Source organism: Mustela lutreola, chromosome 1 (genome assembly GCF_030435805.1).
Source record: "Mustela lutreola isolate mMusLut2 chromosome 1, mMusLut2.pri, whole genome shotgun sequence".
Taxonomy (NCBI): domain Eukaryota; kingdom Metazoa; phylum Chordata; class Mammalia; order Carnivora; family Mustelidae; genus Mustela; species Mustela lutreola.
Window position 1 is genome coordinate 279655221 of NC_081290.1, and position 279832 is coordinate 279935052.

Here is a 279832-nt window from a genome sequence, read left to right on the forward strand (position 1 = left end):
GCATTCTAGCTACTCTTGGATTCCTCACCCCTAGCTTTCCATCCTTAAGGGCTTTCACTAAAGGGAAAAAATTTGCTCAGACAGTGAAAAAACAATTTTTGATTTTTAGCCAAAGAAAAAATTGAAAAAATATATCCATTACATTTTGTAAAAAATCATATTCATGTAGTTGCTCTCTTTCCATAAGCCAGGCCTTCTCCAAGAGAGGACTGGGAACGTTGTGTTAATTGGCATGAGGAGAACTCCAAATTCAAAAGTAGAGTCATAGGTATCATGCCTGCCTCCCTTTGGGGGTATACAGGAGACCAAAGACGGAGACAGTCTCCACTTGCCCAATCACATCCATTTTCTGCCCTTAGAGCAGTTAGGTAAATGGTAAGATGAGCTAGAACATTCCAGTGGGATAATTTGAAGACATTTAATACAGGGGATTTCTACAAAATGTGGGTAGGGTATAAAAAGACCACAAGTGATAGGATAATCTCCCAAAGTTGTTAATATCAAGAGTAGTTCCTAATTCTGGAAGCCTGAATAGGCAAGTGAGACGAGTGGTTCTCCAGACCCAAGAGAAGAGTCACATGGAGAGGGCTATTGGGACAGTTGTGACCCATGGTCAAGGGACCCACCAGGCTTTGGCAAAGCACAGAGAGGAAACTAAGACAATAAATCACTTGCCTTTTCTCCCCTCCGATTTCCTAACAGAACAGCCTGTGGTTTGAGATCAGTCAGAAGCCGGAGAGCAAGGGTGCCTGTTCATGAAATCCGTATAAAGATTAGTCTCCAGGGACACAACAGAATAGAGAGGGATGGAAAGGAGATCTGGAGAAGCAGGTGAAAGATAGCCAGCAGAGCCCTCTGCCCAGCTCTGTACCCTGGGAGGCTGACCTATGTGGACTGCATGGTCTATATTCACTTGTTCTTGTCCTTCTGATGGTGTTTAGCCAAGGAAATTGCAAGTGCAAAGGAAGGGGAAATCAGAGTTCACCCTCCCCTTTTCTGCTCAGTTTTGGCAGTCGCTGTGACAAATTAGGCAGCTCACATCCTTGGCTATAGCTCTTGCTTCCACAGTTACACAGTCCCTGCCTCTTGCCTCTTAAGGCTTTAGAGGAAGTAACAGCTTCCCAAGTGTGTCAACATCCCCTTTCGCTCCCCATAACTCGGCCCACATTTCTGTAAATATTCTCTTCATTAATATACAACTGAACTCTTTAAGACTGCTGTTTGTTTTCTTTTGGGACCCCATATGGTACAACAATGCACAAAAGTATGCACAACGATACACAAAAGATATCAGCATACCCAGAATGGGTAGGATCAGTGTAAGGAGACTGAATCTTTTTTTTTAAATTTATTTATTTTCAGCATAACAGTATCATTATTTTTTCACCACACCCAGTGCTCCATGCAATCCGTGCCCTCTATAACACCCACCACCTGGTACCCCGACCTCCCACCCCCCCCCCCGCCACTTCAAACCCCTCAGATTGTTTTTCAGAGTCCATAGTCTCTCATGATTCACCTCCCCTTCCAATTTCCCCCGACTCCCTTCTCCTCTCTAACTCCCCATGTCCTCCATGCTATTTGTTATGCTCCACAAATAAGTGAAACCATATGATAATTGACTCTCTCTGCTTGACTTATTTCACTCAGCATAATCTCTTCCAGTCCCGTCCATCTTGCTACAAAAGTTGGGTATTCGTCCTTTCTGATGGAGGCATAATACTCCTGGGAATGCAAGTTGGTGCAGCCTCTTTGGAGAACAGTGTGGAGATTCCTCAAGAAATTAAAAATAGAACTTCCCTATGACCCTGCCATTCGCTTCTAGGTATTTACCCCAAAGATACAGATGTAGTGAAAAGAAGGGCTATCTGTACCCCAATGTTTATAGCAGCAATGGCCACGGTCGCCAAACTGTGGAAAGAACCAAGATGCCCTTCAATGGATGAATGGATAAGGAAGATGTGGTCCATACACTATGGAGTATTATGTCTCCATCAGAAAGGAGACTGAATCTTTTTTTTAAATTTTTTTAATTCCAGTATACATAATATAGATATATTTAGTGTAATTCTATATTAGTTTCAGAAATACAATATAGTAATTCAAAAATTCTATACATTACTTGGTGCTCATTATGATGAGTATACTCTTAATCCCCTTCACCTGTTTCAACCATCTCCCTCTCTCCCTGGAGCCACCTCCCTTCTGGCAAACACCATTATATTTGTTCCTTTGTTCTGTGTCTTAAATTCCACATATGAGTGAAATCATATGGGATTTGTCTTTCTCTGACTGACTTATTTCACTTAGTATTATACCCTTCAGATCCTATCCATGTTGTTGCAAATGACAAGATCTCATTCTTTTTTATGGCTGAGTAATATTCCATTGCATATGTGTATACCACATCTTTATCCATTCATCTATGGATGGACAACTGGGTTGCTTCTATAGTTTGGCTATTGTAAAATAATGCAGCATTAAACATAGAGGTGCATGTATCTTTTCAAATTAGTGTTTTCATATTCTTTTTTCCTTAAGTTTATTTTTTTAAGTAATCTCTATACCCCACATGGGGTTGAACTTACGACCCTGAGATCAAAAGTCACACACTCTTCTGACTTATCCAGCCATGTGCCCCATTGTTCTCATATTCTTTGGGTAAATACCCAGTACTGGAATTATAGGATCACATGCTAATTCTATTTTTAGTTTTTTGGGGAATCTATGTACTGTCTTCCACAGTAGCTGCACCAGCTTACATTCCCACCAACAGTGCACAAGAGTTCCTTTTTTCTCCACATCTTCACCAATATTTACTGTTTCTTGTGTTTTTTTATTTTAGTCATTCTGACAGGTGTGAGACAGTATCTCATTGTGATTTTGATTTCCATTTCCTTAATGCAGCCATTGAAATGAGCATATGGTCCTTATTCTTTCTCTTCTTGATGCGATGTATCACACTGATTCATTTGCAAATATTCAGCCACACTTGCACCCAGAATAAATCCCACTTGAATATGTGAATGACTTTTTAAATTACTGTTGGATTCAGTTTGCTAATGTTTTGTTGAGGATTTTTGGATCTATGCTTATCATAGATATTGGCCTATAGTTCCCTTTTATTGTAGTATCTTTATCTGGTTTTGTGTCAGGGTAAATGCTAGCCTAAAGTGACAATCTTTTAAGGATACTCAGTTCTCTCTAGGTAGATAGGGGAAGGTAATTCATTCACTATCTTTTCCTACCGGGTGATGGATATTAAGGAGGGCACATGAGGTGATGAGCACTGGGTGTTATATGCAACTAATGTATCATTGAACACTACATCAAAAACTAACGATGTACTATATATTGGCTAATTGAACATAATAAAAATTAATTAATTAATTAATTAATTAAAAAATAGAGCTACCCTATGACCCAGTAATAGTCCTACTAGATATTTACCCCAACGATACAGATGTAGAGGTCTTAAGGGGTACCTGCACCCCAATGTTTAAAGAAGCATTGTCCACAATGGCTAAACTATGGAAAGAGCCCGGATGTCCTTCAACATATGGATAAAGAAGATGTGGTGTATACATTTACAGTGGGATATTACTCAGCCATCAGAAAGGACGAAACCTTACCATTTGCACTGAAGTAGATGAACTGGAGGGTATTATGTTGAGTGAAATAAGTCAATCAGAGAAAGACAATTACCGTATGGTTTCAATCATATGAAGAATATAAGAAAGAGTGCAGAGGATTATAGGGGAAGGGAGGGAAAAACCGAATGGAAAGAAATCAGAGAAGAAGAAAACCACTAGAGACTCTTAACTATATGAAAGAAACGGGGTTGCTGGAGGAGAGGTGGGTGGGGGATGGGGTAACTGGGTGTCATATGTAACTGATGAATTACTGAACTCTATATCTGAAACTAATGTTCTCTATGTTAAAAATTTAATTGAAATTAAAAAAGAAAATGTAAAAAGCTGAATCACATACTGCACTATTCATAAAAACAAAATTGATAGTTTGGGGGAAAGAAGCAATTTGGTAGGAAAAATGTACTTTAACACCAAACACTTAACTGTCAGAGGGTAAAATGAGGCCTATTTGGATTATCCAATGAGTGGTCTTTGTTTTTTAATTAAACCATTCAAGTGCTAGAAGAAAACACAGGTGAATTCCTATTTAATCCTAATGTTGGGAAGGCTTTCTAATAAAAAACTCAATTCCATAGGTCATTTTCTTCCCTTGTTTTGGCTGCTATAACAAAAATACTATAGACTGGGTGACTTGAACTAACATGTATTTATTTCTCATGATCTGGAGACTAGAAAGTCCTACATAAGTCACCTGGAGATTTAGTGTTTGGGAAAACCCGCTCTCTGGTTCATAGATGGCCCATCTCACTGTGTGTTCACATGGCAGAGGAGCTAGAGCGCTCTCTAAGGTTATAAGGTACTAATCCCCTACAGGACAGGAACAGGAAGTACGAATCCCATTCACCAGGGCTCCACCCTAATCAGTTCCCAAAGACCCCGGTCTCCAAATATCATCACTTAGGGAGTTATATTTCAATATATGAATTGGAGGACAGGAGAGGGAAACAAACATTCAATCTGCAGCGGTAAAAAAAAAAAAAGTTGATAAATTTTACTACATACATTTTTTAATTTATGTAATTAAAAATCACCATAAACGAAGTCAAAATACAGTTGTATTTTGACTTGAGAAAAGATATTTCCAGATGAAGAGTAATAGCCCGATACATAAAGGACTCTTGAAAATTAAAAGACAAGGTTCCAGAAATCTGATAGAAAAATGGGTAAAGACATGTAGTTCAGCTCCATCTACTCTCTCATCCTTATGACTTTCAATGTCCTTCTCCCACAAAATGCTCAAAGCCACTCTCAGCCATACCCAAAATATGTCCTCTATCTCTCTCCTCCATCCTTTGCCCTCCATACCCTCTGCCTGCAATAGTGTCCTTTCTGTTGACCATTTTACAAAGTTCTAGCCATCCCACCAACTTCATTTGTTTATTCGATAAGCATCTTGGGGGGGGGGGGTTGTTGTTGTTGTTGTTTAAGGTTTTATTTATTTATTTGACAGAGAGAGATCACAAGTAGGCAGAAAAGCAGGCAGAGAGAGAGAAAGGAGGAAGCAGGCTCCATGCTGAGCAGAGAGCCCGACACGGGGCTGGATCCCAAGACCCTGAGATCATGACCTGAGCTGAAGGCAGAGGCTTAACCTACTGAGCCACCCAGACACCCCTCGATAAACATGCATTAATGCCTATTATATGCCAGTAGGAATACAAAGGTGAATGCGCTGAGCTATTCCATCAAGATACTCATTGCCAAGCCTGGCAGTTCTTGTTCATTTTGCCTGTGTAATCCACATGATATACACCATGGATACATCACAGGTTTTTCCGATTTCCTACAGGCTCTGGCGTAGATAAAAGTAGACAAGTTAATTGTAAACCTCATTTCACATGCTCTGACTCCCTTTTCCCCTGCAGCTTATTGATTTCAAAATTCCACCTTCTGTTCAAAGTCTTCCCTGTTTTCTTCAAATCCAGCAAATCAGTTTCTCCTCTTCTTTGGGGACCCTTGTTTCTCTAACTGTAGCATTTATGTCATTCTGTCTTGTGCTATAACCATGTCCATTACCCCTGAGTGCCCAGTTCTTTCCTTGTCTCCCAGATCATGAGACACAACCCTTTCTTCTCCACACAGATAGCATTAAACATTTGCCCAATTGAATTGCATTCAGTTAGTTCCTTGGCCAAAACAGAAAGCAAATATAGACCGGGAAGCTGAGCTCTAAACAGCTGGTGACCTGGCCTCACCTAGAAGAAAGTGAAAAGGACTTTGGCTCTTTCTGAACATATAACCTAACTCAGCCGCGTTTGCTCACTCTTTCAGGAAATCAGGTTGCCTACAGCAAAGAATTGGGAACAAGAACAAGAGAGCCTTAGCGGCTGGCAGAACAAAGTGAGTATATACACTCTAATGGTTTTTATGAAGATTTTTCAGCCAAATGAGACATGATGAATCTGGGTGTGGGGTGCAGGATGTGGTAGGGTTTATTGCACAAACTTTTGTAGGGTCTGCTCCAAAAAAATAGAAGAAATTTTAAAAACCAGACCAGAATTTGTAAGTAGCTTAGAAAATTGGCCACCCAGTAAATAAACATGCACTAGCAACAGGACTTCTCCTGAGGAGGAGGATTTCCACTTAACTAATTTATGTGACTGAGACTTTAAGGAATTCATGTCCACTCTCCCAGCCTCAGCTTCTTTTTCTAGAAATTGAGAGAATTGGACTCAGTGTGCTCCAAGAGCCTCTCCACCTCCGAGGTTTTATAATCAGATGGTATTACTATTTGCACAATACCATGCTAGGTACTATGAGAGATTCAAAAATGGGAAAGACACAGCCCTTGCCTTCTGGCAGAGTTTGGCTTCTTTGAGCTTTCATTTTCTCGCCTGTAAAGCCGGTCCGGTGTGAGGATGAAAAGATGTGTTTGTAAAGCCCTGACTGCCTGGCACTTCATAAGTGTCCCATAACTGGCACATCATAGTATCTCTAAAATGAGATTAGCAAATGGCATTAATAAGTGGGTTAAGATGCTCAAGTGAGCTACTGGAAGCAAAAGGCCTTTTTTGGTGTAAACATCAGTGCCTGTGTGAGAGACAAGTCCGTCACATTTGTGTTTCAGCAGCATGAATCCGATGGCTTCAGCAGGACCCATGGACAATTCCAGATTAGCACCCCACAACGGCTATCCTGTGAACCAACAAGGCATGTGTCAGGTGGCCCTGTCTCCAAGCAACCAGCCCCAAGTACATCTACTTCCTGTGAACCCACCGGGTTTGAAGCTACCTGGGAGTGAGCAGCCTGTCCAGAGAGCCTTCATGGAGGCCAAAACCTTAGGAGTAAGTGAAATTTTGCTCTGCAAGGACAGGTCACTGGCTGGCAACAGATGGGGGCTGGGGGTGGGGGGTGCTTGGAAATACAGAAACTCCAAATCCAGCAAGCAGGGTTGGAGCTGACCCAGGCTTGCTAAACTCGGGTCCACCAGAAATCTCAGCTGGGCAACATTACCAGAGCCTCAGTATGGGGCCTTGGATTCTGTGCCTTAGGCATTTTAAGAAAGAGGAAGAAAGGTAACAACAACCAAAAAAAGCAGTAAACTTGAATGTTGGTCCTTTTTAAAATTCCATTTATATTAAATAATCAGAATAGCCAAATCCATATAAAGAGAAAGTAGATTAACAGTTGGGGATGGCCATGCCAAGGGGAGACTGAATGGGGGAAGGATGAGAGGTAAAAGGCATAGGGTTACCTTTCTTTATTCTTTATTTATATTCAATTTAGTTAACATACACTGTATTATTGGTTTCAGGGGTAGAGTTAGACATTCATCTGTTGCATATAACACCCAGTGCTCATTGCATCACCTGCCTCCTTTATGCCTATCACTCAACTATCCCTTCCCCCCACCCATTCCCCCTCCAGCAACCCTCAGTTTGTTCCCTAGAATTAAGCATCTCTAATGGTTTGCCCCCCTCTCTATTTTCATCTTATTTTATTCTTTTCCTTCCCTTCCCCTGTAGTCATCTGTTTTGAATGTTGGTCCTTTTGCCAGTGTCCATGTTGATTCATGTGGCCTCTGGAAAAAAGTGGGCATACCAAACTTTAAGGTAGAGTCTAAACCCAGCATGTGGGGAAAAAAGCATCTTAGACAACCAGCAAAATAACAATTCACGGTGATTTTCCCCTAAAAGGCTGTCTTGGACAGGACCAAGAGAGGCCCACTTCATTGCATAGCTGAATGCTGACAATCACAGATTCTGACCCAGACCGCCTAAGCTCATGTCCTAGCTCCACCCCCACTTACTACTCATGGGAGTGTCATTTCATACAGACTGTATGGAGGGCACTTTGTGTCTTTCAAATTTACAAAAGACCCAATAATTCCATTTCTGAGCCTCTGTCCTACAGATGCTGCCTGGGCACACAAGAAATGTGATATGTAGGAGCCTAATTACTGCAGCATGCTTTGTGATGACAACAGAATGGAAACAATAAAAATATCTATAAATATAATAGTGGTTAAATAAATGTATCATTTTAAAGATAGAATGTAGTATAGCTCCAAAGAGAACAAAGAATTTCTTTGTGTAATGATATGGACATACCCCAAGACATATCTTTGATGGTGGGTATTAAGGAGGGTACGTATTGCATGGAGCACTGGGTGTGGTGCAAAAACAATGAATACTGTTATGCAGAAAAGTAAATTTAAAAAAAAGTAAGGGGCAGACATTGTGTACAGTCTATTACCATTTGTACAAATTTAAGAAAATAATATATTTGAATTTGCTGCCATATTTGTAGTATACACACACCACACACACACATATATATATATATACATATATACATACATACATAATATATCTGTGTATATGAATATATGCCATTTGTGCAAGAGTATATCTATGTTACTTTCCTAGGACTGTCATAACAAAGTTCCACAAACTGGGTGGATTATAACAACAGCAATGATCTCACAGTTCTGGAGGCCAAAATTTCACAATGAAGTAGTCCACAGGCCCATGCTCCCTATGAAGGCATTAAGGGAAGGTCTGTTCCAGGCCTTTCTCCCAACTTCTGGTATTTCCTTGGCTGGTGGCAGGACAACCCCAATCTTGGTACACAAGGAATTCCCCTGTGTGCTTGTGTGTCTCTTCATGTCATTCTTTCAAAGAACCAGCTTCTAGTTTTATTGATCTGTTCCACTGTTCTTTTGGTTCCTATTTTGTTGATTTCTGCTCTAATCTTTATTACTTCTCTTATCCTGCTTAGTTTAGGCTTTATTTGCTGTTCTTTCTCCAACTCCTTTAGGTATAAGATTAGCTTGTATATTTGAGACTTTTCTAATTCCTTAAGAAAGACTTCTATTACTGTATACTTCTTCTTAGGACCACCTTTGCCACATCCCAAAGGTTTTGAACAGTTGTGTTTTCATTTTAATTTGTTTCCATGAATTTTTTAAATTCTTCTTGAATTTCCTGGTTGATCCATTCATTTTTTAGTAGGGTGCTCTTTAACCTCCAAACATTCCAAATTTCCTCTTGTGATTGAGTTCAAATTTCAAAGTGTTGTGGTCTGAAAATATGCAGGGAATAATCCCAGTCTTTTGGTAACAATTGAGACCTGATTTGTGACCCAGTATATGATCTATTCTGGAGAATGTTCCATGTGCACTGGAGAAGAATGTGTATTCTCTTGCTTTAGGATGGAATGCTCTGTATTTATCTGTGAAGTCCACCTGGTCCAACGTGACATTCAAAGCCCTTGTTTCCTTGTTGATCTTCTGTCCATTACTGTGAGTGGGGTGTAGAAGTCCCCTACTATCATTATATTATTATCAGTGGGTTTCTTTAAGTTTGTTATTAATTGGTAGATACAATCAGCTGCTCCCAAGTTAGAAGTATAAATATTTATAATTGTTAGATCTTCTTGTTGGATAGACCTTTAAGTATGATATAGTATCCCTCTTCATCTCTTACTACATCCTTGGTGTAAAATCTAATTTGTCGGATATAAGGATTGCTGCCCCAGTTTTCTTTTGATGTCCATTAGCATGATAAATCCAGCCCTGGAGCTGAATGATCTCTGTCCCCACTCTCCAGGGCATCCTTAGGGGAAAGCAGTCAGTCCCTTTTGTGTGTGCCAAACTCCATAGACTCCTGAAGGGCACACCTACACCAATCCTCCAAGGGGAGGAAGGGGGCCTCACTAAGGCCCTGCTACCTTCTGGGCCCCTGCTCCAGGAGCAGTTGTCTGGTCATGGCAGGGTCTCCCAGAAGTTGTTGCTTACTGGGCCCTGGCTTGGAGAGCAGTCACCCAATCATGTCGTGGCTCAAGATCTATGGCAACACTGAGTTCAGAGACCACTCATGGGCTCACTGATTGTAGCCAGGCTTCCACTCCAGTGCTTGGGAACTCTGCTGCTCTTGGGTATACCCAGTCTTTCTGTAACCCTGGAGATCCTGAGACCACATGGTCTCACCTAGGATTCTGCCCCACTTCACCCCCTGAGCACCTTTCAGGTAGTGATGTCCCTTATAAGAGCAGACTTCTGGAAGTTCTGATCTAGTGCTCCACTGCGATATCACTTTCCCATAGCTGACTTACACAGGCTCTCTCCTCCTGTCATTTATCTTCCAATATATCCCCTCAGATTCACTTCTCCACACCTCCCACCTTGCAAAAAGTGGTTGCTTTTCTATTTGTAGAATTGAACCAATTCTTTTCTTAGATCTCAGGTTGAATTCACAGGTGTTCAGAATGATTTGATAGATATCAGCTGAATTCAAGGTAGATGAAATGCAAGTCTCCCACTCTTCTGCCATCTTCCCTCTCCCTCCCAGGACCATCTTGTGGTATTGGTATATACACCTGTAAAGAACAAAGGAAAGTTATACACCAAAATGTAAGGGGGATGTTTTCTCTGAATATAAGGTAATTATGGATTTTTTATTTCATTTTTATATCTTTCATATGACTTTGTAGACTAGGAAAATGTAAGATTTATTAAAATAAAAAGGAGGTACAAAGGGGATATGGGAACCCATCCCAGAAACAAAGGCTTTGGATTTTGGCTCTCCCGACAGGCTGCCCAGATCCTTATTGGCCTGATACACATCGGCCTCGGCTCGGTCATGGCCACCGTCGTCTCTGGGGGCTACACAGCTGTCTCACTCTTTGGAGGCTTTCCCTTCTGGGGAGGCATCTGGGTAAGTAATGAGTCACCCCACCAGGCGAGTGAATTCCCAGAAATTACCAACACACTCAGGGCCATCTTGCCAATTTGTGTGGCTTGTACTCCACAGCAGGTTCCCAGTCAAGAGAACAAGCAAGGTGTAAAGCTGGCCCACGCCTTGCTTACCAGGCATGTTGGTTTGCTAGAGCTGCTGTGACCAACAGCACAGATTAGGTGGCCTACCCAACAGAAATGCATTCCTCACAGTTTGGAGGCTGAAAGTCTAAGATCAAGGTGTCATCAGGGTTGTTTCTTCTGAGGCCTCTCTCCTTGGCTTGCAGACAACCGCCTTCTCCCTCTGTCTTCATGTGCTTTCAGTGTATCTGTGCCCTAATCCCCTCTTCACATGAAAACACCACTCATATTGAATTAGGGCCACCCTAATGATCTCACAGAGAATTAGTCACACCTTTAAAGGCCCCAACATCAAACATAGTCGCATTCTGAAATACTGGCGGGTTAGGACTTCACCAGATTAATTTTGAGAGGACACAATTCAGCCATAACACCAAGTGACAGCCCAACAAGGTGCCATTCACCCAGAGGGGGCTCATTTTCTATTTGATTCACCCCAGGGGTCAGGGAACTTTCTTCTCATTCATCAGCCCAGGGGTGGCACCTTTTTTCAATTCATACAACAGTGCCAATGTATAAAAGGATGTATTGGTAATAGCCTTCAAGTGTTGTTCAACACAGGCCCACAGCCTGAGATCCAGGAGAAGAACATCTCCACCAATGGCTGAGAGTGACTACTGAGACACAGAACAGTCATTAAACAATGGGGACCCAACCTGGAGTCCACAGATGGGCTTCAGAGTCTCCATTCTGGCAAAATATTTGGTGTGCTAGATGTGTATTTTTTTTCCTGGAAAAGTCCATAGCTTTCATCAGATTCTCAGGGTGACCTATGACTCCATAAAATGTTAAAAACCACAGATCCTTTCTCTTCTCCAATTTACTGTCTGTTTGATTCCTTTGCATTCTCCCTTAGTGTCCTCTAAGCTACTCACGCGCAAACACACTCTCTCTCTCTCTCTCTCTCTCTCTCTCTCTCTCCTTCCTCCCCTCCCTGCCCCACGTCCTTCTTCTCTCTGTTGTTACATAGTCTTTGTCTCTGGACTCACACACCTATCTATGATTCAAATACAACTTTTCTCATAAATAGCAAAACTCCAGAGTACCCTAGATAAGGAAAGTCCCCCCTTATCCTATGACATTTAAATCATTTAAATAAAATAGCCTAATGTTATCCCCACCCTTGTGCCAACAAAACACCTGCAAAATGGCAAGGCTCATGTTCTTGGGAGGATCTTTCTCTGAGTACCTGCTCTTTCTTGTTTCCATCTGGGTCTCATTTACTGAGGCTGTGATCCTCTTCTGCTGTGCATGGACCCAGAGTTGGAACTCAGCCTCTATTCCTCTCCCCCAGTGCTGCATCTGTATAACCCATTTTCATGGAGTTTGGGTCAATGGAGAGGCTAACACCATGGCCACAGAATGGCTTGCTATTGGGCATTAGATGCAACTGAGTACTGTTGCCTGGACATCTTCCTTTCTGCCAGGTTGACCAGCTCTCATGACCATCCCCCCTCCTTATATCTGCAGGCAGTTTTGATCCCGGTTGCTGTTTTGACTCCAGGACTACGTATTCCCTAAAGATCATTAATGTCCTCTTCCAAAACAAAGACCCATCTCCTCTGGCATCTTAAAAGGACCCGAAGCGACCTCAGAAGGCCAGCCCCTAGTTCCCTTCCCTCCTTATCAAGTCTCTATATACTGAGGGGTTTAAGAATGAGATTTATTTTCCCACATACAGGAAAAAATACCATTCCCTTTAAAAGTCATAAGAAGCTAGAGTAACTTTTCATTGTAAAACTGTTTCCACCCCATGACACATGCATCTACCTTGAGAGGGAGGGTATGTAGGGTAAGGGTTAAGAACATAGGGTCTGGGGATGCCTGGGTGGGTCAGTTGTTTAGGTGTCTGCCTTCAACTCTAGTCATGAGCTCAGCGTCCTGGGATCCAGCCCTGAGGTGGGCTCTCTGCTCAGCGGGGAGTCTGCCTCTCCTTCCCCTTCCTGTCCTTCCTCCCTCCATGTTGACTTGAAGGCACCAGCACAGGAACCTAGTATGTATGAGAGAATGTGTGTGACCAGTATCCTGGGAGCTGGAAGATGGGATGTAATCTGGGGCATCTTTCTAAATCCCCCTCTTCTGTACCAGTTTATTGTTTCAGGATCCCTCTCGGTGTCAGCAGAAAATCTGCCACAATCTTCTTGCCTGGTAAGTCACCTCCTGACACAGGCTCTGCCAGCAGAGGCCTATAGGAGACACCCTCTGGGGAAAGGAAGGTTAACGCACAATCCCTCCCTCATCCCTACATCTCACCAGACTCAGGGCACTGATACATGTGCTCACTCATACTCACAGGCAGGACTACAAAAACCTGGCCAGAGTCATGATAGGAAGGAGCCCAGAGGATTCTGGGGAGGGAAGGGCAACACAGCCACCTGCATTAAGGAAGAGACAGAGCAGTGTCCCTAAGAGGTGCCTACTGGAGGAGACACACAGCTCCTAGGGGTCCCGGCTCCACTCCAGCAGAGCAGGCACTGATAGGGCCTGTGGCACAGGGATTCCAGCCATTCCTGCGGGAAGCCAGGGGAAGCTCAACTACCTGCTTCCCGAAGAAATCCAGCCAAGTGAGCTCTGCTAATCACAGAAACAAGGTCCCCTATAGGCACAGACCAAGAAAGTACCTTCGTTTCTCTCACAAGCAGGTTGTCTAGGGTGAACGGCCTCAGGATGGCCAGGTCCTTCTACCGCATGAGATCTATTTGAAAATCTCCAAAGGGAAGCTCTAAATTCTGGGCAGGTCCTTCTGCACCTGGCCCAGAATCATAGAGGACCAGAGCCTGTCATATCCCAAGACACAGGGGCTGAGCATCCTATCTGTCTCATATGGGATAAGCAGGTTGAGTGTTTCCCAAAGATATGTCCTAGGGACACTTGTCCTATGCGACACTTGTCCCATGCAACACTCTGGGAAAATGAGTAGATAAATTGGGGAAAGCTCTATTTAGTAGTCCCCTTTCTGGAAGATCCATGATCCTGGGGTATCTGGGTGGCTCAGTTGGATAAGTGACTGCCTTCAGCTCGGGTCATGATCCCAGAGTCCCAGGATCAAGTCCCACATTAGGCTCCCTGCTCAGCAGGGAGTATGCTTCTCCCTCTGACCCACCCCCATGCTTGTGTTCTCTCTCTCTCTCTCTCTCAAATAATGAATTAAATAAATAAATAAATAATAAACAAAATATAAATAAATAAATAAAAATGACATTTTTAAAAAAGATCCATAATCCTTGTTAAAGGCTCTGACAAGTCCTGCAGCAAAGACCTATTTAACTTAGTTCAGCCCAGCTTTTTTCCAACGTTAATTTGCCTGCACACTTTTTTGTACAGAACAACTCTTTCCTTGCTACAGAACTAAAGCTCTAGGGATTCCCATTAAGAAGCACTTGTTGAGTCTCTATTCATCTCAACTACAATAATTTTCTTCTTTTACCCTGACCCTCTGTGTCTTCTTCAGCTGAAAGGCAGCTTGGGCTTGAACATCATCAGTGCAATCTGTTCTGTGGTTGGAATCATACTCTGCATCACGGATCTGGGTCTCATCCCATCTTACTCTGTCTCCTAGCCCCACAGTTATAACTGGGGTGTGGTGAGTACCCATCTGAACCAATGTTCCTCTAAGTTCAGAGTTAGCTAGGCTTACCAAATCATTAGAAAGCCCAAAATCAAACTTCTTCACCTAGCACTGTAGAAAAAAAATCAGAACAGAATGTAAAGTCCCTGACCTATGGCTTTATTGCTGTGTTACTTGAAGCATGTGACTTTTCTTAGTCTTCGTTTCTACCTTTATAAAACAGTACCTACCTATGACATTATTGGCAAAATTAAATGCAATTATAACACGCAGATGCCTCCCACTGCACCCCTGCTTGTGACTGTGGACAAGGGGTCAGCAAAGGTTTTTTGTAAATGTTCAGAGAATAAATATTTAAGGCTTTGCAGGCCCTCTGGTTTCTGTTACAACTACTCATCCCTATCCTGTAGTGGGAGAGCAGCCATCGGAAATAGGTATCTGCCTTCAACTCCAGCCCTGAGTTGGATCCCAGTGAGAATATGCAGTGAGCATGGCAGTTTTCTGATAAATCTTTATTTATGAAAATAGACGACAGCCAGGATTTGGCCCATGAACAATAATGTACCAACCTATGCTGACCCGCAGAAATATAATGTGAGCTGCATGTCTGATTTTAAATATTCTAGTCGCCACCTTAAAAAAAAAGAAGAAGCAAGTGAAATTAACTTTAATAATATATCTTATTTAACCCAATATATCCAAAATGTCATTTCAACACACAATCCGTGTTAAAAATTAAAAAATGATCAGTTTGATATTTTGCATTTTGGGTACTCGATCTTTGAAATCCTGTGTGTCACGCACATCTCACTTTGGGACTAACCACCTCCCAAATGCACAACAGCCACACGAGACTCATGACCCTGGGACTGACAAGAGGGCACAGCACAGACAAGTCCTTGTCCACTCGGTCCCTCCATCTGTCCGGCAACCCATCTTCTCCTTCCCAGTCATGTGACAGAGATGTTTTCCTAAAGGATGACTACCCTTCCCCTTAGAGAAGTACCAGTAGTCTTAAAATAACAATTCTTTTATCAACACACTTGACCCTCACAAAAACTTGGTGAGACAAGATTAGAGGACTTCCTCAAAGCCATAGAGACAGCCCACCACAGAGCCACACTTGAAGCCAGACCTTGGACGCCTAAACTAGCCCTCCTAACAACCCATTCCCTGTGGTTCCAGAGCCCTGGTGTGGCTATTTCCAGTGTGATGCTCATCTTCTGCCTCCTGGAGTTCTGCATAACCTGTGTTTCTTCCCACTTTGGCTGCCAACTGGTCTGCTCTCAACAAAACTACGTGAGTCCAAAGGCTCCTCAGTGGGCTGGAAGGTGCCCCAAAGAGGGTGGAGTCTAGAGGGATGGCCATGCTTCCCCTTCCTGCTCAGGAGCAGAAGTCTCGCAGGGTGTAAAGGCCTCCGTGCCTGCCTGGTCCTTCTTGCACCCTTACTAGGGCACCTCCTGTGCACCTGTGTTTTCCAGGTGGGCGTGGTCCTCCCGAATGTCTGTGTGGCAAACCCAGGGGTCGTCCCAGAACCAGTGAACTTGCCACCGACTTCTTCCAACCAGTTCCAGGGCTCCAGATAAGCAAAGCCAAAGCTTCTAGAAGCATCTTTCGAAGAGACAGAAAGAAGACCTCCCCTTTCTGGGCTTCTGAAACCCAGGATCCTCTTTCCTTGACAATCTAAAGAAAATGTTTCTCTACCTTCATGCATCTTGACTTCATTCAATTTGGCATGGAAAACCTTGCATTTCCTCTATTTAAAAGGAGACAGAAATTTAAAGTGGCTTTTAACAAAGAGATCCTCCCTAGGGCATTTGCACCTGGGGCTTTGTGTGCTTACCTGTGTGAGCTCATGGGTTGGAAGACTCAATGTCTAGACAACCCAACCTTCCTTCTCTCAATCATTCGTTCATTGATTAAATATGTACTGAGCCATGAGCGCCTATGGACTCTGAAAAACAATCTGAGGGTTTTGAAGGGGCAGGGGGTGGGAGGTTGGGGGATCCAGGTGGTGGGTATTATGGAGGGCACGGATTGCATGGAGCACTGGGTGTGGTGCATAAACAATGAATTCTGTTACACTGAAAAGAAATATAAAAAAATGTACTGAGCATTTGATATGTTCTAGGAAGGTTAACAGTGGAGAACACATCCCCTGACTTCTAGGAACTTTTGGCCTCATAGGACAATTAGGCAAGCAATTTTCTCTAACACGGGGCAGAATATGAGGACTCACAGAGAGAGAACAGAAAAGGATATGATTTATTCTAATGGTGATGGGGAAAGTAGAGAGAACAACCCTGGTTAAAGAAGCAACATCTGAGTGGGGCATTAAAGGAGGCTTTTCTGTGCAATAAAGAACCACCCTGTTGGGGCGTTCTTGGGAGAGAGGGAGTCATCCACTAACAGGATTAATCATATATGCTGTTACCCATGATGTAGCAGTATTTGTGAATACACATTGTCTTAAGAGAAGGTATCTCCCCAAGTTATGAAGCTAATATATCTTTATTTATAAAAGGATAGAGACTTATTCAAAGAGAAATGGCTATGTCTATAACTTCTAGATCTACCCATTAATCTAAATATTGTTATACATGATAGCAACTGGCTTCAAGAAGGTTATATGCTGGCAACAATCTCTGACATCCAGGTGCCATCTAATTTCCCTTCACTACAAAAGCCCTGCAAGGATTCCTTGTTGTTGTTATCACTAAATACAGAACATGATTTTACTCTTGTAAATATGTTTAGCCGCTGACTTGATCCAAGATGTTTCTTCTAAATGGCTTGCTGTTTAGAGTCCCATCTCCTGCATCTGCACGGTCTCTGACCAGCAATCCTCCGCATGCCTATCAGCTGGTCGGGTATGGCTGAGGTTCCAAGACCACAGGTGGGTTTTCATTTGCTAGAACTGAATCGGTCTTGGGAAATCATGGACAATAAAAATGTAATGTGGGATATGTAGTACCCTGGTTTTAGACCAGCCCTTCAGTCATCTGTTCTGTAAGCTGAGATATTCATATGTTGGGCTCCCCCAAAATGGACAGGCCTAGTGGGACCACTCTTGGAAGTTAGAGGGACAGAGCAAGTCTTGCTCCCACCCTCTTCCTTAGTCCTTCCTCTCACTGCCCCATCTGATTCCATACCTTCTCCCTTCACAGAACTCAAACCCTCAACTACAATGTCCCACTTGGTGTTCAGAGTCTCCTTCCAGACTAGTCCAACCTGTGAGTTAGCTCAGACCCTCCTGATGAGTCCCATGTCCTACCATATGGGTCATCATGGAGACTGTATCTGCTCACACACCTGGTGTTTCTCTGGATAGATGACATCTGCCACCTGCCACCTGAAATCACTCTGGGGCTTGTTGCAATGGAGTACCTTTCCTATCCTACCACCTGCCCTGTTTGTCCTGGGTGCTAGACCCATCATTCCAGATGGCCCCTTCACCAGCCTGAAGAACAGCTCACTGCCTCCTGTGGGCAGCAAAGGTTGCCTTTGCTCTGTGCCATTCCATAAACTATTCATCCGCACAACTCCACTCACTCCCAGCCTCCCCAGAACAGTGGAGCATAGACACCGGAAGAGACCTTGGAGAGTTAGCACCATCAGCCCAGCCAGGAGCACAAACAGGACTAGAACCAATACTCCAGATGGTCCATCCAAGGCTCCTTGCAGAAGCAGGGATGCATCATTGGACAAAAGGATGAATTACAGTCACCTGTAATCTGACCCCTGAGCTGCCACCACACTCCTGGCTTTCTCTCCCAACTCCCCAACCAGTGACAATTTTGCTGTCACCAGATTCACCAGTACCCTCCAGTAGCTCTGTTTCCATGCTCATCCTACTTGCTTCTCTGTAGGAATTAACCCAACAAACCCCTCTCTCCTTAAAACACTAGGCTAGTTCTGCACTGGCTTCTCCAGATGCTCTCCTTGTTCTCCCATGTGAGCTCCTCTCTCTCCCCGTGCGCCTTGAGCACTGCTCGCTAATAAGGCACTACCCTTGGCCCTTTTTCTCAGCTCAGGTACTCAAGCTTATCTCCTGGGAGCTTGAGATTCTAATCTTGAGGGAGATGGAGCGTCAAATGTGCTAATCCATGCAGAAAGGGCTATACAGTGTTTATACTGCTTTCCGGTCAGGCCTTGAGTCCCAGGGCTTGTCATTCCCCGATTGGGGAATTCTTATGAAAAAGGTCATTCAATGTCCTAGTTGATATGCCTGCCCCCATCTCCTCCTTCAGCAAGTTCAATGGCCACTTTCACAGGGAAGCTGTCTTGGGTTTCCATGGCCACGAACATCCAAGGAAAGGCAGGCCTGTGGTAGGAGCAGGAGAGATGTGTACAATGTGACCTGGCAGTGGTGATGCTCAGGGTTTAACCTTGAGAACTTTTTTTTTTTTTTTGACTGAAAAAAAAAAATCTGATTTTTGTGTTACAGTTGGAAAAAAAAAAAAATAGAAGTGTGGCTATGTGTCCCAGTAGCAACTTCTCACTTGCAACATTTACAGCTCCCCTCAACAACCTAAATAATTTTAGTACATTCCACTGGGGAGGGATGCTCAGTCTTTGGAAGGTACATTACAATGTCAGTAGGTGTGTCATGACAAGGAAAGACCCACTCCTCCAGGAACCAGCCCCAGTGTCAGGCTAAAGCCCATACTTTCCTGACTTTTCCTTCCCAGGACTCTTGCTACCCACAGTTTACACCATTCATATGGGTTCTGTCTTCCTGGGTACAGACTGAATATCTTCAGCAGCTCCTAGCTTTCTGGCCAGGCTCATGGTAAGACTTAGCACTGAGCAGCTGTCACCGAACACTTCCTAGAATGAAAAGTATCCTCTTGCTTCTGGGAATGAATCCCTTACATACCCACTCACTCAATCATCCTGTGATAGGAAGTACCTGCTTTATGCCAGGGGCTGTCCCATTCTGCACAGTGATGAATGGAGCAGATGTAGTTCCTGCCCCTCTGGAGAGCACATGCCTGAGTGTGTGACAGGCAAGTCACACGGTCAGTTAAGTGATCGGGGTGCAAACATGGTGTTCATCTAGACATTCCCGGGAAAGGGGAAGAGAGCAGGTCCTGAATAGAAGTCCCCTCTAAAGAGGAGATGTGAAGAGTAAGAATAACGAGCCACACAGAAAGCGAAGTCAAAACCAATCCAGGACTGAGAGAAGAAGCCATGCAAAGCCCGTGCGGGAAGGAGCCTGGAGTGTCCGGGAAACTGGAAAGAAAGCCAGGGCAGCTGGATTCTAGTGAAGGAGATGGGGAGTATCTCAAGAAGGAGCTGGAAAAGCAGGCAGGGGCCATAGAGGCCGCTGGATTTCATTCTAGGGCTAAAAGTCATTGGGTGGCTTTATGCAGGAGAGTGATGTGATCCAACTTAGAGCGTGAAAGCTCATTCTGCCTGCTTTGTAGGGAAGGGATAGGAGAAGGGTGAAGGCAGGAAGCAGGGGGTCCTGGAGGAGATTTAGTCATAGTAGGACAGGGGTCGGCCAACTTACGCCTAGGGGTGGACCATTTTTGGCCCACCACTTGTTTTTGTAAATGAAGTTTTACTGGAATACAGCCAGGCCCATTTGTTCACTGGTTGTTTCTGTGCTACAACTGCAAGTTTCGGTAGCTTGACAGAGACCATACAGCCTGCAAAGCCTAAAATATTTACTATCTGGTCCTTTGCATAAAAGTGTGCTGACCCTAGAGATAGAAAAGAAAGGAGGAGGGAGAGAAACAGTTATTGTCCTTCGTGGGCCAGAATCATGATGTTCCGAGCTATTCGCTCATCGTGGGAAAGAACTGGCTATGACCCATTACCTTCTCTTGCCCTTGGTAATCAGACTCTCCCAGTGAAATCAATTAAGGTGGGAGCCGTAAGGGAATGACCACAATTAGGGGAATGTCCCCATTAACAATTCATTGAATGCCTGGACGAGGTAGTGGCAGTGGAGACAAAAAAGCGGGCCTGGGACACGGCCTGGTGGGGAGATCTCTAGGGTTCATGGACTGTGTGGGGTGAGTGAAAGAAGAAGGGTAAACTGAGGGCAATGCCAAGGTTTCTTCCTTATGTAACTGGGCGAACAGCCGTTTACTGCAATGGGGAACGCTGGCATCAGAAAAAGTTTCAGGAGGAAACCCCAATTTCAGTAATACTGTCCTCAGCACTTATGGGAGCATACCATTCGAGAGGTGGCCAAGAACTTAAAGGTAACCTCTCTTTGACACTGGACTATCCTCTATCAGTGCCCCCAATGTATAATATCAGCATCACCAGCCTCACCGGGGAGCCCGCCGGCCCTTCCCCAGATCTGCTTACTGAGGAGTGCTGAGGGCAGGGTCAAGAAGTCGGTGTTGAAGTAAGCCTGCCAGGTGATTCTAATGCTCGGTCCAGTTTGCGAATTCTCCACAGATGCTTCGTAAGTGATTTTTCCTTCTCCTCTTATATGGTGCGGCACGTTACCCTGCTGTCTCCAAAGACAGCCCGCAGCCCACACCACCCTTAGACGACTTCATTGAGAAGCCCTGCCAAAGAATGAACATGTGTAAGTCAGATAAGGCACTCCTCAAGTTATCACCTAGAAGATAAAAGGGTGACCCTCCCCTTTGGAGCTGAGTACAGAGTGCTGGATAAGATTCGGTCCCTGCCCATCCGTTTCTTCCCAAAGCCTCCCACAGGCTCAGGTCCCTCACACTCACTTGGCTTCCCCTACTTCCCACGCAGGTCAGGTTACTGTCAACTACACTTTTTTTTTTTTTGAAGATTTATTACAATTATTTTTTTAAATTTATTTTTTATTTATTTTCAGCATACCAGTACTACACTTTTTTAAATTATTATGTGATCTTAGTCACCATACAGTACATCATTAGTTTTTGATGTAATGTTCCGTGATTCATTATTTGCGTATAACACCCAGAGTTCATGACAACACGTGCCGTCCTTGAGACCCGTCACCAGGCTAACCCATCCCCTCTGAAACCTTCAGATTTTTCCTGGAGTTCATAGTCTCGCATGGTTCGTCTCCCCCTCTGATTTCGACCCCCTTCAGTTTTCCCTTTTTTCCCCTAATGTCCTCTAGGCAATTCCTTATGTGTCATACATAAGTGACACCATATGATAATTGTCTTTCTCAGCGTGACTTACTTCACTCAGCTTAATCCCCTCCAGTTCCATCCATGTTGATGCAAATGGTCGGTATTCAACCTTTCTGGGGGCTGAGTCATATTCCGTTGTGTACATGGACCACATCTTCCTTATCCATTCGTCTGTTGAAGGGCATCTCGGCTCCTTCCACAGTCTGGCTACTGTGGGCGTGGCTGCTATGAACGTCGGAGTGCAGGTGCCCTTTTTTTTTTTTCACTACATCTGTATCTTTATATCTGTAAATACCCAGTAGTGCAATTGCTGGGTCATAGGGTAGCTCTATTTTAAACTTTTTGAGAAATTCCCATACTATTTTCCAAAGTGGCTGCACCAACTTGCATTCCCACCAACAGTGTAAGAGGGTTCCCCTTTCTCCACATCCTCTCCAACATTTGTTGTTTCCTGCCTTGTTAATGACACTTTTTTAAAAGATTTTATTTATTTATTTATTTATTTATTTGTCAGAGAGAGAGAGAACAAGCAGAGGGACTGGCAGGGGGAGAGGAAGAACAATGCAGGGCTCCATCCCAGGACTCTGGGATTATGACCTGAGCCGAAGGCAGGTGTTTAACCGACTGGGCCACCCAGACACCCTCTAATATATTTATTAAACTTAGATCAGGAACCAGGAGTCATTAGAAAGAGACTGGACAAATGCCAGGGAAAGAAGGCAGGAGCAACAAGATTAGACTTTGTCTAGGTAAGAGGCCAATAAAACTCCATAAACACTCCCCCCAAGGTCAGTCTGAAGGAGCAGGAGGCTGGCTGAGGACAAAGCAAAAGCTGGCGCCTTGCACCCCCCCCCCCTTAGCCCGCTCCCCTCCATATGTGTAGCATTCCTCAGGCACCCCTGACTGCCATAAAATGATAAATAGTTAACTTGCAGAAATCACAGTCCTGCAGGGTAGGAGTCTCCCTTGGTTTGCAAATGTCCTTGAGATTTGCAACAAGGAAGTTACCTTATCAATAGCCCTAATGTCACCCTCCCCTCCATGAAAAACCGAAGGAGGCGGAGGCAGAAGGAAAAGTGAATAAAGTTACATTTCTTCTAAACCTAAATCTCACTAACAGGGACATTTGATAGCAGGAATGTAACATTCCACCAGGAGACTCCCAATTGTCTTTATGTTAGTGCCTCATTAGAGGGAAAGTGGCCTTGGCTTGATAGTGACCAGGCCTTCAATATCCTGATAGTGCTTTTTTTCGCATGCGTGGGCTAACAGGCCAGTTCTGCTTCTGTAAGATTGCTTTGTCTGCTTTCGTGCAAGGGTCCCCTGATCCACTCCACTGACGCCAAGTATGCCTGTTCAAACTGTCAATCAATCAGCTCAGCCCCACCCGAAACTTGTTTGTATCTGTCTATAAAAACCCTGCACCAACCCAGCTCTGGACCTCTCGGCATTATCTGCAACGAGCGGCGCAGAGGTCCAGGTTCGAACCTGCAATAAACGACCCTTGCTGCTTGGCTTTGACTCACGTCTCTGGTGGTCTTTTAAGGTGGGGGTAATATTCAGTTGGCATTTCAAGTCCAAAGGCTGTCAGAAGTCATTTACCATCACAGACTACCCCTCCCTCCACCACTGAACACAGCACAGGGACGTAGGTGCTCAGCAACTGGAAATGCCACGCCGTGCTGGGGGGAATGTAAATAAATGCCAGAGCCGCTCTGGAAAACCGCCTCTTCAATCGTTACAAAGTTACACGGATGCTTACTCTCTCTCCTGGGTGTTTATCCTGGAGAAAGTGAGATTTGTTTTCCCGCCAAAACCTGTACACACATGCTCAGAGCGGCTCTATTTGGAAGACCCCAAAACTAGAAATGAGGCAAATGGGCTTCCTTGGGGGGAACGCTGGAGGTGCTGGGCCACGTCCATTCAGTGGAACACCTCTCAGCAAGGAAAAGGAGCAAGCTACAGACACGCACACCTTGGGTCTCAAAAGCATATCATGGAGTGGAAACCGCCTGTCCGAAGGGGTGCATCCTGTAGGAGTCCATTTATACGATGTTCTGGAAGTGACGAGATTACAGATGGAGAACAGATGGGTGGCTGTCGGGCGTTATGGTGGGAAAGAGGCTGTGAGGGGTAAGGGCGACATGCGGCAGCTTCTTCATGGCAATGGGACAGCTCTGTGTCCTGATCGTGGTGACGGGGACAGGAATCCTCACATGGGATCCAATTACATGCAACAATACACCCCCCCAAAACGGGGCTAAACACTGGGAAAGCAGAAATAGTCAAAAAGAGCCCGTCTTCTGATATGAAACCAATTTTGAGTTAGAAACACAAAAGCATATTGTATTTTTCTCCTTCTAACAAGAACAAACAGTTTTTTCCACTGAAAACACACTCGAAACAATAACGACTCAACTTGATAAATACCCGTCAGGCCCAGACTTTAGTCTCTAAACATTTCCTGCTAAAAAGAGGGAGGGCTCCTTGGAGAACAGACTAAGTGTAGAAACACATTGTGCCAATAAGAGGAAACCCCCAGCGGCCGCAGGGCTCCGCTCAGAAGGATGCTGGAGCTGGTTTAAAGGCGCTTCCACTGGCCAAAAAAGCTCATCAAGAATAAGGACAAAGCCATCAGAATCACAAAACAATGCCCAAGCTAAGCTGAAACTCGTGGCCTCATCATGGTACTTTTTTAAACACTAGTCACCTTTAGAAGTTGCCAAAAGCCACACCCGATATTCTAAAAACTGGCAACTAACAGAGAATAGAGCATTCGAGAAAGGAAAAGCAAGGACAGGAATCGCTCTGCTCTGTCCACAGCAGCCCAGGCAACAGGTAAACAGGACAGCCGCGGGGGTGACAGCAGGGAGCCGTGGGAAGGAACAAGCTGGGGCTTCGTGCTGGCTCAGTCTGGACTCTCCATTTTCCCTGCAGTTTCTAGTTCTCAGAAGGTCTGGGTGTCTGGTCCCTGGCCTCTGGTTGCTGATGTGAGTCGGGAAAAGGCCACTGTAAAGCCACGGTGGCTTCAGTCTGCTGTCCCCATGACAGGACTGCATGGACAGACAGCACTGAAACCTCAGGGCAGACCACAAGACACATGTGCCTTTGCTCACAGGTCTACGGGTCGGCTGGGCAGGTCCCCCAACCAGATCTGAGCTTGGCCGGACTCTCGCGTGCATTTGTGTCCAGCTGAGGGTCAGCAAGATGGCCATGCCCGCCTCGGCAACACCATGTCCCATGAGACTGGGCCCTCAGTGGGGCCCATAAGACTGACTGGGCTCTGCTCCATCTAGTCTCCGACAGGCTAGTCTGGACATGTCCTGTGGCCACTGCAGATTTCCAGGACAGAAGGGAGGCCATCAAGCCTCCTGAGGCCTCCGGTCAGACCGGACACAAGGCTGCTTCCGCCTCAGTCTGCTGCCAAAGGATGTCCCCAGGCAGCCCAGACTCAAGAACCTGGGGACACAGACTCCAGGTCTGGAAAAGCTACGGGTCCATGAAGAGGTAGAGAATGGGGGCAGTTTTTCAGTGAACCTGCCACCCGGTTCTGTCCCTGGTTTCTGTGAGGGCCAACGCTGGCCAGGCCCCTGCGACCCCTTCCCGCGCCAGCCTGGGCCCACAAGTCCTGAGTCACCTTCCTGACTTTGCGGAGGCCGCTGGGGCAACAGTGGGGCGAACCTGAATCCAGAGACTGAGGCACAAATTCTCTGTGCGTGTGCCACCTGAGTATCACTCTTTGTGCACACACACACACACACACACTCGTGCTCACACACATCCAGGGACTCACACGCGTCACAAACTCACACCCACATTCAGATGCAGTACCTTCTGCCATCCACTTGCACACATCACGTGCGCTCACACTTACACATGTACACTCACGTGCCACACCTGCTCCTGCTCACACATTCATACACATTCACACACATGCTTCTGACACACTCACACATACGTACCTCACACATACCCACTGTGCTCTCACTGACACGCCGTCATGCACCTGGCTTCACACTCACACTTGCATGCCTACCCCTGCACACATTCATGCCCACATTCACACACTGCCCCCTGCCGTTGCAACGCTGTGCAGCGGGCCCCTCTTCTCCAATGTCAGACCAGTTCAGTGGGAAGTCATCCAGCCTCCTGGCTACTATCGGAGGGTCCCTCCTTGGCCGCAGGAAGGTGAAGGCCAGTGTGGATCCCACTCACAGCTCTGGTGCTAACTCTGGGACACTAACAGCCCGCTTGCTTCTCTGGGCCTTGGTTTCCCCTTCTGCACGCTGAAGGAAGGAGCTCAACCCCCCCTCCCCCACGCCTGGGCAATCCACCAGCAGCCATCTCAGCCCCATCAGAGGGCTGGTGGGTGGAGGCCTGAGAGCCAGGAGGGGCTTGCGAACTTCCCAGAGGCGGCAGCTCCCCGCAGAGCGGATTTCCAAGCCCCACGCGAGTAGGAAGGCTTTCACATTAATATGTGTGAACTCAGGAGAGGCGGCTGCGGGCGAGCAGAGGCAGCGGGGAGCAAGCGGCGCGGGCACGGCGGCCGAGGCAGCCCGGTGAGTACCCACTGCCCTTCTAGTCCCTGGGGCGCACTGGGAAAGGGGGCAAGGGCATCAGATCTGGCAGGGATGGAGAGCCTGGACCAAGAATGCTGTGACCTGGGGGTCTTGCCCCACCTGGCCCTGAGAGCAGGGAGGACAGCTCCCAGGACCTCCCACTGAGACGCACCTGCTGCTCAGGACCCACCAGTGGTAGGGAAAGAAGAGGCATCTGTCTTCATTCCTCAAAGCATGTCTGCGATGACTCGGGTATCCCCTAGAGGCCCTAGGACCCTAATCATCCTCCCAGGGGAATAGAGTCCTCCTTTCCACCTGGACCCCGACCCCAAGTAGGGCAGAAAGGTGATTCCAACCCAGGCATAGTCACCCTGCCCTCCTGCTTCTCCCAGGGAAAGAGACAGACGTGCAGGGATACTGAGCTAGAAAGGGGCTGCGGGGCAAATATTGTCTGGACCCTTGTTCATAGACGGGGAAGGGGAGGTCCAGCAAGGGGAAGGGGCAGCCCTGGCCCGCAGGCCCTCAGTGAGGTGTGGGCAGCAGAGTGGGCCCCTGCTGAGGGCGTGGGCCAGTCGGGAGGGTGTGGGAATCAGGGAAGGGGGCCTGCCTTACTCCATCCTGTGTTGTGCATCTGTTGGCATCCTTTGCAGGCCAGTGGGGCAGGTCTGAGTCGCCCTGGAGGGCTGGGATTGGAGAAGCCTGGATGGCTTCCTGGCAGCCCAGTGTCCCAGGGTGAGACTTAGAAGGAGCACATTCCTGCCTAGTGAACAATGGCAGGGTCAGGAAGACAGGGGAAGTGGACGGAGCATCCCTGAAAGGCTACAGCACCTCACTCGCCACCAACATCACAGTCATCCACTCAACAGATGGGGAAATAGATCGTGCAGCTGATTAAGCTTGTAGGTGCTCAGATGGATTCTTCCCAGGCTAACCCTGGGACCTATGATCTTAACCCCTAAGCAAAGCTCCCTCCTCCCAGTTACGTTTCATCCAAGATAGCCTCCTTAAATCCTCTCTCCTCCAGCAGGTAACTCCTCCCCATGCTGTTCCAACTGTGAAGGAGCAAAACTGCTTCTGGCTCCTCGTAAATAAAGATGATGCCCCAAGATGCTCACAAGACAAGTCCTGGCTGCCTGGTGGGCTCAGCCCAGCATAAGGTCCATAAGTTAGTGCAGTCAAAGACCAGGGGTCCTCGGGTCAGCTCCGGGAAGCTGGTGCAATCAGTGCCCTGGGGATCACTGAGGCCACCTGGGAATCGGGGCAGTCCCGTGGCTTTCCTGGCTGCTCTCAGGTGAGACAAGCAGCCCCAATTTACTCACCCGAGTGGTCCATCCTGTGTCATGTCACAACTAGATTTAGGGGGCCCTGACCCTCAAACCAGCATGAGGCAGGGAATAAGAGGACTTGGTGGGCCTCCTCTGCTGGTTGCACCAGATTCCCCTCCTCGAGCCTCCCCCCAGCTGGGCAACTGTGGTTTCTGGTTAATGGGAAGGAGACGAGAGGACCAGGAGACAGATACCTGACTGCCATTCCAGTGAGCTGGCTTCACCCGCCTTGAGGCCGCCAGTGTTCAGACCCACTTTCTGCAGGGGGGTTTTTATGATATCTATGGAGATACCCCCATCTTCTGGGAGGCCCCCACAGCTTCATCCTCAGGTCCCGAATGCAGGGGATGCCTATCAGCCTCCCCAAGCCTCCCTAAAGCCAGCTCCCCGTCTTGTTTCGCAAATAGCGATGTGTCCCCTCCTTTACACACACAGTGCCCAGATCATTCTCAATGTTCTCTCCCAAACTCTCTCTCAATCTCCACTCCCAACCCTGCAGAGGAGGGTGTCAAGTCACGTAATAGGTCCTCAGTCCCCTGCTTTGCAACCCCCCCCCCCACCAGGGCCATCTGTGGCACAGCTCACCCTAGCATCATCTCAGGTTTTGTTGTTGTTGTTGTTGTTGTTGTTGTTGTTGTTGTTGTTGTTTAAGATTTATTTATTGGAGCACCTGGGTGGCTCAGTGGGTTAAAGCCTCTGCCTTCTGCTCAGGTCATGATCCCAGGATCCTGGGATCAAGCCCTGCATCGGGCTCTCTGCTCAGTGGGAAGACTGCTTCCCCATCTCTCTCTGCCTGCCTCTCTGCGTACTTGTGATCTCTATCTGTCAAATAAATAAACAAAATCTTAAAAAAAAAAAAAAAAAAGATTTATTTATTTTAGAGAGGGGGAAGGGCAGGGGGAGAGAATCTTCAAGCAGACACCCTGCTGAGCACATCTGACACAGGGCTAAATCCCACAACCCATGAGTTCATAACCTGAGCCAAAACCAAGAGTCTGACGTTCAACTGACTGCAATGACCAGGCGCCCCCCAGCTGAGACCCTGGTTTTAACATTTTTGACAAGCATGCTCAAGGGCAAGATCCACAGCCTGTCCTACTCTATCACACTGCTGTTTCTTTCTTTTTTTCCCTTAATTTTACTTAGTTAAGATACAGTGCAGTATTGGTTTCTGGAGCGGAAGTCAGAGATTCATCACTTACACACAACACCCGCTGCCCGTCCCAACAAGTGCCCTCCTTAATCCCCACCCCCATCTGGCCCATCCCCCACCATCTCCCTCCATGAACCCTCAGTTTCTCCTCCTTCTTGAGCCTCTTACAGCTTGTTTCCGTCTCTCCTTTCTTTCTGTTCTTCCCTCCCATATGTTCATCTGTTTTCTTTCTTAAATTCCACATATGCATGAGATCATATGCTATTTGCCTTTCTCTGACTGAATTATTTCACTTAGCGTAATACACTCCGGCTCTATCCATGTCATTGCAAATGGCAAGATTTACTTTTTGATGGCTGAGTAATATTCCATATTGTGTGTGTGTGTGTGTGTGTGTGTGTGTGTACACACCACATCTCCTTTATCCATTCATCAGTCTCAATGGACATTTGGGCTCTCTCCATGGTTTGGCTATTGTTGATAATGTTGCTATAAACATCAGGGTGCCTGTACCCCTTTGGATATGTATTTTTTGTATCCTTTGGGTAAATACCTAGTAGAGCAATTGCTGGATCGTAGGGTAGCTCTATTTTTAACTTTCTGAGGAAGTTCCAAACTGTTCTCCAGAGTGGTTTCTTCAGTTTGCATTCCCACCAACAGCAAGAGGGTTCCCTTTTCCTCCGCATCCTCACCTACACCTATTGTTTCTTGTGTTGTTAATTTTAGCCATTCTGACAGGTGTGAGGTGGCATCTCATTATGGTTTTGGTTTGTATCTCCCTGACAATCAATGGTATTGAGCATCTTTTCATGTGTCTGTTGGCGATCTAGATGTCTTCTTTGGAGAAGTGTCTGTTCATGTCTTCTACCCATTTCTTAAACTGGATTATTTCTTTTTTAGGTGTTGAGTTGGTAAGTTCTTGTAGATTTTGGACACTAACTCTTTATCATATATGTTGTTTGCAAATATCTTCTTTTAGTTTTGTTAATTCCATAGGCTTTTAGTTTTGCTAATTGTTTCCTTTGCTCTGCAGAAGACTTCTATCTTGATGAAGTCCCTATAGTTCTTTTAATGGTTTCCTGTCTCACATTTAGGTAGTTCATTCATTTTGGATTTCTTTTTGTGTGTGGTGTAAGAAAGTGGCCCAGTTTCATTCTTCTGCATGTCGCTGTCCAGTTGTCCCAACACCATTTGTCGAAGAAACTGTCTTTCTTCCACTGGATATTTTTTCCTGCTTTGTCAAAGATTAGTTGACCACAGGGTTGAGGGTCCATGTCTGGGCTCTCTCTTCTGTTCCACTGATCTATGTGTCTGTTTTTGTGCCAGTACCATACTGTCTTGATGATGACAGCTTCGTAATAGAGCTTGAAATCCAGAATTGTGATGCCTCCAGCTTTTGTTTTCCCTTGTAGCTTTGGCTACTGAGGCTCTTTTGTGGTTCCATACGAATTAAGGATTTCACACTGCTACTTCTGACCCTCACTTTATGATCTGCAAAAAGGACTGAATAACACCTACCTCACAGGGCTGTTGTAAGGGTCCATAGTCCTCATAGAGATGACAGTTCTTTACAAACTGTAAAGTGTGGTACATAAGAGAGGAGCCAGGACTACCCCCACTCATTTAGCCATTCATAACATGCCTATTGCTGGTGTCTGGAGCCTTCTGCATCTGTCCCAGGCAGCCATTCCACTGGTGGGTGCCCTGTAAACTCCTGGAGGCAGGGGACCATGACTTTTCTTTTCCACCTGCCTGACGCTGGTTCACATGCATTAGTGTTTAGGTCAAACTGGCTGATTGGTTGGTAAGGGAGAAAAAAAGAGAGTTCTCCTTCTGAGCATCACAGAGCCAAGCGGCAAGGGCCAGATGGTCCTCAGAATGTGACAGAGGGGTGGTCCCAGTCCTAGGGTGCCAAGGGGCTGTCTCATCTGCAGGGGCGAGTCGAGAAGGGAGATTGTGACCCTTGGGAATTATGTCACTTTCATGCTCGGGGCTGCCACCCAGACAGCCTCAGCAGCAGAGAGCCTATTTTTGTAGGTGTTTTCTCTTCTCGGGAGGAGGGCGAGGTCTCGGTTTCAGCACGTTCTCACCTCCTGCCTGAGAGAGATGTTGCTAATTCCAGCTGCTTCCTTCTGGGGCTGCTCGGTGCCCAGGACGGACCCCAGGGAAGGCTCAGCAACTCGCCCAACCCGCCCTGGGTGTCGGCAGTTTTCGGCCGTCCCCTGAGACATGACAATGCTATAGGCAAAGCAGCGAGGTTTTCACCAAGTTGCACTTGTTCTACTGAAATCCTTTCTCCTTTTACTCTAAAACTTCATCCCTCTTTCCCCTCGGGTGTTACATGTCCTTTCTGGTCGCCGGTGAGAACACGGGTGATGGCTTTAAATGAACTGCCTCGAGGAGGCAGAAAGTCAGCAGGCTCGTTCAGTTGTTTGTTCCTAAGATGCTGTTCTGGGGACTCGGGACGTTTTAGCATCCTTAGTCCCAGGAGTGGGGCACAAGTGTCAGCCCCCTCCCCAAAGGCAGGGTTCAAACTTAGGAGTGAGTGAGGTCCTTAAAGTCAGCAGGAATCCAGGACCTAACCAGTTCTTCCACTGAGATGCTGTGTGACTGTGGGAGACAACCTCACCCTCTCTGAAGCCTCATTTCCTCATCTGTAAGTACAGCTAATAGCCCAGGCCTATCTCTCCCTATGAGTGAGAAGAGGGCTTCAGCGTCCAGGGTTTGCACCCCACTCAGCAAGGACCTGTGGGACAGGGGGTCCTCCTCCACTCAGACTCCCAGTCTTCCTGCTGTCTCACTCTCTCTTCCATTTCCTTAGACTTCCAGGCCACGACATCATTGCTAGTGTCCTCAGCAACTGGGTCTGCTTCCCAGATATGTCTGGCCGGGGGGGGGGGGGGGGGGGAGGCCAGTGCGTGGGGAAGAGAAGGAGACTGATGCAGAGAAAGAGAACAACGACTGTCCTGGGGTGAGGGAGGAGACCATAGGAAAGCAGCACCTCTAAGGACTGTCTAAGGTCTGTAACCTCCTTGGGGACATCCCTGAGTTCCTCAGTCAGGTCAGATCCGTGCCCCCTCGCTCCGTGGACCTCTCCCTTGAGAGATGCAGGAAGGTCTTAATTCACCTCCGTATTCTCAGCCCCTACACTTGGTGCTCATCATGGTGGCTCAGTAATTGTCTTTTGGCCTGACTGGCAAACTTCCCTTACTTCTCTTATTCGCCTCTAGGCTCCTGGAGGACATGGACTCTGTGTCCGACCCCTATTTATGTTCATCTGGGGAAAGGGTCACGGTCAGGAGCAGCTCCATATTGCTGCTGTCACAAATAGCTCCGTGACCTCACCTGGGGAGGGTTTATCTCCTCCTCGGGTTCCTGTGCCCTGGGAGCTCTTCTCCCCGCATGGTCCTCACTCAGGAAGCAGGGAGGGTGGAGCAGCCCCTGCCCGGGACATTGTGAGTCACTGTGACAAAGAGAAAAAGAGCCCTGCGGGGTCCGGGTTCTCTGATAGCTCAATGCGTGTTTCCTTCCAACCACATTTATTCTGCAAAACCAAGTCACGTGGCCAACACAAACATGAAGGCACCCAGGGTGGAAGAGCTGGGACCCCTGGGGTGGCAACAGGGACAGGGGCAGGCTTTGGAGACAGGCTAACTTGGACGTGAACCCTGACTCCATCAACCAGCAGCTGGGTCACCCCCAGCAATCCCTCCAGTGCTCAGAGTCTCCCTTGTCTCACCCATAAAATGAACCTTCAGGAATTACCCTTGTGAGGATAAGAAAAAACACATTTGAAGTACCTGGAAAAGAGTAAGTACTCAAAAAAAAAAAAAAAAAAAAAAAGCAAGTCTGTTACAGGTTCTTGTTAACCTGGTGCCTGGCAGCGTGAAGCAGAGTGGGGCTCAGTGACTGCAATTTGGTTTAGAAAGTTCCAGAAAAGTTCATGTTGAGATAGGATCATGGCAACATTGCTTTGAAACTGGAACCCTAAAAGGACCCCCCCCCCCCCACACACACACACCCAGCACTTGGGGAGCTTTCGAGACTTTCTCACCCATGTTTGTGTTTCAACCTCGCCCTACAACTGAGGCAGGTGCTCAGCCATGACCATCCTCTTTTTCTAGGAACATAGCCTGGCTCAGTGCAGTTTCGCATCCTGCCTGAAACCACGGCAAATAATCCATAGAAGCAATATTTGAGGCTGTAGCCAAAATTTACCGAGCGTTTCCTATGCCGAGCACCCTGCCTGGCAGTGTTCCAAGAACAGGGTCGGCGAACGGCAGCCCACGGATCCGAGGCAGCCCACCTGTTGTCCCTGTAACCGCAGCCGGACAGGCATGGCTGTACCACCGGGGGTGTTACCTGTGTCTGCTTCTAACTACTGTCGAAGGCTCAGGGTCGCAACAGAAGAGCGCGGTATCTACCCCCCGACTCTTCACAGAGGCAGTTTGCCAGCCCTGTTCCAAGCAGTATGCATGTCTAGGAATAATCATTTCGGTGTGAGTCCCTAGAAATGAGAGTTCCAACAGAGTAGGCGTTTTATGGGGAAGTCCCAGCATAACCCGTGGGCAGATCTGTCCGCCACACGGCACGCCGTCACTCCTCCCAGGCTGCAGGGGGACAGGGAGGAACCCCTTCAAAATGACAGCTGCCTTCTGTCACTCCCTAAATGCCAGCCAATTTTTACCCCATGTTCCTGCAGCTGAGTCCTAGGCGATGCCTCCAGTTGTGGAAAACCTGTGGAACAGCCTGTGGGTGGCCTTGGCTCTGTTTCTTTGCAGCAAGTCAACACTCTGTCCACAAATGTAGGTCAGACACAGTACAAATAAATGGCTCAGGGGCTCCCCAGAAGACATACATGTTGCGAGCTTCATCCCCCCAGAACAGGCGGGCTTGAGCCCTCGTCAGCTGAGAGCCTTTGCAGAGCCACAGAGGATTTGCTGTGCAGTCTGCGAGCTGACTCTCCCTGGAGAAGAGGGTGTGACAGCTGTCAGAGCACAGGGGACATGCACTGTAAAACAGTTAAAAATTGAACCACTCCTCGTGACTGTTCTATACACATTACTTTCAAGAAAACATTTTAGGCAAGTAGCATTACAACAAATCGCACTCAAAGGCTGGCTTTTATCAAGTGTGAATGCATTATTTCGATTTAATTCACGCCAAGCCCTATGAGACTGGTAGCAGTGTCCTTATCCCCACGTCATAAGTAAGGAAACTGAGGCAAGGAGAGAGGTGGCCATCATGTCCCATCTCACAGTAGCAAGAGGGGCCAGGATTCAAATCCTGACGTCCGTCTCCACAGATGGCACTGAACCCATTAATGCCAATGGGAGCACTGACTTTTTCAAGTTCACTGTCTGATCTGGCAAGTTCATTTATCCTTCTTTGGTGTCCTAGTAAGCTCATCTTCTGATAGCTGGGTGCTTTTGCCCAAAGTGTTTGCTGGGGCCAGCCACACACAGTGCTCCCATAATCCATGCATCATGCATTTCCCAGATATGTTAATAGCAACTGTTTGGGTGGCCAAAGAGAAAGCCTCCAGAGCCGGAAATGACCCAGGGGCATTATGGACACAAGCTCCTCAGCCTGGGCTGAGGGACAGGAAACGTCAGGTGAGTTCCAACCTGTGGGTGAAGAGGGCTGTGCTGCCTCAGCTCTGCCTCACACTGGCTGTGTGTTCTTGGGCAAGTCACTTGCCCTCTCTGGAGAAAGGAGGTAGTTTAAGTATGTGCTCCCCCTGAAGGTCCTTGCCACGTAATAAAGCCCAGAGATTAAGATCGGGGCTTCTGGGGCCTTGGACTTGCCTCACCTAGAGGCCCATGATCGAGGACGTCCTGCACTTCTCGGAGTGAAGCTCCGTGAACGACGGTCAGAGATGTGGGTGCCGTCCTCAGGGGCGGCCGTGAGGGGGGCTACGCAGGCAGGCATGCTCTTTATAAACTAAAAGGCCCCACGTGAGTGTGCGAGCAGCAGCAGCATCGTCTGACCTTTGTCTCCCAGGCCCTCCGAGCACCATGTCCGCCCCTCAGGCCAGCAACGGCGTGTTTGTCGTCATCCCGCCCGGCAACGCCAGCGGCCTCCGCCAGCCCCCAGCCATCCTGCCCACCTCCCTGTGCCAGCCCCCCGGGGCCCTGCAGTTCGAGGAGCCGCCGCTGGGGGCGCAGACGCCAAGGGCCGCGCAGCCGCCCGACCTGCGGCCCATGGAGACGTTCCTGACCGGAGAGCCCAAAGCATTAGGGGTGAGAAGAGCCTCCCCAGACCACCTGAGGCATGAGTGTGTGCAGGGGTGCTGGGCGGGGAGGGAGAGCTCCAGCACGGGAACATTCACGTGCACCTTGGAGAGGGGCAGGCGGTCCCTAAATGCTTAGTGAGGGCTTGAGCATTCAGCGGCCTACCAGACCTACAGACCCATTCCCCGTGGGGCTCGCAGAGGGCACTCCAGCAGACAAAGCACTAAGATGACCCCAAAGAGGGTAATGAGGTTGAACATGATGGATGTGGGAAGAGCAACACTAGCAAGGAAGGACTGACAGGTCTCCGTGGGGAGGTGACATTTAGGTTAAAACCTGGATGCTGAAAGCCAAGGGTAGATGGGGGTGGGGAGGCTCAGCAGGTGGAGGAACACCTAGTGCAAAGGCCCTGAGGTGGGAATGCGTGTGGCTTGTTCAAGGACAAAATGGAAGGTTAACACAGCTGGAATGTAATAAGCAAAGGAAGGAGGGAGGTGAGATGAAGCTGGAGTGGTGGGCAGAGGCCAGCTCCTGCAGGTCCGTGAAAGAGGTCCCAGGAGGTCTTTGCCAACCGCAGATGGCTGTGATATTGGTTTCTGGGTGGGAAGAAAATATCAAATAGACAGGTAGACAGATAGACATATTCATCCTCATACATACATATATAGTGTCTTCTATTTGTTCCTTGGCCTCAGTTTCTCCAAACGGAAGATGGTGATGATGGTGATGATGGTGTGATGATGATAGTGGTGATGATGGTGATGATGGTGTGATGATGGTGGTGGTGATGATGATGGTGGTAATGATGGTGGTGGTGATGGTGATGATGGTGGTGATGATGATAGTGGTGATGATGGTGGTGATGATGGTGATGACAGTGGTGATGATGATAGTGGTGATGGTGGTGATGATGATAGTGGTGATGATGGTGATGATGGTGGTGATGATGGTGATGACGGTGGTGACGGTGGTGATGATGATGATGGTGATGATGGTGGTGATGATGGTGATGATGGTGGTGATGATGATGGTGGTGATGATGATGATGGTGGTGATGATGGTAGTGATGATGGTGATGATGATAGTGGTGATGATGGTGATGATGGTGATGATGATGATGATGGTGGTGGTGATGATAATGGTGGTGATGATGATGATAGTGGTGGTGATGATGGTGATGATGATGGTGATGATAATGATGGTGATGATGGTGGTAATGATGACGGTGGTGAGCTATCGTCTCTTGGGCACCCCCAAGAAGGGCACCCACAGCACCATGGAATGTGCACACACTGGCTGCTTACATCTCATCACCATCTTGTGAGACAGGGACCACCATTCCCACTGGACAGATTAGGAAACAGAGGCTGGTCAAGGCCCAAGGCCACACAGCTGCTAAGCGGCATCCTGTACCTCAGGCTGGCCTGACTGTACAGTTCCACTTTCAGTCCCCTGCTCTGCAGCACTCAGGAGCTCTGGCTTGAACACACTGGAATTCCAGATTCCACACTAAAGGCTACACTGTGTCCACTGGTGCGTGAAGGGACTGGAGACAGTGAACAGAGATGGGGTCATCAGTCACTAGAGTCCTGAGCCTCAGACTCGGTCCAGGGAAGCCATGATCGCCAATGGGATTTGACAAGACACATAGAAACTGCTGGAAAACACAGAAAGAGAAACTATAAACAGGTGCTTAGGGGAGACACCCAGTAGAGGAACAGCATCTCAAAGTTTGGCTGGCCTGCCACTCCCATCACTGGGACACCACGGGCAAGTTACTGAACATCTCGGGTTCCGTCTTGGTGTCCTCACCTCCAAGTCAGAATAATAATACCTACTTCATCACGTTAGGATTAAAGGAGATTCACATTGCTCAGTGTAGACAGGCATAAGGGCGGAGGCAACCGGTGTTCCGTGAGCAGGGCTCGCAGTGGTGGGGGTGTCCAGAAGCAGGAGGGGAGTGGAGCTGGCCACATAAGGAAGCTGGAAAGAAGGGGGACATGCAGCTTGAAAGAGAATGGGAGAGAAGATGCAAGGTGGCCATGCCCATAAATATCCAATTTGGGGAGCACTCTTGTTAGAAAGACATGGCTCTTTCCCCATGACCCCAAGAAAATGATTCCAGCCGTTTACAGTCACAACTGCCTGGACAGGGACCACCATGGCTTGAGTGGTGGTAAGCAACCCCACTGAGGGGGTTCTGTTAAGAAGTTAGGTGCTGGAAAGGGCTTCTGGGTTAAGCGGAGACTGAATATGGGGGCCTCTGATGTGCCCACTCAGTTCTAGAATTCATTCCTTACCAAAAACACAAGAAAAAACATAGGGCAGAGCTTATCAGAAGCACACATGCCCCCTTCCTTGGGAAAACCGTTCTACCTATGGGAGTGGATCTGTGGGGTGCTGGCAAACCACCTGGAGAAGAAAATCCCGCCCCGATGTCAGCTCTGGTCCGAGGCAGCTCGGCACACAGCTGGCTGGAGTGGATCGGGGATGATGCCCAACTAAGAGAGCCGCTCAAGGGCAGGTTCGCTGCAGGCCGCGGGGGAGGGGGGTGGTTAGGTGGGGGATGGTGAGGCCCTCGGCGCAGGGACTGCTGTGCCATTGAAATGAGAGCTGAGAAAACTCTGTAGCAATACAGAGCGTCTCTGGAATCCACGGTCAGAGCACAAAGCAGGGGCCGACTCAGAGAAACATGGAAATGGGCGGGGGGAGCCGGGAGTGGTCTCGCGGATGTACGAGCTGACTTTCCCTCTTAAAAAAGCCTTTTCAGGGTTGGTCTGGGGATGTCTCCTCAAAAGAGCAGAATCGGGGTTTTATTTCCCCGGGGCTGGGAGATCGCGGGGGCGCGCAGGGCTCCGCACGCTCTCCCCGCGGCCGGCAGAGGGCGGTGTGGAGCCGGCCCGCCAGCCCGGCTGAGCCGCGTCCGGCTCCCGCAGACGGTCCAGATCCTCATCGGCCTCATCCACCTGGGCTTCGGCAGCGTGCTGCTCATGGTCCGCCGCGGCCACGCGGGGATGCTCTTCATCGAAGGAGGCGTCCCCTTCTGGGGAGGAGCCTGCGTGAGTGCCGGGGCCACCTAGGGCCCACCTCTCCCCTCTGCGCCCGCCCGCTTCCATTCTTTGGGGCACAGGCCACACCCCTGGCACAGAGAAGGATCCCAAAAAGGGTAGGATGCAGGGGATGAGGGCAGGGATCAAGGATCCTAACCGGCTGTATTATCTGGATACTAAACTCACCGCACATCCAAACCTCAGCCTGCAGAAATCTTCAACTTCCCTCGTGGGCCCCAGCCCTCCAAGAGCTCTGTCCACTGGGATGTGACCAGCTGTGGAGCCCCCCCGCCCCAGTCCATTCATCTGCCCGTTCCACCGGCCAGTCTGGCCAGCAACCCCCCCGCCCCGGGCCCCCACCGCGTCCCCTGCAGCAGAATCCAGAAGCACATGGTTCTTGGTAAATCTCCAACATCAAGAGAGCACTTCAGTGTTCACACAGCCCCGTCTGCACCTGCATCACCCACCTGTGTCTCCAGCTGCCCCGGGAGACCACAGGCTTGGGCGTGAGGCCAGTGGGGTCCAAATCCCAGCTCCACGGCCACTGCATGTCACTATGGAGTCCCTCAGGCAAGTTAGGTAGTCTCCAGCCTCAGTTTCCTCATCTAAAAGGCAAAGTCCTGGCCCCGCCTACCCCAGAGTTTGAGGAAATCAAAGCTAATGCATGTGGGAACTAGTTCCCAAGCCTTGATTCTGCCGCAAACGGGGACTCTCATTTTGTAAGAGTTTTGCCTTCAGAGAGAGCCAGATTTGTGTGACCTATGAGGGATGTCACTGAAAACATGCACCTTGCTGGCTATGGCCCCAGTTCCGTGGACGGGTCCCCAGCAACCAGGGGACACCCTTACAGAGAGATCCCAGGAGGCAGGGCAGGTGACAGCCCACAGGCTGCTGCCATCTCCCTGGTCTCAACCGAGCCTAGGCATGATGTGGCCTGCCCAGTGTCCTGGCCCCAGCCTCACCAGGATCCCCTCTTCCCCACACAGTTTGTCATCTCTGGGTCGCTCTCAGTGGCAGCCGAGAAGAGCCACACCAGCTGCCTGGTAAGTCTGAATGGGGGCCCCGGGGCCACCACTGATTCCCCTCTATTCTGCCCCTCCTGGCCATTCACTGATCCAACAAACGTTTCCTGGGGGCCTGCTAAGTGACAGGCGCAGGAGGACACCCAACACAGGACAGGAGGAACCGAGACACACTTTGCAATACAGGGCAGAAAGTAAGGGTCCGCAGACGGAGCACTCGTGGTCATTTAGAGAAAGATCCAAAATGTCTCTTGGAAGAGGAGAGGGCTAATCTGGGCCTTGGTGTGCGGGGAGGACTTAGAAATAGTGAAGGACCAGCACAAGAAGGCAAGGAGGAGTCATGGGCAGGCTTGCTGAGGAAACCACGTGGGGCTCCGTGTGAGCAGGGCAGACGTCTGGAAAGCGAGAGGAGAGATGCACTGGGTCCACATGGTGGAGGCTCGGACCCCTCTGTGGGCAGTGGGAGGCGATGCGGGCTTTGAAGGGGAGCACATCCGGCATGCTCCAGGCTCAGAGAACACAGCAGTGAAAGTCAAGTCCTGCCCTCCTGGACCTTACACTCCAGGGTCTTGTAAGACACCCAAAGCCAAGCAACAACGTAGTTAGGGAGTGTGCAAAGTGCCACAAGGAAAACACGGGGTAACGTGACAGTCATTCCACTCCTCAAGGACAGTTTGGGTTCCCAGGACAGGTGCCACCAAGCTCGCTATTCAGAGCAGGACAGTCACAGAAGAGCCTGGGAACCAGCATCGCAGGCAAGAAGACAGCATGGGGAGGAGCCTGGGCATGGGGACAAAAGGAGCCAGAGCAGATTATAGGGGGTGAAGGCAGCAGAAAGCAAGGACACAGTCAAAAGAGGGAAAGGGAGGGAGAGGAGTCTGGACTTAGAGGATTTGGAATTTTTTAAGGGACACTGTTTAAGGGAGTCCACTGAGAAGGGAAGTGGAGATTCCTTGTCCTACTTGCATTCTTGGGAGTTGTCCAGTGCTGGGCACTGAGTGGAGGACAGATCAGACCCGGCAGGACTGGAACTCGGGGACCCCCCCCCCGCAACTGGCTGTGAAGTACAGGAGTGCAGGGACCTGACTTGTCCTCACGCTCACAGCTCCTGGGACAATGCCTGGCTCCTGCAGGTGCTTCATAGTGCTTTGTGGGCTCTGGTCTCCATGACCTCCTTGATGTCACTTAAAAAAAAAAAAAAAAAAAGAAAAGAAAAGAAAAAGAGAAGAAAGGAGAGAAGAGAGAAGAAAAGAGAAGAGAAAAAAGGAAAGAGAAGGAAAAAAAGAAAAAGAAAAAGGGGAGTCAGAGGTCTTAGAACCTGAGTGGGTCCCAGAGTCCCAGCACCCCACCCACCCACAAGTGGTCCCCAAATTAAGGCCAGGGTTGTTTAGCCACAGGTTCCCACTATTGGGTCAAAAGAGCATTGGGTTCTGGCTGCGAAGAGAGGGTGAGCCCTGAGTGGTCGCTCAGACCACCCAGGGGAGCCACTTGCCCTGAAGCCCTGTGCCTCCACGGGAGGGTCTGTCCTGCCTTCACTTTAGGGCCCTCCGCACCTACCCTTTGTCTGTCCCCTGCCCCGTTCCCCCCAGGGCCTGCAGCACCTTGCTCTGCCCATCCCCACCCGGCACGTCATGGAAATGACCCCATCACCTCTCCCAACTGGCCCTCAGTGTCCATAGCAGAGAGCCTCCATGACTCCAGCCCCCGGGGGCAGTTGCTCCTGCAGGGTGCTGGGCCCCGGGGGGTAGGCACAGTGACGATGGGCCCGGAGCCTGCAGCAGACCACACCCAGAGAGGCCACGGAGGGAATCTGCCCTCTCTGGCAGCTTCCAAGATGACAGAGGTAAGGGAGGCTGCAGGGCTGCCCCCAGAGGCCCCCAGGGAGAAGGGAGCAGGGACAGGGGTCAGGAAGCACACCTCGAACATGGCTGGGGAGCCCCCGAGCCCTGGCGCGGGAGGGAGGGCAGCTGGCCGCCTCCTTCCTTTCTCCGTTCTCCTCCTGTCTCCCTCCCGCAGGTGAGGAGCAGCCTGGGGACCAACATTCTCAGTGCCATGGCGGCCTTTGCAGGGACGGCCATCCTGCTCATGGACTTTGGCGTCACTAACTGGGTGTGTTGTCAGACGCCCCCAGAAGTGGGAACACTCAGAGCCTGTTAGAGACACATCCAGGAGGTGGGGAAGGCGGAGTGTGCAGCGCGGAGAGCCCCGGGGTCCTAGGTGTGGGCAGGGCTTGTCAGTCCTGATAGATCCCATGTGGAAATTGACCCCCTGACCTACCCCAGGAATGGGCCCCGCGGGCACGGAAGGGCAGCCCAGTAGAGGGAAGGGGAGGGCACGGGGCAGGCAGCAGGTGTCCTGGCTCCAGCTCTGCCAGGCCTGGCTGTGTGACCTCGAGCAAGTTACTATCCCTCTGGGGCTCTTTCCTCCTGTGCTCTAGAGCACTGGGCTTGCCTTGACTGTGAGTGTGTCCCCAGGATGTGGGCAGGGGCTATCTGGCCGTGCTTACCATCTTCACCATCCTCGAGTTCTTCATCGCGGTCATTGCCACCCACTTTGGGTGCCAAGCCACCCGCGCTCAGGCCAACACGGTGAGTACATCCCACCGCCTTCCTCCCCCACCCACCCAGCGTCCACCCCTACAGGGACCTCTGAGGAAGGCTGCTGGCTGGGAAGCCTCCTCTTCCAGCCTCTTGCTTCTTCCCTCGGTCTAGCAATTAGGAGGGACTGCGCTGCGACCCGCTCCCCATCCTCTTACGTCAGAGACCCCCCCTCCCCGTGAAGTCTTTGAGGAAGCTATTCTCCTCGTGGCCACAGGGGGGCGCCGGCACCAAGAAGCCGGAGGCTCTGCGAGGCTGGGGCGCAGGGGACCGCGGCAGTGCTGCACACGGAGGGGCGGGACCTTCCAGGAGTTCACAGGCCTTGAGGCCAACTCCGGGGGAAATTAGCTTAGTTTCCCCAAATCTGGAGGACAGTGAGGACAGAAAGGAGGCGGAGGAGGACATTGAGGAGTAAAGGCGGCCTCAGGCGGGAAATGAGGGCCATAGGGCGTGGGTGCTGCTCGGGAGGTGGCTTTTTGCAAACTGGAGGTGAGGCCACCGCAAGACTTTGTGCGGAGGAGTGCGTGTGCACAGGGAGCGAAACCAGTCCCGCGGGATCGCCTTGAACCTTGAACCCCCAAGACGAAGCCAGGACAGGGGAAGCTCAGGGAGAAAGAACGCCAGACCTTTAGGTCCTAGAGAAGTGAGACTTGTATCTGTTTTGTTCACTGCTGTACTTGCAACGCCTGGGCCGTAATTGGCCCCCGTAAATATTTTTGAAATATTAGTCGAACCGGCCAAGTCGCTTACGGAATTCACGACGAGGGCGCTGTTCTCAGCATTCCCACAGGGGGGCACTGTTGTAACACCGCCCGGAGGCGCCGGCGCCCTCCACGACTGTCGGGGTTCTCTTTTCTTTGCAGCCTGTGATTTTCCTGCCCAGCGCCTTCAGCACTGACTTCAACATCCCCAGCCCCGCAGCCTCTCCGCCCCCCGCCTATGACAATGTGGCCTATATGCCCAAGGAGTCATCCGAGTAGAGGTCCCTCCGCGGGTTGGAAGCCAGCCATTCCCCTGTGGGCCCAGCCTCCCCAGCCCCCATCGCGTTAATCTGGGGGCACCCCAACCCCCCACCCCATTCCTCACATTGTGGCACCCAAGTGAAACATTCCCCGGGGACGTCTGTCCCAGACATCTCCCTCAGTGGCTTCTTTCCTAAAAGAACTAGTTGATGTCAAGGGTGTGTGTCCCTCAGCTCCCTGGGTCCTGCCGCCCTTCTGGAAATGTCCCCCACCTGCCGCTCTGTTTTCCTCTCTGCTCATTGGGAGGCAGCTCTGGCCCCATTGGCAGACAGGTTCAATGGCTGCCTCAGGCTTTGGGAAGATCATTAAGCTCAGGAGCTCAGAATCCTCCAGGAAAGAGGACTGAGTCCAGGTGCTGAGGCCACACAGCTGGCCGTCGCCTGACCTCTGGTGTCCAGGCCCCAAGACCAGCTCTGTGCTTTGTCATCTGTCACTGTGCCATGGGCCTCAGTTTTCCTGAGAACTCAAGCATTAACTAGATGGCATTTAAGGCCCTTCCAGCTCCCCAGGGCTCCCCAAAGTCCTGTTCTAAGTCAGGCAGTATCTCTCCCCCCACCACGCCCCCGCCCTGTGCCCCTGGACAAGCTCGTTTTCCATATCTATAAAATGCAGTTGGTATTGTCTTCAGCCCTGCCCACCTCCCAAGGTTGGGGAGGTTTGGGGGGACAGCTGAAGCCAGCCCTGGAGCACCCCAGTCAGCATCTGCAGGTGCACAGCCACAGCAACCCCCCTCCCCCTGGCCTGGGGGGCAGAGCTGCCCCTGCACGTCACCATCAGCTGGGCTGGGTCTGAGGCAAAGGAGCCCCCTCTGCCCCTCTACCGGATGTCAGAGGTGCTGGTGGACGGTCGTCTCCTCCGCACCACAGAGGGAAATAAACATTGTGGCCTACAGTTCGAGCTGGTCTCATGGCGATGACTGTCCTTTTCATCTCAGGGGTTTTGAAGGCTTGTCCCATATTTATCAGAAGACCTGGGTCCCATTGTCACAGAATGGAGGCATCCCTGGGAGCAGGGGTCTGTTCCACCTCGAGCCCAAACAAGCAGACATCCATAACCCCATTTTATAGCCAAGGACACGGGAGCTTGAGGAGATCAAATCAGGTGCCCAAAGCCGCTGAGTTCATAAGAGGCAATGCTGGGATTTGAACTCAGTTCCAGCCAACATCAGAGTCCATGTCTCACCACATGGCTCCCCAGGTCCAAACCGAAGTGCTTTCCACCAACCCCTTCTCCTCCTTCCTCCTGATTCCTCATCTCAAAGACTGAGATGGGGCTGCGTTTCTCAACAGCCCACGTCTTCATCTAACAAACTCCTTCTCCTCCTTCAAAACCCTATTTTAATGTTGCCCCTTGTGTGAGGTCTTCCCAAAGGCAGGTGGTAGGCTAGTGCCATTCAGCCATCTGCCCACTTGAAGGAAGCTCTGGTGCCCAGGTCGTGTGGGTACAGAGTGACAGTGGGATTCCATACAGCTCCGGCTCTCAGAAGCAGTAGACGAGATTGAAGGACTTGGATCCAAGAGTTTTGCCCAATTAAACTTTGTGAGTGTGAAAATGGAGCATGTTCCACTCCCTCCCAGCTTCAAAGGTCTGTTTTGACCCTGGCAAGCCCTTCCACGAGGGCTTCTTTTTCTCCTGTTGATGGAGTCTGTTTCCTCGCCTCCTGCTCACTCTGCCAAAACCTCTCTCTCCAGAGCTGCTGTCATTGACCTCAATGTCACCAAGATCAATGGGCTTTTAAAAAGCCTTGTATGAACACTAACAGCTCCATCTACCCTCAAGTTCACCAGCCCTGGACTCCTCGGTGCCCTCCACACTCTTCAGCAGGTCCTTATGGAGCGTCCGCTGGGTGTCCGTGCTGTGGGGACGCTGGGCATGAGCCAAAGTCCTTGCTCTCATGGAGCTTCTGTTGGCCATCTGTCACCACTCCAGCAGCTCCCAAATCTGCCTCCCACCCGAACTTCTGTGAGCCAGCTTCAGCGCCTGCTCTCATGTCCCACTGAAAAGGAGCTTTCAGTCTCTGTTCCAACTCAAACCACTCTCCCTCCTATGTTCCCTGTGTCCGTCGGTGCCCAAGGAGAATCCGAGGGCCGTTCTAGGTCCTCCCAGCACCTTTGGACCACTGTCACTTAGCACCTGTGTTGTGACCTCAGCCTGCTGACCTAGCCTATGTCCCCAGCTGTTAGCTGGACCAGGCCATCTCAAGGCTAGGTAACAGCCAGGGGGGATTATCTCAGGACCAGAAGCCATAGTTTTACTGCTCTGCCACTTGGGGCTTTCCTTTGCCCCAAGGCTAAAGTCCAGATGTGCCGCAGTGTTTACAAAGCCATGTATTTGTAACAGAGACAGAGACAGAGCCCGCATACCTCTCTTCTCTCGCCTTCCCATCCTCCTGTACTTGACCCTGAGCCACGCTGAGCCTGGGGAATCCTTCTCCCTGGAGTGCAGTGCCCTGCCTGCCCTCCCTTCTCCAGCCTGTCCCACTGAACTCCCAGCTGCCTTCAGATCTCAGCGTAGATGCCACTTCCTCCAGGAAGCCCTCCCTATCCTCACCCTTCCCCTGTCTAGTGAGGTGACCTCTGCTGGGCTCTTCCCATACCCCCAGTCCAGGGTCCTGCCCCCTCTCCACCGCAGTTGCCTGACTCCCTGACATCTTTCCCGCTGGACTCTCTCAGTCTCCTGTTGCTGAGGTAACAAAGGACTACAGACTTAGTGTTTTCAACAACACGTTTATCACCTTGCCGTGCTGGGGGTCGGAAGTCTTAAAATCAGGGTATTGACAGGACCGCATTCCTGGGGGTAGCTGTTTCCTTGCTTTTCCAGCCTAAGGGACAGCGACATCCATTGGCTTGTGACCCTGTCCTCCTTCCTCCAAGCCAGCAACCCCGCCCCTTCCGGTCACTGTCACTGACTCGGCTCCCTCTGCCTCCCTCAAGGGAGGGACCCTGTGATCACACGGGGGCCACCGGGTAGGCCAGGATAATCTCACCCTTCCCAGGATGCTTCACTGAATTGCATCTGCCCAGTCTTTCGACTGTGGAAGGCGACAAGACCCAGGTTCCAGGGCTAAGACCGTGCACGTCGCTGGGGACCATTATTCCTCCTGTCAGCATCTGAGCTTCTCAGCACCACGCCAGTGTCTCCTCCACTCCCAGACCTCCACACAGTCCTGTGCTTGGCCCATCCTAAGTGCTCAGGAAAGCGTCTGTGAATGAGGGAGTCCGTTCATGAACAAGGGTGCAGGGTCCATGTGTGCGTGTGCGTGTGCGTGTTAGATGCTGTGCGGGACTGAGTGGCAGGCAAAGCAGAAGCTTCTAACCCAGTGAAAAGCCACGACTTTTAGAAAAATGTTTATCCCACGATTCAGGAACTGAAGGTGTGTGTGTGGGGGGGGGGGTGAGTAGGGCAGAGCACCTGCTGACAGGTGCGCACACCGCGGGAGGTCACCGGGCACGGGCCCGCCTGGAGACCGCGGTGGGCGGGGGTGCTGCCCGGACCAGCGGGCCTTCCAGAACTGCCGATGGCCCGGCCCCACCACCCTCAGAAAGGCTGCCCAGCCCGGCAGGCCCGAGAGAAGGTGAGTGACCTTGCAGTGGGCGTGACAACGAGGTGAACGGAGGGCAGGCTGCGCTCCACACGGCTGTGTGTGCGACCCCGGGCAGGGATGACGACGGGGCGCGAGGGACCCCTCGTGAGGGCGCCGTGACGAGCACACTTACACACGGCACCAGACGTAGGCCAGGCACCGCTGTAAGCAATTTAATATTCTAACTCATGGAACCCTCTGGCAACTCCCCCCAAGAGGTAAAGTTACCCCCACTTTGTGGAAGGGAAAACTGAGGCCGAGAGGTCAAATAATGCACCGTAGGTCTCACAGCTACAAAGTGGTGATATCAAGGTTGGAACTCGGGCCCCCTGGGCCCGCTGTCGGCCCCGAAGCGCTCGGCTCTGCTCACCAAGGGGATGTTGGCAGGCGGCCATCGGGAGGGGCCGCTGGACTCTGCCTCCCAGCCCTGCCCCGGCATGGCGCCATTGGAAGGAGAAGCCAGATGGGATAGGACCCTGGGCGGGAGACCCCAGAGCTGCGTCCTCGGAGTCTGTGCGCCCTGAGAGTGCGGTGGCATACTCGGGGGCAGAGCGGGGACGGGTGTCCGGGCCCCACCCAATTGGCTGATAGAGTTGGTGGGCCTGGATCCCGAGTCACACAGAACAGCCGTAACCAGAGGCTCCTGAGATCATCAGAGACGCTTGGACACTGACCCGATATTTGAAGCCTGGGAGGTAGCAGAAGCTGGGCGGAAGTTTCTGGGCCACACAGGGGTAGTTATGCAGAAATACAGTGCACCCTCCCGAGCATCAGGGCACCTCCGGGCGGGGGGGGGGGGGCACCAAAACTCCTTGTGCTTTGTTTAGTTGTGACAGATGATCATAGTCTTTTTTTTTTTTTTTTTAAGATTTTATTTATTTGACAGAAAGAGAAAGCACAAGCAGAGGGAGAGGGAGAAGCAGGCCCCCTGCTGAGCAGGGAGCCCAACTCCAGGCTCCAGCCCAGGACCTTGGAAGCCGACGGCAGCAACTTAACTGACTGAGCCACCCAGGCATACCTGATCATAGTCTTTTTTTAAAGGGTCCTTATCTTTTAAAAATAAATACGAGGATGTTTACAAACCGTGGGATGCTGGGGTATGGCTCCCCGCTATGGGGGGGGTGGGAGCTGACCCGCAGGTCCCCTGCACGCCCTTGACCCCTGCAGCCGGGGATGTACGTGGCTGTTCACTGGGCCATTCTACTTTTGGAAATGTCTGAAAGGATCCAAAGTTAGAAAGATATTTTAAAAGGCGCAACCCAGGACTCTGTGAAGGATTTGCCGTCATCTTCACGCTCTCCGTCCCGCACTGGAAACAGACGCAGTTGTCAACAGATACAGTTTGTGGAAGGAAATTTCTAGCTGTAAAGAGAGTGCAGAGTTCCACCTGCCTGGGCTTGGAGGGTGGGGAAGATGCCGGCTGCTGGGTGGGGCCAGGAGGTAAAAGATCCAAAGTCTAACGTTAAAGGATGTTCTGATCTCCTGGTGCCCTGTCCGTGGGTTGAGGTCGATCGGGGGAGCAGAGCATGGCCGGAAGCCCCGAGGGGAAGTCCCAGGGCCAGGTGAGTGGTTCCCCCACACCAGGAACAAGGAGGGGAATGTCTTTGGTCAGATTCGGTCATAGCAGAGCCCGAGATGAGGATCTTGGGCAGCTGGTTTATGAGGGGGTGCTCCGGAAAGAAGAGTGAAAAGCAGGACAAGGCAGGTGAAGCAAGCCGAGGACGGAGGTGGTTTCCGTCAACTGCTAGCTTCAGCCTGATCCCACTGTCCATCGGTGCTCAGGAGCACATGCTTGGTCCCTCTTGAAGCCAGGGGGCTGTCCTTTCAGGCCCCATGCCAGTCAGTCAGTGACAGCAGGCTGGAGGGGAGGGGCTGTAACTAAGCGCCGCCCCCCCCCCCCCCCGGGAGGGAGCAATTACAGCCCTTAGCACCAAGGATTGCAGTGGCCGGCAACGGGCGCCCCCCAGCCCCAGGGAATGGGAAGTGGGGGCACCAAGAGCATCTACCCCAGCGAGGAACTCCCCACTTAGAGGCCTCCTGCTGCCAGCTGGGAGGGGTCACAGCGATGTCCGTCCCAATCCCAGAATCTCACATGCGCACGCTTAGGAGGAAGCAGAGTCCCAAAGAGGGGAAAGGAATTGCCCAGGACCACTCGGGGCCAGTACTAGGGTCCAACCCTCCTGACTCCACCCTAGAGCAAGGCCTCTGTTTCCTGCTGGCCCCGGGGGGTGGAGGGAGGACCTTCCCCTGTTTTCTAACTGGCAGCCACTAAAACCCACTCCTCTAGGGATGGCCCCCAGCCTCCCACTGGCCCCTTGTCACATGGTGTGACTCAGTAGCTCTCAATTCTGGCCTGTCTCTGCTTGATACACATGCACACACACACAGGCATGCACACCCATATACACATGTATACACACATGCACACTGGTGTGTGCACAAATACATGCATACACACAGACATGCATGCATATACACACAGGTACACACATACACATACTCACACACACACCCTGAGAAGCTGCCCTGTCCTCTAGGCCTCTCCAGCACAGACTGATCAGGGCCTCAGGTTTTCCGTCTGCTCGACACAACCTCCCATTGCCAGATCTCACTCACTGCTGCTTGGGTCCCTGGAGTGTTCAGCTCAGACTCCAGGGATGAATCTCAGACCACCCAGTGCACTTGGTACACTCAGTCCTCTCCCGCCATTGCTACACCTTTCCCCCTTCCCCAGGAGCCCTCAGCTGTCGAACCCCTTCCCCCATGACCACACTTGAGGGCGATGAGGACAGGATGGGTCAGGTCTTTTTTTTTTTTTTTTTTTTTTTAATTGATTAGATAGAGAGTGGGAGAGAGAGAGAGAGCATGAGCCAGGGGAGGGACAGAGAAGCAGACTCCCCACTGAGCAGGGAGGGACCCCAATGTGGGGCTTGATCCCAAGACTCCAGGATCATGACCTGAGCTGAAGGCAGGTGCTTAACCAACTGAGCCACCCAGGTGCCCAGGACGGGTCAAGTCTTAAAAGAGAAATGGATGAGGACCAAAGGGAGCCTGGGTGGCGGGATCCCAGGCATGGGGCTCACTGATGTTCGCTGAGCATTTGCTGCCCGCCAGGCCCTGCACTCTGCGGACATTATTCCATTTGATCCTTGTAACACTCACCCTCTCGCCTGCGCCCAGAAGAGGCACAGGCTCCCCACCCCCCAGGGGACAAGGAGAGAATGAGATATCGTTAACCTGCCCAAGGTCCAGGCTCCCGGGAACACAGCCAGAATCTGAGCCAGCCTTGCCCATAGCCCGAGCTCACAATGTGATCCCCTCTGCCGGGAGCGAGAGGGGGCTCCCCAGCTCTGTCCCTGCTGGCCCTGCCTTCCGGGAGCTGAAGGACCAAAGGGAAGCTGAGCCCTGGCTGTGTCCCCTGGGGATGTCAGGGCGGCTAGGCCTGTGGGTCCTGAGCTGGCTGAGGGGCGGGGGGAGAGGCCAAGGCTAAGACTGGAGGGTCCGCTGACCTCCGCCCCACACAGCCCTGCACGGGGATTGGGGAGGAACGGAGGGCGGTCGGGGGCAACAGGGCATAAGTCTTCCAAGGCCTTGGAGTTCATGCCTCCCTCCGGAGGTGGGAAGCTCAGGGCAGACCGACCGCCCCTCTGGTTCTCTGAGTCTCTCCCTTCACACCCCTCCTTTCTGGTGGCCTGCCCAGGACACAGTTGCTGAACGTTGGACATGGCCCCTGAGACCATAGTCTAATCCTTACCCCCACTGCGATCTGCACAGGAGAAAACCAGTGCGAGGTCAAAACACCCCCAGAACCAGAAGTTTGTTAGTTGAAGGCCACTTTGCCCCAAAGTGTTCCCCACAGAACAACTGTAGAATCAACGGCCTTTGAGAAAAAAGCTTCCACGGCCAGTTAAGTTTGGGAGATGCCCTTAAGATTAAAATAAAGTACTCCAGGGGCGCCTGGGTGGCTCAGTGGGTTAAGCCTCTGTCTTCGGCTCAAGTCATGATCTCAGGGTCCTGGGATCGAGCCCTGCATCCGGCTCTCTGCTCAGCAGGGAACCTGCTTCCCCCCTCTCTTTCTGCCTGCCTCTCTGCCTACTTGTGATCTCTCTCTCTCTCTCTCTCTGTCAAATAAATAAATAAAATCTTTAAAAATAAAATAAAATAGAGTACCCTCTGTAGGAATTCTCAGGAACCTGACCATGCTAAAGAAGGGGGAAGCCAGAATGCAGGGTTTCCCAAACTTGCTTGACCAAAGAACCCTTTTGCTGCAGATCTGCTGGGGCCAGTGTTCCATGGAACACACTTTGAGAAAGCTTACTCCGCATTCTTGAATATGGCTCTCGAGCAGATATTTGAACCCTTCCCCTGTCCCATTCTGGAAAGTGAAATCCCCAGTGCGAGGCACACCTCCCATGGCCGAGTGCTCACTACCTCCCTGGACAACTTATTCCATCCAAGACCCCTCTGCTAACAAGTCTTTCTTCTTTTGTGCTTCCCGGGGGCCAGGGGGTGGGGGGGGGGGGTACGTGGTCCAGGCTCAGGTCCATGCTCTGTCTTCCCAGGGGCACCAGAGAAGTCTATTTGTGGCCGGTGACTACTTGGCCAGGCTCTGCCTCCAACTGCATCCGTCAGTCCAGCCGGCTATGTCAGAGGGGCCCTGAAGTGTTGGGAATTAAGAGGACAGACTTCCAAGCACAGCCGAGTCAGGTCACAGAAGAGAGAGTCATGCATCCATATGCATCTGCGCTCAGCTGCTGGAGTCCCCCTGGTCTGTCACTACAGACCAGTGGAGACGCTTATCAGAGGGCCCAGCAGCCTGGCTGACCACACACAGTCCCAAATCCCAGCCCCTTTCTGGCTGTGTGACTTCGGTCAAGGCCCTGGACCTCCCTGAGCCTCTACTTCCTCTTCCATAGAATGGAGCCAATTCCCAGGGACTGAGGGAGGCCAGCCTAGCACAGAGCCAGTGCTCTCCAGCCATGAGGCCCCATCGGGCCCTTTGGCCCTTGAACTCTGCCCCTTCCTTTCCTCCGTGTCTGGGATTTAACTGTCCAGGCTGCCTGTCCCTCCCAAGCTTTCCCACACTACTGTCCCCACCTCCATGCAGAAAAACTGCAAAATGGGGGTATTCAAATGGGACCCCCTGAATTCATACAGTTGGAATTAGAAGTGAGGGGAATGTACCCCCTTTTTTACCAGAAAGAATAAGAACGGCCACTCCCTTTGCTCATGAACCCCATCTCCCTGGAGAATTGTCTCCTACCTCGATTTGCATGAACCGGCTCCTCCCAAGCCCATCCCACCTTGGTTCTCCTAGGAAAAGTCCACTTTTCTCGCTAGGTCACGGGGCAGTCCCCAGGCCCTCTGTGCCTCAGCTCACTATTTCTTACACTTACACTCAGCTCAGTGGAGCTGAGGGCCAGGCCCCTCAGCAAGTGGGACTTTCAGTCCCCAGCGAAGTTTTCCCGCAAGCTCTTTCTCACGCCTGTTAAAACTCCCAGAACATTTCCTTTCACTCACGGAGGCAGCCGTGCCTGGAGGGCGGAAGCCCACACTCTGAAGCAGGTCTGCCAGGTTTGAGTCCCAGCCCAGACATTTCCTGGCTGGGTGACCTTGGGCAAGTAGCTTAACCTCTCTGGGCCTCATTTTTGCAAAATGGAAGCAAGCACAGTATTTACCTCAGACGTTCGGGAGGAGGATGACATGAGATAATGCAAGAAAAATGCTGGTCCCACTGCCAAGAACAGAGAGAGAATGTGTATGAACGTTGACTCATTGGTAAATATGGACTTCCTGAATCAATGCCGGCTCGTAGTAGGTCCTCCACAGAAGTTGCCCAAACCTGGGAGGCACCATCATCGCCAGTTTAGGAGGTGTCCTGTCTTGCAATGGCTGGGAAGTTTGACCCTTTTTTCTATGCCAGATGGGACAATGTCCCCCCAGTACCACAGAGGCCTCGAGGGGCCCAGAAGCCAGGTTGTTTTAGGTCAAATCCAGTTCAGGGGTTACTGGACAAGGCAGCCTGTTCTGGGAGGCCCTGGCTCAGAGAGCAGAGGTGACGGTCACTGAGTCTCACCCAGGCTTGAGCTCCGGGAACGGGATGGGTTCTGACCCAGCCTCTCTCCTTCGCCTGCAGCCAATGTCCTCGGTCCCCGCCCTGACAGCAGAAGAAGCCTCTGGAGCCCCTGAAGTAATTCCCAGGCCGGAAGTAGGGGAGCTCCCGCCATGGCAGGCCCAGGGTCTCACCCAGCCTGGCCAGATGAGCCCGCCCGGCTTCCCGCTGCCCGCCTGGTACCAGCAGCAGACCAGGAAGAGAAACAGCCTTCTCAAGCTGCTGGGCGTGAGTGCCCACTTCCTGGGACCCCCGTGGGGGTCGTGAGTGCCCATTTCCTGGCACCCTGGTGAGGGTAGGCAGGGAGAGAGGGATGGGGAGCCCTGAGGGGAGAGAGAAGCCTCCAGGTGCCCTACTTAATACTCCAGCTAGAACTGAAAAAGCCCTGAGGGCTGGCAGGGGCTGTCTGCACCCGCACCAGCACTGGCACGGTGTGGCTCAGAGGAAGGCCTCAACAGAAGCCCCTCCCCTTCTCACCTCTTCCCTCCCCCACACTGTCCCCACCTGCCCGAGGGCCCCCCTCCCCTGCGGACCACGGGGTGGGGGGACAATCACTCCATTCCCATGATTCCTATCGCCTTTCCAAGGAGTCAGCCCTTCCCTGCAGACCCACCAGGGTCCCTCGGAAGGGGCGAAACGGCTGGCGTCGGGCACTGGGGCCCAGTCCCCCGACAGTGGCGTCCGGGCCCCTTCTCGCCCCCAGGCCTTCCACATTGTCCTTGCTCTGCTGCACTTGCTCTTCGGGAGCTGCCTGGTCTCCACGGTCAAGGGTCTTCACCTGGTGGTGCTGAAGTCGTGGTATCCATTCTGGGGGGCTGCCTCTGTGAGTCGGTGCCCAAACGTGGGCAGGATGTGGGGGTCAGCAGGCAGGCCCAGGGGACCCTGGCTTTTGCGGCCAGCTGCTGGTGGGTCAGAAGGAGCGACTAGGAGGGAAGCCCCTTTCTCCAGTCCCCTGCCTCTGCTTCTGTGTCCTCAGTGCTGCCCAGGAGACCCCTTCAGATTTGCATCCCAGGGGAGCATTCCTGGGCTCTCTGCCCAGCCCCCAATCCAGCAGGTGCCTCCAGCAGATGGAGGGCGAGCATGGGGGTAGAGGGGGGCAGCCAGGCTGCCTGCAGCTCCAGCAACCTGTCCCTGGTGCCTGAGGCTCTGTCAGGCTGAGTCTGTGGGAACATAAGCCTGTGACAGGTGCCTCCTGTCCTCCCAAAGCCATCGTCCAGGAGGGGAGATGAGGGGAGACCAGAGCACACACTGTTTCCCAAGGGCACCCAAGGCATCCTCCCCAACCCTGGGTCCCCCCTGGAATCCTGCATACACACGGAGTCCCAGCTCCCACGCAGACTTCTTGGGCAGGTGTCCTGACTCCCCCCCACCTCCCCCAAATGGCCCCAGCTCCGGTTTTTCAGTGCTCAGTCATAGGACTGTCCCCACGTGCAGCATCTGTTCATCCTGTGGTCCCCAGGACTGGCACACAGCAGCCACTCAGCTGATGGTTGAAGGATCATTGCAGAAATACACCAGGGACCTCAGAATGAAGAGATGATACGCTCCAGACTGCAAGAATCGGGGAATGAACAAAGGGTCAGAGTGGAGGAGACAGTTGGCTGATCCAGAGGGATCAGGGGGACAATGGGGGGTGAGGGCGGGGCCAGGAGGGCCAGCATGGGGTTTTGTGCACCCAGGGAAGACCAGAGTAGCCAGAGCAGGCCTAGGAGGGGCCATGTGCTGGGCAGGGGATCTCCCTCGTCAGAGAAGTGGTTCTCCACTACCGGCCAACCACTGAGCATCTGGTCTTCTTGGAGAGTAGCCAGAAGAAAGCAAATGTGTGGGTTTCAAGGAACCCCGACCTCTCTTATGACTGTTGCAAATCTGGCCGGCAGTTCCTCATTTCGGGGATCTTGGTGATCATGGCGGAGCTGTTTCGGAAGACTTACCTGGTAAGCTGGAACAGTCCCTCCTGTCCCAAGGCGTGGTCAGGTTTGGAAAATTCCTCTGTGTGTGCGTGCTGGAGATTTGGCCTGTGATCTCCAGCGGCTGCTAAGCCGTGTGGGCAGCAGGTGTCCGAGCGTCTCTCTAGCTCAGGTGGGCTGGAGTGGCCCGGAGTAGACAACACCACCAGACTGGCCAGACAGACGTTGGCAATGGAAGGACCATCCCTACTTCATGGTCTCGGACCACCCTCTGCCCCAGAAGGCCTGGTCTGGTCCAGGTTTGGGCCCCTCAGACTGGGCTGGGCTGTGGCTGTCCCTGGCCTTCTCAGGAGGCCTGGACCACAGGCTGGCATTGTGCCATCCACCCAGCGGAGGCAGGAGACACATGGGAAAGATCTGCCCGTCTCTCCCCGGCTAAGCCCCTTTCTGAACCAGAAGCTCCCCCTTCCTCTGCCTGATTGTAGGGAGACCCTACTGCAGAGAGGTCCGCTCTGCTAAAATAAGCTGGAGGTGCCACGTGTTCTCTCTCCCCAATTCAGGGGTTCCCTCTTGGTAACAGGCTCTTGCAATAATGCTTAACCCAAGATGGTGATGAATGGAGGCGTTTCAGGGAGGGCGTGGCGGGTGGGGGAGGAGGCAGAGTGTGCGAGGCCAGCGCCCCTTCGGCGCTCCTCCTGCTCTTTCCTGTCGGGAAGGGGATGGCTGAGGGGCCATTTGGGGGGGTCTGGTCCCTGAGCAGGCGACATATTTGATGCCAGGATGATTAAGACTGGCTCTGAGAAGGAGACGGTGGCGGGAACATCCTTCTTTAGTACCAAGTCTGTGGGTTGGGAGGCAGCCCTTGGGTTCCCCCAGTCCTGTCCCAGAGAAGGTGGAAGCCGCTTGGGCCCCCACAGCCCGGGTGGTCAGCTAGCTCAGAAAGTCATGTTCGCATGACGACCCTCAGGCCCAGGGACAGGCGGAGTCTTTCTGCGATCACAGAGCAAGCACCTGGCAGGCCTAGACACAGGACCCAGGTCTGGGTCCCTAACTTTTGGACAACGGTCGTGACTGTTACTTTTGCCTGTAGAGGAGGCTTTGCCTGATAGCACATGCCGTCAGCTGCTTCTGCGTGCTAGCTGGCCTCTTTGTCATCGCCAAAGATCTCTTCCTGGAGGGTCCCTTTGACTTCCCGATCTGGACACCGTACCCCAGCAGCACAGTGAGTATCCGGCCCCAAGGGTCCTCTCCTTCCTGGGAAGGCGCTGCCTTGACTTGGCCTAGCAGAGATTTCTGGCTCTCGGGAAACCTCCCAGAGCCCAGGCACAGGTGCTGGGGCCCGCAGGCAATCTGTTCCCAACCCCTCCCTCCCTCCTGAGGCACAGGACAAAAAAGGATGCTGTCTTCTCCTGGTCAGTGTTAGGGAGCTGGGGTGGGGGGGGGGCCGTGAGTCACTGAGTCCAGTCCCACTTTGATGGGTAGGGAAACTGAGGACCAGAGAGGAAGAAGGGCCTGCTTGAGGTTGAGTCATAGCAGCCTTGCAGACCGGGCCAAGTCTATTTTGTTACCCCCATTTTAGGAGAGTGAACACTGACGTACAGAGTCTGCATTAGCAGACCAGGACCACACAGCAAGGGTGCAGGGAAGACTCAAAGCCGGGCCTATGACTCCGAGCCCGGGGCCTTCTCAGCACACCCCGGCACCCGTAAAGCAGAAGGCGGGATGGACACCCTGCATGGCGGCTGCGGGTCAGGTTTCTGACCGTGGTGCTGGGCTTCTCCTTACAGCCTCCATCATGCACACACAGGTGTGGGCACACAGGCAGGCCTACACAGACACACACACACACACACACACACTCACACACACATGCACACACTCCCCCACAAACGCTCATGCCGTGTGAGATGTGCCCACCACATGGTCCCTAAGCCCAGCTCCTCCCCAGCTATAAACAATGCCCCTTCTCTCTGACCCTCAGTGTCCCCATCTAAGTGGGGCTGACTGAGACGCCCCCTAAGGCCACCTGCAGTTCCACCAGAGCTGCTTGGAGATCCTCCAGCCCTCCAACGGTAGGCCAATAGTCACTGTGGAACCAGGGGTGCCAAACAGTGTGGTATAGGGCAGCTGCCCCCCCCCACCATGGGCACACCTGCAGCTGAGACCCCCACTGCCCCCTGCTGGCTGGGTCTGACCCCTGCTGAGCCCACCTAAGGGGTACAGATACCCAGCAAGGCCTTGCCCTGACTCCCTCTCCCCCTCCCCCTCCAGCTCCACATCCAGAGGCTGGCGCTGGCCCTGCTCTGCTTCACGGTCCTGGAGTTCTTCCTGCTGGGCTCCACGGCTGTCTTCGTGTGCCGCCTTAACTGCCGGCCCGCAGAGGTGAGGCCTTCCTGGGGCCACCAGCCGCAGAGAGACGGGTGGGGTACGGGGGAAGGGGAGGCGGCAGGCAGGGGCACAGGAGGAGCGAGTTTGAGTCCCTCCTCCTTTGTCGGGTGGGTGAGCATTTACTCAGTGGGGCCCGGACAGAGGCGGTTCTGCAGGGGAGACAAGGCCCAAGGGCAGGAAGGGCGATTCAAGGTGGTAACTGCAGGCTACCCAGGAGAGAAGGCCCCAGGCGCTCAGAACAGCAGCCCCTGCTCTCCAGCCAGAGGCCCCGGGAGCTCTCTCAGGAGCCCGGGAAGGATGCCCGCCTCAGTCAGGATGGAAAAAGGGATTCCAGCAGAGGCAAGGTCATGGGCAATGGCTCGGGGACCAGACAGGGAAAGTCAAGAGAGCTGTGGCGGGTTGCGGGGGGGGGGGGGGGGGGGGTGTTGGCTGTGGAGGGAGCAAGCGAGGTGTGTCATAAGGGACCTCGTATTCCAGGGTTACGGGGCACACCTGCTACTGAGCACTTCAGAAAAATAGAACTTAAAACAACCACCGCCACCTCCCCCACCCCATAACTTGATTTAGCTTCATTTTCTCAACAGCCTTTCTACATGGGTACTTACTTCCCCATCCTACAGATAAGTAAAATGAGGCGTAGACATGTCTCAGCCATTCCCAAGGCTAGTCAGCCCACAAGGAAATCCAGGACTCAGTCCGAGGTGTGCCTAACCCATGGCTAGGCCTGACCGCCCGTGGGGCGGGCAGAATGCCAGGCTGGAGTCCGGTGCGTTTTGGAGCAGACTGGCCTCTCCCCACGCCGGTGACCCTGACCAGACGTGATTTTCTAGGCTCACTTCTATAAATGAGGAAAGTTCCTATTAGAACCTGAACTTGAGAGCACTGTGAAAACACAGGCTCCAAATGCCCCGTGATCCTGTGAGCTTGAATCTCCTATTGGTGTCCATGGGTGCCGTCCGTCCACGGAGATTCCACGCCCCCTGTGGGAGCTGTGGGCCTGAGCTGGTTGTCCCAGTCAGGGCCCTGCTGTCTGGTAGGAAATCTCGTTAAGAGGTCGGAGAGCTGGGAGAGGCCTTGAGTCCCCGAGGCCAAGCCCTCAGGCTGGCTCGGGATGGGGAGACCGAGGTCCCCTCTCTGTTGCAGGAATTAACAAAGACCGTCCCCACTGACTGGCATCTGCCGTGGGCCGGGCACCCCTGGGGGCGGCTGTCGTGGCTTCCCATTGCCGTGGCAACAAATCATCACCAATTTGGCAGCTTAAAAAGACACAGCTGTGAGGTCTTATGGTTCTGGACGTCAGCAGTTTGAATGGGTCTTGCTGGACCCTGGCCAAGGCCCCGGCCCAGCCCCACTGGGAAGCCGATGGGGGACTTGGGGGTGGGGGGCAGTGCGCCCAAGGTCTTCCGTACACTGGTAGCCGGCCCGGAACAAGGGTCGGTCCACTGGCTCCCAGTGGGGCTCTCCCTGCTCCCTCCTCAGGGACAGGCAGATGGAGAGAGGCCCACAGGGTCCTTCTGAGAGCCCCTCCCTGAGCTCCCGGCTCCCCATCTCCATGGGAACCTTGAGACGGCAAGGGAGCCGGTGGGTCAGTGCTTTGTAAATGGCCACTCACTGTGCGAATGTGAGCAGCTGGGACGGTGGCTCCTTTTTTGCAGGAAGACGACTTGATCCTTGTTCAGGACACACCAGTGAGAATCAGGAAGTATTCCATGGGTCCTCCGCCATCCTATGAGGATGCGACTCGAGGTGGCATGTAAGATGGGCAAATGCAGAGGGATGGACGCCCGGGGGTCCCCCCAACTCTCAGAGTTCACCCCCTGGCCCCTTCTTCCTCATCAGACATGGACCATTCCTAGGGGGCAGTTGCCCAAAAGGGGCAAATGGTGCCATTGCTAGAATGGTCTGCCCTGTGCTGGTGGCCGAGGTGAGGACAGTCCCCATCCACTCAGGCACAGGAGGGACCCTCCACCCCAGGCCCCGAGACCCCCGTAACACTTCAGCACCTGACTGACTGGCCCAGAGCACAACAAGGTCCTGCCCACCCAGGAACAGACCCCGGGCACCTGTCCACACCCTCTCCCCTCTCGGTCTGCTTTCTCCAGTCACTGGCAGGACACACACAGGAAGCATGTCCCTGTGGGACTGTGGGGCAAGTCTGGGGGGCATCTGTGTCCGAATCCCTGGATTCTGGATTGAGTCAAAGGGAAACTGGGACCAGTTCTTCCAGCAAACTCTAAATGCATCTCCCTGCCTCCCTGGGCCTCAGTATCTCCATCTCTACCACGAAGAGGGTGGGTGGCTAAAGCCATCAGGCTCCATCCCCCGCTGGAAAGCTCTGAGATAGAAGTCAAGTTCAGGATTCCCATTGTGAACCTGCAGGATCGGTGTCCAAACCAGTGTCCACACCAGCTCCCTCGAGGAAGTCAAGTGATGGAGAGCCGCCTTTCCCTCTTCCAGAATGTAGTGGTCCCAGGACAGTCTGCGGTTTCTGTTATTTGTGGACTGTGCTCCATTCCTCTTGTGTTTCCATAAATGGATTCTTTTTCACAATGTATCATTTTGGAGGGGCACGTTGTATCTGCAATAAACAGGAAGCCAGTAAGTTTCCATAAAAAGAAGCTAAGCACAAAAAAATACTGTAAACACAGTAGAAACAAGACTAACTTGCCACCTGCTCCTGTGATGTCAGCTGCTGGCTCTCCACCTCTCGCTCAGCCGCTGCAGACACGCTGGCACCCTTGAGGTTCCACTGATGCAGCAAGCACACCCCTGCTGCTGAGCCACCCCGTGCCCTTCTACTGCCTGGACTCTCTTCCCCGGGGCTATGGCAGCGCTCGCTCTGTGACTCTTTGTTGGGCTACTGACTCTGGGCTGAGGCTGGTCCCACCCATCTGTGATGTAGTTCTGCTACTATCTCCATTTCACACAGTCTCAGAGAAGTCAAGCAACCTGCCCCAAGGCACCCAGCTGGTGAGTGGCAGAGCCAGGATTTGGACCTGAGCACTCTGGCTCCAAATGGAAGTGCTGGCCTCCCGACAGCACTGATATGTTTATAGGAGGGGCCCTGCTCTGTGCTGTCCCGGGTCAGATGAGACTTGCCCATCTGAGAGCTAGCACACGGTGTACATGGCAGAGTCAGCCCTCAAAGCTCATGGGCTCTCCATCCTCCCAGACAGACTGTTTACTGTGTGGTAGCCCAGGTTCAAGGCTGTATAGGCTAGCCATCCTCAACAACCCTATGTGTAGAGATCCCTCCCGATCAAGGGCACTCTGGGTTCATTCCAGGGCTCATTCCCAGGGTTCAACATTATCTGAATTCTATTGTTACCTCCCTTGTTGTATTTCTGGCTGTCACCTCTGGTTTCGGTCACTGGCTTGTCCATCTCTTTTCTCCGTATTCTGGTTGGCCGGTTTTGCAGGCTGTGGCCAGCTGGCTTTGGAGAAGAATGCAAGGTAGAAGCCGCTGGGCTCAGAGGGAGCCTCAGAGAACTGAGAGCCATGCACATGTTTAAGACAAGGGACATGAAGGAAAGAACTTCAGCTTGGCTGTCAGGAGACCCAGATGCAAATTCCAGCTTGGTTGTCACTTACTCGGTGACCTTGACTCAGCCCCATGCCTCACAGGGTCTCAGCTTTCTCATTTGTAACATAGGACGTTATACTAGAATGGTGGTCTGCTTGAATAATCAACCAATGAAAGGGATAGAACAGTGATTAAACAAGCATCAAGTTTGCACACTTGTTCCCTCTTTCTCCATCCAAACCCCTCATGTGCACACCCATACGTACATGTACATCCGTATAGACGCTTTTTTGTTGAACCATCTGAAAGGAAGTTGCAGGTGGCTGGGGGCTGGACATCGGGGATCGGGGAGGGTATGTGCTATGGTGAGTGCTGTGAATTGTGTAACCCTTATGATTCACAGACCGTACCTCTGGGGCAAATAATACATTATATGTTAATAATAATAACAACAAGAAGGAGAAGAAAGTACGTTGCAGATACCATGACCCTTATCCTCATATTCTTCCACCTGCATTTTTTCCCCCAAGAGTATTGGGCATTCTACATACGCACAAAGGTATTATTGCATGAAGAAAATTTAAAAATAATTCCATAATACTAATAGCTGTCCATGTTCAGATTCCCACCATGGGACCAAAAATGCCCTTTACTGTGCTTTAGGTTTAACCTGGATCCAATCAAGTTTCATGCATTATATCTGATGTCGCGTCACTTCATTTTCTTTTCATCTAGAACAGTCCTCCCAACTTTCTCTCATGAAAAGAACAGTTGTCTGGGAATGTCTGCTTGTTTCGGTGCCCTTCACTCGTCCCCCGTCTTCCTCTTGCTTGTCACCTGGCTGTGACCCTGAGGCTTGGTTTGATGCAGGGTGAATGCTGGGGAGAACTTCTCAGTGGTGGTGCTGGGACCTTCTCACTGTGTCCCATCTCGGATTCTGGGGCCCACCTGTCCCTCGGGTAGTGATCCCAGGCATGGTGGTCACTGTCACAGACTGCCACTGCTTCATCAGTCTTTATACCTGCCTTTTCCTACAGTTGGTTTGTTTTTTGTTGTTGTTTTTTTTTTTTTTTAAGGAGACAAAACAGGGGTGCTTGGGTGGCTCAGTCAAGTGTCCAACTCCTGATTTGGGGTCAGTTCATGATCTCAGGGTTGTGGGATCGAGCCCTGCATCGGGCCCCACGCTCAACACGGGGTCCACTTGTCCCTCTGCTCACTCTATCGTTCTCTCTGTCAAATAAATAAATAAAATCTTTTTTAAAAAGAAAAGAAAACAGTTCACATTACTTATTAAACAGGGAAATGTCAAAATGTTTCTGTAACAGAAAACAGGTGTAACAGCTGAATTTATAGTGTATAAATCTTCAATATAGTAAACACGAACTTGATACACTATATACTGAAGACAATGATGTAAGCTCAATTTTTTTTTTTTTTAAACTTAATGTTTCTTCGTTGTGGTACGCCATGCACAAATGAAGAGTAACAGGAATCATTGCCCGGGTTCATGCAGTTACCAAGCCTGTAAAGGGACTTAGGAGCTTAGGGGCTGGGGGTTGCTGCCTCGATGCCCCTTGGGTTCCCGGTGAGCTCCAGCATGCATGGCTTCTGCGACCATGAGCCGGCAGGAGGTAGGGGTCAGTGCCTTTCCGTCCCCAGTGAGGACACCACCGACGACCCCAAGCCCAGGGAGGGACCAGTTTTGTGAGTGGTGGGCTCCCGAGAAATGAGCACACCTGGAGGGTCCTGGTCAGGGTTGTGTGGGGAGGGCAATGCTTGGGGGATGGGAAGGTCTCTGGACTAAGACTATCCTGCACCTCTGACTCATTGTGGAAACGAGCCTCCATTTCCCATCTGCAGAATGGGAATGGTTGTTCCTCCCTCACAGAGTGGTCCTGAGAGTCAGAGAAGACCTCGGGTGTGAAAGTACAGACACTATGTTCCCCTGCAGTATAGACACGGGGAGGGGAGCGGTGTAGGGTTCGAGAACGTGGTGACACGTGATATCAGCTTGCATGTGGAGGGAGGTAATTCCTCCTCAAGCTCCGTGGATCTCTTGGATTTCTTTAAGGAGAAAGTCTCCATTGGGGACTGTCCTGTCTTGAACACCTCTCTGATGCAAGATGATGTCTCTCCCCGAGAGACAGCTGCCTCTGCAGCAGGCACGACATCAAGCAGAACTTCCCCAGGCCATTCCTTGTCCTGGGTCTGCTGTCTTTTCCTTACAGCAAGTGACACTGGCTTCCCAATTACAGCAAGTGACACAGTGCGCTCTTAGAAGACATGTGCGTGAGTTAAAAACAAAGGAATGACGGGCCCAGGTTTTTTGCAAGTGGAGAGGGCTCCTCACTGGCCAGCAAAGCCGGGGCCAGCCCCCCTGGACAGGTGGGAACGGGGAAGGTGACAGGGTGGTGCAGAGCTGAGAGAAGAGCATCGCAGGGGCCACTGGGGGCGCAGAGGAGGAGGGACCACTGCAGGGAGCAGGAGGGGCTGTGGTCTGAAGCCTGCAACAGCAGGAAGGCAAAAAAGCCCAAGAAGAGTGTGTCTGAGCCTCTTGGGCGCCCCACCCCTGCCCCGGCCATGGGCGCCTGTGGGCATGTCTTGCCCAGTCCCCACCCCTCTCCCCCCAAAGCCCGGTTAGCAGCTCCTACTCACGTACAGTAACTTCCTCTGAATGACTCAGGGAGAGCACAGGGAAAGGGCATCGTGGGGAGCATTAGGGAACGTGATCAAAGCAGACGTGACCGACAATGACCCAGAGCTGGACCCTGACCATGAGGAGGCTCCTCACCCCGCTCCCCCATACTCCCCCAACTCTGTCCTTGGAATATGGGTTCCGTGTGAGCTTCCTGCCCCCAGAGGCTGCCCCAAGGCCACAGCCTTGAGCTGCAATATGCTGTTGAGAAGCCCCTGCAAGGTGTCTGTGACCGAGCCCAGTTAAGGCCTCCTGATAAACTTTTAGGTTTGGAAGATGGGTGTGCCGCCCAAGGCAAGGCTCCTCTGTTAAGTTCCATTTGCTGGTGTTGAAACTACCCCCCGCCAACCTGGAGGGGTCTGCCTCTTTCTTGGGTCTCCCCTGCCCTTTGCACGTGGGAAAGCTCCCCAGAGGACGGTAAACCTGCAGCTAGTAAAGCATTCTGGGTTTTTTTCACTTGTTTCGAATTCAGTCTGATGATAGTGAAAGCCGGGATATCGTTTATCAGTCAGGACCGGGTTCTGCTCAGCTTCACTGGGTCACGTAGAAAGTCCAGGGGTTCATCCTGGGAATAGTTGGCAGCTGCCCACGTGTCCAAGGCTGCTGCCCACCCCGGAGATGCCCCTCACACCCTGGGTGTGGGGTGGGCTAACCCCACAAGCCTCCCCCCACCCACTGCCCTGCAGGCTGGGGTGCTGGGGACCTGTCCCTGGGTGACCACCGTCTCTGAACCCTCGCACCATCTCCTTTGTCCCCAGACCTACCACCTCCCCCAGGAAGGGCCACTGGAATTTTCTAGCCAGGCGCCCTCATCTCTGTCCCTGTCTGGAGGATAGAGACAGCCCGTCTCTCCCGCAGGTTGTCCTGCCCCGTCCCCCTGGCATGAGAAACAGTCCCGTCTGCCTCTCCCGCTCCGTGCTGACCGTGGGGAAGCACCGGCCCCTGCCTGTGGCCTTCAGACAGCCGGGTGCAGGGTCAGGGCGGCGAGGCCTGCGAAGCCTGCATTCAGCATGCCCTTTGTTCCAGTGCCACAGAGGAGAAACTGAGGCCGGGCGAGGCTGAGGGGACTGTGTCAGGATCCGGGGGGTGTGGGGCAGAGCGACACCATCTAGCCCCAACCCCGCCTCGTCCTCCCCCTGCCTGCTGCCCTCCCTGCGGTCAGGCCTGTCCCCTCTCGGGATCCTGTGGCCACTGCTGCTTGCCTGCCACCTGTCCTTCCAAATCCTGGAAGGACTCCTTGGGAGGAGTTCCCAGGGCCAGACGCTCGGGCTCATCTGGGGGAAGGTGGCTGAGAGGTGCTCGGAGGAGAGGGAAGGGAGGAGGAAGGGAGCAGAGCGCCCCCCAGCGGCCACATTGATCTGGGCCCCTCTCACCGGTGATCCTGGGGGACAGCTGACCAGCCTGAGGAGTGGCTGCTTTCTGGAGGAGAGGGGGAAAGCCAGGGGGAGGTCTTTGCAGCCCTGGCTGTCGCAGAATCCCACCAGCCTCCTCTCCTTTCCAGAACTGTCTCCCTCCAGCCACATCTGGCATCGGTCCGGAATGTCCTGTGTCCTGTGTCTCCACTGCCCTGTCTGGTTCTCTCGCCTGTAAAGTTCCCCGGGCCCATGTGCGCCTCCACAGAGCCTACCCCCCACCCAGCCTGCACACACTCCACCGTCCCCCACCGCTCACTGGCTCTCATGGTGGCCCTTTATTTTTAAGGGTCTCAAACTCACAGCCCTTTGGGAGCCAAGTAAGTGGCATAAATGGAGAAAGAAGGTATCAGTCGAGAGGAAATGAGAAAGCTTCCTTCCTAAAGTCACTTACTTTGCAAACGATTAGGTTAAGACCTAGTCAGACAAGGCCCATGAATCAGGGAGTTAGGTCCAGCCCCACAGACGCTCACCCCTTGGTCTGTGGACGTCTTGCCCGCTGGGCCCCAAGCTCCAGTGGGGTATCCTTCATTGCCTGATAACACAGACAGTTAAGAGCAACAGCGTTCGACCCACAGTGGGACTCCGTGCTCATCAAATCTCAGCTGTGGAGCCCCAGAGGGTGACGCAGCCTTGTTGTCAGAGTTCCTGAATTTCCAAACTGGTGTCTTGGCTCTCATGGGAACGCTCTGCTCCCCTTCCTCGACACCCGTCCCCTGGGAGCTCTGCAGCGACCAGGCCAGCCTCCCCGCTCCCTGGGCATCTCCAGTTGCATGTGCGGTAAAATCTTTATTCTTCTCCGTCCCTGAGTTAGCATGAGCCAGGGACATGCTTGGCGCCCCAGAAATGTGCACGGGGCTGACAGCCCACACAGAACTCTGATGATACTAACCATTCCAGCCCATCCCTGTTATTTTACAAATGGGGAAACTGAGGCCCAGGGAAGGGATTAACCCACAGTATGTTAGCAGCAGAGCTGAGTCGAACTTCACTATTGGACTTGAACTTGTTATTTTTTTTTTTTTTTTTTTTTTTTTTTTATAATTTTTTATTTTTTATAAACATATATTTTTTATATACATATATTTTTATCCCCAGGTCTGTGAATCACCAGGTTTACACACTTCACAGCACTCACCAAATCACATACCCTCCCCAATGTCCATAATCCCACCCCCTTCTCCCCAACCCCCTCCCCCCGGCAACCCTCAGTTTGTTTTGTGAGATTAAGAGTCACTTATGGTTTGTCTCCCTCCCAATCCCATCTTGTTTCATTTATTCTTCTACCCACTTAAGCCGGACTTGAACTTGTTATTGATCCTCCAACAAGCTCCTGGGGAGCAGACACTGGGGTTTATCTCTCCGTGTGTCTTCCAGAGATGGCACAGGAACGAAATCCTAGCAAACGCCTGTTCTCTGTGAACCTTTGTCAGTGTCCCTCGGGTTCCCAAAACACTCCATCTTTGTCCCTTTCCTCACGATGGACACATGGCATTTACATGGTGCCTTCTCCTGCCCTGAGATCCTCCTGGATCCTCTACCCCGTTTATTAATCACCTTTGGGGGCCAATCCACTCCTAAGAAGATTGGCCAATCTCTTCTTTTTTAAGCTAAATCTGGGTAGTTGCTATTCCATAGGCGTTAACTGTGCTGCACTTGGACCAGTTGGGATTTTCCAATAAGTGACATCTGCTGACTTTGTCCTCCTCTCTCTCAGCCAGTGTCTGCGGAAGCCTGAAGGAGGAAACAGCCATGTGGCCAGGGTTTGGCTCCGACCCCCTCCCCAATGTGGATGGGCAGAGGGGAGCCAGCGGGATCTGATGCAGCACCCACCTTCCACAGATGAGGAAGCTGAGCATCCGAGTGGTGACATTCCTGGTCACGAGGGAGCATATTTATTGGAATCCCAGTGCGGTTCTGAGAACGATCACTGGCTAACTCAGGTGAGCCCTAGGCCTGCTGAAAGTTGATGTCTTTGCTGCAACAGAAATGCCAGAGATTGAGTGGCTCAACTTACAAACGTTTATTTCCTCCAGTTCTGGGGCTGGAAGTCCAAGATCAAGGGGCTGGCCAGTTCGATGCCTGGTGAGATCCCTCTTCCTGGTTCATAGACCGTCTTCTCGCTATGCTCTCACATGACAGGAGTGAAGGCACTTGCTGGGACCTCTCTCAAAGGTGCTAATCCCATTCATGAGGGCATAGCACCTCTCAAAGGCCCCACTTCCAATTACCATCACATTGGGGGTCTGGTTTCAACACGTGAATTTTGAGGAGACACAAACATTCGGCTTATGGCACTTAAATTCTGTGGAAATATTGGCAGAGTCCAGGCAGGGATTCAGATAGGGGTGGTGCACTTGGTTGAGCAGCTGACCCTTGATTTCAGCTCAGGTCGTGATACTGGAGTCATGAGATCGAGCCCTATGTGGACTCCGCCCTCAGCGGGAGTCTGCTTCTCTCTCCCTCTCCCTCCACGCTTCCCCTTGCTCGCACACTCTCTCTAAAATAAATAAATCAATAAATAAAACTTAAAATCAACAACAACAAAAAGGAAACCTTCAACATGGAAATCACACACACTCAGACAATGGACATTTTTCCCCTGTCAGTAACAATTACATTGTAATTACAATTACATTTCCTGGGTCAATAACAATTACAATTAAACAATGTATACTTAAGACTGAGAATGTCAGTTAGAATTGGAAGTGGCCTTGGGCCTCATTATCTGGTCCAACATCTCCCTTTTCCAGATGAGGAAACTGAGGCCCACAAGAGGAAGAGTTTTGCCAAAGGCACACAGGAAGCCAGTACCTTTAGTCGAAGAAGAAACCAGGTCCTCCCCCTTCTCCCAACAGTGCTCCTTCTACTGTCACCCACCTACTCCCACTGAACTCGTGGTATGTCCCCTTCTGCCAGCTCCGACACCGGCCCTCTGCCCCACACAGGCGCTGCCTACAGCTTCTCCATTGTCATGGACTGCAGAGGTGATGAAGAAAGTCTAGGAAAATAATCTCTCTCTCCGCCCCAAAAAAAGACCCAAAAAGTGTGAATGTGGCAGCAAGTGAAGGAAATGGAACCGGGGTTGACCTTTGAGGGGAAGCGGTGGTGTCTGCAATGCACTTGGTGAGGCCATGAACTTGGAGCTCTGGATGCCTCCAGCAGGCAGAGGGGTGGGGATCCCGGCCTAATCATCACCTGCCAAGGTCCAGACATGGCCTTGAGAAGACACGAGTCTGGCAGGTGATCGGCAAACATCTGTTTATAAAAGGAAACTCCCAGCCTTTTCCAGGGAAGGCAGGTGAGCATCTGGGAGGCCATCTGGGGCGAATCTACAGGACCCAAGGGCTGACTACACTTTCAAGCCTCAGGAAGGCTTAAAAGTTTGCACCTGGCGGGAAGGAGAAGGTAACACACATGCAGCCAGAAACCGCTGGGCGCTTTGAATTTAGCATCTTACATCCCATGGGATCCTCTGGGACAGATATTTCCCTCCATTTTTGAGGAGGAAGCAGAGGCTCAGAGGGGCCAAATGACTCGCTCAGGTATGGGAGCTGAGACATCCACGCGGAGGCTCACAGACGGGAGACCTCATGAGTCCCCAGCAATGCAGCAGGGGCTAGAGGACTGGAGGGGTGGAGGCCTGAGTGCAGGGTTGGGGTTTACTCAAGGCTGGGACTCCCAGGCTCCCTCCACCCTCCACAGGAGAGGCTGATCTGGAAGGCCAGGCCTGCAGTGAGGAGCAGGTGACATTTAGTGACATTTAGTAAGCACCCAGCTGATGGTTGGGATCCAATAAGGCTGGGCAGAAGCACCTGGGAGCAGGAAGGAGGTAACAGGTTGCCAGCAAGGCTTGAGGCACAGCTAGGCACAGGGAGGCTGCAGGTTGGGGCAGAGAAGGGGCCATCTTGGGGTGCTCAGTGAGGAGCCACCTCGGCTACGGATGGAGGGCCCCACGGTCAGGTAAAGGCTTAGGGCTGCAGGCCTCAGACTCCAGGGACTTCCCAGATCTCTGCTCCTGAACTCACTCATAATTTGAGTTGTTCTGGGTTTCTGTTGTTTTTTTTATAACGTCCCCCATTTTTGCTGAGGGAGGCAGCATGGGCAGTGGACTGAACAGAGGACATGGGGGCTCAGAAGACGTGGGTGCAAGTGTAGACCCCCCCCCCCATTTACATTCGTCTGACCCGAGCAAAGTGGATGTGGTCCTCCTGGCCCTACACAACTCAAGGGATGCTTAGTAATGAAGCCAGGGGACCTACCCGAAGGCACCGGTGAGTGGTTGATGAGCTGTAGACACAGGTGCGAGCGGTGGAGCTGGTGGAGTTACTAACTCGCCTGGCAGAGCAGGAAGGTCAGGGCTGGGGGTGGAGGGGGATGGAAGGAGTGCCCGAAATAGGAAAAGCTCAGGGTCTGCAGCCACCTGTCCTGATGTGGAGGCCGGCTCTGGTCTTTATTAACCGTGGGATCCGGGCAAGCTAGTTCTAGCTGCCAAAAGCGAAATGGAGATTAGGTTTATCAAACTTTAAATGCTTGCAGGTAAGTGGGAGCCCAGGGCAGGTGGTCACCCGGGCCGCACCTGCCCCCACCTGTACCTGCAGCCCGGCCCTCGTCCCCCAGCCCCGGGCACCGACTTCAGTGTATTACAGTGAGTGTGTGAGCTGTTGGGATGCACTATTTCACTTATACAGATGGCATTCTGACATCTCGTTCTGTTTCTGACTTTTATTTCCTACCCAGCCCTGCTTCAGATACATACCCATCGCTCTCTACAGATATGTAGCTTTCTGCCTTTATCTGCTGCAATGACACATTCACCCACGTGTTACTAATGACCTCTCCTGGTCATGCCGCTTTACTTTTCAGCTGGAGGAACTGGAACCCAGGAATGGGGATCTGCTCGGGAATGTTTTTTGCCTCCTCCTCGGATGACCTGTGTGTGTGCCCAGGTGCTCCATGGAGAGGATGTCTGAGATGGCAGGCTCCAGGACCCCAGCTCCAACTCCCTCCGGCAAGCGGGAGGCAGCCCAGCCCGGAGCCCAGCTGCCCTCAGAAGCCTGCTCATCGGTGGTGACAAGCCAGGAGCAGCAGGCAGGCATATTCCCCTGTCTCCAGGACCCCAAGGGTACCGTGGTGGAGGCCAGAGGAGCCCTCCCTGCCACCCCAGGCCCTGGAGACTGTGCATCCAAATAGGGAGGACCTCTTCTTCCAGGGACAGCCAACCACCTGGGCAGTAAGTGGACCACTTCATCCCCACAGACCCTCTTCCCTCCAAGGTAGACCTGAAACAGCCACCACCAATCCCAGCAGCTACAGAGTGGGCAGGATTTATAGGGCCAAAGGCATATCCCCGTAGGAAAGTTAAAACAGTGGGAAAACAAGACAGATCTGCAGAGCTGTCCCTGCATAACCTCCAGCTCAGGAAAAAAAAGGAAAGGCTGGAGCAGCTACCATATCCTGGAGGGCGGCTGCTGAACCCAGAGTGAGCAGGGTGACCTCCTCCTCTGGCCACTCTGGGGTAAGAAGTCAGCTTCCAGGGCACCTGGGTGGCTCAGTGGGTTAAGCCTCTGCCTTGGGCTCAGGCCATGATCTCAGGGTCCTGGGATCAAGCCCCACATCAGGATCTCTGCTCAGCAAGGAGCCTGCTTCCCCCTCTCTCTCTCTGTCAGCCTCTCTGCCTATTTGTGATCTCAGTCAAATAAATAAATAAAATCCTTTTAAAAAAAAAAGAAGAAGAAGAAGAAGTCAGCTTCCCTCTGGTTCCCCTTGACTCTCCTCTTCTGATGTCCCACACCTGCCTGTGGCTCTCGCTACCACACCCAAGGGGGTCTTGGTCCGCAGCGGGCAAGCGTGAGCCACGGCCGACTGTTGAGCTTGGATGTCAGAGTAGCAGCTGAGCCAGACGTTTGAATCCCAAATCATGTGGTCACCAGTGGGAGCTCACTTACCTTGCTGGCAATGGGCAGCGAAGGACAGAGAAAGCAGAGGGAGCCTGGGAGAAGCTACTCCTCTTGGGTGATACTCAGAGATGCAGCATGTCAGAAGGCAAGGTCACAGTGCTACTCTCAGGGTCAAGGAAGCCTAAGGAGGGGGCCGGTGACAGCTTGGAACAAAGGACCACAAATGTGGGGCTGAGTCAACCCAGCATTCTGGAAGGCGAGGCTGAAACCAGCAGCATGCTCGCACAGATGCCGTACAGAGCAAGCAAGGAACAGACTTTCCGCTTGGGCTCACACGAGCTTGGAGACCAGCTCAGAGACCTCAGGCAAGGAACTAGCACTGCTGAGCCTCGCTTCCCGTCTGCATCACAGTGACAAGGGTGCCCGCCTCCTGGGCTTCTGATAGCTTCACGATTAGATACATAGAGTGCTTAGGACACTCGGAGCCTGGCACATGGGAGGTGACCAGCATGCTAACTGATGATATCTCACGAAGGAGGACCCAGCTGGTTGCCCAAGATGGTCCTAACCCAAGGCTTCAAGAGTTCTGCAAAGCAGTGGTGGCCCAGTTGGGGGCGGTGGGCCCTGGGTCTTGCCTCTCACTGCCTTGGGCGATCTTGGCAAGGCACTCCCTCTCTCCAGGGCCACGTCAGCAGGTGGAGGAGGTTTGTCTGAGATCCCTTTGGGCAGTGACACGTGGACAAGGATTTGCTCAGCTCCACCGTTTGAGTCGCTCAGAGAGTCCTTGCTGGGACCCCCAGGGCTTCAGCTCATCCCCACCCATGCCCCACAGGCCGCACAGATCCTTACTGGTTTGCTGCATATCAGCGGTGGTGGTATCCTGGCTGCTGCCCCTAATTTTGTGGAGTTTCCCACTGGTACCTGCTGATACCTGCTGGCCAGCGGAGTGCTGGTGAGTACCCCAGAGACCCTGCCTGGTGGTGGCCAGAGGCAGGCTTTCTGTGGAACCAGGTGAGGGGCAATGGGGGGACTTGGGAACTCTACATCCTCCCTGAGCCCTTAGGGAAGAGTTTGAGCCTGAAATGGGGGTGTAGATACAGGATGTGGATGGTCCTGAGCTCCAGGGGATGCTCTCATTCCCCCCTTCACACACCTGTGCAGGGTGCCCCAAGGCTGGGAGCTGGGCTGCAGGCTGGTCAGCCGGAGGCTGCAGCTGTTTCCCTGCATATGGGGCGGGGGAGGATGGGAGCCATGGAGAAGGGCCCCTACCCCAGTAGGTTTAGCCCAAGGAAGAAGAAAGACAAGGTTCCTAGGGTGGGGGGACGGGGGTCCCACATTTGGTATATAAAGAGAAAGAGAGCTCCTGCTATGGAAACCACCCCCCAAGTCAGACATCTGCTTTCTAGACCCAGATCTACCACTTCCCAGCCCCATGACTTAGGCAGAGACAAGGGAAGAAGCTACCCAAGTCTCCTCATCTTCGTATTAGGAGGCTGGTCCTTCCTGAAAGTGTGGTTTCTGGACGGGGGCGTTGCAGCCCCAGGGAACCTGTTAGAAATGCAGAGTCTCAGCTGCACCCCAGATGGACCAAATCAGTCTGCCTTTTAACAAGCGCCTAAGCTACTTGTGTGCTCCGATCACTTAAGAAGTAGTGGACAAGTTACCTAGGAGTTGTTAGTGGTCACCTTCTAGAAATCTGTCCTATAAGCTCTGCAGAGCCCAGCGGGAGACCGCGTGCCCTTCTCTGTTCGCGTAACCCTGTCCCTCCCTGTTCATTGGCCACCTTGTGATGAGCCATAGCTGTCCACTCTCAGGCTAAGTCCTTCGAGGATGGCAAACCCCCCAGGGAACCTGCCAGCACAAGGGTTTTACAAAGAGACGGAGCCGCCCCAGGTTCTTGGGGGCCATGAGTCCTCCTGCCCTCTCTCTAGTTCTTCATTACAGGACTGGCCACCCTGATGGCCACGGCCACCTGCACGATTCCCTGGGTGAGTTTCTCAGCCCCTGCCTCTACCCCCAGGCACAACTCATCCTGGGAAACATAGAAAGCAGGCGGATGCTCATGGGAGCTCATGGGTGGTGGGGAGGGCAGCTCTCAAAAAACTGCCTGTCTTCTGTGAACACCTGATTACCCACCGGTGCCTGTCGGGGAAACGTACCAGTCCCCCACACCAGCCACCACGTTGCCCCTGCCGGGACAGGGGGAACACAGACCCATCTGGCCAGGGCTTTGCAGGAGATCTTTTCCCTGAGTAGCCCCAGAGCCGTGATTTTTGAATCTAGGGCAGTGGGATGGGGCGCTCATTCCCTAGGGCTGCTGGAATGGAATAGCACAGGCTGGGGGCTTAAAACACAACAGAAATTCATAACCTGCCAAATCCAGTGATCAGACACCCCAAATCTAGGTGGTGGCAGGCTCATATTCTCTCTGAGGCTCTGGGGGAGATTCCTTCCTTGCATCTCCCGAGTTCTTGGGGTGCCTGGCACTCCCAGACCTTCCTTGGCTTGTGACAGCTGTACTTTCCCTCTGCCTCCTTCATTAGGGGTGGGAGACCAGACACCAGACCCGGGGTCTCCTCCTTGCCCATGAAGACACTCGTTGTATTGGACTAAGGGCTCACCTTCAATGCATATGACCTCATTTTAACCTAATTACATCCACAAAGACCCTATTTCCAAATAGGTCCCCATCACATTCATAGGAATTTGACCTGTCTTTTTGGAGGGCACAAACCCACAACAGATGGCAGGTGGCTTTTAGAGTGATGCCAACTGTGGTGGATTACAAGGATGAATTAGTGTCGTCTGCCATGGCACAGGACAGAGGGGCCATATGTGGGCCACAGGCACTGAGGGGTCCTCTGGCTGCTAAGGCTGGCTTAGCCTCTAGGGCCACCAATAGCTCCTGGTATCCATGCCCCATGGGGTTCCATAGACATCTTTCTTACCTCTAGTGATCCATCCTAGTCCCCCCAGGGAAGGTCAACAGTTCTCCCCAGATCAAAAGCCCATGAAGGAAGCCTGTGATGTATGGCACTTGAGGCTGGCCCCCTCCTCTGCGGACTGGATGGTGACCGCTGCTCTGATCTCCCTGGCAGGTGAAGGTCAGCACAAGGATGAACCTGGTCAGCTTGCTGGCTGCCAGCCTTGGGATATGTGCCTTCGTGGTGGAGCTGACGACCGGCAGCACGTACACCCAGGTGAGAGCCCCCGCCCCAAAAGGTAGAGGCAGAGAACAGGCACCGGCCCTTTTGTGCCCCCGTGCATCCCGGAAACCACTCCCCAGAGATGTCTTACCACTTCCCACTTACCGAAGCCAAAACCGGGGAATGGCTTTATCCTGTCCCATACCTGCAGAGCCTGTGAGGCAGAACTGCACCCAGATCGGTCCACTCTGGGCTTTACCCAGGTAACCGGGCTTCACCAGTGAGTGTCACCTTCTCCTGATTGGGGTCCAGGACTAATCTGCAGGACGACCCACAAATGCATTGTGCAGTCACCCCCATGAACCCCCATGTGGCAAGCATAGAGGGTGGGAACACTAGTTGGAGTCCCGTCTGTTTATGTCCTAGGAAAGGACCAGGACGGACCAGGCCACTCTTCACAATGGGGTCCAACATACAACCTGGGCACAGGAGGACAGAAACACACAGTCCGCTGCTGCCCTACCCTGACCTTACCCCCAGCCGTAAGACTCCTCCCTTCCTGCCGCCAAATGTACCTGAATCTTCACATGGCCCCATCCTGGCCTTCCTTGCCAGGAGAGTACAAGTTGCTCCTCCTACCCCCCGCCCCCCCGCCCTTGTGCCTTGCTTCTACCTTCCCTCTCTCCTCCATCCTTCCCATCTTCCTAAATTCCGAGACCCCGCAGCTCTGTCTGACTGGCTCCTCCCTCTCTCCCCTTCACAGCCAAGATTCTCCCACTGTCTACACCTCCTCACACCCGTCGTCTCCCCAGCTCTGGTGTGGAGGTCATCAGCGACCTAATGCCAGACACACTAGGACACTCTTCTCTGTATTTGCTTCCTTGACCTCGCTGTACGTTTTGCTGGGGGAAGCCTGTGTGGCTGAGCACGTGGGGTCTGGAAACAGACAGCTTTAATTTACCAGCTGTGTGGCTTCGGTTTTCTTTCTTTCTCTTTCTTTTTCTCTTTCTTTCTCTTTCTCTCCTTCTTTCTTTTTCTCTTTCTCTTTCTTTCTTTCTCTTTCCTTCTTTCCTTCCTTTTTTTTTTTTGACTTTTTGATCACTTAACTTTTTTTCTTTCAAATTTGTATTTAAATTCTACTTAGTTAACGTATAGTGTCATCTCAATTTCTGGAGTAGAATTTAATGATTCGTCACTCACATACAATACCTGATGCTCTGTGTGGCTCTGTTTTTCTGAACCTCTCTTTCATCCTAAGATGAAAGTAGCGGCTAATAATGGCACCTACCCAAGAAAGTGATTGGGATTTAAATGAGCACATAGCAGGTGCTCAGTGGATGGCTGACGACTGGCCCTTCCTCGGAAGCTTCTCTTCCTGTACCCATCCCCATAACAATCTTCAGCCCAGTACCTAGAGTGTTTTCCTGGTCAGATCTGCTGCCTGACTCCCAGAGGTACAGACGGAGGGTCTTCCTGCTACTGGTTTCCCAGGTGCCCCAGAAGAGTCTCTTGGTGCTGCTGCTGCTGCTTTCCTCTGTCCTGGAGCTGGACATCACTTCCTTGACCACCTTCCTGGGCTTCCGAGCCACCTTCAGCTATACGTGACCAGAGAGATCTCCACAAGACAGGACCAGAGCACCTTCACCTTGTCCCCAGAGCCTGGATGGGGTAAGCAAAGGGAGAAGGGACAGCACAAGCATTGGGGTTGAGGGGAGGGGACAGAATCCTCTCTCAGTGTGCAGTGGTCAGATGAGCCCCACTGACTCTGTATGGGGTTGGGGAGGCTCCTGTGCAGTGGCCAGAGTGAGCACCTTGGGATCTACACTGGGGGTCTCTGTACAAGGCCAGGTGGGCCCCTCTGGTCTACACTGGGGGGCAGGGTTCCATGTGAGGCCAGGGTGAGCCTCACTGGTCTACACTGGGGGGCTCCGTGCAAGGCCAGGGTGAGCCCCTCTGGTTGGCACTGGTGGGGGGTGGGGGGGTTACTCTGTGCAGTGGCCAGGGCGAGCCCCTCTGGATATACACGGGGAGGCTCTGCACAAGGCCAAGGTGAGCCTCACTTGTCTTCACTGGGGGTTGCTCCTGTGCAGTGGCTGCCAGGAACCCCACTGGTCTATACTAGGGGGCTCTGGGCAATGGCCAGGATGAACCCCTCTGGATCTATGCTGGGAGGGATGCTCTGGGGATTCCCCCAGGGTGATAGCTTCGGATCCTAGATGCCTTCTGAAAAGGAGTCTGTGCCATAGAGGACAGTTCCAACAGCTCAGCACCCCAGCCCTCATGACCAGCCTCCAGTGGCAGGAAAGGGATTGTGATGCCTCTGCCACAGAGGAGTGGGAGATTCAGAGAGTCTGAGGTCCCAGCCAGCTCTAGAATCCAGATATGACTGCTGGGCAACCTTCTTTCCAGGGGCTGCCATGGCTAGGAGCAGAACTCTGCCCAAGCCCATGGCTAGGGCCCAGCAACTGTGGCCTGGCCTGCAGCAGGAGAGGCCTGGGTCAAAGAGGAGTGTGTTTGGAAGGATCTGAAAGGATCATGGGATCGCAGGGGCATCTGGGAAAACTGGAGGTGATTAGCTTAGCTCTTCCTTCCTCTCCCGACTCTAGTACCTGGACTCAGCCGAGGATGTGCCCGTGGCTTTAGCAGCCCCTCCTGAAAGCCCAGGCCAGCAGGTGCAGCAGCCCCCAGGCATTGCCTGAGCCCAGAGCCCCTGCTGTTTCTGGGAGCTGAGCTCAGCATGGCCCACAAGGACTCTTCGCCGGCACAGGCCTCTCCGAGGCTCCGCTGTCTCTCCATTCCTGTCTCTGTGGGGTTGGGCTTCCCAGATCCACAAATCACTCCCCCAGTTACACATGCGCACGCACACACACACACACTGGCATGGAGACAGGCCTGTCCTTGGTATCTTGGAAACATTACCCAACCTTGCTGCTTTGTTACCAATATAAGGTTGACATTCAGCTGGAGTCACATCTGTCTGGATGTAGTGACTGAAGTTTCATCTCTTGTCCATGTGTGGGTGTCTGGGGACCCTGGGCATCATGTCCACAGGCACAGATACAAGCAGGCACGATTATCTGCCCCTTCCTCACTTAACCCGATTTTGTTTCTCTGGCCCCTGATGTTAAATGAAAAGCCATTAAATAAAAATATTTTTGTGAACATGCGTGGGAAATGTAGGATACATTCCATCCGTCCCCACCCAAGGACACCAGGCAAGTTTTGGAAAAACGCCCCGTTAAGACAATCTATAGGTAGCAAGTCCTGAATGTAAATACACTTGTTTAAAAAAAAAAAAAAAAAGTGTAATTGTTTCATAATACCTCCCAAGGAAGAAAAGAGTTTCAGATGGATGGCGAGTGGAGAAGGAGAGAAGTCCCTCCTGAGATTTCTTCTTCAACATCTTTACTGATTTCATGTGATTAGGGAAGCTTGGTGAGTCTAAAATCTGACAGGGTAGGGCCAGTGGCTGGAGACTTAGGAGGAGTTGCGGTTCTGGTCCAATCTGCTAGCAGATTGCCTCTCGCTGGGGGAAAGTCAGTCTTTGTTCTGTTCAGGCCTTCAACTGACTGGATGAGGCACATCCACATTACAGAGGGCAATCTATTGAGTGTCAACCTCTTCCCCAAAAACCCCTCCAAAGAAACATCCAGAAAAATGTTTGACCAACTCTCTGGGCACTGCGGCTCAGCCAAGTTGACACATTAAATTAATCATCACAATACCCACTTATCCCAGGCAAGGCATCCTACGACCTATGGTGCCATATCCCACTCTCCACAGAAGAAGCCAGTAGAAGTCTCGGGAGGGATAATCTGTGTTCTCTGATCGATTGCTTGAGAAGAATCCTTGTGGAGCAAATCCTCATGGACAAAACGTATGAGCCCCCACTCTGTGCCAGACCCCCATGCAGGTGCTCCGGAGACAGGGAGGGCCAGGCAGGGTAGTCTCCCCCAGCGGAGCCTGGCATCTAGCTGAGACCACCAGGAACTCAGCCACTCCCAGCACTTGGGGGATTCCAGTGTGGAACAGGAGCACAGACGAAGGGACACTGAAGCTGGCTTCTAGGAAAGGACTAGAAGCCCCCTAGGCAAAGGGAAATGGGGGGAGGTCCTTCAGAAGGAGAGAAACACATGCTGAGGGCTTGCTGGAGATCATATAGTCAAAGCAATGACAACATGGGAGAGATTTTGCCCTAAATACTCCCACCCCAAATCCTTCCATACAACAGAGCCTAAGTTTGTTCAGCTCACCTGGTTTGCATCTGAAAACAGTGTGAGGAAAAGAGCCTAAGTCTGATGTCAGGGATTCTGACGGACCCAGTGATGTCATCCATAAGGTTCACAGCATCCTGCCCCAGCAGGGATGGGGTGCCGGTCTCCATCCCCGGTCCCCACCCACGCAGCTCAGTCCTTCCTCCCAACTCACGGTGACACAGGAGCCAATCTGGACCCCATTTCACACTAGAGGAAACCAGGTCTTGAAGAGTCACACAGCCTGGGAGCACAGAGCTGAAACCGTTGGACCCCACGGCCAGCTACATTAATGTTCAGTATCTCTGATCCCAAATGATCCAAACCTGGTGATGAATAGGCGTGAACCAGGTGCCTCCCCCTGGCAGAGAAAGTACCGTTGGTCTGTTGATAGGCACTCAGAAGAGCATCGCTTCCTGGTTCCCACCTCTGTCATGTGACAGCAGGTCACACAATGCACACCCCAGTACCTGGGAGTTGACAAGGTAGAGGGACCGCGTGTCCTTGGGACATGTCTAGCTTACACCTGTCTTCCAGGTGTCCTACTGAGACAAAGGCTCTCATCTGGATGATAAGTTATCAGCTCACAGTAGCTCATGGGGAACTTGCTCTTGATGTTCAGAAAGCCCCAAGGACATAGGACAAGAGGCCACCAGGAGGTGGTGTGCCTCAAGCACTGAGCTTGGACGGCCATGGAGGTTGTTGGTCCTAGTGGATCAGCACTGCTCAAGGCTGCACTCCAATTATTTGCAGAAAGGAACAGAATTGGTCAAAGAAGGAACAGCCAGCCAAAGAAGGAACAAACCACAGGACAGAGACACCTGGTGCCTTCCTGGACTCTCCCAGGACACACCCTGGGACCCACTTCTCCAGGTGTGCTCACCTTGACCACAGCACTGATCATGGCCTCTGGGAGGTTCTAAAATTATCCCCCATGTTTTATTAGGCTTACCAATAGGACAACGTGACCTGGCAGAGACTGCCCTTTCTGCGGTGTGGACCAGAAATCCTTGGCATGCTTCAAATTAATAATCTTCCAGTATTTGTTTAATGTTAACCTAGAATGGGAAGAAATAGTTTTCCCATAAATAAAAACGGAGTCGTATTTCATGCCACAAACAGAAATCTAGTTTCTTCGGAATGGTCTTTCCCCTACCCATTCTCCTCTCGGGCATGTAATACAGAACCAGCGAGCCTCACTCAGTCGCCAACAGCAGAGTGACTTGGTGGGGGAGCAAACAGAGCTATCGAAAGAGAGCTATCCCCTGTGTTCAGGTGGTCATGGTTTACTCTCATATTTTCTTCTCTCTCTAGGTTCTTTTGCAACCAAACGACTGTGTAGGAAACATTTAGAGGCTTGCAGCTATGATCTTGGTACACAGCCCTTTGCTTTACGTTAGTTGGTTTCGGAACTTTGGCTGACCAGCAATGCCCACCCCAGGGACGGCCAGTCGGCTAGTCACACGGCCAGACGGGCCAGAAGACACAGCAACTTGCAATGCACATCACAAAATTACCCGCCAGCACCTCCCCCAGGACATGTGCCGGTGCTAGGGAGGAGAAGGTTTTCTTTCTATTTAAGGATATTACCTACGTAAGTACGTACTCAACTGTTTAAGAGCATTTTAACAAAAGAGACATTAATTTCCTTTCCACCAGCTCTGTGAGAATCTGCAGGTGGAAACCCGAGTTAACAGGCAGATTTCTGATAAATCCCTATGGGGTTTTAGCGTTCCTCTGAGCGCCTGGGAAAGCTGCCCGCCTGGACCTGCTTCCTCCGAGAAGTCTTCCTTGATATTCCCTCATCCTCAGGAAACTCAGCTGCTGAAACCCAATCGGTTTTATGCCGGAACCTCACTTACCTCCCTGAGTTGGCTACCTCAGACGCTTCAGCTGGACTCAGCATGGCACTCAATGCTGTCTAGAGGACAGTGTCCCCACCTTACACTTTTTTGTGGACCCATGACACCCAGAACATGCCAAGCAACAAAGTTTGCTTGAATCAACTGTTATTTGCTGACCAAATCGATATCCCCTTAGAGAATGTCTAGAAACATCTTGAATGAACTCCTTAGTATACACCAAGGCCCCCTACCACTCATATACGTTTAACAATTTTTTTTAATTTTGAGAAAATGTTGGGACTCTTACCTATTCTTAACTATTAAATTCTTGACGCTGTTATCCATTCTCTATTCTCTCTTCTCTATCCTAGTCTCTACTATGATCCTCAAGAAATTCCTGTCGCAGTGTGAGCTAGACATTGTCCAGAAAATAATGTTACATTATCATAACAACTAGCCTGTGGAAAGTTAACAAAATTCTCCTGAGGAATCGTTATCAAAAACTGTGCCCACTTGATGTTTATTTTCATTAATTCATTCATTCAATAATTATTTATTGGGCAGCTACAAAATACCCCCTATTAGTCTGAACTCTGGGGATGCAGTAACGAACACAACAGATCCCCTCCGGAGGGCATGAACATTCTAGCCAATGGGAAATCATAAACAAGGAAGCAAGTAAAATATATTAATTTATTGTAACTAAAGAACAAGGAAGGGCTTGTCCATCCAATCTTTCTCCAGTGAAGTCATGGGGCTAACGGGCTGCCATCCCTGCCAATCACTTCTGCTCCAAGAGAAGATGCACGAGACTTTCCCCCTTGAGACAGACACCTGAATGTAAGCCAACACCTTCCGTTCCAGTTATCACTGCTGTGTAACACACAACCCCAACCCCAGTGATGCAAAACATCTACCTTATGATGTTCACAGGTCCTGCGGTGCAGAACTTGGGCAGAGCAAAGCAGGCAGAGTTGTCTCTGCTCCATGGTTTTGGGGACCCCTGCTGGGAAGATGCAAAGTTGAGAGTGACCTGACAGGTGGGGGCTAGAAGCATCTGGAGGCATCTCGGAATGCCTGGAGGCATCTTGGAAGATGATGTGGTTGTCCAATGGGACCTGAACTGCGCTGTCAGCTGGAACACCTTCCCTGGGCTCTTCATGTGGTTTCTGCACATGGCCACGTAGGCTTCCTCACAAGACGGCAGTTGAGGTCCAAGAGGGAGTATGCCATGAAAGCCAAGAGGAAGCGCATGACCGTCTTATCATCTGGTCTCAAGTCCCACAGCAACAGTTCTGCCGCTCTCTTTTGGCCAAGGCAATCACAGAGGTCTTTCCAGGTTTGGATGCAGAAGAGATGTAGACCCGCCTCCTCAAGGGAAGGAGTGTTTGGAAGAAAGGTCGCATTGGAAGAAAACTACGTGGATAGCAGACCCTGTTGCAGGCAACTTTAGAAAATGTAACCTTCTGGGAGCCTGGGTGGCTCAGTGGTTAAGCCTCTGTCTTTAGCTCAGGTCATGATCACAGGGTCCTGGGATCGAGCCCCAGATCGGGCTCTCTGCTCAGTAGGGAGCCTGCTTCCCCCTTCTCCTCTGCCTGCCTCTCTGCCTACTTGTGATCTCTCTCTCTCTTTCTCTCTGTCAAATAAGTAAATAAATAAATCTTAAAAAAAGAAAAAAAGAAAAGAAAATGTAACTTTCTACCCCTTTCTGTGTCTAATCTCAAAACAACAACAACAACAACAAAAAGCCAGGTATCTAGATCTGCCTGGAGTCATCTTGCAGGTAGAGGGCTGAAACCACTTGGGCACAGAATGATACTATCTGAGTGTTGTGTAAGGTTTTATTCTGAACGGAAAGTAAAAGAGCAGCAGAGTAACTATGGATCAGCTTCTGCTCTGTCTGGAAGGCACATGCTTCCTTAATGACCTGAAATTTCTGTCTTGGGGCTTATTCTTGATGTAAGTCAAGTGGCAAAAACAGAGGCAGGGAGGTGTGGGGGCAGAGTCCTGCCTTCAAATCCTCTCTCTGCCTTTTGCCAACAGATTCCTTCTCTGAAAACCAGGGAGGGAGGAGCAACTTCTGCAGGGAGTTGCCATGAGGATTAAATGAGATAATCCCAGCACACGCTTGTCCCTGGTGCTTGGTAGCCACTTAGGACAGAAGCACTACCATCTCTCTGAACTTCCGGGGAAATTGCTATGGTTTTGTGTATCCACTGCAATAAGATATCTTCTGATCACCAATGTCGCCACAATTTTTATGTCCTTAAAATTGACCATAAATGCTATGCTTTTAAGATCTGTAAACAGATGAAGGGTCTTTTGGGGGGAACAGTTCTGTTTGTTGCCACAGTGGTCCTTGTGTAGAGCAAGCCTTGGAATGTGAGACCCAGAAAAATCAGCCTGGCTGATCCGGGGGAGTGGGGACCAGCTGCCCCATCTTGCCCATGGAGAGCTTGAGGTTCTTCTGGAAGGTGCGTGAGAAGAACAGAGAAGCAAGACTATTGACTCAGAGGAAACCTCCTCTCACCAAGCTGGCATTCATCAAGCCAGCTCAGTCCCTGTGGTGCCTGGCTAGAGTCTGCAGAGGTAGGACGAGCCAAGAGTTCCCATCCATGGGGTCTGCAGAGCCCGTTCTCAAGCAGGGACCTTGCTGGTCCATGCTTCAGGAAAGCGGTCTCATAATTTGCCACTTGGTCACCAAGGCAAAGTCTTGGGGGGTTGCCTTGGAGATGAGGCCACCATCTTGGTTGGGAGAGGCATCCTTCACTGGAGCAGATATCGCACTGAGGAAGGACCAGAGCCTAGGAAAAACAAACTTTAGGGGAAATGAGAGGAGAGGAATAAGCAAACAGAGAGGCAGGGAGGGGAAGTGACTCACTGTGAAACTCGGCAGCTAGGCAGGTCTTGGGAACTGAGAGTCGCGGGTGTGGGCATGGGAGTGTATAAATATCTATCAAGCTCTCCTTCCATACATAAGGATGAAGCCTCCCGCTGTCACCTACTGACACCAGGGCCTGTAGCTTGGCCCCCTAAGCCCAGCCCCATAAGGTAGAGATGGCTCCCAGCCAGGGGACAGCAGCCCCCTTTTGAGTAATGTCCTGAGTTCAGGTTCTGCCACTGCCATTCTGCAAGTCATGTGACCTCTCTCCAGTGCTATTTCCTCACCTGGGAAACAGGGAAAATGATTTCTGCTCAGCCTTCCCTGAAGGAAAGTTTTGAGATTTAAGTGTTTAATATCCATGCCCAAGACGACGTACATATGCACCCTCTGACAGGGACCACAACTGCCCCATTCCCTGCTGTACTCTGAGCTCCAGCCACAGAGTAAACATTCCATAAATATGTGGTGGGTAAATAAATTGTCGGGTGATGGTGAGCTTGGCCCTGCCCTTTCTGGGAAAATGAAGCAGGAAAGCTCTTCCTGAACCACTGATTTCCCCCTGCACATCGCTGCTCTCAAAACGTGGCCCAAGAACTAGCAGCAGCCCCTGGGAACTTAGGGAAACGCAGACTCTCAGGCCGACCCCAGACATACCAAGTCATAATGTCTGTGGTCAGGGCCCACGACTGTCTTGCAACGTGCCCTCCATAGGATTGAGATGCCCCCCAAAGTTTGAGAAGCATGGCCGTTGGACACCGTGGGGTATGACCTGCTACCCCTTCCGCGGGGACGCTCCCACCTGCCACAGGGGTACATTGCCCAACCACCCCCACAGCCCTTCCTTGACCTGCCTTGGGCAGGAGAACATGCTTCTGGGGCTGGCAGAGGGAGGCCTCACACCAAAGGCCCCAGGGGCCACTCCGTCCTCACCGCTACAGCCCTCTGCTAGGGTCTCTCCCCCTCCTCCTGAGGACCTGAAAGTCAGTGCGAGCTACGGAACCCACAGAAGAGATGAAGCTCTGAGATAAGCACTCATGATAAGAACGGACGCGATAACACTGGTCCTCTCGCACGTTCTGGGCAGGATCTGAGCACAGGTTCCTAGAAGCAGTGGTTCACACATGCACAGAGGGAGGGGGAGCAGGTACTGAAGAAGGACAGCTGGCTCTCCAGCAGGTCAAAGTCAAATGCAACCAGGCCAAGTGACAAAGCCTGCACCAGTCCAGGAAAAACCAACAGCCCGTGTCCAGGATCTAGGGGATGGCAGCTGGATCCGGACTGAGGGTCTCAACGGATTGGCCACGCTGATAGGAATCGTGGAGTAGGCAGGGGACAAAGGTCCTCAGCTCTCTGTGGGGTAGTCAGCCCTGGGTGCCTGAGGGAGTGCTGGACAGCACGTTCTGGAAGGATTTTAGAGAACCGCTGCTGTCTCTCCCGAAGGCTTACTGTGTTGTCATGAGAAGGACAAGGGGAAGAGCAGAAGGTGTTCCACTTGGATAAAACACAATTCTGGGGAAGCTACAGGAAAATGGTCTTCAAACACATAAGAGATCTCTGAGAGGAAGAGAGGGCCGCCTGGGCGCGTGGGGCCCAGTGAAGGGCAGCCCAGCCAGAGGACATCTCTACTTCATCAGGACCCTGTCCTCACTCCAGCACACCCTCCAACGCCCGTTGCCAGCTACCCCCCCCACCACCACCACCGCCGCCCTGTCGTTCCACAGCCTCAGCTCCCCCTGCTTCCAATCCCGGCTCGGTGACTGGAGAGCAAGAGTGTGGGTGTGACGGCAGGAAGCCCCAAATCCCAGTCCTGGCCGCGCACCCTGAGTCACCCTGCGCCAGATCACAACCTCTCCCAGCCTCGGATTCCCCGGTCAGGAAAATGGGGCTGCTCGCCTCTCACGCGGCACAGGCGATCATTCTCTAGCCCACACCCTGTGAGGTGGCATCCCTTCCCCTGCTCCCTCGTTCAGCAAGCAGCGACAAGGCAGGAGCAGCTGCCCGTGATAGCCCTCTGCCCCCCCGAAACCCCAGGAGAGGGCCTGGCACTTAGCGACTGCCGGTTAGTGCCACCAACGACCCCAGGACCCAGTCTCCACGCCGAGCAGAAGACCGTACAGATACAGGCCCCCAACATCCGGAGACTGTCACCCCCCTCACTGCAGCACCCTTGGCAGGATGGAGGGCCAATGCCTGGAGAAGAACACCTGATGCCTATCTTCACGGGTGCGTGGTTTTCCTCAGTCAGCAGATCTCACATAAGCCGTGTGGTGCTGATTCAGCAGGCTCTGCCCGCTGTATGTGGTACGCCAAACCCTACGTGGCCTGTGGGGCAACGTGGCACCCAGTTCCTCCCAGGGAGTGCACAGACCAGGATCAGTGTGAGGAACAGGGGAGCAAGGTGGCTAAGCATCCCAGTTTAGTAATCCTGGCACCTCAATGTGTAGCTGTGTAACTTTAGGTGAGCTCCTTAGCTTTTCTGTGCCTCGATTTCCTCAGCCAGATAAGAGGGAGACTTCCTCTTAAGAGTTGTGGCTCTGAGGTCAGACAGCTGGTGTGGACCGCACCTCCCCCATTTATTTGCTGTGCAACCTTTGCAAGCATCCCAGCCTCTCTGTGTCTCAGTATCTTTATCTGTGAAATGGGAGTAATATCAACAGCACCTACCTCACAGGGTTTTTATGAGGATTGAATGGGTTTGGAGAGAGAGAGACCTTGAAAGAATGCCTGGCCCAATATTGCTTACCCCAGGGCTTTAGGCTGGGTTCCTCCACAGCCAACTGAGAGACAGGACTTACACGCAAATAGTCTGTTCGGAAAATGACCCCAGCACATACCTGTAAGGAAGTGGGAAAGTGAGGCAGGGACCGGGAAGAAGCCAAAAAAAGGTGCATGAACAACCAGGTTGCCTTTGCTTGGTCCTGCTGGGGGGCTCTGTGGAGGGTAGAGAACCCTTCAGCAGCCCTTCCCCATGCCCAAAGGCAAGGAAGCTGGGACCGTTGCAGTAGAAAGCAAAGGAGTCCCAGCAGTGACTGTCACATTGGGCTTTTCTGAAAAATGCAGGCGTCTCCCCTGGGTCCCTGAACACCACTGATTATGATACTGACATACCAAGCTCAGGAGGGAGTGGAGGGTTCGGGGTTACAATTTGCTCGATGTCTCCACCCTGATTCAAAAAATGTCTATAAAACACCTCCCTTCCTCGGGGCACCTGGGTGGCTCAGTGGGTTAAGCCTCTGCCTTCAGCTCAGGTCATGGTCTCAGGGTCCTGGGATCGAGCCCCGCATCAGGCTCTTTGCTCAGCAGGGAGCCTGCTTCCCCCTTTCTCTCTGCCTGCCTCTCTATTTGTGATTTCTCTGTCAAATAAATAAAATCTTTAAAAAAAAAAAAAAACCCACCTCCCTTCCTCACACCACCCTGGCAGGGATCTGAGACCCCCTTCTGAAGTATTTTAAGCTGGTATACAATCCACCTGGCCTTTGTGAGCAACCCCTCCAGCGGGGGACAGGAGCTCAGGAAGCAGGGAGCCAAGAGTGGCCTGGAGCAGAGCAGCCGCCCAGCAGTGGTATAGAGTCTCTTCCAGCCCTCCTGGTAATGCACACTGGGCTTGGTTTGGAGTGGAGGCCGTTCCGGCCTCCAGGCTGCTGCAGAGAATTCAAGCAGCCAAGAGCTGGGGGCTAGGAGTGCTGAGCAAGGAGAGGTCCTAGCTGCTTCTGCAGTGGGAAGCTGAGCTGCCAGGCTCTCCATAGCCCAGGAACAGGAGGAGGGCACTGAGGCTACAGACGAAGCTTCAGAGAACGGCCAGAAAGGTGGAGGCTGACCCGAGATTACTACACAGGGGTGCAACTATTTCCGACGACATGAAGGGACAGTGGAGAAGAGGTGCCATCGCCTTACCCTTAGGCAGGAGATTTCAACAGGCTGAACTCATCAGGGTGCCCTTTCTGTGCTGTGGCACCAGCCCAGGGGCGAGAGGTATTAAGGGATTCTCAGCCCACTTTTCCGTTCTCCGGGAACCTTTGCCTGGGTTTTCCTCCTCCTCACCTCCTCCTTGATCAGCACTCCAGACATGGGGGTCGGGGGGCAATCTGACCTCACTCCTGCTCAGTGTCAGTAGTGGAGTGACTCAGCAGGTAGAAGCAGGCGTCCCCCCTCCCCTGAAGACAGACTAAGGGCCTGGTTGTCTGGGCCGCCTTCTTTCTCTGTCCCCTGAACACCCTTGGACAGCTTCCCAGGCCCTCTCATAACCCCTCAGTTGGGAGAAACAGCGGTTTGTAAAAGAAGTCCCTGGGACAGCTGGACAGGGGTCCTGGGATCCCTGAAGGCCATCCCCCTGCAGTTCTAAGGAATCACTGAAAAGCACTGGGATACGGTTGGGCAGCTTCCAAGACGTTCTTTCCTTCCTCAGATACATGCTGTGAGTGAATCAAAAGTTCCTCCTGGGTCTCACGCAGAGGGGAAAAGGCTGGCTGGCTCACACGCTGGGGCAGGGAGCTCTGTCTTGGTTGAAAAGAAGGTCAGTGGTGATTTGATCGCTCTTTCCAGAACTGGGGCTGAATGGTCCCGGACACAAATTTTTAGTGCATCTTACCAAAGGGTAAGCACTTCAGCTTCAGGCATGAATGGTGTAAATGTTGAAAAGAGAGAGCTGTAGATTTGATATTTAAGCGCAGGAGGGGAGAAGGGAAGGAAGGGGTTACATTTATCATATAACTCAAGCCTTAAGAGATTTCCCGCTTCCAGGATCCGCCAGGTAGCATGAACTCTGGCAGTTAAGAGGACTCAGAGAATCACGTTGGACACACTAAGCTTGTGCAGAATTACCCGGATCACCAATGAGAAAACCGAGGCCCAAAGAAAGTTTCCATGGACCTTTTTCCAATCTTCTTCTCTCCCTGAAGTGGGTCCTCCACCCCCTTCCTTTCTCTATTTGCGCACTCTTTTCACCACGGACAATGAGTTTGCACGAAAGAAAAACGCAGACCTCAAGCTAGATCTCCCCTGCGAGTAAATGCGCCGCAGCGCTTTGCGCACGCGCTTTGTAAGCCCAGCCGACTCGGGCCCCGCCTCTCTGCCCATCACCAACGTGGTCTCCCCGGCAACGGCCCCTCCTCCCTCACGCAGGGCGGCTCCTGACGTCATAGGATCGCGCCGGTCGTCCCCGACAAGGTGGAGGCTGCACGTGGGCTGAGATTGGAAACTTTCAGGACCCGCCATGGATACGCCGCTCAGGCGCAGCCGGAGGCTGGAAGGCCTAAACCCTGAATCCCCCGAGACCCCCAGCTCAGTTTTGCGGGCGAGACGGGCCCTTGTGGAGTTCAAGTTGGACCCGAAAGAGACGGGGGAGCCCGAGTCTCCGTGTGCTCAGCAACCCGCCCTGGAGTCCCCCCGACGTCAGCCGGAGACAAGCCCGGGGTCACCTATTCTACCGAAGGGTGCAGGTTTGGGGACCCCCGGAAGGGAGCCGGAGCCGGGCCCACCGTCCCTCCAGCGCCAGCAGAACCCAGGCCTGGAGTCGCTCCAAACACTTCCGGAGTCGGGTCCAGAACCCCCCGGATTTCAGCCAAAGCCAAGTGGGGAGTCCACAGAGTTCTCCCAGATCCAGGAAAAACCGGACTCGGAGTTGTCACTGAGTAAGAAGGAGCTGGCCCCGGGGTCTCCCCGACATCATCTGCACCCAGGATCCCCTGAGCCTTACTTGGCTGAGCAAGCGCCGGGTCCGGAGCCCTCGCGGCCACTCCAGGAGCCGACAGCCCAGTCACCTGCCTCCCCCCGGGGTCAGCGCGAGCCGAGCAAGCCACCTCCGGCCGCGAAGACGGTGCGAAGCAGCCTCGGGGCGCAGAAGCGGACAAGTTCGTCAGCCCAGACCCCAGCGTCCAAGAAGTTGAAGGCGGGGGAGGAGGTTCCTGTAATCCCTATGGGAAAGCCCAAATCGGGGCGGGTGTGGAAGGACCGCTCCAAGAAAAGGTGAAGCTGGGGACAGTTGGGCAGGAGTGTGGTTCTCTGTGGTGTTGGGGCACCAGTGCAACCTGGTGATGGGACCAGGGATGGAGAGAGCTCACATTTGGGGGTGGGAGGGTCTCACACAAACAGGTCATTATAATCAGGTTGTGGTAAAATGTTCTGGGATCCCAGGGTGGGTGAGACCAGCCCTCAGAGGTTATTTCTGTGATGCTTTCCTCCTCAGAGTACCTGTGTACCTCTCCTAGAGCACCTCAGTTACGTATTCATTCTACAAGCATTCCCTCTGCCTGCCTGCTTTCCAGTGAGGGAAGCAGAAGCAGATAAACCAGCCGTAACTTGATAAAAAGCTATGAGGTCTTCACCAGCTGGTATCCATCACAGTTATTTGCCCTTGTGTTAGAAAGTATTATGGAGCACTGAGCGTGTAGAACGCTGCTGAGCATCTTGGTAAGGATGGGACAGGGAACGGGACAAAGGGACAGACAGAGGGACCAGCATGCCTCATGGCCTTGAATCTGCACGCATCTCTATGAAGCAGCTGATGCTAGGATTATCCTCATTTTATATAAGGGGAACTCAAGGCTAAGCAGAGAAATCGGGGTTATTAGACAGTAGGACGTCAGGGGTGAAAGCAGAGAGACCAGTAAAGTTGCAGCTGTGGTAGAACTAAAACACATGTGGAAGCCTCAGGTGGTCTTGTGGATAAGGGCCAAAGGGCCATTGAATTGATGTTCGGGGCCTTCGAGGAAGCAGCTTCGGCAGATGGTGAGCAGAGCCCAGAGATAGTGGACACAGCACCTGCAGTGGGCTGGGAAAGCCCGGCTGCGGCCCTCTCTTCGGAGCTCAGGCCAGATGCCCCCTGCACAGTGCTCCTCGGGTGTGCCGTCTCTCTCCCCTGCGCAGAGCCGTGTGCTAAATGCTTGTCCAGCCTTGTCTCATCCTCCCACCACCCTTTGGAACAGGAGCCATTCTCATTTCTGTTCAACGTGGGAAGTCACTGAAACTCCGGCTCCTTGCCCAAGGTACCCAAGTAGTAGGAGGCAGACCCCGGCCTTGAAAGCCAGGCCTCTCTGCCCTCAACCTCCCGGTAAAACTGATGCTCTGGCGCTGTGTTGTCCCAATCGCGTAGTCGCCAGCCACAGGTGGCAACTTCAGTGTAAGTTGATTAAAATTTAAAAACCTAAAATTCAATTCCTCCCGTCACACCAAACACATCTCAAGTTGCTCAGCTGCCGGTGTGACTAGGGGCTGCCTTACCGGCCAGTGAATAGTGAGCTTTTCCACCATCACAGGAAGTTCTGCTTGGCAGCGCTGCTCTTACAAAAATTAGGATGTCCCCCAATATCCTCTAATCCCACACTGTTCTGGAATGGAACGGGCCACCCCCAGAGAGAACCCTAACATTAGCGCCCAAGCTGAGCTTGCTGGGCAGAAGCAGCAGAACCTTACGGAAAGGCTCCGTGGTCAGGACTCTGGTGACAGACAGGGATTTCAGTTTTGATGGCTGTTCAGGTGGAAGGTGACCTGGGCAGTTAACCTCTTTGAGCCTTGATTTGCTCCTCTTTAAAATGGGAGGAACAAGAGCACCCATCGTAGGGACACGTAACTAGGGCTTTAGAAATGGCAGCATGATTAGGGCCCGTCCCTGCAGACCCAGAGGGGTGACTGCCTGGCAAACGGGCAGGGGAGGATGCAATTCTGCCTGGGTTCTGGGGAGGAAGGCCCAGAGCTGAGAGGGAAGTGGGCACGGGCCCCTCCCGCGGACGACGCGAGCACCCGTTGGCTCCCATCCAGGTTCTCCCAAATGGTGCAGGACAAGCCCCTGCGCACATCCTGGCAGCGGAAGATGAAGGAACGACAGGAGAGGAAGCTGGCCAAGGACTTCGCCCGGCACCTAGAGGAGGAGAAGGAGAAGCGACGGCAGGTGAGGAACCAGCCATCCCGGCTGAGGCTGGAGCTCAGGGGGCTGAGCCGGTGACTGCTGGAATGGACCTGGGGCAGCGGGGAGCCTGGCCAGAAGCAGTAGTGCCATGTAGGACCACGAGGTGGGGAAGCCCAGTGCGGCGCCCAGTTTAGCCCAGGGCTCCATAAGAGACTCAAGGGTGGGAAGGAACCCCGTACCACGTTCCCCGCAGTGGCCCTCACTGCTGATGGAAGCATCTGGCAAGACGGGCTTCAGGGTCGTCAGTGGGGTAGGAGAGCCTTTTCCCTGGTACTGGTGCCGTCATTCCTCAAGAGACAGCCACCACACATCAGCAAAGTGGATACCCCACACCTTCCTCCAGCTGCCTCCCTGCTGCTGATCCGCAGGCCGGAAATGCCCCATTAGAGGTATCCTCCCCTAACCCCCCTTCAGTCTCCAGGAAGCCCCAGTAGGCAGCACCCAGAGAACATGGGGTCCTCCACAACACCCCTTCAGGACGGTGGTCATCAGAGGGATGTCACTTGTCTACTGATCCGAAGGGCACAGGAGGAGTCAGACCTCTCACCCTGAGCCTGGCCAGCAAGGGAAGGGGCAGGGCCAGTCAATTCAGTCATCTGTCCTCTGCTTTGAGTCACCCTGTGCAGCTGTGGCCAAGGCCCTGCTGCCTGTGTGGCTGCTGCTGTGTGCCGGGTCCTTATCTTACTTCCTGTGCGGCCCTGACTACCTCTTGGGCAAGACAGACTTCTTGTCACCGCCCCCCGGCAGTACCCCCAGACCGGCCCTTCCCCGGACAGGAGCCCAAATCTCACTTCTCCTTTCTCCTCCCCAGGGGCCACGGCCACCCCTTATCCCCTGAGTCGTCAAAACCTGGAGAGGCCCCTGACCATGCAGGGACCTCGGAGCCGACACCCACTTGCCCCCCCAACCTGGCCGCCCCGGGACAGCAGTCGGCATAGCCGGAGCCACTGGACTCCCCACGCCTAAGACAGACCCCAGTGAATCCATGTTTGAAGTGTGCCCGCCAGGCCAGGTTATCCCCCGAGGCCGGTGTAGGCGTGTGTTTACTTATTCCTCAGGACAGCTCTGTGGAAGCCTCTTCACATTCAAGATGGGGCTTGAGGCCCAGAGAGCTTGTCAGCTTGGCCAAGGTCACTCATTTGGAAGCAGCAGAGTTGGGATTTGAACCAGGGCCAGATAGCCCAGGAGCCTCTTCCCTGTAGCCTCCACTCCCCACCTGCATGAACCTTAGAGACCCTGAGAGGGTGGGACTGAGGGAAAGCGCCAGCCCACCCCCCCCCCCCGAAGTTGATGGCAGGGTGGGGGATGGTGTAGGGGCCTTCGTGCCTGTGCCTGAGTTTCCAGGTGGGGAGACACCTGCGTCTTCCCTCCTCCCACCCACCATCCTCCTGTCTCGGTCGCAGTCCAGGCCAAGGGCGTATCGCCTCACTGGCCCACACCGCCAGCAACAGTCGCACGGGGACGAGAGGGTCTTTGCTGTCCTTGGGAACTCAGCCAGCTCTCACTCCTCTGAGGCCTAAGAGACCAGGGCTGCCCCAATTCCCAGCCTCAGATCCCCATCGCCTCTGTTCCAGGAGAAGAAACAGCGCCGGGCCGAGAACCTGAAACGCCGCCTGGAGAATGAGCGGAGGGCAGAGGTTGTCCAAGTGGTGAGTGTTGTCTTGCTGGGGGGATCTGAACCGTGGCTGGGCTAGGCGCTGTGCTCAAGATGCCTTCCCCCCCCCCACCCCCACGAAGTGGCCTCCCTGTCCCCAGGGCACAGGGCAAAGATGTCAGCCACACTAATGCCCTCTCCTTACACCACCCCCAGATCCGAAACCCTGCTAAGCTCAAGCGGGCAAAGAAGAAGCAGCTTCGCTCCATTCAGAAGCGGGACACGCTGGCACTGCTGCAGAAGCAGCCACCCCAGGGGCCAGCGGCCAAGATCTGACTGCGCTGCGGCCAGCTGCTGTGTCGGACTCACATTTGTCAGGCCATGGCCCTCCAGTGCTAGCGCCATGCCACTCTGCCCCAGGGGATTTCTGAGTCTTCAAGGGCACACAAGCCCGGAGGAACCTGGGGCCTGGCAGAGACTGGAGGAGGAAAGAGGTTCAGCCCCACCCCCACCTCCTTCCTCCCCTCTCCTCCTTCCTCAAGTGCCTTGCAGCCAAGAAGGGTAAATTCTCTGGTTCCTTGGGAGCTGACAACTGGAGGGGGACTCCCTAAAATGTGTATTTCTGTCTCAAAGTCATGGGTCCAACCCAGGCCAGGAGACTGCAGTCAGGAACCAGGTTCCCTCACACCATCCCAAAGGCTCCTTGGGGTGTCTCTGCAGCCCACTGGCCCAGTCGCCCGGCCAGCTGAACCCGGCTTCCCCGACTTTTCAACACTGAAAGGTTAAGGAGGTTTCAGGAAGTGAGGTCTGCACCTCCCGCCCCTACCCCCACCCCCCAGCTCCCTCTACCTGCGCCGGACTCTGCAGGAGACCCACAGATCTGATTCACTCACGCCATCCTGTCTGTAACAAACATTTATTGGACGCCCGCTTTATACAGGCACAAATGTACGTACCGGGGAATACAGACAGAGGCCCCAGCCCCCAAGGAGCTTTCATTCTGATGGAAAAAACATAATAAACAGGGAAACCGTATTGAGTTAAACAGTGGGAAGTGCCAAGAGTGAAGCAAGGGGAAGGTAGCAGGGAACGTGGGGAGGTGTGAGGATGGACATTGGTTCGGCCAGCGGTGGATCCAGCCGACCGCTGAGCACCTGCTGTGAGCAAGGCCCGGTGCGGTGATGAACAGTGAGCCAGCCAGCCCAGCCTTCAGGACCCCAGCCACGCGCTTCCGAGCTGGACCGACATTCCACTAACCAAACAGTTATCAGCTACAGTTCTGCCTGTGGGCCCAGGGACAGACCCAAGTGCAGTGGTCTTCGTCCTCTAATGTGTGGTGGGCAGAGGAGAGTTGGATGTGCTGTATGGAGGTCCGACTGAGCCCTCGCTGCTACAGATTGGGACAGTCGCCCAGCTTCTGTGTGGTTGGGAGGTGAGCTTTGGAAAGATTTGAGGATTACCAGCATTGCCCAGAGGGCACCCCGGTGAAGTACCAGGGCTGTACAGATGTCAGATTCTTGAGGAAATGTCATACGCTGTGGTCTCAGAGGCTGCTGTGCACAGATAAGACCTTCAGCAGAGATGCCCACTGCACTTGGATTAGCCCAGACCAACGGCTATAGCCCTTGCTCTTTCTACCTTAGAAACCCCTCAGCTGGTGCTGGATAGAGACCAGGCCTCTCACAGCCAAGACCTTTAGTACCTCGGGTATGTTGGGGGTGGAGGGAGTGTTGTTTCACTTACTGGACAGTAATCGAACCGCATGATGGTTACTGGTGAGTATGCAGACGCTATACTTGGGTCAAGTGGATTAAGCCCATGTATCGCAGCTGTATCGTGGGTAGACTGCAGGATCAGGCATCCAGCTCAGTGAGCGCTGGCTGGGGACTACATGGAGAGTTAGACCGGACCGGTGCTTCCCAAACTTTTGTTCTCCATTTTCTACTCCAAAACGCATCCCTGGCTTCATGGAAAAATACTTCCCTCCCTTTCCCCTCCCGCCAGCTGGTAAAGTTGCACTCCTGGAAGGGGCATCCCCTGCACCCTAGTTTGAGAAATCTTGTGCATTTAACCCCTCCTTGGTCCGCATCGGGTCCGCTGACCAGCAGCCCTGCCCTGCTTCCTGGGAGTTCGGCGGAAATGAGGGATCTCGGCCGGCGTCCCTCCCGCTGATGGTCGTGAGGGGAACCGAGTCATGGGAGGTGTTGTACAGGCAGCTCCCTGTCCGGCCTGCCCCCGCCTGCGGGACGCGCTCACGCTGGATCGCCGACCCCCACCCCCGCGCCAGCCTCTACCCAGATGTGGTGCTCAGCACCCTGTTCAGGGGGCCCCTCTCGTCCTGGGAGCGAGAGCTGGCCCTCCGCGTGGACTCTGCGCCGCCGCCCCGCACCCAGGCGAGCAGACGCGCGGGCCAGGACACGTGGGGCGCGCGGGGGGCGCGGGAGCTGGAGGCGCGGCGGCGGCGGCTGCTGCCCGGGCCGCCCAGCTCGCTGTCGTCCAGCAGCACGCTCTCCAGCACGCTCCGCAGCGAGCGCCGCAGCTTGTGCAGCACGTCGGGGCAGGTGAGCACGTAGAGTAGCGGGTTGACCACGCTGTTTACGAAGGCCAGGCTGGTGACGAAGGGCAGGCCACGCCACACGAGCGGCCGCAGCGCGGGGTCGCCGTGCGCGCGCGCCTCCAGGAGGCTGAACACGTGGTAGGGACCCCAGCAGAGCGCGAAGGCCGCCACCACCGCCGCCACCAGGCGCACGAAGCGGCTGGGCCGCCGGCGGCCGCGGTGGCGCAGCTGCACGCTCACGACCGCGTGGCTCGAGGCGATGATGGCCAGCGGCACAACGAAGGCCAGCAGGAACTTGCTGACGGCCAGGGCCGCCTGGCGCGAGTTGCACGTGGCGTCGCGGTCGGGCCCGGGGTTCAGGAGCAGCACGTTGTAGTAGCACATGATGCGGCCGTCCAGCCGCCGGATGGTGTCCCGGAACACGAAGTAGGGCACCGTGTTGAGCACCGCCAGGGCCCAGAGCACCAGGCAAACTCGGTGGGCGGCGGCCACCGTGCGGTGGTTCTGAGCCCACACCGGCCGCACCACCTGCAGACAGCGGTCCAGGCTGATGGCGCTGAGCAGGAAGCCACTGGCGAACATGTTGAGGAAGAAGATGGAGGAGTGCAGCTTGCAAAAGGTGGTGCCCAGCTCCCATGAGTGGCCCACGGCCAGGAAGTAAGTGAAGAAGGGCAGGGTGGCGGTGGCCAGCAGGTCCGACAGCGCCAGGTGCAGCACCCAGGTGGTGACGACAGTCTGGCGCATGCGGCAGCCCACCACAAAGAGGATAAGTCCGTTCTCAACCAGGCCGAGCAGCGAGGCCAGCCCGTGCAGCAGCACGGACGCGTGGTCCATGTAGCGGATGCTCGAGTTGCTGTGGCTTTGAATGCGGCTCATCTGCTCCAGGAGCGGGCAGAGCGGCTTCAGGGTGACGTTGGCGGACATGGTGAACTCTGCCGTGGAGAGAAGAAGGTGCTGAGGTCGGCTGGGCAGGGACAGCAGGGGACCCTCCGCAGGAGATCTGAACCCTACCCGTGAGTGGGATAGAGGAGCGCCTCCACCCCCTGGCCCAGGGATCAGTGAACTTGAGCAGAGACAGTAAGGTGGAGGAATAGCATCCCAGCTGCACGCCCGCTCACTGCAAACTTGCTCGAGCCATTGAACCTTCCTGAGCCTGTTTTCTCCTCTGTGATGCGGATGTCTGCCCTAACAGGACTCCTAGGGCTGTTGGGAGTGTTCAGTGAGTTTACATACATAAGCATTTAGAGCAGAGTCCTGGGGTGTGCAGGAAACACTACATACGTCTTGTTTATAATAATCAGGTGTCCCCTGGGGTCACATGGAGAAACAGAAAGGAGGCCAGGCCCAGCAGGACTCCTTTTCCCCATCCCCGGAGCACTAGGGCACTAACGAGGTCCCACCTAAAGGGCACCAGGGGTCAGCCGGTCTGGGGAATGGGAGTGGGAGAAGTCTCTGCCTTTAAGGGATGCACCCTCCGCACCCACGGGTGCACCCTCCCATCTAGCCTCCGCAGCCTGTCTGGGTGGCCCTCTGCTCCCACAGCAGTGGCAGGTTGGGTGTGTTGACCTTCAACCATGAAGCCGGCCCCTCCTCTGGTAGTTGGAGAGGAAATAAGATAAGAGCAAGGAGAGAGCTGGGCATGAGGAACTATCAGACTGGGGCCCTGGAGGCCCAGTGTGGCTGGAGGACTGTTCCCCTGCCTGGGGGGCAGCCGAGCCCATCTCCCCGCCCCAGGGGAAATCCTGCCGGCTTGTTTGTTTGCTCAGTGACGCACTCATTGGGCAAATAGTTACTCAGGAACTTCTCAGGTAAGGGCTGGGGAAACCAGCCTCTGGCAGATGTGCAGGAACCCTAGATGTGCACACCCCAGCCTCATAAAAAACCCGAGCCCACCTGATATGAAGCTGGTTGAGATGGGTGAGGGCTGAGGGGGAGGGGTGGGAGGCTACAGGCAGGAGGCAGGGGATGGGGAGCAGGAGTTAGAGACTCAGATTGTCCTGGGGCCCCACAATGTGCCCGAGACCACGATAGGCCCTTTGCATAGGTGCTCTCTTGCTCAGGACTCGAGAAGAAAGGTGCTGGAACTTCACTTCATCCCATTTTTACGAGGGAGGAGACTGAGGCCCGGGCCACCCACGCAACATGGACGAATGGAGTGGCAGCAGTGCGGTGGTCAGCCTGTTCCCTTTCCCACACCAGGCGGCTATAAGCAAGCGCAGGTGGAGGTGGGGGGGCGGGTGGAGAGGTGGTCTTCAGCGCTCACATTTCCAGGGGAAACACTGTTGACTAGAACGAGAAAACCCAGACTCTTCTCCGGGTACCACGGTTCTTTGTGAGGTGAGGCTCCAGGACCTCAAACTAGACTTTTCCACGCAGCCCAGCCCTTGGAGCTGGGGATCGCAGTTAGGGGAGTGGGGAGCAGTTGGACCTGTGTTCCCTGAGCAGGCTCATGCTTCCTAAGCTTTAGATCTTGCTGAGCAGTTGCACCCACAGTGACCCAGTGAGACCCCATTTTTCAAGAAGAGGATACCGAGGCTCAGAGCAACGTCTGAGACTCTACCCAACAGATGAGTGCCATCCCCTCTCTGCAGGGACATTCCCTTCAGTCCAGCAGCCTCTTAGCCAGGTCCCTTGGGGTTGCTTGCAGAGCACAGTCCTGCTACACCCCAATTTGGGCTTTCTGGCTGCACGGAGCCAGCGCCCAGCCTCCTGGGATTCTCTGGGAGCCCAGCAGCTAGGGTCCTACTCTAGTGGGGGTCAGGGGCAGAGAATGCAAGCTTTTGGGGTCAGTTGTCCTAAGACACCCCACCCCAGACTGCCTGTGGGTATGGAGAGAAGCTTCTGTGGTTTACCACCGCGCCTGACTTCTAGCGCCTTCCCTTCTGCGAGCAGCTCTTCCCCTCCAGTCTTTGGGAAGCCCATCCCTCTGCCTAGTTGTTAGGGGCATCTCCCCTGGCAAATCTGCGCCTTCCTTTGTGGGTGCAGAGAGGGCACTGATGCTGCCCAGCCCCTGGGCTACTTCTCCCTTACCTGGGCACAGGAGGAGCACAGGATTCCGGCCCTGGAGACAGTCAGCTCCCGGTGGCAGCCTGCCCAGGAGGCAATGAAGCACCGCACAGGGCAGGCAGAGGAAGGGGAGTGAGGTTGAGGGAGGAAATGGCTATCCTCCACCCCAGTGTGTGTGTGTGTGTGTGTGTGTGTGTGTGTGTGTGTGTGTGAGAGAGAGCGCGCGCGCGTGCATGCTTAGGGGTGGGGTTGGGGAAGGCGGGGACAGCGGAGGGTGAGTTGTCCCACCAGGATTCCAGTAACATTGGTCTCCATGGATGAGAAAGGGACAAAACTGCTGGCAGCCCCTACCCGCCCCCTTCCTGTAAGCCCCAGAGATTTTGCAAGAGCCATGGGTCCCTGCAAGGGCGTGGGGGAGTGGGAGCATGCCTCCGGGGCTGTGTTGATGGCGACTGCTGTGTAGGAGAAGTCCATGAAAGGGAGGACATCTCGTGCATGGGTCCACAGCCCTGAGCTGCCCTCTCCTGACCCCATAATCCTGAGGCAGGCAGGGCGCCGCAGCGGGAAGAGCAGAGCCCCAGCTGCCCGCGCAGCCCCTCCCCTGGGGTTTGACCATCTGCTAACGCAGCCACTGTGTCTGTCCCAAAGACTTGGCAGCACGGTGCCTTCAATTACAGAGTGCCAGGTGCACAGTAGGTGCTCACAGAAATTAGTCCTTTTCTCCTCCAGGGCAGGGGCCAAGGGGGAGAGACCACAGGGCAAGGGCAATACAGCTTTTATTTAAAATAGGTGCAGAGGGGCGCCTGGCTGACTCAGTGGGTTAAGCCTCTGTCTTCAGCTCAGGTCGTGATCCCAGGGTGCTGGGATCGAGCCCCCGCATCCCGGGCTCTCTGCTCAGCAGGGAGCCTGCTTTCCCCTCTTTCGCTCTGCCTGCCTCTCTGCCTACTTGTGATCTGTGTCTGTCAAATAAATAAATAAAATCTTTGAAAAAATAAAATGAAATGGACGCAGAGCCTTATGGTGAGTGGATGAAACTGAATTTGCATTTAATGGCTCCCCAAGTCTTTGCTGATCAAGCCTCCCGGGGTCAGGAAGCATTCCTCCAAACTCAGCGTCACAGCACCTAGGAAGGGCTCAGTAGAACATGTTAACAAACTCCCATATCGAGGCAAGTCCTCCCGCTCCCATGGGATTGACTCTACCAGAATCTTCTGTTTGGACACAGGCTCCATCACAGGGCCTGGCATGGCACATTAATAAACTTGCAAGAAGCCTGCAATCCCAAGTGAAGAATGCCTAAAATACTGCGACCTTGGGATGGAGATGATATTTTTCACTGCAGCCCAAGATGGCAGATCAGTAAGCAGCTTGATTAGCCAAAATGTTAGTGCTGGGAAGTCTTCTTTCCTGGCGGTCACGGAGCGCCTGGTCTTGCAAAGGCAAGTGCCTGCAGCCCTCCCTAGAAAACAGGCAGGTGTTGCCATTCTGCTTTGGGGGAAGTCCTCCCATCCCTACCCACCCCCAGCCCCAACCTGATGGCCCATGGACATCCTCCAAGGACATGCAGGCTCGGTTGTGGGAGGGGTGAGCTCAGGGACTCTGCAGCTGGACTGCATTTTGATCAGGCACTGCCGTTCCCAAGCTTTGTGACCTTGGGCAAATAATTTCACAGCAGGAAAGGAGGGTTTTTTAATAAGGACTCCTTCTGCACAAACCCCTGCCTCAAAGTGCAAGGTTTGGTGCATAGACTGCTCTTTGGGCGAAGAAGGAATCCCCCCTTCCCTCCTGTAGACACATCTTGGCAGGGGAGTATCGGGCTTCAGCCCTCCAGCCCTCAGGACCTCAGCCCTCCCTTGCCTCCTCCAGCAGGTACCCTTGTGCAGTGAACATCCTGCACAACCTCTCATGGTGGCCCTGCTAAGGGGCTTCTTCCCTGAAACCCTCATTCTTCAGACCTTTCCCCCAACCCCTGTTTCCCATCCTGTAATCACTGTAGATGCCCCCCCCCAACCCTTCCTGAGGATAATTTATGAAATTTGCTAAAACAAAAATGTAGTCCCAATGGGCAGGGCCCTGAGACATTTTCTAAAGAAGGCAGTGATGTCTATTCTTGAGGGGGCCCCCCAACTGTACTCTCACAGTGGAGGCGAACCTCTCTGCACATATTCCCCAGTGCCACAGTCCCTAGGCCCTCAAGCATAGGATGCTGGGACAGAGAGACAAGAGTGTCAGGAAACAGGAGCCCGCGTCGCCCATCAGAGAGAGCCTTGGGGGTACACGGGAGCAGAAGGAGCCTTGGGTGGGGGCTCGCTGGCTGGAAACAGAGGACAGGAGTTTCCAGTGGCCAGGGGTCAATAGCTCAGGCCAAGTTTAGAAATCAGAGAACCCTTAGGGGAGCCCTCCATGGTGTCAGGCTGGTGTCGCCAGGAGGACACCAAGACTGCCGATGGGCCTTCACAGAGGGGAAAGTCGGGGGGAGGGTGACCGGGGCCTTTGGGAAGGGCCTAAATGCATACAGACCAGTGACTCTCCACCAAGTGCACATCGGGACCTCGCAGGGGGGCTGGCCGAACCCAGGCTGCTGGGTCTCTTTCCCAGCCGGCCAAGGGTGCAGCCTGGGCATCTGCATTTCCATCAGGTTCCCCCGCAGATCCCCCTGCTGCTGGTTCTGGGGTACACAGAGAACGCTGACCTGCTGGAAAGGAGAGTTGGGATGCTTGGGCCTGGGGTGCTCGGAGCAGGGAGAAGCAGCTCTCCCTGGGAGAGCGCACTTAGCTGCGGGGCTTCCCCGAATGCCTCCCCTCCCCGCTGTGGAAGTCCAAGGAGATGGTAAGCCCAGCCCTCTGCTTAGAGTCGGCCACAGGCCACCGAGTGACAAGGCAAAAACCAGCTGCATCTTATTTAGTTATTTTTAGTGTGCTGCATTTCCATGTCAACCTCTTCCTGACTCCAGACCCTACATTTGCCTTTGCCACGCGCGTATCTGCCAAAATCCGTATTCTGGAAGCAAGTGAGGACCCTCCTGAGAGAGGTGAAGCCCAGAATCCCCAGGAAAGAAGTCTACCCCCAGCTCCAGAGTCTAAGTAGGCTTATCCCTTGTGACTGTCTGCAGTGATGCTGATGTGGACCTCCGTGGGGCAATGCCTTGCCAGTCAGAACGGGAGCCAAGGGAAGAGCGAGGCTTCATCACAGGGTGGTACTCGGTGTCAACCTCAGCTACCCCAGGCAGGAGACAAATTGGAGCCTAACAGACCGCCGCTGGGTCTCCATGGGCCTTGGGTGCTGTACTCGGATCCAACACATGGCCCACAAGCCTGCACCTTGCCCCTCATCCCCAGCTTCCCCATCCTCTCCACCTACCCCAGTGCCTTTGCATGGCTGCTGGCTGGAAGGCCCTTTTCCCATCACCTGCCTATTCTGCAGGTCCTCTTTCCCAGACCGGAGTGTCTCGGGCTCCCAAGAGGATGCCTAGGACATCAGCTGTGTTTAACCAACGGTCCAGGGAATGGGCCCCAAGGGAATGTGTCCCCCAGTTCTCCCCAGTTTTCTCCCTCTGCTCTTGCCTTAGGAAGTAGGTTTCCATTTTCCTTTCTGACATTTTTACAGAAGTTAATCAAAGAGGAAGTGAGACGCACGGCAGGAAACAGGGCGGACCTGCCCTACAGTCCTCAAACTCCCCGACTCGCGAGGCCCTGGCAAAGCCCCCAAGCAGCAGAGAGGCAATGGGACAGAACCTGGTCTTTCCAGCCCGGAGAGGCCCCGTGCTGCTGTGGCACCCTCCTTCTGTCCCTGGCTCTCCAGAGCAGGCAAGACAGGGCGGAAAGCTCACGTAGTGAGCCCCTCAGGCTCACGCCACCCCAACGAGGTTGCTCTTGCTCTTAATCCCATTCTATAGATTACGGAATTGAAGCCCCCATTTTAATAAGATAAAAATGAAATAGAAAAGGTAAGAGACAGACCAAACCTGTTTAGAAAGAGACCACGTGGGAAGCCAAGACCTGCAAGTCAGTTTGCTCTGATCTGATCCTCTTTCCTCAGCCGTGGAAACAACCGTGGATTCTTTTGCTCTTGTGTCCACGCCAGGCAGGCTCTGCCCTCCCTACTGTCCGTGGGTCCTCGCATTTCCTCTTTGCAGCAAGCCTGCAGGTTAGGTGCTGTTACTGGCCCCATTACACAGATGAGAAAATGGAGTCGGTGAGCAGGTAAGTGATTTTTCTAAGGTCTCTGGTGGTGGAGCGGAGGGAGCTGGCACCCTTTCCAGGCTGGTGAGCTCTGGCACCTGTGGGCTTTTGCAAGAATTGGACTCATAACCCAGGGTTCAGGGCTCCCCCTCCCCAGGACAGTATAGCACAACTTGTCTCGAAGGCATCCTTCTGCCCTTAACCAGAAGGAGGTTCCCTTGCTCTTTTCATCTTTCTAGGGCCTTGGGAGACACCCTGCCCTCTATCTAATCCCCACCACACCATCTCCAGTCCCCACCTGCTTTACAGAGCGGGGGCGGGGGTGGGGGGTCCCTGGGCTCTCGAGCAAGAAGGGAGAATAGAACCCAGGCTCTCGGCTCCTCTGGCTGGGGCTCTCTCCGCCACCTGAGCCATCCCCCCCCTTCCCCTTAGGACGAGCGCTCTGCTATAGCAGGAAGCAAGCAGTGTGGAGGGAATGACAGGGGAAGGGAATGGCCACCTCCAGGGTGAGGACCAGGATGGTCCCCTACAGGAGTCTCCAAGGGTCTTCCCATCAAGGACTTCCTGTGTCGAAAGACAGACAGCAGAGCACACCTCACCCAGGTTTTCAAATTTATATCCACAGTCATGGGACCCACCAGCGAGAGGAGCCTCCGGCTAGAATGCCCTGAGAAGGTTAAGGCGTCACTTCTGGGCTCTTCGGGCCTGGGATGGGCTGAATTGTGCCCTCTGCTCGTATGTGGAAGCCTGATCCCCCAGAGCCTCAGAATGTGGTCATATCTGGAGGTGGGGCTTTCAGGGGTGATAAGGTTACATGGGCATGTGAGGACGGGCTCTAATCCAAGCTGATAGGTGTCCTTACGAGGAGAGAAAACGTGGACCCACAGAGCCATGAGGAATGTGTGCGCACAGAGGAGAGACCGCGTGAGGACACAAGGAGAAGGTGGCCATCTCAAGCCAAGGAGAGTGGCGGCAGAAGAGACAAGGCCTGCTGACACCTTGACCTTGGACTTCCAGCCTCCAGAGCTGTGTGAGAATGTCTGTTGGCAAAGGCACCTGTGCAGCTCTGCTATTTAGTCCTTGAAAATTAATACACCTGCCCCTAGGGCATCACCTGAATCAAATCGGGAAGAAGCGCCAGATGAACCCGCATGAGGGCCATTCTGTCAAGTAACCGACCCCTACTCCTCCAGACATCAAGGGTATGAGGGACAAAGCTGGACAGACGGTCCCAGGCTGGAGGAGCTTAAGAAGCCTGATCCTGGTCTCACGCTAGATCCTGGTCTAGGGAAAAAACACTTTCCTCCTTTGCTCTAAAAGTCTTGATTAGGACCATTGGTAAATTGGATAAGGTTTGTAAATTGGGCATTTGTGTGACACCAGTGTTGACTTCCTGGTTTTGAGCATCTTACTCGTATTTCAGAAAGAACACACTGCAGTATTCAGCCGTAAAAGGAGAACCATCTGCAAACAGCTCTCAAATGTTACAGAAGAAAGTGTGGAGGTGGGCGTCTGTGTACAGACCAGGAGTGAAAAAGAGAAAATATGTGTAAAAAGACACTGTCAAGAAACAAAATTCAACTGAGTGAATTTTATTCAGTCTCCTGGCTTTGTGCAACCGTCCATCAGGCAGCCTGTGGTCTAGCAGATATCGGAACTCTCCAGAATGACCTTTCTAGGCAGTCTAGCAGATAGGAACTCTATCTAGCCTCCAGTTTAGCAGATAGGAACTCTCCAGAAAGACCTTTATAGGCAGAAGGGAGCGGGAACAAGGAACTTACACTGGCAAAAATGGGGGTTGGTTCGTTGCAGGGGTATGTGGGCCAGAGTACCAGCTAGGGCTCATCAGGCCATTCCTTTTTTTGGCTGGTTTGAGATTCCGTTTCTGGGAGAGCCAAAACTGTAATTAAGTCTTAGTTTGTTGATGTGAGGCTTAGCCTAAGTGACTCTAGCTGGGAGTCTGCTGTCTTGTTTTAACAGCCGTGAGTATCTGAGGGATCTGGCTGAAGGGTATACGGGAATATTTTCAGTAAGTCTGAAACTATGTCAAAAGAAAAAGTTTAAAGGCTTTTCCATTGTCCTTTAGGAAAGACCCACCTCACCAGCCCTTCCCCCTCCAGGGACCCCAGTCAGCCTGAAAGCCACTGTTTGCCACCCTACGCCCTTACTGAGGCGGCCTCAAGCCCCAGCTGTAAGGCAGGACGTGGGGGCAAGTGGCAGCTCCCTGACTGAGAGGTGCCTTCCCTGGCCTTCAGGGTGGGAATTTCACCAGAGCCCCTGGGAGCAAGCCTGGCAGAGCTGCTCCAGGTGGGCGCCCTTTGCCCCTGGAAGTTCCCACTTGCCTTCCTCCGCCATATAGTCCTGGGCCTCACCTGGGGCTGAGGGTCGGGTGGGCCGTTGCCCTGGTGTGTCCGATGGCAGGGATCTCGGCCAGGCTCCGGGACGGTTGCGTGGCGCTGCTGCTGGTGGCTGCTCTGGGGCTGACGCAGCGGCCACACCCCAAACCTGGTCCCTCAGGCCTGTGGCACGGCTATGACTGTGGGGTCAAGGGCATGCAGCTATGGGCCTTCCCGGGGCCAGGCCAGACAATCCGCTTCAAGGTGGTAGGTGAGTGTGGCTAAGCCGGGGTCCGCACTTTCCACGGAATGCATGACCGGGGGAGGGTTGGTGGTGGCTAGGGCCTTTCCCCTGCACCAGGAACAGGACAAGGAGAGGCCTCTGGGCCCCCACTCCCTCACCATGAAGGGGAGCTGTCAGCCTCAGTTTCCCTGCTCCCAGGTACGTGTGCGCCGGCTTTCTTGCTGAGATGCGGGTTTTGCTTCAGCCCAGGCTCTGCATCTGGGACCCCAGCCGACACCCAGGCTGCTGGCCCCCAGGCTGTTCTGAGGGGCAGGGCCCTCGGGAGCCTGACCTGGTGTGGAGAAAAGGGAGTTTCAAAGGACCTGAATCTGCATCTTCTAAGCTCTGTGTTCTTCAGCAACTCCCCTGACCTCTCTTAACCCCTGTTTCCTTAACCGTAAGATGGGGAAGGTGACCCCAACCTTGCCCTGGGCAAGGTATGAACTAAACAGGAGTTCAGGAGCCTGCTGGCACCCAGAGAGCGCCCTGGTGCTCTGGGCTGACATGGGGGGCTGCGTACCTAGCAGGTGTTCCCCGATGCCTGCCCCAGCCCGGCTACAACAGCCCAAGTTCCCGTCATTCGGACCTTCCTCGTGCGCACCTGGGAAAGCTCCGCTCGGCGTCTGAGCAACCTCTTGCACTGAATGTGGAGAGCCGAGTTTACAAGAAACCTTGGGGCCTGAGACCCGGCTAACCTGTCCTCACCAGTGTCTTCCTTCCTGCTTGCTGTTGTGTGCTGTCAGGCGGGAAGCGTGGCTGGAAAGATCGGACCTGTTAAAGCTATTCCTTTACAGTCAGTCCGCCGGTAGCAAAGCTTAGCCTGAAGCCGGGGTCTCCTGCGCCCAAGTGTGATTTTTCTCAGCAGATGCTAACAGCCTCTGGCTTCACCCTTAAACACGTTAAGATTTTATTTATCTGACCTAGAGAGAGTATGTACAAGCAGGGGGAGTGCCAGAGGGAGAGGGAGATGCTGGCTCCCAGCTGGGAGCCCGATGCGGGGCTCCATCGCAGGACCCTGGGATCAGGACCTGAGCCGAAGGCAGCCGCTGAACCGACTGAGCCACCAGGCGCCCCTGCACCCTTAAACATTTCCGATGCTTCCTTCTGTCTTTCTCCCCTTTGCCCCAGATGAATTTGGGAACCAATTTGAGGTAAACAACTGCTCTGCCTGCTACCACTGGGTCACCACCAAGCCCCCGGGACACGCGGTCTTCTCTGCTGGTTACAAAGGCTGCCACGTGCTGGAGAAGGTAGGGACTGCCCAGGGGAGCCTCGCACAGCCTCAGGCTGGAGAGGGAGCTCAGGATCCGTCCTGCCTTTGGGTAGGTGGTGGGTAGGGAGGGACACTGAGTCCCGGGACCAGCTCGAAAATCTCCTCCCTGCCTGACCACCCCCTCCCCTGCCCCTGCCTGGGATGCTGGGAGGCCTCCCCTCGCCGCTCCCCTATCTCCTCACCTGCAGGACGGGCGCTCCCACCTGAAGGTGATCATCGAAGCCGTGCTGCCCAATGGTCAAGTTGAGGCAACAGGAGATGTCACTCTGATTTGTCCTAAACCTGCCCACACCTGGACTCCGGACCCACACCTGGCACCACACACAGGCTTCTCCCGCCCCATCCCCCAGGCCTGGTCCCTCCGCCCCAACCCAGAGCACAGCTTCGTCCATGTGACCCCTGCCTTGCCGTCCCTCGGACCTGGACCCACCTCCCATGCCACCCAGGCCCCACCCCAGGGGGGCACCCTGAGACCCTGGGGGGTTGACGAGCCACCATACTCAGGTATGTAGGACTTCTGTATCTGGGCAGCCTAATCACCCTTGACTGGGCACAGGAAGCCAAGTCCCTCCGTTGCCCTGGAAGTCAGCTGCCCGGTGCGGCCTTTTCTCCTGTCCTCACGGCTCTGTCACACCCCCAGGTGCACCTCTGACTCCAGAGCTGTGCCAGGTGCCCTCAAGGGCCATCTCCTGTGGAGTGGGAAGAAGCTCGAAGGAAGCCTGCCAGCAGGCTGGCTGCTGCTATGACAACAGCAGAGCGATTCCCTGTTACTATGGCAACACAGGTATAGCTCTCCCACCTGAACCCTGAAGCCTCAGAGGGCTTCCTCTTCCCCCTCCTTCTCCAGCACTGCAGCCTTGCCTACCCTGTTCCTGGGACAGCCTGAGCCCCAGAGTGGCTGCAGAAGGGACCTTTTAGGTGGGGTGCCCATACACCCCAGCTTGCTGATAACCATTATCCCAGGGAACTAGCAATAGTTTGGGTTTTCATGTTTTTGTTAAGATTTTTATTTGAAAGAGAGTATGGGGAGGGGGAGGGGGAGGGAAAAGTAGACTCCCCGCTGAGCAGGGAGCCTGACTCCAGGCTGGGTCCTAGGTCCCGGAGATCATGACCTGAGTCGAAGGTGTTTAAGTGACTGAGCCCCCAGGCATCCTGTCGTAGCTCTCTTTACGTGCACCCCTACCTTTCTATCTAGAGCATCCCAGTTTATTTTCTGAAGTTTTTTTTTTTTTTTTGTCATCTCTACACCCACTGTGGGATTCGAACTCACAACCCCAAGAACAAGAGTCCCATGTTCTTCCGACTGAGCCAGCCCAGTGTCCCTGGAACAGCCCAATTTAGAGAGAAATTCAGTGGCGCTCATACTTCTGTAGTTTCTTTTGTTGTCATGTGGGAGAAGGCCTGGGTCTGTCCGGGGGTTCCTTGAGCCAACACTGGCACAGAGTATGAGCACCCAGGTCTCCCGAGTCCCAGGGCAACACTTAAATACTGTCCCCCAGCCCATTCCCCATGTCCACGCTGCACGGGCACTAACCTGTGGGACCTGACTGGCCTCTCTGACCCACCTTTGTCCCAGCAACTGTCCAGTGCTTCAGAAATGGCCACTTTGTCCTGGTGGTGTCCCAAGAAACTGCCTTGGCGCACGGGATCACGCTGGCCAACCTCCACATGGCCTATGCCCCCACCGGCTGCTCCCCCACCCAGGAGACCGGGTCCTTCGTGGTCTTCCGCTTCCCCCTCTCCCGCTGTGGGACCACAGCCCAGGTAGGAGCGGGGTCAGGGTGGGCGCCCAGGACCGCCCCTTCGAGGGCTCACCCAGTTGTCGCCCCCACAGGTGGCTGGGAACCAGCTCATCTATGAGAATCAGCTGGTGTCTGACATCGAGGCTCGGACGGGGCCACAGGGCTCCATCACAAGGGACGGCACCTTCCGGTGAGAGGGAGCCTTTCGGGAACAGGCTGGGCTGTGGGCTTGGGTGTGAAGGGAGCACAAGGGAGCTTCGAACAGGCTTTGGAGCCATCTGGGTTCACGCCCCAGCTGTTCCCTGCTGTGTGATGTCAGGAGAGCCTCTGGGCTCTTCTAGGCCTCCCCTACCAGGCTGGGGGTGGGGGGATGGCCCTCTGATAGGAGCACAAAGTGGGGTCTGCCTACACTGGACAGTGCATGAGCAGGCAGGGGTCCCCAGGAGCACTGGCCTTTATCCTACCAAGAGCTGAACTCAGAAACTAAGCAGCAAGCACCCCCATCGAGGTTCCTAGAAACAGTGGGGTCCATGTGTGTGGGTGTGGCAACCCCTTTCTCTCAGGTCACGGAGCCACTAATGGGGCAGAAGATCCCTGGGGGCAGAAGCTGTCTGAGGGTATGATGGGGCAGGAGCCGAGGGAGGACCTCCGGCTGAAAGGGACCACTAGGACCCATGGACTCCGGTGGCAGAACCACCCTCGGTGCCCAGGATGCCAGTGGGGGTGCCCCAAGGGCACCTGTGCTTGTCGCACCCATTTTGGAAGTCTAGGGGCCCCAGCCAGGACTCCGCCTGGTCACCCTGTCAGACAGAGCTAATGCATCCGTAAACAAAACAAAACAAATGCTTGGCCCCGCGTGGCTGCCCAGAGTCTTTCTCCCCAGCTGCCCTGCCAGGAGGGCTGGGGTGGGCTGCTCGTGTGCGGGTCCCAATGTCTTTGGCTTTAAAATTCTAAGAACCTACAGGCCCGGTTTTGGAGGGATAGGTCCACTGTGCTTTCGACCCTGGGATTTAGGAGCTGGGGGCGCTAGCCAGAATTCAGCAGGGCGCCAGGGATTCTCAGAGAGAGGGAGCCGAGAGGGAAACAACTCGAGCCCGCAGAAGTCGGCGGGTGGCTCCTCAGACAAGGTCTCCAGCTCCGGCCAGGATCCCGATGCCGGTCAGCACCTGGTTTGTGCCAGGCCCCGTCTCCAGCTGCAGCGTGTTTTCCCGGGGAGCACCCCACCCAGGCTGGAATGCTCCTCTCCCAGGTCAAAGGAGAGCCCTTAGGAGCTGGAGGTGAAGATGGCTGGGGTAGGATGGGGTCAGCTTCCCTTGCAGAACACGGGGCGCCAGGCGTGGGCCCCCACTAAGAGTGTGTGCTCTTAGGCTAGACCCCAGTCCCAGTGGACCATGACAACCCTGGGGGGCTGTCTGGGACCAGCCTGAGTGGTCCTGGCCAGATGAGGCCGGCAGGGCTCGGGTCCCCCTAGCACGTGCTCAGTGGCGTCCAGCTGCGTTGCTGGACTGCGCCCCGTTGCATCCTCGGAGCTGACGTCTGGTTTGCCCAGCGAGCCGGCCTCCACAACACTGGGTTCTCTCCCCCACGTGCTCTCTTGCACCTGACCTCAGGCTCCACATGCGCTGCATCTTCAACGCCAGTGACTTCCTGCCGCTCCAGGCATCCATCTTCCCGCCACCCTCTCCAGCCCCTGTGACCCAGTCCGGGCCCCTGCATCTCCAGCTTCGGATCGCCAAAGGTACGTGGTCCCTGGGTCTTCTCTCGCTGCCCCGCTTCCTCCCACCCCCAACCAGCCCACTGAGGCTCATGAGCCCCTCACCCCACAGATGAGACTTTCCGCTCCTTCTACGAGGAAGGGGACTACCCCCTCGTGAGGCTGCTGCGTGAGCCTGTCCCAGTGGAGGTCCGGCTCCTGCACAGGACAGACCCCGGTCTGGTCCTGCTGCTGCACCAGTGCTGGGCCACTCCCGGGGCCAGCCCCTTCCAGCAGCCTCAGTGGCCCATTCTGTCCGAAGGGTGAGTAGCAGTAGGGCTCCCAGGGGCGCCCTGCACCTGCCGCCCCATCCCTCTGCAGCCTCCTCAACTTTCCTTCCCAGGTGTCCTTTTGATGGTGACAGCTACAGGACCCAACTGGTAGCCTTGGACGGGGCAGAGCTTTCCTTCCCATCCCACTACCGGCGCTTCACCGTGGCCACCTTCGCCCTCCTGCACCCTGGCTCCCAGAGGGCCCTCAGGGGATGGGTAAGAAGCACCACATGCCCCTTCATGCCTGCTCCCCATCGGTTCAGAAGCTGGTCCCCCCTGCCCTCCAGCGCCCTGCGAGCTAGAGCAGACCGAGGTCCCAGACGGGGCTTCCTGGAGGGTAGTCAGCCCAGAGGCAACCCGCAAAGTGTTCAAGAGGAAGAAGGAAAGTAGATGCGACCACCCCTACATCTGAACCCGGTCACCATGTTCTAGAGGGGCTTTGCTTCTGACTCCAGAAACTGTGTTCAACATAGATCTGCTTTAAATGTTTAGAACCAACCAGCTTCTCTGGTAGGTAAATGGATAAACTATGGGTACACACTTAAGTTTTTTTTTTAAGATTTTATTTGTGAGAGAGCATGAGAGGGGAGAGGGTCAGCAGGAGAAGCAGACTCCCCGCTGAGCAGGGAGCCGGATGCGGGCTCGATCCTGGGACTCCGGGATCATGACCTGAGCCGAAGGCAGCAGCTTAACTGACTGAGTCCACGCTAGCACTCCTATATTTAGGTTTTCCTCAGAATACACAAACGGTCCCTCCAGGCCATGGGCGACCCTATAACTTGTTCTGTGGAACAATACTTGTTTCTCACGTTGCTGCACACAAACCTCCGTGTAATAGCTGCTTGTTAGTACACGGATGTGGGCAGACTTCACTGGGGAGCCCTGTTCATTGTGGCTTAATTCTGCTCCTCCACGCACCTCTCCAGGAGCCAAGACCCTCCCCTACTGGAAGAAGGCACCTCAGTTGGTTGGTTCAACTGGTTCAGCTCCTCCCACTCCTCCTGCTTCTACTCCTTCTTGTTTCCAGAATCGGGGGTACCCTGTCTCCTGCTTTGCGCCCAGTCACTGGGACCTCTGCCCCTGTTGCCTTGTGAAGGGCCCCTTTCTTGGAGGCCAGCACGCCCAGGGGTCCCTGCAGTCAGGCGAGCATTGGCGGAGCAGGCAAAGGCAGGGGTTCGGTCATGGGCAGGGTTGCCTGCTGGCAAGGAACTCCCCTACAGACGTGGGTCCTGGGGATGGAGGAAGGCACACCTGTGGCTCTGAGTCTCCACAGGAGGGGCTGCAGTCTTGGTCTTGGTCCACGTGGCCAGACCTCCCTCTGGCTGGCCGGCTGGCAGCAGTGTGGACTTGGCCTGGGTCCTGGACCCTGGGTGCCTGGCCTGGTGCTTCCCACTGTAGGTCCGAGCCGGCCCCGTGCCCTGACCTTCTGTCTTCCCCCACAGGTTTACTTCTTCTGCAGTGCCTCTGCCTGTTCCCCTTCGGGGCTGGAGACCTGCCCCACTATGTGCAGCTCTGGGCCCTCGAGTGAGTCTGGGCTAGGACACCTGGAGGGGGCCGTGGCGGGGGCCGGCCTTTATTCTTCTGTCTGCAGGCCTGTTCCCGCCTTCTGGGCAACCAGGGGCTGGAGAGGAGGCTAGGTGCTGTCACTCCCCCCTCACAGGACAGCGACGATCCTCTGCTGCCCGCAGCACTGCTGCTGGGCCCCAGAACCTTGTGAGCTCTCCAGGGCCCGTGGGCTTTGAGGATTCTTACAGGCAGGAGCCTGCGCTGGGGCCCACAGGTACCAGCACTGCGGACGGGCCCTCAGGCCCTGGGCCCGTGTATTGCCAGGGGGCGCTCGGCCATTGTGCGGGCAGGAGAGGGTGGAACAGCTTTCAGTGGGGAACCAGGCAAAGAGATGCAGTCCACCTTCTCTGTGGATGGGCAGCTTTGGCTCTGCCAGGCGTGGTCACAAAGGTCCAGGGGGATGGAGACCATTTGGGGGGCCTCGTTCAGCCCCGCAAGCCTTCAAACCCCTTTTCTCTGGCAGGCTCCCCCAGGAACGTCAACCAGAGGCCTCTCCTCTGGGTGGTCCTTCTGCTGGCGGCTGTTGCCCTGGTCCTAGGGGTCGGTGTTTTCGTGGGCCTGCACCAAGCCAAGCACGGAAGCTCCAGGAAGGCCACAGAGGGCGAAGGGGCTCAATAAACCATTGTGTCAAGCACATGAGCACGTGTGAGAGCGGTCTGTGGCAACTGGAAGGATTTCTTTCTAAAGCGTGTTCCTTAGCACCAGTTCTGTCTTTTCAGAAGTGTGGCCTCTTCTGTGGGTAATATGTGCCGCAAGTGGGGTAGGGTCTGGGGTCTCCCAAGGCTGAATTTGGGAGACTTCGTCTCTCAGCAAGGAGAACTGGCATTCCAGACAGAAAACTGGACAAGTGAAGGTAGAGCGCGGTAAAACGCTGGCTGAGTCAGAGCACCAATGAAGAAAAGGAACCCGGAGGATGGGGCCCTGGTCCTGGGCATCCTCCAGTCACGATGCTCAGCTCCCCTGTGACTAGGGGAAGCCCAGATCTCCTGGGACCAAAAGGGCTGAGCCCAACTTAAAAGAGCTCTTCATTCTTGCTCTGAGCTCCCAGTGTCCCACTAAAGGATACGGGCTACTGCTCTCAGTCCCAGACCCCCTCAGCCTCCCAGGACTAGGTCCTGCCCCCTGTTGGCACAGCAGCCGGTGGGGACCTGACGCTGGCACAGCGGGCACGCTCACCAGACAGGTCGGTGCTGCTGACCTTCGTTTGCCCGTGTGGGACTTGGGCCTTCACCTTGGACTTGGCAGCAAAGACCTTTCCAGACAGATGTGTAGGTCTAGGATAGGAAGGGGTAGCAAGTTGGAAAGGGTGAAGGGTAGGAGTGGGGTTCAGCCTCTGAAGAGAGAATAATCTGGTAAGGGGTCAAAACCTGGCCTTTGACTTTTTCCTGAAGGTCTGTCTTTGGTGGGCTGAGCTGCGAGAGGAAGTGGAGGAGCCCAGGTCAGGCCGGTGGCCTTGACATTGGGTAGGGGCTCCTCAGCTAGGGCCTGCTCCAGCTTTTCCGTCTCTAGGATACTGGTCCTCTCCAGCCACTCCCAAGCCAGGCTTCATTACAACCCTGGTTCTGGCTCTTATTAGCAGTGCAATGTTGAATTACTGAACTTGTCTAGGCCTGTTTCCTCCTCCATAAAATGTGGAGAATACCCATCTGCACAGGGATGCTAGATAAACTAACAGGTAAGAGTCCTTAGAATGGTCCCTAGCATTCAGTAAATGTTGACTGTTTCTTAGAATTTTTTTCCCCTATGCCAAACTTCATGCTTCCCTAAATTCTTAATTATTTATTTTTAATATGAAGACCAGTTTATAGCCCAGATGAGGGGCTGGGGAAATGCTGTGCTTTAGGCTTTTCTAGCCGGAGGTGGCAGAACACTGGGGCTGGAAGCCTCAGACGCCTGCTCTGGCATGGAACTGCATCGCTTCCTTTATCTGGGCCCGTCCTGCCATCTGTGAGTGGGGCGGGCCGGGTCAGTCCACCTTCCTCCTGGCCTGTGCCCCAGGCGGTACTCTCGGGGCTGGTGTGAAAGCGCAAGGATTCGGAGCTTGGTGATGGGAGGAGCCGGCTGACTGGCTCTTAAGAGGTCAGGGAGCCGGTTCTTCTACCCCCAACTCTGCCTCTTCTCACCATTGCCTCTAGCATCCCAGCTCGTGCAAGCATTTCAGACTGCACGGAAGGCTGGTTCTGTGAATTGCACCGATGCTGTGTTTAAACGAAGCCTGATTGTGTAGATACCAGATGGAATCCCATCATGTAACTGACTCATCTCCCCCGGGTGTGTTTTACCACAAAGGTAGACGATCTTGTGGTGTTAACTATCACTTTTAATAGACGCCTTATCTTCCATGTTGCAGTTAAACTGTGATATATTTTATCTCCTTTTGATGGAAACCAAATCTATTACTGGTGCTGAACGCTGGTTCTCCTCACTGAAGCCTGTAATTCTTTGTAGATTATTTTCTCAGAAGTTCTTAAAAGGGGCACGGCTTTTGATGGGGCAGTCAGTCCTGTGTCAGTCTCTGTGGGAACACCGGGATGCCGGCCCCCCACAGCCTGGCCGCCCATAGATCAGTGTCCTGTAAAGCTTTGCCTCCCGAGCCTCGTCAAACAGCACTGCTGGTCTGAACTATACCTCTGTGGGGGCACACTCCACCAGGGACCCTGTGACTCGACCTCACGATTGAGTGTGAGCCCCACTTTGGATGTAGAGATTACTTAGTATCTTTAAAAATAAATAAATAAAAATCTTTATTTTTTATTTTTATTTATTCAACAGATATCACAAGGAGGCTGGGGGCGGGGAAGCAGGCTCCCTGCTGAGCAGAGAGCCCGATATTGGGCTTGATCCCAGGACCCTGAGATCATGACCTGAGCCGAAGGCAGAGGCTTAACCCAGGCGTCCTTCTTTATTTTTAAGATTTTTTTCTCAAAATGTTTTTAGATATGCCTCTTTGATTAGAAGACAGGCGTGGTTCGAGCCACTTGCGTCTTCCAAACTGCACTCTGCGTCTGCTCTCCTGAACTTCTCTGCCTGCCTGCGGAGAGCTCTCCTAAGTCCGGGGGCATCTTCGTCTCCCAGACTTCCCGCCAAGTTGGCCTCTGCCCTTCCCCGTGGGGGAGCTCTTCCATCTTGTTCCAGAGGATTAGGTCTCTGTAATTTTCCCCTGGGATTTTGATCCGTGGATATGGCAAACGCGGCACTGCCCTATGTAACCCTAAAGTCGCCATAGCTTTCAGGGAGACTGGTGTTGCGGCAGTTTCTCTCCTGGCCGGGGTACACGGGCATGAGAACTTCGATACCTCTGGCAGTCAGGCCTTGTACACAGATTTTGTCCCTCCTTGTCTGAGGGTTCTCTTGGCAGAAACAAATGCCCAAAGTGTATGATCAGGGAGGGTCCCTGCCACACTAGGTTCCATTGCTTTGCCTAGAGAGGGGGGCAGTCTCCGCTTTGGACTTTCCTAGCCTCAAAATCTAGTGCAAATCTTGCCCAGTGTAACGTTTCTTCCCTCCCCTACGCCACCCAGTGTGTGCAGGAACCTGAGCCCTGAGAACAGTTGGGTCAGGCCCGATGGGGATGATAACAAGCCACTTGTGCTGACCTGTAGCAGGAAGCAGAGCTGCTCGGGGGCCTCTCAGGTTCGCTCTCTTCCTGCCCTTCTGGAGGGTGTGGGGGGCGGGGGCAAGGGCTATGGCTGCGGCAAGGTGAGGCCCCAGGGTCTCGCCTACCTCTTCGCCTACCTTTCCACCTACCCTCAGCCTCCACCACACTTGATGGAGATGAAGTCCATGTGCTTTGCCTGCAAGGAAGGGGGAGAATACTTCAGTCTTAGTTCAGCTCCAGTAAAACATGACTCTCTGAAGTGTGGCCACATGCCTGGGTCTCTCTGTAAGGGCATTTCCTATAAAAGTGCCACTTCTGTCCCAGCAGCAGAAAGCCTATGTGCCCGGATTAACCTTCGGAAGTAAATAACTAAAATGCTAGATTATATACACACTTTAAAAACATGTTTAAATTGTTGCTGAGCAACACAAAAGGGGTTTTAAAAAAAAAAAAAAGTCATGCACATAAGCCAAAAATAAAAGCAAAAGATCTGAGAAGTAAAACCAGATTCTATTCTGGGGCTTCTGTGGAACCCTGGTGGCCTTGACATTCTGCTTTAATGAGGGTATGGGACTACAGACTGCCGAAGGTGGGGAGTCCAGCTCTAGGTCTCTGGAAACTGGGGCTTCAGAGGGCTTTTTCCTTGGAGAGGGAAGGAGAAACAAGGCCACTGCACAGAGAGGGACAGCAAGGGTCTTGCCGATCATGATATCCATGCTGGATCGTTTGAAAACAAAAAACAAAAAACAAAAGTACTCCCCTGGGGATTAGAATTCCCTCTTCTCTGGTGTGTGTCGTCCAAATTCCTAGACTGCAGCAGGAGTGGGAATACTTAAATTTCAATTGGAAAAAGCTCCACCACTGAATTTAAAGTGATCCCTGGATTTTGGACAAAAGCAAATGCAAATCCTGTCTGGAAAAAAAAAATGTGATTTCAGCCAGTCTCAAAGAATTCTCATGGTCACAATACAATGAGCACTTTGCAAACCAAAATCACAAGACACTAGAGAGTGAAAAACGGCACACACTGGGAAGACAGTTCCAACACCCAGAGAGAGGATTAGTATAGAAAAATATGTGTCTGTATATATCTGTATGTATAAAACTACACATCAGTGAGACAAGCCAAAGAGCAAGACAGGCGATTGGTAAAAGATAAATGGCCTAGATCTGAAGATATTCAACCTCATTAGTAATCCTGGATGTGAAAACTGAACTTCGAGGTAACATTATATACCCACCAGACCAGCAAAAATTTTAAAACTGAGCAAATACTAAGGGTTGGTGAAGGGTATGAAGCCAGGAGTGCTCAACCGCATGGGACTCACAGTCCAAACTGACAGAACCGTGTCGACAAAGAGCTCATCATTGTCGACGGGATTATCCATATAACAAATCCCCTCCTAAGTTAGCATCCTAGGAAAAACCTTTGCTCTAGAACATTCACAGAAACATTGTTTATAGCAGAAAAATTAGAAACAATCGATGTGTCTGTTATCAACGGATACATCAGTGCACTGTGGTGTAGTCCGATGATGGACTCCCCCGATGAACGAGAAGAAGGGTCAACCTGTGTGGGTGTAACAGTTGCAGTGTTAAACTCCCCAAACACGGAGCTGGCCTCTTACAAGGCTCCATGGAGTCCAGTCATTGCCAAGTGCCCAAGGCACCGACCAATTACAAAGCTTGGACCCCAGCCCCCTAATTAGTTCAGAAGGGGGTGCTTCTCCAGGCCAGCAGGCAATGCAGTAAATCCTGCCACTGGCTAGCTATGTCAGACAGCTGCGGGAGCACGATCTGGACTGTAGATCTAGGACTATATCAAGGGGCAGAGTTGGTGCAGCCTCCCCCAAGCGAACGATCTGGCAGATTAGGGTGGAACCAAGGTTCGGCCACATCATACTTACTGTATGCCTTCCCCTGGCGACAATGGTGGAGCTGTGCCTCACGATCACGCACCTCAATGCACCACCGCGCCACGACAGGCACTCCCCGCCCAGAGCGCACTGCCCTGCGATGAAGGGGCCACACGATGCACGGGTGGGATGCACGCATCTCCAAGGAGCGCTGTTCCAGCAGCCTGGTAGGAGTTCTGTGTGCCCACGCGCACAACCGTGAGTGAACCATAACCGCGTGGGTTAACACACGCACATCTCAAGAACAATACTGAGCAAATGAAGTCAAAGCAAGCAAGCTGACGATTTCATGCTATAAAGTTAAAAAATAAGCAACCCCCCCCCCACACACACACAATACAGAGGTAAAATTCAAAGGAAAAGTGAAGAAATGATCACCCCAATCTCAGGTAGTGGCTTCCTCTGCATTCATGGACAAACACAGAGGGCCCCCCCAAGACTGTCCTTCTTAAGCTCAGTGCTGGATATAAGGGTGCTTATTATTTTTTGAACTGCAAAGGTATTTTTGAGACACTTGTCTAATGTTTCACAAGAAGAAATTTAAAAAATATTAAAGACCTGTTTCCGCTGTTGAAAAGCATCAGGGGAGATCTTCGACTTCACGCTGCTGGTTGAGACCGGCAACTTCGTCCCCTAAATACAATTTGCTGGGCAGTTCTCCAATCTTCTGTCCCCCACCGTGCACACAGTTCGTTCTCCCTTCCCAGCCCTCCCCCTGTAGCCAGGCAGGGGGCCTGCAGTGTCCCCTCCTTCACCAGCCACTCCCACTCTGCTCCTCTGCCCACGGTCCACCGAATGAACTGTCACCTCTCCCCAGACCGACCTGACGTGCAGAACAGCGGCACACCCCCTCCTGCAGATCGGCACCTCTCTCAGAACTCCTCCCGTAGGCCTAGCCACCTGTGCGCTGCCACCTCCCTCACTGGCCCAGGTTCCAGGGCCTTCATCTTTGTAACACAGGCAGGTGTCAAGCACCACAGCCCACCGTGACCCGTAGAGTGTCACTGGATGCCAGTGCCAAGAGAAGCAGGGAAAACCACAGCCAACACTGTGTGCTCTCCGCATGTGTTCACTCACTTAACCCCTGCGAAGCCTATGAAACAGGCACCTGCTGGTCAGGGTTTCAGATGCAGAAACTGAGACACTGACGCTGTCATAGAGAGCTATTGAGCTGGGATCCAAACTCAGCTTCTGACTCCAGAGCCCGCACTTGGCCACAACTCTATATACTCCCAGAAAAGTTTACAGCCAGTTGTCAGCTGCCCATTGTCTTCATAGAGGACGGGTGGTCAGCTTGGTCTCTGAAGCCGAATGGTTTAAAGTCCCAGCTCATTACTTACTGGGTGGCTGGGAGCTAAGGCTCTCTGAGCTTGCTTCCTGTCTGTAGAATGGGGATAACAGCACCCACTGGTGGTCGGCCTGTACCCAGATGTCCTGCACCAGTGTTCCTGGAGAGACTAATATAGCCACAGTGCCCCCAGGTGGCCGCCCTGGTCGGGGCTCCAAGGCCAAGCAACCTTCTACAGTGGAAAGGAAAAGGAATTTGGACCCTTGGCCCCAGACACAAGCCCATGTGTAGACTATCAAAGAGCTCAAGTTCATGCAGGCTTCTTGCAAGAAGCCCAGGTGACACCGCTGAACGATCTCCCTTCAGATACCTAGAACTATCTGCTTCTGGACCCTAACTACGAGCTCACGAGCCTGATAACACGGGTCCAGAAAAGGTGAGACCCCGGAGAATCCACCAGCCGAGACCGACCGCCCAGAGGTTCGCCTGCAGGGCAGCTGAGCCCGGTCTGAGAGATGTGGCAGGGGTGGCGGCTCTCCATTCCATTTTGGCCAAAACAACCAGGTCTGTCATCCCCTGGCTTTTGTGTTTGGAAGAGAGTCAGAGACCAGGCTCCGTTCTGAGGCCCAGGGTTGACTCTCTTGGTCTGCCACTTAGCAGCCACGTGACATAAGGTAAAAGGAGGAGCGACAGCACTGCGTACAGGGCCCGCCCCTCGAAATGAAAATCTAGCTGAGACACGAATGCCTAAACCCCTCCAAGATCACAGAGCTGTGCCAGAGCCGGGAAGTAGCTCCCCTGCAGGGCCCAGGGTGGGCAGCAGAGACTTCCTGGAGGGAGCCTGACCATGGGGAGGAGGACTGTGGGGGACAGCAGATGGTGGAGGACAGAAGTAGTCGTCAGGGAAAGGCAACAGCAGAGCAGAAGCAGACATGCTAGTAGACACAGTCACAGTGCTGACGGCGGTGCTGGCAGGAGGCGTGGACGCTAGCCTCAGACAACGCAGAGGAGAGGGTACCAACCCTCAGTGCTTGCAAATCTGTGCTTCTGACATCCCCCCAATTTAACGACTACTAGCCCAGAAGTGTGCTGAGCAGAAGCCTCACCGATAACATCAACAGGTGCCTGAGATCTACAAGCAGACATCCTGTCTACTATACTCTTGACAACCAAGTCAGCTCCGGAAAAGAAAGCGTTGTTCGGAAAATCAGAGCAGAAAATACATTCCCAGTACGTACCATGTTTAATGAAAAAAGCCTGTGTAAGTGGATGTGCACAATTCCCACTTGAGTTGTTCAAGGGTGAGTGGCAGTGGTTATAAAAGTCACAGTAGCAGCCGTGGGAGGAGGAGGAGTAGCAGGAGAGAGGAGTGCTAGTAGCAGGAGGCGGTCAGAGTGAGTGCTGGCCCTAGTAAAAGTGGTAGCGATAGGGGCAAGGGTGGCGGTAGGGGGAAGGAGGCTGTAGGGGGAGAGGCAGCGGTAGGGAGGGCAGCAGTAGGAGGAGTAGCGGTAGGAGCAGCAGCAGTAGGAGGAGTAGCAGTAGTAGGAGCGGCAGTAGGCGGGGGCGGCAGTAGGCAGGGGCGGCAGCAGGAGGAGCAGCGGTAGCGTAGCAGGGGTGGCAGATGGAGCAGCAGCAGCAGGCACAATGCATACAGCCTGTACCACGTGCACCCACCATTCTACAAACTCCTCTACGCTCTAATTCAGTTTTTACAATATCCCCAACTTCCGAAGAAACTGGAACAGAAAGAGGTCAACACAGACCTGTACCCCTGAAGCAAATAATACATTATATGTTAATAACAGAAAGAAAGAGAAGAGAAGGAAGGAAGGAAAGAAAGAAAAAGGAAGGAAGGAAGGAGGAAAGAAAGAGAGAGAGAAAGGAGAAAGAAAGACAGTCAGTCAAATAATCTGGCCGAGGGCCCCAGCCTCCTAAGTGCCACAGCTGGGATTCTGCGCTCCTCTCTCTATCCTGGACTGCAAAGGAGCAGCCTGAGGTTCCTGGGGGGTGCAGGTAAGCTGCTTGGCTGCACAGCCAGAAGCCAGGCGGTTTCGAGAATAAAATGAGAGAACGGACGTAACGTGTCCAGCACACAGCTGATGTGAAGGCACAGATGGCAGGACGGCGTGGAAAGCGTTTCAGGGTTTCTAACCAAACAAGCGGCTCCCAAGGCCAGAAGAGCAGGGCCAGGCTCCAGGTCCAGGACGGGGGTTTGAAGCAGGGTGAGGGTGGGACTATAGTCCCTTTGAGATCCTCTGAGATGTATTCCAAGCCCCTTCGCCACCAAAAAATGCACATACGCGAGGACACGACATAGGCTCCACAACATAGCGCCCCCCCCAACCCCGCACTCCCCAAGAACCTCCCTTTATCTCTTCAGTGGTTTTCCAGGCAACAAAGCCGACCTAACAGCGCCCATTCAAGTCTAGCCAGGAACCAACCAAGGGCTCAGGGCCGGGCTAGGGGAGGCCCGGCTCTGCCCTTCCCCACCTTGCCCACGAGGCCCCGAGGCCCCACCACCTGCAAACCGCAGCTCCAACCCGTCCTCCTTTTGTAGGGTGTACAGCCTCAGGAGAACTGCATGAACGCTCTTTTCTTTAAAAGGGACAATCCCACATTTTTCAAACCAGAATATCCAAAATTGACCTTTGATTGGCAAATACTGGAAAAGCTCTAGGTGTTCAAATGCCGCCTCGTCACTGACTGTTGGGCATCTCCTGTGAAAACTGACCCGAACTACCAGGAGGCCAGCGCTCAGAGCCGCCCTCAGCAGCACCGTCTGCCAACAGCTACAACTCTGCCATGGGTCCCAAAGGCGAGTTCCAGGGACAATCACAGATACACACACACAAAGGCTGTGCTAGTCAAATACCTGTGAAAACTGGGGCAATAAGTTAAAAGGTTTCTTTCTCGCAGTTTTCAAAGGCTTTACTAGCCTAGCAAGCATTGTGGGCCTCCAAGGCAGAGAACAGCATGCCTGAACTTTCTGGACCACGGAACGCTGACCCAGCAGAACACACGCGGAGCCTTCTGTGGCTCTAACAGGATCCCCTGTGCTTTGCGCCACTGCCCCCGGCCCCAGCGCAGTACCTCACCAAATCATGCCCCCTCCCCACTCCCACACAAGCCCCCATCAAGCTTCCAGTTCAAGAGGCTCCTGGACTGTCGTTGTCCAGGGTCCTGAAGACGTCCCTAGCCCACCACCCTGCCCCTCCACGAACACCGGGGCTCTCTTTCCTTCCCCTCCGCACACCTCCATCACTCCCCCTTAGACACCTCCCCTGCCAACACCCCTCCTCCCTTTTGGCAAATAAGCATTAAGGTTTTAGCTTCGTCATCGCGTGAAAGAGGCCACCCCGCCTTCAGCAGCCAAGGAGCTCTGCTTCCTCTCCCAGGAGAGGCATCAGCGACCTGATCTGTGTTTATTTACTGTACTGGCCGTCTTCCCTGGAACCGGCTCTACTCCCAATGTTCAAAAGCCAGAGTTTGGAAAATCCTTCAGATTTAAGCCGGCCTGGGGCAGGTTTTGCAGCACCCACAGTAATGATGCCTTCATGATTTGCTCACACTTCCTCACCAGTTAAAAAAAGGCTGTTTTGCCCTCACGTCCCCTTCCCCTCTTGGCTGCTGTGAAAGGAAACCCCACAGGAAGTGGCTGCATAAGAGTGACAGGAGACCCTCTGAAACACAAGGTCAAGGCCTGCAGGGCCGTGAAAGTGTCCTTCTGGCAAATGTGCTCCCTCCCCGCCCTTCCCAGCGTGGTTTTCCTCTTACAGACACACACAGGGGGGTGCTGTTTATTGTTTTCTTTTTTTAATGAAACTAAATCACTGCTTACAAAAACCTGCAAGAGCCCTCACGCCCATCCCCGTCACACTTCCCTTGGCTCAGCCTCTCCCCATCTCCCAGGGACTGAAGCTCATGAACGCCATGAGGGGAGAGGCCCTGGGCTCCGACCCGAGCCTTCCCAGGGTGACAGTTCTACTGCCCATGATCCTTCCTGTCAGGCTGAAGGTGGCATGGATGAGGGTGGTCCCCGCCGCTGTGGCTCTCAGGCCACCACCCGGACCAGAGTGAAATGATGTGAATGCCCCGCCCCCGAGACCCCCCTCCCTCAGTAGTCTCTCCCCTTCCTCCCCCCACCCCCCCACCCTAATTCTACCCCTCTACTGAGATGAGGCCCGGCTCCCAGATGCGAAGGGCCAGGGCCTACAGACTGTAGAACTTGAGGCTCCTGTCCATGCCCGTTGAAGCGATGAACTTGGCGTGGTGCCCAAACGCCACGCCTGTGGTCAGGCCGCTATGCTCTGAGGAGAGAAACAAGAGGCAGTAGTGAGGCTTCTCCCGCTCGCTCGGGGTCGAGCACTGACCCTGAGGACACGCTCCCAAACCCATCCAGCGCTCCGGGGTCAGTGCTCGCGTACTCTTTCCCCAGTCACCTCTACGCCCCTGAGGGCAGGGTGCTAGTCCGACCTGCACATCACAGGTCCTACTCCACGTCTGGCACACAGCAGGCACCTGTGCGCTGAATGCAGAGAGGAACGTCAGCACCCCCACCTGAGCTCTCGGGGCAACTGCAATTCTGCTCCGTTCAAGGGCTAGAAGCCACTGAGAGCTGGCAGAGGGCGCAGTCTGGTTCTCTGCCTTCTCACCACCTCAGTTTTACAGATTTAGCTAAGTTTTCACTTCGGTTTAAAACCTCACTGCTCAGCCAGCTGGTGTACATTTATACTTTGTAGTTAGTTCTAACTCCTTGCTTATCACTGGGACAGTCCGTTAGCCTGTTCTAGCTCGGGGTTCCCACTTAGGGAACCTGGGCCCCCAACACAGAGCAGCACTGGGCCGAGGGCAGAAGAGGCTGGTGACACACAGCCCTGGATTCAGGTAGTTCGTGAGCAACAAAGCAAATTCCTTCTAAATTTAGGGATAACACCTGGAGCCCCGACTACAGAGCCCAGGCTGTGCTTCCGGCCTCCATCCCACCTCCCTCCCAAGGCAGGTGCAGTGCTGAGCAACGGCAAATCCTTACTCCAAGCCACTGTTCTACGTTCTACAACCATACATGTGTATACACATGGATGCATGTCATATACATAGCTACTTCCTGTTATATATGGATGTGTGCACGCCTAAACAGATAACTCCGTAGGTGTACGAACTCACCTAAACCTCATGGCCACCCAGTGGAGTACACACTGTCAGCATTCCCCAGAGAGGCTAGGCAACTTGTCCAATGTCACACAGCCTGAAGTGCACTTGAAGTGGTATAGCTGGCATTCAAGGCCTAGCAGTCTGACACTTGAGTTCACTTTTTTAGCCACTCAACTCTGCTGTCTCAGGTGGTGATGGAAAGCTGCCCAGGCCACGTCATGCCCCCTAGAAATTCCTAGCCCAGTGGAATTTGCCCTCTTTGTCCTGGGCCAGGGCACCCAGGGGCCTTGGGGGCCCAGAGGTCAGACCCTACCTGTGAAATGAAGAATCTCTGTCCACTGTTTGCAGATGTAGATCTGGACATCCGTGCCCCCGAGCGCCAAGTAGGTGCCGCTCTGGTCAAAGATCAACGACTTCACCTGCCAGAAGACAGGACAGAGGTCACACGAGAACAGTCAGGGATACACAGAAGTTGGATCACTTCGGTGAATAAGCAACAACCGAGTAGCCGCAGCGACAGAGCAGGGGCGGGAGGGGCCCACCTCGAAGTTGTTATCCAGCTGCAGCGTCTTGAAGTTTTTAAGCTTGCGCAGATCCCAGAGCTTGACAGAGGAATCATCGGCCGCTGTGGCGAGGTAGTAGCCATTCTCCGAGAAGGCAATGCTGGTGATGGGGCCCGAGTGGCCGGGGAAGTTGGCCACGTTAGTGCGCTCCTATGGTTGGAGGATGGGTAGCACAACATCACCCACTGGTCACGAGAGGGAGAAGATGGAGTTCGCCAAATGCCCACCTCTGAGCCATCCTTCTCCACGCTTCAGGGAAGGACCACGAGCAGGAATGGCGGAAGCAGACGGCCCAGCCCAGGAACCCCAGACCACACCTATCACATCACATCACATCACATCACATCACATCACATCACCTCTCTCTCTCTCTCTCACACACACACACACACACAACACACACACTCCAGGGCCAGGTGCCATCAGCACTTAATCACACTGCGTAGTCAAAGGCTCAGAACCTGGGCCTTAGATGGAGGCTGCCATGTCCTACCTTCAAATCCCAGATCTTGATCTGCGAGTCCATGGTGCCTGTCCCAAAAATGAGTCCATCGGGGTGGAACTGCGCACAGGTGAGAGCTGTGGGAGAGGGAGACGGAGCTGCGGTCAGAGCCCACAGGACAGACAAGCACAGAGAAAAGTCCCTCACTCTTCACGCTGCACACTGTGCCCAGCACAATGCCTGGCACCTGGCAGGTGCTGGCGGTTAATGTATTTTAAGAAAAAATGAACAAATGACAAAATAAAACATAAAACTAAATGAGAAGCAGCAAAAGACAGAGGCCAGCGCCTCTGAAGCAACTTACAGCAGCCAGAGGTCTCATCTGTCACCTTGGTGAGCACACGCCCTGTCTGGATGTCAGAGAAAGCCCAGTACTGAAAAAACAGAGACAATGGAGCCAGTAAGAAAGCGGGTGCCCTTCAGGAAGGCAGGGACCCTTGTTCGGCAAACCCTGGCCAAGGTAGGCCCTCCGAGCAGAGGAACGTCCTCCTCTGGGGTTCTGGGGAACCAGCTGGTGTTGGCAAGATGCTCCCTCCTCCCAGGATGTTCAAGCTCGGAGACCAGCAGGCCTCTGCAGTGTCCAGGCTGGCACCACACCTGGTCATCAGAGGAGCTCAGGAGATAGTCCCCAGTGGCATGAAGGCTGAGGCCTGTCACAGCGCTCTCGTGCGCCCGAACAACCTGCACACAAGAGGCATTCGGGACCGACCAAATCCTGATAGTAGCATCTGGAGAGGCAGAAAAGACCAGCTCCTGAAAGGAAAACAGAAGAGATGGACCGTACAATTTTACAAAACCGGGGACAGCCACAACCCCAACAACTGCTACTCTTTCAGTCCTGTCCTGCCTAGCACCATCCATCCACCCAGTGATGCCTAACGGAGCTGACAGTAAATGCTATTTAAAATGGTAACTCAAACAGCAGCGGCCTAGATGAGGAAGCCTATCTAGTGCTAAGAAGGACAGTTGCACCAGAGAGCAGTTTCCCACGCCCTGTTTCTAAGACCAGAGCGGGCAATGTGTCTAATAAATTGAGGAACTAAGTTTTTAAATTTTAGTTTACTTGGGGCGCCTGGGCGGCTCGGTGAGTTGAGCCTCTGCCTTCGGCACAGGTCATGATTCCCAGGGTCCTGGGATCGAGCCCCGTGTCGGGCTCTCTGTTCAGCAGGGAGCCTGCTTCCCTCTCACTCTCTGCCTGCCTCTCTGCCTACATGTGATCTGTCAAATAAATAGTTTTAAAAATCTTTAATTTTTAGTTTATTTTACTTTGCTTAAATAGACACATTAGCTAATGGCTACTGGCACGGGTGGCATGGGTCTGAGCACTGGGTCTGGGAGGGGCCACAGGACCAGGACACCGCCCCCCCCCACTTCAGCTCTGCAGGGGCAAGTTAATCCTCAGAAAAATATGGGGCAGAGAGAACCTCCATAGTGTCAGCCACCAATTATTTGGGTTAGGACATTAAAAACTGTAAGGTACGACCAACTACCCTATTTCGTCAGTATGATCTCATTAAGAGAAATAACAGCACCCAGTCAGCAAAGAAGGAATGCTTTCCACCTGAAACACATTTAGTTTTGGGGTGCCCGGCTGACTCAGGGGAGCATGTGACCCTTGATCTCAGGGTCAGGAGCTTGAGCCCCACGTTGAGATTAGATTTAAAAAACCTGAAGAGAATAAATGAAAAACAAATAAATACATTTAATTTCACAAAAAATTCATGTTCATCATCTATTTCTAATTTCCTTAAGGAATAGGGAAAAGGCTAATTGGGAAGCACAGACTCAGCCGCTCTCCTACAGTCTCAGACCCAAACTGTCCCAGACCTCAAGACTCAAATCCTCTAAGGTCAGTAATCTGGTCTACTCAGCGGTCTTTGCCCTCTATGCCAGCACCTCTTCATCTACTTTAGCCCACGCCACTTTCAACAGTCAATATCAAGCCCCCCAACCCCACAGGACCGTGGGAATGTGGACACACCTGTCCTTCCCACATATGCTAAGACAAGACTTCACTGAGTTTTGTTTTCCAGTTCGTACTACAAACAGCGTAGGGTTTTTCCTTTCCCTAACATAATGTAGGTTATGAATAAGCTTATTCAAGCTCTCCGTTTCCTCTCTTCCCCCTGGTCTGAAGGCCACTGCTCTAGGAGGTTCTACAGAGTACAGGCCAACCCCATGACTGCAAACAAAGGCCCAGTGCCCACTCTAAAGGCTCAGCATTCTTCCTCGGTCCTGATTCACTTCCAGGAGCACACAGCAGGGCACTGGATAACTGGGCCACGACCCAGACCACTGCAACAGCAACCACTGCTCAGGAAGGAGGAGCCCAGGTGACTGGCAGAACCCTTTACCTGGGAAGGATGAAACACCACACTGGTGACTTTCTTGGTATGGCCTTTGAGGGTGGCCAAGATTTGCTCAGAACTCTTGTCGAAGACGACAACATTTTTATCCGCCCCACCTAAAAAGGACCCAGATGAGATCCAAAAATGAGTCACGCCCACCTGGGTCCTCTGCTGAAGAAGGTACTTTTGTCCCCAGGCCATGCAGAGAACAGGAGCATGCACCTTCCCCACCACCCTCCCCGCCTTGGCCTGCTGGGCCCAGCCGGCTCTCACCAGTAAGGATCTTGTTTGTGTCGGCAGGGCAGAGGTCCAGGGCCAGGATCCCAGGAATGCTGGCACTGTGCAAGCCCTGAGCAGAGAGTACGACATCAAACCCAGCTGTGGCCGAACCCAAACCTGCCAGAGAGCCACACAACTCCCCCACTCCATCCCCAGCCCTGGGGAACAAGAGTGACTTCTGTCCCTCATCCACTGCACTTGGCCTTCTGCTTGGACACAGCGCCGCCCTTGCGGCATTACTGTGAAGGACAGCACTGGGGCAAGAAGCTGGGGCCCTTGTGCAGTTCTATGGCCACCGCCCTCCACGCTGGCTGCCCACCCGATACCACAGGGGCACCCTGCCCCACAGCTAGCAGGAACCCGGCGACTCACCACGTGCGAGGCCACCTGCCGGTATTTGCTCAGCTCCTCCGGCTTCACCAGCTCCTCTGGCACCGTCTTCCCTCTCTGAGCAAAAGCGAAAGGCCCCCAACAAGAGGACCAGTGAGAGCAGGATGCAGCGACGCCCCCCTTCCCTGAAGGCGGCCGCCGCCTCCACTGACCAGCTCTTCCCTGGCTCTGGGAAGACTCACCTTCTTACGCTCCGTGGTGAGCACAGTGGCCTTGTCTTGAAGCTGGGCGAGAGAGAGAACAGCAACGCTGAGACAAGTGATTTGGCCAGCTGGATGTCGGTCCCATCTCCAAGAGCCACCTGCACTCACGATCTGCCAGTTCTGAGCTAAGGGCTTACGTGCATTCCCTCTTCTTACTCTCACCCCAATTTGATGAGGGGGGGCGCTGCTGACCTTACTTCGTAGAGGGGACACTGAGCCTCCGAGGAGTGAGGGCACTTCCCCAAGGCCTCAGCAGTGACAAATGGCAGAGCGAGCACCTGAACCAGCTCTGCTGAGCCCCCAGACCAGGTCGACACCATCGAGAGAGGGGAGATGCAAGGTGAGCACAGACAAGACACAAACCACCAACTCCTACAAAAGGCGAGTTCTGTGAGTACAGCAGGGCACTGGCCCTGGAATCCCGCCCGCTCTGCCTCTTGTGAGCTCTGCCTTTCAATCTTTTCTCCTTTTTGAGGATTTTATTTATTTGACAGAGAGAGACACAGTGAGAGAGGGAACACAAACAGGATGAGTGAGAGAGGGAGAGGCAGGCTTCCCACAGATCCAGGGCTCGATCCCAGGACCCTGGGATCTTGACCTGAGCCAAAGACAGACACTTAACAACGGAGCCACCCACGCGTCCCTCTGCCCTTGAATCTTAGTCTCCAGTTCTTTATTTGTAAACCTAAAAATGGTAATTCCCATTCTGTCTCCCTCAGAGAAAACACATGAGAATGTGTAACAAAGTGTTTCACAATCTGCAAAGAACCCCCATAACAGTAAAAGCTACAAGCTGCACTTACCAGGAATTACAATCTTTTAAATTCTCCCAAGTCTATAAAGTAGACACTGTTACTCTCAGTTTAGAAACAAGGAAAATGAAATAAAGAGTTGGTTAAGTCAACCCAAGGTCAGCCAGCTCCTAAGAGGTGACAACACAGCATGAACACAGGCGGTGCAGCCTGAGTCTGTGCTCTGCTCCCCTCTGCCTGAGTCCCACATGGCTGGGATTTCTAGTCAGACAGGACTCAAGGCAGAGGGTGAGAAGTGAGGGCCCACAAACATTCCAACCAAGTGACTTCCCACAACTTACCTTCTGGATAATCTCGGGGGTCATTCCCACCAACTCGCCCAAATCCATCGGCTCGCCTGCACCCTGAAGACAAGAAAGTTAAAGATGAAGGAGGCGCAGAAAGCCAAAGACCCTTGCAAGAGAGCCACATGTGACACTGCACACGGGGGCTGCTCATGGTGGGGGGCGGGGGTCCACTCACCGCGACACTCGGCTGTGAGCTTGGCACAGCCTGAGGCACGATGAGACCGGCCTGAGGCTTCAGGGTGGCCAGAGCTGAGAGAGAAGAATACATTAGAAATGGGGTGTCACAGAGCAGGACTGGCCAAGAGAGGGGGATGGCAGGGCAGGGGCAGCACCTTCTCGGGCAGCTGTAACTTCCTTGGTGAGACGGGCTATGACACGGCAGGCAGCATCGTGCTGGTACAGAGCGTGGGACAGCTCCTGGCGGGTTGTCTGCAGCTGCTGGCGCAGAGTGAAGCTGTGCAGCATGACTGCGTCCTGGGGAAGGGAAACGCCACCGTGAGTGGGTGGGGAGGAGCAGGGAGCACCCGGTGGAAGAGTCAGCCCTTGACCAAGAGCATACTGCCCCGTATTCCCCCAGCCTGGACCAGTATCAGTAACCCAAGAGGTCCGGGAGGGGCCGGGAGCATGCTAGCAGCCGCTCAGGAGCTGCCACCGCACACCAAACACTGGGCACAGGGAGCACTGGGAGCCCACTCTTTCCCACCCCATCTTCTCCAATTCCCTGGCCAATCTCAACATCATGCCGTCTCCTCCCCAACAGGGGAAGAGTAAGGCCGCTGTTGCCTTTTACCGACTGCCCTCGTTGTGTCGGGTGCCGTACATGACAGTCGCTCAAGATGTGTTCACTCATTCGTCTTTCAGAGAGCCTTCTACATACAGTGCGGCTCTCGGTGCTGGGGATACACTGATGAACAAAACAAATCCCTAGGGCGCCTGAGTGGCTCAGTCAGTTAAACGTCTGCCTTTGGCTCCAGTCATGATCCCAGAGTCCTGGGATCGAGCCCCACACTGGGCTCCCTGCTCAGCAGGAGCCTGCTTCTCTCTCTGCCCGCTGCTCTCTTTGCTTGTGTGCTCTTGCTCTCTCTCGCTGTCTCACTCTCATTCTATCTCAAATAAAATCTTAAGGAAAAAAAAAAATCCCTGATGTCATCTTCTACTCTAACCTTATTCTAATTCTCCCCCAAACCCTGAGAGATTGGTATAAACTCTGTCCTTTAGTCAGGAAAGCTGGGACTCACATATGAGCAATTTGCCCAAGGTCATATGGCAAGTGAGGAAGGGAGCTAAGTGTGCAACCCAGATCTGTGTGAGTTCAACAACCAGGCTCCTCCTCCACTATCATCCTGCCCCTCAAAAAACAAAATAAAGCGAAACAAAACAAGACTCCACCCTTCCCACCCCAAGTCCTATAGCAGTGATCCCCTCTGAAGTACAGAGACATCGGTTCTCTTCCAGAGACTCACCCACTCGTCCTGCAAGGCTTTCAGAATGGCTGGGATGCTGGTAGCAGAGGGAGGTTTGGGCCGGATTGGGTGAGCAACTGCCAAGAGAGGGAGAGCGCGTATGAAGAATCGTTAACTCAGGGACTCTTCCTCTCCCCCACCCGTTTCCCCTATGTTAACAGAACAGCATCTCCTCCTCCAGTGCACTGGCCCCACCTCCCAGCCTCTCAAGCTCTGAGCTAAAAGCTCTGGACAGAGGCCAGCCACCAGGCACCTTTGATGTCGATGAGCTGCTCCTCAGACAGAGGCTGGTTGTTGATGGGGTCTGTGCCGTTCTCTGCAATATACTTCTCAATGAGCCGCCGCTCGTAAACATGATTAGAGACGGGGGACACGCACGGGTGCTCTGGCACTTCATTGGAGACTGTGGAGAAAAGGCAGGCAATCAGCTTGGGGTGGTGAAAGGGACTTTGGACAAAGGGATGCCTTACAGGCAATTGGCCCCGACAAAACCACACTTCCCCACATTCAACTGACAGAAAGCAGGACATGACACCAGTTTTGCAATGTCCTCAGCATCTTTCCAGCTACATAACTAACTTCTTTCTCCATCACTCCCCTGACAGAGAGTCAACCAACAATTACTGCGTTACTACTATGGGCCACATACCTCCAGAGCAGTCAATAATCCCCGCCCATCTCCGTTTGGAACAAAGACAAGCACCCATTATACTCTGGGACACAGAAAGACACATGGCCACTCCAATCTCAGTCTAGAACCAAGATGGATAATCAGACAGCGAAATTATAAAGCACTGTGAATATGTCACATTAAGAAGAAACGCTTCAACTGCATTCTCAAGTGCCAAGCCTGATTGTAAACATTTTCTGTGGGTTCACTCATCCTCACAACAACCCCCAACAGAGGTACCATGGGCGCGCCTGCATCAGTAGGCTATGCACCCCTGAGGACAGGGATTCCAGGCGGTCGGCCTTCCAGCACAATGCAGATGCCCAGCCGGCATCCAGTCAACATCTAACAAAAACATCTAGGCACAATCAAATGAAAAGAAGGATGGTGCTGGGAATATCGGGGAAAAAAACCTTCCTCGACACTGAAAGAAAACAATCAGTGTGAAAATATTTTGCGAACTTCAATTTCTTCACTATGAAAAATTCCTTTTTCTGGCCCTCATTTCCCTTTCTTCCTGCCTCCCTCGTTCTGGATTCACGGAGAGGTTCTGAGAAGAGCACAGGGCTTCCCGAAGCTGGAAGCAAATCGAGAAAGGGATGCTCCAGTAACCTGATGACACAGAATGGAAAACATCCGCGTGCCGCATTAAAATACCAAAAGGAAGGCCCCTACACGGCAAGGGGGAAAAGCATGGATCTGGGGTGGGAGAAACTACCTCCACCACCCAGCTCGGCCACAGCCTCTCCCAGCCTTACATCCTCATCTGTAAAACCCCCATCTTCCTTTCTGCTTTGGAGAATTCTTGTGAGGATAAAATGAGATCACCGACTGGGAAGCGCCGCGTCGACCAAAGGCTTTACAAATGTGCGCTGTGTTTGGTACAGAGGGAGCCTGGGAGGCTGGGAGCCAGGGTCCTGGATTCCTGCCCTGTCACTGCCTCTAACTGGCCGTGTGACCTTCGCAAACTGCAGAATCTCTGACTACCCGAGCGGGACCTCAGACGTCATGCAGTGCAATACCCTCTTTTTGCAGGTGTGGAAACTGAGGCCCAGAGCCTGCGCCAGATCACAAAGCCAATCGGGAGGGAGATCCTCACAAGCCCGATTCCTACACCGCAGCTGCTTCCCTGCACCAGCTCCCTCCATCCAGGGCTCAGTTCACTGCGTAAACGAGGTGCTTGGCCTCAGTGACGTCTGCGACAATAAACTTGAGGCGTTATGTAAACTGTGAAGCGCTGCGCAAATGCACCCCACGTCAGGGAGGAGGAGGACCCCCGCGCTGACAGGCCGCCGCCCTGCCCCCAGGGAGCCCTGTTCTCGCCTCCGTCCCGACCCCCGCGCCGCAGAGGCCCGCAGCTCCTCCCGCTCCGCGCTCCGGCCCCCTGCGACCCGCGATCGGCCGCAGCCGACACTCACTCGAGCAGATCAGGGACATGGCGCCGTCGCTGCGCTCCCAGGCGCCTCACACCGGGCTCCGGGATTCGCTTCTGCGCCCCCGCGGGCCGCTTCCGGTCCCCCGCTGCTTCCGGGACGCTCCGCGACTAGCGGGGAGCGACCCCGCCGAGCGATGTTCGTGTAGCGCTTCACGTGGGGCTGCGGCCGCTCGCGCGCCTCAGCCTCCACCACCTAACGGAAACTGCCCTTTCCCAGAATGCAACCGGGCAGGAAAGGGCCCGCCACGGAACCTTCGGCCATTTCCGGACCTACTCGGCGCCTTCCGTAAAGCGCTCCCGGGGGCGGGGGCAGAGGAGGTTCTAAACTACATTTCCCACGATGCAGTGGGAATTTAAAGCCACTACGTTGAACAACACTTTGGGGAGACCTGTGCTGTGCTGGTCCATGGGGACGTTATCTCGCACATACTTTGGAGTGTAAGTGAATTTCCTAACACACTTTTTAAAATGCATCTTCCTGGGGTCTGCCTTAGTCTGCATTTTTAGTGCGTGCCCCACGTGATTCTGAGGCAGGTGTATCTCCGGCCACCCTTTGAAACACGCGACTAGGTGGCCGGAAAAGAAAGCACAGGTGCAGAGGGGTAGAGAAACCAGCCCTGAGGGGAAAACTGTTCTGGCCCTGCCTCTACTACCAATTTGCGCTGGGATCGTGGGCAAGTCATCACCTTCTGTGCCCCTTTCCCGCATGACTGCCAGGTCCCTTCCAGCTCAGATCTGTCGGGTTCTAAGTGGCTGTCTGTAAGAGGTTCTAAGGAATCATGGACGGAACACGTGGTGTGGGCTAGAAGGGATCCAAGTGTAATCAGTGACGTCGTCTTGGCTGAAGAGGGGTGAATGAGCTGGATTTTTGCAGGTAGGCAATACTTAGATAGAAGGGAAGAACAAGGATCCCAAGAAGAGGAAGAGCTTGAGGAAAAGCTTGGAGAGAAGAGAACAAGTTGCAGGTATGAAGGGCAGCATGGCGTAAGAGCCAAGAGCAGTCTGAAGTCTGAAGCCAGATCGCCTGTACTCTAATCCCAGCCCACCCAGCTAGTAAACTGTATGAACTTCCCGGCCTTTATTTCTTCATCTGTAAAATAGGGGGAATAATACCAAAGGTTAAATTAGCTCATAGGGTTGTTGTGAGGAGTTAATATTTAAAAAGTGCTTTGGGGGGCGCTGGGGTGGCTCAGTCAGTTAAGCGTCCCTCTCTTGATCTCAGCTCAAGTCTTTATCTCAGGGTTGTGAGTTCAAGCCCCGCTTCTAGCCTACTTAAAAATAAATAAAATAAATAAAAAGAGCTCTGACATTGCCTGGCACATAGTAAGTACGATATACATATTCGTGTTTATTACTATCCCTGAATCCAAGCAAGACTGTACAAACTATTATGTCTCCCCTGCAGCAGTAAATTAACATCCTCATTGGTCTTGCTTCCAGCCTAGCCTTCCAATCCACTTTTTACAGAACAGCCAGTGATCCTCTTCCCGTGAAAAATCTATTCCTGCTACTCCCCAGGCTTTCCAAATTCATCCAACAAATATTAATTGGGTGCCTCCTAAGTGCCAGACTCTGCTCTGATAACTGGAGATACAAATGGTGAACAAGGTTTCTGCTCTCTTGGAGCTTACATTCTTTTTTCTTTGCGGGGGGGGGGGGGGGGATGAAGTAGCAAAGACAGTCAACACATCAGAAAAAAATTCCAGAGAGAGGTAAGTACTAAGAATGAAACAAATCAGAGAAAGATGGACAGGAGGTGGTGTGGATGGGAGAGATGGGCTGCTTTAAACAGGGTATTCAGGGAGGTCATCTCTGAGGAGGTGATATTTTTGCCAAGAACTGAATGAGGGAGAGTGTTTCTGGCAGAGAAAACTTGCCCCCAAGTCCTGCATCATCTAGCTCCTACTGACCTCCACCACCACACTTCATCTTGCCTCCAGCCACACTGGCTTTTCAAGTCCTCAAATTAGCCCCTCTGGCTGGTACCACTACTTGTGCCTGGCACACCTTCCTCCTCTCTCCTCCCCACCTATTCCCTCCAAAGTGAACTTCCATCTCATCTTAAATGGCACTTCCCCTGGGGCCTTTTCCTTGACCCCCGACTGAAGTTGACACCCCCACAGCACCCTGTAATTCTCCTTCAAGGCGTTCTGGACGCTATAATCATTTGATGATTTAATTGCTTACAGGCGTCTGATCTCTGTGCTCTCCATCAGACTGTAAACTCTGTGATACCAGGAACCATTGTTGTTCTGGTCACTGTTTCCCTCAGAGTCTAACGCAGCACCTGACACACAGCGGGAACTTCATAGCTGCTGTTGGTTGAATGACAGGCTGTCCGACACCAAGTGTCTTGAATATTTGGAAGTGATAGGAAATAAAATGGATCCATTTAGTCAGGGCCTTGAACCAGAGGCTAGTTAGACTTGATCTGGCTGGTAGCAGAACAGGAGCTGAACTGTGGAGTGTTAGCTACACTTCCCAAAGATTCCTCCAGAAGACCCTGGATGGCTTGGAGGAGTCCAGAGTGGAGGAAGAGAGCCAGGAATTCATTTGTTGGACAAATCCTTGTTGAGTACCCACTGTGTGCCAGTCAGGCACTATCGTGGGCGTTAGGGATACCACTGTGAGTGAAAGCAGAGGTGTCCCGATACTGGGGAGTTTAGGGCTGTGACTGAAGAAGGGAGAAAACAGGGAGTCCTTTCAAGCCTTGTGAATTTCAAAAGCCAGCCCCTCAGGGATAGAAAAGATATAGGGAAATAAATTTTGGAGTAAATATTACAGATAAGAACTTGATCTCAGAGTCCTCCTCACTCTTCCAGGCTCAAACTCCCACAAGGGAGCTAAAGATCCCCTAGGCAGGGAAGGAAGACATAGTAAAAAAGGGATATATGGATAGCCATAGGTAACACCCCAAGGGAGGAGCTCTATGCCTTGCTCCCTCGGCCAAGGCTGCTGCTACTCAGAACTTAGGGAACTTAGGGGACATGTTGGCCAGTAACCCAGAAAAAGCTCCATTTCTCTGGTAGATTTAGTGGCAACCTGTGTGGACAAGTGTCTGAAGAGTAGGTAAGACAGTGCAGTTTAACTGACAGGATTCTTGGCACTTCAGCCCCATTTTTTCCAAACATGGTGTACACTCTGAAAACCAAGGTGGGAAGAACCCCAAACTGTTTGAGAATTGTTTCTACTACTCAGATGAAAAAGAGTTGAAAACAAAGTGATTTGAAATAGTGGGGATGGGGGTGAGGGTGAGGAGTTACATTTCTTGCACAAGAGTCTGTGACGAGTTTGGTAGTCCTACAAATCAAAAACATTTCACAAACAAATGTAAATTTGTAACTGTTAGGAAAGCTGGAAGGTGAGGCCCAGGAAAGAGAACCTTAGCTCAGGCAGGAAGATGGGTAAAGCTGAGAAACATCTGAAGAAACAACTGGAGGAGGTGATGGGCTGGTTGCTGGTGAGTTGTATAGTCTGAGAAGAAGGCACAGTTAGAAGGCTGATCCAGGAAGGATGGGGAAAAGAGTTCTGTTTTGGGTGCTGAGCTTCGAGAATTGTTTTAGCATCTAAGGGGGAGCTTCCCTAAGGCAGCCAATGTGAGAGAGGTATTCAGATAGTGACTTGGATTTTTTTTTTTTTTTTTTTTTTTAATATTCACTCTCATTACTGATGGACTCTCCACACCCTACTGTGAAATGAAGTGGTACTTTTAGGACTGTGTAGGAAAGCTGAAAAGCTGAGGTCAAGAGGGATGAAGCAAAGTGCCTAGAATGACAAAGTAGGCAAAGGATCATCTCATCCCAAACTCCTGTTTGTTCGCCCTCACGATCTTGCGTTTTTTTCGTAGAAATGGGGTCTGGCTGTTACTTCTTTTCCTTCTCTAAAATTGAATGAACATTTGGGAGCCCATCTGCAGGGTTTGGGTGTGTAACTGCTCTCAGAGGGACAGATGCAACTTCCCAGCTCCAGTACTTCTTACGGCTCCTCTAACACCTTTTTCCTTTGTGTCTTTTTAGCGGGAAAGTTCCTCAAGAGACCAGGTACCTCTAAATTAGAACTACATCTCCCACAATGCCCCACGAGGCACTGATTAGCCCGAAACTACATTGCCCGGGATGCTGAGGTATCGAAGAGATGGATAGGCTTCGACTCCGAATTTCGAAGATCCACTTTATTTACTTCACACCCCAGTTATAGTCACTTCTTCCCCCGTTCCTGCCAGAAACTTCCGATCTCACTCTTTTTCGGTGGGAATGCTTGGGGGTGGGGTGGGAATCGTGAGCAAGAGGGTAGGGCGCATGCGCCCAAGGCACAGGGTTTGGGCTGGGAGGGGGACCGGTTGGTCCCGGGCTCATCCCGCTTTGCGCGTGCGCAGACGGTAAACCAACGCCCGGGAGTTGAGGCGCGGGTTTGGTGGCGCGTTTTAGCGAAGTCGCACGTGAAGGGCAGTAGTGGCCGGAGCCGGGTGAGTGCCAGTGGAGGCCGGGGCTTAGGGGCAGAACGTGGGACGGGCAGGCGGCAACCGCTGCAGGTGGGAACAAGGCGCGGCCTCGAGGCCTGGCGAACACACGTGGGGAGGGGTCCGACGGCGCCCGGCGGGGGAAACAAACTGGGGACCCGGATCCTGGTTGCTATGCAACAGGGAGCGTCGTTACTAGGTAACAGGGAGGGACGCGTATCCGGGGTGAAGAGGGTTCGGCGCTCTCTGCTCAGAGGTCCGGCTGAGGCGGGGCTGCTGCCAGGCTGGGGTAGGAGGCTAGCGCTGAGCCCCTCGATCCCACCCCATGGCCCAGCTTCCCCCGGCCCAACTTCCCACCGCCATGCTTTGAGCCCCTCGGGGTACCCCTAGCCCCTTGGGGGTACCCCGAGCCCATGGGCCGCGCCGCGTCCCTTGCCAGCGACACCACCCAGCAGGGCTTGGCAGGGGACTTGCTGTTCGAAATAGCACATGCTACTGACACCCTGTCTGTGGGAGGCTGGGCCCTGGGGAGGAAGCTGCCCCTTTGCCCGCCGCCCTGCCCCCAAACAGTTGCTGGGCAGCAGCTGTTAGGGGCTTAGCGGGGGCTGCCCCCACCTGCTGGGATGCTGACTTCATTTTCCTCAGTGGCAGCTTCGCCCCATCAAGGAGCTTCCTTTCAACGCAGCTGTGCTTCTCCGGTGGCCGCTGCCTATTTGGATCAACTTTAAAATAAGCCTTCTCTTCCCACCTCTCCCTTGCCACTCTCGCAGCTTCTTGGCGGGCTTCTAATATTCATTTCACAAGCATCTATTAGTCATTGTTCTGTGCTAGGCACTGAGGATTCCAAAAAAAAGTTGACAAGTCTAACCGGAGGCGCTCAAAGTCTCCTGGGGGAGGCTGGCCTATAAACTGCTAGATTATGCTACAAAGTAATGAGTGGTGTATTGGCAGTCTGTGTGCTGCAACATTTCTGTTGACCCTTAAGGTCTACAAAGCTTTGCAGAAATCCGCAGTAGTTCTTAACCCTGCTTAACCCCATTTTGCATTGAGGAGATTGAAACTCAGATTAAGTAATAGGCATAAGGTAGTGTCTTCTAGTTTGTGGCAGAACTGAGTCTGGGATGCAAGTCTCAGTTCCTTTGTCTGCTGCCACACTTTGGAGGCTTTGCCTAGAATAGACTTCCTGCGCTGCTGGTCGCTTGCGGCAGCTGTCTAGTTATGCATCAGAAATCTTCCAGGGGCTCTACAAACAAAATCCTTAGCCCTATCTTTGGGAGAGTCTAAGGTGGCCCCTCGGGAGACAGACATCCATGTTTGAATAGGCTCCACGAGCAACCAGAGCCCAGAAGTCCTGCCCCACCTGGGCAGCTCTGGGCAATGATGGGGAAAATCAGGGCCACCAGAGGGCACTGAATTAGCTGCCCCTCCTGCCATGTAGTGATTCATGGTGTGAAAGGAAGCTAACCAGAGGAAAGAGCCTTGGCAGGGGGTGTGTGGGCTGCCCCACCCTGCCCTCTTGGCAAACCACAGCTGAACATATATGCCTCCTCACTACCGTAGTTAAGTGAAGCAGTTTTCTAGCTGAGCCAGGTTCTCCTGGCCCTGCCTGAGCCATCTTATAGATACCTGGACAGAAGGGGCAGGTCTCCCTCAATATTTACCGTCCTCATATCATTTTCCGTTCTCATTCCCATTAGGAATCCGGATGTCCTCTCACTCTGAGCTCATTGGTATTTGGTGGAACTTTCAGTGCCTTGAGGGCAGGGACTGTGTCTGTCTGAGGCAGCAGAGGGATGTGGAACAAGCCAAGAGGCAAGATTTAGATCCTGGGTTCTGCAGGCAAGGCCCAGTTCTGTTGTGTGAGCTTGAACAAGTCACTTGACCTCTGTAAGCCATGGTTTTCTGAGTAAAATGTGGAATCACAGAAACTTATCAGGTTGTCATAAGAGTTCAATGACAAGAACAGACAAGCCCCTTTTAAATTATAAAGCACTACACTCATACACAAACATATGCTTAACAAGATACAGACACACTCAACTGGGGCAGATGGCCGCTTGCATATATAAATGTGAATACACACAATCACACATGTACATTTTGTTGTTGTTGAATGCCTACCATTTGAGGCCAGGCATTGCAGGAGATGATGTTTAAGACCTACCTACTTCGCCTTAGAGCTCGAGACGGAGTCAGATCTTGACTGCCGTGGCTTCTCTTTATTGAAAGTATTTGATTGGGCTGCAGTGAGGAGGTGTAATGACAGTCAGTCTGATTCTTCCTGCCTAGAAATGACCTAGAGGAAATGAGAAGGAAGCCTGTTAAATAAAACAACTGGAAGAAATGGACCAGCCAGTGATCTGCACCCTTATCTGCAAAGGGCATGCTCTAGAATCCTGCTAGATTTGGTTTCTGGTGCATTTCAAAAGATCAGCTGGCAAGGCAATGATGGCCTCATGGGGAGGGTTTATTCCAAGGTCCCCTAGCTCCTGTTGACTGGGGCAGATGGTTGCCTGAAAGTTGAGGCTAGCACAGAGTGCCGGAGGCTGCCTTGGGGGGAGCAGCTCGCATCACCCTGACCTTCTAGAACAGAGGAGACGACATCTGATCCGTCCTGGTGGAGGTCCTTGGATATAGGACCCAACCCAAGATAGCAACCCTGCTCTTTAAGTTCCCAGGGTGGTTATGACCCAGATAGCTCAGGAACTGACCTGTGCTTTCCTCCTGTCTGACCACTGGCAGGCAGGAACCATCTGCTTCTTGATTTATGCCAAAGAGTAGAATAAAAGGCTTCCCAGCCTGAGGTTGCTGCCCATGAATGCGTGTTTTGCAGACTCGCTTGATTCCACAGACCCCAAGAGGAACTTAGGGCAGCTGTTTCTGGGCCAGAAAATGCTCCGATGTGATATTTTTATAACTCTTTCTCGGACTCTCCTTCCCACTAAGTAAGAATGGGCACATCTTCCCTCTCCTCCGTCCCAGTGCCTCTCATTTCTGGCTATTTCTGGTAACTGCAAACATTCCAGATTCCTAGCTGCCCCTGTGTCAGGGGCATGGCTTAGCCTCTGATTGTCGCGTTTGAATCATGGAGACTTCCCTGGAGCTACAGGTTCATTGCCCAGCCTGAAAGAAGAGGGGATTTGCTGGTGCTGTTTGACATTTCTCAAGCACAGTGGCAAAGGGAAGATAGACTTGGTGAACATTCTTTTTGGCTAATCCATACCTGCTTCAATGAATCGGTACTTGCTGGGGCCTTAACTTGCCTGTAGCATCCCGTTGGGCGAGCACAGAGCACAAAGCGGTTAAGTGAATTGTCACCAGTAATTCACGGAGATGACTGGCAGATGCCAAGTTGATTGTAGCTCGTGAATAATCTATTGTGTGACTTTCTAAATCACTTTAGAGACTGACTTTGGAGATGACACAGCTGGGTGGCATGTGCAAGGGCACTGCTATCAGGTGCACCTGGGTTCGAATCCTGACTTCCCCACTTACTGCTTCTCCCACCTCGGTTTCTTCAGTCAAATGGAGGAAAGTGACAGTGCCTCCCTGTTGCGGCGGTGCTTGTGTGAAATCGGTGGCACGTGGTTCACTTTTTATTAATATCTCTCCCTAGGGGCACCTGGGTGGCTCCGTGGGTTAAAGCCTCTGCCTTCTCAGGTCATGATCCCGGAGTCCTGGGGTCGAGCCCCACATCCGACTCTCTGCTCAGCAGGGAGCCTGCTTCCCTTCCTCTCTCTCTGCCTGCCTCTCTGCCTACTTGTGATCTCTCTCTGTCAAATAAATAAATAAAATCTTAAAAAAAAAAAAAAATCTCTCCCTAAAGGTTGCACTTTAACCCTTTGCCTGCCTTGGAGGCTGGGGAGTTGAGACCATTCCCTGTCGGCGCATCTCAGTTGGTGCTGTGGAATCCCCTGGGGAGCTTTGGCAGGTCTAAGCCCAAGTCACACCCAGTGACACCAGGACCTCTGGGCTCGGGACAAGAAGCATCGGTAGTTTGGAAGCTCCCAGGTGACTCCGCTGAGCAGTCCCAGTTGAGATCCCCTGTGTTCCCTTCACCCCCAGTGGGTGCGCAGTTTGGAAGCAGAGGCCGGGGTTCAAATCCTCTCATCTCTGCTTAGTCCAGTGACCTTGGGCAGATGCCTAACTCCTAAGTCTCAGTTTCTTCTCATTGTCACCGGGAGGGTGAGGAGGCTAATACCTACCTCGTACGATGGTCCTGCAGAGCAGATGGCATATATGCTGTGGGTTCTTGCTTGAGCACGTCCCTGAGCGCTTCCCTTTACATCAGTACACAGCAGTAATCATATTTGTGTGCTATTTTTTAAGCTGTTTTTTTTTTTTTTAATATATATCGGCTTTATCTTAAGTAGATTATAACCTCTCTGGGACAAAGCTTTATAGTCTTATGCTTTCTTTTATACTCATAGCACCTAAGACCCAGAGATGGGCCTTTGGATTTTTAGAACTGGAATAATCCTAGATCTTCTCACCCACCCGAAGGCACTGAAGAGTACTTGCTGGTTAATTAATGTGCAGGTGGTAAAAGAATGTGAAGGAGGAACCCATGAATCAGATGGTTGTGTCCAGCTGAAGTTGAAAGGCCTACTTCTGCCTTTCTCGGCTAACAGGGGGGTCGGGGAGGGTGTTGGGGCAGGTCATGGCTGGGATAGCCACTGTCTGTGCCAATTTTGGCTTCCTGCTCACCCTGTGCTTCTTTCCTGGCAGACCCAGCCATGGCAGGCCCAGGCAGCAGTTCACCGTGGGGCAAGCATGTGTTCAAAGTCATCCTGATGGTCCTAGTGGCCCTCGTCCTCCTCCACTCAGCATCATCCCAGTCCCATGCAGACTTTGTGCCCCCAGGCCAGCAGAAGAAGGAGGCCCCAGTCGATCTCTTGAGCCAGATGGGCCGCTCTATGCGGGGAACACTGGATGCCTGGCTTGGGCCAGAGACCATGCACCTGGTTTCCGAGGTAAGGATGGTGGTCCCTGCTGTGAGCACACACATCGAAGAGCAGAAAGGAGGAGACGTTCATGGTCACCCCGTCTTGGCTCCACATCTTCTGTGTGTCACAACCCCTGGTGCAGAGAGTCCCTTCATTCCACAAAATGAAGCCAGCCAGTACCTGCTTTTTGCAGTCGCCTTGTTTGATTCCTGCCCTGGAGCCTTTAGTCCTTTCCCTTCTTCCTGCCCTTTCTTGTCAGAAAGCCTGGGAAATGAGCCAGTCTTTATAAATCCATGTTGCTGGATGACGATAGAGTCTGACTTTGGTCTAAATCTGACCTGAAGTCTTAACTTGGCAAAATATCAAGACCTGAATCCGTTCCTTCCCCTGTAGAGGTAGAAGTAGGTCTGACTCTGGGGCTTAAGGCAGGGCTGTCTCTTCTCTCTTAGGGCATCCCAGGTATGGCATCGCATACTTCCCATAGGACGTTCTAAACAGTTGAAATGATCATTTATAAAACCCAGCATCTGAGAGAGCTGGTACCTGAGCTTTTTTCATTGAAAAGTCCTAGCCCTTCGCATATGTTGCTTCACACAACTTCATGACTCCCCGGGAGGACCCCAGCTTCACAGGGCGACCACTGGAGAGATTTGATGATTTCCCCACGCACATTAACCCACTGCCATCACCAGAGTATTCTGGTAGATCAGTTGAATGAGGGCCCAGATGTCCTGAGGTCCCAAGTTCCAGTTCAGGAAGGACACATGGCCTGCTGTCCAGGCTTGGTGGACAAAGCCCTGGCTGAGAGCGAGGTGGGACATGTTCTTCTAGGCCTTGACACAGTGCGGTCGAGAGGCCTGAAGGAGAAGGAGCGTGACTGATTGCAGACTCCTCTCCTGCCCTGCTCTTTCCACAGACCTTGTCTCAGGTGATGTGGGCCATCTCCTCGGCCATCTCAGTGGCCTTCTTCGCACTGTCCGGGATCACTGCGCAGCTGCTGAATGCCTTGGGACTGGATGGTGAGCGCCAGAGAACTGTTCAGGGCTCCAGGAGCTTAGCCTGTCACTTCCTGCTGGTGGGACTTTATCTTTTCAGGGCCCAGACTTTTCCCTAGCTGCTTGACCTTCCTGCCAGGTTTCCCCAGAGGCAAGCCTAAGAACGGGCTAATGACTGCCAGCACCTACCAGGCATTTGCTTCATGTGAGGCAGAGCGCGGTGCTAAGCCACAGTGTCTCATTTAACTGTTACCCGCAACCCAGAGAATCACTCCCACTTTTGCAGAGGAACTGGTTCAACCAAGAGAAGTAATCTACCCCCAGCCAGCAGGCGCTGAGATTCACGCTCCTATCTTGGTGGCCCTGTGGGAAAGGGGGTTTAGCCCCTCCCCCGTTTTTGGCCCTGGCCCCCTGTGCCCTGACCACCCCAGGTTGGCTGATTCTGTGACTCTCCCTTTTCCAGGAGACCACCTCACGCAGGGCCTGAAGCTCAGCCCCAGCCAGGTCCAGACGTTCCTGCTGTGGGGAGCAGGGGCCCTAGTCGTCTATTGGCTTCTGTCCCTGCTCCTTGGCTTGGTGTTGGCCTTGCTGGGGCGGATCCTGTGGGGCCTGAAGCTTGTCCTCTTCCTTGCCGGCTTTGTGGCCCTGGTGAGGTCTGTGCCCGACCCCTCCAGCCGGGCCTTGCTCCTTCTGGCCCTGCTGACCCTCTACGCCTTGCTGAGCCGGCTCACTGGCACCCGGGCCTCCGGGGCCCAGCTGGAGGCCAAGGTTCGGGGGCTGGAGCGGCAGGTGGAAGAGCTGCGCTGGCGGCAGAGGCGGGCGGCCAAGGGGCCCCGGAGTGTGGAGGAGGAGTGAGGAGGCCGCCGGACGAGGACACCTTCGTCATACCAAAGAGCTGCACTGCTTCTGGATCCCCTAGCACTCCTTCCGGCCCCCCGCCCCTTTCTTGCCCTGTCTCTGAACTGTCAGAGCCTTCAACCCTGCCCCAGACCCTTTGGCTGAGAAAGAAGAAGACCATGCCCCATGCTGGTCCGCAGGGGCCCTGTCTTGTGAGGTTGTCTGGGATTGGTTGTCTTAACCCTTTCTCTGCTCCCTGCCTGCCTCAGTCAGGCCAGCTTGGAAGGGCCCCCCCTGTGGCTTGTGCATCTGCTCTCAGTGGACATCACTGCCATGGGTCCTCCCGTGACTCAGCCGGCTCCCCTCTGCTGCCGCCTTGCCTTCCCCCTGATGCTCTTGCTCTCCTGTCCTTCTGGATCTCCTCCTCTGCCAAGTCCCCAGCTTCCTTCCTGTTTGTCTTCTTCTAGCCCAGCACTCCGCCCAAACCACTGCCCCTCAAGGCATGTTCCTGTGCTCTTCATTGCCTAGCCCTGGGGAAGAGGCAAGGCATATGGACCTGAGGGGAAGGGCTTGTGGGGGGTGGGGGGGTGGAGTTCCCCACCGGGGCTGGGAATGAGGATATACACTGAGTTTCATTAAGTGCCTTAATCCGAGCCAGCAGGGCCCTCTGCTTGCCCGCTGCTGTACTGTATGTAGGAAAGTGCACTGTGGCTGTTTTGTGTCAAGAAGAGAGTTGTCCCTCTCGGAACCTTGATTCCCCTTGAGCCAGAGCCAAAGGTGACTGCTTCATCGGCTTATGGCTGCAAGTAGGACCCTGCAGTGGCCATCAGATCCCCTGTGGGGATTTCAGAGACACTGAAGGAGGGAGGAGGAGCCTCTGGTCTGCGCCGCCGCTCAAGACAGTTCTCCACCCGTCTCCCTCCACTCACTGCCACTAAGGAACCGCTGGCCCCAGTGGCCCCAGGGGGAGTGCAGGGCAGACAAACCAGAGCTGCACACATGGCCCCTTCCCCTCCCAAGCTCCAAGACAGAGCTGGGTGCCTGTCACCGGAGCCCTCTCCACCGGGGGTCTCATTCTTCCTCTGGGGCTCTGGTGGAGGTGGGCATCCTCTGCCAGGCCCAGCACATCATGTGAAGAATGAGTTCAGTGCCCGGTTCTTACTGTCAAGGTTTGATGTGGAATCACAGCTGCAGTGATGCGTATTTTTATCAGCGCTTGGTTGGTTTTAAATAAAATGCACGCTATTTTATTATCTCGTTCCATATAAAATGTATTTACTCAAAGTCTGGATGGCTTTCATTTCTCCCTACAGCTAAATCCTTTTCTGCAGAGCTGCTCAGTTTTCTCGACTTTTCCCAGCAGGGGCTGCGGGAAGCTGGTGGAAAGGGCGGGAGAAGCGGGGCTGGGCAAGAAGAAGGCTGGTGCCAGGTACCCTTCCCTCCTGGAGTGTGAGGAATGAGGAAGTCCTGCCCCCTTTACAAAACTTCCAGGAACTGACCCGCACTGCTGGAGTAGTGTGTATGTGGGAGAGAGGAAGAAAGGGTACCCCTTCCTGCCGCTGTGTGCAAGTGTAGGAAAGGCTGGCCCCAAGACAGCCAGGATGATTTGCCTGCCTTCCCTCCTTCCCTCACCAGATGGGAGTTTCCTGCACTGTGGTTCTCCAACTGGCCCATAGGTTAAATCGGTTGTTTTCTAGGGTCCCAGGTGTGGTTGTTTTGGTGGGTTGTTTTTTTGTTTTGTTTTTTGGTTTTTTTGTTTTTTGCTTTTTTCTTTTTAAGCCGCCACGAAGATGCTAACGTGCTGCTAGGTGCCCTCGTCTGGACCTCTCCTAACTGCCTGGTAGCCACGGCTGGGCCCAGAGGCCAGACCTGGTGGGTGGGACTTCCTCAGGGGCTGAGGGGCCTCTCCCAGGGGTGGGGCTGTGCAGGAACTCCGCCCGAGACCTCCCTCCACCAGCGTGGCCTAGGGCTCTGTCCGGGCAGGCCCAGGTGGTTGTCACCCAGCCCTTTTTGGCCAATTTCTCTGCCTTTCCGCCCATCCGCCCCCGCAGTTTGGTTCCCCATCTTCCCCAATACCAGTTCAGAGTCCGGAGTGCGATGCCTTTACAGGTGGGTTACTTGTGGGGCGGGCATGAGGCAGAGGAAGTGGCTGTTTTCTCCAGGGGCAAGAGGGAGCCAGCTGAACGCCTCCAGGCCCTCTTAGTAAGGCGGGTCAGTCTCCAGGGGAGCGGCCTTCTTCCCGACCTCAAGCGCGGGGGCGCGCGGGGCTTGGGATCCGTGGGGCACTAGGACCCGGCGGGGCGGAGGGGCAGCCCCTGTGCCGCGCTCCCTCCCTCCCACCCTCCTGCTCCGGCTCCCGCTCCATTGTCTGGGAGCTGCGGCCGCTGGCAGGCGACCGGGCAGGCGGCGGCGGGGATCCAGCCGGCCGGGTTCCGGGCGGCGCGGAGCGGGCGCGGGAGATGCCGGGCGGGCGGGGGCCACCTGAGCCACCCGCCTAGTCCCCGCCCTCCGCGGGAAGGATGTGCGCCGGGATGGCGGGGCTCGCGGCGTGGGTTCCCCGGGGGCCCTGCGGCCCCTGGCTCTGCCTCCTGGTGGCCCTGGCCCTGGACGTCGTGAGAGGTCAGCGGGAGGGGAGGGGATGGGCGGGACCCGGGGTGGCTAGGGCCCGGCCCGGGCCGGTTAGGAGGGATGCGGCCAGCGGGGAGCTGCGGGTTCCCGGACTAAGCTCGGAGTGGGTCGCCCCGCAGCTTGCCCTGAGGACCGGAGGTCTCACCACCGCCCCGCCCCCAAACGGATCTTCCCTCCAGTCGAGCTCCTCTGTTGCTTCCCTCACTTCCAGAACCTGGCAACTCTTCCTAATCCAGGACCAGCCAGTCCCGGGCTCTCACCGCCAGCCCACGCACCTTCCGCGAGCTCCCCCTCCCGCCCGGGCATTTAACCCGGCTACCCCTGGCTCAGGCGCACCAGCTCCCTAATCTGCGGTCCACAGAGCTCCTAGCCTTCTCCCCCACCCACTCACCCACCATCGACCTGCCCCCACGGGCTTGGGAAGCAACCCCTTTGCCTGGGACCTGCGAGGTGCGTAGCCGCCCTCCCCTTGCCCCCAGGAGCGATCTGACCTTGGAATCTCCCGGGATTGCCCCATCCGTGCCTTCCTGAATTCTGTGGGGATCCCTGTCACTGGAGGAAGGGGGAGCGGTTCCCGTGTGCCCAGGATGGGGGTCAGACCAGGCGGATGACACCACAGAACTGGGTGGGTGGGGGGGTGGCAGAAAGTGAGGCTTTCTCTAGGCCCCCCTCACTCTCACCGCAAGAGCCGAGCACTGAGTGCTGGGAGTCCGTGGGAGTCGGGCCACAGAGCGTCTTGTAATTATCCAGGCAGTCGAACAGGAGGAGGAACCGAGGTCAAGGGCTGCCCCCAGGAAGCCATAGTCACTCACCTGTTAACACTTGGGGGCAGGATGTGTGGACTGTCTCAGATACAAGCTCCTTGATGGGGACATCTTGAAAGAGGTTGAAACCGTGAAGTGCCCCAGCCCAGGATGGGGCAGAGAGGGAGCTGGCTCAAGGGCTCCTTTCAGCCACCTGCTCCCCTCCCCAGGGGACCCAGCAGGAGCCCTAATAACCTCTTACACAGAGAGTTGAGGGAAGCCTTGTCGCATCCATTATTCAGTAGCGATAACCCCTCCTCCAGACTGCGTGCCACACTTTACAAAGCCCTCCCCTACTCACAGTTGTCGCTAAATGCTCATTCTACAGGTGAGGACTCAGGCTGAGATGTTAAATGACCCAGGCTTTATTGAGACAGAATTAAGATGTAAACGCAGTCCTCCAGGCTCCCAGAACATCCTGTCCAGGGAGAGCTGCCCTGCTTGGGGGATTCAAGAATGAGTACAACAAGTCCCCCTGTCAATAGACAGGAAGACAGCCAATTCAGATGAGGCAATTAGGGGCCTGGTGGGAGAGCAAGCAATCAAGAAGAGCTTCCTTAAGGAGACAACATGACCTTAAGGGCGAGGGGAGAGACCCACAGTCTGGGGAGTGAGGCTGGAAGTGCTCACCCTTGAAAACAGCCACGGGGAGAAGCAGGGTATCCCTCTGGGTGTAATATCAGTTCTGACTCCCAGCTTCCCCACTTTCCAGCTGGGGGACCCCAGGCAAGTCCCTTAACCTCAGCCTCATCTTCCACATCCGTAAAATGGAATTCATAGCAATAGAACCTAGTTCTCAGAGTTAATTACACAAATTGAAGCGTTAATATATGTAAATGTCTTAAATAGTCATCTGCATATAGTTGGTGTCCGAAAGTGTTTATTATTACTAGGGCTAACCAATAGTTGGTACAAACCAGATGCGGTCTTAGGAGTCCTTCGTCCTACTCATTGAATATTTTGGCTCTCCCCAGGGTCATGGTCCCCCCCTCCCCCAAAGTCCCAATCCCAATCCCATTTTTGCACTGCGGTACCCAGTTGGGACAGAGAGGAAGGGAGCAAGCTCAGGAAACCAGTGTGCGGTTTCCATGGTGATGATGGAAGTGGAGGGTGGGTGCCTGGATAAGTCTGGCCAAGGACCCAGGGACAGAGAAAGGGTCTCTGCTTCTACAAAGCTCCCCTCATCACCATCTCACTACGCAGACCCTGTCTGGGGAGAACTTTGCCCCACAGATGGCTTGATACCAGAGGCACGTAGGTAGAGGGCAGGCATGGGGAGGGGATGCTGAGAAGGTTCTCCTCAGGGAAGGAAGGCCTGAGCCTATGGAAGGTGGACGAAGGAAAGGTTTGGAAGCTGGCACCCGGGCCAGGATATACATTCACATCCTGGTCCTGTCTTGTGCTACGATCCATTTCCCCTTCTGTGAAATGGGACAACTTCCCCCCCATCCTGGGGGGATGGGACATTTCTAACCTTTTCTTCCTCCACTGCCCACTGCTACTGTGCCCCAGGCTGGAGCATAGTTCAGCCCTGGCCAGCTCTGGAGCTGTCATCATCGCTACGCCTTCTCCTTCTGCAGTGGGCTGTGACCAGGACCCCCTGGGCCCCGTCTACCTGCCCGCAGCCCTGGAGCTCCTTGACGCCCCTGAGCACTTCCGTGTGCAGCAAGTGGGTCACTATCCACCCGCCAACTCCTCTCTGGGCTCCCGATCAGAGACCTTTCTGCTCCTGCAGCCATGGCCCAGGGCCCAGCCACTTCTCCGGGCCTCCTACCCACCGTTCGCCACTCAGCAGGTAAGGAGAGGACCCCAGGAACGGGCTCCCAGGCTAACAGGACTCAGAGCTGAGGTCTGCTTGTGCGTGGCTCAAGGCTCTTCCCCAGCTCCAGCTGTGCTCTACATTTTCCAGAGGGGGAAACTGAGGCCTGTAAATGCTCTCTTCTGCCGCACCAGGCCTGGAAGCCTGGGATCCCCTTTTTCCAGGTCTTGCTTCCCTGCACTCCCTGTTTACTTGAGCAACCCCATTCTCCCTCCAGGTGGTCCCCCCACGGGTCACTGAGCCCCACCAACGGCCAGTGCCCTGGGATGTGCGGGCTGTGTCAGTGGAATCGGCTGTGACTCCGGCGGAGCCCCATGCCCGAGTCCTCTTCCACCTCAAAGGGCAGGATTGGCCACCAGGGCCTGGCAGCCTGCCCTGCGCCCGGCTCCACGCCACACACCCCGCAGGCACTGCTCACCGCGCCTGCCACTTCCAGGTGAGTGGGCAGGCCCTACCTAGGCCTGCCCTACCTGCTGTGCCAGCCAGAGGGTAGTCCTGGGCGAGGGAAGAAAGAGCTTACCACTTCTGGGTGGTTTCAGAGTCCCAGACAAGCTGACTCCATTCCCACTCTGCTAGCTTTCATGGGGACCCTTTGAAAGGGTTATTGAGGGCCCCTTAAGGAAGTCGGGCTATTGTATACGACTTTGGACACGTAACTTAATTTCTGTGGGACTCAGCTTCCCCATCTATAAAATGGGGTGATAATAGATCATACTTCATATGGAGCTGGAATAAAGAGCAAATGAAATGAGTGCAATAGCTTAGTACAATGCCAATGCCTGGCCCAGAGTACTCCCTCAGCAAGTGTTTGCACTATTGTTAGAATTGCTCTTATAATTGCATCTTGCACTGTTTTGGAGCCGGGATCCGCCAGGGAGAGGTATTTTGCGGGCTTCGGGATTCTTCGAAACCTGAGATGTTGTCCAGGTGATCCTGGGGCATTGTTAGGGGGAGGCATTGGGATTGGCTCACTTTGGAATGAGACTGTCCCCCAAAGTCGAAGTGTGGCTTTTGGACGGGTTCGGAGACCCAGCCCCAGTCACTGAGTCACCTGGGACATGTCTCTGGCCCGTGCTGGTCCTGCCTTTCATGAACCCCCTCCAGCTCTGCATTTCCTGCTGTGGGTGCTGGAAACCGCTCCCCTGCCCCGGGTCAACCGTGGCCGTTGTGTGTTTGCAGCCCTCCCTAGGTGCCTGCGTAGTGGAGCTGGAGGTTCCCTCCCACTGGTTCTCCCAGGGCTCCACCACAAGGGCCGAGCTGGCCTACACGCTGGAGCCCGCCGCTGAGGGCCCTGGGGGCTGCGGCCCTGGTGGGGAGGAGGACCCCAGGGAACAGGCCCTCCCAGTGGGTGCTGTGGAGCTGCGCCCAGCAGATCCCCCGCAGTACCAGGAGGTGCCCCTGGACGAGGCGGTGACTCTGCGGGTGCCTGATGTGCCCGTGCGGCCCGGCCAGCTCTTCAGTGCTACCGTCCTGCTTCGGCACAACTTCACAGCCAGTGTCCTGACTCTGCGGTGAGTTCTGGGCTCCTGGAAGGGTTGGGGGTGGGGGCGGTGGTTTGAAGGCAGGAACCTCTGCAGGGAGACTGGACAGATGCTTTCTCCTTCAGGGGTTCTTACTGGAATCCTTGATCTCTGCAAAGACGGGCTCACCCCAGTCTCTCCAGGCCCGGCAAGACCTGGCCATGGGCACAGCCCTGAACTCGGAGTCAGAAATAGGAAGCTCCCCTTCCCCTGGCTAACATGGCCTGCTTCATAGGGCAGCTCTGAGGCTCCGGGGAGGGAAAACAGGAGAGGACTTAGAAACTGGAAAGTGCGGTACCTGGGAGTGACTAATGCTCTAATGCCCCAGGAACAGTGTTTGCTCCAGTCAAGTTCATCTGCATGTTCTCCCGCCTGCCCCTTGGCTGCACGTCCGTTTTCACTCCTCCCTACAGGAAGGCCCTCCTTTTTGTGTCCCTCCTGGCAGGAAGTTCTCCCAAAGTGGCCCCCCAACCCAATTCCACTGACAAGGATTTGCAGAGTATGAATCTCCTCTCCCATGTTTGGGTTTGTGTGTGTCCTGTGTCAGGTGCCTCTCCCACTCTCCTGTGCCCACTTGCACACTCATTAGATCTTTCTCAGACACTTAAAACGTGCCCAGCCCTGTGTCTCCTTCTACTCTGGAGCTACAGAGAGGAGCAAGGCCGAGTCCCCACCTGGTGCTGCAGGGCCCCAGCGGTAGGGGAAGGAGCTATATGGCACGCACTGGATTATGTGCTCTGGTGGAGGTCCCAGGTGTGGTGGGGCCTGGGTGAGGGCTGGAGGGGAGGGGAAATTCATCCTGCACAGGAAAAGCTTTCTAAGGGAAACAGTATTTGAGTTGCTGGAGGCTTGAAGAATGAGCAGTCGAAAAAAGGAAGGGCAGGGTGGACTGAAGGCACAGCCTGAGCAAGGACTCAGAGACGTAAATGAGCTGTGTGGAGGGGCAAGAACTTGGTGTAGCTGAAGCAGAGTGACAGAGGGATGTCACAGCTAAAGACAAAACTTCACCAGATCCTGGAGGGCTTCGATGCCCGGATTAGAGTTGACCTTGTGGGCAGTGGGTCTTTGAGGCAGGGAGAGCTCTGTGCCCTGACCTGCACTGAGATGGGGTCCTTCTGGACCGGAGGACGGTGAGGAGAATATTCAGAGCGCAGTTGGGGAGCCCAGACGGAAGGCAGATGTCTTTCGACACTTGTGTCCCTCATTCAGTCCGTGGTTCAGCACCCAGCTTGACACACTGGGCCTCTGTCCCCTTCCCAGGATCAAGGTGAAGAAGGGGCTGCATGTGACGGCTGCCCGCCCAGCCCAGCCCAGCCTCTGGACTGCCAAGCTGGACCGCTTTAAGGGCTCCAAGCACCATACAACCCTCATTACCTGCCACCGTGCCGGAACCACAGGGCCAGACTCCAGGTGGGCAACTCTTTCCCTGGGTGCCAGAGAAAGGAGAGAGCAGATTTTTTCTGGGGCCCAATGGAAGGGGGCTCCTGGGCTGCCTCCCTCCCTCCTCCCATCTGAGCATGCACAGAGCACTCCTTCAAGGAAGCAGCACAGAGCAGATACTAATTCATTTAGCTACTGTGTATCCATGTCTGGGTACAGCGAAGTTATTCAGCTACTGTGTATCCATGCCCCAGTACAGCGAAGTTATTCAGCTACTGTGTATCCATGCCCCTGGACAGCAAGTGTCTATGATCTAGTTCCAGGGGATGCCAGCCCATCCTGACGGCTCAGTCACAGCCCTCACAGCTGCCACTCTGTCTCCCACAGCCACATGAAATGGGTCCCCTTTTTGGGGCCATTACTATTTCAGAAACAGTTCAGCTATGGTTAAACTTTATGAACTCTTACTGGTGCTCTGAGCCTAGGCCAAGGCCATGACTGTGGTAGCTCAGGTTTGAATCCTGTTTCTGACATTTTGGATGAATAACCACGGGCAAGCTGGTTAACCTCCCCCGATAACTTCCTCTCCTGACCGGAGCCTCAGTTTCCTCACCTGTAAAGTGGGGATGATAATATACACCCTAGAGTCTGTGAAAATAAAATATAGAGCAAGCACCCAGCCAGTGTTTGATCAAAGGAACCTGCAAGGGTTATGATTCAGGGGGTCAAGTGCCAGTCCTGGGCCTTAGAAGTGACTCTTCCTCCTGGGTAGAAATTGACCCCGGCTGCTTTATGCCTTCCCCGACCACCCAATGGCTGTGGAAGGTGGATATTTGAGTGGAGGGGAGTAGGGAGACAGGAAGACAAGCAGGCTTTCCAGGGAGGGTGGCAAAGTGGCTACGTGGATCTTCTAGAGGCCGAGGGTGTATGAGCGCTGAGGGTCTGGAGCCGGGCTGCTTGAGTTTAATCCCAGCCCTGCCACTTTTCACTCTGTGACTCTGGGCAGGTTATATGACTTCCGTCCCTCTGTTTTCTCCCCAGCAAACTGAGGGTTATCCTAGGACCTAGCTCACAATCTAGAAGTGCTGACAACAGCACCTGGCCACTAGCAAGTGCTCAGTCTCTCTCTCTCTCTCTCTCTCTCTCTCTCGGCCAGCAGCCCCCTCGAACTATCAGAGTTCCTGTGGGTGGACTTTTTGGTGGAGAATAGCACGAGTGGGGGTGTGGCGGTCACTCGCCCTGTCACATGGCAGCTGGAGTATGCAGGCCAGGCCCCCGAAGCAGAGAAGGACAAAATGGTGTGGGAGATCCTGGTGTCAGAGCAGGATATAAGAGCCCTTGTCCCACTGGCCAAGGTAAGGAGTCCCCTCCTGTGCCTGGCCAGGCTTGGGGCCAAGTGAGGGGAAGAGCTAGGAGCTGAGCTCCTCCTGCACCCCTCCCACCCGCCCCTAGGCCGAGGAGCTGGTGAACACAGCTCTGTTGACTGGAGAGCCGCGCCGTGTACCCGTGCGCCTGGTCACGGTGGACAGCGGGGGGGCGCTGGTGGAGGTGACAGAGCAGATCGGCTGCGAGTCAGCCAACACCCAGGTCCTGCAGGTGAGTAGCGAGTGCCAGCCCCGTGTGAGTATACCCTTGTGTGCACGGGGGTGCATGGACCCCTTCCCCACTCGGGTCCCCAAGAGAACAGCTGTTTCTTCACACCAGAAACCTCGTGGAGGTAAGCCACAGATTCAACTTCATTCGTTCCCACCACCTTTCTCCATAGTCAGGTGGGAGCTGTGTCGCCCCAGCAACCCAGGTTAGGCACCTCCACGTTCATTGACAAATGATCGGATGTGGGAGGGTTAAGAGTGCATACTTTGGAGGCACATGACTGGCTCAGTCAGTAGGCCATGTGACTGTTGATCGTGGAGTCCTGAGTTCAAGATGCATGTTGGACACAGAGCTAGAGCCTACTTTAAAAAAAAGAGGGAGAGTATATATGTTGGGACCCACAAATTTTAGTTTGAAACCCATCTCTGGGAGTGCCTGGGTGGTTCAGATGGTTAAGCATCTGCCTTCAGCTTAGGTCATGATCTGGGGGTCTGGAATCGAGCCCCCACACTGGGGGGGGGGTCCCTGCTCAGTGGGGAGTCTGCTTCTCCCTCTCCCTCTGACTGCTGCTCCCCCTGTGCTTGTGCGCTAGCTCTCGCTTTCTCTGTCAAATAAATAAATCTAAGAAAGAAAGAAAGAGAGAGAGAGGAGAAAACCCATCTTTGTTATCAATTAGCTGTGTGATCATGGGCAAGTCTCTTCACCTCTCTGAGCCTCAGTTTCTAAGCTTTGAAATGGGAATGTATTAGACTGTTGTAAGAATTAGAAGCTCCCAGAGGTGCCTGCATGGCTCAGTTCTTGATTTCATTTCATTTCATGTCAAAATCTCAGGGTCGTGAGATTGAGCCCTACATCTGGCTCTGCTCCGGGCATGGAGCCTGCTTAAGATTCTCCCCCTCCTTCTGCCCCTCCCTAACTCTCTCCCTCTCTTAAAAAAGGAAAAAGATGAATTAAAATCACCCTAAGACACTGAAGCAGCAGAGAGCAGCAGCTGAAGCCACGGCAGCTTTTAATGCAATGTAATACTTATAGGATGCTAAAAATGGTAATTATTAGAGCCTTGTAATGATCCATGAGATTAAAAAAAGGGTAGGCAACTTACTCCGTTTTGAAGCTTTTTTTTTTTTTTTTTTTTTTTTTGACAGAGAGATCACAAGTAGGCGGAGAGGCAGGCAGAGAGAGAGGGGAAGCAGGCTCCCTGCTGAGCAGAGAGCCTGATGTGGTGCTCGATCCCAGGATCCTGAGATCACGACCTGAGCTGAAGGCAGAGGCTTAAGCCACTGAGCCACCCAGGCGCCCCCGTTTTGAAGTTTTAAGAGGGGAAACCCAGAGCTTGCATGTCCTAGCTCCTGGCTGCCAGTCTGGAAAAGATGTCTTGCCACTTACGATGGCACTTTGCCCCTCTGTGAGTGACTCCCTCCTGAGGGCTCTCGGGTGGGTAGGTCTGTCTTGCCCTCTGCCTGCAGATGGTTGCCAGGCGGCTCCCACACAAAAGTCAGAGGTCAGCACTAACGAGGAGCCAAATTCGTGGTTTGAACTCTCCACTACCAAGAGAATGATTTTGTAGGCAAATAGCTGGTTTCCCCAGCTGAGCCCTGGGTGAACTTGAGGAATGGGTGGTTCCTCCAGATTGAATCTTGGAGGCATGGTGAACCCCCCACCTTTTTTTTTTCCAAGATTTTGAGAGAGAGCATGAGCAGGGGCGAGGGGCAAAGACAGAGGGAGAAGCAGGCTCCCACATGGGGCTCAATCCCAGGACCCTGAGACCATGACCTGAGCTGAAGGCAGACCCCCTTAACCAACTAAGACACCTACGTGCCCCTTGCTGAAATCTTCCTACTCTTAAGACATGCCAGTAAAATGCAGGATGAAATTCAGCCCTGCCCCTCATGGCTAAGCCCTGTCTTCCAAGGCTTAGCCCAGCTCCTGCCCTCCCGTAGGTGTCGGAGACCTGTGATGCTGTGTTTGTGTCTGGCAAGGAGAGCCGGGGCGCCCGCGGGGTGCGGGTGGACTTCTGGTGGCGCCGGCTGAGGGCCTCGCTGCGGCTGACAGTGTGGGCCCCGCTGCTGCCCCTGCGTGTGGAGCTGAGCGACACCACCCTGGAGCAGGTCCGAGGCTGGAGGGTCCCCGGCGCAGCTGAAGGGTGAGTGGAGGCCTTGGTGAAGTCGCACTGGGACCGGAGAGATGGTGCAGGGAACATGGCCAGGGGTCTAAAAAACCAGCCCCGTTGTTTCTGGTTCCTCCTACCCACCTGCCTGTCACCAACCGGCCTATGACCACTTTGTGATCATGGACCTCCACGCTCCCTCTCCCCCTTCTCCGAAGTCCAGATCATTTCCTAATTACTGGGTAGCCTGATTAACCCCACCTGCCTTCACTCTCCTCCCTGAGAATGTAAGACCTTAAAGGCGGGGGATTTTGCCTATTCTGTTCACTGCTGGGTCCTCAAAGCCTAAGATGGCACCTAGCTCAGTAAAGGTCGAGAGGGTCCCACCAGAGCCCAATGGTGAGGCAGTCTCGGGAATCTGAGCCAGGCCTTCTGGACAATGAGCACCCCAAGGTCTCCCCGCTCAGAGATGATCTCTCCACCTCCCCCGGAGACAGGAATTCAGATTAGGAGCAAGAGGAGGGCGGCCTGATGGACAGGCAAAAGCACCAATTAGGAATAGGACTGCGGCAGGGCACCCACACATAGAGGGACAGTAGAGGGGCAGCTGCGTGTCTCCAGAGACCGGGACCCTCTGCGGCTGGGGTGGAGCCTGAGCCGACAGCCCTCCCCCGGGTTTGTCCATTCCCTACCCCCACCCCCAGGGTACCGGAACCCGAGGCCGCTGGGGTGGCAGAGGAGGCCGAACGGCGAGCCCGTGGCTGCCGCCTGCAGTACCAGCGGGCCAGCGTGCGCTTCCTTGTCCCCTTCGCGGCCCACCCGCTGGACGGTGGGCGCCGCCTCACCCACCTGCTTGGCCCCGACTGGCTGCTGGACGTGTCCCACCTCGTGGCGCCACACGCATGTGTGCAGGACCCACGCGTAGCCTCGCTGGAGGGCGGCCGCATCCTAGTGGGCCGGGAGCCTGGTGTCACCTCCATTGAGGTGGGTAGAGCCCACCCAAGGCCCCCAGAATGTTCATGGGTAGGTGTGATGAATGTCAGAATGGGCCCCGGGTGTACCTGAGCAGGTATGAACCCAGTGATGGCCCGTGTAATGGGGGACACCCTCAAAGCATGAAGGGCTGGGGTTGGATATGTGGGGGCCAGGACTTGAGAGAGGAGGGAACTGTTCCCGAGGCATGGGATCGGGGTCCTGGTATGTATTGGTCGTATGGAGGGCAAAGGGTGGGGAAACGCAGTGTACAGAGGATGGGGCTTGGAGGGGAGGGGCTGTCTGTGTACTCTCCTGGCCCCCCACAACTTGCAGCTCCCTTTCACCCTCAGGTGCGCTCCCCACTCACTGACTCCATTCTGGGAGAGCAGGCATTGGCTGTGACGGATGACAAGGTCTCGGTGTTGGAGCTGCGGGTGCAGCCGGTGATGGGCATCTCACTGGCCCTGAGCCGGGGCACTGCCCACCCCGGGGAGGTCACGGCCACATGCTGGGCACAGTCAGCCTTTCCCGCCCCAAAGCAGGTGACAGCCAGGGGTCAGGGGGATGAGGTCAACATCTCCAAGTGGGGGCTAATGACAGGGGGATGGGAGGCACCTGGACCCCTCACCTTAGGGTTTTTCAGAATGAGGACTGACTGCCCTGTGAGGTAGTGAGCTCTCTGTGGATAGAGGTGATCAAGCAGTGGCCGGCTGGAGTGTGGCAGTGGGAGGTTGGTTAGATGGCTCTGAGGACCCTCCCGATAACTCAGACCCTAGGGCTGAGTGGCAGACAGGTGATTGACACACGTCCCCTCTCTCCCTGTGTTTTGTCCATCTGCCTGTGTCTGTTTTCTTTCTGATCTCTCCTCCTCCGTGTGGCCTGTCTCTGTGGGAGTGGTCTCTGTGTGCATGCGTGCGTGCCTTCGCGTGTCTCTGCCTGTGTCCGTGTGCCCCACAGGAGGTGGCCCTCTCCCTCTGGCTGTCCTTCTCTGATCACACCCTGGCCCCCGCTGAGCTCTACGACCACCGTGACCTGGGACTGTCTGTCTCAGCCGAGGAGCCCGGTGCCGTCCTGCCAGCCGAGGAGCGGGGTGCCCAGCTCGGGGTGGTGGTGAGTGGGGCAGGGGCCGAGGGGCTGCCTCTGCACGTGGCTCTGCACCCGCCGGAGCCCTGCCGCCGGGGCCGCCACCGAGTCCCCCTGGCCTCTGGCACTGCCTGGCTGGGGCTGCCCCCTGCTCCTACTCCGGCCCCTGCCCTCCCATCCAGCCCTGCCCGTAGCTCACCAGACACCAAGGCCAGCACGGGAGGGAGACGATGGGAGGCGGGTAGAATTGGGGACAAGGGGGGTGTGAGGGGCAAGTTTGAGCGGGCGGAGGAGGAGGCTGGGAAGGAGGCAGAGGCTGGAGAGGAGGAGGAAGAGGAGGAGATGGTCCCTGCCCCTCAGCGCGTCACCGACCTAGAGCTGGGCATGTACGCTCTGCTGGGCATCTTCTGTCTGGCCATCCTCATCTTCCTGGTCAACGGTGTGGTCTTCGTGCTGCGCTACCAGCGCAAGGAGCCTCCTGACGGTGCCACCGACCCTGCCTCCCCCCAGCCCCACAATTGGGTCTGGCTGGGCACTGACCAGGAGGAACTGAGCCGCCAGCTGGACCGCCAGTCCCCCGGCCTGCCCAAGGGGGAGGGGGGCTGCCCTTGCGAGACTGGGGCAGGAGGGGAAGCCTTGACCATGGCCCAGGCCCCTTCTGGGGGCACCACCAGCTCCTCAAGCACCCTGGCCCGGAAGGAAGCCGGGGGGCGGCGGAAGCGCGTAGAGTTCGTGACGTTTGCGACAGCCCCCCCAGCCCAGCCGTCTGAGGAGCCCGTAGGGGCCCCTGCCGTGCAGTCCATCCTGGTGGCGGGCGAGGAGGACATCCGCTGGGTATGTGAGGACATGGGACTGAAGGACCCCGAGGAGCTGCGCAGCTACATGGAGAGGATCCGGGGCAGCTCTTGACCCCTCCCCAGCCTGCCTGGCTCTGCCTCGTCAGCTGCCAGCCCAGGCAGCCTCCGGAGCACCCTCTGGTGCTTGCGGATCCAAGTCCCTCATCTGGTCTCTCCAAAGGACGCCCACCCAGGTCCCCTCTGCCCTGCCCCACCCCCATCATGGACCATGCTCGTGAGGAAGGGCTTATGCCCCTTATTTATGAACCATTTCATCCTAACGTTGGGTACAGAATAAACTCAAGGAACCTCCACTGGGCCTGGACTGTCTGTGTCCTGGGGAGAGCAGGGCGGGGAAGGTGTTCAGCCCCTGTCCCTGCTGGGACAGCTTTGGGAAGTTGGGGCCTGAGCTACCCTCTCGTAGCGGCCAGCGATCCACATAAACAGGAGGGCCGTGGCGGCCTGGATGCCGGCCAGCAGGAAGAAGTACAGGTCCATCCGGCAATTGTTGATGTTCCCTGGGGGAAAGGAGGGGTTGGCATTTGGGTCAAGCAGGACTCCCCAGGGACTGGCGGCTGAAGCCATGTGGGGAGTAGGTGGACAGACAGCCCTCTCGTCCTGTGCTGCCTGTGAGTCCCCATCAGATGTTCTTTCCGGGGTTTAAAACACTAAGACCCCAGAGAAAGGTGACCCTTCAGCCAGAACGACAGACTTCCAGAAGCAGGAAGGAGCTTGGAGGTCTGTCGAGGACACGGATTCCCTTTTGACAGTTAGGGAAACTGAGGCCCGAGGCGGGGAGGCCACATGGGCAACTGGCCAAGGTGGGGCTACAACCCGGTTCTTCTGAGTCCAGGCTGCTATTTCACTGGGCCTGGGGTCAAAGCACTTAGTTGCCACCTCCTTTCCAAGCCTCCCACCACCCAGGTCCCACTCCCCAGGGAGGGCCCCACACTCACCAAAGTCCCTAGGGCAATAGAGCCAGCCCCTGGGCAGGGACAGCAGTGCCACGAGGCTGGAGCCCAACAGCGAGCCCACTCCGGACAGGCAGAAGAAGATGCCCATGATGGCGCCCTGCATGGAGCGCGGAGCCTCCGAGTACGCAAACTCCAGGCCTGCAGAGGGACGGGGGGAGACCCAAGCGTCCGCTGGAGGAGCAGAGATGGGGCCTGCCCAGCCTCCATCCTGGCCTCCCCGGCATGACTGCCCACCACGAGGCTAGGATGACCCCCGTGCCCCCGTGCCCCCTTGCCTCTGCCCTGCTCATCTAGTCCCCTGGCTGAACACCTCCGCCTGGATGCCCTCCCAACATTGCTCTGTCGCCCCTCCTCCTGGGTCTCCCATTTCAGGGACAGCACCTCTCTCTCCCCCGCCCTCTCCACCGTCCTTCAACATCATCGCCAAATCCTTTTGATTTAACCTGAGAAACTTCTTGTCGGCCCCCCTTTCTGTTCCCTCTGCCCCAGGCCAAAGCGCAGCCCCCAGTCATTTACTGTCCGGCCCCTGCAAATGCCTCTTAAACCACCCCCCTGCTTCCTGTCTTCCTCCTCACACAGCCAGATGGGTCTGTCTAAAAAAAAAACTCTAATGGGATCGAGATCCTTTGCCTGCCATAGTCCCCTGTTGGGGGGGGGGGTGGGGGGTCTGTTATTGCCCTCGGGAGAGACGGCAACATCCATCCAGGTTTGGCCCCGACCTTCCCCAGCCCCTGCACACTCCCCACAAGGCTTAGCTCTCCGCATCTGCTGTTCCCCCTGCCTGCAAACATCCTTCCTGCTACCAGCTGAGTTCTGCCCTCCCTCCCCACCTGCCAGCTCCCCACCTCGACCCAGGGACTCTCCCTACACCCTGGAGTCACCACTATAGCCCTCCCCTGGGTTTACTGTCTTCGTGACCGCCCCCCTACCCAGTTCTGAGTGAGTCCCCCAAGAGCCTAGCCGTGGGCCTCCGGCCAAGTTGCTCCTGCTACTTGGCTGAGCAAAGAGCCAACCTCCACTCCACAGCTCTGGCTCACAGCCCGGCGGGGGCTGCAAACGTCCTGCGTTATTACAGCACAGAGACCCGCAACAGAGATGAAGGAAAGAAGGTTCGAAGGACTCCCTCTGCCCAGGGCTTTATGGAGGAGTTGGCATTTCGGCTCAGCAGTGATAGGGAAAGCAGGGTTCACTTTGAACCTGAGGCACAGGGAACAGCACCCGCACAGACATGGGGGATGAAGAACACAGCACCAGGGACCATGTGGGAAGTCGGTAGGGAATGTCTTAACCACCTGCAAACCTCCAGTGCCTAGTCTACTGCCTGGCACAAAGCAGGAGCTGGTGAGTCTCCCCTGGGTGAACTCGGCCCCACCCAGAAAACCTGGCCTTCCTCTACCCCCATGAACTCCAGAAGCTGGACCCGTGAGACATCGGACTTCGAGGCAGCACCAGGCAGAGCCCGTCATTGGCGCGAGAGCAGGGGAGGGGGCCAGGGTACCTGGGATACTGGCAAAAATCTCACTGATCCCGATGAGCAGGTACTGAGGAATCTGCCACCAGATGGACAGCGGAGCTGCGTAGTACATATCCTTCCCGATCTGCTGGGACACCGTCTGGTTGCGATGGATGTACTGTAAGCGCTCCATCTCCAGGCCTCCTTGGGTGGAAGGGGGTGGGGGTGGGGAATATAAATAGCCAGGCCCAGCTTAGCCCAGGGCAGAGCTTGTCTCGTGGCTGGTACTCACTAAGTCCCCAGGGACCTAGTGGCAGGAAAGGAAAAGCACACGGGCCTGGGAGCAGGCTGGAGGTCCGAGATTTGAGCTTCAACTCTTCGACTTTTGCCATGACTGCTAAGAATGCAGTTTTGCACTCATAAACAGGAACAGCTTGTGTTACTTGAGAGCCTGTTATGTGCTGGACATTTAATATGCATTCTTGCAAATGAAGAAAGACAATTTTAGGCTAAGCAACCAGCCCAGGGTCACCCAAGCTGATGAGGAGTTGGCGCTGGATTTGATGTCACAGCCAGCATCTGGTATCACAGCTAGCCCCATTTCCCTGATTTTTTTTTTTTTTTTTAAATGTTAAGATTTTATTTACAAAGCTTCTTTGTTGTACAGAAAGTAAAAATGCTGTTACAGTCTTGGTGCAACTGGTAGCCACAGACGGCTGGCTCACCAATCACAGCTCCCCGCGCTACAGCAAGTCTGACATGAAAACCTAACAACGCTTACAATTTTGTTGGGGTGAAGACCCCAAGCTTGATGGTGAATTTCCAAGAGGGGCTAAATGAAGAAGGTGGAATGTCACAGGAACTATTCTTTGGCTCTTTGGGTGGGTGGGTGTCCTGGGGTTTGTATCACAGCTACCTTTTTTTTTTTTTTTTTTTTTTAAACAGCTACCAAATCCATATGAGCAGTCCAACCAATACTGAACAGTTCTTTCTTTGCAAGTTTTTTGGGGTCTTAATCATCTTCTCCTTCATCGTCTGTTTCTCTCTTCCTCTTTTCACCTTTCCCACTTTCTTCCTCTTCTTCATCTTCATCTCAAATCGGTTCCTCCTGAGCCCGGGCACTGGCTAGCTGTGTGACCGTGGGCAAATCACTTAAGCTCCCTGAGACCCAGTGCTCTTATGCAAAAAGTAGGAATAAAAATCCCAGGATAAGGGGCGCCTGGGTGGCTCAGTCATTAAGCTTTTGCCTTCAGCTCAGGTCATGATCCCAGGTCTGGTTGAGACTCGGATCTGGCTACCTGCTCAGCAGGAGGCCTGCTTCTCCCTCTCCCACTCCCCCTGCTTGTGTTTTCTCTTTCACTGTCTCTTTCTGCCAGATAAATAAACAAAATCTTAAAAAAAAAAAAAAAAAAAAAGCCAGGATTGCTATGGGAATGAACTAGGACAAACTGCATTAAAGCAGGGGTTGAAAAAGAACCTAGTTTTGTTTTTGTCCTTGCAACACAATCCTGGTTTTTGAGCTTTGGTTCCCCTGGCTCCTCATAATCCAGGCACAGTGCTGGGTGTCTCACAGACTTCGCCTTTTTTTAATCCGCACAACACTCCGGCTAGACTACATTCCATGAGGCAGAACTCGGGTCCTGCTCTGGGGCTGAACGAATTATTATCCCCATTGCAAAGACGGAGCTCAAAGATGCTTAGTAACCTCGGGATCACTGAGTTGCTGAGTGAAAGGGACGGAGGTTTGTGCAGTAGCATGAAAGGCTTTGTCACCAGGACCCCTTTGTCATAAATGGCTTCAAATCATTTTGAACTAGAAGAAGGAAGAGAATAAATAATAAATTCTTTTTTTTCAAGTGTCTGAGTGTCTGAAAAATTCTCCAACACATTGATTGGATGCCATGTGCATTATTCATAGCAATGAATGAAAAAGAAAAAAAAAAACCTGTCTTCAGGGAGCTTCCACGACACTGGAGAAAATCTTTTTGCATCTCTTGGCCTGAGTTCCCTCATCTGACGAGCAGAGACGGGGCTAGAGGAGGAAGGTCCCCTTCAGTTCACACCCCCTGGGAAGCCAAGACTGACACCCACGGTGAGAGGGTGTACATGGCCTAGACCCACGGTTCCAGCATCAGCCCAAAGCAGAGCCAGCCTCCCTCCCCATGTCCCTCCACTAAGGCCCACACACCTGCCACAAGGACAGAGGCAAAGCCGAAGAACATCCCCAGGGCCATCTTCTGCAGGGCCGAGGGAAGCAGCTTGCACCGCAGCAGTAAAGGGTCCAGCAGGTGGTCCTTCACAGGCACCAGGATGAGCACCACCACGACGTTGGCCAGGAGGAGCCAGGCTTCTGGGATCTGGGTAAGAGGGGGCCAAGCAAGACAGGCTAGCAGTGCAGAAGGAGCTCTGGACAGGAGTGGGGAGCGCTGGCCTCCTGGGTGATCCAGGATCTGCCCCTTTCCCCTCTCTGGAATGCACTTTCCTCCGCTGGGTAAGTCAGGGGTGGGATTAAATCAGAGGATGGCAAATCGGTTCCTCTGGCTTCTATCAGTGGGTAACGGCTGTCTGGAACATTCTCGGGCTCCACATGAAAACATGTGAAGATGGACTAGTGATGTCTGCCCTGGGCAAGGAATGAAGGTATAGTGGCAAATGTCACACCCTCAGCTCTGAGGGTCTTTGATGTTATGAGTCTTTGACACACCAAGGAACTGGTTTGGAAAGTTCTGGTGAAAGACAGACATCTGGGCATCCAGGCGTCCCAGAGAGTGAGGGAAGTCAAGGTGAAATTGAGGGACCCAAGTGCACCTTGAAGGCGCTAAGGGCTGCCTCAGAGCGGCAGTGAGTGGGAGCAAAGCTGGCCCCGAATTCTCTGGAACAGCTGAGCAATTTGGCAGGATGCCTGGGCTGGGGCACAAGTTGACCCATCCTCCAGGTGCTTTTATGTTCCCTGAGGACCCCCTACCCCTGGGCGTGGAAACAGCTTCATTGCCTTCTGTTTACAGAGGAGACACCCTGTACCACCTGCCGTGGGGGCTGAACCCCCCCCTGGCCTCTTACCTTGTAGCCTCCGAGCTGAGCTCCCAGAGCCGCGGAGCTGTTGGCGGGATTGTCTGGGAAAATGTTCGGGATGCGGAGGTGAAGACCCTGCAGGACGTACGTGGACTGCATCTGCCAAGAGGGGCGGAGCTGTGGCTGGCACAGAGCTGGCCGCCTCCCCCTCAGCCCGGGAGCCGGCCAGCTCCTCCATGGGCTTTCTTCAGAAGGAGCACCGGGCAGGCAGACAGCTGTCCTCTCTCCCAGCCTCAGGGGATGTGACCAACCCCACCCCCTCCCCCATTCTCCTTCCTTCTCAGGAGCCAGGCCAGGTCAGGGAACCTCCTTCTCTCTGCTTCCAGGCCCATGAGCCCTGTGTGCAGCCTTATCCCAGAGCCTGGGCACAGCTGGTCTGACTCACATTTGGTGTCTCCAGGGCCTGGCACAGAGGAGGTGTGGAGAAATGTCTGTTGACATGGGGAAGATAATGACATGGCTGTCCCCACGGGGAGCTGTCCCTTGACACTGAGACCAAGCTGCATCCCACGGGCTGACACAGCACAAGGCCCGGGTAGGCCCTGGCCCACCGGAATGGCTCTGGGCAGGCTCTAGGGGACCCACTGCCACACTGGGCATCACCCTCTTAGCTGCTCTATAAAACTGGGGGACCGGGAAAATCCCCCCAGGAGGGCCTGGGGCAGGAGAGGGCACTCAGGGTGCTCAGGACAGCAGCTATGCACCAACTGGATGTGTGAGGATGTCCGTATTCTGAGAATCAGCCGCGGACGCATGCACACACCCTCCTCATGTCCCTGTCCCCTCGCCTCTGTGTCACCCCAAGTAGCAGGCTGGCCCCACACGACACCCATATTCGGTAAATGCACAACAAGCTTCCTAGGAAGGGGGTATGGAAGGCAAAGGCCTTGTCCTCTGGAGGCTAAAAGTTGGGGCTATAAGCTGCTGCCCACCGCCCCCCCTGCCCCCAGCACCACCAGCCTTCCCCTGAGGAGATGGTGGGAAGCAGAGAACTCTCAGACAGGCTGGGTACCAGTCTCACCTGAGAAGTTTACCCTTCTAGAGCCTTCCCCCCACAGTCTGGGGTGGGACATGGAATCAGTTTCAAAAACTCTGCAGGCGGTTCTGAGACACAGCCCGGGTGGTGGACTCAACCCACAGAGCTCGTCCCTGACTGGCTATGTGGCGTTGGGCAACCCTGGGCCTCCGTTGCCACATCAGAGGATCTGACTGCTCTTGAGCTGGGGGTGGGGGGGCTCTACATCCCCCGTTTTGCACATGAGGCCCAGACAGACGGGGTGACCTTCGGGGCACTGGGCCTCAAACCCGTCTCCAGAGTTCCTCATGCTATTCATTACCGGGATGGCTTTGTGCCAGGCCCTGCGTAGCCACAGGTCACGCTGCGACCCCCTGCCTCCTCTTCCACAAGCTCTGGGCTTCTATGGTGAGAGCGGAAGCCTGTCAGGCGACCAGGGAGCCTGTGCTCCCAGAGCTTAAGACCCGGATGCTCACCTGGAAATACACCATCCAGTAAGGCACCAGGGTCACCATGACCGGCAAGAGCTTCACCAGCACCTGAAAGTTGGCCATGTCCTCTTGGGGGGAAGGACCAGGCTGGGGAGACCTCTGGTTAGGCAGTGGCTGGGTGCCTTGAGGGTCTCTGTGGGGTGATGGGGTGCAGCAGATAAAGTAGCAGCCATCACCACCCCCACGGCCACCATTATCTTGCCCCTCCATCACCAGTGGTCACCTCTGAGCCCGCCCATCTCCTCCCTCCACCAGGAGCATCTCCTTCTCGGTCATCACTGTCATCACCATCTTCGCCATCATCGTCGTGGATGAGGCGATCTCCCCCCAAAGCCAACCTCCTGCCAACTGTTCACTACACTCCCTGTTACTGTGCTTACTGTCCCCTCCTTTCTCGCACAGGTGGCTGATCAAGAGCCCTCCCTCCTGGAGCTGGAGCCCAGCGGTCTGGGAGAAGGAAGACCAGGGACTGCGGCCAGCGGAGTGTGGAGGGACTTTTGGCCTCAGTGCCGGCATCCCGTGGGCAGCAGGGAAGTCCCAGTCCAAGCCTGACTCAGAGAGAAAGGGTGGCCCAGATCTGACATACCCCAAAGCACCCCCATTTGCCATCACCAAGTCCATCCTCCTCAACAGGCAACATTACAGCCCTCTCCCTACGGACGGAGGCAGCGGAGGGGTAGGGGTGCAGGGGAAATGGTCAGGAAACAGGATAGATTAACCACTGCTGCGACCTTCTCCCTTTGCCCTTTGTCTGGGCATGTTTCTAATCCCTTCTTGATCTAGAGCCTTGCCTCATCCTTTGAGATGCCAAAAAGGGAAACACCAGTGCAGTCATTTCTAAAGATGGCCACTATTAGCCTCTCCCCTCCCGTGGTGGGATGCCACTCCTCCACCAACGGCCGGTTCGCTCCCCTGCCTGGGATCCAGGCTGGCCTTGTGGCTGACCCACGGAATGAGCAGAAATGGTGGCTCGGGGACCCCAAGCCCGATATCAGACTCTAAGACCAATAGTTTCTGTCTCTTTTCCTTCGGAACGTTCACTCTTTGAAAGCCCCCTCTCTTACAACCCACCTTGCCATGAGGAGCTCCAGCCACAGGCATGAGGCCACATGATGGGGGAAGAGATGTGGACTACCAGCAACGTAAGTGAGCCATCTTGGATGTTATAACCCCTTTGGCCAGATGACCGACCCCCCCCCACACACACACACAATGACATCACAAGTAGAAGAAGAACTGCCCGGCTGAGCCCAGTCGCCACAGAATTGTGACAGGTAAGAAAACACGGTGGCTTCAGCCACTGAATTCCAGGACAGTCTGCTGGGATACACTGGATTGTTAAAAGGAAACCCCACAGCAAAGCAGTGCACCAGCTCGGACAAACATGTGCTGCCCCTTTTCCATCTAGATCCTACTGACAGGCTCCGTAACTGGTTCCAGGGTCTAGACACAGGTTTGCTTAGCATAAATCGTCAATTAACTTTAGGAAGGACAGGGGCTGAAGCAAGCCGGTGTGCCTGTGAGAGGCTGTTGAGAACCTTCCTCCCTGGGCTGCCGGCTAACTCAGGGGGAGCAAGTTTGGTGGATTTCTTTTTTTTTTCCCCCAAAGAATTTATTTATTTTTTTGACAGACAGAGATCACACACAGGCAGAGAGGCAGGCAGAGAGAGAGAGAGAGAGAGGAGGAAACAGTATCCCCGCTGAGCAGAGAGCCTGATGCCTGATGTCCTTGATCCCAGGACCCTGAGATCTTGACCCGAGCTGAAGGCAGAGGCTTAACCCACTGAGCCACCCAGGTGCCCCTTTTCTTTTGTTTTTAATATTTTTATTTATTTGAGAGAGAGAGAGGAGAGAGCGAGCATGGGCAGGTGGAGGGGTGAAGGGGGAGGGAGAAGCAGACTCCCTGCTGAGCAGAGAGCCCAATGCAGGACTCCATCCCAGGACCCTGGGATCATGATCTGAGCCGAAGGCAGACGCTGAACCTACTGAACCACACAGGTGCCCTCTTAGACTTTCTTACACTTAATACCAGTGTGGCATTGGATTACTTATATTATATCCCAACAGCCTGCACTGGTACCATTGTCTCCATCACCAGCCAGCCCTGCTGCCTTCGTCAGTCGCCGCCGACTTCACTTCACCGAGGCTGCTAACAAACACCTCCACCTCGATCATCACCATCAGGGCCACAAACAGCCTCCCACTTTCTACAGTGAGCCCATCAGCCGCACCACTGTTGCTGCCACCTTGACCTCGGTCACCATCCTGAGTCACCCTTGCCACTCCAGCCCCCAGCACAGCAGGCCGTCATAGAGGACTACCACGGGAGTTGACCCCAAACGTCCTTCCAACTGGCCCATGCCTCCCCCGGAGGAGCACAGCACATGTCCATGCTCCATGGCGCTCTTCCCCAAGAGCCCCCTTCTCACCTGACAGAGTGTTGGGGCCACAGCCGGGGACAGCAGCTTTGGAGAGCGAGTTTAAGCATAGAGGACACTTGGCTGCCTGTGGGGGGCTTGGTGACGAAGATGGGGGTGGCAAAGAGGAAGATGAAGAAGGCCAAACCCACGCAGCCCACGGGGATGCTGTAGCCCAGCAGGAAGCCGACGTTCTGTTGGATAAAAGCCACCACCAGCAGCGAGAGCACGGCACCCACGTTGATACTCCAGTAAAGCCAGTTGAAGAAGCGACGGCTGGCATGGCGACCAAGATCCATCACCTGCAGGGCAGGGGTAAGAATAAGGGAGGACCGGGGGCACCCTGCCACGAGGTCCTGCACCCCCTCTCCCACAGAGGCACTTTCCTGGTCCCTGATCACTAAATAGACACTAAATAAATATTGGTTGATAGAATGAATAAGCCTTTCCCTTGGGAGTCACTTGTTAATGACCAAGATAGTTTGGCACAGCTGTTTTTTCATGCCCATGGCACACCGTGCTTTTTTAATTTTCACCGAGAAGTGCACCCAACAGATGTCTCTGATGTCACTTTGTTCATTTCTGGTTGGTTTATTCCTTTGTCTTTGACTGAATGGCCTACAGTATGCATCACCTTTATAATTAGAAGAAAGCCCATAAAGATCAGGTCTATTTCACATTATTAAATGTGGTGAACAGTTAAAAGTCTAATTGAGAATTTCCTCTGCAATTTGGAAATGCTGAGTTTTCTCCTGTGACCCGTCGGCCCGTCCCTTCCCATCCTCTTGCTCCTTCTGATTTAAGGCCAGTCAAGCAAGGTGGGCCTATCAGGGAAAGCAGACGTAGCCTCGGACACAGCCCCAAGAGCGGGTTCTGGCCTGACAACAAAAGAAATCAGTCCCCCCCAGCAAGGGCAGAAAGACTGAAAATCTTTACCCAGGATTTGGATCAATCTGCAACTGTCAAGCCCCAGGCCCCCTTCCAGTCTGCTGGTTCAGGTCAGTAGTGCTGGCTGATTCTACTTCTCCCAGACCCTGGTCTCAGTTCCTGCCCCAGCAGGTCTGGGGCTGGGCCCAGGCATCTGCATTTCTAAAAAGCAGTGAAGACTAGAGGTCAATTTTCAAGGCGATTCTGTACTCTGTTACGTCTGTCACCTTTTCAACAAACCACCACATCTCGAAATCCACTGGTTTTCCTTTCTGTTAAGCTTGACATTCTGTGATGGTGTTGGGGAAAAGGTAAGTTGTTTTTGTTTTTGTTTTGCCTTTCTAAAGGTAAAATTATAGTCTATACAGAAGCATAGTCTTAGAGATTCTGAGGGCTCCTCTAGGCATTAGAGGGGAAAGACCATGTCCGCATCAGAATTTTTGCTGTTGACTTTCAAACAGAAAATTGAATAAGCCCCATTATGTGCAGGCACTTCCATTTATTAATTGGATGTAAATTAATATGACAATTGCAGCTCTAAGAGGGAAGACCAGGCAGCCCATTCAGGATATAAATGAGCTCTCCCAAAATGAGCACTTTGTCAAGAATGATGGATGGCCCTTTCTGAAATCAGCAAGTGTGTTAAAAACACGGCTTCTGGGTATGGCTATCTGCCAGATGGTGCGAACCCTTCCCACCCACACACCCTCCATCTAACTGCCCTCCTGAATTCTGCAGCAGTCCCTCACTGCTTGGGGGTATCTGCTCCTGCTGTCCCCACCCACTCTCCACTGCAGCCAGAGACATTTTTAAAGAACTCAAATCTAGTGATGTCCACCCCTGCCTGGAATCATTTCAGTGTTTCCAATCTTGTCCTATGGGTCAGGTTCAGACTCCCAAGGGCAGCCTAGGGCACCCGGGGGTGTAGTGCACATCAGTGAAAGAGCAGAATGAAGGGAAGAAGAGAGATTCCTATCGGCAGATGTCGGGAGTCTCCTAGTCTGAAGGAAAGTCAACAGTAGCCAAGGAATGGAGAGGGTGCCCTGGGGGCACCAAGTCCCCCGTCATCAAAGGAACCCCAATAGCCTGGATGAGTAAGTCCTTGGCAGGGACAATGGAAACTGGGTAGGATGCAATGATTCTTTTAAAATATCCCCTTTATGATGGTGGATAAATACAATTAAAGAACATTTGAACAACAGAGGCAATAAGGGAGAAGTACAGCAAGTTCTGTGGCCTGATCACACTGTTGTGACAGCCTTTTCCTGTTTCTCATTTTAGCTGACTCCTAGTCTTTTCAAAGGGCTGTAATCATATTCTGTACTCAGTACTGCCTTGCTTTTCCTAACACCCTCTGTGGTTGTTTTAATCATATTACATATTACTTAAACTTATTGTCTAATATCCCACTGAGTGAAGCTATCAAAGTATAGCCATATCAGGGGTGCCTGGGTGGCTCAGTGGCTTGAGCCTTTGCCTTGGGCTGAGGTCATGATCTCAGGGTCCTGGGGTTGAGCCCAGCATCGGCCTTTCTGCACATCAGAGAGCCTGCTCCCTGCCCCCCCCCCCACCACGCCACATACACAAGCCTGCCTCTCTGCCTGCTTGTGATCTCTCTGTCAAATAAATAAAATCTTTTAAAACATTTTTTTTCTAAAAAAGAAAAACTATATAGCCATTTCATTAGGCACTTACTCATTCATTTGGTAAATATTTATTGAATTTCTCCTGTGTGCCACGCTCTGTCCAAAAGCAGAGAGAAAGGCCTCAGAGGCTGAGATATTTGCCCAAGTGCTCATGGCTAGTGAGAGGCAGAGCTGGGATCTGAACCAGTCTATGGGACCCCACCTCTGGCTCTGCTGGTTAGGAAGGAGCTTACTCCTTCCCTAGCCCCCAGATTCCCTAGGACACCTAAAGATGGGGCTCCTGGAGGGGCCTGAATTCCAGCTACCCTTCCCACCCCTTGACCTGCTCCCTATGCGACCTTGGACGGGTTGATTCATATACTGAAACTTCAGGGTCCTCATCTGTAAAGTGGGCATAACAACACCACCTTCCTCCTGGGTAGTTCAGAGGATTAAAGGAGTTAAAACATTGAAAGCAGCACATGGTCCAAGGAAGCCAACAACGGTTATTACCGTAGCGGCCATCGTTATTGTTGTTAGACTTAGCGCCCCCTCTTCTTTCCAGTAAGGAAACTGGGAGCAGAGAAGGGGGGAAGTGGTTTGCCTGAGGTCGCTGCTGGCTCTCCGTCTCAGCTCCAGCAACCGCGCAGGCCCTGCGCCCTCCCTGGACCTCGCCGGGCGCGCGGGGCGGCCCGCCACTCACCTGGTCCGCCCCGAAGGAGGTGAGGTTGCTCCTGATGGAGCTGGCGGCGAGGGCGAGCAGCAGCAGCCCGGAGTAGAGGGTGGGCGCGCAGTACGGGGTGGGCGAGACGCGCGTGCAGTCGGGCGACGGGCAGGCGGGCGCCAGCGGCGACACGGGCATCTCCCCGCAGAAGGAGCGGCGGCCGTCGACGAAGGCGGTGGCGGGCAGCAGGCTGGAGGCGACCAGGTAGAGCAGCAGGCTGAGCGCGATGGCGCGCGAGCGGCCCAGGTACGCGTCGGCCAGCCAGCCGCCCACGGGCGCCAGCAGGTAGGACGCGCCCAGGAAGACGAGCGCGGCGCGGGACGCCTGCTGGCCGTCCCAGTTGAAGCTGGCGCCGTTGAGGTAGAGCACCAGGTTGGCCGAGACGCCGAAGAAGGCGGCGCGCTCCAGCGTCTCCACCAGCAGCACCGCGGCCGCCGCGGTCCGCCGCCACCGTCGGGGCGCCCGCGGCCTGCGCGCCACCAGCGGCCGGCGCTCCTCCCGGGCTCCCCGCGCGGCCATCCTCCGCCTGCGGCCCTGCCCTGCGGCCCCGCACCCTTGGACGGGCCGCCCTCCTTTCTCAGCCCCTGTGGCTGCCCCTCTGCCCTCTCTGCCTCGCCTTCTCTCCCCCTCCGGCCTCGGTGGCCACCCAGCCTCTACCTCCCCGGCCCTGACCCTCGGCTCTGTCCTCTCTCCTCCACCCACCCTGGCTCTTCCGACCCCCCACCCTTTCTCCCCCCCCTCAACACCGCTGCCCTCGCGGCCGACCCTTCTTCGCCCCGCCTCTCTGCCCCTCCCCCTCCTTTCCTGTTGCTCTCCCCGGTCGCCCCGGCTTTAAGTGTCGTCCCTTATCCCTGTGACACCTGGCCTACACTCTGGGGAGGGGACCCTCCCACAGGGCTCACTCTGCCCCCACCGCCTCCTCCTGGCCCCTCCACTGCCTCCCCTGCCCCCCCCCTCTGCTTCCCCCGCTGCCCCCCCTCCTCCCTGGCCCCCTCTGGCTCTCTGTCCCGCTCAGCCTCTGTCCAGCTTTCTGCTTCTTGGGAAATTCTGGTCTCTTCTCGGTTCCCCTTTCTGTGGCTGGGCTGTGTCACATGGTGCCGTGGGCTGCACAGGAGAAATGAAAGCCTGGGTCACAGGGTCCCTGTCTGCCCAGCTTTCTAAAAACTGCCCTTCTTCCCCAGCCTACTCTTCCTACCCCCCCGCCGCCTCCGGAGCCTGAGGAATTGTTTCTATCTTTCACTTTCGTTTCATCCCGCCATCCCGCTTTGGCTGCATCTTCTTCCAATCACAGTCCAAAGCAACAGCAACAGAACTGGAAAGGCTATTTGCATTTTTTTGGTTTTTTGGTTCCCCCCTCCCTGTCCCTGCCCACTTTACAGATGCAGCAACCGAGGCCCAGAGAACCTGTAAGAAGGGAGGGTGCGGATGACTGTTGATGACTGAGCTGAGGGTAAACCCCTGCTGGGGCTCTTGAGTGATGGGAAGCTCTCCCAATGCAATTCACCTTGTGTAACTGCTATTGGGAGGAAGGAAGTGGGGTCACCTTCAGGAAGCATGTGGCATCATAGAGGGCCCACAAGTGAGTTGAGATTGGGAAGGGTCGGCCCTCAGACTTCATCTAGACTAGGCTCAGCACTCCCAGGCTCAGCAGAGCCCTGCAGTGCGTGCCTCTGCCCTCCTCCAACCTCAGGACAGCCCCACAGCCGCTCAAGTCCGGCCCCAGGCCCCTTCCTTCTCTTTCCCTGACTGCTGAGCTCTGCCCTCTCCCAGAACTGCTCTTCCTCCGGATCTCCGCATGGCTGGTCTCTTCTCTTTACTCAGATTTCAGCTGAAATGTCTCCTCTTCATAGAGACCTTCCTGGTGGTCCTAAGTAGTTGCCTGCTGGATCCCCAGCACTCTCCATCTGTCACTCTGTCTTGTGTTCGTGTCTTCAGGGCATACAATACTCATCCAGTTACGGATTTATTGTCTTTCCTGATAGAATATATATTCCACTGAGTCAAGGACTTTGTCTTTTTTTTGTTCTTTTTTAAAGAATTAATCTTTTTTAGGGGCGCCCGGGTGGCTCAGTGGGTTAAGCATCTGCCTTTGGTTCAGGCCAGGATCCTGATGTCCTGGGATCGAGTCCTGCATCAGGCTCTCTGCTCAGTGGCGAGTCTGCTTCTCCCTCTCCCTCTGTGATCTCTCTTGCTCTTGCTTGCCCTCAAATAAATAAATAAAATCTTTTAAAAAAATTAATTTTTTTAGGGCAGTTTTAGGTTTATAACCAGATTGAGAGGGAGGTACAGAGATCGTCATACACCCCCTGTCCCACTGTTCCCCACTGCTAACGTCACTCACCAGAATGGTACATTGTTTACCGAGGATGAGCTGACACGGACACATGATAATCACCCTAAGTCTATCATTTACCTTAGGGTTCACTCTTGGTGTTGTACATTCCGTGGACAACTGTATGACGACACGTAGCCGTCATTTTAACATCAATAGAGTATATTATACACTGCCTTAAACATCCTCTGTGCTCCTCTTCCTTATGTGCCTACTCCCTACCCCCACCACTTCCAAACCCTGGTAACCACTGAATTTACTATCTTTGCTCCTTTTCTGGAAGGTCATGACATAGCTGGAAGCGTGCAGTGGGTGGCCTTGACAGCTCGGCTTCTTTCATTTAGTAACACACCCTTAAGAATCCTCCATGTCTTTCTATGGCTTCAGACCTCATTTCTTTTGAATAATTGTCTGGATGGACCACAGTGGATCCATTTAGCTATTGAAGAACATCTTGGATACTTCCAAGCTTTGGCAATTACAAATAAAGCTGCTATCCGCTTCCTCATGTAGATTTTTGTGTGGATGTAATCTTTCAACTCCTTTGGGTAAATACCAAAGAGCATGATTGCTGGGTTATATGGTAAGAGTATATTTCGTTGTATAAGATACTGCAAAACTGTCGTCCAAAGTGACTGTACCATTTTACATTCTCCCCAGCAATGAATGAAGAGTGCCTGTTGCTCCATATTCTTGCTGGCCTTTGCTATGGTCATTGCTCTAGATTTTGGCCATTTTAAGAGTTATGAAGTGGTCTCTTACTGATGACAGGCTTTTTTGTATTAAAATGAGATAGGGGCCCCTGGGTGGCTCAGTGGGTTAAAGCCTCTGCCTTTGGCTCAGGTCATGATCTCAGCGTCCTGGGATCGAGCCCCATGTCAGGCTCCCCGCTCAGCAGGGAGCCTGCTTCCCTCTCTCTCTCTCTCTCTGCCTGCCTCTCTGCCTACTTGTGATCTCTGTCTGTCAAATAAATAAATAAATAATCTTAAAGAAAAAATTAAAATGAGATAATCAAGGCCCGTGGCTGACGCGTCATAAGAGCTCAGGAAATGTCTGCACCTTAATTAGCTGACAAAGAAAACAAGTGTTTAGAGATTGCTTACGATGTGCTGGGTGCTGTTCAAGGGGCTGGGGATACAACAGAGACCAAAAAGGACACAACCTCTGCCCTTGTGGCAGTGGCAGTGATGTCCCAGTGCTTAGGGAGACAGACAAGGAACAAAGGAAGAGAGGGGAATAAAACTGAACAGAAGGTGCATTTAGTGTCACATATAATAAAGGCTATAATGAAAGGTAAAGTTGGAATGAGACATGGAGACATGGAGGCTTTTTATTTTTATTTATTTATTTATTTTAAAGATTTTATTTGTTTTTTTGAGATTTTATTTATTTATTTGTCAGAGAGAGAGAGAGAGTGAGAATGAGTGCAGGGGTGGGGAAGGGGCAGAGGGAGAAGGACAAGCAGGCTCCCCGCTGAGCAGCAAGTCCAATGCAGGACTCGATCCCAAGACCCTGGGATCATGACCTGAGCTGAAGGCAGATGCTTAACCAACTGAGACACCCAGGCGCGCCTAAATTAAGGATCTTGAGAAGAGGCACTTATCCTGGATTATCCCAGTGGGCTTTAAAGGCCATCTACAACCATCCTCATAAGAGCAAAGCAGAGGGAGAGAGCACAGAGCTGCCAAGAGGAGAAGGTGCTGGGAAGACAGAGGCTGACAGCAGATGTTGCAGCTGCAAATCCAGGAATGCCAAGGTACTTGGGCCACCATAAGACATGTTGGGACAAGGGGCAGACTTTGGGAAGGCCTCTGCAGTGAGTTTGTTCCTATTGATATCTTGATGTCAGGCTTCTGGCCTCCTGAATTGTGAGAGGATCCACTTCTGTCATCTGTCACCAGATTTGTGGTATTTTGTTAATAACAGCCCTGGGAAACTAATGGGAAGGTATACATCATCAGTGAGTGTGTTTCAACATTGAACGTTCTGATGCTAGATTCAAATGGCCATACGAGAATTTATGAAAGAGCTTGCTGATATTGGATGAGAGTGAACTCATTTGCAGATCACACGAAGCTGAAAAAGTTCACCCAAACAAAAACAAAACAAAACAAACAAACAAACAAAAACTTTGGCCATTAGACTCCAGACACCAGAAGATGTCCACAGGGCAGGGGACAGATGTGAATGTCAGGGTCTATTTATGGTTCATCCGGCCCCACATGCAAAGGGTCAAGATGACGTGGCTTAGTGGTAACAGGACGGAAAAAATAAAAACCTTGGGGATTTCATCAACAGATTCAGGATGAGTCAACATTGTTTGGGCCACCTGAGGTCACAACAGAGCAGCAGTTGTCAATGTGATGAGAGTATAATGATTTGTTTTCATTTCCTAAATTTCCAGAGTTGCTTCAGTGTGGTTCTAAGGGTTTGTTATGCAAAGATCAAATTTGGTTTGGGGGGTATCCTTCTGCTCAACTCCAGGTTGGGTTCAACAGAGTGTTGTGTCCAGCGGGTACCACACTTGAAAGTCCAATGGGGAGTGATCAGAGGAAGGAAAGATCTTGAAATCCTGCCCATGGGAGAGAAGAGACAATTGGCAGCATGTCCCTTTTGCCAAATGTCCACAAGGCTGCCCCTCTAAGGGGGCTTTTTATTTTTTGTTTTTAAGGATTTATTTATTTATTTGAGAGAGAGCGAGAGAGAGGGCAGGGGGAAGGGCAGAGGGAGAGGGAGAGAATCTCAAGCAGACTCTGCACTGAGCACAGAGCCTGACTCAGGGCTTGATCCCACAACCCTGAGATCCGGACCTGAGCTGACACCAAGAGTCAGATGCTCAACTGACTGTACCACCCAGGTGCCCCACGAAGAAGGATTCTGTGTCTCAGGCAGCACTTCAGAGAAGAGCTAGGGTTTCAGGGTGCGTGAGGTTTGGGTTCTGAGCCCCACAGCCCTTCCCGTGGAATCAGGAGTTTTCAAAGTTGAGTCCATGGGCACCCTGTGGGTCCCCGAGACCTTTTCTGGGTTCTAGGAGATCAGAACTATTTTCGTACTAATCTGAAGACACCGTTTGCCTTTTCCATGACCTCATTTGCCTGGGACAAAAGCCATAATGGGTAAAGCTAGCTGCAGTGGCATAAGATTGTTCTAGAAGCCACTGAATTCTTCAACCCTCTGCTCAGAGTACAAGCAGGGGGGAAAACGTCTAGTTTTACTTAAAAATGGCCTCCACAAAGCAGTTAAAATCATTAACATTATTAGAGCACAACCCTGTGTGCCCAGTTTCTTGGGATTCTGTGTGACAGGATGAGACCAGCCAGAGTGCTCTTCCGCTGGCCGCTGTCACCACCAAGTAGAATTCTGCTGCTGCTCTCTGGTTTGCCAACAAGCTAGCTGGCCGGGTTTGTGGGGTTTTCATCCCCCCATGGAACACCATCTTTACTCAAAAACTATGGTTATTCAGACTGGAGAATTTGGCAGATAATTTTTTGAAACCGAGCAAAGGAAGCCTGTTATTTCCAAGAAAGCACAAGACAGTACTTGCTGCCAGTGATGAAATTGGAGCTTTTAAGTGAAAATTTGAATTTTAGAAAAACTCTTATCTGCCACCATGCTCTTGACAGCTTCCTAGGACTTAAAAGTTTTCTGATGAGCTCACCGATGATATTAATGAATGTGATTGTTTTGATATCGTATAATGAAATATGTCAACCTTTGGAAGATCCGCGTAACTTTTTCGAGCCAGTATGTTCCAGAATGACCGACGCATGTTATTACAGAAACACGCGTGGATAAAAGACCCATTCAAAGTGTAAGATAAGCCAATGGATTTTAATTTAACAGTGGATTAAAGTTCACTGATACAGTTTCAGATCTCACACTACAACTAACCTTTAGAAAACATCACTTGTCAAATTTTGTGGCACTATCAGAGAATATCTAAAATTACCTAAAAAGGGTATGAAAATATTCCTCCTTTCCCCAATTGCATATTATGAGGCCAGATTTTTTTACTGTATATGTTGACCAAAACAACACCTCTCACCAGATTGAAGAAGCTGATATGTGAATCCAAGCATCTTCTATAAAGTCAGATATTGAAGAGATTTGAAAATGTGTAAAACCATGCTCCTCTTCCCAATAATTTTTTTGGTTCGGAATATATAGTGATTTTTCTTTAAGTGCTATTTACATTGACACGTGGTGAGTTCCCTGTTACTATTTTTATTTTTATTTATTTTTTAAAAATATTTTATTTATTTAGTTCAGAGAGACACAGATAGCAAGAGGTGGGGGTGGTGCTCAGAGAGTCAGGGAGAGGGGAAGCAGGTTCCCGCGGAGCAGGGAGCCTGACTCAGGGCTTGATCGCAGGCTCCTGGGATCATGACCTGAGCTGAAGGCAGATGCTTAACCCACTGAGCGGCCCAGGTGCCCCGATTGTTGCTATTTTCAAATGAATTGAATAAATGTTCAAAGTTTATCAGTTTAACTTCCAATATGATGAGTATCAATAGGTACAAGCCACAAAAACCGAATTTCTTTGAGCCCTTGACAATTTTTAAGAATATAGAGGAGGCTTGAGACTGACGAGGTGGAGAACGGCTACTCTCTATGGGCTGAAAGGGGGAGACACGCCCCACAGAGATTGAGGTGGTTGCTGTATTGGGGAAGGTTTTAGGTATCCGAAGGTCTGGGGCCTGCCGAGACACTGCCTCTATGGAGAAGACCCAGACTTTGCGCCTTGCATCCCCTCGCACCAAGAACAGGGCACAGTACGCAGTGGGCCTGTTTAGAATTTGGAGCATAGACTATCCTTAGCAATTCTGCTCTGACCCATAGATCATGTGACTTGAGGGGCTGCGGTGGAGCTGCCATTGACGGAGGAGGAAAACCTCAGGCCTGGTTCACAAATGGGACAGTGGAGTAGGCGGATCCTAACCAGAAATGGAAGTCCTCCAGGGGTGGGAGAACAAGGCAGAGATGTGAAAGTACGTGGGGTCCTCTGCTGCCTGTGGAAGAGGGGCTGAAGACATGGTTGTTCATGACCCCCTGGGTGGGGCCTGGGGACCAAGCATGCAATGCTCTGTGTCTTATGTTAATGCCCAGCAGAGAAGGTCTACCCATGGGAGGCACCAGCAAGCGGGGGGACAGGATGCCAACTTCTCTCTCCCTCAGCTGCGGTGCAGCAGGGGGCAGGAATGGGGCTATCCCTGGGGCAGACCATTCTGAGAACCATCTCCTAAGTCTGATATCCAGTAGTACCCTCTAGAGTGGGGCCAACCCAATGGTGTGCCCTTTTGCTGACTGTCCTCCTCTGTCACCCCTCTGTGTTCCTCTCTGTTCCCTGGGATCGCATTCCCTAGTGACCTGCCTGCAAGCAAGGCTCTTCTGAGAGGGGCAAGCCGACCCCCTGTTAACACGCCCTCCTAGTACCCGGGACTCAGCTCCACTCCTTTTCTTGTCTAATTTACTTATCTGTTACGTCTATTGTTTATGGTGTGACCAAGGACAGCAACATTTGTGTTTTGTTCAGTGCTGTGTCCCCGGCACCTAGAACACATGATATCTCTGTTGAATGAGTGACCAAGTGACGACAGTTAATGTATGTACATTTAGGTGCTGGATGTTTAGACCATGGAAGAAAATGCTGGACCTCAGGAAAGACAAGGAGCTGGCTGTGCTGTGGTGGGGACAGTTTCAGGACTCCAGAGACAGGAGTTGGGCTTGACTCGAGGTGGGGCAGGGCTGGTCCAAGATTCAGAGCCCCATACAGCCAGAGCCCTCCTGTCTGAGAGGCCATGGTTCAGCCAAAGCATTCATGCTGAAGGCTGAACTGCCTGTGGTTAAGAGTTCAGGGTCTTGGGGTGGACAGACCTGAGTTTGGAGCCTAACTCTACTCCACATCTTAGCTGTGGGATCTTGAGCGAATCGTGTCTCTAACTTCAGTTTCCTGATCTGCATGGGCGTGTTAGAAAGAGCCCCTGTTTCCCTGTGCTGCTGTGAGAATCAGGGCAGACTCCACTCGAAGCATGGGTCATAATAGGGTGCACTCACTAGGGTCAGTCAGCAGGAGGCTTTCCCCTGTGCCATATGGAGGAGGGGGATGCAGGTCTAGGGCTCCCCTTCCTTCTGGCCAGAGAGGCAGACTTACATCCCTCAATAATGTTGCATGTTTCATTTTGCTCAACCAAGGTCAGAAGAGAGACACAGTCTGGATGAAAGATGCCTGGGCTGTCCACAGCATGGGGGAGCACTAGGTGTCCTTGCAAATTGAGTTCAAAAGGGCTTGGCTCCTGGGCCCCTGGCTAGCTCAGTAGTCAGAGTATGTGACTCTTGATCTTGGGGTTGTAAGTTCCAGCTCCATGTTGGGCCCAGAGTTTACTTTAAAAAAAAAAATCTTTAAAAAAGAGTCTTGGCTTTAAAAGTTATAAATAAAAATGAGCTTATTAAGGGGCACCTGGGTGGCTCAGTCATTAAACATCCAACTCTTGATTTCGCTCAGGCCATGAACTCAAGTTCGTGAGATTGAGCCTCACATTGGGTTCTATGCAGGGCGTGGACTCCGCTTAAGACTTAGAGTCTTTCCCTCTGCCCCTCCCCAGTCACTCCCTTCTCAGAAAAATAAGAGCTCATTGAGTTGGGTACCCAGCCGGGTGTGTCTTACTCTTCCTACTCAGAGGGTCACATCCATGAAACATGGGTGACTGAGGGGTGTCATATCAGTTCCCAGGGATACTCCCCCCATGCTGTCCCACCTCGACTTACTCTGTGCCCTCTGCCGGGAAACCTACCATCATTCTGTTTGTCCTTCATTTCTTTTCCTTTCCTGTCCTGACTTCTTACGGCATTATTTTTTAAGATTTTATTTATTTGCCAGAGAGAGAGGTAGAGGGAGAAGCAGGCTCCCCACGGAGCAGAGAACCCAATGTAGGACTCAATCTTAGGATCTTGAGATCGTGACCTGAGCTGAAGGCAGAGGCTTAACCCACTGAGCCACCCAGGCACCCAACCATTTCTTGATCCATTCCTTCACAGATGGACATTCAAGTTGTTTCTGTATCTTGGCTTTGGTAAATAACGCTCAAAGACTACGGAGCTGCATATACCTTTTTGAGTTAGTGTTTTCATTTCCTTCAGAAAAATACCCCAAAGTGGAATTGCTGGGTCGTATGGTACTTCTATTTTTAATTATTTGAGGAAACTCCGTATCGTTTTCCATAGCGGCTGCACCGATTTCCATTCCCAGCAAAGGTATACAGACAGTCCCTTTTCCCTACATCCTCTACATCCTTTGTCCTTTTGATAATGGGCATTTTGACAGGTGGGAGATAATAACCCATTGTGGCTTTAATTTAAATCTCCCTGATGATTAGTGATGTTGGGCATCTTTTCATGTGTCTGTTGGCCATTCAAATGTCTTCTTTGGAAAATGTCTTTTCAAATCCTCTGCCCATTTTAAAATCAGATTTATTTCATTTGCTATTGAGTTGTATGAATTCTTAACATATTATGGATATTAACCCAGATATATGATTTGCACATCTGTTCTCCCTTTCTGTAGATTTTTCGATCTCATTCCTGGAGCATAGTTAAAGTCGACTGTTTTCGTAGCACTTTGAGATGGTGTTCCATTGTCTTCCAGCTTCTATCTAAGATGAAAAAGTCAGCTGTGAGTCTACTTTGCAGTTCCTCTTTCCGGGGAGTAGCAATCTTGTTTCCACAAGTGACTGGTGTAGATCTATTTACTGATTGATGTGTGTATGAAAGCATTTTTATTCCTTTTTTAAAATTATTCCACCCCCCCCCAAGTTTTATTGAGAAAGATTTCTTTTTATTTAACAAGGCGGAGTGGGGGAAGCTTCTGGGATCTGAGGGCTATGTATTTATTTCATCAGTTTGGGATTTGACCTACTCACCTTGTTCCATCCTCTGTGTCTCTTAACTTCTGCTTCATAGTCTTCTCTTAGACACTTCTTTGTCACTCTGTGTGGCATTCTGGGAGAGTTCTTCAGACCTACTGTCCAGCTCACTAGTTTCTCTTCTACTATGTTAATCTGCTGCTTAATCTGTCCATGGGATTGCTAGTTTTGAAGATTATATTTTTCATTTATAGAAGTATTTTTTTTCTAAATCTTCCTGGTCACTTAGTTCCTTATTTATAGTCTCTTGTTCCTTATCTGCAGCCTCAATTACCAACTTTATTTTTTTAAGCATATGAAACATCCTTATTTTATATTATGTATACTGTAAGTCCAGTAGCCAAAGTGTTTGATGACCTGGATCTGTTACTTACTGCTTTGTGCAATTTTCACTTAAAATGCCTTGTTGTGATGGTTACTTTTATGTGTCAGTTTGATCTGTGGGGTGCCCAGATATCTGGTTAAACATTATTCTGGGTGTGTTTGTGAGGGGCTTTTGAAGTGAGATTAGCCTTGAATCAATAGGCTGGATAAAGCAGATTGCCCTCCCCACTGTGGATAAACTTTGTTCGTTGAAGGCCTGAATAGAATAAAAAGGAGTAAGAAAGAATTGTCTCTCTCTGCCTGTCTGCAGGTTAACACCTGTCTTCCCCTTGCCTTTCTCGACTTACACTCTGACTGGAACTTACCATTTGTTTTCCTGGTTCTCAGGCCTCTGGACCTATACTGAAATGATAACACCAACTCTCCTGTGTTTCCAGCTTGCCAAATGAGATCTTGGGACTTAATTTTCAAAATCACTTGAGACAATCCCTTATAATATATTTCATATGGGATGTCCATGGGGGCTCAGTTGGTTGAGCATCTGACTCTTGGTTTTGGCTCAGGTCATGATCTCATGGGTCATGGAACCAAGCTCTGTGTCAGACTCTGTGCTCAGTGGGAAGTCTGCTTGAAGATTCTCTCCCTCCACCCACCCCCAACACACACACACACACACACACACACACACAATCTCTCTTTCTCTCTCAAATAAATAAATCTTTTTAAAAATTTTTCACATAAATTCCATTAGTTCTGTTTCTCTGGAAAACCCTGATTAATACACTTGTGTCCTGTATTTATTTACTTATTTATTTACTTACTTACTTATTTCTTCCTGTACATGTGAGCTTATATTCCTGGGAACTTTTCTGTGGGAATTCTTTGAGGCATAAGTTTAAGGTGAGTTACTTTACTTCATAAAGGATTTCTGCATTTATTTCTACAAAGTGCCCTGGGAACTGCTATCTGCTTTATTATTTTTTTTTTTAGATTTTATTTATTTGACAGGGATAGACAGCAAGAGAGGAACACAAGCAGGGGGGTACTGGGAGAGGGAGAAGCAGGCTTCCTACTGAGCAGGGCGACTGATGCAGGGCTTGATCCCAGGACCCTAGGATCATGACCCAAGCCAAAGGCAGACAATGAATGAGCCACCCAGGCTCCCCATGCTATCTGCTTTAAATTATCCTGTTGTTCTTTGTGGTGGTGGTGGTGGTGTTGTTTCTGGATCACAAGGGCTGTGAATTCCCTCTCAGACCCTGTTGCAGGTGGATTTGTGGTTAAGAGCATTTAGGGTTAGCATTTCTTTTTCTTCCACTCAGAGTCAATGCTGATCCAAGCACATTCTGTGTCTGATCCCGTTGAGAGTTTTTTTCTTTCTTCATTCATTCACTGTGGGTGTTGCTTTTCATTGTTTTGCTATAGGAGATAGGCCTCTGATTTTGCTTTTCATTTGCTTGGCTATAGGTTTTGTCTCATTACACTGAAAACCTTGGCCACCTGCGATCAGCAGGCACCTCAGGGCAACCTCTGCTTCTGCTCTCAATGATCTCTTTGGATTTGTGCTTTCCTGTTATTTTAGGCTCTGATAATTATCGTTACTTTCTTGCCACCTCAACTTTGCATTTCTAAAAAGTTTTACAAATATTTTTGTCCCCCCAACTCTTTTTTGTGTGTTTTGTATCAGGAGAACTTTCAGTATATGCTGCTTATCATATTGTCAGAAATGGAAGCCTAGCTATCCTCTCCAGCCCATTTAGCTGTGTTCTCTTACACTGACCTGTGGTTTGGTCACCTGGGTTTGTGAACTCCATGCTCCTTGAGGGCAGGGATACGGCCTCCTGTCTTCACCATCCACAGAGCCCATGCCAGAGTTCCCCACACCAAAGTCTCCCCTAAGCATCAGTTGAATGGAGGCGAACCCAGGGGATGGAGGTCCCCATGGGCGGCTTGTGCTACCAGTAACCTTCCACAAGAGGGCAGCCTCCACTGGTGCCAGAGTCTGGTTCACCCCACAAGTTCAAGGTAGAGGGGCTTAGCTCTCTGTGGCTCCCAAACCTGCAACATCAGATGGCCCCTTGGACTGGGACCCAGTGGAGAAATCCTTCCCATTCCACAGATGGGGAAATGAAGTCAAACGAGGAGGAAGCAAGTGTCAGGCCAGGACAGGTAAAGCTGAGATGAGGTCCTATAGGGAAGGGCCAGGACGGAACCAGTCTCCTCTGGACTCAGTTTCTTTGAGGGTCCTGCTTATACAACCAAACTAAGTTATATGTCCCTTCATTCACTCAGCAACATTCAGGCAGCATCTACAGTGTGCCTCACAGGGAGTACAGTGGTAAATTAAACATACTAGGGGCACCTGGGTGGCTCAGTCTGTTGAGCGAGCGTCCAACTCTTGGTTTTTGGCTCAAGTCATGATCTCAGGGTTGTAAGATCAAGCCCTGACTCGGGCTCCATGCTCAGTGCAGAGTCTGCTTGGGATTTTCTCCCTCTCCTTCTGCCTCTCCTCCCACTCATGCTCTTTCCCCCTCTTTAAAATAACAAATAAAACCTTAAAAAAATAAAAACCCACAGAGCATCCACGACAGACCAACCTAACAACTCAGCATTTCCCCAGAAGTCTGGACTTTTGCTCCTGCTATTCCTTCTGGCCCTTCCAGAGGCCTTCCACCACCTCTGTCTGTTGAAACCCTGCTTGTCCTTCCTGGACCAGCCCCCATGCCTGAGGAACGAATACCCAGCCCAGTGCTCACCAATGGGGGGTCCTATAGTCTCCTGTGCCTTCTCAGGGGACACCTCCAGCCTGTAAGGAGATGGGGACCAACCATCTCTCAGATCTTCTCCACTTACAATTCTCTTAAGGGAATCTGAGGCTTTCTCTTCTCAAAAGTATAAGACCACACCCTCCTGCCCAGCCATTAATACACCCAAGGACTAAAGTTAAGTCTTGGGGTTTTATCCCAGAAGAGCTGGATTTCCAGGGACCGGGAGAGGCCTTGGGTCATGTGTCCACTCTTCCCACATGTATTGATTGAGCATCTACTATGAATCAGGTCTCCAGAAAGGAAGAATGCCCTCACTTCCCTTTTCCTTAGGAGACACTAGGAGGAAATATGTGTGTGTATGTGTATGTGTGTGTCCTACTCTGTGACTCCTGGGCTCAGCCAGGCTGGGTGGGCTCACAGCAGAGGCAGCTGGGCTCTCCCTCTCAGCCCCTGTGATATCAGCCTGGCTTCCTGGAGACCAAAACCACAAGTAGAGCACAGAGGCGTTAGAGACACCCACAGGCTGGGTTTGGTCGCATGCGTGCAAAGGAGTGCTCTCCGTCTTTCAGACAGAAAGTTATAAACAGGAGCAGCAAAGGTCCGAGTGGGTACGAGGAGCTCATAGCAGCCACGTTCCCCTCTGGACCCCAGGATGGCCCTTCCTGTGGGCAGGCACGCATAGCAGTCAGAGATGGCACCAGACATGTGGTTCTTCTCTGTGATCGTTGGATTGCTGACAGCAGCCCTCTCAGGTAGGACCCCTTTCCCACCCCTGCCACCCGTGCTGGAGGATCTGGGTTGTGTCCTCTTGGCCCCCTTGCTGGTCATTTTCTCACTCACCTTTCTAGCCTTCTAGCCAAGACTGTCCCAGGGAGGCCCCAGCTCTGGCAATGGCGACTGGGACCTGGAGAGGGTCCAGGAAACTCCCGGAGGGGCCAGGGCTCTGCCTGGACAGTGCTAGAAGACTCCCAGGCATGAGATGGTGTGGGCAGCAGAAGTGGTGTCTCCACAGAGGGCCCCAGGGTCTGAGGAGGGAGACGCCTCCCACCATAGATTTGGGAACTCCCCAGCCCTATTTCTTGGCAACTCTCAGGAGGGAGCATACTGCCTTTCAGAGAAGTAGGACCACTGGGGATTGTATTTTCAACCCCGAAGCTGAGGTTCTCGATTCACTAGGCTTCTACATTCACAGTAGAACTGTCCAGAAACACAACTCAGGGAAGCCAACGGACATTAAAGACAGCCGATGGCTCCAGTGCAGCCAGAGTAGGGGTAGTTTAGGGCAAAAATGAACAGGATAGCTCTTCCTCCCCCATCCTGAGCTCCTCTTGGGTGCAATCTGGGCTCCTCCTTTGCAATCTGGGCTGGGACATCAGGTGGCCAGAAAGTTCAGGGGCTGGCTGTGCTCATCAGAGGACATTGGCCTCTGTGGGGTCCAGTCTGGCAGGAACTGAGCAGGGGCCCATCCTGCCTCTGTTAGAAGCTTGCATTTTGGGGATGGGGGGAATGCATGGAAACAATTCTGGACCCAAGAGTCTGGGCCCACCTGGCAGTGGAGATACCAAGTGTTTTCACTTTGCTTTCAGAAGGAGACCCAGAGAGTCCCCATCAGGTGGGGCACCCAAGTCGACTAGGAGAATGGGGAGAACTGGGGAGATTTTTAGGGTGCGGGCAGCTCTTCTCTCCACCCCTATCTAGAGGCATGAGCTCCTGACCCGACACTGATTCGGGGAAGCCATTTCACTGTGGGAGCGGGAACATGTGAGCCTTCGGCTCCATGTGGGGTGGCTTGGCTTTGGCTCTGCCAAGAGCACCTGGAACCCAACCACCTTCTGCCCCGAGCTAAGACAGACAGATGGTCAGAGGGGCGTCCCTCCTTCCCCACCTCCATCACTGCCACCCCCTGTCCTTTTCTATGAGCCCCAGCCGCCAGCCTCGGCTCAGAATGAAGTCTGGGACATAGGGGTCTGCTGCCAGAGCCCCGGGGAACTGGCCTGGAGTGGTGCCTGACAGCAAGTGGGAACCCAGGGCCCCCGCAGAGCTCAGGAGGGCGAGACGAAGGGTCTCCTGGAGCCGCGGTCCCTAACCCCCAGTCCTTTTCATTCCTTCCTCACACTCCTGCCTGGCCCACCCCACTCCCTGGACGGACATTTACTTCACGTTTCTGAAACTATGTTTATAGTCAATGGCCTTCCTTATTACTAACAAGTGTTGAGAGGAAACTTCATGTCACTATTGTAAGTGGAAAACTGACATCATATGTCCTAAGTAAGAGGTGAAGGTAAACATAAAAATAAATGAGGATGGAAACCGATTTCTAGTACGTGCTAGCGGAAAGTTAAAAGGATGCAAAGGCCCTGAAGCCTGAAGCCGACACCTGAGCTCCCTGTTGAAGGGGACATGGAGGACGGCAATAGAGATACCCTGTCCCCAAACGGTCATTTTCTTCTCGACTTTCCAGGGGGACTGATAGCATTCGGAGCAGGGAGGAGCCTCCCTACCATGAGATTTCATTGCACTAAATGCTGCTTCTTTAAAGCCTCTGAAGGGTCCCTGGTGGTGTGTGTCTCCTGCTGGGAACTACAGCCTGGCAGGAAGGGCCGGGAAGGCAGGACCGTGCGCTCCAGAGCCCGGGGAATGAGGCAGGGAAGGCCAGGGCGGGCCGCTGTTGGGAGGCCGCTCCTCCCGCCTGCCCGGGGGGTCCTTCCCCTCCACCCAGGTCCAACAGGCTCCCAACCCCAGCGGAACCCAGCCCTCGGCGGGCAAGGTGGACCCCAGATCTGCTTGTGGGGTTCCTCCTGGCGAAATCAGTGTGCTGGGCAGATCAGGTTGCCTAAAGGAAGCAAGGGCTTCCCAGGAGAGAAAAAAAAGGAAAGAAAAACAACAGAGAAGAGGGAGGAAGCTGGGAGAAGGAGAGAGACTCTGTGTGACCCCGAGAGCTGTGGGCCCTGGGCAGGTTATCCTGGACCTCGGGGCCCTGGCAGACCCGGTCATGGCCTCTCCTCGCCTGCTCTCCTTTGCAGTCCCAGTGCCAGGCTCCACCCAGGGCCTCACGACAGCTATTTCTTGGGCCAGGCTGGCCTGGATTCTGGGCTCGGGTGTGTGCTGACTGATGAATGATGCGGGGTTGGGGGGACCACACTGTCTCATTCTGCTGGTGCTCCCTAGAGGCCTGGGTCCAGGACCAGTTGGTCCCCCTACCCTCCAGGTGTGTGCATCCATTTCCTGATCAGCCAACTGGGGACAAAGAGGCCGAGAGAACAGACGTGAAGCCCTTGGTTGGGGAGGACAGGGTGGAGTCAGGAGACCGGGGCATTGCCTGGGCCCGGCCTCTAATTCACCACGCGTTCTTCTCTGATCTGGTTTTTCTACCAGTGAAATGGGTTGCTTGGGGCAGAAAACATCTAAGGGCTCATCAGATCTGACATTCTGTGTGTGAAATAGTAACAAATAACCAGACCTTTCTTCTGAGGGCCATGCTGAGGTTGGTGACTATGATTCCATCTGAACCGTGGTTGGTGAGGTCCTTGGGGGCCGCTGTTGGGCACTAGGAAGGCCATTTGTGACTACTTTAAAAGTTTCTTGAACAATCAAATTTTTAAAAATCTGGCTTTTTCCTTCACTTGTAAATTCACAATCCGAAACTCATTTTTATTTATAAGTCCAGTAATTTTTAACAGTGACTCTCAGGGAGCCTTTGATTAATATTTCAGCAGATCAGTTCAAATGGAATAAGCGTCCTTAAATAATAAATACTGCTCACAAAGGCAGCTAATTAAGTGCCCTTAGATCTGTGATATCCCATACAGCGACCAACAGATTAGGCATTTGAAACACGGTAGTCCGACTGAACAAGGGTTGGGAAGGTGACATACAGAGCAGATTTTGAAGCTGTGTTCAAAAAAAGAACATCAAGTGTGTCATTAATAACTTATATATGCATTACGTGTTGAAACGGTATTTTGCATAGGTTGCGTTAAACACATTTTATTATTAAAATTCAGTTTGCCTTCTCCTTTTTGACTTGTAAAAAACATGGCCACTAGAAAATTGTAAATGACCTATGTGGCTTGTGGTTATGTTTCCACTGGCAAGCATTGCCTTAGATTGTCTGAACTGCATTTGCAAATTTAATTAATCTGAATCTCCTATAAATGCTGCAAATACCTCCAAGAAACAAGCCTTTTCTAAGGATTTCAGGGAATACTTTCCGATCTAAAAAACTGACGTTTAAACGGAGGGAATATTAAGTTCTCTTAAGTGTTCTAATGTTTACAGACATTGCCAAATTTTCTTAAATTTTTTAATTAAAATTTCAACTGAGGTCAATTACTCGGTCACACACATGAGAAATGCCAGCAGCCAAGTGTTGGTAAACATCACCGATCCAGGGATCCACGCAATTGATCTGACACTGAGCATGAATGTGTAATTACTAGGGGTTTTTATGTACTTCCACCACCTTTATTATTTTTTTTAAAGATTTTATTTATTTATTTGACAGAGAGAGAGATTACAAGTAGGCAGAGAGAGAGAGAGGAGGAAGCAGGCTCCCCGCTGAGCAGAGAGCCCGATGCGGGACTCAATCCCAGGACCCTGAGATCATGACCTGAGCCGAAGGCAGCAGCTTAACCCACTGAGCCACCCAGGCGCCCCCACCTTTATTTTTAAAATCAAATCTTCTTAGGCTTCAAAGCCACTTACCGTGGAGAAAAGGATTGTCCATAGCCATTAACTTGGCTGATTGCCAGCCGATGGGAGTGTCTCTATCACTGTGGACTGCTGTGAGGTCAGCTTTTTTATTGTTTTGCCCTAATGTAAGAAATAATTCCCATGTGCAGTTGACGGGTGTGCACAGTGCTTCTGGATAGCCTCTGCCCTCGGCTCGGGCTGGTCCCTCAACCCATGACCTCTGGACCCAAGTTCTACAGACCTAATTCTCAATGTCCCCCATGTCCAACTCAAGGGGCGTGACCACTTGATTGGGTTAAATGAAACAAATGTGTTTATGATTCTTTTCTTCTATCCTTTCACTACTTTCCCTGCTGGCAAGACTGCAACGGACAGATGTGTGTAAATAATGTCTGACCGGCGTTTGTATATTTCTTCCTGCTCAGTCTGGATCTCTGGTCCCGCGCCAGTGACTGGCGGGGGCATTAGCTTGGCGGTCACCACCGTGGTGATGTGGGACGAGGCAGCTCCTGGGCTACGGTGGGTTATTACAGAGGGATCTAGAGCGAGTAAGAAACACTGTCCACAGTTTCCTTTGTATTGATCGAGGACTGACTACTGACTACTTTAAAAGTAGTAGTTTCCTTTGTATTGATGGAGGCCCACTCTGAGCCAGCCTCACTTTCTGATAGGAAACCTCAGGAATTAAATTAGGTCCCCAGCTGTTGGATTTCAAGACTGAAGCATCAGTTGTTTCCTTGGAGACAGGGAGGGATTCAGCTAACTGAGGCTGTGGGGCAGGGGCTTGAAAGAAAAGACCAGGCTTCCTCGACAGCCATGAAACCATCAACCACCACCCATGCCATGCTCAGCCCTGCACTGGGTCTGGAGTCCCCAGGCCCACCTCCTGTCTGCTCACCGTGTCCCCCAGACCCTCCATCACACCCTTGGCATAGCTCCCACCTACCAACCCCGACCCTCCGGGGCCAGGGCAACCAGAGCTACTAAGGGCAGCACTTCTTGGGGGCCCTCATTCCTGCCCCTCCCCAGTATTTTCGAAATCTGCCATCTATCTGACTATTGACTTAATATTCTCAATGGTTTTTTTAAAGTGTAAATACGTTCATTTTTAGAGAAAACGTCATGTTGCTCCCTTAAAGATAAAGCCATTGTACATCACCTTCATGGTAGTAATGGTGAAAATAAATGTCATGGAAACAGAACAATGTCACTAAATTCAGACGTGTGGCTGCTTTCCCTTTGCTCAGACGGGAGGGGTTCTTGATGTCAGGCATTACGGACAAGTGCCCTGGGAGATTTTCTCCTCCAAATACTCAGAACGGCTGAAAAGGAAATACAGGGCATAACTTCCTTCATGTTGCTAATGTAAGACCAGGTCAGCAACCCCCTAAACCTTTTCTCAAACCTTTGTGCGTGTGCCTCACACCTTGGAAACACGGATCCAGAGAAAGGACAATGGGGCTAGACAGTCTGTTCCCCTTACCGGACACAGCCCTGGGAAGCCTTCTGTTCACCTTCCCAGGGCACAACACCCTGGACACGGGGGCCCCATATCAGGCTGTCCCCAGACCCCCTAGGCAGCCCCTGGATTCCTGGTGAGCCTTGAAGTCAGGGAGGGTGCCCAGACTCACGTCCCCCAATTCAGCTCTGGGAACTGAGCCCCTGTAGCATGGGGAGAAAGAACCTGGAGGACAGGTGAGGTGGGGGTGGCTTCTTAGAACTCACTCTCACTCTCGATTGCTGGGTAATCTTGGGCAGGCTCATTCCTTTCTCTGGCCCTGCTTTCTTCATTGAACACTAAAGACCCAGCCGAAAAATCCTTGTACTCTGTGTCTGTTCCTTAAGGTTTTTACCATTTATGGGCAGGGCTTTGGAGATCCGGCTGTTAGAAACCAGTCCGTGGGGCTGTCTGGGTGGCTCAGTTGGTTAAGCATCTGCCTTCTGCTCAGGTCATGGTCTCTGGGTCTTGAGATGGAGCCACACATCTTCCTGCTCCTCGGGGAGTCTATGTCTCTCTCTCTCTTCCTCTGTGACTCCCCTCTGCTCATTCTCTTTCTCTCAAATAAATAAAATCTTTTAAAAAGGAAGGAAGGAAAGAAGGAAGGAAGGAAGGAACCAACCAGCCCGTTTTGGCACAACATGGTAACCCCAACCTGCATTTGCCACATGAAGTCAGGGAACCTGGCATCCATCAGATTTGGGTTCTCAGTCCCAGCTCTGTGTGACCCAGGGGTGATTTTTAGCTTCTGTCTGCCTGCCTGCTGCAGCTAAACACACCCACCTCGGGGCACTTGGGGGCTCAATTAGTTAAAATCTGCCTTCAGCTTGGGTCATGATCTCAGGGTCCTGGGATCAAGCCCCGCGTGGGTCTCCCTGCTCAGTGGAAATTCTGCTTCTCCCTCTCCATGGTATGAAAGTTAATTTAGATAATGCGTCGGAAAGTGCCCAAACATAGCAGGGCTTTAAAATGTTAGCTTATAAATGCTACAGACCAAGGAAAAGGCTCTTGCGTGTGTGAATACAGGATTTAGTGGTTAACACGCAGTTTGCACGGCAAGCTCATTTACCCACATCACAACCCCATGTATAGATGAGGAAAGGAGGGGCTCTCAGGGCTGAGAGACTGGCCCAAAAGTCTGTAGCTAGTGTCAGGACTTCAGCTTACGTGTCCCGACTAGCAGCTCTGAGTCTTTCCTAACAAGGAGTGGCCTGGCTTGTCTCGGGGCTGGCTGCCCTGGGGGCTCCATGCAAATATGAGGCACCTCCTCCAGCTGCTATGGCCCCCTGCTTGCAGCCGGAGGGGCCTCTGAGGTCCCCTGGAAGGCTTCTTGGGGACAAAGGGGGTCAAACAGGGCTGTTCTTACCAAGGCCCAGCCCTCACAGGGTCTGCTGGGCACCTACCCTGCCTACCTGGGCCAGAAATGAACGAGACCATAGCTAGAGAGGCGCTATGAGCCCCGGGAAAGCCTGCCCGGCAGGAAGCTCCATCTAGGTCCATTTATTGAGCACCTGCTGTATGCCAGGCCCCATTCGACAGTGAGATGTGAGATATGAAGGTTTGCCCTTGAACACTTGAAGTGTCGTGAGGAAGACGATAAAACACCCAAGGGTCAGCCTGGGATAGGTAACGGCGACAGGTACAATCCAATGACAGCTACAAGCACCACCCACTGCAGGGGACTCTCCGTTCTCTGAGCAGCAGCTAAGCTGAGCCCGTCCCGCCCTGACATTGGGACAATCACCCCCATTTTACAGGTGGGACAACTAAGGCTCAGATATTTATGTATATTGTCCCAGGCTGGTGGCTGATGTGGAGCTTAAATCCAGGTCCGTAGGTCTCCAAAACCCACATTGTCCATCACGGGGCTATAGTGCCTTCAGGGGCTGGGGGTCCGAGGAGGGAGAGCTCAGGCCTCCTGGAGACACAGGGTGACCTCCCAGACAGGGACACGGATGTCTCAGGGGGCTAGACAGATAGAGAAGGACGGCACAAAGACGGTTAGAAATGAGAGCGCACAGAAACTGCTGGGGTCTGAGTGAACGTATATCGGTTAGTTAGCTGTGTTTCATCAACACGAACTTCCTGGTTTGGGTCATTTACTCTAGTTAGTTACCTAATATGTCACTCTCAGGCGAGGCCGGCCAATAGGTACACAGGCCTTCTCTGTGCTGTTTTGCAGCTTCTTGGGAGTCCAGTTCAAGAGGGGAGAAAAGCATTCCAGGCAGAAGGGCTGATTTGAGTAGAAGCCTGGAGGTTCAACAGGCAATGGAAAAGCGTAACGGGGCTGGCTGCAGGGAGGGGTTGACCGGCCCGCCCCGCTGGTCCCGTAGGGCCTGTTTTCTTCCTCCTGACTCACCCGCACTGCTGTGTGAGGAAGCTTCGCAGAGCTAATACTCGTGAGAATGCCAAGCACAGTGACCGGCACATAGAAATTACACACATAAACCATACCTTTCAAGAGGTTTGCTGGGCGATCATAGGGGTCACGGCCTCCTGGGCCACACTCTGTAAATTCATAAGTATCTCTTCATGCAGCCTTATGACATGTGAGTTGTTACCTCCATTTTATTGAGGGAGTCACGGAGGCCCAGAGAGGTGAAGTGACTTTTCCTAGATCACACAGCTAATAGATACCCAGCTGGTAGGTGGTTAATCGGACCTTATGACTCCTAATCTATGTTCTTTCCCAGCCCTGGAAAATAGGCAGGGTTTGGGCCATGGACCCCATCCACCTTAAGATTTCTCAGGAAAGGTCTCTGCATTCTCTGGAGGCTTTCCTCTCACCCACTGCGCGCTGGGCTGTCATGGAACCGGGATAAAAACAAACAAACGAACAAAAAACCATGAAGCTACTCTTGAGTCAGAAATCACTTCCTGGATGAATAGCCTCTCTGAGCCTCAGTTTCCCCAGCTGTAAAACAAGGTTGATGGAAACCTCCAGAACCCAGGTCTGAGATGAGGCTCCATGAGACATTGGCCATGAGGTAATTGGGGGGAAATCTGGGGCTCCTTGGGGGTATTGAAAAGTCCCACGACCATAACTGCTGATGGGCCTGGGGCCACGGTAAGAGCTCACGGGGACAGCAGAGAAAGACGAGAGGGAAGCCCCAGTTTCCGCCCACCATTTTGTAGATTTCTGTGGCCTGAATGCCTTCTGCCAGAAAATGGCCGCCAAGGGAGCCTCCGAGAGGAGGCCGGCCTCAGGAGGGAGGCAGCATGGAGGGGCTGCGAGAGCCCTGGGGAGACACAGACTGGGATCCCATTATAGGAAAGTGACCCCCTGGCTTTTCCCTGGCCTCCACCTGTGTTAGGAGGTGGTAGGGCACATTAGGAGGTCCACCCTGTGTTCCAGGCTTCCCCCAACCACTCCATCATAGCCAAGCTGGTCTGGGCTCTCCCGGCAATCCTGGCAGATGCCCAGGGCGCCTATGCTGGGGGCCACAGGCTGTGTGGACAAGGAGCTTCCACATGTCTTGGGGGTCTCACCTGAGCACCCCACCTCTAATTTGGAAGTCACCTGCGGAGCCCTGAGCGAGGCAGGACACAGAGAAGTCACTCTGTCCTCACAGCTCTGCACAAAGCCTAGCACAGCTTTGGCCTTTATAGAAGCACTAACCGGTGCTCAGAGAGCTCCAGCCCTGTCAGAAGTGGGACCAGAGTCACGTTCTGGTCACGGCCCACCCTCCCACCACCCCACTGCCTCTTTCTAAATGGAGCTTAGGGGAAGGATTTTATCCATGCTTTAGTATGAATTTTGGTAGCGTGCTTACCTTGCCTGGGAGGAGTGCACGGGAGCTGGGCTGGGCTGGGCCGGGGGCAGAGGTGGGAAACCATGACCCGGACGGGAAGGAAGTCCATCCCCCACTCTGCGCCCGGAGATTCACTTTCCCCTCCTTCCATCGGCTGAACTAAAGTAAAGGCACTCTCCAAACGAATTAAACTCCTTGGAGAAATGTGCCACACTCTCCAGACAGGATGCTAGAAATATCATGACAGTATCTGTGTTGGAAGAAACCCCAGAAGGCTGCCAGTCATCGACTCCTCTTTGTCAGAGGAGAAAACCAAGGTGCAGAGTGTGGGGTTGGTGGTGGTGGGGGGGAGTGGGGATGACCCACCCAAGGTCACAGAGCCAGAGCTGGGGTGGGCAGCCTGGTGGGCAGGGGCGGTTTGGGTGGGAGGGGGTTCCTGTGCTCTTGCTGCCTCGGGCTGTGGTCCACTATGGTCTGAGGCGAGCACAGGTGACCTGGGCTCTGAGATGTCAGCTCGGTGAGGCGAGGAGCTGGCTTCCTACACCCACTCTTCCTGCACACCTCGATGGCAACCCGTTCTCAGCCTCTGTCTTCTTTTTCTCTCTGTTTTTTTTTTCTCCCCAACATTTTATTTCAAAATAATTTCAGACCAGCTGAGAAGTTGCAACTTCCATATGCTCGTCACTCAGATTCCCCAACTGTTAACATTTTACCACAATTGCTTTACATTTTCTCAGCCTACCCGTTTTTTGGGTCTGTCTGTCTCTTACTCTTGGCCTGAATTCTTTGGGAGTAGGTTGTAGACATAAGGCCCCTTTCTCCTAAATACTTCCATCTGTCTTTTTTTTTTTTTTTTTTAAAAGGACAGTCTCTCATCTAACTGCAATACACATGTCAAAATAGGGTAGTTGACATCAATACAATATTAATAGATAATCCACAGACCTTTTTCAGATTTTTCCAATTGTCCCAATAATGACCATCGAGGCAAAAGAAAATTCTAGTTGGTGTACCATGCTTTATTCTTGTCTTTATTTTCCTTTAACCTAGACCATTTTCTAGGATTTTCTTTCTCTTTCATGACATTGATCCTTTTAAAGAGTGTAGACCAGTTACTCCTTTTTTTTTTTTTTTTTTTTAAGATTTTATACATTTATTTGAGAGAGAGTATACATGCGGGGGTAGGGGGTGGGGAAGCAGAGGGAGAAGCAGACTCCCTGCTGAGCAGGAAGCCAAACACAGGGCTGGATCCCAGGACCCTGGGATCATGATCTGAACCAAAGGCAGAAGCTTAATGACTGAGCCACCCAGGCGCCCCTAATAGTCCAGTTAATCTGTGTAATATCCCTAGTCATATTTGGTTTGATGGCTCCTCATGATTAGTCATGCCTCCTGTGGCAGGAATAGCACAGACATGCTCAGTGTTCTTCTTCTCAGTGCGCTGTATCAAGAGGCACGCCGAATCAGCCTGTCCCATCTTGGTGTTCTAATTTTGAGTGCTTGGCTAAGAAGATGTCTGCTAGGTCAAGCTACTCTTTTCTCCTTTGTAACACATATGTATCTTGTGGGCACATTCTTTGGGACTATGTAAAAATTTTAGCCCCCCTGCAGACTTTTACCCACTAGTTGTAACATGATGGGTGATTCTGGCCTGAGCTGGTTATTATCACCACCATTTCTGGATGGTGATGTTAGATCTCCATCACTCCTAATACAAGTTTAGTCGCTGACTTGGCTTGCTTTGCTGATTCAGGAGTAGGCGCCAACTGGCTCAGTGCTTGGAAGGCTGGAGCTGATGAGGCCCCTCGGGTTGAGCCTCTAGCGGCCGCCATCTTGCCCGGCCTCAGACACTGGAGTTTGGTTCACTCCTCTCTGCTCCCAGGGCCACTTCTCTCCCCACCTACAATTCCTGCCATTGATTTGTTGAGCTCCAGCTCCATGTGGGGCAGCATTTTTCAGCCACTAAAGATACAGGACAAAGCCTCAGACTTCAAGGAGCTTCTATTCTAGTGGGGAAAATAGAGAAATGAGCAAGCATGTTTTAAACCAGTATCATATCGGGGGCACCTGGGTGGCTCAGTGGGTTAAAGCCTCTGACTTCGGCTCAGGTCATGATCCCAGGGTCCTGGGATTGAGCCCTGCATTGGGCTCTCTGCTCAGCGGGGAGCCTGCTTCCCCCTCTGCCTGCCTTTCTGCCTACTTGAGATCTCTCTCTCTCTCTGTCAAATAAGTAAATAAAATCTTTTAAAAAATAGTATCATATTAGAGAGATATATGCAGCAAGGGAAATAAAACAAAGCAAGGCAGACTGAGAGTGAATGGGATGGGGGTCCCCATAAGGCTTCTGGGAGGCATTGAGCAGAGATGTGAGTAATGAGATTAGTCTGGAATCCCGAGAGATGGAGAGATCCAGCGGACGGACCTTCCAGGTGGAGGGAACACAGGCGTGGAGGCCCTGAAGTGGAATGGTTGGCTCATGGGCATGCGGGACAAGATTGCAGAGAGGGAGCAGGAGGGAGGTGGACAGGCTGCTGGTGTCGGCAAACACAGAGCACATAGGGGCTTGGAATGAACCCATGGGAAACGGGAAATCACTGGAGAGTTTTAGGTATCGAAGGACATGATCTGATTTGCCTTTATGCATATACAATTATTGAATGACCTTTGTCTATGATCAACTCCATATTTCAACCTAAGTCAGTTTGTTTAAGCCTAGAAACCTTCTATCACCATTGTACCGCTCCAACAAGTATTACTTCAGTAAATAGAATATGTCCGTGATAAACAAAATACTGGAAACACGGTGGTGTCAAAGAGCCTGCTCCCCAAGCCTAGGCCACTCTCCCCTTGCATGGGGTGTTGGGTGTTCAAAGCTGAGCCGCATCGGCCCGGACTTGACACCCCAAGCCCTGGATTGCTGCAAAAGGATGAAGCCGCTTGCCGTGGGATTCAGTGCTATTTGCTCACCCATTTAAGTGGTCTGGTTTGGGAAACGAGGCGCTGGTGGCAGAGTTGGGTCAGGGCGGGGGCCGTGTGGACAGAGGGGGCAGTGCTGTGACAGAGGGAAAGGCAGTCCGTGGAGGACCCCCAAACCAGGAGCAGGCAGAGGCCGGAGAGCTTCCTCCCACTTCAGCAGTCAGCCCACAGCTGGCCCATTTTAGCCTGGAGAAACTGAGGCCCCCGAAAGGGGCAGGGATGTCCCTAAGGTCCTAATAAAGGCTGGTCTCAATTCCACCATCTTCCCTGGTGGCTCCCACCCAATTCCAGCTGAAAATTCACACCCGCCGTACACACCCATCATCCTGATTTTTTTTTTTTTAAGATTTTATTTATTTATTTGTCAGAGAGCGAGCGAGCGAGAGCAAGCCTAGGCAGACAGAGTGGAAGGCAGAGTCAGAGGGAGAAGCAGGCTCCCTGCGGAGCAAGGAGCCCAATGTGGGACTCGATCCCAGGACGCTGGGATCATGACCTGAGCCGAAGGCAGCTGCTTAACCAACTGAGCCACCCAGGCGTCCCCTGATTTTTTTTTTTTTTAAGATTATCTATTTATTTATTTATTCGACAGACAGAGATCACAAGTAGGCAGAGAGACAGGCAGGGGCGGGGGGAAGCAGGCTCCCTGCTGAGCAGAGAGCCCAATGCAGGGCTCGATCCCAGGACCCTTAGATCATGACCTGAGCCGAAGGCAGAGGCTTTAACCCACTGAGCCACCCAGGTGCCCCCATCATCCTGATTGGAAAAACGTTCCCACCACCACTTGTAAAGAGATCTCGCACAGCTCGGCCTTTCATTCTGGATGGCGGGAGTTTGCAAGTTCCCCGAGCGATGGGGGCGTTCAGTCCCTTCAGCCTGGTGGGGGGGCGCGGGGTGTGCGGACAGGCATGGTGCTGGCCTTGAGCCATGTCTGTCAGGGTGGCAGTGAGAACGTGGACGCTGGGGTCTGGCAGGCGAGCGTCTGATCCCAAGAGCCAGCACCTCCTCGGTGGCCCCAGGCAAGTTCCTGAACCCTCTTGAGGAAGAACGGGTCCACCCAAATGCCAGCGCCTCCGTTCTTACATTCTGGATGGACTTTATATCCTCCCCGAAGAGCCTCACAGGCCCTTTCCAGCCACCTTTCTGGTCTCCGGTACAGCCACATCAGCATAAGCCATGAAACTGGTCCCAGGCAGCACTTGGGAGGTCAGAGTCTGGCCGTCTGAAGTGAAGGAGGGGTTCATGCATATATCTTGCATGTTCCCCTCTTCTCCCTCCCAGAATTCTCTAGACGCTCTCACAGGGTCTCCCCAACACCTGCCTCTTGCAGGCAACCTTTGTCACAAATGTGGGTGACTCAGTTTTCTAGAGCCACCATAACTCAGTACCACGGATCAGTGTGTGATCAACAGAAAGGTATTGTCTCAATTCTGGAGGCTGAGAGTTCGAGATCAGGGCATCCGCTGGGTTGGTTCCTTCTCAGGACTGTGAGGGAGTGTCTGTTCCTGGCCTCTCTGCTTGCTTCTGGTGATTTGTTGGTGTTCCTTGCATCCCTTGGCTTGAAGAAGCTCCATTCCGATCTCTGCTTTCTTCTTCAAACGGCATTCTTCCTATGTGCACACATCTGTGTCCACATTACCCCTTTTCATGAGGACCCCAGTCCTGTCGGATTGGAGCCCACCCTAATGAACTTAGTTTAACTTGATTACCTCTGCGAAGGCCCTCTCTCCAAATAAAGTCACATTCTTAGGTATTGAGGTCAGGACTCCCACATATCTTTTTTGTGAGACACAATTCACTCCACAATTCAACCCAGCAGTGTGTGTGTGTGTGTGCATGTGTGCACGCACACACACACCTCAAGGGTGGGATTTCTGGGCCACGACTATGGCAACGTTTTCTAAAGTGGTTGTCCTGACTCTGCTTCCTCCAGCAATGTTCAGAGTCCCCGCTGACCTCCATTCTTAACACTCAGTGTTACCCCACTTCTTAATTATAGACAATCTAGTGGGTGTAAGATCGTATCTCCCTGTGGCCTTACTTTGCATTTGGCTGATGACTGTGAGGCTGGATCCCTTCTACAAGTTTATGGGTCTTGTGTGTTTCCCTTCCCTGAAAGGCTTCTTCCGGCCGTTTGCCCATTTTTCTATTGCTTGCCTTTTCCTTATTGATTTATACACAAGCTTCTTTTTGGAGGAGGGTTTGCATTAGGAAAGGTAAGGAGAGGAGAAGAGGGAGGGGAAGTTAGGGCAACTTTCCTGGCCTTAGATTTGGAGGACTGACCCGCACAGGTACCCGTTCAGTAACTGTGAAACAGAAAACCACATCAGGTCCTCCAACTCTCTCTCTGGAGTCCACGCAGCCAGGTACAACGCAGAATTTACAATATTTGGATCTCAGAGAGGGGACATGGTACTTTGTAATGTCACGGCCAGAGTCTGGTCAGCCACTGGAACCAAATACGTTAATATTTCTGCAGCAAAATGTATGATTTTCCATACCACGTGGAGTAAACAAAGACTACGGGCACCTTGCATCCCGTGTCGCCGCCACCAGAGTTATGAAAACTCTTTTACTTTGAGGGTCTCTGGGGCTTTTGAATGGCAGTAAGGGATTGTGCTTGCAAACCTGTGCCCCCTTTCTCTGCCAATCTCTTGGCTGCTCCATGAAGGTGATATTACCACCCCCATTTATGTGGAGAAAGACCACCGGAGCTCAGAGAGGTTAAGAAATCCAGATCCTCGTATGAAGGGGAAGAGATGGGATTTGAACACACATCCGTCTGACTCCACGGCTCCCCCACCTCCAGTTTTGCCGTGCTGCCCCCCAACCCTATGGGGGTGACTTCTGGGTTTCTCTGATCCCCAAGACTCTGGAGTTTGGAAACCGAGTCGCAAGCCAGAGGAATGGATTGGGAGGGCGGAGCGCAGCTGGGAGTGAGTAGGTGTGAGATGAGATGGCTGAGCCAGACCCTCTGCCCAAAGCAGTGGGTGCTGGTGGCCCGAGCCTGGGATGCTCAAGTCAAACCTCTGCAAAACTTTCCAAGAGTCCATCATACCTTGGTACTGATCAAACATTCAGCCAGTCCTCTACTCATCCTCGATTGAAGTCTAAAGCCTTGACACCATGCAGACAGGCATTGACTGGAGATCTTAGCCATCACTGGGGCAGGGGGCTGAGGCTTCCCCCTATTAAAGTCAGGGCTCGAGCACCTTTGCAGAGAATGATGGGGAAGCCCCGTGATGCTAGGCCACTGGCAGGGAGAACTAGTGGTGTGCAGAGAGAGGAGGGTCACCGCTGCTCCTCCTGACCCACTCACCTCTGGAAAGGGGCCGGTTAGGTCTCCCAGGTCATCTAAGGCTTGGATAACTCTTTGTCTCCATCACTTTCTCATCCCTGCGAACTCCTACTCATCCTCTAAGACCCTTTCCAATTGTGCCCCCTCTTTGGACTCAAAGTTATTTTCTCCCACCTCTACTTTTCCCAGCGCCCTTTGCTCTGACCCCTGTGATCGCCATTATACTTGACTATAATCAGCTGTGAGGACATCTGTGTCCCCCACCACAGTGGGAGGCTTGGCACAGAGCCAGGCCGAGAGTGAGAATGAATAAAGGAATGAATGAATGCATGTTCTTGGTTAAGGGTTAAGATAGGCAGAAATGTGGGAGGTCTTAATGAGCCACCTCAAAAAGCACCTTGCATGTGACTTGTGGAGGGGGACATGGGGCGACTGTGAGGTCTGGCAGGTAACAATGTGGGCTTGGACTTGGACCTGAAATCGTATTCTGGTCCCAGCCTGAAGTCACCTGCTTGGGAAACCCTGGTTCCTTCCTCAGAGGGAGGCTGATGACTCCCAGCAACTCTGGGGCCTGATATCAAGGTTCCCTTATCTTAGGGGGCTTTAGCCCACCTCTGAAAGTTCCAGCCCCACCCCTAGGAGCGGGGGGGATTTTCATCCCGTGCCCACACTTGAGCTTCATTCACCCAGAAACTGCTGCTCCAGCAGCTCTCGAAGACTCGAACCAGAGTCCCTCCAGAGAGCCAGTGGGTGGGGACAGGCCCTCTGGAAAACCCTGTGTGGCCCAGCAGGGTTTTGGCTTCCACTGAAACCCTGAAACCCAATCCTGCCCCTTGCACAGGGGGCTGAGCTCTGGGGGATTTTATTCTTGAATTCTCCCTAGCTTAGCACACTAGTCCCTGTCCTGCCTCCAGGCCTCTGCTCATGCTGGAGATCCTACCCAGAATGCCCTTCTACCTTCTCTCAGCGAGGCTGCCCGCAGTAGGGGAAAGACAGAATATGGGGAACAAACTTGGATTTGAATTCTGGGTCTGTCAAGTCCCAGCTTTGGATCCTTGGGCGGGGACCTCACAGGGCTGTCACAAGGATTCTGTACAACAATGTCTGTGAAACACGCGGCACAGAGGAAATCCTCAGTCACTGTGGGTCGGGTCGGTTCCCCCTGCCCCCGTGAAACACGCCTTGACCATTAAGGTCTGGGCCACAGGTCGCCTCCCCAGCAGTCACTTTCCAGACTCTCTCTCCTCTGGGTTCCTTGAGGACCCTCATGCCGCCGGAGAGATAGGGTTTCAGCCAGTTCTTGGCACCTGGGCTTCCTGGCTGGTCTCCAAGCTACAGGCCAGCCTGGGGCTCCCTCATCACCGCCCCCTTCCCGCAGCAGACCCCAGAGCAGGTCTAGCCATGGCACGATCCCAGAACTGTGGGTGGAGGTGAGTCTCTACAGAGACTTCTATTAAAAATAATGGTAGCTAGGATTTGTTGAGAATTTACTATACGTTATGCTTCCAAGGTCTATCCGAGTGGATACAGATCTAGTTCATGCTTTTAATTAAACAATCCGGTCTATGAATATAATACAGTATCTTTAATTATTTCCTGCTGGTGGGCTGTTAGATTAACTTTCTTTTTTTAAAGATTATTTATTTTAGAAAGAGTGCATGAGCTGGGACGGGGGGCCGGGCAGAAGGAGAGGGAGAAGCAGACTCCCCATCATGGAGGTGAGCCCCATGCGGGGCTTGATCCCAGGACCCTGAGATCATGACTGAGCCAAAGACAGACTTTTAACTGACTGAGCCACTCAGGCACCCCTGCTAGATTACTTCTAATTTTCTTCCAGTACAAACAGAGCCACAGTAAAAATCTTTGTGCACGTCTGCATGTGAATAGCCCGAGAAATTTTTCTAGGATATATACGGAAAGATATAATTTTGGGGTCCAGGCATGACCGTCTTCAACTTTTTAAGGTATTATTGGCCGTGTTACTATTCATTCTATTTTTAAGGATACGATCATCACGTATAATTTCTTTGTAATCTGCTTTATCCATCTACTACGTGTACGTGCACATACCCAAGTCTATCACACACACGCTTTTGTACACGTTGACTCAGCAAGATCTTGGGGACTTACTGTGGGCAGGGTGTTGGGTCTTTCTTGTCATGGGACTTCAGTCCTGGGAGGGTTTCACACCTGTGAAGCAAGCTTGGCATGTAATGAGATTTGCCTGATAGCCCCATAGTGCAGAGGAAGCTGGGTGTTCAACCTGGGCAAGTTTGATTCAAGCACCCCACCCCAGACCTGCTGAATCAGAATTCTAGAGGAGGGGCTCGACTTCTACCTCCTGCACTCAGTGGTCGAATTTTATGGGAAATCAAGCAGTGGGAGCCCATGAAAAGTCAGTGTTTCTGGCCTGCTGGTCTCTCTTGGAACCCCATCTTTTTTGTTCTCCCTTGGGATTTATATTGAGTTGCCCATGATTCTCTATGCTCAGCAGTGTCTCGTCTCACTGTCTGGAAGCTGCAGAGAAGGTATAGTCTGGTATGGGAGCCTGAGTGAGCGAGCTTTGGGGTCAGAACCGCAGAAGCCTTTGCTTTTGGAGGAACTCCTGTTCCCATGGCAACTGCAGGCCACATCTCATCTCCAGGACGACCGGGCACCATGCTTATAGAGCCAGGGAAGAGGGCCGCCAGACGTGAGTGTGGGACAGCTCTGCGAAGGTTTGTAAGAAAGATGGGGAGGAAGGAGGAAAGAATGCAGTCTCTGGGGGAACTGGAATAGTCCTTTTGCCGAGGAGAAGGCTGAAGGGCCCTTGGAGTCATCTTTACGCCTGGGACGGAATGTGCATTCGAGGACCAGATGCTCTCCCCTGTCCATACACGGTGTCATACCTGGCAGAAGTCTGGCAGGGCTCAGGGAACTTCCCAAGGTCACATAGCCGGTGATCAGCAGAGAGGGCTCGGGGCACGATTCTGTCTATCCCCCAAATCTGCATTCTGGATAATGAAAAAAGGATTTCTGGAGAGGTGTCCTCGTGCGTGGGAAAGGCCACAGACCCTCCCACTTCCAGAATCTTCCTGGCCTCACGCATTTCCCCGGCACCTGTTCTAGTCACACACGTGGTGAATGGTCCGTGGGCGTTCATGGCATTGAATGCAGGTCAGCCGCAGACTCATTTCTCGGCTCGCAGCCTAATGTCACTCACACTCCCTCGCTTTCTTGAGCAAGAGAGAGACGGGGAGTTCCAGAACTCTGGCAGACCCCGGAGCTGGTTATGTTGCCTTATTCTGATGATAGCTCTTCTTCTCTTTCAGTGGAGGTTATGAGTTGCTGTTGCCCTTGACCTCCCCTTGACATCTCCTTGGATTTGGTGGGGGAGGGGATGGGAATTCCACCCTGGGGCAAAGCCCCCCCCCAGTCCCATCACACTGGGGAACAGGGCTTCAATACATGCATTGGGAGGGGCACGAAGGTCCCGTTCATAGCATGCATGTTGAGTTCCCTTTGTGTCCCCAAGCTTTTCCTAAGTAGGAGAGGAAAGAATGAAAATAACAAAAACTGTCAAATAAAGTAACCTAGGGCCAAAACACCAAGTCACTAACTTGTCTCCAGGTTCCAAGGGGAGAGAGATCACCCCAACCTTCCTGGGCTTGGAGATTCCCAGCAGGTGCAGCCTGGTCTATTCCTCACAGTCGCCCAACAGTCCCACAGTCACCTCTGTGAACGAGGGCCATGCCGTCCAGCCAAGCCTCCCAGCCAGCCTCAGTCTCTGGGACAAAGTAAACTCAGCCCTGCTGGGTGTCACAACTCCTCCAAGTTCCTTCAAAGACAGAACCCCGCTGGCTGTTCAGGATCAGGTTCGAAGTTACTTGTGTGAGCCTGTACCACGCTTCTTTCCAATTTTAATGGAATTATACGTTGTTCCTTTTTCTTTCCAGTTCCATGGATCACCCCCCATTAGCAACCTCAAGGAAAGTTCTTGAAAGAAAAACATTCACATGGTCCCGGCCCCCTCCCTGTCAGGACATCTCCCCCGAATGCCCCTGCTTCTGTTGGTGGTTGGTTCTCTCGTGATTGTCCCTTTCTCCTCCAAGTTGAAACAGGGGCTTCCGAGGGGGTAGGAGCCAGCCTGTGTTGGAGAGCTGGTGCCAAAGGGACTTGGGCAGCTCATGGCTAAGCTGTCAAGGCCCATGGTCTCCAACACACCATGCTGTCTGGTGCAAATATGATGAGTCACATTTGTCATTTAAAATTTTCCTGGAGCCACATTTTAAAAAGTAAAAACCAACAGACGAAGTTAACATAATGATATATTTATTTAACCCAGATGTCCAAAATATCTTTCCAGCATGCTGTCAATATAAAACGTTATCAATGAGCTATTTTACATTCTTTGTGGTATTGGTTTTTCTTCTTACCAAGTCTTTGAAACATGGTGTATGCTTGGTGCTTAAAGCCCACCTCAATCCAGACACTAAAGTTTCATCAGCAGGACTTAATCTGTATTTAGATTTCATAAAATTTACTATGGGAAAGGTAGATTTGCAGGTCAATGTGGCTCGAACATTTCAGTGACGTTTTCCAATGACTGGATTGAACATCAGTTTTTAAAATTCAATTTAAATGAATTGAACTGAATAAAATGAAAATTTCCACCATATTGGACAGCCCAGCACTACACAATCCTCCATTTCAGACAAAACAATCTCTAACATGTCCAGATTTCTGTATCTCTGCTGCATTTATACATAAAAACTCTTTGCATATGATGAACCCACCCCTGAACTGATAGACTGAGGGAAAAGGACAGATTTCCCATCTATCTCCATAAGATGTTGGAAGTTGTACAATGTAGTGGTTTAAAAGAGTGGCTTCTAGAGCCAGACTGCCCAGGTTCTAGTTTTGCCTCCAATACTGACCAGCTGGGTGACCTTGGGTGACTTACTTAACCTCTCTGTGTTGGAGTTCTCTCCCCTATGCCACTTCACCGAGGAGTTGTGAGGATTCAAATAACCAGTACAGCGGATAAAGCACAAGGCTACCCTCTATGGGGGCATACAGTGAGTGCTCAACAGACGTCATCTTTCATTATATATTTTATTTAATTATAATAGAAGGACAGAAGGACTAGAAGAGACCAGAAAGCTATCAGCCTGTTGTTTTGCAAGTGAGAAAACAGGTCTGGGGTGTATAAAAGACCAATCCAAGGTCACAAAGAAAACTAATGATAGAAAACAGCTGAGACCCACTTCCTTAATGCTCAGCCCGGTGACCTCTCCACTCTGCCTATGCTGATATTTACAGGAGAGGAAACACTCTGGCCCACTGAGCACCTGAGCTCTTCATTTCACCTCCCAGGAGCAAGGATGGCTCTGGTTGACATGGCCACACCATCCGCCAGGCCCTCTCTGCAGGCTCGGGGGAGAAGAATGCAAGGACGGTTGACTTAAAACTCATTGTACCAGTGCTGCTGGATAGCCTTGTATCCCCAGGAAAAAAGGCCCATTTGTTTCTTTGGAGACCTTTAATTTTCATTTAATTGTAGATGTTAAAAATTTAGAGCAACAAAAGGAGAACGCCAAAACTCACTGTATGGGTATATTTCTTACTAGTGTTTATATTTTTCTGAAGCTTTTTTTTTTTTTCTGTAGGAGAGATTGGGTTTCATTTATGTATATCCTTTTAGCATCTCTTCTGGGCAAGGCACTGTGCCAGGTGCCAGGGATATGGGAGTGAACAAAATAGAAACTAGAAACAGTCCCTCTCCCCGTGGCCCTGAGAATCCAGTGGGATAGATGGGAATCCACAGTTCATCACCCAAAGAAACGTACTTGTATGTGGCCGGGGCCACAGAGGGAAAAGGTCCCAGGGTTCGAGGAGAGGGCAGAATGGGGGACCGAACTCAGGCTCCCTCTAGGTCCCGGAAGACCTTCAGAAGCTTGAAACCAGGCTGGGCGGGGGCAGGGGCTGGAGGGGAGAGCGTAACCATGTTTATAGCATTCCCCACATCATTAAAAACTCTTTGTGAATATAGTTTTTAAAGGTTTTATGTATTTATTTGTCAGAGAGAGAGGGAGACAGAGAAAGCACGCACAAGCAGGGCAGAGGCAGAAGGAGAGGGAGATACGGGCTCACAGCTGAGCCCCACGCGGGACTGGATTCTAGGACGCTGGGATCATGACCTGAACCGAAGGCAGATGCTTAACCGACTGAGTCACCCAGGTGTCCCTTTTTGTGAACCTTTTTTGCAAATACTTTAAATGTGGATCTTCCTAACCAATCCCTCACATGCTTTTAAGATAATTCCGTTGTCTCCGCTTGGGAGATTTGTAATGTTTTTACTATTAGAAATGACAGGGGAAGACTGTCTACCGGGCAGTGTCTCTAAGTCTTGGCCGCAGGAAGGTCCCGGGAGTCATCTCATTTCATGTTTATGATGAGCTGCAGTGGGGAGCCTATTGTTCCCGGTCTGCAGCGCGAGTGCCCAGCGCTAGGAGACATTAAATGATCTGCCTGAGTCACACGGTTTGAGAGGGATCCAGCTGGAGAAAGGAATCTAGAACGTTCCAGTTCTGACATGTGGACTCTAATCTCTATGCAGCTGTCACGGTTATTTCTGGAGGACAGGTTCCCAGAAGTGAAACTGCTGGCTCAGACGGGCTTTGTTTGTTGCTGCGGTCCTTAGGGCTGTTGACTTACGGGCTCCCGACACCCCACACGAATGTTAAAAAGAAAACATGCTTGGTGGCAGGGGATGCCTGCTAGGCTCTGCACGCTGGTTCTCCCTGTGGGGCCCTCCCTCCGCGTGACTGTAAGTCCACTCTGTGCACCCTGCCTTGCCCCCCAAATGCAACCCAGCAGCATCCCTACCACATCAGCCACTCGGCAAGCGTTGACTATGTGCCTATGCTTTCCTGAGCACGTCTGTTGGAGCAGGGGCGGCAAGTGCTTCTCGCACCCCTGGATGGCCATGCTGGGTGTGGTGTACAGGGCCCCAGGGCGGTGTTCAGCTGAGCCCCTGACAGCCCCTGACAGCTTCCCCGCCAGCCAACGGGGGCCTCAGCCTCTCCTTCAGTGTTGATGCCTCCTTCCTTTCCATGGAATCCCACGGGCCTGGGAGACACTAGAGGATGAGTGTCCCATTTTCTTAGGCTCCAGGCAAGGTGACTTCATTTCTCCCGTCCTCACTCACCTCCGTCTCATGTCCCCTTAGCATCTTGCCCAGGCTACCCAGTCCGAGGTCCTGTTCTGTTCTGCTTGGGGCTGTGGCCTGAAAAGTTGCCACTCCCCTGGGCTGGGGGGAAGCTTTCTCTTCTCCCATGTGGACACCCACCCCTGCATTTCCTATCCTTTGCAGAATGGGGGGCACAACTCAAGATGATTTTCTGGGGCACACAGGATAACGGAACTTAGTAGATGAATTTAGTATTGAATAATGCGTGGTAAGAAAAATATTTAGGGGTGCCTGGTGGCTCCGTTGGTTGGGGTTTTTCGACCATTGCTTTAGAAAAGTTGTAACAGACTACATTTTCTTCTCTGTATCTTGCTTCATTCCTCAACATAGCATGGGAATCCCTCCAACTGGTGTAACTCCAGTTCACTCTTTATAAAGGCTACAGAAGCTGACATGCTGTAAATGGACCATAATTCATTCCATTTTCCCAACGAATGAGCACTCAGTCTGTTTCCAGTGATTAATTATCTGAGAACCATGGTCGCTTTTTTAAAGCAATGAACACTTAAAAAAACATTTTTTTAATTTATTTGCGGGGGAGGCGCAGAGGGGAGAGAGAATATCAAACAGAGTCTGGGCTGAGCGCAGAGCCTGACATGGGACTTGATCCCATGAGCCTGAGATCATGACCTGAGCTGAAATCAAGCATCGGACACTTAACCAACTGAGCCACCCAGATGCCCCTGCAATGAATGTTTCTATATTCAAGTATCTTAACGCTGTAAAGCAAATTCCCAGGAAAAGGTAGCGGTTCCTTTTTAAATAAATTTAGTGCATCAAAAAGTGACTCAATCTAAAGAAAACTGTAAAGTATGCAAGCCGGCAAAGGCAGTAATGCTCCTGGGGGAGCGCCCATCCTACATTGGGCCCTCGGGGAACAGAGGCCCGGATGGAAGGGGAGGGGAAGGTAAATTCTGCTTTTGTTCCTATAGGCACAGGGCTCAGAAAACACAAATGCCGGGATCCCTTCTTGGGATGGGGACAGGAAAATGCCTGTGACCCAGAAAAACAAAAACAAACCCCTGAGTATGCACAAACAGCTTTGGTGACAGCTCTCCTTGCAACTGATGGTTCCTGCTGGCTCCTCCATCAGTCAGTCAATCAACAATCACTGAGGTGGGCATGCGGGGTGGGTGAGGGGAGGGGACACAGGGCTGGTTCAGCCTTGGGCCCTGTTCTCTAGAGTTTTGTGGTCTAGCAGAAGGTGCGTAAGTTTTCACCTATAAGAGAGTGGTTCCCCAGACCCAGAGAGCCCTCCACAGAAGCACACACACGCACACACACACACACAGACGCACAGAGACACTCACACACAAATGGTCACAGCTATGCACTCACACGCCCCAACACAACCACACACACATGTGCAAACACACTGCAGCCAGCACCCTAGTCTCCCCCGTGCCCACCCCGTGCGTGGATTGAAAACCACTCTGGGGCTCTGGGGCCGTTGCTGTGGGAACCGGGATTCTGCCATCCTAATTTGTGGGCCTCTGAATTCTTGCTCTGAATATTGCATTAGCCATGGAGTCTGTGCTCTGAATTCTGAGTCCCCTCCAGGGGGTCAGCCTGGGCAGCCAACCAGGGAGTTGGTGAGGACAGGCAATTCTAGGCCTGATTACTTTCTGTCTGAATGATGGAGTGGCCCCGATGGATGCTTGTAGGGGAACTGCGCCAGCCGGCAGGGGTGTGGGCGATCCTGCCAGCACATTTAGGTTTGAGCGCAAAGTATCAGCTCGGGGTGGGGGGAGGGGCTGAGACTAGTAGCAGCCGCCAGAGCCTATAGCTTCTCTCCGTTAGGCTAGGCCAGGCTGGGCTCAGGTAACAAGCACAGGCTGAAATCTTTATGGCTTAACCCCACAAAGGTTCACTTTCTGGTTTTAGGCTTTTTTGGGTTCTTTTTTAGTTTGGAGGGATTTGGGGGGCACCCAGATCTGAACTGGAATACAGGTTCACTTCTTATGCAAGATTCTAGCGTGGCCAGCATCCCCCGCCCTCTTGCAGTCGCATTAGGGCCTCAAATAGGGGCACATCTGAGAAAAAAGAGATGGAGGACACTCACCACCTCTTACCTCCATTGACATGGCAGGGAGCGCACGTCCTTCTTCCCAGACAGCAATGGCCCCACCTAAGTAAGAGACCCTGCGTGCAGGCAAGCTCCTCTGGGAGCACCACGGTCTCTGCCACGGTCCCCTCTTTGTGCTTCCACTCTGGACGGTCCCTGCCCAGTGTGGAGCCGATCCCCTGGAGACAGTTCAGAACCAGGTTCTGCTTCTTGCTGAGCTGGGTGGCCTCAGGCCATGGACTGGTCAGGGACCCACGAGGAAATGGGTGGCACGATCAAGATAGGAGCATTTGAAGGGGCTTATTTACAAAGGGTGAGGTCCGCAGGAACTGGAAGCCAAGGAGCTCTTGCCACCCAGGGCCCAAGGAGGCGAGAGCAGGGAGTGGTCAGTGAGACCGGAAGGAGAGAGTCAAGGCGAGGAGCCACCACCTTCAGTGGGGGACCTCACAGAGAAGGAGTCAGGGGAATGAGCACCGCCACTCCCCTCTCCTCCCTCCCTCCTAGGTCCGCTGTGGCTCCCCATTGGCTGAGCCAAACTGAAACTAAAGTCCAAAAAAAAAAAAATCAGCCCATCATGGCCATGTGGACAGAGGCTCTGGAGGGAAGAACGGACATCCCTTGGCATAGGAGATGGACTTCTGTCTTTGGGCCTCGCTTTGCGTTTGTAAAAAGTGAATGTTCCTATCTAATGGTGTGGTTGAAGGGAAATGGAATGATACGTGCAAAAAACACATGTACTGGCATGTGTTCGGCCCTCAGTGACTGTGAGTTTTTCTGTATCTGAAAGTGCTGTACAGCGGGATGGTGCCACCCCAGGATGCACCAATTGCCCTAAAGTCTGGCATGAGTGTCTCAAACAGATTTCCCAAATGAAAATGTTTTTCCTAACTATATTGTTTCCTAACAATAACCCCCATTTTGGAGCTTCTGTATGTCAAGGATAGTACAGACATTGACTTCTCTTAGCAAAACACAACTTCCTTAGGTGTTGTGGCCAACAAACTGGGACTCTGGCCGAGAGAGGTTGGTAACCCATCCATGGTCACTCAGCCAGTAAGTAGGTCTGTCCCCAAAGCCCACCATTGTTCCTCCACTCAGATCTCCGAGTGCATTCATTCAATTCAAAGACAAAGTAGATGTGGCAGCAACAACAGAGCTTGAGAATTTCCCTACCCTGAATGGAGGCAACTCGGCCCGAGGTGTTTCAAAATCCCCTGTAGCCCCTGCTCCAGAAAGTGGCCCTTAACCTTCAAGGGGCCTCTGTGCCCTCTACCCCTGAGCTTGCTCACCCACCACGCCTGCTGCTGGTTGCTTCCAGGTCACCCATCTCCAGCACCATCTGACCAGCCCAGCACCAGCCAAGCAGAGAGCCAGCGCTTGGAGCCAGGTGAGGAGAGAATCTTTCTGGGGGCCCGCAGCCCGCTTATGGAGACCAAGCAGATGGTGTCCCGGGTGATGGGAAAGGGAGATGACTTTGAAGGGATCAGGGAGGCTCCCTAACTTCAGACAACACTTCTTCCTGAATCAATGCCCAAAGTGCCACAGTTCCATTCACTCTGAGAGCTTAAAGCCACCATTTTCAAAAAGCCACTGATCAAAGGTCACATACGCAGGGGCATAAGGTTCAGTGAGCCTTTTAAAGGGATTTGTTGCGAACAAGCTAAAGGACTCTTGGTGCGGGTGGGATGCGTCCTTGATTAACTCAACAGATATCTATTAAGCTCCTCCTCTGAACAAAGCTGTGCGCCACAATAGCTGCCCTTAGCCCCCTTCTCCTGACTCTAAGGAGAACCAGGTTCAGGCCTAAAAGGGGGCTCAGGGATGAACCAGCCCAGCCCCATTTTGCAGATTGGAAGGCTGAGGTCTAGAGCCCAGGGGATATTGTCCAAGATAAGGCAGTGGCGCCCCTGGCAGCCGGGCATGCCCACTCCCATCCCTGAGACCTGCTGTCCCGATGGGTGGAGGCCTCAGCTGGCATCCTACACCTCCAGGACAGAGGCTCGGAATCCGCCTGGTGAACGGGAGCAACCACTGCAGCGGGACCGTGGAGGTCTGGCTCAAGCTGTCCTGGGAGCCCGTGTGCGGGGCACTCTGGGACAGCCTGGCCTCTGAAGCCGTGTGTCTTGCACTGGGCTGCGGGGGGGCCTGGGAAACCACACAGCCCACCTTGCCGTTTTTGGAGAAGCTGCCTGGGCCAGGCGTGGGGAACTCCAGTGCGGCCCCAAACTCCACGCTGGCCCTGGCGCCCGCCGTCCTGTGCAGAAGTCCCGACTGGAAGCTGTGCAAAGTGGTGGAACATGCGTGCAACAGCAGCGGGATGCCGGCCAAGGTCACCTGTGCAGGTACCCGCGGACCGCCCCCTGCGCCCTGCCCGCCCCACCCTCAGGCCTTCAGCCATTGTCCCTCACTCCTGTCCCCAGTCCTCGCCACTGCGCCCAAGCCTTACCCTCCAAACGTCCCCCCGTCCCCCACCCCACCCCAGTCGCAAACAGAGCTGGTTCCCACGCTGGAGGACTGCAGCATTGCCTCATCTCCACTCCAAGCACGTCCTCTGATCAGGCCCCAGACCACTCCCCTACTAGATCTTCCGTTTGACCACTTGGGTCCCCAATCCTTACTGGGTCTCTGGTCCTTACTGGGTCTCTGGTCCTTACTGGTCTCGCGCCTTCTCTCAGATAGGACCTCGATCTCTGCCCCTACCTCCCCCGTACAGGTTCCGCAGTGTCCCTTAGCATTGTCACTTTCCAGCCCCAACCTGCTCTTCAGGCCCCGCCCACCAGGTTACTAGCCCCTCCCACCAGCTCCGGCAGCCCACCCATGGGTGTCCAGCTCCGCCCCCAGGTCCCTAGTTCTGAGGAGTTCCCCACCTGTCCATCAGGACCCCAGTCCTAACAGGGTTCCCCAGTCCTGCCCACCGAATTACCCGCTCCTCTCATTGGATCCACAGCCGCCACCCTCCGTTCCTCAACCGCCTGCAAACCCTTGCCCCTCCTCCCGCAGAGAACCGCGCCCTGCGGTTGGTGGGCGGCAGCAGTCGGTGTGCAGGCCGCGTGGAGATGCTGGAGCAAGGCCAGTGGGGCTCGGTGTGCGACGACACGTGGGACCTGGAGGATTCCCACGTGGTGTGCAGGCAGCTCAGCTGCGGCTGGGCGATTCAGGCCGTGCCCGGCTTGCACTTCGCCCCTGGCCAAGGACCCATCCACCGGGACCAGGTGAACTGTTCAGGGGAAGAGACCTACCTGTGGGACTGCCCGGGCTTGCCAGGAGACGGGTACTGTGGCCACAAGGAGGACGCTGGCGTGGTGTGCTCAGGTCAGCAAGAGGGGGGTGGGGGTCAGAACCTAGGGGCAGCCCCCAACCCATAGGGAAGGCCTGGGTGCAGGGGAGGGATGGCCCCTGCTGATGTGAGGTCCAGTCCCCCAGGGAGGGTAAGATCCAGGCAAGCGCAATCCGAGGGACAGAACCTGGGAAAGGAAGCCGGGTGGAGTTTAGAGGTGGCGGGGGATCCAGAGTTGGAGGGACAAACCTGTCCACCTCCTGGAGGAAACGACATGAAAGGGGAGACTCTTCCCCAGTGCGAGTTGGTCACCTGATTCAGAACAACAAGGGGAGACAGAGGCAGGGAGGCCCCTGAGGAGGCCGTGGGCAGTGCGGAGGAGGCCATGCAGTTCCGGTGGGTGAGACCTTCTCTTAAATGTGCGTAGGAATGGGGAGTGGGGGTCTCGGGAAAGATGCATTCTGACTCAAGAGGTCCGAGCAGAGCTTGAGACTGCATTTCTCACACGATTCCACGCCATGCTGACGCTGCTGGTCCGCGGCCCACAGTTTGAGTAGCCCGCCGGCCTGCCATGCCGACCAGAGTGGGCAGAGCAGATGGGGGGGGGGCGTTAGACGGAGGAGAGAAAGCACTCGGGATCCAGAGGCAGACCGGCTGCGGGCGTTTGCATTCATGAGTCCGGTCTGGTGCGGGGTTCGGCCCAAAGCACCCCGACCTGACTCTGCCCCCGTGCCCCACCTCTCCCCTGCAGAGCACCAGTCCTGGCGCCTGACTGGGGGCCGCGACCCCTGCGAGGGGCAGGTGGAGGTACACTTCCGTGGGGTCTGGAGCACAGTGTGTAACAGTGAGTGGTACTCACCGGAGGCCCACGTGCTCTGCCAGGCCTTGGGCTGTGGCACCGTGGTCAGAATCCCCAGCGGGCAGCCCCACTCCCTGCCGGGCAGAATGTACTACTCGTGCACGGGGAAGGAGTCCACCCTGTCGGATTGCTCCTGGCGGTTCAACAACTCCAACCTCTGTAGCCAGTCAAGCGCAGCCCGAGTCCTCTGCTCAGGTACCCCCTCCTCCCGGCCCCGCTTCACCCCCTCCCCCAGATTTGCACCTGAATCAGAAGCCTGAGAACTTGCACTAGGTCAGGAATGACAAGGGTGCCCACATTAGAGGGGCCATTGTTTGCCGGCACTTACCACGAGCAGGCAGACAGGGCTAATCAAGCAGGTCATTCTTGCCCACAGAACCTCAACTCAGCCCCCAGATATTTACTAAGGCTTTATCATATGTTAAGCAGTGGCCTCTGTTGACTGGAATTGGCTCAGGAGATGAAACCAGCTGCTGTGCCAGGGCTGGGCTGGTGATCGTAGGTGGGTATAGGAAAATAATATTGGGGGACAAGAGTCTGGAGCCCCGATCACGTGGCAGGCCCTGGGGGAGCACCTGATACCTCTTCCCTCATCAAAGCCTCATGTCCACGTTATGAATTGGATCCTGCCCTATTTCACTAGATCTAAGGGGGCATGGGTATGTCACACTATTATTATTTTATGTACCATAAAGGGCAAAAATGCTGCCAAAATAAAGTCACAGCATGTCATCGGTTGTAGCAATTGATGTCATCTCCCCAGTTTCAGAGATGTTAAAATGTGTTAGACCCAAAGAAATATGGCGTTAATGTCCCTGTGGAGTTGAGGCACGTGGCCGTGAACTCCTGCTGTGTCGCTCACCCATGCTGTGTCCGTGCCATGAGTATGTGGACACCGATCCTAGCCATTCCGCAGGGGAGCGAGAAAATCAGGGAATATCTACCAAGGGACTTTGTAAGCTCCATGCCTTGCCTGTGAAATGATTGTGGTAATGATCCTCATGTCGGCTTCGCGGCTCCCAAGGCCAATGGGAAGAGCGAACCCAAGACTTAACAGAGAAAGGGATCTGTGGTCTGTAGCAGAGTTTTACAGAAAGAAGAGATACTTCTTTTTATTACCTCTTATTCTAACTAAAGAAACTTCCCAGCGTCTAGTCCATGAGCTCTTCCTTCTTGTTGAGGGGTGGAAAAGGCAGGTTTCCTTAACTATATGCCCCCCCAACGGCCCTGCTTCCCATGGAACTATGCCCATCACTCCAGGTCATGTGTCTGTCTTGTTCAGTGTCTAACACAAGGGCTGGCGCACAGTAGGTGCTCTGTAATATGTGTTGAGGGCATGACCTGTGCTTTCTGACAGGCTCCCGGAGTCTGCTCAACCTGTCCACTCCTGAAGTCCCTGCAAGTGTTGAGCCGGTCACTGTAGGTGAGCGTCACTTGTTCTCGGTTTCTCAGAGAGGTGGGTGCATGCGTGCAAGTGTGCACATGCGTGTGAGTGTGTGTGTGCACCTGGGAGGGGCCCGGAGGTTGATTCCCCATCCCCCAGCTCCAGACCATGGCCCCCACCCTGCTGCACGGCTGTTTTGGTTCTCTCCCTTCACCTTCCTGCATTGTCAGAGCCCCAGCTCCCCGAATCCTGGTACTTCACGGACAGGAGCCCACTCTCCTGTCAGCTCCTGCTCAGGGGGGGAGGATAGAGCTGAAGAAAGCCCGTGCTGGTCTGGTCTGCCCCTGGCCAGTGGCAGGTGCACCAAGGGTAACAGGCAGTGTGTTTCTCACATCCCAGGCACTGGCCCAGAGCTCTCCCGACACTCTTTCCTGGCCCTGTAACCCTCCTGGCGTCCCCATGGGGGAGGTCTCCTTAGATCCCTTACACAGAGAAAGAGGTTCAGGCTCAGGGGGTGAAGGCATGGCCAGCCAGCATTGGCTGGAGTGTGCACCACGCTGTCTGCCTACCACCTGCGGCTTGGTCGCTTGGTTGCCTCCCAGGAAGACTCCTGAGGCTCAAATTCCAGCCGTGCCTCCCACTAGCTGGGGATGGTGGGCAAGTCTCCACTTCTCTGAGCCTCAGATCCCATGACTGTAAAATGGGAGTGATAATCATGGTAGCTTTCTCCTAGCGCTGCTCTGAGTCTCCAGTGAATTAATTATTCCTTTTTTTTTTTTTTTTTAAGATTTTATTTATTTGACAGAGAGAGAGAGAAATCACAAGTAGGCAGAGAGGCAGGCAGAGAGAGAGAGAGAGAGGGGAGGAAGCAGGCTCCCTGCGGAGCAGAGAGCCCGATGTGGGGCTCAATCCCAGGACCCTGAGATCATGACCCAAGCTGAAGGCAGAGGCTTTAACCCACTGAGTCACCCAGGCGCCCCTGAATTAATTATTCTAAAACCCTTGGAACAGGGCAGAGTTCGCAATAAGCCGTGTCTGAGCATTAGTTATTCTCTTGATTATTGAGTCCAGGCGTGGAGCCCTTCAGCAACCCCAGGATGGCCACAGGGGCTGGCCCAGGTTCACGGGCTCTATGCCATCCCCTGCTTCCACCAGAGGAGGGTGGACGAGGGCTTGGGTGTGTGGAGTGGAGGGGCACCTAGTCCTGACAGAGAACCTGGTTGTGGATGAGGGCACAGAGAGGGAACAAAATGCTAGGCATGGCACAGTCTGTAGGGAGCTCCAGCCAGGACCACAGGCACCCGCTGGAATGCTCTCTCTCACCGAGGTCAGGGCAGGGAGCCCATCTCCCCAGACCACACTCTATCTAGCCCTTGGCCCAACAGCCCTTCCCTTAACCCTGGTCCTTCTGGGCCCCCATTCCCTGTATCCCCCACAGCCCAACCTCTCTCGTGCACCCACTTCCTGCTGCTAAGTCCAATTCCCAGGCTGGTCCAAGTCACCCCCTTGGCCGACGGAGAGGAGGGAAGAAAATGAGAAGGAGGGCGTCATTTCTGGGGAGGAGCAGACACTGTCCCCAGCCAGGGAGTCAGGGCAATCTCATCCCTCTGGCCCCCTGTGATGCTGTCACTACCCTCCGTCCAGCCCTGTGGGCCACATAGCCCAGGCCTTATTTCCTGAGCAGGAGGTGGTTCCCGTCTCCCCTCTGACCAGGGCTCCGTGCACCTGTGCCCTGCAGCCTCTGTCCAGGCTTTGGGCTCTTTGAAGCAGGGATACAGCTGAGAGAGGAGATAGTGAGCCACACCAGGGCTGCAGGGCTGGGAGGTCCAGAATCACAGCCGTCACCCCTACCCTCAGGGAATACAGGTCTTGTAGGAAAGAGGCATCCAGGGCACAGAAAGGAGATCTTGCTCTCCTGATGGCCTGTTCACTGCCAGAGATGTCCACAAGTCACCTTCTCTGGGAAGCCAGCCTTGGTCTGCCCCCCAGAGAAGTAGGTGCCCCTTGTAGGTCCTCATGGTCGCCCATACCTCCTCCCTGCAAGTGTGGCACCATAGTGGATTGAGCCGACATATCGATCCCTCCACTAGGCAGCGCCCTCAAGGCCTGTGATGCCGATGTCACACTGGTATCCCTAGGGCTTAGAGGGCACACAGTAGGCACTCAATAACTGTTGAGCAGAAAGAGAGAGCCCTGTGGGCTGGTGGCCAGGGGAAAGTTTCCTTCCGTCAACTCTTCATTCACTATGCATTTCTTGAGCACCTATTATAGGCCAAGCTCCTAAAAGCAAAAAAGAAGAGGGGTGGAGGAATGGTCCAAAAAGGAAGAGGGTGAGCTGCAGAGAGGCTGGAGAGGCAAGGAGGGCAAGGAGAAGTCTATGTCCATTCCTCTTTCTCCCTGACGTGGGGTTCTTGCTTCCAGAATCTTCTGTGACCGTGAAAACAGAGGACTGGAAATCACGGGAACTGATGCTCCTCATCCTTTGCATCATTCTGGGGATTCTCTTCCTTGGCTTACTCATCTTCACAGCCATCATCTTCTTGAAAGTTAAGGGGAAATACGGTAGGTTCAGAGTTCTGGGAGCCACGGGAAAGACGCAGAGAGGGAAAGAAGCAGGCCTGAGGTGTGGCCCTCTCAGGGGGAGGTGGGCCTTGTGGGACTCCAGCAGGAGTGGTCGTGATCCAGCAATGGCCACCCAGCCCTGGCCCCAAAGGGCACCTCCTGATGGGAAGGATTTTCTCACGTGCCCAGCAGAAGTGGTCCGTGCATGGAGGGACCGACCAGACTCTGTGTGTACATGAGTGTGTGTTTGGGGTGAGGGCTGAGGAGGAAGGGGTCTAAATGAGAATAGGACCAAGAAGGCTGAGACAGAGCAAAAAATGACTTGTAGAGTCTTTGGCCCCCCTCCCTCAGCCCTGCCCGTAATGGTGAACGACCAGCGCCTACTCAACACCACCCCAGATGGGATCAACAGTTATCAAGATGTTCCCATCACCATTCCCAAAGAAGAAGGTAAGATGTCACCCACCCTGGGTGTGGGGAGGGTTGGGGAGGACAGGAAGGGTATCCTTTCTGGAGGGTTAGTACTGTTTAGGTCAAAACAGTAGCCCTGCTGGAGAGGAAACCTTAGCCAGCCCACTGGGGCCTGTGTGGGACCTTGAACGTGTCATGTCTCAATCTGGGCCCTGAGGGGCAGAGGACCTTCCAGGGTAGTCATTCCAGGCTAGGCTTTGAAGAGTTCAGTTCCGCCCTGCTCCTCGGCTGGTAGGTTTGGGACAGTATGACCCCTTCCAATGGCCCACCCCATCAGCCTTCCTGCAGAGCCCCATCAAGATTTTCCTGGAACATAATTTTATTTCATATCTTCGAAATGAACGAAAAATGGAATCGGTCATCCATCTTTTACAACATGGGGGTTTGCGGTTCTTGCAATTCTTGTAAAGGAACTTAGTCAAGCTCAGTCACATTTCATTGTGACTGTATGAAGTCACCCGTATTTGAAAGCATTCAATGACAGGAAAACCAATACAAAACTCAGCCAAATAATATAAACATCCCCCGTGCATGGTGTCCAAGTATTCAAGGGGAGAATATGAACACAGAACCTTGCCCGCAGGTTGGACTCAAGGCACCTGCTCTGTGACTATTACAGGTTAAGGATTAGGAGCAACACTGCCTGCCTCTCTGGGCAAGGCCAGGGCCCCCCGGTGCCTGAGTTCCTTCAGCTGTAAAATGGGGACACGGATGTATGGACTTCATAGAGTCACTATGAGATCCAAATGAGATGGTTTCTTAAATGTCAGAACAGAGCCCTGCATGCGATGACGGCTCTGTGTTTGGGAAAGAAACAGATGTTAATAGTTCCCCGTGTTTGAAATGGGTGGGGGGAGCTTGGAAAACCCAGGCTGGATGGTCTTGTACAAGACGGGCTCTCCCTGCCCCTCTGTCCCTGGTCGCTACTCCCTGCTGCCTCTCCCTGTGCCTTTCTGCCACCACCTGGCCACGCCCCCGACTCTGCTCTCTCCCCAGTTCCCCAGCTGCCCATCCAGGTCCAGGCCCCACTTCCCAAGGACTCGGACTCCAGCTCGGACTCAGATTATGAGCACTATGACTTCAGCGCCCAGCCTCCCGTGGCCTTGACCACCTTCTACAGTGAGTGCCTGGGCCGGGGCTCCCCAGGGGGCCCACCTGCCCCAACCAGGGAGAGGGTCCTGTTGGCTGAGGGCCTTCAGTGGGGTCCACCTCATCACCCCTGCGTGCCCAGTGACCTAGACATGGTCTTGCACTGAAGCTTTCCAAGTGCTTTGTGACCCTAGAGACAACTCCATGTCTCTAGCCTCATTTTTTTCTACCTTTGTCTTTGGCCATGTGGGGTCTTCAGACCCGCCCCCGACCTCACCTACAGGGGGCTGCGTCTGTGTCGGACCAGGAAGTCCAGGAAAGAGCCACACTCATTTGGCTTCTCACGTGCTCACACCCCTTCTGTGTCCCATCCTGCCCCTCGCCTCAGCCCTCCCCCTCCCTTCATGGCGAGCCCAGCTTGAGCCTCTTAGCCGGCTTTTCCAGCTCTCCTCCCTGCCCGCCGGGGATCGGAGCAGGACAGACGGAACTCAAGGCAGGGCCCCCGCAATGCCAGAGGTTAGAGCAGAGAATCTCACACCTATGGTGTGACTCCTTTGGGAGCTTGTCCAATTCTTCCCAGCTCGCCCCAGGACCCAAGATGTAAGTTGGGATGAGAGTTTGACTGTGTGTGACCGAAGCCCCAAACGGCAGTGCCCTGAGCAGTCGGCAGGGCCCCAGGCTCCGGCTTTCTTGTTGTTGTGCAGTCCCTAGGACCTCGCCCTCCTCCACATGGTCCAGAATGGTTCACTGCCATGCCCACATCCTGGGCAGCAGGAGGGCAAGGGAAGGTGGGGCAGGGCGTACCCCAAAAGGCAGGATGCCAGAGACACTCACATCACTCCCACTCATAGACACACACACACAGGCCAGAACTTACACACACCAGCTGCAACAGAGGCCGGCAGACAAAGCCTCCGTCCTGAGCAGCTATGTACCCAGATAAAGGCCAGAGGCTCTCCCGCTCCAGGGGAGAATGGATATAGGGGACAGCTAGCCGTCTGTGCCTCACCTGCTGAACCAGGGCCTCTGGGGCGGGAAATGAGTAATTCCATCAGCCACGCCATGAAGCAGGTCCCGAGAACCTGCTATTCCACGCCCAGGCCTGTAAGAGGCAGGACCAAGAGTCCAAAACCCTACAACCCTGTGACTCAGATTCAGTGGTACAGGCCCAAGAGCAGACTCCAAGATCCCAGACACTCAAGTCCTTACGACGCAACAAATGCATGGCATCTTCTCTGTTCTGAAGCGAGGGTACCCCAGAGCCTGGGAGGAGAGGTTTCCAGACCTTCTGGCTTCTGCTCCAGGAAGGATCCTAGACGGGGCACTATCTGCCCAGAACCTCCGGGGCGCAAAGCCAGGACTCGCCCTGTTTCCTTAAGCAGAAGGCGGGGTGGCTGCCTGACCCCAGGCTGGTTAGAGACTGGTCTAGAACAAGAGCTGGGGGTCTGATGGCAAATGCTAAGCCCCTCTGCACCCCTGGGGTGGTCCTTGCACACTGTTCAGCCTGAGGGCACTGTCCCAAGTCACCGTCTCAAGTCCGGGCTCCTGGGAGGAAGAGGTAGACCTGCACCCCTCCTCACCACCCCCCTGCTTGTAGATTCTCAGCGTCACCGCGTGACGGAGGAGGAGGCCCAGCAGAACCGGTTCCGGATGCCCCCCTTGGAGGAAGGTGAGTGGGGCCAGGGAGGGGCGCATGGAGACAGTGATAACAGCTCACCCCGACAAATGCCAGTGGGAACCCCTGTTCCTCCGTCCAGCAGGTCCTTCCTGATTCTAAAAGTTCCTCTTGGCAGTTAGTTCTTCCTTGAGTCTAATTGAAAGCCCTCTGGAGGCATTGCTGCTGCTTTCCTCACCATTCCCCCTTTCCTGGGCCAGGACTGGAAGAGATGCGTCCTTCCGAGATCCCACCGGTCGGCACAGGACACCACACGGCAGACGCCCCATCCATGGGCTCTCAGCACCGTCCCAGGAGCAACAGTGGGTCCAGCACCTCCTCTGGGGAAGATTACTGTAATAGCCCCAGCAGGAGGATCCCTCCGTGGACGCCTCAGGTGTTCTCTGCGGAGAGAAGCCCCCTCGTGGAGCAGCCCCCCAGCCTGGAGCTGGCTGGCTCCCGAGGTACTTTTTCAGGTAAGCTGGGCCGGGAGGATTCCGTGCACACCCCAGCATCCCCCCCACCCCCCCGGGTCCTACAGCCGACCTGGCCGGAGCAAGCATAAAGCTGGACGCCCTGAGCCAGGCTGAGTCCAGGATTCTGGCCCCGGGCTCTGTGGCCCCTTGCTGTGAGACCTGGGGCAAGTCTCCACCCCTCTCTGGGCCTTCATTTCCTCAGTCACGGTCAAGTCAGGAACTTGACTCTTGTGAGCCATCAGAGCTTCCCAGCTCTGGCAGCTCCCGCGCTGCGCTGGCTGTCTGCAGGCAGAGAGTGACCGGCTCTGGGTGTCTCCGGCAGGGCCCTCGGCCGATGACAGCTCCAGCACCTCCTCCGGAGAGTGGTACCAGAACTTCCAGCCGCCGCCCCAGCCCCACTCGACGGAGCAGTTCGAGTGTCCAGGTGCCAGCGGCAAGGGAGGTGGTCCTGGAAGGGGGAGAATGGACAGGAAGTAGGGGGCGTATGCGTGAGGGAACTCTGGATCCACTGGATTCATTAGCCCAAGAGGGAAAGTAGACAAGGAAAGGGATTTTTTTTTAAAACAAGAGTATGAGGATGTAGGAAAAATGGATGTGGATGGGACAGAGAACGTTCCAAAGAATGCCTTGAGAGGAAGTGAGCTCCCCATTAGTAGAGGCATTCAAGCAGAGGTAACCGATGGCCCCTTGGGGGAGACTGTGGTAGCAGGCAGTGTGCCAGCAGTCAGGTCGCCCGTCTCCTGTGAGCGTGGAGACTACAGCCCTAAACGGCACGGCGGAGGCTCCTCCTTCTGGGCTGACATTCTAGCAAGGGAGATGGTCACGAACAAGATGCCATGAAGGGGGTCTGGTCACTGCACCTCACACAGCATCGCAGGGGAGGGCTGTGTCCCATGGGACAGGAGGGGCCGTGACCAGCCTCCCACTGACCCGAGCCTCCGGCCACACAGGGTCCCCCGCCGCGCGGCCTGACTCCCTTGACAGTGAGGACTACGACGACATCGGTGCAGCCTAGGCTGGGCCCAGCGAGACCCCAGGGGGCTCCCTTCTGTGGGACTCCTGCTCTCCCTGCCCCCACTCTCCCACCCCGCCCTCCCACATCGTCCCCCAGGGGTTCACAGGCCTTCCCTGGAGAGATCTAGGGAAAGCGCTCACCCTGCCCTCACCGCTCAGTCTCCATCCATCAAACAGAAGCTACTGGCCCAGGCCTCCCTCCACCCCAAACAGCCCCAAGGTGGAGGGTACTGCCTCCGGGAGGTAGTGAGCTCTCTGTCTCAGGGATGGATGAGCAACCTGAGCCACTTTTCAGCGGCTGCGAGGAGGGGTTGTACTGAATGACTCCTGAGGCCCCTCTTGATACTCGGCCGTCTGAGCCTCAAACAGCTCAGGGCCCGGAGGTACTGAGCGAGCAGAAAGGGGCCCCATCCCGGGGCTGCTCACCGGACTCCCTCTGGAGACACTGGGAACCCATCAGAACACAGCCCTGTTCTGCACGGACAAGGCCTGGACAGAAGATCCTTACTTTGAGCTTCCTGTGGCCTCCAAAGATGCCCTAGCCCAGCTGCCCCAGAGACGCAGAGTCGGGCTCCTGGCCCCGGCGGGAGCAGAAGCACAGAGTCGTCTGCCAGGAGGGGTCCAGAGGCTGCACTAAGCCCCCGTGCTCATCTGTCTGCTTGGACTCCTGGGAGCTTCCCCGAGGAGCACGTGACTATGTGGTGTCTCTCCCGGAGCCATGGACGTGTCCAGGCGGCCTCCAGAGAGAGGCCCAAGGGCTCAGAGCCGGCTGCTGATGTCCTGGTCTGAGTGTCCTGAGATTAAAGTCATTGCTGAATAAAACCGGGCCATAGAGTGACATGTCCTTGAGCTTCTACAATGCCCAGGCCTCTGTGTATGTGTTTGTGCATGTGTGTTCGTGCGTGTTCCTGTGCGTGTGTGTGTGTGTGTGTGTGTTGTAGGGGTAGCCCTATCCATCAAACTGGAAATGTTAGGGACCTGGAAACCTCCCATGGCCCAGGGCCATGAAAAATGCTGGGGACACAGGAACAGGAGGACACGGGGCCTGCTTCCCTGGAGGAGGTGGAGGAAGACTCACAGGCCTGTGCGTTCAGCGGCCGGCTCCCAGCCTCTTCTCTGCCCCACTCAGGCCCTGGCTCACTGGCTCCAAGAGTTTCAGAGTCATGCCGGGGGATTTGTATGCCCAGAGCCACCTGGCAAAGAATGGGTCCCAGGCCAGGAGGAAGGAGCTGGCAAGGAGGCGGGCGTATGGACAGCAGGGATGGGCTAAGTTTGTGTCCTCCTCCATGGGCTCTGAGGCTGGGAATTCAGCCCGGCTGCGAAGGCCAATGCCCAGCTCTGCCTTCGGGGTGAGGGCTGGGGGTTGGGTTTCCCCAGAGCAGGCAGGTGCTGGAGGAGGCCTGGCTCTGGATCCTGCCCTGCGGGGCTGAGTAAGGCCCGTTTTCCGTTCACCTGTCCCAGAGGTGGAGACTAAGCTCGCGCTCCCCAGGGCAACCGTCACAGGATGTGGTTGCCGGCGATGGCCCCCTTCTGGCCCTCTGCACCCTCCCCAGCCAGGCCGGGGGATTCCTAGGGGAGGAACCAGTGCTGGGGTGACGGGGGTGGCCTGGCGTCCCAGGATGGTTTGCGCAGCCTTTTTTGTCAGACGGCCGGGGTTTAAATCCTCTCTGTGTGGCCACTGGCAAGCCACTCGACATCTCTGAGCCTTTGCTGTGAGGTCTGTCTGTGAGGCAGGCACCGCGGTGCCACACAGCTGGTTGCGAGGCGTAGAGGCTTAGCAATCAATGTTCTCTCTCGGTAGAGGCGAAAGAGCTACTTGAAGGGAGAAAGAGAAGGAGAAGAGAAGACCGCCAGCGATCCCCAGAGGGGTGCCCGTGCACTGGTGCTGTTTGGGGAGGCACGGGGAGCATCTCACTTTCCAGATGAGGACACAGAGGTCTGGGAGGCAAAGGACTTGTCCAAGGTCACTCAGAATTAATAACTGAGTCCCCATTCAGCCCCCCCTTCCCTTCCCCCTCCCCCGGGGCTCAGACCTGGAGATGGAGACACCTTCTGAGCTCTCTCTCAAGCCACCTCCCCTTCCCTGGCCTCCTCTCCACCCACCCACACCGGTCTGAGAGAAAATGATAAACTGAGACAAGTCCTCCCTTGCCCCGGGGGCCTGGCTGCACTTCCCCAGGGTCACATAAGTCAGGGGAGCTTTCTGACGGCTGCTGACCAGAGCCAGTCCCCTGCGTTGGGTGATGGGGGCTGCTCACAGACAAGGCCTTTCCCAGCCATGACTATGCCTCCAGGGGACTCAGACCATTGCTTCTGGAGCCAGACCCTCTGCTGGAGGTGGACAGGCAGAGATCAAGGACATCAGCTTTGATCCAAAGGAGGGAGAACAGGAGTTGGGCAGGGAAGTCCCAAACCTAAGCAGGTGTGCTCACCTCTACTCTTATGAGACCAGGCATTACAAAGGGCCTCTAGGATCTAGGAGAGGAAACACCAGGATGTTAAATGGGTGTGGCAGCTGAATCAGTTTCAGAAACATCGATGGGGCAGGGGGCGGGGGGCTCCATCTGAGCAGGGAGGCCCTGCAGGAATTTTATGGCTCTGCAAGCCAGTGAGACAATGAGCCCAGGGAATGGCGTCCAGGAGAGCCCCTGACCCAGCTGGAGGGAGGCCATCTGGAAAGACCTTTATCTGGGGTAGGGGTGTGGGCAGTGTGTCTGAGGTGGGTTGTAAAAGATGAATAGGAGTTTGCTGTCAGTGGGAAAGGGCATTCCAAGTCAGTGGGATAGCATGGGTAAAGATAGCACAAGAAACCAGGTAGCTCACAAGGTAAAGGGTGGTCCAGCCTGATAAGAGCAGAGGCTGAGAACAGTCCGTTCTCATACTGGCTCTATTTTGTAGGTAAGAAAACGGAGGCCCAGAGAGGTTAATTAAAATACCCAAATTGCACAGCTAAAAAGCGACAGCTTTTCTGTGCTGTCTGGATTCAGAGTCTGAGCATTAACCATGGTACTTCCAACAGAAACCTGTTCCTGCCCCTGTGCCCACGGGAGCACAGCTAGAGCCCCAACCTAGCTCTGAGGTCTGGAGACACTGGCCTGTCTGTCCACCAGCAGCACAGACACGCTGGCTATAGGGATTCTGGGCTCAGGGATGGAGACTAACTCACAATCTGGGCCCCTCTATGGGACCATGGTCTACGCTGGCCCTGGAGCATGAGAGGACAGAGACCGAGCCCTCGCCGTGGGGAGACACACAGACGCCAGCAGCTGTGGTGTGCGTGGGTGCAGGGGTGGCAGTGACGGTGGCCATGAGGAGCTTTGGCTACCTGCCAGGCATACGTTATTTCACACAATCCCCCTACGGGCTCTCGGAGAAGGTACTATCCTCCCTACCCTGTAAGTAAAGAAACGAGGTCCAGAGAAGCTAAGTGACCAGCCAGAAGCCACACAGCGCGGCAGGTGGCACAAGTTTTCTACCTAACTCCAGAGCCCCGTGTGGAACCACAGCACTGCACAATGGGGGCCTCTCATGGGCACATTTAACCCACACGCCCTTCCCTGTATGTGCTCGGCAGCAAAAGAGAGCCCACAGCCCCCCTCAGTGAACAGACACGGAAGGGAGGAGGGACGTGGGAGCTGGGGGGCCCTCTCTTTCCCCAGAGCGCCTGGGCATCTCGCCACTTTAGTCACTAACAGCTCGACTTGCTCACGCACAGTGAGCTTGAACATGAACCCGTCCCTTCATCGGGGAGATCCAGCGCGGGAGGGAGCGCGGTCTCTGTTGGAGACATGCAGGACGGGCTCAGACACCAGAGGCTTCCTCAGGGAGCCTGCTTTTCCTTCCCCGCCTCCCTCGCGCCTTTCCTCCCTCCACTCCTCTTTCTTTTTCTCCTCCTTTCCTCTTCTTTCTTTTAAATAGTGAACAGTTGCCTGGTTCAAAACTCCAAACAGCGCACAAAGGCTGAGCATGAGAATCTTGTCACCCCGCTATCTGCCCTCTCCCCTGGCTCTTGCCCCTCCCCAGGTAAACAGGCTGGTTTCTCTGCTGCAAAGACAAGCAAATACGAGTGTCTCTTGCTTCCCCTCACCCCTGCTTACTGAAGAGAAAAAGAAAGAAAGAAAGAAAGAAAGAGAGAAAAAGGAAGGCGTTCTAACCACACCCCTAGGCTCCTTGCTCCTACTCACTTCCCAAGGCATGCCAGAAAATTCTCCTGAGGGATTATCAGAAGTAATGTTGGCCACATTCAAGGTTTGTTCCCCATGCTAGCCAAGCTCACAACCTCTGCTTCTTGTGCGACTCCGACACAGTGCTCCAGAGGGTTGTGTAGACAGAGCAGAGGAAGCCACCAGCTCTGACAGTTTGCTGGGGAGAGCAGGACACATTGGAGGATGAGCAGGAGTTCTCTGGACAGGAAAGAGAGTGAAGGGCGTTCCCAGCGGCAACACGGGCCAGCATGGTGCTTGTTGGGGGGAGGGGGAGGGGACAGAGAGTCCACACGTGGGAAAAAACCCTGGGGAGCATCTCCGAGAGTCTATAACCTTAGCCAAGTCTTTGGTCATCATCCTCCAGGTGCTGGGGAGTCCTGAGGAGTTTCCAAGGCAGGGAAATGATTGGATGAGACAGATTCTCTAGAAAGATCGCTGCTGGGGCGCCTGGGTGGCTCAGTGGGTTAAGCCGCTGCCGTTGGCTCAGGTCATGATCTCAGGGTCCTGGGATCGAGTCCCGCATCGGGCTCTCTGCTCAGCAGGGAGCCTGCTTCCCCCTCTCTCTCTGCCTGCCTCTCCATCTACTTGTGATTTCTCTCTGTCAAATAAATGAAATCTTAAAAAAAAAAAAAAAAGAAAAAAAAAAAAGAAAAGAAAGATCACTGCTGCGTTGGAGGGAGACCAATTGGGGCTGGTCCCCAAGCACTGATGGCCAGGACTGGGGTGGGGTGGCTGTTGGGGAAGGTGGTGGCTGGTGGCCACGTACACAGGAGACGACTTTCTTACATGGCACCTCCAGCCACAGTCATGCTGTGACAGTGACATTAACGCAGGTCCCATCCCCCAGTACTTACTATGCATCAGGCGCTGTTCTGGGAATATTCCAGGTGCTGATGCGTCAGTGCTCACAGTGGCTCCGTGAGCATCATCTTCATCTCATGGTAAGGAAACCCAGACTTAGGAAGGTTCAGAGTTTTCTGCCCGGGCTGGCAACTGGTCATGGTGCGGCCAGACTCTGGCCACCACTCCACGTGGCCTCCTGAGGTGGGAAGGGCCATGCCAAAGGCTCATGTCTGTGGTTACTGACCCGATGCCCAGCCAGGAGCGCTGTACCCTTCATGCTTCAGACCTCTCAACTCATGGCGTCCTCCAGACCTCCAGGAGAGCCCGAGGGTGGAGGCCAGGAGGAGGCTTGGGCATGATTCTCCTCCCAGGGGCCCATCTCCGGTCTGTTCCCCAGGCTGCAGAAGGTGGTTCTGTGGGGGCATGGGCTCGGGCTTCCCTGCCATGGCTGGGTATCTCCTGTGGGCACCCCACTTTTTCCACTGGAAACCTCGCCCCCAAGGCACATCTGCCAAGCCCAGCTGAGGTTCCCATCCAGGCCCACCGCCCCCTCTGCAGTTTCCACTTCTACGCCTCCCTGAGACCCTCCCGATGGTCCCCGAGGTGGGCAGAGGTGGCCAGAGCCCCGCGTGGCCGCTCGGCATGGGCCGCACTTGGCCATGCCCCCAGACCCCAATTCTGGCTTTGTAAAGATGGGATGGAGTCTCCAAAACGGGGAGGAACAGGGGAGACCCGTCGAAGAAGGGATGAGTTCAAAGTAGCCTCAGTGGAAAGTTCATCTCCCACCACATCCTTCAGCTGTTTACCAGTTTGACGCGGCTCTGGCATCCTGACATGAAAAGAGGCTCACCCCTCACCAGCATCATCGAGGAAGGACCGAAATAGCAGCAGAGGAAGACAAAGACGAGGGAGACAGAGGCAGGGAGGAGAGAGAGGGTGCATGATGGACAGGGAGGAAGGTAAGCGGGAGGCAGCGTGCTGTTGTGCAGACAGTGGGAGAGACAGCAAGGTCAAAGCCTCCTCCATCCCCCGTCACCCCCCACCCGCCCCAGAGCTGGGCACTGCCCTGAGTCCCTGACCCATGTAGGGTCACTTACTTTAATCTCAAGGGCTCTCAGGGCAACAAGATAGTCCCTCCAGGACCTTCACTGTCTTCTGAGCAACGCCCCTGCCTGTGGGGTCTTCTGCACCCCTCCTCCCCCTGGTCTTCATCCCCTCCAGTCCCTCACAACAGCGAGAGAAAAACAACCCAAGTCTGTGCTCACAAGCACGTTCCCCCATAGGTCTGTGAGCCACACTCCACTGCCCTCTGGAAGACAGAGGCAGGGGTCCTACTTCCCTCCAAAGCCTCCCCTTTGAGGCACGGCCACCCCTCCCATGGGCCTCACCCAGACCCCGGGGCCTGCCATGGAGGCCAGTGGGGGCTGCTGTCATCTGAGGAAGAGACGCTAAGGTAGCTGGAGTCCTCACCCTCCAACCTTCCTGTGTGCCTGAGACACAGCGATACTGTCCAGGACAGCCTCCCTCTTCTCCCCCAAACCTGCGGCCCCTTCTGCACCAGCGCCCCGACTTCCCGCAGCTGGCTCCATTTCCTGCTGGCCCCTTCAAGCCTCCCCCTTCCTGGGAACCCACAGGGCCCCCCAGGCTCATGCCCACACTCCCCCTGGGGCAAGAACAGCCCTTCCCTGGAGAGAGCCCCTGTGGGGTCTCAGATCATGCAAGGCCATCTGACCTGCTGTCACCCTCCCCAGCAACTAGTGCAAGACCGTGGTAGCCAGGCTGTCCTGCTCCCCTGGCTGCTGGGGAACACTCCAGAGTGTGGGGCGAGGCAGCAGCATTGACTCTGAAACTGCCCAGTAAAAATCCTGAGCTACGTTCCCCCTGGTTGCAGAAAACTCATCTCTCCCGGCCACATTCAGGTCCTCCAGCTGCCTCGTCCGGCTTCCTTCTCTGTTCTCAGTGTTATGGGCTGTGTGTCCGGTGCCCCCTGCAGCTGAGATCTACCTCTGGGCTCCTGCCCTCTTCCCAGCTGCTGACCAGCCCCCAGAAGGGAGCCCAGCGCCCCCGCTCCCATGCCCTGCACCCCCCCCCCCAGGCAGATTCCTGCCCAGCAATCTAGAGTAACTTCTGTCTCATCCCTTGATCCACAGTCTAATCCAGCGGGGTGAGGGGCCGGGGGAGGATGACATTGATGTGAACCAACTTTTCTCCAACCTCAGTTTTCCGTGTGTCTTCATGGTTTCGCTATATCAGCAGATCATTAGCTCTTCGGTTACTGAATCCGGGCATATCTCCTTGTATCCCGCTTTTGCTTTATCGCGCTTTGCAGATACTGCGTTTCCTGCAAATCAAAGCTCCGTGGTGACCTTGCATCGAGGAAGCCCCTCAGCCCCGCTTGGCTAACAGCGTTTTCTCCCTTCGTATCTCTGCATCGCGTGTTGGTAGTGCTCACGGTATTTCATTATCGGGATCATTGCTCCAGGGACCTATGATCAGTGACCTTTGCTGTGACCCTGGAAATTGTTCTGGGGCACCATGAGCCGTGCCCACATAAGACAGCCAACCTTATCTGGACGTGTTGTGTGTGTCCTGACTGTGCCACCGACCAGCCTCTTCCATCCCTCTCCCCTTCTTCCGGCCTCCCTGGTCCCTGAGACGCGACAATATTGAAATTGGCAATAAACAAGCTCACGGTGACCCAGAGGTGTTCTAGTGACGAAGGGTCGATCAATGCAGCAAACTTTATTGTTGTCTCATTTTAAGAACTTGCCAGAGGCACCCCAGCTTTCAGCGCCCACCACCCCGGCCCATCGGCGGCCACCAACATGGAGGCAAGACCCTCCACGGGCAGCAATGATGACTCATTGAAAGCTCAGATGATGGTCAGCATTTTAGGGTGATACTTTCAGGTATATATACACTTTTTTTTTTAGACATCATTCTGAGGCACACTTAATTGACCACAGAGTAACACAAACGTAACTTTTACATATACTAGGATACCGAAAAGCTCACTGGACTCTCTTTATTTCAAGATTCACCTTATGGCAGTGGTCTGGATTTAACCTACGATATATCCTAGGTGTGCCTGTAGTTTTTCTATAGATGGATTCATATATTTTTTTTAACTTAAGCATATTGTAAAAGAAATATTTAGCCATCTTACAAAATATCAGGTATGTGCTTTTCAAAAAATGCTAATATCCCAAACTACAAAGATCCGGGAGTTATTTCAGACCAAAGAAGCTAAGGAGATCTGACAACTGAATGCGAGATGTGATCTGGGGTTTCCTTTTACTGTAAAGGACATCACAGGGGCCGATGGTGAGATGCAAATGAGGTCTGCAGATTAGATAGCGTGGTATCCGTGTTAACTCCCTGATTTTGTATGTGAGCTGTAATTATGCATGAAAATATTCTGGCTTTTAGGAAATGCACACGGAAGTATTGACGGATTTAGGAGTAAAGGGACAACCTCCATTTAATTGATTCAGAACAAAAGTGATCTCTATGTGGGGAGAGGGGCCTGTGCCGGAGGAGGGGGAGATAAGGTAGTAAAAGAGTAACCCTGGAGGATAGCCAGAAATGACCGGTATCCGGGGATTCTTTATTTCATTCTTACAACTTTTCTCTAAGTCTGAGATTGTTTTAAAATTTAAAACACATGTAAAGGGAACCCAAGGAGCAGGCGCACATTTAAAGGAAACATGATGTTGTTGTTCTAAGGGGAAAACCAGTACCACTTGCTACAAATCAAAGGTAAGTCCTTTCAAAGCCGGCGGCTGCTCTTGCTATAGGTCCATTAGTCGGTTGAGTGTGAGCCTAGACCTGCCCGTTCTTGGTTCCACGTGGGGATGGGCAAGGGCGGGAGGGTGTTCAGATGTCCTCTCTCTGGCCTAAGGCGTTCTCCTTGCTGTCAGAGAAAGGCCGGCACAGGGCTGACAAGGGTGATGCTTTCTCACTAAGTGATCTGATGACAGAGTCCCATCCTATGGCTGTGAGCTCAGGGACATTCACTTCATGACAGTTCGTTTAATGGATACCCTCAGTGCCAACTCTGGCACGGAGAGAGGACAGGGTCCCTGCCCGCGGGGAGCTCACAGCTGGGCGAGACAGTGAGGGGTGGACTGGGACCGAAAGGGGCCCCAGGAGAGCTCATGTCTTCGAATCCAGCATTCCCAAAGTCCCCAGAATCCAAAGATGGTGACTCCGGGAAGCCAGCAGGTGCCCAGGGAGCAGGCCCACAGCAGCGGGCACACAGCAGCGCCCATTGGGAGCTGGGGAAGAAAAGAGATCACCAGCGTGTGAGAAACAAGGTGGCGGGATCCACCCCCACAGCCCATCACACCCAGGAAGACAGAGCAAGCCGAGTCGACTCAGTCTTTAATGTCTTGTTTGACTCCCCCCGTTACCCCACACCCGTGCTGCTCCCTCCTCGGATGGCAAGGGAGGCTCTCCCCCCCCCCCACTTTTCTGATGACATATCTCATTTCTAAAAAGTAACTTTCTTGTTTTAAAGTCGTTTAGAGGGGTGCCTGGGTGGCTCAGTGGGTTAAAGCCTCTGCCTTCAGCTCAGGTCATGATCCCAGGGTCCTGGGATGGAGCCCCGCATCAGGCTTTCTGCTCGGCGGGGAGCCTGCTTCCTCCTCTCTCTCTCTCTCTCTCTCTCTCTCTCTCTATCTGCCTCTCTGCCTACTTGTGATCTCATCTGTCACATAAATAAATAAAATGTTTTTTAAAAAAGTAGTTTAGATTTGGGCACATGGGTAGCTCAGTGGGTTAAGCAACTGCCCTAGGCTCAGGTCATGATCCTGGATTCCGGGGATCGAGTTCCGCATCGGGCTCCCAGCTCCCTGGGGAGTCTGCTTCTCCCTCTGACCTTCTCCCCTCCCATGCTCTCTCTCTCTCTCTCTCTCAAGTAAATAAATAAATAAATCTTTATAAGGTAGTTTAGATTTGCAGAAAACATTACATAGACAGTAGAGTTCTACATCCCATCCCATTTCCCCCACTACTAACATCTTCCGTTAGAATGGCGTATTGATCACAATTAATGAGCCCGTGTTGATACATTACTAGGAACGAATGTTTATACGCTCTTTGGATTTCTTTAATCTCTACCTAACATCCTTTTCTGCCCAGCGTCCCATCCAGGATGCTATATTACATTATGAGTCTTCTCGGGACGCCCGGGTGGCTCAGTTGGTTGGACAACTGCCTTCGGCTCAGGTCATGATCCTGGAGTCCCGGGATCGAGTCCCGCATTATGAGTCTTCTTAGATCTCTCTTGGCTATCACGGTTTCTCAGACTTTGTTCTTGATGACAATGACAGTTTGGATAAGTACCGTTTAGGTATGTTGTAAAACGACCCTCGTTTACGATCTGTCTGATGTTCGTCTTGACCTTACACTGGTGTTCCGGGTCTGCGGGAGAAAGACCAGAGGTGACATGCCCTTCTCACCCGAAGCCATCAGTGGTACGTCTATGACCATGACTTACCCCTGACAATGTGGAGATGGCCGCGGCAGTACCTGTCACGCCTCCACACCCAACAGTCCTTCTTTCCCTCTTTCTACACCTCACTTTCTGGAAGGGAGTCTCTGTGTGCAACCTCCACCTCGGAAATAGGGCAAGTCTTTTTCTATGTCCTCCCGGCTGACAGAGCAAGAAATACATGTATGTGGGCTCACCAGTGTGTGTCAAAAAGTCCGTGAACACTTCCAACACTGCCGCCTGTCCGCATGTGAAAATAAACATGGGCTCATGCAAATGCCCCCAACTCTAGTCGAGTACCATGGGGTCATTCAAACCCTCTCGTCCCTCCAGCAGCGGGAAGCTGTTTCCCCCATCTGCTACCCATTTCCTTATTTGTTTGATTCTAAATGTTATTTTCCCTTCTTAGATTTTTCATCCAAACATTTTCATGCTTCTCAAAGGCAAAGTCTGAGCATTTTGGGGGTTTGTTTTCTGCCCTCACCCTCCCCACACACCAGTGTCTAGCTGCATGTCCGCAAGCAGAAACAATGTAACGAACACATTTATGAGCGTCAGCTATGAGCCACTTTCTCCTCTCATCTCTAGGAATGCAGAGATGACTACAATGGGGTGTTGACTCCCCAGTTGCTCCCGTTGCCAGTAAATACTCTTTGAACATCAAACGGAAGATCTTGGCTCCTGCCCAGCACCACAAGACTTCCAGAACACAAGCAGAGGACCACGGAAGAAAGAGAGGGACGGAGCTTCAGCTCATGCCGGCGGGGATTTTTGCCTCCTGTGTTTACTGCTGTATCCGTAGCATCCAGAGCACAGTCTGGCGTATAGTAGATGCTCAGTAAGTGTTTGAGGAAAAGAAGGAGGGAGAGATCTGGGGGGGGGGGGAATAGGAGGGAGGAAATGACGGAAGGAGGAGGAGAGGGGAGCAGTCCTCAACTTCTGTCCGACTGCCTTTCAGACCCTTACTCCTGGCTCCTCACACATAGACACATCTAGTCTAGACGCATGCCGTCTTGGTGCCGCACTTGAAGCACTCATGTCAGTGGATGAATGAGAATTAGAACTCCTACTGCCTCTATCCACCTCCAGGGGTTTGCCTGTGCCCTTATGTTGATACATTGTAAGCATCATTCTAGCAAATGAATGGAGAATGGAAAGGGGTCAGTTGCAGAGAGAAGAAGCCACCAGGTCGGTCATCCGGTGCAGGGAAGGCAAAATAGAAACCGTCTGTCCCCCTGGCTCTGAGAAGCTCTCAGGAAAACCCGTGCAACTGGCCCCGAGGTCCCCCTTGCCAGCCCATGTCACGATTTCTCCCTGTCGCCGAGAAGGGATAGGACGAAGAGGTCCTGACTGGACTGAGTCAGGTGAAACGGGCTCAGGAGCCCTGGAGAAACACATTCTGTAGCTCTCACCCAGCATCGGAGGTCTCTGCTTAATTGTCTCTACATTGAGAAGCAGGCTTGTTCCTTTGAGGTGTGTTTCTATAAATAGATAGCGCTACAAGCTGAACATCTGTGTCCCCAAAAGGGTTTTTTTTTTTTTAAGTTGTCAATGGTTGTCACTGCCATCCCTCATTTCTGCCGCAATTTAAAGCAATGAAAGGGCTCAGCCTTGCTCCTCTCCTGCTCCGCTGGCCCCCCAACCCCCTCATCATGCCGCCTTTGTGGGACACCCCCGGTTTCCTGAAGGTCCCAGACCCACCCCAAGGTCGTTCTTCACTGTCACTGAGCCCCAAGCTGTAGGAGCCCAGGCCCCCATCTGGGGTGGGGGGGTGCGGGCGGTGGCGGCTAGAAGACCCCCACCCCCATGCAGGCACAGAGCCCAGCAAGAAATGTGAGCCCGGCCTCTGAACACTAAAGTCCTTGGGTGTATTACTTCTTAATTAAGCAAGACGGAAAGATAAAACAGAATTAGAGAACAAGCCTTTGGGGCGTGGCGGTGAAGATCAGAACAAGCTCCAAACGCAGAGAGAAATAATTCTCTCATAGCTGGGGTTTAGAACCAATGTTCTCTCTCGCTCGTTCCGTTTGCTTTTATTCTGGTTTTAACCTGCTCTTCCTCAGAGACGTGCTCTGCCCTGGGCACCCAAGGGGCCTGAGGGATCCGGACAGCCCTCCGCCACAGCCACCGCTCCTGTCTCTCCTTCGTGCGGATGCAACAACGCAGGCCTGCCAGAGAGCGGGATCCAAACCCAGATCCGTGGGGCGGGGGGCCGACGGGCTGCCACCTCCCTGACCGGCTGTACCTGTGAGGATGGTCTCATGCTAGTCACGATCACGGCCAGGGTCACAGCCCGCAGCGGGGAAGTCGTGGTGGACCCATCGCTAATCTTCCTGTAAGGGGAGAACACCCACGTGAAAACCGGAAAACAGTGGCGGGAGACAACAATGTTATCAGAGCCATCTGAGCCGCCGCCCCCTCCCCAGGGTCTCGATCAGTGGGATCTAAGCATCTCCCGTCTGAGAGGCTTCCTCGGGTGGGTGGAGGGCCCACAAGGCAGTGCCTAAAAGGGCAAAATGAAGCAGTTAGCCGGTAAGTCCCGCCCGCCCTTCCAGAAGCATCCAGAAATGGAGCGATGGGCCGCGCCTCCCACCCACCAGATAACCGGCCCCAACTTCATTTCTCTTATCATCAGGAGACACTGCCCGTTTCCAAGTCCCAAAAAAGAGGGGCATTTGTGAGGATGCCTGCGAGGTGGGGGATGAAGGTCCCACCTGGGAAAGGAGGACATTGATGCTCTGGGGACCTCAAGTGACAGACCTGCTGGCCACACGCGCAGCACCAGAGCAGAGGCCCATCCTGGCTCCAGAGTCCAGACTTTAGGCTCTGTCTTCTCAAATGCCTCCATCCTGCGGCCTGGAGCCCAAGCTTGACCTATGTTTGGGCTCATTGAAGCTAGCTTGGTGGCCAGAGAGGAGACCTTTTGAGATGAGACAGGGCTGCTTGCCACCCAGGCTAGGACCCTGTTGGCACTGGGTTGGTCACCCCTGCCCCACTGCCCAAGGCCTGTCCCTCCAGCAAAGCCAGGTGGGCCACACTGGACCCATGGGGAAACAGAACATGCTGATACCCTGGCTGGGGACGCTGCGGCAAGTTCAAGGGAGACCCTGACCGCCCACCTCTCCCTTCCTTCTGTTTCTTGTGCTTCCCTCTGAGACCCCAGGGCTCAGCGCCCCACCCCCACCCCCTACATAGTGGGTGGGGCATTGCAGCCTTCCAGGGGACCTGAGGCAGCAGGGCCTGTCCCTGGTGCACCTGTAACTCACAGGGCCCATCTGCCCCCCCTGCAAGCCCGACACGAAAGCGAGCTCTCCGTAGACGGAGACGGTGGGGGTGAGAAGCACCTGCCCCGTCCTGCTCGAGCTCAGCGCCAGTTTCAGGTCCGTTCTGCGCCTGGGCTTCCCTGAGGCGGCCACGGGAAGTCTGTGGGCTGGGAGTGAACCAGGATGGCCTCTAGGGATGCTGCTGGATATCTGTCACCGGACAGTTTGTTCAAACCCTTGCTCACCACAAACGCTGAGACTGACGCTGGAAAGAGTCCCCCTCACCAAAACTGTGGGCACCAAGCCACGGCCAGTGCCCAGAACCCTGCCGTCAGCCCTCCACCCCTTTGGGTGAAGATGTCACCTCTTCATAGGTCATTTTTACTTTCATTTATTTACTTATTTATTTTAAAGATCTTATTTGTCTGAAAGAGAGGGTGCGGGGGATGGGGAGGAGCCCGGGGAGAGGGACAAGCGGTCTCTGCGCTGAGCGCGGAGCCTGACACGGGCTCCATCCCAGGACCCCGAGATCATGACCTGAGCCAAAACAAAGAGTCGGGTGCTCAACCAACTGAGCCATCTGGGCACCCCCCACAGGGGTCATTTTTATAAAAGCGAGTACTCCTGGGAAGTATTGACCATTAGGACCCAAGTACGAACTGCTTTCCCAGACTCGCCTGATTTTTAGAGACGGTAGAGGACTCCAACACCACTGTATCCAAACAGCACATCTTTTTCAGATGGGAAGCCCGAGTCCCAGCAAGGTGGGATGATTTGTCCACGGTGAGGAGCAGAGCCAGAACCACGAGGCGGTTTTCCTTAGTCTGGGGTAGGCACACAGCTTCTGCGAAGGGCCGGAGAGCGATTACTCCAGGCTTTGCTGGCCATATGGTCCGTGTCACAACCACTCAGTTCTTCCAGAGTTCTGGGAAAGCAGCCAGAGACGAGACAGGAATGAATGAGGTTGGTGCTGTTCCAGACAAACTCTATTTATGGGCACGGAAATTTGAATTTCATACCATTTTTATGTGTCGCGAAATACTCTTCCTTGTGCTTATTTTATTTAAAAATGTTAAAACCATTCTTAACTTGCAGGCCATCAGCAACTAAGCCCCAGGCCTGACAGCCCGAGGGCACGAGTTGGCTTGCCAACCCCCCCACGGCCCTCCCTCCCAGGTAAGGGTTTCAGGAAAGCTACATCAGACGCCCTCGTATCTTCTTTGCTTGTTTTCTAAAACGTTGCACCAAGAGTCTGATGAAGCAGGATGTGATTCGCATTTCTTACTCAGTGTCCTATTTTAAATACCGACATTTTAAAAGAACACTGTTGCCATCAGCCTTTTAAATGAACCTCGTGGAAGAGAACTTTGATATCCACAGTTCTCCTATGTTCCTTCCAAATATTTTTATTTATTTAATTTAATTAATTTATTTATCTGGTGGTAAAACTTATACGACACAAAATTTAGCGTCTTGACCATGTTTAAGGGCACAGTTCGGTATGTTAAATACATTCATAACGTGTAGCTAATCCCACTGTCCATCTGCACAGCCTGTTTCTTCTTATAGAACTGAAACTCCGTCCCCACTAAACATGCACTCTCCTCCCCACTCCCCAGTCCCCGGGAGTCCCCATCAGACTCTCCGTTTCAGTGATTTCGACCCCTCTAAGTACCTCACATGAGTGGAATTTGCAGGATTTAATTTCTTGCAACTGGCTCATTGCACTTTCCATAACGTCCTCCAGGTCCGTCCACATAGCGGGTGTCGGAAACCCCTTCCTTTGTCCTGAACCTTTGAGGCCGAATCGCATGGAAGTGTAGGGCACATCTCACCCATTCACGTCTGTCAAAGGGTCGCTTCTACAATTCGTTGTGATGACTAGTGCTGCCAGGAACAGGGGTGTTGGAGGGTTTTTTTTTAAAAAAAAAAAAAAAAAAAAAAAAACCAGCCTGGCATAAAGATTATGTTGAGTGAAAGATACGCGGAAAACAGCAAATACGAGAAAAACGCTTTGACCTTCTTTCTTTTTCTTAAAAGCAGGAGATGAAATCCCCATTTGAGAAGACGTCTTCCTTACCACACCAGAAGCGAAGTAGCATTCTTATCCTCAAGGACCAGAAGTTGAGATGGAGAAAGTTCTGTATGAATAGACTTTGTTGAAATAATTATCTTCCTTTAGCCTCTCCTATGGTTTAGATTCTCCCCAACAATTGCCCCCTTTGTTCAACCCGCTGTGGAATCAAGCAGGTTTCATGACATCTTTGGGGCTTCACAAGGGCTTCTGGGCATGTAAATTTGGTGAATGTGGTGCTTTTCTCCTGCTAACTAATCCGTTTTATGTCCCGTTTGTCAGGCCCACCCAGAAACCCAAGATGCCCTCCCTGGGGCGTCTGGCTGGCTCACTCTTGATCTGGAGGTTGCAGGTTCAAGCCCCACGTTGGGTGTAGAGATCGCTTAAAAAATAAAATCTTAAAAAAAAAAAAATTGCCTCTTGGACAGTGTACAACCATCATCTTTTTTTTTTTTTAAAGAAGATTTTATTTATTTATTTGACAGGCAGAGATCACAAGTAGGCAGAGAGGCAGGCAGAGAAAGAGAGGAGGAAGCAGGCTCCCTGCTGAGCAGAGAGCCCAACGTGGGGCTCGATCCCAGGACCCTGGGATGATAACCTCATATGTTTTAAAAATACAGTTGACCCTTGAATAACATGGGGGAAGTGGTGGCAAACCCGCTCCCTGCCCCCTCACGGTTGGAAATCTGCTTTTGACTTTGGACCCCCACTAAGATTTGACTACCAGTAGCCTCCTATTGATCCCAAGATTTGTCAATAACATAAACAGCCGATCAACAAGTATTTTCTATGTCGTATGTATTATATACTGTATTCTTGCAACAAAGTAAACTAGAAAAAAGAAAATATTACTAAGAAAATCATAAGAAAGGGAAAATACATTTACAGTGCTGTTCATATATTGATGGGAAAAAATCTGAGTGTAAGTGGATTCGTTCAGTCCACACCCACGTTGGGCAAGAATCGATTGTACATGAGCAAGCTCTTCTTTACCAGTTAGTGTTTCCACATCATTCCTTTTCCTCCTCGAACACTTATTCTGCTCCTTCCATAGAATGTTGTCCTCATATATTCTCACACTTTTATACCTGTAATAATCATCCTATATATAAATTAAAATATTAGAACTTTACCATTTCCAGAGGTCAGAAGGCTTGGGTAAAATTCCCCTCCTTGACCACAATTGTAGTTACAATTATCCTTAGCACACAAATGAAAATAACAGAGGTGTTATGATTTTGATGAATGATTATTAGCTACAAAGGCTACATTTTATTGGAAATGTATCTCTCTCTGAATCAGGTGTCAAGATCTTTTCCCCCTCATTTAGTTAATGTATCCGTGGAGGGGTATTATTTTTTGCTAAAACAAGACAGGCATTAGCATCCTGTTTTTCATTTTTTATAGACCCACAGGCTGGCCAGTGACACTGGAAAGGATTTTTTTTTTAAGATTTTTTTATTTATTTCACAGAGAGAGAGAGATCACAGGTAGGCAGAGAGGCAGACAGAGAGAGAGAGGAGGAAGCAGGCTCCCTGCAAAGCAGAGAGCCCGATGTGGGGCTCAGTGTGGGGTTCGATCCCAGGACCCTGGGATCATGACCCAAGCCGAAGGGAGAGGCTTTAAACCACTGAGCCACCCAGGTGCCCCAGGAAGGGATTTTCTTAGTAGTGATGCTGCTTGATTTTTTCCAACTGTGTCCAATTGAGAGGCCAAACCCCACAGAGTAATATAGCATCAAATTACTTCTCGATTTTCAAGATTCTGCTGAAGATAAAAACCAGAACCCATCCCACTTGCAAAACGACTTCTTCTCTTGGAGTCATTTAATTCCTCGTCACCAGGGCCGACACTTCAAATCGTCCCTTTGTGGGTGTCCCAGTAGTTTTTTGGGGGGTGGGTCAGGTCTGCACGGTTTCAGTCAGGGGAAGAGGGAAAATTAGGAGAGAGCGTGAAAGGGCGTGGTCTGGGAGGAGGACAGAGGTCGCTAAAAATAGAGTCGCTGAAGACTCCTGGGGCCCCTTCCCATCTGAGGACCAGCAGCCTGGTAGAAAGATGAGGAAAGGCAGGAGAGCTCAGAGCTGCAGAAATGCTCCGCATGAACTTTCCAGTCCAAGCCCCTGCACGAGGGGACTGACCAAGCTCTCATGGCTCCCAGCAGCCTATGGCCACATCCTTGGGGTGACCCAGTCCCCCGAGCTCCTGTCTGCAAAAGCTCCAGGTGGCCAAAAGAATTGACCATTTATTCCAGAAAACACCCAAGGCTAGCTCGCTTTCCATGGAGCATTTATTGAAAAAAAAAAAAAAAAAAAACCACCTTAAAATTATAAATCTTTTCTCTGTCCCTCTGAGCTGTACGTGCATCTCCTTCCAACCAGGGTTGTGTCTCTCAAGGACCTGAGTGAGAGCCGTTCCTTTGAATGCCATCGTCAGGAAGGACCAGGCCTCTGCCTCCCTGTCTCAAGGTAGAATCCTAACTTTGATGAATGCCACTTAGCATACACTGGGTGACCTGATCGATTTGACATTCACCAACCCTTCTCACCTGCTTTTTGTCATTTTTCACTTCCTGACTCTGCTCCAGCAGAACGGCAGTGCAGCTCGGCTGACACTGGACTCTCCTCCCGTCCTGGCTCCCTGGGGGTCCCCCTCCTCCCCGGCCTCTCCTCCGTTAGCCCAGGAGTGACTTGCTGGTCCTCTGGGGAGCCCAGGGCAGGCTCCTTCAGAGACAACACAGCCCAGTCCCGCCAAGCCTAGAAAAGCCACTCCTGTCTGGGGGTAGGAGAGACAGGACCCTCATATCGGGGGCCTGGAAGAAACCCTAAAGACCAGGAAAGACCATCTAAGTGCCGGGGTCACATTGTATAGTGAAAGTGGAAGCTGAGGGGACCAGGGGACGTTCCTGAGGCCAGAGGTCACCAGAGGTCACCAGACTTTTCCATTTCAAACCACCCCACTGGTTGTAAATGGTGCTGCGTGGCCTGACCCAACTAAATGTTTGCCTGACTAACAGAGGGCAGCTCAGAGTCCCTCACACCGCGCACAGCCGTGAGCTCGGCCCACTCTGAAGCCAGCAGCCCAAGAGGCCCGAGAGACTGTTCTGGGCGTGGAAAGCCAGCATCAGGCTGTGTACGGTAAAAATGTAAGTCAACACCTCCCTTCTTTTGAAATGTAGCAGGGTCCCTTCTCTGTGGGGGTACAAGGCCATCCTCTCATGGTAGATTCTGGAAATCCTGAGGCTCGGTACACTTCCTAGGGCCCCTGCTCACAGGGCCCCGCAGGCTGTTTGACCCTGAGGGGCCCCTCTTGCACAACGTTGAGCCTTGCGGTCCTCACCTTGTGGTGTCAGAATCCTATGAGGTAAAGTTGATGACAGAGACCTACCCCCTCTAAAGCTCAAGAGAAAAAGAAAGCGGGAAGGGAAATGTGAAAGGCAAACAATCTTGAGGCACATCAGAGAGGGTGCCTTGGCGGGGAGGGGCCGGGCTGCTGGGAAAGGGCCGAGAAATTTCTGTGCACAGAGCCCCATACAGTGGGGGTGGGTGCTGGTACCACGAAAAACAGAAAACATCCTAAACGCTATCAAAAGGAGACTGCTTACTCATTTACAAGTGCGCGGCCCACCGTGCAGTGTTCTCTGGAGAACCACATCCAGCCGGATTTACTGGTTCAGAGAGAAGACCTCAGCATATTTTTGAGGAAAAAAATAAAATTAAAAACAGCATTTGTAATATGACCCCATTTATGTAAAGTAGTGTCTCTCTCTCTCTCTCTCTCTCTCTCACACACACACACACACACACACACACGCACAAGAGTATCTGAAAAGTCAGGAAACAGAACCCAGGTACTCATCATGGGTGTAGGACCTGCGCCGGGCCCTGCACACTGAAAGTCTCTGTGCGTGGTTTAATGTTCTGATACCAGATTCATAATTCTTAATTTCGTAGTGGCTGTGCATAGAATAAACTCACTTGAAAAATATCAACTGGGATGCCTGGGTGTCTCAGTCGGTTAAGTGTCCGACTCTTGGTTGCAGGTCGGGTCATGATCTCATGGTGGTGGGATCGAGCCCTGCATCAGGCTCTGAGCTCAGTGTGGAGTCTGTTTTGCATTCTTTCTCCCTCTCCTTCTGCCCCTCCCTGCTCTCTCTCAAATAAATAAATAAAATCTTTTAAAAAAGAATCATTTGGGGGGCACCTAGGTGGCTCAGTGGGTTAAAGCCTCTGCCTTCGGCTCAGCTCATGATCTCAGGGTCCTGGGATCGAGCCCCGCATTGGGCTCTCTGCTCAGCGGGGAGCCTGCTTCCTCCTCTCTCTCTGCCTGCCTCTCTGCCTACTTGTGGTTTCTCTCTCTCTCTCTGTGTCAAATAAATAAATAAAACCTTTAAAAAAAATAAAAAGAAAAAAGATCATTTTTGCGGAGGTATAATTTACATATGACAAAGTGCATCCATTCTAAATAGAGAGGTGAAGAAATTTTCACGAACATGTCTCCATGTCACCACCACCACAATCAAGACGGAGAACATCTCCATCACCCCAGAAAGTTCTCTCCTGCTCCACCCAGACATGCCCCCTGCATCCCAGCCCCAGGCAAACACGGACCGGCTTTCTGGCACTATAGCTGACCTTGTCCTTCCCAGACTTCTCCAAGAATAGAAGGTGCAGTACACACTCCTGCTTCTGCCTTCTTCCCACGGTGCCCTGTTCCGAGGTTCATTGTGCCATTGTGTTATCATTGTTTGTTCTTTTGTATTGTTTTGTGATGATTCATGAATATATCACAGTTTATCCCTCTACTTATGGGTGGGCGTCTAGGAAGTTTCCAGTTTGAAGCTATTACGAGCATTGCTGCTGCAAAAAAAATTGTGTATAAGCTGCGTCTGGACATACACTTTCATTTCTCTCCGGTAAATACTTAAAAGTGGAATTATCGTGTTTTATGGTAGATGCATGTTTAACTGTACCAAACACGGCCAAACTGTTTTCCAAAGTGGCTGTACCACGTTTATATTTCCGCCCGCTAGACTCATTTTTAAACAGCACGTTAAATTTACCGTGCTCGATGTTTTTCTTTATCCTCCAGGGCAACAGTGTCCAGAAAGTCTAGAAATGCACATGAAATAACGTTTGGTTTTATTTTATTTTATTTTTTTCAGATTAGCAATTGGACACGTTACTTCAGATGTAGGGATCTTTCACGTGGAAAAGCATCTAGAGGGCTGAAGAAAATAGACTGGAAATGTAACTAACATTGGTCTAAAATAGGCTTAGACTGTACCCTGAGATTTCCAACACCCCGAGCATGCAAAAATAACTTGGGGGCTCACCTGGACATTTTAGGCTGTGGTTTACTCCCTGGCCATGAGAGCTGCACTTATTTTGTAGAAAATTCAGAAAACATATCAGAGAATAAAAGGATGGTTCAAAATCCTAATCATCAACATGCTAGATTTCTTTCTTGTGTGTTTTGCTAGACGGCTGTGTGGGTCTCATGATGCTAATTGTACTTTGTTAACTTCCTAATGTAGTTCCTGATTTACAAAGGCATTACCTCCTCCGAGAAGAAATTCAGAAATAAAATAGTGGTTTTATTTTTTTTTTTTTGCATTTTTTAAAAGATCTTATTTATTTATTTGACAGAGAGAGATCACAAGTAGGCAGAGAGAAAGAGGAGGAAGCAGGCTCCCCGCCGAGCAGAGAGCCCGATGCGGGACTCAATCCCAGGACCCTGAGATCATGACCTGAGCCGAAGGTAGAGGCTCAACCCACTGAGCCACCCAGGCGCCCCAAAATACTGGTTTTAAAATAGAAGTCAGAGGTCTTCCTCAAAGTCAACAAACTGCTGTGCATTTTGTCAAAATTTGCCTTTTCTGTTCAGCTCTTTCCATCCTTACACATACAGGAACACTGTACTTTTAAACATATAGAATTTAAAAATTCACAGGATTTTACATCCTTTCTTTCACTTAGTAATATGTCATTAAAATTCCTTAGAAAATAAGGTTTTTAATGTCTACTGAGTAGTTCATGTACAAATGCACCTTAATTTATTAAACTACTATGCAAATGTTGAGAACTTTGGGCAAGACCCTTTCTTCCTTCCTTCCTTCATTCTTTTTTTTTTTTTTTTTTGGTGAAGTTTTTTTATCATTTATTTGAGAGAGTGAACAAGAGAGAGAGCACAAGCTGGGGGAACAGGCAAAGGGAGAGGGAGAACAAGGCCCTCAGCTGATCAGGGAGCCCCACACAGGGCTCAATCCCAAGACCCAGGGATCATGACCTGAGCTGAAGGCAGATGCTTAACGACTGAGCCACCTGTCCATCCCCTCGTTGTTGACTTAACTTGCATGTTCATGATTACTAGAGAAGTGGTTTTTTTTTAAATGGCTTAAATTTTTGTTCATGATGCTTTTTGTATACTTTGTTTACATTACCTTTTTTATTTTGAAATAGATTGACAGTTAACCGCCAGAATTGAGTTCCTGTGGGCCCTTCATAAGGCTTTCCCCATGAATAGCCTCTTGGATCACCAGTATACAGTGTAAACAGCAGGAAAACATGGGTGCGATGTTACTTTTTAAAAAGATTTATTGGGGCGTCTGGGTGGCTCAGTGGGTTAAGCCTCTGCCTTCAGCTCGGATCATGATCTCAGGGTCCTGGGATTGAGCCCCGCATTGGGCTCTCTGCTCAGCAGGGAGCCTGCTTCCCCCTCTCTCTCTGCCTGCCTCTCCGCCTACTTGTGATGTCTGTCTGTCAAATAAATAAATAAAATCTTTAAAAATTTAAAAAAAATTTTTTTTAATTTTAAAAAGATTTATTTACTTATTTTGAGAGGGAGATAGCAGGAAGGGGGGCACAGGGAGAAGCAGAGAATCTCGGGCAGATTCCCCGCTGAGTGTGGAGCCTGATGCAGGCTTGATCCCCCAGCCCTGAGATCAGGATCCAAGCCAAAACCGAGAGTCTGACACTGAAGCAACTGAGCCACCCAGGTACCCTATGATTAACTCTAATACAGTGTACTGAAGAAATGATTTCTTGTTAGCATTGCACACCATTTTCTAATACAATATCTGACACATAATTAGCTCTATAGCAATATTTTAAAAGCAATATTTTAAAAGATGAGACTATAGGGAGCAATCTTATTTTAATCGAAATTTCATCATCTATGAAAGTATAAGACTTGTACAGAATGTCTCCACCTTGCAAGCTGGTGCAACCACTCTGGAAAACAGTATGGAGGTTCCTCAAAAAGTTGAAAATAGACCTACCCCATGACCCAGCAATTGCACTACTGGGTATTTACCCTAAAGACACAAAGGTAGTGATCCGAAGGGGCACGTGCACCCGAATGTTTATAGCAGCAATGTCCACAATAACGAAACTACGGAAAGAACCTAGATGCCCATCAACAGATGAATGGATAAAGAAGATGTGGTATATATACACAATGGAATACTATGCAGCCATCAAAAGAAATGAAATCTTGCCATTTGCAATGATGTGGACGGAACTAGAGGGTGTTATTCTGAGTGAAATGAATCAATCAGAGAAAGACAATTATCATACGATCTCCCTGATATGAGGAAGTTGAGAGGCAACGTGGGGACGTTGGGAGGTAGAAAGGGAATAAATGAAACAAGATGCGATTGGGAGGGAGAAAAACCATAAGAGACTCTCAATCTCACAAAACAACTGAGGGTGGCCGGGGGAAGCGGGTAGGGAGAGGGTGGTTGGGTTATGGACATATGAAGTTTATAAACCTGGCAATTCACAGACCTGTACCCCTGGGGCTAATACGTTATATGTTAATAAAAAAAGTAAAAATTAAAAAAAAAAGAATGTCTCCACCTACCATTTTTCTTTTTTGATTCCCTTCACCCGTTCCACCCCACCCCTACCCTCCATGTAGAAGGTCCATCCATGTTGTCACAAATGGCCAGATTTCATTCTCTTCGATGGCAAAATAATATGTCCCTGTGTGTGTGTGTGTATGTGTGTGTGTGTGTGTGTGTGTGTGTGTGTGTGTGAGATTTCTTTATCTGCTCACCCACTGATGACACAGATTGTTTCCACATCTTGGTTATTGCAGATAATCCTGCAGTGAATCACAGGGGTGCACGTGTCCTACCGTGTATAACATTTTCATTTTCTCTGGATACATGCCCAAAAGTGGGATTGCTGGCTCATGGGGTACTTCCCTTGTTAATTCTCTGAGGGACTCCGTAGTGTTCTCCACCATGGCTGCACCAGTTCGCATTCCCGTTCTATGATGCGGGTTCGTGCTTAGGTATGGAATAGCTGACATTTTTGCTCACGATGCTTATTTACTTACGGAACTTTAAAATCTACTTCCGCTTTCTTTTTGTGGGTTTTTTTTTTCCCATTATTGAAAGAAATGGAGTGCAATGAAAACATGAAATGAAAAAGTGGTGTGCAATGCTAACAAAAAAGCAAAACTCCTTTCTTCATCCTTCCATCAGAAAAACATAAGCCCATATTAGTCTCTACTTCTCTTCTCATAAAACGCTAGAATTTTAATAGCTGGAAAGGCAAGCTTTCTTTTACCATTCCCGTTTTTTTCGAAAATGTCCTGGTAATTCTCATGAGTCTATCCTTTGGGTGAACCTGAAAATTACTTAAATCCACCCTCCTGCCCATCACACACACATCGATACCATATGGGTTCGGGGAGAATTGTCTTTAACCTCTAGGGTATGATATTTGGTTTTTCCATCCAATATGTCAGGATGCCTTTCTACCAACCCTCCCTTCACACCCTTTGGATGTCTGTTGGCTTGAACCAGATGGGATATACGACGTCATGAAGCCAACAGTAGGTGACAGCCAAGGCACCCCGGAACTACGCACCAGCCTCCCAATTTTCTGTGTGACATAGCTCCAACAGCTTCAAGATGATGGGTTCATTTAGCAAATATTTTGAAAAGACAGTCGCCGCATTGGAATATAAATTGATAGACTGCTTTTTAAAGCAATTGGGGAATATTTGCTGAGGCTAGCAATGCCTGCGTCTCTGATCAGGAGACCCAAGTTTAGGAACTGCTAAGAACATAAAGTGTATGAACATGTACGCACAAGCATGTCCTCCAGCATCTGGAGCAAAGGAAAACTAGAAATAGGTGCCCGGCATCTAGGAAAATGAATTCAGTGAATTCTGGAATGTGGATCAGATAGAATTTTAGGGGGTTTTCAGAAGTGACCGTTTCTATAAATTCCAGTAAACGAACAATGGTGGTGTGGCTGGATGGGATTCTTTTTGCTTTCTATTAAAAAAAAAATAGTTTTCCGGGGCACCTGGGTGGCTCAGTGGGTTAAGTCTCTGCCTTCGGCTCAGGTCGTGATCTCAGGGTCTTGAGATCAAACCCCACATTGGGCTCTCTGCTCGGTGGGAGCCTGCTTCCCCCTCTCTCTGCCTGCCTCTCTGCCTACTTGTGATCTCTCTCTCTGTGTCAAATAAATAATCTTTAAAAAAAAATAGTATATGATTTTTTATGGTTTTTAAAACTTGTTTTATTTATTTATTTATTTATTTAAGATTTTATTTATTTAGTTGACAGAGAGAGATCACAAGTAGGCAGAGAGGCAGGCAGAGAGAGAGAGGAGGAAGAAGGCTCCCCTCCAAGGAGAGAGCCCAATTTGGGGCTCGATCCCAGGACCCTGAGATCATGACCTGAGCCGAAGACAGAGGCTTAACCCATGGAGCCACCCAGGCCCTCCTTAAAACCTGTTTTAAGTGAGCCATTAATGGTTTTTAAAATTAATACACTTTTGTTATAACAAATCCATACTCATTGAAAGAGAAAAGGCTAAATGCTGCTTAAAACATATAGAAGAAAATTTAAACAATCTAAAATCCTGCCACCTGGAGAGACTCACCTCTAACATTTGGTTGTACAATAATAAATATTACAGACACACAGATACACACACACACACACACACACACACACACACACACAAATGCTGTTTTGCAAATTGTTCCTTTCATTCATTAATATGTCATGGACATCCTTCCATATCAATAAAAGTCAATTGACCTCATTATTTTTTAATGACCGACATTATAATATTTCTACCCACACATCTTGGGGGTGGACGGACCATTATTTATTTAACTAATCCCCTACCGAGGCACACAAATTATTTGCAATATTTCACGCAGTAATTAACGTTATCAGCAAGTGAGCCGGCCGGGAAGTCCGCCTTCCAGCTGGCTGCCGTATCTACTGCTAATTCACTATTCCCATCATGTCCTCAGTCCTCCTTTGCGAGATGAGGATGCAGAGGCCGTCACGTGAGCTCCGAGATGCCTCCAGCTGCAGCAATCCCTGAGTTCTTGAGGTGGAGGCTGATTTTTCAAGAACATGAAGTGCTTGGTGCAATTCAGAGTAAATGGCACCGCTAAAAATAGTGCTCGTCTGATAAACGACACCGCGAAAGGCCCCAGCTCTCTGCCACGCTTACTTCCTGATCTGGAGGGTGGCTGGAAAGTGCCTTCCCGGGCCGTCTTGGGCCATAAACACTTGGGAAGGCAGCTCTGTCTGCAACCAGGCAGCATCCCCAGGAGTGGTGTGGGGGTGATTCGGTGCCCTGCTGCCCACCCAGTCACCGACACACCGCCCTTGGTCCTGCCCTCCTTTCCCGCATCTTTCCTTGAGCCTGAAACACACATGCCCTAGGATGCCTTGAGTTCTGTGTTGGCTCTGCAGCAAGTCTCCTAGTGATCCCCCTACTAGCAGCACGACAGCCGCTGCAGAGACTCCCGAGACGGGCCTCTCCTTTGCAAAGAGCTTCAGATGTTGTAGAGCAAACACGAGAGTGGCTCTCTGGGCGCAATGGCACTGACCCCACAGCAACCACAATACAACCTAACTGAGCACCTACTATGTGTTAGACACTGTTCTAAGCACAGCTCAGGCGTCACTTTATTTCTGAGGCTTGGCAGTTCCTGGGGTGCTTAGGGAAAACCCTCATCCAGAATCCCAGTTTCAGGAGCTCCAGGATGGCTCAGTCAGTTGTGTCCAACTCTTGATTTTGGCTCAGGTCATGATCTCAGGGTCATGAGATCGAATCCTGCACGGGGCTCCACGCTCAGTAGGGAAACAGTAGGGAAACTCAGTAGGGGAAACTCTCCCTCACCCTCTGCCCTTTCCCCACCCTCTCAAATAAATAAGTCTTTAAATTTAAAAAAAAAAAACAAAAACAAAAACAACCCAGCTTAACATAGTGTTTCTGATGCTAGAAACCAGGCTTAGAAAGGCTCAGTCCTCTGTCCAACATGTGAGTCTTTCCTGGGACCATAATTAAGGCCTCTTCCATAGGAATTAATTTGGTTTGGTCCCTAAAGAATTGCTTTCCCTGAATTGTACTTTGGGGCAGACTTTTAGGCATTGAGGGATTTCATAAGAAAAAGCCCCATGAAACCTGCTGTTGATTGTTCACACTGACGACGAGAATGTCTCTCCAGATAGAAGAGAGTGTCCTCAGGCCCCTGGGATTTTTTGTTTTGACCACCGGGTAACTCAGAAACAAACCGGGGTTTCACCACCTATGAAATAGACCCTGTGGCACAGTGTGTCACGTGGACAACCTCACCCCCAAATCATCTTACGTTCTGTCCTTAGTTTCCTATCAGGCAGATTTTCTAAGCTTTTATCCTGTCCTCTCTTATCCACTGCCGCTTCAGATCCTTGGCAGAACAAGAAGGGAAGTGACTAAACCCTAGAAGTCAGAGACGGGGCCGAGGACTGGTCCCCGGACTCCCAGCCGCTTCCCCATGTTCGATGACTGGGTCACCTGAGGAAGAGGAGGAGTCACTTTGCTCAGTCACAAGCGGATCTGAGTCACCTCTAGTCCCTAACTCCACAACAAAGCACACCACCGGCCTCTTTTCACATCTTCAACCATCAAAACAGACCTGTTTTCCTTGCCCACCAGGTAAGGCAACAAAGTCGGGAAATTAAAATTGCCCTTGAAAGCGCCCTGCCGTGTCCCCGCCTCGAACCAGGAATCCAGAGCTCTGCATTAGCCGCCTACCTGGTTCTAAGGTGACTGAGAAGAAGTCTTGATTAAAAAACACAAAGCCAAAGCCACAAAGCCTTTCACTCTAGGACTCCCATGCTGTTGCAGAGACACGGCCAGAAATTCACAGGCAGGTGCCCCTCTGCTCCCCACCCCACCTCCAGGCCGGGCAGGGGAGGGGGCGCCCCTTATTTGGAACCCAAGCCGCTTCCGGATCTTAAAATGCCAGCAGGGTTTGAAGTGACATCACAGAAAGCTACCTGCTTGGCGGGTTGCAACCTTTCCATTGTAACTGAATTTCAAAGCTGTCCTGAAGGCCTGGCCTTGGCAGAGAGAGATGGCAAGTTCTCTACGCCGTAGGGTCTACAGGGGGGTCCAGATGAAGAGAAACCCCGGCACCCAGCCAAGCATGACCAAACAACACTTCTAAAGAAATGCTCCTAGGGGCGCTAGTGACTCAGTGGGTTGGGCTTCTGCCTTCGGCTTGGGTCCTGATCCTGGGGTCCTGGGATCAAGCCCTGCGTGGGGCTCTCTGCTTGGTGGGGAGCCTGCTTCCCCCCACCCCCTGCCTGCCTCTCTGCCTACTTGTGATCTCTGTCTGTGTCAAATAAATAAATAAAATCTTTAAAAATAAAAAAGAAAGAAAAGAAAAAGAAATGCTCCTAAGTGTAGCCCGTGTACCCAGCGGTACACTCATTCTCTCATCCCACTGAGTCACTGTGGCCGCACCTTTGACCTTAAACTATCACTGGGCCTGACTTCCTAGCCTGGACCGCAGGTAACCCTGGCGCCCACCTCACATGACTCACTGGCTGTTGACTTCCCTTCACTTCGGCTTCCTCCTCTCCCTGGGGGCGGTGATTCGAAGGGAGCCAAAGTGGGAGAGGCACTTTGAACAACCCACACCCGCTCCCAAGGATGACACGGTTACCATCCTCGTCACCATCAAAATGCCTGTGACCATGAGGCCATCTCTGAGAGGGCTCGCAGCTCAGCGCCCGGCAGATAGTAAGTGCTCAGTAAACCCTCGCTGTCTGTGCTCTGGGCTTAGGACTACTTCGAAGTTTTCAAAGCCCTTGACGCCTGTTTTGCACACGCACACACGTTGCTGTTTGCCACACCGGTTTCACCCCAGGGGGAAGAGGGTGATTTGCTTTTCTATTCTTTCTCATTGGGTCAGGAAACAAGGCTTTGTGGTGGAAAATCATTCATTCCATTGGATTTTCTCTGTTGTCCTTTTCAAAATGAACTGACTGGGGCTTTTCTAGGTTCTACCACCGTGTGGGAGACAGTGATGACAGGCACGGGTCCAGAGTGGAAAGAAGCCTCCTGGAGCCTGCTCTGCGTCCCCAAGGGCCACTGGGCCCTGAGCCTGGCCCTCTGGTCCTGCTTTCTCTGACTCTGTTTCCCCATATGGCCTCACTCAGTTCTGCCCTATGTCACCTCCTGTCACATCCGAGAACCTGCCCCAGGCTGCTCTACAGCCTCCCAGCACGCCGTTTGTTTTTGTTTCAAGTTTTTATTTATTTATTTATTTATTTATTTATTTATTTAAGAGAGAGAGAGAGAGCACGCATGCACAAGTGGGGGGAGGGGCAGAGGGCGTGGGACAAGCAGACTCCTGGCTGAGGGTGGAGCCTGACGTGGGGCTTGAGCTCATGACCCTGGGATCACAATCTGAGCTGAAATCAGGAGTCAGATGCTTCACAGACTGAGCCACCCAGGTGTCCCCAGCCAGACATTTCTGATGGCTGCTCAATCTGAGTGGCTTTTTGAGTCTTCCCTTAGTCACGTGTAAGGTGTCCCATCAGCTTCCTATCCAGGGGTCAAGTCCACGGTGGATGTCTCAACACAGAGATCTCTCTCCCTTAGATTGTTTCCTTAAAGTTAGCACATTTTCTCTCTCTCTCTCTCTCTCTCTCTCTCTCTTTTTTAAAGATCTTATTTATTTACTTGAGAGAGCGAGGAGAGGGGAGAGGGTCAGAGGGAGAAGCAGACTCCCCACTGAGCAGGGAGCCTGATTCAGGACTCTATCCAAGGACTCCAGGATCATGACCTGAGCTGAAGGCAGTCGCTCAACCAACTGAGCCACCCAGGCGCCCCAAGTTAGCACATTTAAAACAAGAAATGTAACCACACGTATCCTGATTTAAATGTAATATATAGTTAAAGGAATTCTACTCCTATAGCCGACATTGCACGGTATGTTAACCAACTAGAATTAAATAAAGGTTTGAAATATATAAATATAAATATATATGTGTGTGTATACACACACACACACACACACACATATATATACACATACACACACTTAGTTAAGGGAGATCAGAGCACGCCACCCCAAAGTAGGCCATTTGGCGTAAGGATTGTTTTGAACTGAAAGCAACTCTCTCTGCCCCCCACTTTTCCATCGGAAAGCAGGGCATACATTTCCTGTTGTAAATGTACCATAAATTCTCACTGGTAAAGGTGTCTCCATCCCCCACACAGGAAAGAGGACACTGCTTAATCCCTGGAGATGACTCTTACCAATGGCAAAGGCACCAACTTGACCTGGCACTATAGACCTTACTAAATAACATTTCATTTCCATTCTTTTCCCTCGCATGCTTACCTTCCCACAAGAGACCGCCTCTAGGAGCCCAACCCCTCTTCCTTTGTCTAGTTACTTCTCCACAATTGATCACCTTTTGTCAAAATGGCATATAAACTCCTGAGTCTAACTTCTTTGGGTTTTTACTTCTTTCCTACGAAGCCCTCATATTCATGAAAATAAACTTTTTCTCCTATTAGCCTTTCTTTTATCATTTTGATTCACATGCCTCTGGCACTGAACCTAAGAGGGTACTTTGGTTTGGGTTTGTTTTTTTTTTTTTTTTTTACCTCCCCTACATAGTGATATGTTGACACTTTAGAAAATGCACAAATATCTAAAAACGAATTGAATTGCCCATAAGGAAACTCTCGACCCTTGAGACAATCAGTGCTCCCACTTAGGCATTGCTTTTTCTAGCCTTCCCATCCCCTTTCTGCATCAACAAACATGACATGTGTGTCTACAGGACAACATGAAGATCAGAGCAGCTAGAGTCACAGAGACTCGGTACCACTGCTCTGGCTCCTTCAAGTCCTAGCCATGCGACCTTGGGCATATCATTCAACCTTCTTAAAACCTCACTACCTCATCTGTGCAATGGAGAGAAGAGGATTTGCCTCACAAGACTGTGAAGATTCTATAAGATAAGACACAACAAGCTGTTTAGAGCATCCGGCACACAGTGAGGGCCCACTAGATGGGAGCTATTTAAGTATAAGCATCCACTTTCGTGAATGATTAGTAGCTGATATTTTAAAAATTTAAATTCTATGCATGTTATATACTTAGCATTTTATAAATTCAAAATACAGTCATAAATTACAACTTAAAACATATGATGCCATGATCACAGTGTAAATCCGCAGGCCTAGCCTGAGAATGTCACATCGTACCGTGTCCGCGGCGTGTCCCATCGCTCTGGGCTGTCACATGGCTTTTAATGGCGCCATAATCCTCTCTCCCCGGGATCTCTTATTTTTAACAGAACTAGCTGCTCATCTCAATGCCATAAAGATATAGCCAAGGTAAGAGAATCACAGAGATCCCTAGTTCCAGCCCCTAAAAAGGCCGCTTCTCACCCAGGCTTCCTTTGGCCTCATTAAAACCTTCACTACCGTGGGCTTCTGCACATTTGGGCCTTTGATTTAAAATCACCAGTTAAAATGAACTAATCATCCCTAGAGGAAAGAATGAACATTTCAACTCCAAGTGCTTAGGCAGAAGTACCCTCCTCCTGCTCCAGGCCCTGCGGGCACCGACCGTTACCATTTCCTGGGGCCTGAGAAGGAGCCCCCACCCTCCAAAATGAGAGGCCCAGGCAGGGCCACACAGCAGCCACGGGACTTCTCAGGATCAGGCTGCACGGTGTTTGAAACACGCTCAACAGGAAGCATGGCAGGTATTGGTGCCCATTTTACAGATGTGGACACTGAGGTTGGGAATGGAGAAATGCTCGCACTAGGGTCACACAGACAATGACAGAGCCAGGACCCCACCAGTTCTGGCCAAGTCCCTGTCCAGGGCCCTCCCTACCCCATGACGAGATAAATGTCCTCCCAAGAGGGCAGCTTTGAGCCAGAGCTCAGGGCAGCCAGTGCTGGGGGTCAGGGGTTGGGAACCCTCAGCACACCCATCCCTCTGATCCTGACCAGAGCCCTCCCACCCAAGGCTGGAAAAGCCAGTACCCACATATGACAGCCTGAACCCCACATTGTACCATAGGTCGTCCTGGAGTGGCTCCACGCGGCTCTTGTTGCCACCCAGATCTGCCCCCCGGAACAGATCTTCCAAACCTGGGGAGATAATGTGAGCCTAGTCTTTGCCCCCTCCATGACCATAGGGATCTGGGCTAAGTGGTAGATCCCCAGATGGGGACCCCTTCCTTGCCAGTGCCTAATCCCTGGAGCCCGAAGGGTTCCTGCTCTGGGGGCCGGAGACCCAGGTAGGTAGATGTTCCAGGCACGTTGCTAGAGCGAACAGCCAGTCAGTCCATGGCATGGCCATCATCATCTCCCAACACCATGGAGGGGGAAACAAGACCAGAAAATGCCGTCTACGTGCCCCAGAGCGCCTGGCTTCTGGGTTTAGTCTTGGCACCTGAGAGCTTCACAGATGACCACCCAAGAGACGCAGTGTTCTGTGCTCTGCTGGCTCACCTACCTAGGGAAGCTGGGTCAGGCCCCAGCCACACATCCCTGTCCCCCCTCCCGCTGCAGGAAATGAGCACACCTGTCCCTCCGGAGAGAGGGAGCCACCAGTCAATGGAATTTGATTTCTAGGCCTCAGCCACCGCAGGAAATGGCTAGCCTGGCCATGTCTCTCCCTTGTGGCAAAGCTGGAGGAGAAGAGGAGACAGGGAGAAGGGAGGGGGGCGGGGGGAGGGGGGGGAGGGGGAGGAGGGGCGATGTTGAAACTCAGATGGGAAAAGAGCTGTCCAGGCTTGCGGCTGAAGAGAGGGGCTTTAGGGAACCATAGAATTGGGCTGGCAGGGTTCAAGACCAGCTCTGACACTTCCTAGTAGATTAACCAACAAGATTTCAGCTGTGAGATTGGGACAGTCACAACTCTTGGCACTCAGGTTCTTCTGCCATAAAATGTCACGGTAACAGCCCGACCACTGTTGGTGAGATCGGACTGGGGTGCTGGAGCTGGGGTAGGAATGGAGGCGACCGGTTGACACAAAGGGTCTTTGGGGGGTGATGGTAACATCAGGAAAGTGGATTGTGGCGATGGCCCCGCAGCTTTGTAAATTCACTGAAGATCATTAAGTTGTGCAATTAACACGAGTGAATTTTATGCTACGTAAGTAATACGGCAATAAAGCTGTTTTTAAAAAGCACCTGAAGAATAGCGTTAGATGGTAAGGATTCAAGTCAGAGACCGTGAACAAAAAGTGTTTTGAAAACCGTAATGTGCTCCGGAGATGCCAGTCCTGTGATTAATAAGACCACAGCCGAGTAGTGTGCAACCACACAGCACACGGGGGCCGAGTGCAAGTGCTCACGGGCTGGGCCTCACTCCTTCATCTCTAGAACTGGGAGGGTGACAGTTTCACGGGGCTGATGCAGAGAAGAAATGAGGTGAAGACGAAAGTCGCCTAGTACGTGCCTCGCTAATGGCCGTGTGCTCAGTCACCAGCATCTCATCACGACCTTATCCTAGTTATCACTATACCACTAGCTCAGAGGAGCCCCCCAAGAACAGGGCTGGAGACAAGTAAGTCCACATCCCCTTCTGCAGCTCATGGCCGTCTGTCCAGTCCCTTGGGCTTTGGATTAGACTCCGTCTTTCACCCGAGCTTTCTCACAGCCACACAACAGCCCAGATCCAGGCTCTCTGCCTGTCACAGGGATGTTTCCCATTCCCCAAGCACTGGCCATGTGGGGTCAGCCTCAAAGCCCCTGGTAGGGGACAGGGAGGAGTCCCTGGGAGGGGGTCGGGGGGCCAGGGCCAGTCTGGTACCAGGGAGCAGACGCAGGTTGAGCGGCCCAGAGCCCAGGAAGGCACAGAGAAATTAACATCGGCTAGTGGGCACTACCCCCAAGTGGTCCCCCTGTTTTACAGTCAAGGAGGTTCAGAGGGACGGGACGCCTTGTCCTGTATCTCACGCTAGTACACAGCCGAGCAGGAGTCAAACCTGCTCTGTCTTCAGCAAAGGCCAAGTATAGGTGCCCCCAAGCGATGGCTAAGTGATGGGAATCAGGATAACTAGGAGAGGAAGGGACGGAGGGCAGGAGGCTCTGCTCACCTCCCCCACCTACACTGAGCGATAGAAACCACCGAGAACACTTGTGAACATGCAGGTTCCTGGGCCCTCCCCACCCCCAACTGGCTGAAACGGGCAACTCGCATTTTCAAATGTGTGCCCAGGTAATTCTGCAGAAGTCTGAGAACAAGCAGCACCAAATAATACAGGGGAGCAGAAATGCAAATAAAGATCCAGATGTCAGCAGATCATGGTGAGCTCTCTGTGTCAAAGGTGATAAAAATTGAGAAGCCCCAGCCTGACACGAAGGCTTCAGATGCGTTCAGCTCAGAGGCTGCAAAGTGCATTACGGAGCAGAAAGCTTGCAACACTCTGCTGGCAGGCACACGGGTCCCTAAGCACAGAGGAGGAAACTGAGGCCCGGAGTGGGGAAGTCACATGGCTGGAGGCTGACAGACCTGGCCCACCAGCCCAGAGTTGTGGACCACATGAAACCAGCCATCACCCCACTGGCTGCAAGTTCGACAGTGCAAACCCCAAACCCGAGACCAGCACCATGAAGACCCCAAAAGTGCTTTTCCTCATCTCATCAATGTTCATGACCCCCACGTGTGACCAGACACGGGGCACAGGCTCTCTGAAAAGTAGATACAGAGGTCGGTCATGGCTGGGACTCATTTGTTAGCCGAGTGCTGCCCCACAGTCCCCGTGCCCGCATGGCGGTTTGACCTTATGTCCGCACGCCCCTGATGGCTTATGCAGGGTTTTCCCAGCATCATTCCTGTTTGCTCCCAGGAAGAATTCATAGTCACAGTGACAAATGGGTTTGACCCTAATTTGTGGAATGGGAGCTGAGCTCAGAGCACTCTGAACCCTGATGTCTGTGGTCACCCCAGGAATCCTGACTCAGCCGGTCTGGGGTACAGCCTGGACAGAGGAATTTTTTAAGCTCCCCAGGAGATCCTAAAGGGAGCCCTAAAGGAAGCTCCTTGGCGGCTTGGCCCCATTCCGGGTGCTTTTCCCTGGACTCTTTGGAGATCACCCTCAAACCCACGTGTCCCACGGGCTCTGTGACCGCAGCAAGCTCACCTGCTTCAAGCTTTCCTTGCCCCCCGTCCCGTCTGTACCCTGACAGCCACAGCAATTCTTGGGAAAACACATTATAGCTGGCTCCCGGAGCACGTCCCAGTCAACTCGCCACCTTGCACTCTCGCAAAGCAAGTCCGACCCCACCTCCCTCGTGGGACCGGCACAGAGTCACAGGGATCTGCAGCGGGGCCCTTCCCACCCCCACAGCACCCAGCTCCCACACAGCCGGGGCACGTGGTACCCTCACTCCCCAGCACGTGGCTCAGCTCAGGGCTTCAAGCCCTGAAAGCGGGTCAGGCCATGGCTCATCACCCCGGAGCAGTGACGATATCGGCCGTGAACAACCTCAAATGCTCATTGACAGCCCCGTGGTCATGTCCCATGTCGATGCAAGCCGTGTGCTACACGGTCTCCGAGCATTCTGACAGTCGATCCTCAACCCTAGGCAATGACATCGCTGCTATTTTTAGCCGCGTTTTACAGATACGGAAACTGGGGCAGCTAAGGGGCAGTGGCTGGATTTGAACCCGAGACAGACAGACACCAGAGCCTGTGCCCTTCATACCAGCTGCACAGTCCCACGTCTCCCCAGGGTTCACACAAGCTCCTACATGGCTATCTTTCCCCTAAGGGGACAGCAGAGCGGGGAGCCCCAGACAAGAGACAGAGCTGCTTGGCCAGTGGCTAGCAGCGCTGCCTCAGAAGGTCAGGGAAAACAGCCAAGTCCAGAGCCCTTGGGGACCTTCTAGCTGGTGTGTGATTTAGCCCCCCCCCCCCCCAGTCAGGGCATTTTGGGGATGAACGGGGCTATTAGTAACAAAAGTGGGACAGTTGATAAAGATCAGGACTGTCCCAAGCCAGCAGGACATAATGGTCACCCAACATGGGACCGAAGGTGGCTGCTCTGTCCCTCCGTCACCTCATTTTTAGAGTGGGGACATTATAAAGACCCACTGAAATAATCTGTGCGACCATGCTTCATAAACTCTAAAACCTCATGCTCAGGGAAGGTGTCTTGTTTTGTTAATTTCCAGTGACAACGCAGAGACTCGTGGTTGTATCCATGTTCTCACGGGACAATGGGAATTCACCGCCACTCAGGACCTTGGTTCCCCTGGTGGTGGAACGAGGAGGCCTGACCACATCCGAGCTGCAGGCAAACCGCGAGTGAGCCAAGTTTGCTCGGTCGGACAGCTCTGTATGGTCAGCCCAGAGCGCTGAAGCGTTTGAATGTGAGCGCCACAGTCCAGCCGCTCCCTGTTGGTTTATCTCTGGCCTGATTCACATGACTTGGTCACCTGCCCATCCTCGGTGGGTATCTGAGCTTGCAACCCCTCGACTGGACACCTCTAGAAGCCCCTTTCGGTCCTGACACTCTGGGGTGCTTCCTCGCCTGGGTCTCTAGCATGATATCTATTCCAACAGAAGCTCTATAGGCAGGTAAGGGGCAGCGAATGTCCAACTTTGACCTATTAGGTCATGGGCAGCCTTAATCCAGATACAAGATAATCACCTCTCATCGCCATACCGAGTGGTTAAGTCAACTGCCATTGGGAAAAATAGAGTCACAAAATCAAAGGGTCATCACATCAGCATGTGGCAGGACCGAGAGGCCTTGGAAACTCCACTGGGCACGAGCCCCTCCGGTCACTTCCGCACTCACCCACCCACAGCAGGTAGAGTTAAGGTGGGGTCACTCTCTACAAATTGCAAATCCACTCTTTATAAAAAGCAAATCCTCTCTGTCTTTCTCATGTGAAGCTTCTTGCTGAAGCAACACGGCAGTGGTTGAAAGCTCTGAATTTAGTTTCAATAATGGATCTGGATCCAGGCTGTGCCTCTCAGTGGCCATGTGACCTTGACTGAGCTCCTTAACGGATTTGAGTCTATGCACCTGCTTAAAGGGGATAATGACCCCTGTCCTGCCCCACTCACAGCCCATTGAAACCCTACGTGTGAGATCTTGCAGGGGACCATGTCTGGGTTAATAGTCACTGTCAACTGAGAAACTCCTCACGGAGAACCAAGCCCTTCACACTGACTACGCTCTCTACCACTGAGCTAATTTAAAGGGATATCACATCCAATCTGTCGTTTTCCAGCAAGGACTATCCGTAGTTATTATCTGCATGGGCTGAACGGTCCCAGGGGTCTGATTCTCATTCGTTTGGGGTATTAAGTAAATACTTTTCATAATGACAATAAACAGGATGAATAAATATGTCAACAGTTGGATCCTATCTACAGATGAAGCCAAGATTCTTTTTGTTTTTTAAGATATTTATTGACTTATTTGACAGAGATAGAGGGAGCACAAGTAGGCAGAGCGGCAGGCAGAGGAAGAAGGAGAAGCAGACTCCCCGCTGAGTAGGGAGCCCGATGCGGGGCTTGATCCCAGGACCCTGCGGTCTGACATGAGCCAAAGGAAGACACTTCACTGACTGAGCCGCCCAGGCGCCTCTTAAGCCAAGATTCTTAGTCCATAGACCTGGTTCTTCATTATTCACAATATATATTCCGGGATGGACCCAGGCTTTGTGGAGCCTATAGCTTATATAGTCTCGGGGGGTCCTCTTTGAAAAGGATCCAATAGGACACGAATAAAGATAGATAAAGGGCCGTGGAAGAATCCTGGCAAGCAAGCAGTCCCAAGGCTGGTCCACCTGAGGCATGGAGGGGGCAGAAGGGCACCCTCTCTGCTCCAGGACCTGTGTGCACATTGGCCCTTGAGTTTCTTCCCACTGGTCCCATATCACAAATGCATTATTAAAGACACAGACTCGGTCTCTGAGAGGGAAAGGAACGTGTCCATCCAAGTGGTCCAGGAAGAACCAGACCCCACATCCCACAATCGTTCAGCCACAGCACACGTCTCTCGAGCACACGCTTCCCACACGATGCGGGTGACTGGCAACGATGAACGGGACACGAACTTGGGGCAAGTTTCCACACCTCAGCCAACTCCTCCCTGAACCCCAGAACTCCTGAATATCACAAACATTCAGCCGGGACCCCACACACAAAAAGTCCCAGGTCATAACCGTATTAGAGTAATGGAAAATGAGAAAACGGAAAAACCTCCATCATTCCCAGCGTAGACTTGACAGCGCCCTCACAGAGCTCTACCTCCTTCCCACTGAGGCGACTTCCGGCAAGGGCCTGTTTGTATGAGTAGCGAGAAACAGAACTTGTGCTGATCTGAATGTCTTACCCCCACTTGCTTGCTTCTCTCACGATGACAGGCAGCTCGGCTGAGTTTCACAGCGTCCCCGAAACGTGCCAGAGTGGGCTGGGCGAGACTCTCGGGGCTCAAAGTCTATCATCATCACATCTTGGTTGCGACCACAGAGATTTTTTTTTTTCTTTTTTAAACACCAGCTCAAGGGCAAAAGAATGAGTCAGGCCTCAGAGGTTCAGGAACACTACTATATGGGATCATAACATCACTGTAAGGCCCCACAGCTGGGAGCAGTGAAAACTCCCAGGTACTTTACCAGACACAGATAGCAATGTCCTTTTGGGGACACAGTCATCTGACGCTCCAAGTTCTCAACCCATGGTAAGACTGGTTCACGCTTTTGAAACTGAAAGACACATCCAAAAAAATCTCAATGACACACCATGACGCCCTGGCCGGCCCCCCTCCCAAACCCCGATCCCCACCCCCGGGGGCTCAGTTCCTTTCATTCACAGCCGAAGTGAAACCGAGTTGGTCAGTGTCTGTCAATTTCACTTCCTGTCTCCTGGCTTCCTCCCACCAGCGAAAGGAGCTACTGGGAGGAATGGGTGCTAGAAGACATGCATCCCTGACTGGGCTGGAAAGATCAAACAGCATCAGGCGTCCAGCCCCACCGCTGATTCCAGGACCATCCATTCAGTGAGGCACTCCGGAGGTCTCTTCCGGCTGGGCCAAGCTTTGCCAGAAGTTGTGTTATGGAAAGATAGTTCGTCCATTCAGGGGGCTCACAGCCTGGGGGAGATGGACAGGCCAACCAAAAATCAATGCAGAGAGTCGGGGCTGGGAAGGGGGATCCAGCAGGGCGGGATGTCTGATCTTAAGGAAACTACGAAGATGTATCAGGGCAGGTGGCAACCAAGAGAAGGATGATATGTTAATGACAGTGACAACGTTGGCTGATGCTGGCTTAGTACCCACAGTACAACTTCGTGTTCATCAACTCATGCCGTCTTCCCGATTGACTCAACAGTCATCAACTGTTGAGATGACTTCCATGATACTTTCACTTTATGGAGGAGGAAACGGAGGCCCCAAGACGTCAAGGAACTGGCCCAAAGTCACCCATCCAGCATGAGGACAAGAAGACAAGTTGACCTACCACAACAGTGTACAGATCAGAATGTTTGGGGATCACTTGGCATCTGGGGAGAGCCACCAACATCTTGAGAACATATAGCACAGGGTCAAGGTCACAGCATGTGGGTATCTGGCCCACAGAAATGTTTTATGGGTGGCCCATGTGGCACCTTGTGAAAAGTATAAACCAACATTTGAAAATTAGATTTCAGGGGTGCCTGGGTGGCTCAGTTGGTTAGGCATTCAGCTCCTGATCTCAGCTCAGGTCTTGATCCCAGGGTCATGAGTTCAAGCCCTTTGTTGGGCTCCACACTGGGCAAGGAGCCTACTTCAAAAAAAAAAAAAAGTCAGGGGGAAAGTTTCATCTAAAAACCCAGATTTCCTTGTTGAAAAATCAGGACCTGGGAACATGAAGCCTATACTCTTCTATGGCAAGAGGGTAGGAATGGTTCTCCTTAGGAGGGGTGTAGCCACCCTCCTCGTCCCAATTCACTGCAGTGCCCCCCACTCCCTGATGTCTCCCCTGCCTGGCAGTACCTGCATGCTGGGGGAGGGGCCAAATTGCTTAGTAAAGAGTTTTAAATGGGGGGAGGGCTCAGGTGGCGTGACCAGATTTCTTTCGTTCAGGGAGCACTCCAGTGGCTCTGGGGAAGACTGGACAGAACACATGATGGGAGGGAGGCCGCCGATTCGAAGCCCAGTACCCCACGCAGGATCCAGTTTGGCAGAGGCATAAAGAGGGGCCCCGCCCCTCTACTGAACTTCTCTGGGGATTGGATTTGCAGAAAAATCTTTTCTCCCTTTTCTCCCTGGGGGCTCTCTCTGTACGTCTCACTTAGAAAGCAATCCATTCCCAGATGGAAGCCTGATCCACAGAGCACCCACCAGAACTCAGAGTCAAAAAGGAAAAGAAGGAAGACGCTCTGGGGAGTTAACGCGAAGACCCTACGGCAGTAAATATGGCAGCGTGCTTAACAAACTAACTTCACTCCCACGTCCAAAACCTCTCTTGCCTGCTCCATTTTCAACGTGAAGCATCACGAAAGCAAGGAAGCCATGTCAGGACGTCTGGGGAGAGGGGGGCGTGGAGGGGATGACCTAAAGCCATTTCCCACAAGGAGAGGGATGGCGCTGAGCCCCACGGAATGGCCAATGAGACAGACAAAATATATCTCCATCTTACCTTCTTTCTTCTCTTTTCTTAATTTAAATTCAATTAATTAACATACAGTGTATGTTAATTATTAGTTCCGGGGGTGGAGGTCAGTGACTCGTCAGTTGCATGTAACACCCAGTCCTCATCACAGGTGCCCTCCTAGCCGCCCATCACCCAGCTACCCCATCCCCTTGCCCCCCTCCCCTCCAACAGCCCTCAGTTCATTTCCTAGATTTGTAAGTGTCTCATCAGATAAAGGTCGAGGATCCAGAATCTATCTCCATTTTATATACGCCATTAACGAGCTCTGTTGGGACCCAGTCAGCAGCGAGCGGCAGGCAGACGTGCTGGCGGCGTGGTGGGGCGAGAAGCGGAAAAGGAATCGATGACTAAGGGATCAATGAGGACATTTCACTTGGCAGCGGGAGGGTCACGGGGGTCCCATGGGACGATCTGGGCCATCCTTAGCTGTGTGACTCCCTGTACATCACTGAACCTCTCTGTGTCTGTTTCCTCACCTTTAACATGAGGACACCTATACTTTTCAGGGTAGGAGGAGCACGCTGTCGCTCTCTGGGCGAGCAACTGGCACACTGCAAAGCGACCTACAGACACCAGAGGCATGGCATTGTGTTGTTGCCCTCATTGGTACTTGTCTTTGAACCTCCGGCTGGCTCCAATAGAAAGAAATGAGGCGGGGGGTCGAGCCCTCCATCTTTCCCCCTCTCCCTTCTCCAAGTTCCCACCTTTGATGTCCCAAGACCCTAGATGGCCCATTTCCAGAGTGGTCCCGTGTGTGCTGTGCCCTTGCTACCGGTGTGGACGGGATATCTGGCCTCCTCGTGCAGGGGCCCCCCAATGCTCAGGCTTGTGCAGACCCAGCCTCAGAGCACAGAGGTAGAAGATCCAGGGTCTGCCGGAGGAGCCCGCCTCCCCACAGAGAGAGTCTGGCCGTAACGGCCCACCGAGGATTTGTTTTCTAATGAAAGCACCCTGTCATCTTTCAGGTTTCCACTCAGGAAACGGCGACCACGGAACGGAAAAAAATCAAGATCCCATTTCCCTTGATGGATTCATTTCGATACAACTTCACTCAAGAGCTAGCCGCTTCCTGATTTCACATTTCACCATCAAAGACGAGGGCCAGGGCAGGGCCGGGGAAGCGGTCTTATCGGCAGCATGCCAGGCTGAACGGCGGCTTTCCACCTGGAGAGGGTTTCTGGCGCGGCAGCTTTGGACCCAAGCAGCCTACAGAGAAGGCACACTGTGAAACGTCCCCACTTGTCCCACTTGGTTGGTCCCGCAGCCAACTGTCGCAACAGTGGACAGAGTGAGACAAAGCCAGACTACCGGCACGGATGAGGGAAGCAAGGCCCAGAGAGGGTAGTCGTGTGACCACAGTCACACACAGCAAGGCTCTAGCAGCCAGTCTCTTCACCCTGGCTTGGGCATGTCACCCCTGCAGCATGCACTGCTTCAGCCTACTTGATGTAAGGATGTCCCCACCCCTGTCCCCAAGGTGGGGACCAAAGGGTCACATCAGAGGCTCATGCAACCCCAGAACCAGGATTATAACAAGGTAGTGATCTGCTATGACCCTGATGGACAAGAGGACATGCCCTCCACAGAGGAGGGGGAGGGACAAGGATTGGTGCTGCTGGGTCCTCCCCAGAGGTTTTTCCAGAACAACTGCTTGGTCTTTGGTAGACCACCCAGCGTAGCTATGAGGCCGTCCACGGATGAGGTGACCTTGCACTTCGAGTCCAGACCTGGCTAATGTCCACTGAAGAAGGAGGATTCATTTGTTTTTTGGGCAAACTTTGCGCCGGGCTCATGCCAGGCTCTGTGGATACAATGTTGAAAGCGACACAGTATCTAGGTCTTCACATGGCTTAGAGCAAAATCACTAACAAAATCACTCACCCAACGGAAAGCAAAACAGCGACGCACGAGCAGAAACCAGCGTTGAACTCAAAACCACGGATGAACTCCTCTGGTTCCACTGGCAGAACGCTCCAGCAGAGGCAAAGCTCATCATTAGTGATGGAAGTCAGGACAGGGCTGTGCTTTTGGTGGGAGGGGGCTACGGTGGGCAAGAGGCACTGAACAGCCTCCCAGGAGGGATGGAAACACTCTCCCGAGCAGAGCAGTGGGACCATGGATGTGTGTATATGTGCACGTGTGAGTTGTGTATGTGTGTGTTACATCCCACTCTAAGCTTTCTTGAAAATCGTTAACAGTGTCTGTTCACCCATCTGTTTCAGCGCTAACCCTATAGATGCTACATTCTTGATCAAAAGATGAAAAGGCTCAGCCAGAGACAGTTTGGCTGAGTCTGGGTCCTTCCTGTGAAACATGACACCAAGGACTCTGCAACCCCATCTGCGTGTCCCAGCGATCACCGGGCGCAGCTCTCCCGCTCCTGTGGCGGAGCAAGGCCGGCCATCTGGCCACAGAGACGCAGTGAACACAAGGTCGCTTCCCATGGCTGATTCTCGGAACCTGCTTTCTGAGCTCCAGGGAGGTGACCAGAGCTGTGTGTGGCCCAGATGGCACCTGCTGGGAGCTGGGCCCCACACGTCTTGGATCAAAGACAGACATGGCATGGAGGCCCCGGGCTCCAGACTGACCTGGCTCTGGAGCGAGCTGGGTCTGGCATGATTGTCCTCCAAACCTCTTTCCTCCATTCGGTAGGGGTGAAGGGAGCCCGAAATAGCAAAGCCCTCCACAGCCCACGCAGAGACAGCGGGTGCCTGCAAAAGGAGAAGTGGTGGGTGAGAGGCGGCTCATGGGCCAAGCATGGCAGGCTCCGGGTGGGACTTTGGGCTCTCTGGTCGGCGGGGCCGAGAAAGGCCAGGCCATGACTTCACATGACCACTTTCCCGGCCCCACCCCCCACATCTGCAGCGATGACACCAGCATGTCCCTCCCATGGACCTCTTTGAGGCCCCAGACTCATATCCCCACTTCCCACTGCCCACCCGGCCACCCCACTTGGATGCTTCATGGCATCTCAAGTATTGCAGGACCGAAAGCAAACCCCAGAGAGGCCCCGTCTCGGGACAGGGCTCCTCTATTCTTCTAGGAACCCTGGCCAAAAACTACAGTGTCATTCCTGGCTACTTCTTTCTCTTACCTCCCGCACACAAGCCACCCAGACATCCTGCTTCTTCCAGTTCAACAAGTAGCCAAACTCTGACCACTTCCATCACTGCCATGGCAACTGGGCTGGTCTGAGCCACCATCATGTCTCACCTCCTAGCTGGATCCCTACTTCCTGCCCTTACTCCCTTCGGGGCATTTGCCGCATGGCTCCCTGAATGATCCTGTACCAAGGCCCCTGTAAGTCTCCAATCCCATGCCTGTTCCACCCTGCTCACACTGCTTCTACCACATGGCCTTCCTGCCATCAAACCCTAGATAACTACTGCCTCAGGGCCTTTGCACTGCCCAATCCCTCTGCCTGGAAAGCTGTCCCCCCCACCCCCGCCGGGATCCGCAGGACTCCCTCTCTCGTCTTAGGTATGCGGCCCTCCCAATTCCCCTCTGCAGTATTAATCACCAACTGACACATAACGTTTTCATTTATTTTGTGTGTTGTCTGTCTCCCCAAATTGTTGGGGAGCATGAGGGCAGGGGTGCCTTTGCTCCATTTTGTTCTTGGCTGTATCCCCAACCCCAAAAATAATGTCTAGCCCACAGGAGGCACTCTTGTTGGAAAACTTGTTGGATAAATGAATGAATCTAGGCTCAGCGACCTCCATCTGGGGCCACAGCCTCGGCTGCAGGGGCTTTCCTTCCCCCTGGCCCCTCACTACCCACACTTGGGGCAGAGCAGTGGTGTGCTGTGTGTCTCCAGCAGGTTCCCGTGTCCCCTCGGCTCCCATGTCTCTCCCTATTGCCCTCATTCAACCTCCAAGATGCCCCTTGCCTTCTCGTCCCCCTCACATCTGTCCTGCCTTTTGCAAGTTACAAAGAGCTCTGGGTGTCAGCAGAACCCACGCATGAACCCTGAGCAAGATTCCAGCCACCCTGTCGCTAGGCCAGGAGGCCCAGGCGAAGAAGGCCCAACAACACACATTGGAGAAGGTAGGAGGGCCGCTCATGCCGACCCCAGCAGAGCCCTCACTCGGTCGCCCTGTCTCTGCCCCCTGCAGAAGAGCAAAAGCTAATAGCCGGGGAGACCAGAGGCCATGCAGGGCAGAGGACAGGCAAACCAGCTCTGGCCACCGGGGAAGGACAAGTCAGCCAGAAATGGGGACACCAGCTCCTGCGAGGGGGGTGCCGAAGGAAGGAGGGGGCTCAAGCAGGTCTGGGGGACCCCAGGGAGCTGGTTTCCTGCCAACCTAAAGCAGACGCTGATCCAGACGTGGGAAGCCACACCCCGGCCTTTTTCAAATGTGCATCCTTGTGACCCTATAACCCCACAGCTAGACATTTGTCACAAAGCGGTCACCCGATGGCTGTGTACAGGGTGTCCGTTCCAGCAGTGCTGGAAAGACCAAACAATGACCATCCGGGTGTCGGTGGCAGGACCCATGCATCAGGACTTCCCAGAAGCCACGTCCTAACTCGGGGAGGTAGCCGTGACATGAAGCGCGAAGCCATGTGCTGTGTGAGCCCGTCCTTGCTGTCGCAAAGGGTGGGAACATCTGCACAGAAAAGTGTCTAGAAAGACCACAGTGGTGGTCCCTAGTTAGTGAGCCCAGGGGGAAACCTACTTTGCTTAAAAATTCTTTTCTGTAGTCTATGAATAATTTACAATTAGCATCTATCAATATTCTTAGTAAATAAGGCACAAAACATGCATCTATTTTAGGGAAAAAACACGAAACACTCCGAAGGCTTTCCCAAGGGCCCAGCGTCGCCCCTGCCGCCCACCCTTCCAGAGCAATCAAGGCAGAGCCCCTGGCCCACGGGCCCGGCCTCTCCTGCCCGTGGCCTCAAGGCTCTGTGTGAGACTGAAGAGGGGGAAGCAGAAAGCGAAGAACCACTTCCTGCGGAGCTGGCGGGGGTGGCCGCTCGGGGGGGGGGGGGGGGGGGGGTGGCCCACCTTAGTGAGAACCAGAGGCTCGCTCAGCAAATGGGGGCCACTGTGATGCATGGAGCAGTGCAGATCCCGCGGGGGCCTGGGCCAGCCACAGGCTAGCCCAGTCACAACACTCGGGGCTCCGGGGGAACGCTGAGCCAGACCCTGTTGTAGGGAATATGCTCCAAAGCAAGAGTAAGCACCAGGCCGCAGACAGTGGGATCCCCCACGGGTCTCCCGAGCCTCTCCTACATCACAGCCTCCGGTGGGATCCTGTCCAGCTCCAAGGAACACCTGGGCTTGTCCCCAGCAGCTTCGGGGGAGCTGACCCCACCCCCTACTTCTGCCACGAAGGGAAAGGTATTCATCCTGGTTGGATCAGAACTGGTGAATCTGACTGTGCTCTACCCATCTCGGTAGGTGGGGTGCCCAACACAGGCCAAGGGCTTGGTGCCTGCTTATCAGCGAGGGTATGAATGAAGGTGTGAATGAAGATATGAATGAAGGTGTGAATGAATGAAGGGAGCCATTCGCAGAGATAAGCCAGAGCACTGCTTCCAACATCAAGATCTCCATGAGCTTCTCCAGGTTGGAAGCGCATCTCCATCCTGAGGGGAATACAGCTGTTTTGAAAGACAGAGAGAAGTAAGAACCCAGATCTGGAGTCATAGGGCGCCTGGTTACAGAGATGGGGCAGAGGACTTTACCTACCCCACCGTGGAGGGGGAGGGGGAGGCAGCTTCTGGGAAGAAGTGGGGCCTCACCTGGGGCAGTCCCCCAGGAGGGAAGTGACAATGACAGGCTGGGCCTCAGCTTCCTGCCTTTTGCGGGTGAGGCCAGTCCACACGGGTTCAGGATAACTAGGCCCAAGCCTCATTCTCCGTAGGCGTCCACCCACCCGATGGAGACTCCGGGCTTTTCAGCCCAGACTTGGGGGTGAGGGCTGTCAAGCTTCCTGGGGATCCTTGCCTGGGGTGGAAGGGGACAGGGACTGAGCCCAGGTGGTCTTTCCCTGTGCTGGGAATCAAAGAGGCAGATCCCAGGAGCTTGGTGCCGGCGGGAGTTAGGCCACTTGGCACAACCAGATGGCTTCTCAGGGAGCCTCCCCACCCCCAGCTGTCACCAACACGCTGACACCGCTTTGTTCGCGGCCCGCCATCATCCCCAGCACACACAGCCTGCCATGGTCACACTCAGAGCAGCAGGACGGATTCCTAGGGCCATGGAACCAACGTGTGGCAGAGAAGCTGAAGGACTCAGATGCCAGTGGGGGATCCAGAACCACCAGCTCCAGCGGCCTTTCTGCCCCGAGAGAGACATGCCCAGGTCAGGATCCCCGCCGGGATCAGCAGCCAGCACCCCAGAGCCCGTGGAGAGTTTTCTAGATAAAAGTCAGTGCTTCCCAAGAGGCCTGAGTCAGGAGCATGTGGGATCTGCTGGCCCGTAGGGGCAACCCCCACTAACACCCCCTGCTCCCGTAGCCCTGTTGGCTCACAGCTTCTCTGCCTTCCCCGGTCCGGAGGGAGGGTGCAGGGCTGCGGCCGCCTTGCACTGAGAGAGGTTTGTGCCCTCAAGCCCCCAGGATCCTGAGGGAAAGAGGATCAACCACAAGGCACCCAGAGAGCCCTCCGAAATCCTCCTGGCTCCAACTCGCTGTGGGACTTTGGGCAGGTCCCTTCCCCTCTCTGGACCTCATTTTCCTGTTCAACACGATCAAGATTCAGCACTCTGAGTTTTCTATCCAACCCTGAAAAGCTCTGAGTGGCCAAGCCAGGACACGTTCTGACTAAGTCTGAGGAAAAACAGCCACTCGCAAGCTAGCTGGTTACCAAAAGAAGAGAGATGCCCAAAATGGTGGGCAGGTGTCCGGAAGTTTAGATACAGAAACCATTGCTAATTGTTTCACCTGAAATTTCACTAAAGATAGTGAACATTCGTGCCATGGGCAAAACACTGCCAAGGATGTTGTCGTTGGCTGGTGGACAATGACAGCTCCCTCCAACCACGTATTTATTTTTTATTCTTTTATCGACTTTTGTCCATGAATCTGACCATAATGTCCATGACACCTGGCCATAATTTCATACACATGTTGAATCTCCCCTTACATGAAAAGCCCTTGGTGCATCAGGATTTTGTCCCCTCTATCTGTACCCTAGTCCCCAGCACGGTGTTTCAGGTCCATAATGCTAGTATTACTGTTATTTTCAGTTATAGAACCTAAAGGACACTTCACGTCTGATCCAATCTTCTCTCTACAAATGGAGAAACTGAGGCCCGGTGTATAAATTTCACTTTATCTAGCAAGAGAGCCTCAACTAGGCAAGTCCCACATTGTTACCACGTCAATTCTACTGCAAATCCATCTGTACATTCATTGAGTTCTAAACCTAGTGGGATTTCAAGGGTGGGAGACTTGACAAATTTATCTGAAAATGAGTGAGAATAAAGAAATATTTGAGAAGAAGAATAATATCCTTCCACCTATCAAGAGAATAGTTAAGTCTACAGATTTATAGGAACTGAAACTGTGTGTATCATTTTGGGGAACAGGTTTATTTATGGAAAATAAGAAAGAATCAAAAAAAAAAAAAACCACCCAAATGTATAAGGAAATTCAATAGTGTGGTAGTGTTTCTAATCAGAAGGGGAGAAACGTGCAGTTTTCAAATAGCAATGTTGAAGCAAATGCTTTCCTTTTGGGAGGAAAAGAATTAAAATGTAAAAACTTTAAAGATAATTTTAAATAATTAATTTGGGCCACATCTCACACTCAGACTCAAAAACCAGGCAGGGGGGTTAAAGGTGTCTGTGTAATAAAACAAAACAGCAAAAGTACTAAAAGGAAATACAGAGGAAAATTTCTGTATTTTCAGTGTGAAAAAGCTCTTTCTAAGCCTGATATAAAAACCAGACACCGTAAAAAGAAAGAAAAAGAATTCTGATCACATACAAATTTAAAACTGATGAATAGTGAAAGACACCATAAAAAGAAACTGTCGGAAACAAAAGAGCAGGCTGGGACAAAATACTTGCAACATGTGTAATAGACAAAGAATTCACATCCATTCCATGAAAGAGCTTCTATGAATCCATAAGGATGAGACAGACAACCCGGAAGAAAACCAGACAAAGAATAGGTAAATAACCAATGAAAAAATATAATGTCCACAAAGCATATGAAATAGGGTTCACCTTCCCTGAAAATTAAAGAAATTAAAATTTAAAACACAATTCGATGTTTTACACTCATCATAGTGGTCAAAGTTGAAACTACCAACAGCACCCAGAATTGAGACATCGGGGGCATGGAGAGTTCCTATCTGGACAGGGATCCTGGCCACCTGTTCAGCTGTCTTAGAAGAACCATTTGGCATTGCCTTCCAAAACTGTAAATGCATCTGGGCATAAAGCAATACCACCTCTGGAAACATATCCTAAAAGATAACTAAACACACCTGCCTGAAGGCTGTTTGCTGTGCTCTCCTTGTAACAAGGAGCCAGATACATGTTGACAAAGAGAAGGATAAGAGAAATCATGGCACATTTGTAACGTGGGTGATGGGCAGGTGTTACAAAGAATGATATAATCCCTGTGTCCTACCGTGAAAAGTCACAATTCACGGTGGGCAGGTGGGGGGGAGCAATTTTATAGTAAGAAGTAGATTATAATCCCATTTTGTAGAATAAATTTATGTTGAGGCTCTTTGTTTCAGTGATACATGTGATTTTGTACATATATATACTCTGTGTGTGTGTGTGTGTGAGAGAGAGAGAGAGAAAGAAATTAACAGCAAAACTGTACTCACAAGCCCCCCCCCCACACACAAAAAATCGCTAATAATTTTATTCTAGAGATGAGAAAACAGCCCCTGGTTATGTCAATTGCTGGAGACACTCACATGCCGTGAATGTTAAGAAGGAACTCAGTCTCAGCTTGCCCAAACCAAAAGCCAGAGAAGACCCTTCCCCACCGCAGCCCTCTGTCCTGGACCACAGCGTGGCCCCACGGCTGTGGGAGTCAGTACTAACATGTTGTAGCTGTATTTAACACTTAACATTTCTGATCGTTCATATACTGGAGTCAGTACTTGGTATGGAAATGCTGAGAAGCAGGAAGAAAAAAAATACCGACCACCAGTAGTTACTATTAATATTTTGGAACATTTTTTCCAATATTTTCACCACCTTTTTAAAACTGAGTTGATGAGGTGCCTGGGTGGCTCAGTGGGTTAAAGCCACTGCCGTCAGCTCAGGTCATGATCCCAGGGTCCTGGGATCGAGCTCCACATCAGCTTCTCCACTTAGCAGGGAGTCTGCTCCCCCCCCCCCTCTCTCTGCCTACTTGTGATCTCTGTCTGTCAAAAAGATAAATAAATAAATAAATAAATAAATAAATAAATAAATAAATTGGAGTTGATAGTCCATTGTAGGCATGATTTTTATCTTTCCTGGAAAATAACACCGTATTAGAGGCATTTTCTTATTCATTAACTCCTTCACAAACATCACAAATGCTTTAAGTAGTGGTATTTTATTCACTATTCAATTTCACCCAGTTTACCTACTACCCCCCACCCAACCTAACCCACAGGCACCAAAGCATCCCATCTGAGATAAAATGTATTGAACATCTATTCTACCCTGGGCGCTGAGATGACTAAGACATGCCATACCACATAACACAAAGCTAAATTATTCTGGGTGGATTAAAGAGCTAAAGGGGAAAAAAAATCACAGAAAGACTCGAATAAACTTGATGAGAGAATTTATCAAACCTTTGTGAGGGGGAGGACTTTCTAAGCCTAAAGCGATGGGAGAAACCACAAAAGAGAAGATCACGAGATCTGGCTACCTAATTTTGATACTCTGTAAACAACATGAACACAAAAGTAAAGGTCAAGTAGCAACCTGGGGAAATTATCTGCAACAAATACAATAAGAGATTAATAGCTGTAATGTAAGATTAAGAGCTGTACTACATAAAGAGCTCATACAAATCAATAAAAAACACCCACTGACACTGCAGAATATAACTGGGGAAAGGTTTAGACCTGTGCTATCCAATACGGGACCCAACAGCCACAAGTGGTCATTTAAATTTATATTTATAAATTTAGATTTAAATTAAATCCTCAAACTAAATTAAATCTATATTTAGATTAAGTTAAATTGAAAATTCAGTTTCTCCGTCAAGCTAGCCACATCTCAAGTCTCAATAACCACATTTGGTGAGTGGCTGCCCTATTGGACACTCTAGATACAGATCATTCCTATCCTCATTAAAAGTCTGATTGCAGGGGCACCTGGGTGACTCAGTGGGTTAAGCCTCTGCCCTCAGCTCAGGTCATGATTCCAGGGTCTTGGGATCGAGCCCCACATCAGACTCTCTGCTCGGCAGGGAGCCTGCTTCCTCCTCTCTCTCTGCCTGCCTCTCTGCCTACTTGTGATTTCTCTCTCTGCCAAATAAATAAATAAAATCTTTTTTTAAAAAAAGTTTGATTGCAAAGCGCTTGGACAATTCACAAAAGAAGATGTACAAGTGGCTAAAAAGCACATTTAAAAATTCAATTTCATTAGGAATAAAAGGAATGCAAATTAAACAAAAAAGACATAGTTTATATCCATCTATTCAGGAGTAAAGTGAGCACTGCTAATTCAAGAACAGAGTTACCAACCATTTGTAAAATAATTGGGCCTAGAAATTAAGAGAAACAAAAACCCTTGGCCTGGTGATTGAGTTCCTGGAAATATATCCTTTAAAAAAAAATAGAAATACAGAACAGTTTTATGCAGCAAGTTAATTATCTCTGGGCTCTATATAAATTCAGAAAAATCACCCAACCTAAAAGTCCAGCCCCTGGGAAGTGATTACACCCACTGAAGACCCCCCACTCGATGAACTGATCAATCACCAATAAAAATCAGCTTTTTCTGAGAGGGTCTGATGACTTGGGAACTACCGAAGATACAAGATTAAAAAAAAAAAAATTCAAAACTAGTCCGCTAGGATAATATAGACTCTAAATGTACGGGGAGGATAGATGCAGAAAATGCTGACAGAGGTCAGAAATAAACATCACAGTGCAACGGGTCCTGCATATTTTTACGTTGTTCAGAAATTTCTGAATTGTTAATGATGATCATTTGCTGCTTTTCTATGGAACTAGAAACCTTATTAAAAATTCAGAGGAACAGGGCACCTGGGTGGCTCAGTGGGTTAAAGCCTCTGCCTTCAGCTCAGGTCATGATCCAGGGTCCTGGGATGGAGCCCCACATAGGCTCTCTGCTAAGCAGGGAGCCTGCTTCCCTTCCTCTCTCTCTGCCTGCTTGTGATCTCTGTCTGTCAAAAAAATAAAATCTTTAAAAAATATTTATTTCAGAGGAACTGGGTGCGCCTGGGTGGCTCAGTGGGTTCAGTCTCTGCCTTCAGCTCAGGTCATGATCTCAGGGTCCTGGGATAGAGCCCCACATTGCATTGGGCTCTCCGCTCAGCGGGGAGCCTGCTTCCCCCTCTCTCTCTGCCTGTCTCTTTGCCTACTTGTGATCTCTCTCTCTGCGTGTCAAGTAAATAAACAAATCTTAAAAAAAAAAAAAAATTAAGAGGAGGAGACATAATGGAGTGATTAAGAACACAGACCTCGGGGCAGGAGGGCTAGCTCTCCAGCCTCAGACAAGGTCCCCTCAGTTTCCTCCTCTGAAATGAACAACAGCCCCTGCCTCAAAAGGTCACGAGCACACTAAGCGAGCGGTTGCCTGCAAAGGGCTGGGCAACATCAGCACACAATAGAGCTTTCAAGCCACTATTTTTATTAACATGGGAAATGGTTATTCACACTACTGCAGGACGGACCAGGACCCAGGACCCAGAATCCTTTATATAACACCCTCGCAACTGCGGAAACATGCGCTTTGGGCATACGCTCTAAAAAATGTTCGAAAAGCTGATTAGGAGCAATTCTAAACGCAGTGATCACGTCAGGGTCGCGGGAGTATGAGTTTCCTTTCTTTGCTAAAGAAACGAGAAAAATCTCCTTTTTCTGTGCTTCCCCAATTTTCCTCAGTGAGCGTGCGAACTTTACAACAATAAAAATGCTTGTAAAACAAAGAGCTGACACTGAAATACGTTAAGTTTAACTGGCCGTGCTCGGGAGGTCAGATTTAAGCCTGCGTCTCTGGGTGATGGGGTTCAGGGAAGTGATTTAAATTTGTTTTCTGTGTATTTCATGTGTCTACTGAATAGGTCTTAATTTTTCTTATCACACACACACACACACACACACACACACACACACACACGTAATTAAAAAGAATAGCAGGCTCCCTGACACCGACTGGGGGAGGAAACGGAGTCAGACAGAGACAGGAGCTGAGGGGGTGGCGCTGAGTGTTAGGAGGACAGTCACAGGGGCTGCTGGGCCCGAGGCGGGGGCTGGACCCCGTCCTCCCGTCTACCCTGGAACACAGCACAGCTGCAAACACAACCAGGAGATGAGGCTAGCTAACCGGGACTGGGAAGTGTCCCTTTTTTCTCTACCAGCTCCCCATGAGACGTTGAGACGTCTGTGAGTTTTTCCACCACGGGAGCAAATAGGAAAGGAATGTATGTATCAGGATCCACGTAGCTGATTAGAGATGATTCCATTTCTGCCCCTTAGCGTTGTTCCCCTGAGCACCTGGGAGTGGCTGTCCCTACCCGGGCCCCCGGGACCCCTCCAGAGCTCAGCCCAGTCATTCCAAGCCTGGTCAAACCCACAGGTTGCAGAGAAGCAAAAGAACAAAAACAAAAAACAACAACCTCCCACCTTTTAACTTCCAAAAGGGCCATGATGGGAAGGGGCATGAGCCCCTTCCCCCCCGCCATGGGGTTTGGCACCCCCATCTCTACCAGGCAGAGCTCTGTGGTCTGATTCCAGCTCCAATCCCCGAGCTCCCCCCGATCCCACAGGGCATCGGACAAAGTAGGGGAAGGTTGTTTGTCAACCAGGAACGCAGAGCGCTGGGCTCAGCAGCAGACCTGCTCAGTCTGCACGATGCTGAGGCACTGAAGATAGAATTTTGCATGAAACAAGTGGGCTGCCCTTGGGCATGTGAGAAGGCCGTGCTGGTGCAGGAGGAGGTCACAAAAATGCAAGGCAGCAGCTGGATTTTGTGGGACTCTCAGGGGCTCCAGGGCCAGACAACAGGACCAAAGCCTGGTTATTGATGCATCCACACTAGGCAGGGACCACGAAGCAGAGACAAGATCCCAGGCTGCTTGCAGAGCTGTGGTGAGCATGGAAAGTACTAGTAAATACGAACTCCCTCGCCCCGGGTCTCTTGTTGCCATGGCGACGTGGAAGGCAGAGAGGTTGGGAAATGTTCGAACAAAAGGACCCAGGACTCAGAAGAGGAAGTCTCAGCCACCATTCCGGACAGGTGCTGGCCACCCGACCAACCGTGGGGGCCTCAGTTTCCTTCTCTGTGCACCCGGGTTCATTTCACTTCCAGGCCCAGAACAGTGCTAAAGGCTCCTCGGGGCCTGATTCAGGGAGGGGACAAGTGGGTGCACGAGCTGAGCGGTAATCTGGGGCAGAACAATCGATGCCCACAGAGCCTGGCAATAGAGACAAAAAGCACGAAGCCTGCGCCCTCCGGCCGTGGTTTGCCAAGTGGAGAGAAGGCACATTGTCTGCAGCAAAACCCAGCAAACCAACAAAGCACGAAACCACACTTCCATAGTGCACGCCTGGTCCTGCACCAGAGGCGCTGGGACCTCGTGAGGTACGAGGGAGGCTTTGAAGGCCCAAGGGGTGGCCCTTTCCCCAGGAAAACAAAACAAAACAAAAAACAAACAAACAAAACCCCCCAAACCATGCACAAATAATTCCCATGACATTGGGCAGCTCGTCGAACCCTGAAGTACAAACGTGGACCCCGTGGTCAGGACCCCCGCCCACCCTGGGCTCAGGGCACCCTAGACAATCTCTCCAGCCTGGGGCCGCCCCGCCCAGAGGAGGCAGACACCAGGCTAGAGGCAAGAAGCTCTCTGTGATGTGCAAAGCTGAGAGCTTCTTCTCCAGCTCTGGGCCCTGCCCACCCAGACTGGCTCATCCCCTCTCCCAGGACCCCCAAACCCTCGGGCAGAAAAAGGGGGTTCCTCAGTTGGCCACCAAACCGCCCCCCTTTAAATTCACTTACAACTAGAAATCAGTGGGTAACCGGATCCCCAAAAGCTCGGGCTGAAAGACCCCACCCGCAGAGACGGCAGCTCTGTGCCCTGCCGCATTCTGGACCTCGACATGATGGGGAAGCCCCTCTGCTCCCTGACACTCCCCTTCCCACACACCCCCCCAGCCTGTACCCTCCCTCTTCAGGGACACAGGCACCAGGCACAGGAGGACACACAGCTGACAATGGACCCCTTGAGAAAAATCCTCATTCGTGTTTTAAATATGCCCTTCTCTCCACCAGCTGGGATCCGGATTTGACCCAGAACCCCCCGCAGTCCATCCTGTGGCCACACTGACGGTGCGTTTAGCCGAGCCTGGGAAGGGGTGAGCTCTCGGGCTCACAGAATTGTCGATGTTTGGCTTTTCTTTCCAGCCCCTTCATCAGAGAGGGGAAGTCGGAAGGGAGCTGAGAGGCGAAAAGAAGATGGGGCACTGCAGAAGGGAAACCAAGGAGGGCTTCCTGGGGGATGAAGCCTTGGCCCCAGACCTAGCTGAAAGTGGGGACTTTCAGAGGGGAGAAGTGGGGGCAGGACCAGCTCCAGCTTCCTTCCACCCCCCACACTCCTTCCCACGCACCACCCAGACCTCACCCCTGGGTGCACTGCCCCAGCCCTGGGTCCAGCCCTTCCTCCCCAGAGCCTGCCTCATCGGGCGCCTGGGCCCGCCCTGCTCATCGATCAGTCCAACCCCACAGGGGCACAGAGGGCAGCCGTGCGCATGCGCGTCCTGAGCTGCCCTCCTTAGCGGGCTGGGCTGGGGGGAGTGCTCAGGGCTAGGGGCCGGTCTGGGCCTTGGCTCATTTAATCCTCATGACAATCCAGAAAATACTTCTCTTTTTCTCATCTTACTGAGTTTACTCAGCAGGCAGAGCTTTCCAGGTAGTAAAATAAGGGGCTCTAGAAGCTCGTTTAACCCCTATCCCCACCAGGCAGGCCACTCTAGACTCAATCTGTCTTGGGGTTCTCTGCTGACCCTCATGCTCCAGGCTTTCCACCCCAGCCCCATCCTGCATGCGGTGGGATGCAGGAGCCTTGGGTTCTCACCTGGCCGGACCCTTATGCTGTGTCCCCAGGCATCCCCCCCCCACCTCACTGGGCCCCCATGTCACTGTGTTTCAGGCCCCAAGCCCCGGTTTGGACTAGGTCCTAAAAGCAGGGCTCCCCTAGAGGACAAGGCCCAGTATAGCAGAAAAGGGAGTATCCCACTGGGCCCTGAGTCCCTGTTGGCTCCTTCCAGGACCCTGTGACTATGGGCAAGTCACTTTACCCCTCTGAAATACAGGGCAAACGCGACATGCCCCGCCTTCCTCCCAGGGTGGTTATGAGATCTTACAACAACGAATGTGAAAGTTCACGGCTCTGCTCAGTGAGGGCGGCAGGTAGGCATTGTCGGTCCTGGTGACGACAGCTGTCCCAGGTGGGGGCAGAGACACCCCCCCCCCATTTTGCAAATGAAATGAAGTCAGGCTCAAAGGAAGGTAGCTTCTCACTCCAAAAAGCCAGGGGCTCTGTTTGGTTTTAGATCCTTCTCAGAAAACAGTTGGAACCCTCTCCCCCGTGGGCCACAGGGTTCTCCCTGGCCTTGTAAGCAACACCCCTGCCAAGACGTACCAGGCCTCTGGGAGGAGGTACAGATAGCCAAGGATTTAGGGGCAGGAGATCTGAGCTCAGGTCCAGGCTCTGTTTCCTTTTCCCCACGTGCTGGTGGAGTCCCTTTGTTTGGCCTCCCCTTCCTCATTTATAGCCCAGACACCCGCCACCAGACAGGGCTGCGAGGCGCTGCTGGGAAAAGCGCTTCATAAAGTACAAGGCCACAAGACAAGCAGTATGATGGTCCCAACCACTCACCACGCTGGCCACCTCAAGGCCAGCCTGCACTGCGGAAAGCACCGGTTCTATAATTGTGGGTTTGTGTGTTTCACACCCTGCTTAGTCTCTGGCTCCTTGGAGAAAGTCCTGTATACTGTGTGGTGTGCAGGTATCTGGGTGGGGCAGGAGAGCTTCACACTTTGCACAACCCCAGTGACCGTCGTGGGAGAAGGGGTAAAATTGTGACCACAGCAGGCCATGGAATATTATATGGCAAGGAAGAAGACCCAGCCCCCTCCATATGCCATAACAAAGATGAATCTTCTGGCACGGTGTTGGCTAACACTGCCAGAGGCAAGAAAAAGTCCAAACTGTGTGATACCAGTTATATAAAGTTCAAGAACGGGCAAACATTCCAATCTGCAATGTTGGAAGTCCAGCTGGTGGGTCCCTGGTGAGCAGGTGGTGAGGGGCTGGGAGGATGCCCCAGAGGGGGGCTTCTGGGGGCTGGTTACATGGCTTTGTCCGATCTGTGAAGTCACTGAAGCTATACATGCCCTTTTCTGTGTGTCTCCTTTATTTAAATAAAATATTTTCTAAATTCGGCATCAGGAGCCAAGACCCAGCTCTAGTATTTGCATATTGTGTGACCTCCAGCCAGTGAAACTCTCTCCACTCTGACTTCTGCAAAATGGGGATAACAGTGGTTTCTGCCTCTAAGGGTCCTAAATGTCAACTATTTAAATTCCACCTTCGTATTGACCTTATCCCAGCACAAAGTATTAGTATTTTCCCTTTAAATGAACTCAGCCGTGTTCGCTAAATAACATAAAAGTGAAATTTTATATTGCTCTCAAAAATCATGCATTTGGTATGGTAATTATCTACCTTCTAATATATTAAATTGACATATGCTAAATACATAATTATTAAGATAAAAATGGTCATCTGTGGGCCACCTCCAATTATCCTCCAATTTAGTGATGGCTGCACATTCACACTGGGAAGAACCAAGGTAATGGGTTACTCAGAGCTCCTAGCACTGTGAGGGCCCTTA

The 279832-nt window shown here is 52.7% G+C and overlaps 11 protein-coding genes and 3 long non-coding RNA genes across 19 annotated transcripts; 9 read left to right on the top strand and 5 right to left on the bottom strand.

Moving 5' to 3' along the window:
- The first annotated feature begins 5927 nt into the window (after positions 1-5927).
- Positions 5928-16477, top strand: LOC131822718 (membrane-spanning 4-domains subfamily A member 8-like). The gene is given in 7 exon segments (XM_059159010.1): positions 5928-5990; positions 6718-6934; positions 10685-10807; positions 13057-13116; positions 14420-14551; positions 15722-15835; positions 16018-16477. Coding segments are annotated over 6 exon segments (747 nt in total). The 5' UTR covers positions 5928-5990; positions 6718-6721; the 3' UTR covers positions 16123-16477.
- Positions 16478-34693: 18216 nt separating this feature from the next.
- On the top strand, positions 34694-42728 carry LOC131822720 (membrane-spanning 4-domains subfamily A member 15). Of its 2 annotated transcripts, XM_059159011.1 has the most exons (6): positions 34694-34918; positions 37846-37968; positions 38946-39002; positions 40998-41090; positions 41456-41569; positions 42442-42728. In XM_059159011.1, exons 1-6 carry the CDS (start codon positions 34694-34696, stop codon positions 42556-42558), a joined length of 729 nt encoding a protein of 242 aa, XP_059014994.1. In that variant the 3' UTR covers positions 42559-42728. The 2 variants fall into 2 exon arrangements, with proteins under 2 accessions (XP_059014994.1, XP_059014995.1); XM_059159012.1 differs by lacking the exon at positions 37846-37968.
- Positions 42729-47614: 4886 nt separating this feature from the next.
- MS4A10 (membrane spanning 4-domains A10) lies at positions 47615-59208 on the top strand. The gene is made up of 8 exons (XM_059143646.1): positions 47615-47745; positions 52320-52523; positions 52999-53118; positions 54173-54229; positions 55293-55424; positions 56474-56584; positions 58246-58343; positions 58970-59208. Exons 1-8 carry the CDS (start codon positions 47710-47712, stop codon positions 59019-59021), a joined length of 810 nt encoding a protein of 269 aa, XP_058999629.1. The 5' UTR covers positions 47615-47709; the 3' UTR covers positions 59022-59208.
- Positions 59209-87374: 28166 nt separating this feature from the next.
- On the top strand, positions 87375-92789 carry CCDC86 (coiled-coil domain containing 86). The gene is made up of 4 exons (XM_059143658.1): positions 87375-88211; positions 90003-90132; positions 91725-91799; positions 91961-92789. The coding sequence occupies exons 1-4, from the start codon at positions 87460-87462 to the stop codon at positions 92078-92080; spliced, it is 1077 nt and encodes a 358-aa protein (XP_058999641.1). The 5' UTR covers positions 87375-87459; the 3' UTR covers positions 92081-92789.
- Positions 92642-97485, bottom strand: PTGDR2 (prostaglandin D2 receptor 2). The gene is made up of 2 exons (XM_059143657.1): positions 97332-97485; positions 92642-95233 (listed from the first exon to the last, which is right to left on the bottom strand). Exon 2 carries the CDS (start codon positions 95223-95225, stop codon positions 94035-94037), a length of 1191 nt encoding a protein of 396 aa, XP_058999640.1. The 5' UTR covers positions 95226-95233; positions 97332-97485; the 3' UTR covers positions 92642-94034.
- Positions 97486-103902: 6417 nt separating this feature from the next.
- ZP1 (zona pellucida glycoprotein 1) lies at positions 103903-111343 on the top strand. The gene is made up of 12 exons (XM_059143659.1): positions 103903-104095; positions 105236-105357; positions 105569-105884; positions 106021-106164; positions 106957-107144; positions 107215-107312; positions 108733-108860; positions 108949-109138; positions 109219-109363; positions 110590-110671; positions 110808-110927; positions 111177-111343. Exons 1-12 carry the CDS (start codon positions 103903-103905, stop codon positions 111329-111331), a joined length of 1881 nt encoding a protein of 626 aa, XP_058999642.1. The 3' UTR covers positions 111332-111343.
- Positions 111344-121306: 9963 nt separating this feature from the next.
- On the bottom strand, positions 121307-131844 carry PRPF19 (pre-mRNA processing factor 19). Its single transcript, XM_059143664.1, has 16 exons — positions 131602-131844; positions 129767-129916; positions 129514-129590; positions 128383-128524; positions 128226-128299; positions 128045-128107; positions 126931-126972; positions 126731-126805; positions 126353-126428; positions 126086-126195; positions 124329-124484; positions 124036-124105; positions 123723-123808; positions 123209-123379; positions 122980-123085; positions 121307-121822 (listed from the first exon to the last, which is right to left on the bottom strand). Exons 1-16 carry the CDS (start codon positions 131618-131620, stop codon positions 121725-121727), a joined length of 1515 nt encoding a protein of 504 aa, XP_058999647.1. The 5' UTR covers positions 131621-131844; the 3' UTR covers positions 121307-121724.
- A 189-nt stretch (positions 131845-132033) lies between these two features.
- On the top strand, positions 132034-144139 carry TMEM109 (transmembrane protein 109). 2 transcript variants are annotated; one of them, XM_059143667.1, is made up of 4 exons: positions 132034-132056; positions 140806-141050; positions 141940-142042; positions 142482-144139. In XM_059143667.1, the coding sequence occupies exons 2-4, from the start codon at positions 140814-140816 to the stop codon at positions 142871-142873; spliced, it is 732 nt and encodes a 243-aa protein (XP_058999650.1). In that variant the 5' UTR covers positions 132034-132056; positions 140806-140813; the 3' UTR covers positions 142874-144139. The 2 variants fall into 2 exon arrangements, with proteins under 2 accessions (XP_058999650.1, XP_058999648.1); XM_059143665.1 differs by lacking the exon at positions 132034-132056 and adding an exon at positions 135924-136083.
- A 706-nt stretch (positions 144140-144845) lies between these two features.
- On the top strand, positions 144846-157913 carry TMEM132A (transmembrane protein 132A). 3 transcript variants are annotated; one of them, XM_059143662.1, is made up of 11 exons: positions 144846-144964; positions 147867-148081; positions 148323-148541; positions 149285-149616; positions 150886-151035; positions 152162-152360; positions 152458-152601; positions 154539-154741; positions 155410-155689; positions 156031-156222; positions 156638-157913. In XM_059143662.1, exons 6-11 carry the CDS (start codon positions 152301-152303, stop codon positions 157670-157672), a joined length of 1914 nt encoding a protein of 637 aa, XP_058999645.1. In that variant the 5' UTR covers positions 144846-144964; positions 147867-148081; positions 148323-148541; positions 149285-149616; positions 150886-151035; positions 152162-152300; the 3' UTR covers positions 157673-157913. The 3 variants fall into 3 exon arrangements, with proteins under 3 accessions (XP_058999645.1, XP_058999643.1, XP_058999644.1); XM_059143660.1 differs by lacking the exon at positions 144846-144964 and adding an exon at positions 145239-145474; XM_059143661.1 differs by lacking the exon at positions 144846-144964 and adding an exon at positions 145239-145474 and having other exon boundaries at positions 152165-152360.
- SLC15A3 (solute carrier family 15 member 3) lies at positions 157833-171013 on the bottom strand. The gene is made up of 8 exons (XM_059143663.1): positions 170277-171013; positions 167034-167323; positions 164590-164737; positions 163087-163197; positions 162215-162383; positions 160072-160230; positions 158556-158711; positions 157833-158117 (listed from the first exon to the last, which is right to left on the bottom strand). The coding sequence occupies exons 1-8, from the start codon at positions 170814-170816 to the stop codon at positions 157963-157965; spliced, it is 1728 nt and encodes a 575-aa protein (XP_058999646.1). The 5' UTR covers positions 170817-171013; the 3' UTR covers positions 157833-157962.
- Positions 164736-167463, top strand: LOC131813415 (uncharacterized). Its single transcript, XR_009346813.1, has 2 exons — positions 164736-165878; positions 166672-167463. It is a non-coding gene; the product is annotated as an uncharacterized LOC131813415 (long non-coding RNA).
- Positions 171014-184138: 13125 nt separating the features above from the next.
- On the top strand, positions 184139-222769 carry CD6 (CD6 molecule). 2 transcript variants are annotated; one of them, XM_059143668.1, is made up of 13 exons: positions 184139-184392; positions 210468-210536; positions 211141-211491; positions 212150-212461; positions 213178-213480; positions 214643-214708; positions 217091-217231; positions 217583-217681; positions 218699-218821; positions 220389-220460; positions 220667-220921; positions 221244-221345; positions 221872-222769. In XM_059143668.1, the coding sequence occupies exons 1-13, from the start codon at positions 184332-184334 to the stop codon at positions 221934-221936; spliced, it is 2019 nt and encodes a 672-aa protein (XP_058999651.1). In that variant the 5' UTR covers positions 184139-184331; the 3' UTR covers positions 221937-222769. The 2 variants fall into 2 exon arrangements, with proteins under 2 accessions (XP_058999651.1, XP_058999653.1); XM_059143670.1 differs by lacking the exon at positions 218699-218821.
- A 6941-nt stretch (positions 222770-229710) lies between these two features.
- LOC131813444 (uncharacterized) lies at positions 229711-234813 on the bottom strand. Its single transcript, XR_009346819.1, has 3 exons — positions 234723-234813; positions 232151-232407; positions 229711-231260 (listed from the first exon to the last, which is right to left on the bottom strand). It is a non-coding gene; the product is annotated as an uncharacterized LOC131813444 (long non-coding RNA).
- A 1609-nt stretch (positions 234814-236422) lies between these two features.
- LOC131813447 (uncharacterized) lies at positions 236423-257378 on the bottom strand. The gene is made up of 3 exons (XR_009346821.1): positions 257256-257378; positions 237416-237627; positions 236423-236665 (listed from the first exon to the last, which is right to left on the bottom strand). It is a non-coding gene; the product is annotated as an uncharacterized LOC131813447 (long non-coding RNA).
- Between the last annotated feature and the right edge of the window lie 22454 nt (positions 257379-279832).

Coding starts and splice junctions, on each gene's coding strand:
- LOC131822720 (XM_059159011.1), top strand. CDS start 34,694: ATGTCCGCCCCTCAGGCCAGCAACGGCGTGTTTGTCGTCATCCCGCCC. Junction 34,919..37,845: donor GAGAGCCCAAAGCATTAGGG/GTGAGAAGAGCC, acceptor CGGCTCCCGCAG/ACGGTCCAGATCCTCATCGG. Junction 41,570..42,441: donor CCCGCGCTCAGGCCAACACG/GTGAGTACATCC, acceptor TTTTCTTTGCAG/CCTGTGATTTTCCTGCCCAG.
- MS4A10 (XM_059143646.1), top strand. CDS start 47,710: ATGGCCGGAAGCCCCGAGGGGAAGTCCCAGGGCCAG. Junction 52,524..52,998: donor GCCTTCTCAAGCTGCTGGGC/GTGAGTGCCCAC, acceptor TCTCGCCCCCAG/GCCTTCCACATTGTCCTTGC. Junction 56,585..58,245: donor TTAACTGCCGGCCCGCAGAG/GTGAGGCCTTCC, acceptor CCTTTTTTGCAG/GAAGACGACTTGATCCTTGT.
- CCDC86 (XM_059143658.1), top strand. CDS start 87,460: ATGGATACGCCGCTCAGGCGCAGCCGGAGGCTGGAAGGCCTAAACCCT. Junction 88,212..90,002: donor AAGGACCGCTCCAAGAAAAG/GTGAAGCTGGGG, acceptor GCTCCCATCCAG/GTTCTCCCAAATGGTGCAGG. Junction 91,800..91,960: donor GGGCAGAGGTTGTCCAAGTG/GTGAGTGTTGTC, acceptor CACCACCCCCAG/ATCCGAAACCCTGCTAAGCT.
- PTGDR2 (XM_059143657.1), bottom strand. CDS start 95,225: ATGTCCGCCAACGTCACCCTGAAGCCGCTCTGCCCGCTCCTGGAGCAG.
- ZP1 (XM_059143659.1), top strand. CDS start 103,903: ATGGCAGGGATCTCGGCCAGGCTCCGGGACGGTTGCGTGGCGCTGCTG. Junction 105,358..105,568: donor GCTGCCACGTGCTGGAGAAG/GTAGGGACTGCC, acceptor CCTCACCTGCAG/GACGGGCGCTCCCACCTGAA. Junction 109,364..110,589: donor AGAGGGCCCTCAGGGGATGG/GTAAGAAGCACC, acceptor CTTCCCCCACAG/GTTTACTTCTTCTGCAGTGC.
- PRPF19 (XM_059143664.1), bottom strand. Junction 128,525..129,513: donor AAGCCTTGCAGGACGAGTGG/GTGAGTCTCTGG, acceptor TCCCTTCCCCAG/GACGCAGTCATGCTGCACAG. Junction 123,809..124,035: donor AGATGAGACCTCTGGCTGCT/GTAAGTTGCTTC, acceptor CCTCTCCCACAG/CTCTCACCTGTGCGCAGTTC.
- TMEM109 (XM_059143667.1), top strand. CDS start 140,814: ATGGCAGGCCCAGGCAGCAGTTCACCGTGGGGCAAGCATGTGTTCAAA. Junction 141,051..141,939: donor CCATGCACCTGGTTTCCGAG/GTAAGGATGGTG, acceptor CTCTTTCCACAG/ACCTTGTCTCAGGTGATGTG. Junction 142,043..142,481: donor GAATGCCTTGGGACTGGATG/GTGAGCGCCAGA, acceptor TCCCTTTTCCAG/GAGACCACCTCACGCAGGGC.
- TMEM132A (XM_059143660.1), top strand. CDS start 145,375: ATGTGCGCCGGGATGGCGGGGCTCGCGGCGTGGGTTCCCCGGGGGCCC. Junction 154,742..155,409: donor GTCCCCGGCGCAGCTGAAGG/GTGAGTGGAGGC, acceptor CCCCACCCCCAG/GGTACCGGAACCCGAGGCCG. Junction 155,690..156,030: donor CTGGTGTCACCTCCATTGAG/GTGGGTAGAGCC, acceptor TTTCACCCTCAG/GTGCGCTCCCCACTCACTGA.
- SLC15A3 (XM_059143663.1), bottom strand. CDS start 170,816: ATGGCCGCGCGGGGAGCCCGGGAGGAGCGCCGGCCGCTGGTGGCGCGC. Junction 162,384..163,086: donor CTCAGCTCGGAGGCTACAAG/GTAAGAGGCCAG, acceptor CCTCTTACCCAG/ATCCCAGAAGCCTGGCTCCT. Junction 160,231..162,214: donor TGCCTCTGTCCTTGTGGCAG/GTGTGTGGGCCT, acceptor CTTCCACCCAAG/GAGGCCTGGAGATGGAGCGC.
- CD6 (XM_059143668.1), top strand. CDS start 184,332: ATGGCACCAGACATGTGGTTCTTCTCTGTGATCGTTGGATTGCTGACA. Junction 210,537..211,140: donor GAGCCAGCGCTTGGAGCCAG/GTGAGGAGAGAA, acceptor CTACACCTCCAG/GACAGAGGCTCGGAATCCGC. Junction 217,682..218,698: donor CACCATTCCCAAAGAAGAAG/GTAAGATGTCAC, acceptor CTCTCTCCCCAG/TTCCCCAGCTGCCCATCCAG.